Below are 243,872 nucleotides of genomic sequence, written 5' to 3'. Positions count from 1 at the left end.
AATACTTAGTATTAACTACTATTACTAGCTTTTTTGACTGTTGCTGTACATGGTGTGGACGGTTTCAAAGAACTGTCCATTACTCCAAGATCTTTCTTCAGTGGTAACAGCTAATTTAGACCCTGTCATTTTGTATATATATTTCAAATTGTTTTCCAGTGTGCATTACTTTGCATTTATCAATATTGAATTTCATCTGCCATTTTCTTGACCAGTCACCCAGGGTGGCATTTTTTGACCCCTTTACTGGTTTTTTTTAACATAGGGTATACATTTTATTTGAATCTCTATTATGGTGTTTTTAAAGTTACCTTTTTAAAAAGGAACACTCTTAGCTGTTCCTTTTAATTTCTATTTAACTAGTTCCCTCATTTTTTGTGTAATTCCCCTTTTTGAAGTTAAATGCTCCTCTGGTGGGTTTCTTTACTATTAACTACATCATGGTCACTGTTAACAAGTGGTTCAGCCACATTCACTTCTTGAACTAGAGCTTGTGTGCCACTTAAGACTAAATCAAGAATTACCTCTTGTGGGTTCTAGATCTAACTGCTCCAAGAAGCAGTCATTAATGGTGTCTAGAAATTTTACCTCTTCATCATGTCATGAGGTGACATAGTTGAAATCTCGTATGAGTTTTCTGTTTTTATAGCCTCTCTAATCACCAAGTATTTAACATCTCACAAATGTTAAACCCAGTTGATGCACCATAACTCACATCTTCCTTTTGTAGCCCAATGCTAATCCTAAATACTATGAAATATTCTTTACTGTTTATTAATAAACATAGTTGTTACACATTGCTGCTTGGGGGTAAGGAGATGCCTCTGAGAAGTTGTAGTATGTGAGCTTAGTGTTCATGCACCATAATGTTTTCTTACATTAAAGATTTTTTTCCCCCACTAATGGTGGAAAGCTGCAGGTCCTACATTCATCAAGTAAAAATCTAAAACCATGTGATATAAAACCTAATTTTTCCATTTGAAGACATTTTAATAATCCTTTATGCCATTTGTATATCACTAAATGGATGGAAAGAACCCAGCTATTCCAGTCTGCCCAATCAAGACTTTAATGATGGATGCATCCCTGTGAAAGATGGTTACACAAAGATTTTAGAGCTCAGAGCAGTTCACAGAGCCTGCATTGCATTTCTGCCAGGGATCTGCGGTCTGACAACTAAGTTCTGACTGACAACACAATGGCCATTTTATATATAAACAGCTGACGGGGGATATCATCTCTATCATGTAAGGAAGCAGTTTGACTATGGAACTGGTACGTTCAGCACGAAGTACCTCTCAGGGCAATACATCACGCATGTCTACAGAATACATCTGAGCAGATAATTTTAATCAGCCCATGTTTAGGTCATCAAGGATTCTGTCATCCATTGCATTTTCCAGGAGTGAGGTCATCCATCAATAGACCTGCTTGCAATACACAAGAACAAAAAATGTCTCAGTTTCTACTCCAAGGAAGGTCTAAAGTCAGAACCCCAGCATACACATTCCTTATGCAGTGATCCTCGCAAGTGACCTGTGCTTACCCTCTGATTTCCAGGGTGCTCAGGAACATCAGAGAAGATGCTGCAAGGTCCTGTCTGGCTGAGGAAGTATGGTGATGCTTCTAACAGGATGTCTACCAAAACCATTATCTCCTTTACTGGACTTACTATTGCAGGACAACAGGAACATCTTACTTCTTTGAGTGATTCTACATGTCCATTCCATGTCAAGTGTTTGTGCACTTCAGTTGCTCTCATGGCAAGGTGATGCCAAATAGCAGCTCTCACCTCACGTGCCTTATGTGTTTGGGGAAGGCTTGAGGGTGAGAAATGAGGCATTTGTAAGGGCTTTAAGACTCATTCAAAAAAAGACAGGGCGGACAGGTTAAAATATCTGCTCTTGGAGTCTGTCCTGCAGTCTCCATCTGAGCCCCTCAGCATTGGTCAGTAGCACACCTCCAGTGGGCCCTGGTCCCAAAGAAGAGGCATCGGAAAGTGGATCCAGTACGGGGGCTGTAGAGGAATTGGGCTCTGCTAAGGACACAGGAGAGCATTCTAAGGGGAAGCACTCCCCAGGGCACACATCTAAACAGGGGAGTTTGGTGACCCTGGAGGCCAGTGCTGGCCTGTCGAGACCAGCTCCCGAAGCATGTGCCTCAACATCTTGCACCACAGTAACGCAGTATCTTTCTGGTACCTTACACTCCCGTGTTGAGTGTGCAAGAGAGTTGTTGAACCAACAGTGGTTCGAGTCTCACCTGCCACCAGTATCTAGGGTACCGCCTCTGGCACCCTCACCTCTGCACCAAGCACGCATCTCCAGAGGTGGGCATCAGGGTATCAGTGAATCCAGTACCATCTAGGGAAAGCCCTAGATTATATCCCCAGCTCCCCTTTCTTCAGAGTATGAGCCTTCTATGGTACTAAGAGGTATGGCGCCACCTTGGTCTTAAGGAGCAGCAGCATCCTCATCAGACTTGGAGGTGGGTTCCTACATATCCCAGCATAGCCAGTCCATCAGGAGGATTATGCCACCTGCCCACCCAAAAATCAGGAGGGACCCTTGGGCTATGCCTAGCTGGGCTCCAGAGCCACACGAATGGCCCTTTTGGAACCCTTGGCATTCCTGTCCCTGCAGCCATCTCACTCCACCTGCTGGGCATCAGGAGCATTGCCACCACAGGCATCGGACCAAGCAGAGTCAGGGTCTCTCTCATGAGCAACTGCGAGAGGGCCAGGGGTTGCATCAGCCCTTGGTACTACTAGCATTTTCTTCCTCAGCTCCTGATGAGGCAATTATGGGGGAGCTTCTCTTTTAAGACCCATCAGGAGCTGCTGAGGAGGATGCCTATGACTTTTGCTATCTTCCTTGAGGCAGTCTAGGAGAAATCCCACAAGCTGGTGAACATTCTAACATCTGCGGCCCCAGCTAGAATAGCACTGCCAGTAAATGAGGCTATTTTAGAATCTATCAAGATCCTCTGGCAGACCCCAGCTTCTCTTCCACCAACAACTAAGAGAGTAGAGAGAAGTTACTGTGTCCCATCCTGGTGGTTTGAACATCTGGGTAACCATCCTTCTCCAAGCTCCCTTGTAGTTGTAGCAGCCAGTGAAAAGGAACAACAGGGGCACCAGGACTCAACCCCAAGAATAAAGAGGACTAGAAAGTGGAACTGGTTGGGAGGAAGTTCTACAGGTGGATTACAGCTTTGCATTGCAACCCAGGAAACTTTGCTGGGATGTTGCAATTTCACTCTGTGGAATACAGTTTTGAAATTTAAAGACAAACTCACAGAGGAGGTGAGACTAGGTCCTCACTTTGATAGAGGGCAATTGGTCGCCAGAGCACCTCTACATGTAGGTCTCGATGAAGCAGATTTTGCAGCGTGCAGCATAGCCTCAGCCATCACAATGAGGTGCTCATCCTGGTTACACTCATCTGGCCTACTTCCAGAGGTGCAACAGATAGTTCAGGACCAACCCTTTGAGCAGCTGTCGCTCTTTTCAGCAAAAGTGGACGAGACGCTGCATAGAATCTCAAAGATTCTAGAGTGACCCTGAAATCCCTGGGCATTTACACCCCAGCAGGGAAGCAGGTGTTCTGCCCTCATCAGTCTCAGCATTTTCATGGATTTATTCCTCATGCCCAAGACCTGCCAATGAGAAGGACCACAACACATTAGTGGGTTCTAAACACAGTGGAAGTAGGCTATTCGCTCTATTTTGTTTATGCCACACCTTCCCATCCTCCATCCCTCTTCAGGGACCCCTCATAACAAAGTACTTGTATAACGGGTATAAGCAGGGCGGCTTGAGTGCTCTCTGCTGTCTCACACATCATGCAGCCCTTCCTACTGCCCATGATAGTTGGTGGAGCTCCCTGTCCTTTCGCTGCTAGGCTCTCATCTCTATACAATACCCATATAGAGTTAGTGTAATCAGTTAGTTTGAAAAAAAAAAAAAGGGGGAGGTTTGTTTGTGTAGGTTCTGGCACCCAGTTTGGTGTACGGGCTCTGGTAACAGTGGTCAATGTCTTGTAGGCGTTGTCGAGGAGGGTCCTCCTTTGTTCAGGGGAAAGTGGTTTTACCCCAATACTGAAGGCAAAGCCGGGGCGGGGCATCCTTCGGCCTATTTTAGATCTAAGGCAATAAAACAAGTTCCTAAGAAAATGAAAATTCCAGATTGTCACTTTAGCTTCCATTATTCCTTCTGTGGAGCCAGGGGACTGGTATGCTGTGCTTATCTAAAAGGATGCGGCAGTTCACTAGGGCTTAAGAAAGTTTCTAAGATTCATGGGGGCTGGCTACCCTTATCAGTTCACAGTGCTCCCCTTTGGTCGCTCAGCTGCCCCTGGTGTTTTTACAGTGTGAATGTAATTTGTATGTGAAATACTATAAAAGAGGCCAAGGTTTTCTGAGGTCTAAATCCATATTCAGATGCCTAAGTGCTTTGCTCTTTAAAAGGATTGAGGTCTCAGTAACTCCCACTGTATGTGTACTGCATTTAGTTTTAAATGAAGTTGATGTTATAACTGAAGGCAACATACAAACTATTAGACCTGCTGGTGTTCATCACTTTTAAAGATCCAACCACTTATTATTTAGGCTCCTAAATAGGAATTCCAGACACTAACTTTTAAAATTCCTCCACCCTATTTAAAAAAAATTCAAAAATTAATAGATTCAAAATTAGTCTTAAATCCTGAATGACTAACAAATAGCACTGGGTCCAAAACACCACATGCAACAAGGTATATTTAAATTAAGAGGTTTGTATATGCATTGCAGCAGTGTTTTAGTGCAGTATAATTTAAAATGCATTTACACATTGGTTAGTAAGTGTACCTAGTTAAATCAATTCTGCTACTCCTGCTGGTTGCTACTAAAGGTGAAGACAGGGAAAAAGGTGCTACAGCTACCATTCAGTCCCTCTTATTTTCAAGGGAGTTGGGTGTAGAGTTTTTGGACCTACCTCTCTGCTACATTCAACTAGTTCTAGAAGAAGGGGGAGGGATAGCTCAGCAGTTTGAGCATTGGCTTACTAAACACAAGGTTGTGAGCTCAATCCTTGAGGGGGCCATCTGGGGCAAAATCAGTACTTGGTCCTGCTCATGAAGGCAGGGGACTGGACTCACTAGCCTTTCAAGGTCCCTTCTAGCTCTATGAGATAATATCTGGGGATGTACCTATGTGTTTATTTTAACTTCAGACACCCCCCTGAGGAGAGACCATCCTAGTAATAAGCAAGGCTTTAAAAGGGCAAATTTCAGAGTTGGGGTGATTTCCCCATGGGCCTGACATCTGTATTGATACCACATAATGTTGCATGTTCAAGTTTATAATTAGGTTAAAGGCTGAATTATGTTCACTGAAGTTTTATAGGAAGCCTGTACAATTCCTGGAGCTGCACTGTAGAAATGCACACCTGTAAACTGAGACACCAGCAGATAATTATGGATCAATTGAAGAAAAAAAAAAACCAGGCAGCTTTCTGAAAACTATATTTAAAACCTGCAGACCAGCCTTTCAAGAAAATTGAAAGCGCTCTGTGTAGATACAGGTAATCCACTTCTGAGAGGCAGTAGCTGCATCAGCGGAAACACCTGTTCTGTCAATGTATGAAGCATTTATGTTACAGTGGCACAGCTACAGTGCTGTACCTGTGCCACGATAGCATAGACATGCTATTAGTAATTTCAAACTTTACACTTCTAAATTCTCTCCTGAAGCTCCTAACAAGTGTATCAAGAATGCCAGACAGCCCAAGTTAGGAATGAATATGTTCCAAGAATAAAAGAAAAACACAGAGTCTGATATATTAAGCATACATATTTACTTAATCTATACAGAATTGAGTAGATAAAATTTCAGATTCACATTAGTGAAAAATCCCTACAAAATGTTTTTGAAAAGCAAAACAAGACTGCCTGTTCATTTATCAACTTTTTTTTCTCATGAAAGCAGACATGGTTGTAAAAATAAAGCAGTGTGTTTAGCACAAACTAGATTTCTGCATCACTTTTTTTCACAGTTATTTCCATCTACAGTCTGAAGAGGTAGATTTTCTGCAACACCTGAGAATTAAACTATAATATAACCAGGTGTAAGTGTAATAAAGGAAGGACAAAACAGATTGGAGAGATACAGCCCTAACTTAGATGGGTACACTACTATATGTATTTGGGTCTTGCATCACATACAATTTAGTTGTTTTTTTTTTGGCGCAGCCCTAATCATGGTAAAAATCATGGGCCCAACTGACAATTAGGTGTACACATCAGAGGCTACATAAATTTACAGCCCAGATTAAACAGTTGTGGTAGTGGAAGAGACACAATACAAGTTTCCATAAAAACCCTACTGGAACCAATGTGGCTGTACAGTGGCAGTGCAACAGCCTGCTGTGTGGCAGATCAGTGAGAGTGCTGGGCTTATCACCTGCATTCTTTGTAGCAACACCCCTTTGGCCAGTGCATGGAATGACATTAACTGCGTCCAGGAAGCCAAGTCCAGCCCATCTTTGCTAGAGGGAAGAAGTTGGTGTGATGTGGGACCTTTTCAGGGTCACACAGAGATAGGAAGAAAATCCCAGATTCCTTAAAACCCTTTACTAGTGGCATTCTGCTTCATTGACACATGCAGGCCAGTAACTACGTATCATCTGTACTGCTCTTCCATTCGGCTCACATATCTTTACAGCCCTTGTGGCAGAGTCCAAAGTTCACTCTTGACTACACATGGAACACGCATTATAAAAAGAAAGTTGGTTATAGATACAGGAGACCAAATACATTTTAAAAAGAGAAAACTGCACTTTCCACTTCACTTGTGAAATTTGTACTTTTTGCCAAGGGTATGTTGTGCTGTAATTGATACATTAAGATTTTCACTTGCCCTCAGGAAAATGATTTCATGCTCACTTAATTTATTAACTGAAGACCAGTTTTGGCAGAAATTTAAAAACTTACTTCTGTTACAGTTTTTTGATTCCATGACAACACACAACATCAGACAAATCATTTGATGAAGCAACTTTGGAAGGATGTTTCTTCTTTCCAGTATTTTTGTTGCCATGTGGTTAACGTGATTAGTGTTTCAAAGTTGAGTCCAACCTCTGACTGCTCACCTCTACCTTACCTTCTCATTACTTCACCACGTGTGGCCACGAATACAAAACAGACTGTGCAAATTGAAGAGAAAAACTGGCCAGTTCCCAATTTATGTCACTCATTTGCTACACAATTTAAGAAATGTCAGTTTGATACAGTTTTGTTCAGTGGTATGAGCTAAAACACATTTATCAGGCTTTATACAACCTTATTCTCTTTATAAGACATCTACATTATTTTAATGTACATCATTACATCAGGGAAGGGATCAAGAGCTCAGTGCAGCCTGAACATTCAAGTAATTTAGCCACTAAACTGCCAAAAAGAACAAAAGGGGCGGGGAGGGAAGCGCATTGAAAGTTATGTGCTTGGTTCAGAAATCCCCCACTGAAGTTAAGTGCAAAGAACATTAAGTACCAGAAAAAGCTACACGTTTGTATCTCTTAAAATAAAAGTGACAGCAACTGAAACTAGAAAGCGAACATATATGGGCTAAACTTAACAGTAGCTTGTTACTTAACACATGACCTGCCTACATTTCCTGCCTTGCTAAAAATAAATGTTGGTCCCAGCCTGTCCCAGAGAACAGTTCCCTTAAAAATTTGATACCCAAGTTTTCAAAGTGAAACTCTGTATGGCTCACAACTGCAGTCCATTACATTTTTTTAAATGTAAATTTTTTATTTTTTTATTTTTTTTAAACTTATGGCATATTAGTTTAACATGAAACCTCTGAATTACCAATTTACCAGGCAAGCAGTAGGTACCAGGAAGGCACTCTGTCTGCTGATCAGTGACTTTTCAGGTTAGGTGTGTGACAAGTTAAATGTTTTACTCTAGGAATATATTTGAATCCACATGATCAAATATTAACTGTGTTCTTTACAGATCCTTAAATATATTGCATACAGTGCTAAGTAAAGAACATCCAAACCAAAGGTTGGTATCTTAAGCACTACAGTATCAACAAATCTACAAGAACTCCTTGTTTTAAAATATTCAGATTTAATGCAACTTCTCTAATCAGAAATAATCATTTTATGAATTCTCTGCAATGCTGAGGCTTTATGTTAAGGGACATAACATGACTAACTTCTGCAGTTGTGTATATTCCATTACAGACAACTTCACTCCATAAACATTCATTCCTGTATGCTTTCTTTGCAAGTTAAATTGAACACATTCACAGGGAGGGCAAATATAGTCTGTCTGTCTGTGAATTAACCTTAGAGCACAATCCTGAGAAGTCTGCAAGAAAGTTGTACACCCTGTTTTACCAGCTGCAAATTAAAGTATGTATATGTGAAAGCTGTTTTTGTCATACCACAACTACACTAAAACCCTGTAAAATATTCTTGATCATATTCTGGACCCTTATTTTCATATATAATCAGGTGAGATAGCTGAAGTTCCTACTGGCCATTAGATGAATGTAGATAATTTACTGAAGAGTTTGGTAATTACATTAGTATACCAAACCTTAGTTCAGTTAACAGAAGCAAAATGTTATTTTCAAACCAATGAAGTGACACTCCCGTCACTTTTCCCCATGAAATGTTAAATCTGTACACAAGTCTTAACTGACATGGTGAGATTTGTGTTTAGGGGAAAGGAAAATGCACGTGCATTCTTTATGGAAAAATATTTTTTTTAAATGAGGCAGATGTGCAACACAGTTGTGGAAAATGTATAGATTACGCTATTCAAAGCTGCTATGCAGCTTCCTGTACCACATAAGTCCAGTAGTTCTAAGAAAATACATATATGGTAGAAAAAGTAAGAAAATTTTCACCACAAAACCAATAGTTACCACCAACAGAGAAAGTTATACACAAAATATATCTCTCAATACAGTGTTTACGCTTCATTTTAGTCAACAGGAACAGGACTCGTGGAGACAGTCTTTTCAGAGCCATTTCCTTCATTTGCTGCACTTGATTCAGCATCTGATTGAATTCCTGGTTCTGTATCAGTGGAAGTTCCCAGCTCCTCATGGGAATTGAGTGTGCATGACTGCAACACCTGAACTGCTAGATCCACATCTGCTTCTTTTACAGAAACCTGTTCCTTAAGAACTTCCACCTTCTCGTTCAGCTCATTCCGCTCAGTCTGAAGAGCCCTGCACAGCTTCTCTAAACGCTCCAGTTTTATTTGAAAGCCTTTGTATTCTTTGTCTCTAACTGTTTTCTGTAAGGAATAAAAATAAACAGCGATTAACCCAATTAAGTGATTTTTTGGGGGGGGAATTTATTTCTTTTAAAAAGGCACCACTTTGACAGGCTTAGAGATTAAAGTCTTCTCTTTAATCCCTCTAAAAGGCAGAGCATAGACGGTGTTGGTGCAAATTCTCAGGCTGCCTCCAATGTTCTAAACCAAAGGGGGACCACATGTAGGGTGGTGACAAGTCAGTCTGCTGAGAAGCAACACATACTGCCAGCTGTAACCAAGCGTTTTCTAATGTGAACAAGAGTCCACTAGGAACTCACAGACTAAATCACACAACTTGTTACTATTCAAGACTAGTTACAGGGATATTACTTATGGAACTCAGCCAACTTTAGTGAATGGGTACCAAATATTTCTGATTTCAAAGCAGTTTGTACACAAGCATATATACCAGATTTCATGGCAGAAATGTAACAAGAGAAAGAATACTAAACAGACATGGCAGAACTATACTGACCCCTAGTTGTAGCTAACTGAGTTTTACAACTCCAAGGATTCTTCAGGGTTGTCAATCTAGTACCTGTCTCAGTATTTAATAGACTCAAATAATTTTGCCACAAGATCCTACCTAATAAGCAATAGGTTAAGGATGCCAATTCCTATGTTATGCTTTTGACTGAGTAGACATATGAAGATCAAATATCATGGATAGCAATGACAAAACACAGAATTCATTTTGTCCTTGAGGAGAAGGATGGTTAATTTACCTGGGAAAAGTTATTTAAGGGAGATGCACAAACTGTTAGTAATTAAAAAAAATAATTAGTTGTACAGTTTGAGTAGCTCCATAGCATTTCTTGACAATCTCCAGCTATCTAGAAATGAAGGGCCATGTAGAGTCAAGCCCTGCTTGGATGTGACTACCCAGTTCCTTAAACGGTGAAGATCGTTACCCACCTCTTCAGCCATTTGCAGAAGAGCTTTGTTGTTGTTTTCCCATTTTGTACGCCACACTATTGTCTCTTTTTCCAGTTTTTTTATCTTCTTGGTCATCTAAAAATATAGTAAAGCTAGTTTTATAACTAGGATCAAAATAGAGGTAACCACGTAATAAAATGTTTTAGCAAGTTGCTTAAACAGTAGTTTTCAAAGTAACCTTATAAAATGAATTTACAGGAAAGGATTTAATGTCAGACCTATGAAAAATTATTAAAATCTTAAACTAACATTTACAAATATTACTTTTAAGATTATGGTGGTTACAAAAATGATTTCCATCCTCCCTCAAAAGCTTCTACAATCATCTTCATTTACAAACAAAAGTAGTTTCTAACTAAAAGTATTGCAATGACAATTTTTTTAAAAGCTGTTTTCTACTTCTAATATTAGCTTTTGGAATCAGAACTTGGCATGCAGTTACACCAAGTGTTTCAGAAGAATGGATTGCCTCATGTTCTTCCACAACTATGCTGATTTCTTCTCTCTCAGAAATCAGACTGAAATCAGAGGTAGATAACTAGTTTTAATGTGCCATTTTACAGTTTTTCCAGCTATAACTACTTTTAAAATTATATTCACCTATATAGCCTCTTCAGGGATTTTAAGGCCCAATAAGAAGCCAGTTTTTTTTTCTAATATTTTTCATAATTATATAAAGTACCTTTTCCATTTCTTGTCTGAAGGTTGTAAAAAGTTCATTGCTCTTTGCCATGGTGGTCTGGAATTCTTCAAACTTATCCATGTAAAGAGAAAGCTTTTGGGAAAAAAACTTGGAATATTTAAACTGTATAGCAATGTTACCACACAAGCAATGTTTATTAAGGTACATCAGAAATTTCAGCTAATAGTAATGCAACGAAGATAAGAGAACAATGTTTACATTCTCCCTCTATCAGGTAAATTTTCACCTAAAGCATGTGTAGATGACTGTATAAAAATAGATGGTTACTCAAATTGTGCCTGGATGCTGAGCTAGGGCTATCTTTATAAAGCAACAGAATATATCCTAACAAAAGTTAGGCATTAAGACATGGGTTATCTCAGTTAAATAAAAGTTTGAAAGAGGTGCATTTCTAACTATGCACAAATAAAGGTAACAGCTAAAATTTGAAAAATTAAAGCACAAATTTAGGTGTAAATATGTAATTAAAAACTAATTAAGATACAAAATATTAAACAAGGCAAGGATTAAAATACCAAAGCAAATTAGGATCAGATAAATAATAAAAGTTGAAGTAGTCATAGGTGTGGGAATTAGTAACGAAGTGCAAATTCTACAGGTGTAATAGTGAGATTGGATTTGAAGTGACATCTGCCTCCGAGGCTCTCAACCACATGGTCTTGCTACTTACTATTTCAAAGACATGGCTAAGAAACAACTAAGGCCCTGATCCTACAAACATGAATCGAAGTGGGGACTTGTTTGGGGCCTAAGTTATCCTAACAAATTTTCACCATGAGCAGGAACTCCAAGGAAGTGGAGATCTGATAGGGAATAAACAAGCCTTTTAATATCCTGGTTTACACATCTTATAAGAGAAACTGGGCACGGGAACTAACGATTATTTGGTAAGGACAATGAAGTAGCCTCATCCGTGGAATCCCTAGTCAACAACATTCTATCCAAAAGACAGATTTTTGAATCTGCTGTTATAGGAATAGGCAAATTAGGAGTACACAGCCATTAGCAGCAGCTTCCCACTTAACCTGAAAAAACTTTAAGGCAGCAAAAAAAACTTCAAAGCAGCAAATAGAACTCCCTCTCAATTCTCTTCCAGTCAAATCTTATCACATCTGGGGAATAATTTGCAAATTTTAGGTTGGTAGAGGATCATATAATTTCAAGCACAGGGACTGAATACTCAAAACACATTCCCTCTCCATTTTTGCAGAAAGGTCCATCAGGAATTTGTCCAGATCAGCATTTCTTAACTGGTTGGTGGTGTGAAAGTAGAATGAATTATATTGTAAAAATAAGAATGGATTAAAGAAATGTTGTATGTACCTTTAAGCAAAAATAAGAAATGTTGAAGTACAGGTGCCAGGAAAAGAAACTTTAGGCATAAACAATGGTGCTAATGGCGAAACATTAACAGAAGATCGGTAATAGTAAGGAAATAAGATATGCATGCCTAGCCCAGGTAAACTTATCTGATTCTGCTTCCTTTGTTATCTTGTTAAGTTCTCACCCTTTTATCTGTATAAATAAGAGAGTTTGTGTCTTGCATGGTGCTCACATTATCTGGGTGTCATCAGCAGAGCGCTGTGCTAATAGAACAGAGTGGTCTGACAAACTGAGTCCTGAGTCTAACTTTGACAGTGGTGGAGAGGTGGGGGGAGAGGGGGAGGACGGAGAGAGACTCACAAAAGGTACCCCCCCCCCAAGGGTGGCAATAAGGTGATCCTTCCCCAGTCTCCACAACCCTTATCCTTAAAGGTCAAGTGTTCTCTATTAACCCTTTGAAAACACACAGAAATAAGTTATATGGGGTTATCAAGGATACTTTTTTTGCTTTCACTTTTACAGTGAGTATAAGGATGTTGCAAAATTTTTTGACTTTGCGTAAGGGGTGGCCAACCTGAGAAATGTTGAGAAACACTGGCCTGGCCTAGAGCTAAACAAATCCAGTTTGAAAGAATCGGATTCTGTAGGGAAAACCTGATTTAGATCTCTGTGAATTAAAAGTAGGGATAAGTCCAGGGGTGTGTATGAAAATCTGAGGGCTTGGCTACACTTACAAATTTGCAGCGCTGCAGCAGGGTGTGAAAACACACCCTCTCCAGCGCTGCAAATTGCGGCACTGAAAAGCGCCAGTGTGGTCAAAGCCCCAGCGTGGCTCCCAGCGCTGTCCGTTATTCCCCACAGGGAGGTGGAGTACGGACAGCGCTGGGAGAGCTCTCTCCCAGCGCTGGTGCTTTGACTACACTTAGCGCTTCAAAGCGCTACCGCGGCAGCGCTACCGTGGCAGCGCTTTGAAGTGCTAAGTGTAGCCACAGCCTGAGAAAGGAGAATCAGGATAAGGTAGATGTGGAAAGGGGCATAAACAAAAGACCACAGAAAGACTGTCTTAGGAGCTTATTTTGTATTAACAGGAGAAGGGAGCAATGTGGGCTCTGGAGAGACCAGAGGAGGTAGAAGTGGTGGCTGTAGTAATCATGCTGAAAGAATGCTTGGACAGGAGGATTAGCATTATGGATAGAGAAAAGATTCAATTTTAGATATATTATGGAGGAAGAAGCACCAGGATTTGGACCCAGCTTACGTGCATCTGAGGCAAAAGAAGGCAAAGTCAACCTGAACCCCAGGGTTACAGGGCCTTAGTGACGGCAAGGATCAGTAAGTTCTATAGTAAACTTTGCTGATTCATTACTGACTACCCTCCATCTGTTTCAGAATGACATGATGCTAACAAGGATTGGGCCACAAGTCATTATGGACAGAGAAGGGACCTAGCTCATTTTCCAGTCAGAGGGCACTGTGTGGGTCCAGAATGACCAGGAAAAAAGGGTGTGACATCCTGGGGAAGAGAATCACCCACAGGGAAAAAAAGAGAGGTGTTGTGAAATAGCCAGCAGATTGGAGGCCACAGACAGGACAGGTCCTTAGATGTTCAGATATTCTAGTCTTAGTGCAATGGATGCAGCACTCTTAAATTAATGAAACAATCTTAGCAGTTCAGCATCTATCACTTTCCAGTAATATGGAAGGAACTAGGAGCCTCAAATAACAATTTCAAGAAAACCTTATTTTTAACTAATATCTCCAATGTACATATAGCGAGAAATGTTCATTGAACAGACAACTGCTACCAATTAAAGTTTCCATAAAAATTCAATGTTTCCATTAATGAAAGTTTAATTTGCAATTTATTGTATTTCCTCAAATGTCAGGTTTGAATCAAAACCATAAGCATCTCTTGATATTTTCATTGTGGAGCATCTGTACATTGACAATTTTGTTAAGTTACCTGCTGTTTTAGTTGGGCTTCCTGCTGCTTCATCTGCTCACATTTGTGTCTGGACTCAGTGGCTTCTTTTAATAGCTAAAAAGTGGAGAAAATGGTACTGTATTATTGCACATTATATCAAAGAGCAAAATTTTAAGGATAATGTAAATGGGAATAAACAGTTACTCACCTTCTTGTAGCTGTTGTTCTTCGAGATGTGGCGCATATGTCTATTAAATTAGGGGTGTGTGCCTCGTGCACCAGTGCTGGAAAGTTTTCCCTAGTGGCACCCACAGGGATGGCCAAGTCTGCAGCCAGGCATCCCTTGAGCTGCAAGTACAAAGTATATACAGGGAAGAACTGCACCACCCACCCTTCAGTTTCTTTGTACCAGAATCTTAGATGATAGACTCTAATGCGTTGGGGAAGGAGGGTGGGTTGCATAAAGGACATATGCAGCACATCTCGAAGAACAGTTACGAGAAGGTGAGTAACCATTTCTTCTTTGAGTATCACATATGTCCATCACACTAGATGACTCCCAAGCTGTTTTCAATGGAGGTGTGGCTAGGAGTCTGATCAGAAGATGGACTATAGGACTCTTTTCCTCCCATTCACATATTTCCTTGATGCAAAAGTAACTGTGTAATGTTTAGCAAATGTGTGGACTAAAGACAACTCTGTCCCTATTGTAGACATCTGCAAAGCAGCAATTTCCCAGAAATGCAGTGGAGGCTTAGTGGGCTCTGAATGAATGCACAGACAGCTCCTCTGGGTGTGTCCTGGGCAACGCAGCTGGTGATCCACTTAGAAAGCCATTGCATTGTTACAGGATGCCCTCTCATTTGTTCCTGATAGAAAACAAAGAGTTAGGAAACAGACCTGAAAGGGCTTCCTAGCAATTGGTACCATGATCTGATGTGGAGCCATTACCAGTGGTCTTGGAACAGACACTGAGAAAAGCAATACAGGACCTGAGGTCACAGGCATCATAACATACTCTAAAGTGTGCATCATGTGTACTGGCTCTGCAAGGACACTGTCAATATGGATGATCAGTGACGGTGGTACTGAGAGGTTCAGCAGACCTTTTGCAAGCTTTGTATGCCCCTGAAGTGGTCTGTATTGAAAGGGGTTTTTGCCCCACTGCAAGCAGAGGCAATGGTTCCACCATATGCGCCAATAAAGTAGCCAGTATTGACGGTCCTGGATGTAAAGCCACAGCTCTACTTTATAAGAGCCACTAAACTGCGGTACTGGGGAGTGGTAGGCTGAAGGGCATGCTCTACCTATGGTACCAGAGTGGCTTAAGCTCTGCAACTAAGGAATTCTATATGGAGGACTTTGATGAAGACAAAACAGTCCTCTTACAATGCTCTGAGCATTTATGTTTCTTTGAGGACTGCCGTGGTGAGGGAAGATTTCCTCTTGTCTTGGTCCACAGGTATGGCAGGGGGAGCACATGCGGAAAGAGTGGTCAAGGAACTCCCTTGGTCAGATGCTGGGCAAAGAGCAGCCCCCGTGAGGAGGTATGATAATCTTCTCTTTGCTCCATTGTTCTGGTCTTGAAGCCTTGTAAGGCTGTTCACTTGTCACCTAAACACTTCAAACAGTGAGAGCGAGGATCACTCACAGGAATTGGTTTGTGACACCCAGAGCAAGGCTTGAAGCCAGGGCAACTTGGCATAGTCTCCCCGGTACCAAGTTGAGCCTGGAGCCGAATCCTGACAATAAGGAAGATTAAAAAAGAAGAGGGGTTCCAAAGGACCAAAATGAGTATCACTGTGAACTACAGCTAGGCAACTATTAGCTATAAAGGTACGTCACCAGGAGGAATCAGCTGCCAGCATGCTTCAACCATGGACAGTAAGTAGGAACCAAAGAATAGGCAGGGCAGCTCTGCCCTTTATACCCTCGGCTCAGAGCATGAGGGACACTATGGCACTGGCATGGCTGCCCCTATGGGTGGGTACTGGTAGGTAGGGAAAACTCTCCAGCATTTATGCACAAGGTGTGCATGCACCTAGTGTAATAGACTTATGTAATCATTTGAAGAACAATGGCTTGATACAAAGTAATATAAATGAGAAAGTTTGATTTACCATGAAACTTCATACAGTTGAACATGTTCTTGCCTATTCTTGTATTAAATGGTTAAAAAGTTAATTTGTTAAAGAACAAAATAGGTAAAAATTGTGCCAGGTTACTTAGGAAATCTAAACAGCTCACTGTGTTCTCCTGTCTGTCACAAACGAGTAGTTCTTAGCTGATATTTTAAAACCATTTACTGGTATACTGAAATTGATTTTATTACATGGGAAAAATCTCTCGAACAGTTGGGAAAATTCAGTTTATGTTTGCAATCTGGTAGAACACCGTAAGTGTTAAATGATATGCAGAAGTACAATAAAAAGCTATTTTACTACAAATATATATGAATGCCCAAGCGTGGAAAAAAATTATGTAGTACAATTAGCTTCACACATGTGATGTTCTCCTGTCACCTATGTTAAAGAAGTTATTTGCAAAGACTCGACTGGACTGCTTCAATGATTGTCTTATATGAAACAAAACTATGCCAGTAACATTAACAACTGCTGTACGTAAAGCAGTAATGCTGAAGAGAGAAAGCGTAGTGATGTCTAAGTGGGAGAGTTTTTGTCAAACTTGGCTAAAATTTAAACTTTCTAAAAATCTACTTTGTCTAATTTAAAATCAGGAGATTATCAATATGTCTTAGCTTTTAAAAAAGAGAAGATTCAAATACTTACACACCTGTAATTCTAAGCAAGAATTCTTCACCAAAACAGTGTGGTATCCTCTATTTCTACATCTCAGTCTTCAAAGATTAGTGAACATGGCCAGAAGTTACTTGATTTTTTTGACCCCTCCATCCCAAATCACACGTAAGTACTCATTCTCAATGAAGACTACATTCATGCCAATTTTGAAACTTCAAGTTTTTTTCTATACCCTATCTATAAATACACAATAAAAACAAATAGAAGACATAGCCCTCTCCCCAACACCTTGTAAGATTTTGTTCAAATTACAACTTTGGGAGAAGGAGGGGTGAATATTTAGGGCCTGATCCAAAGACTACCTGACTTTAAAAAGGCTTTGGATCAGGCCTATAATGTCTAAAGCCATTTTCATCACCAGAAGGGCAAATTTTCAATTGAAGACTTCAGTGTTATGTAGTTTCCAACCAAGCTGCTACTGCTTGGAAGAATGCAAGAAAAAATTCTTAGTTTTACAGTCTCATGTGCTCAGAAAACACTGGGCACACACCTCCTGGTAACAGCAAGTACTCTTAAAGGTGCTTACATGATTTCTGCTTTCCCCCTCTTTCTGCCTCACATTTCTTATAGCATAGCTGACCAAATTCAGGCATCAGAAGAACAAGGAAGTGTGCCGCAAAAAAGCTGCAGCTGCATGCACATTATTTGTTTGCACCTGTATAGATGTATATTGCAAGTACAATTCAGGTTCCTTTTCATTTATTTAAACCATTTGGATCTTAGTATCTTCTAGAAAAGCCCTTAGTCTTATCTTAGCCCTAAATATGCTGCCCCTTCAGTTGCTGTGTTTTTTGTTTTTTAAAGTAAGCTTAGAAGCAACTTACAAACTCCCTCTCTCTCTGATGTTTTTCCTCAGCTTCTTTTATAAGTTGTGTTGTTTGCTGAAGTTTGGCATCCACCAGTTGTTGCTGTAATTCTTTATGCTTGAACACTTTGTCAATATGCTAAGGAAAAAGTAAAACCTGATAGTGTAATATGAGCAGTACATAGTTAAATCAACATAAAAGATTTTTTTTAATGGGGAAAAAAAGGTTTTGAACAGTTTTAGTATTCAGGCCTGGTGATCCAATGGTCAGGGTTGCCTGACCATTGGATCACAATATATGTGGTGTTTTTCTTTAAGCCTCAACCTCCAGAGTCAAGTGAATACAGGAGAATTTGAACTTTCATTTAAAAAAATTTCTGCCCCTCACAGTTGATGAGAGAAGCATGAAAACATGACCCAAGTGCATCTTAAAAACCAGAAAGTAAATGCAAAGATTTGCAAACTGTGGCTTACAAACAGCTGATTGGTCACATCTCATTTCCAGCTGTTAAATAGCACTAAATTACATTAACTTCCTAGTATTACTTTTCCACATAAACAATTGCTCTGGTTGCCACAGGATGTGATCATGAATGAGAGGGGACAGAAGTGGTTCATGACAACCTCAGTATTAGAAAACAATCCACTCTATGAAAAAAATCAGAGAACACTTATTCTACAACTGTGTGCCTTAGCTGCTGGTTGGGAACCAAAGAAAGCTGTAGTACTCACTATGAAAGTGAACTGATTTTAATAATTATCACTTCTAACTTTTATTTAGAACATAAATGCAAAAGTAGTTTAATAAATAACCTTAATTTTACTTTCCTACACTCCGAACAGACAACTGTGTACTTCATCAGTGAATATGATTTTCTCAGTATCAATCTAATATAGAGCTCAATTAAAATATTTAACTTTAATACATATCTACACCCAGTTACATTTGAGGAATTAATGTATAACCACTGAAATTGGAGGAAAGCTGAACTTTAAATTGTAGCACAACTAAGCAGTGAGGAAATGTTTATAATAAATATAATTTCTAAATTAAATAGTACTGATTATATATATGAAAATTGAAAAAAAAAACCCTACATTTTTTAAAGTCTCAATTGTAAAGATCTTAGAAATAGTGTGCTATTTCAGCAGACTTTATGCAAGAAAACAGGAGTTAAGTAGACAAAACAAAAGTAATGGAAAGTAGGCCAGCACACACTTGGGAAACAAAGCAGGCTCCTTAAAAGTTCATGAGAACAACAGCATTGTTTCAAACAATGAAATACTCTTTTTCATAAACTAATTTAGAAGAACTAATTTAAACATATGTTTGCATAAGATGACTAAGTCAACAACCCAAAATACATCTACAAAAGACCTTCCTAAACATATTCCACCACCTTTACTCTTGTTTTGTCCACTTAAATTGAACCAGTACCTTATAATGAAAAATGCGCAATTGCTAATGACACAACGCACCACACATTTTAGCGCAATCATAATAAGGCCATTAATGTCAGTGGAAATGTCTGGAAAAATGGATCCTTTGGGCTCTGTTAGGAATCCAGAGAACCCCACGGAAACGGGATGGGGATTGTAAGAAGAGATTTTTGGCCAAATAGCCACCTAATTTTTGTTAAAAAGGCCTGAAATTAAAAAAAGGCATTTACCTTTATTTACGTAGAGCAGGGGTCGTCAACCTCTGGCACGCAGTTCGCCAGGGTAAGCACCCTGGCAGGCCGGGCCAGTTTGTTTACCTGCGTCGGCAGGTTCGGCCAACCGCAGCTCCCACTGGCCGTGGTTCGCCATCCCAGGCCAATGGAGGCAGCGGGAAGCGCCGCAAGCCGAGATATGTGCTGGCCGCGACTTCCCGCCTCCCACACTGGCCTGGGACGGCGAACCGCGGCCAGTGGGAACTGCGGTCCGCCGAACCTGCCGACGCGGTAGGTAAACAAACTGGCCCAGTCCGAGCTGCATGCCAGAGGTTGCCGACCCCTGATTTAGGAGTATACCATGCAATTTTACCACTTAAATTACTGAAGAATGTTTTTAGAAAGCCACCACTTAAATGTAGTAAGGAAACTAATTTGAGTGCCTAAGAAGCATAACTTTAAATTACCTCTTCCCGCAAAGCATACTGTTCAATTAGTTTCTTCAGCTTCTCCCCCAATTCAATATTTTCTTGGCGGAGCTTGGCATTGTGTATATCATGCTGTTCCAGCTGGGCCTGAATTTCATTCAGTGTGATCTGGAAATGTGCAGTTGCTTCTTTACGTCTCTCCTCTTCTTCACGTGCTTGCTGCATGTTTTCTTCCTTTTATCCAAAAAGATTTGTTAATGGTGTGCAAGTCAAAAGTGACATAATATGTCCGTATAATCAATCTTTAAGATAGAGATGGGTCAAAATAAATACTTCAGATCTGAACACTTCTATAACATTGGTATGTTCAAAAACCAAAACCAAAGTTTTGCCCAAACTGACAAAATTAAATCCTTACCAATTCAGTGCGCTTTGTGCGGATAAGAGATCAAATGTGCTATCAGGATGCTTCTTTAGAGAAGCTGGTTCCTGGTCTTGCAACCACTCTGGATTTAGCTGGGTGTTTTAATGTAGATATTTTAATATACATTCAGCAGTCTATTACCATGCTCTATATATTTTGGTATTGGCAAGTGAAGCTCTAGCATTTTTTTGTTTTGTTTTTACTTTTCAATTGATCTAAAACTGGTATGATTTAATGTATGATTGAAGAGCATTTGTCTTTATGGCTTGAGAAAGAGTTTAACTGATGTAAGTATGGTTTAGTAAGGCCAGCAATGATTATTCAGGAGGCAAAAAAATCCTGCATTGATACATCTGAAATAGAAAGCTGAATGGTTTGTGTTCACGTCCTCACCAATGTTTTTGTACTTCAATTAAAAGCTACCCTAAAGTTAATAAAATAGTTATTTGGTGAAGCAATTCCCTACAATAACCACACAGAGAAATGAATGGAATCTCAACATCCTTTCCATCTTGCTCCTGCCAATTCAAACTTTGTTTATATCTTGTCATTTTACACTGTTTTGATTTCATTCATGTTATTTTACTAGCAGCCAACAACACAGCTCTCAGTAACTATTACGGCAAAACTAGACATTACTGCAGTCTAAACTAGTGTGATCCATGGACCAGTTTAAGTAAGGAAACTAACTAAAGTAAACACACCAATTCCCACAATCCTGATACTCAAAAGGGTGGTTGTTCTCCATTGATTTGGGTATTGGACATGAAACAGTGCAAACACCAGCTAGCTAGCAGCAAGTATGAATATAAACAGGAATCAGAAATAGGGTTTACCTTAAAACAATTTACACAAATAAACTAACCTTTAAAGTCTTGTTATGACGCTGAAGCTCCCGGCACAGAGATTCCAGTTTGCTGCGTGCTAGAATGGCCTTGCTATGCTCACTCTGCAAGTGGACTTTCTCTTTCACAACCTGCGCTTGTTTCTTCTGCAGTATCTTCATCTGCTTTTGAACATTCCGGCTCTCCTCCAACTAAAGTTAGAGAGTATATTTAAGAAAATGTAGATGAGAATGCCATCTTTTTCAACCTAGTCAAAACAACTTAAAGCTTCAGAAGAGAACAGTGAAATCTACAGACCTTCACCAAGACCAGTGTAGACTACAACAATTGTTTGGGGTATTTTTTTTTTGTCTTGGGGACAAGTTAATCCCAAATGTGTGTATGGACAGTCTTGGAATATGAGATTATGAAAACCTATTGTAATTTACCAAAAATTTCCTATAGACCTTGTAACTCAGAGAATTGTTAACCAACAGGCTCTCAGCCTGCATGCAGCTACACAAGCAGAACCAGACCTATCAATCACTGATATTGAGGGTGTGGATAGGCACTCTGAAAAACCTGCCAATTTAAACAGCTTTCACAGCTAAGGATAACACCCCATGGACTGAAACTTGTTAGTAAGTTTATATATGCTATAGTAATAAGCTGTGAATTTCTTCTGCAGAGCACCTCTCTTAGGAACCAAGCTTAATGGACCAAGGGGGCTTTTTAATCCTACACACCAAAGAAATTCTCCAAAGATGGGAAGATTGGATCAGAAAAAGGAAGTTTTTGGTAATTTAGAATAAGTTTTCCTATTCTTTCATCTACAAGGTCCTCAGATGCATTAACCAAAGGGATTGTAATAGCAATGTTAGGTTTAACAAGCTGATCTACTGACCCGTCAATTAACAGCCTACTATTTAACCATGGTCAAATATCTGATATTCCAGCAACAATGCGCAGATGTAGGTGATGGCCTAGCCTTTTTATTGTAACATGGTGACATGTTAGCAAACTTATTGAAATGTCTTGATTACTCACTTCACTACATGCTAATGCCATCTGCTGGGGAAAAAGGTGAACAAACTGAAAGTTGATCATCTTAATTGGCTGGAATCTTCTAGAACAAACATTATACATATATCTATTTATATACAAGGCCATCATTGTTCATGGTGGTCTACAAAGCGCATTAAACAAGTTAAAAGACGTGGTCCCTGGCCCTGGTCAATCTAAGCTGCCAAAACAAACCTACAGAAATAAATTCAGAAGGGATTGGAGAAGGGAAAGGAGTGTTCAGTCATTAAACCTCTTCCCGAACACAAAGACCAAAGATGCATGGCCATCAAACCTCCTCCCTAAACAAAAATATCACAGCTATTAACCCCACTGCCCTCAGCACAAACAACCCATGTTATAGGCCTATGTAAATAAATCCCCACTTCTCTCCCTCAAATACCCCCTCCATCAACTCGCCCCAACCCCCATTTATCCCCAACCAAACCTTGCTGATAAATATGGAAAGTTCTGTTAATGGAGGTTTATGACATCACATTTCTGTAGAGCCCTCCCCCACTTCCTGCTCTGTTCCTTTTCTTACTGCTGCTTATGAGCCTGGGTGTTTGCTGTAGGAAGAAGGCGGCAGAGGTGGGCAGGCAGCTCCATGTGATCTGGGAGTCTTTAAAGGTCCTGGGAGGGAGGGGACAACATGCCCAAAAACATTTTGACTGGATGGAATCTTCCAATCAGCAGTGCTTAGAAAGATTGCATAGCTACTGGTTGATTAAAGTTCAAGAGATATTTCATAACCGAGACAGCAATCCAGAAGTAGTGAGACATTAACAACAGTAACATCATAAATTATGCAGAGTTGAGGAAAGCCAAAATTAAAAAAAAATTACTAGACATGAACATGGAAACACTTAAAACTAAGTGCAAGTTATGTTCTCTTAAGTATCAGACAAATGTAGATAGATAGACTGGAGAACCCTCACTTGAGGAATTTTTGTGATGTGTCCAGCTACTGTCAAAAGATTATAGGCAAACAGCAAGGAAGAGTAAACCGGTCTACATCAAAGTTTGTTTTCTTCTGTGTACTCTTTTTCTACTTTGTCTTTGACAGCAGCAGCATCATGAAGCCTGGTGTCTTTTGATGAATACAGTGATATAAGTGGCAATGAAAATGATGCTAATTCCATTTCTTCATATTCAAATAAGAATTTTGTTACTTTATCTGCTTCGGCATCAAAAACTCCTACTCCTGAAAAGTTTTCAGATGTTCACCAAATCAGTATCAAGAGGTTTTTAGATAGACTGTCCTACTACAAGAAAAACTAACTTACCCCTACATTTGCTAGGAGTAATTATGCGAGCAAAACTCCATTTCATATAATCAAAAATCCTTATACATTAAATTTATTTTTGGAAGTTGCATCCAAAGGACCAAGTAAGAAATGGCTTGCAGAAGTCTTCTGAATGCCAAAGCAGAGAATATGAAAGAGAGTTTGGTGTTCTGACCACACAAGCTTCTCATGTACTTCTAGTGTCTGGAGGGAAGAAACAATATTTGCAGTGAAGATGTCATCAACTTCATGGTGATAACCCTACAGCCAGTGTTTTATTTATTCCAATGTGTAACTGAGCATCACCACACAGCCCAGTGTATTGCTGACCAGTTAAACAATATAATTAGTGAATTGGGTCCACAGAAGGTTATTTTGGTTGTGAACAACATGGCTAACATGAACACTACTTGAGTTTTGCTGATGCGTATCCACAACTTGTGTTATGGATATGCTGCCCATATTATGCAGTTTTTCACTTGCGATGTTGAAGATCTTACAACTTTGCATCACATGCAATAAGTGAAAAGTGCGGTCAAGATTTTCAAAAGCAAACAAGTACCAGCAAACATTTTTCAGCATCAGTTAGTATAGCACTCAGTTTCATTCACACTGAGTAAGCCTATTCTTATTTAATGGGCATCTTTTATTAAATGCCTCGAACTTCAAATATGCAAAAAGACTTCATTCAGCTGCTGTTGAAGAAGGGATGGCCGAGTGTTCTCCCTGAGTAGTCTGCACTAACATTCTTGATGATGATGTCTTTTGGATGTGAAAAGACAAATTCGTTTAACTGTTTGATACTGTAGATAAGTCATTCAGAATATGAAAAATAATAGTTCTGCACTGTCTGATGCCAAGAACGAGTTTCTCAATGTTAAGAAACATGCAAGATTACTGAACACCGTTCACTTACAAAAGCGGACGAGAGAGACAAGATAATATCACAAAAGAAAATAAAATTAAAAAAAAAATCAAGTGATCACTCTCGCTCATAATACAGCCTACCTTCTTGATCCATGCTTCCAGGGCCAAAATCTGACCATGAATCTGATTCAGCTTGTGATCTCAGAGTGACTGTTGCAAATTTTAAAGGAAATACAAACAAGCAAGCAATGATGGCGACAGCAAAATATAAAGCAAAAAGAAGCCCAGTCAATTGTAAAACAATGCAAAGTGCAGTCCCAGCAGCTGAATATAAAAACAACATGCTCCATCATGATGGAAAGGGTTGTGTCCTCCTCATGTTCTTGCTACGGTGGCAGATATTCTTTTAAACACTTGTGTGTGCTACTGCATGTGCGGAACAAAACTGGTTGGTTTGGGGAATCATCATTCAAGAAACAGAAATAGATTGAAGATCTTCACTCCTGGGAAGCTGGTGATCATGTATCACAAAATACGATTAAAGAAAGGACAGATGAAAAGTTGATCTGAAGAATATTAAGTTAAGAGGGAGAATGAGTTATTGATTAATTTGATGATAAAGATGAAACAGTCGATGTTTAATGATGAAAAGATAATGAACAGCACGATGCTTGAAGAGCTGACCTGTTGCCAACCCAGCATAATTGCATTTAAAATCTGACTCTCTTTTTTAGTTGCTATGTTTGTTTTATTTCATTTTTCTTTTGCAATTGTTCAAGTTTGAATAAGGTTCATATTTAAACATTAACCTAACATTGCTAAAAAAGGTAAACTTTTTTTTTTGGTGTGAAATTCATCATTTCACATTTATCTGAATTAAAATAACTGTTTTTTGGACATAGGCATAACTGTCTAAGACTAAACCTACAGCAGACTATAAACTCTTACTCTTGTTTGGTACTGCTGTATTAACTAAGGTCCCAAAATTAGGAGTTGTTACTATTTAAGAATTGCCCAGGTATCAAAGCCTTTTAGAAAGATAGAACAGACAGCTAACAGAATAAAAGCCCAAGGTCTAACAGCTAGATTTCTTTAATAGTCTAAGGAATTAGAGTTACTGCAGCCTTTCAGAAGATTGTGAAGAGACTTCCCTTTTTCCCTGTCTGTGAATAAGTAAATGAATTAAAATATTAAATTAATATCAAACTCTGATATTATACGTGCCATATACAGTAGTAAAACAGTGTCAGCTCCTGCTGCGAATGATAACTGAGCTGAAAGCTGAGCAAAGATCTGGTGATAAGTAATATACAGACTTTCTCCTTGATGATGACCCAAGTCAGTCAACTGACCAGTTCCTGAAACTGAGGAATTAGTAAAGGAAGTGCACATACTTGTGTGTTTTAAAGATTGTCAGAGAGTTACAGTGTCTGTCCTTGTTTTGTAATGTTTAAATCAAAGATTGCTGTAAAGTAGTTTTAAAACTGAAGAAGTTACTGTTATTAACTAACATGACAGAGCACTGCATATGTCTATCACAGTTAATATTTCATACTGCCTTTCAAGTTCTAGTTGTATATAGACATGAGACCAAATGTGCTAGCTTTTCAAACTGCACTGAGTCTGTCATAAATGTAGGAGTTTATGTTAAGATAGTTAGCGGTGATCCTAGGGCTAATTTCATTAATTGGAAAAACAGGTAAAGTGGACTGAATACTGTAGATTCGTGTTTCTCAAACGGGGGTCCGCTGGCCCCACTGATCAACTTCACCCCCTCCCCTCCCAGTGCCTCCTGCACACTGGCTGAACAGCTGTTCAGCAGCTTGTTGGAGGTGCTGGGAGGGCAGGGACATGGCACTCTCGGGGGGGGGAGGGGGTGGAATTATGTCCGGGTCCGTCGGCCCCGCTGATCAACTCCTCTCCCTCCCTCCCAGTGCCTCCTGTGTGTTTCTGAAATGCCTTTTCACTGACTGTCCACCTCAGCAAGCACACCAATCAGACCACTCTCGTTATGTGAAACTGCCCAACCAACCACACACTAGATACACTCCTACCAGGAGCAGACAGGAATTATTGGATCTCCTGGGCTTACGGGGAGAGGTTGTGCAAGCAAAGCTATGGTCTAGACGTAGAAATATGAACACCTATGAGAAGATTACACAGGAGATGCATGCAGAGGGGTACGACAGGGATCAGCAGCAGTGCCATGTGAAAGAGAAAGAATTCTGCCAGGGAAACCACAAGGCCAGCAAGTGTAATAATAGATCAGGTGCTGCCCCACAGACCTGTCGCTTTTACAATGAATTGCACGCCGTACTTGGCGGAGAGCACCCTGAAGACCACTGTGGGTACCTCAGAGGAGCCTGTGACAGAAACTCCTGATGTGAACAATGAATGGGAAGAGGAGGAGCAGGTGGTGGGGCTTGTTACATGGCAAGGGACTCCAACCACACCACAAGCCAGGAGCTGTTTGAGATTCTGCTACAGTCTAGCCAGTCCTGTCTGGTGAACATAGATGAGCCTAATGTAGGGGGAGGAAGCTCAGCTAAGTATGTGCACACACTTTTCCTCAGAATGTTTAAATTTAAAAAATGGCCCATGGACCACCCCCAAGTTAGGACAAAGGTACAGACTTATCACTGTCTATCTGCACAAGAAGAGGTAAAAAGGTACAAACACATGCAGAGTTGGCATCTGCTTTTCATTCTGCTGTTGGATTATGCAGCCAGACAGTGCACTTTGTTTATGTTAGTAGGGATGTCCCTTTTATCTTCCTGAGAGATCTCAATGAAACTCTCATGGAGATACTCCACAATCCTCTCCCAAAGGTTTCTGGGGATTGTGACATTATTTCTTCTTCTGCTGTAGGACACTTTCCCATGCCACTCGGCAATGACTTTGGCTGGCACCACTGCAGCATATGGGCTACAGGCACAGGCAGCTTCAGGGCACCAGTAGCAGCTGTGTTCTCTGTGCCTTTGCGAACCTTAGGAGTGAGATATCAACTAAAATCACCGCTGCTTGCGGAAAACAGTGCCAGTAATCAGTGTCACTGCTCTATACTCATGGAATAGGGCCTGAAGTTTTACAGCTTCATGCAACAGAAAATCCTTCCTACCCCTCACCCTTTGCTCTGCCATACTTGCTGGGGCTGGAGAGCACTGCAGTGCTGAGGCAGTCCACAGCTGAAGTGTTAATAAGCATTTCTTATTAAAAGTGTTTATGGGAATAAGGGAAGGGATATTTTAAACTTATCTATCCCTTTCCATGGTGATTGTTAATCTAATGGTACATATGTCTGTTTTTAATCAGCAGCTTCTGGCATGGCAAATTTGAGGGGTGCCCCGTTCATGCTCGCAGAACGCCTCACAGTCATGGGGAGAAAGAAGAGGACTAGGGAGGACATGCTCAGCAAAATTACATGAGCTACTGCTGCACCGGACTGTGAACAAAAGGGTTTGGAAAGCCAACATGACTGACAGCATGGAGAAAGAAGACAGGAAAAAGGCCCAGGAGTCCCAGCAAGACAAGGATATGGAAACACATAATGGGTCTTCTCCAGCAGCAAACCTAATGCTGCAGATCCTGGTTAACCTACAAAGTCCAAAAATCCAAGACTCCCCACCCTTTGCTGTCCTTGGGAAAACTCCACAGTCACCACGCCTTACACCTCCCTGCCCCCCAAACTTACCACATGCCGTCACAGGCAGAATCCTTACCCGTACACCACGCTATGCCACGGGACAGCAAGGAAAACCACAGCTTCACATACACCAACCACGTGGTTCACCCAGGTCAGTTATGTCTAGCCACAACCAACTACATTTGTGCACTCAAATAGACAAATGTTTACACTCTTTCTAATTTTAAATTTTCACCTTTTAATTTAGGTTAACAGTTTGTATAACATTCCCCCCCCAAATATTGATTTTCTGCACTCAATTAAGTTCTATTTTTGGAGAATTGCATTTTCTATTGGTTTACAACAAATATTTCACAGTGCATAGCAGCAGACAAAGCAAACAGTACATGAAAAATACACACCAAGCACCATATAAAATTCATAGATTCAGGAAAAACCTGCACATTTATAAATGCACATCACACACGACAATTCTTAGCAGCACCCAAAGCTCCAGGCCCAGTGAACACTCCAGCACAGAACACTACTGTGACTGACTGCTGAAGTGCTCTTTCAAAGCCTCCCTCAAACGCATAGCTCCACGTTGGGCTCTTATAATAGCTCTGGCATCTAGCTGTTCAATGTCAGGAGACATGTTCCACTTCCACCTTTGCTTCACATATATTATGCAGGATGCAACAGATAGCTATAACCACTGCAATATTTTTCTTACTGAAATCCAATCTAGTGAGTAAACTCCAGCAGCATTCCTTCAATCTAGCAAAAGCACATTCAATGGTCATTGTGCACCTGCTGAGCTGATGACAGCACCTAGGGAAGATTCAGTTAAGGTGGCCAGTGTATGGCTTCATGAGCTAGGGGAACAAGGGGTAAGCTGGGTCCCCCAGAATCACTTCTGGCACTCCAATATTCTCAATGGTAATCCGCCAGTTGGGAAAGAATGTTCCTGCTTGTAGCTTTCTGAAGAGTCCTGTGTTCTTAAAGATGCGAGGGTCATCCAGCTTCCCTGACCAAACCACATCGATAGGTGAAGCAACACTGGTTATTCATCAAGACTTGCATAACTATAGAAAAGTAGCCCTTTCTGTTGATGTACTCTGTAGCAAGGCAAAATAAGGATATGCATACCATTTATCGTACCATTGCGGTTTGGGAAACCCATTGCTGCAAATCATCATGTCCTTCTGCACGCTGCCGAGTGGCACAGTCCTGCACAGCGGATGATTAATGGCCCTAAACACTTGCATGACAATGGTCCCCACTGTGGATTTTCTAACTCCAAAATTATTTTACACCATCTAATGACAATCTGGCATTATAAGGCTAGAGTGCAATCTCATTCATTTCTCCACTGTCAATGCAGCTCATTCTGGTGCCCCTGCACTAGAGGGCTACAGTGAGCTCAGCACACAGATCCAGGAATGCGGCCTCTCTCATCTCAAAGTTCTGCAGCTACTGCTGGCTGTTCAAATCCTACATTACAATGCCAGCTCGCCAGTCAGTGCTCGTTTCTTGTGCCCAGAACTGGAGCTCCATCTGAAGCTGCTCTGTGAATGCCACCCAACAACCTTGAATGTCCCTCAGCAATCTGTTGTTGAAGAGATCATCATGTCCCCCTTTGCTGAAATTCTCCTCTGGGTCTGCAAATACAGGACAATTGTGCGTCCTGTATTTGCAACGTTCATTCATGAGATAATGCAGAGCTCTGTGGACTCCATGCTTCTGTCAAAGATAGCAGGAACCAAAAAGTGCCAAGCAGGTTGGTAAGATATTTTCTAAAAGGCACAAAAAAATATTGGTTATAGATGGAGAAAGTTGCATGCTGGGACCTTGACCACTAGCTCCCAGAGATACCTGGGCTAGTCTTTCTAGCTAACAAAACATGAAAATTTCCTGAAAGACAATGCACAACACGGTGGTGTGTGACACACTGGTATACTTACCCTGAGTGCACTGCACTTTACAACAACAAAGGCACTTATGGTGAGTATGTGTTACACCAACGCAAGCAGCCAAGTTAAAAAAAATCTAAAAAAAAGAGTCAGCTTCTCAAGATAGTAATAGAGTATAAATGTTATTTTCTATTGATGTTATGTAATTTAATTCTGAAAACCCGAATGGCTAAAATTAGAAAATTTGTTATAACTAATCATAGTCCAATACTATTTTTGTCTTCTCATACCCTCTATTATTATTTGCAGTTAAGGATAGTTAATAAAACTCTATAAAACTAAATTTAGCTTTCACGCGCCTTTTAGTTTCAGTTGCTTAACTATATACAAGAACCATAAGAGAGGTGGTATACAGGTAATCAGTTGCTTAACTAAGGTTTGTTCTACATCCTATCTTTCTTACACTGTTCTAAAAAAATAGTGCTTTAAAATATGACTTTTTATGTATTTGACCGATGTTTGACTGTCATTTGACTATTACTGTAGTCAAATGTCCAACCCTAAAATGGTTTCCTGCCTTCAAGTCATGTTCAAAGGCCTGGTCTACCTGGGGGGAGGAAGGGGGGAAGGGGAAGAGAGAACGATCTAAGTTACACAACTTCAGTTACGTGAATAAGCTCTCGTGGCGGTGGAGTGCAGAGTTGACGGGAGAGCGCTCAGGGATTTATCTAGAATAGACGCGATAAATCAACCCCTACTGGATTGATCGCTGCCCGCCGATCCGGTGGGTAGTGTAGACATACCCAAAGAAAACTATATACACTCAGGGTTTTAAACTTTCTCTACTACTGAAGACTAGTCTACACTAGAAGAACTAGTAGCGGATCTGGTGAAGAAGCTATAAGCAGACAAGAGACAGCTCTTCTGTCGATTTAATTACTCCACCTCCATAAGAGGCAGCAGCTATGTTGGCGGGAGAAGCTCTCTGACCAACACAGTGCTGTCTACACCGGCGCTTAGGTCAGTGTAATTTACATTGCTCAGGGGTAGAGATTATTTACTGAGCTACGTAAATCATACCGAAGTAAGTGGTAGCGTAGACATGCCCAAAGAGACCAGCATGTGGTGCACGCTCCTACTGAAGGCAACATCAGCTGATGCCTGAATATCCAGTTTGCAAAATTTTAAGGTATGAACAGATGTGACCAGGTAGCTATTCTAAAGATCGTTTCATATGGTGTATAAAATTGCTCTGCCCATGAGGTTGCTACTGCCCTTTCTGCTGGTTACAGGAAAGGGAATGACCTATAAGGCTGGGTGGATTGATTTAAATAAATTTTCATCTTGATTTGCATTTGTACTTTTTAGTTTCTTGAAGAAAGGCAGACTCTCATTGGTTGGTAAACATTAAAACGTGTTGATCTGCAGCTAAATATGTCCTTAAAACCAAATGTACTACTATTTGCTAACCACAAGGATACATTACATCTATATACTAGGGCTGTCAAGCAATTAAAAAATTAATTGCAATTAATCATGCAATTAAAAACATTAATAGTTATTAATAGCACTGTTAAACATTAACTAGAATACCATTTATTAAAATATTTTGGATGTTTTCTACATTTCAAATATACTGATTTCAATTACAAGTGTACACCGCTCACTTTATATTCATTTCTGATTACAAATATTTACACTAAAAAAACCAAAAGAAATAGTATTTTTCAATTCACCTAATACAAATACTGTAGTACAATCTCTTTATCATGAAAGTTGAACGTACAAATGTAGAATTATGTACAAAAAATAACAGCAGTCAAAAACAAAATAATGTAAAACTTTAGAGCCTACAAGTCCACTCAGTTCTATTTCTTGTTCAGCCAATCACTGAGAAGAACAAGTCTGTTTACATTTGCAAGAGATAATGCTGCCCGCTTCTTGTTTACAATGTCACTAGAAAATGAGAACAGGTGTTCGCATGGCACTGTTGTAGCCGGCGTAGCAAGATATTTACATTCCAGATGTGCTAAAGATTCATATGTCCCTTCACACTTCAATCACCATTCCAGAGGACATGCATCCATGCTGATGACTGTTTCTGCTCGATAACAGTCCAAAGCAATGCAGACCAACACATTTTCATTTTCATCATTTGAGTCAGATGCCACCAGCAGAAGGTTCATTTTCTTTTTTTGGTGGTTCAGGTTCTGTAGTTTCCGCATTGGAGTATTGCTCTTTTAAGACTTCTGAAAGCCTACTCCCCACCTTATCCCTCTCAGATTTTGGAAGGAACGTCAAATACTTGTAATCAGAAAAAATATAAAGTGAGCAGTGTACCCTTCGTCTCCTGTGCTGTAACTGAAATCAATATATTTGAAAATGTAGAAAACATCCAAAAATATTTAAATAAATGGTACTCTATTATTGTTTACCAGTGCAATTAATCACATGATTAATCGCGATTAATCTTTTTAATCACTTGACAGCCCTAGTAGAAACTCATCCAGATAGAAACCTTGCTAGCTAGTTTTATTCCTTCTCTAAGTACCAAATTATGTCAGAATACATTGTTCTATAATAAACACCTGTTCCCATTCACTAGTGTAGTATCCTCCCTAAATAAACTATGAGAGTGAACTGGCAGTTTTCCTTTTTTGGGGCTGGTTCTGAAAAAAAGATCATATGCTTCCATTGCTATTTACAGTCATTAGAAAAACAAACATTCACTTGAAGCAATGTTCTAAAACCAAGGAAGAAACTAAATCTTCAGAAGATATACTGGAGCAGAAAAGAAGGTCTACCTAAATTTTTCCCAATTTCCAAAAATATTACTAGGTCATCATTTTCTATCACTAATGGCCGACTACATTGTATTGTCTTGGAAACTTATAGTATGTTGAGCACATTAGAGCCTGCTGCGCTGCCTCACATCCAATGCAGACACTATTTTTGTGGGACTATTTTTGTGAAAAAGAAATTAATCATACTCGTAAGAACCAGCGGATATGTTCAGCAATGGAAAGTTATAAACTTCCAGCATGAGTCAAGTAGATATTGACAAGCTTATCAAAAACTAGAAATATTGCAGAATAGGGGCACAGCCATATCTTACTCCACTAGAAAAAAAATTTAATTACTGCTGGACTACAGATGTTGATTTTGTTGCTAGTAGCACTGAAATCTGTTTTATTATTGTATATTGCAGTACTTCATTATCAGAATACTATTATAATGAAATTCCTCTTTAGATTTATAGAGCAGTTATGGAGACATAGATAAAAGTGAAAACGACTACAAGTGCTGAATTTTTATGTTGATTGCAACAATTTCCATCAGAAACCTGAATGGTGCAACCAATACATTCTGCTAATGCAATGAAATAACTGAATCAGTTAAAACATCTTTGAATTAAAGAAAAAAACACTACTATTCTTCCATAGTTAATATGTATTTTCACACTCTTAAGTAGATGAATAACTATTTCTCCAAAACCATTTTACAAGAAATAGAAATTTAGATGCACTCTTGGTATCTGTTAGCTATACAGATTACTTACAAGATCAGCGTATTTCTTGCAGAGAGCTGCCAACTTTTCTTCTGGAGTAGAAAGTGTGTTCAAGGCTTGCATCAACAACAGTACTTCTTTTCCTACAGATAAAAAAATTAAATACTGAAAAAATCCTATAAAAGCTTTTTCTCTGAAAAGAGTTCTGTATTAATGATGATCTAGAATGTTTTTAATGGCATGTTAGTTTAATAGCTGCATATTGTTTTACTAGAGAATGGCAACACAAGTCCCTAAAAAACAAGGAATTCATATAATTAGCTTGCTGTCTGTAGAGTTGTATAACATGTAGGGTGGTAGTATATTTAATCCAACTGCAGTATGCACAGAGCCTTAGATCACAAGAATTCTTTGACTTTCATAATTTCTCTTTCAGAAGATACAAACCAAGAAATATCTGATACACTTTTGAAACACGATATCTAAAATTCAGATTTTGTTATGAAATAGAGATATACACATCAGCTAAAAGTAAAAAGTGGTCTGATATACAGTCATCTTCAGTGTCCGTAACCCAAACAATGCAGTATCATAGTCTTTAACAACCAGAAGTTAAACCGATTAGTCTATTTCCAATGATTAAACTGAGTGAAATGCAAGAAGTAAAACAATTTGACTAGTGGATTAGATTTTTAAAACATTAACATATTAACAGGTGAGGGACTTTTTAATATTAATTTTAACCAGTGACCTTTTAAAACATGTTCTCCCATTTCCCCCCAACACACATCATGATAAGGACGACAAAATGCCATTTGGCAACAAAACTAAAGCTCCTGAGAATGACTCAGAGATTGCCAGGGTAAAATGTGAAGCCAATTTTTAAGGAAACATTAAAACCATCATCTTTTTCAAAACACAGAACTTGCTGTAATTTAGAAGCCAAACCCTAAAACAGCACATACCTAAGGTTTTCTCTTTGTTTTTTTCAGTCTCCGGATCTTGTTGGCCATCAGGTGGCTCAGTACGGGCTTCTTCTCTCCCAGGAGTCTCCTCACGTGATTCTTGAGTACAGTACGTTGAACCCACTGGCTTTCTATTTTTTGTGATATAATCTTCATCTTCCAATGCACCTGTACTTTCTATGCCATCACAATTGGATTGCAGATGTTGCAAAGTTGTGTCAGATTCAATGCATTTGCTGTTCACCAACTGATCCTGGGTATTCATTCCGATCTCACAAATTCCAGTTTCACCTGTTGTACCAACCATAAACTAAAAAAGGGGAAGAAGTAATCAGATAAGTTACCAAGAAAAATTTACTTGAAGTAAAAAACTTCTACTGTATTTTCAGTATACATAAACAAGAATCCAAAAAGCTACTGTATCATTAAGTTGAACCGCAAACTGTAGTCAACACTTTTAGAAAAACTAATATTGTATGTATATAAAAAGCAGTTTTGCTTTTCACTGATAGCAATATGTAAAAATGACCAACTTACCCCCAAATATTTAAGGAGTAATGCAGGCACTACACTTGACAATAATTCTCTCATAAGAAAGTAACCTGAAAAATTTAGGTATACAGAACTCCAGCCTGTTTTTTTTAAAACTCATGGAGCAGGTGAAGTAGTTACTCCCTGGAGACACTCCCCAACACGTACACAGTATGACACTGAAACATCACCCTGTTAAGGATGAATCAAGCTAAGAATTATCTTCAATGGCTTGTCATTCCAAGAAGTGTAGTATTAGAAGAGTTAGCATGGAAATATAATTTAGCATGTAACTTTTTATTTGTGAGAAAGCTATAGTGTTCTAGCAGCTTTGACTAGAGTATTAAAATAAGGACATAACTGCTCCATTGGTCAAAGTATATGGAATCAAATGAAAAATACTGTCAGACACAGGAAGCAGGAGTATTAAGTTAATTTTCAAGTAACAACTCTCAAATAGGACCCTCAAAACTTTAATAAATTATGAACCAGCCTGCACCCTATATTCAAAATGTGATACAATCTAAAAATTACTGAAAAAGAAGAAAGCCACATATATTTAACATTTTCAAAAATATGTACACATGCATTAATAACACAAACTTTCTGACCTTTGCATCCCCAGAGTCAGTTTGAGAAGCTGTTTTTCCCAATTTAGTAAAACAAATCACAATATATATACTCAAATGCAAGAATGCTGAACCCACACTTAGATGGTCCTTGGTTACAGGCGAGACTAAACTACAAAACAGATAGACGCCATCCTGTATACGCTGCAGGACCAGTAAATGCCAGCAGCAGTTAATGAAGTCTGACAGCTACTTTATGACTCAATTTCAAAGATTAAAGATATTAAAATTTCAAATAATAGTTCAAAAATGGAACGAGGAAATGTACAGAAGGGAGAGAGGAAAGAGGAGGAAGAAACAGGACATTTTTATAATTTCAAGTGTTTAAAAATGCTCCTGGAAAATACAATAAAAGTAATAGAGTTAGCAAGACACACTACTAAGCTGATTTAATATCAGTTTCTTTTTAATTTAAACTCATGCTACACAGAACATAATTAAAAATATGGGGAAGGAGCAAGAGTATGTGCAATTTCATCTTCAAAGTCATATTTCACCTTTCTGAAAATATTACAGTAGCAAAAAAAATCACTTATACTAATTGGCTCTGGGTTTAGAGTATTAAGACACATTGTCTGTAATTTTGTGGGCAGACAATGCCATCTCTGTAATATTCATAAAAATCTGCCTCAAACTGATATGAAGTTCAGAAGAATGTCAGCACCTAACTGGAAGGTAAGCTATAGTTCTCTCTCGTGACTGGTGTATGCTACACTTGTGAGACATAGTTCTCTTGGTGCCATACTGAAACCCACTGTGGACCTCTGGAATTGAACAGAAGGTGGCCAGGCCCTTAACAATTGTAAGTCTAAATGCAACTACTCTTACCAGTGAATTCTCTCATCCATGAAAAAAAACAGACATAATCAGTCACTATAATCATTTAAAGATAGACAATATCAGAGCCTGAATATTCTAACCTGTATGCTCTAATCAAGAGCCAGGCCAATATCTTGGCAAATGAATAGTTGGGACAAAAAAAATCCTGCTTTTCATGATCATGCCATTACAACATGTATAACATACTGTCTATTCAAGGGAATCATGATTGTAAAAGTAAATGTTCTTCCAAAACCCTTTAAAATATTTAAGTGAATTTTAGAGATGGAAAGCAAGAGTTTGACAGTAATGAAGTCTATTCTTCACAGCACAGGTACATCACGGGCAGTAGCAATACAAGTTTCCCCAAACTGTCTCTCAAACATAACTTGATTACCAATTTTTGGGGTGAGAAATAAACCATGGGGTACATGGTACGGACTAACCAGCATGACATTTGCAAGCGTAAATGTCTCTCCAAGTTATTATAAGGACATGTCTACATAAGAACATAAGAACGGCCGTACCGGGTCAGACCAAAGGTCCATCTAGCCCAGTATCTGTCTACCAACAGTGGCCAATGCCAGGTGCCCCAAAGGGAGTGAACCTTACAGGCAATGATGAAGTGATCTCTCCCCTGCCATCCATCTCCACCCTCTGACAAACAGAGGCTAGGGACACCATTCCTTACCCATCCTGGCTAATAGCCATTTATGGACTTAATCATCATGAATTTATCCAGTTCTCTTTTAAATGCTGTTATAGTCCTAGCCTTCACAACCTCCTCAGGTAAGGAGTTCCACAAGTTGACTGTGCGCTGCGTGAAGAAGAACTTCCTTTTATTTGTTTTAAACCTGCTGCCTATTAATTTCATTTGGTGACCCCTAGTTCTTGTATTATGGGAATAAGTAAATAACTTTTCTTTATCCACTTTTTCCACATCACTCATGATTTTATATACCTCTATCATATCCCTTCTTAGTCTCCTCTTTTCCAAGCTGAAGAGTCCTAGCCTCTTTAATCTTTAAACTGATTTAAAAAGGTTTAGAAGTTGCAAAATGGGTTGTGTGCTACTCATTTGGGTTTTAAATCAGACTTATTCCAAATTAATTTGATAAGGAACAAGTTTTAAGATAAGCGTCTACACATGGGTTTGCACTTGTTTAAAAAATCTGGTGCAAATTTCTCTGTAGAAAAGGCCATTTTCTTTTTTCACAAAAAATGCGTAGAGTTGTTCAAAGAAACATAAGCTATCATTAACAGTATGCATCCACACATAATTCAACCTCTGCTTCCTCCTATGTCTTAAGAAAAAATATACTCTTTGGTTTTAATGATATAGTATCTGTCACTGTAATATTATGGTAAAGAGCCCTGAAAATGCCTGTAATAAAAAAAAAACCTCACAGATCCAGCCATCAGCTATAAAACTAGTTAAACCTCAACCACACTTCTCATAGGCCGCATATAGGCATGTTTATTAATAGGATGCATTATACTGTAATAAACCCTTTAACAGTTAAGAACATAGTTATCTCATCTATGCACATAAATCAAATCAATTTAACCCATTTCTCATCTCAGGGCAAACAGACTGACAATTTCAGATCTACAAAATACCTTGTCAGCGGAACCTTTGACTTCGTAATGTCTAATACATTTCTGGACCACTATATACTGCTCCTGTGTTCTCTGGGGCTCGGCCAGTGGCAGCTCTTGTGTTGTGCTCCGGGGCTGGGCGTTGTGACCTGGGATTCAGGGTCGCAGCGCCACTCCAGTTTGGCCCTCCACACCGTTGACCATGACAGAGGGGTGGCTGGGCCAAACTGGAGTACCATTGCAATCCAGCACACCGGGATACATCTGTGTTGTCATCTTAGAGCCAGGCTGTAAACCTAACTTTTATCTTGAATAGCTTTTAAAATATTTCTTGCCCAAAGAGATGGCGGGTGACAGACGTTAGTTGAAATCAAGCCTGAACAGGTGATGTACTTTGGGGAAGATCCAAGCCATAGTTTGAGCCCCAGGTTCGTGCAAAAACATTAAAATAACATTTTGATGACCTTTTTATAAATAAAAATAAAATAAATAAATAAATAAAAAGAGAGACTAATGCATCTTGGGGAACCCCTTGTTCAAATGGCCTCAAATTTTTGGAGCACTAACCCTATCTCAGGCCCCCAGGAGGCATAACAAATCAAGACAATTAGAGTAAGCCTGTGGATTTCAGAGCACTTAGAAAAATTAACTCGTAAATGGTAATGCAGTCTCAGCCTTAATTATAGTGATGCTTCTTGCCCCCCCCCCATAATTGTAGACATTCACTGTGTGTGTTCTTCAACATGATCAAAGTAGTATAGATCACAGTGTGCACATATCAAACTACAGGGCAGACACACAACTTGGGCAATTGTAAGTAAGGCTACAAATTTGTCATGGCGGGGGGAAAGTCATGGATAATTTGATTTTCCCTTCGTCCGTGGTTTACCCCACAGCCGCAGCTCTTATCCTGCAGGGATGGGCCTGGATCCCCACTAACTCACATGCACATGTGCAGCAGGACTGGGATTCTATTGCAAGCCAGAGTATTTGCATGCAGCCTGATGTCTGAGTAAGAGGGTCATTCAAGGTGAAATGCTGTGACCGTTGACCTTAGCAGCACCTATACACTATAAATCTAAGTCCTGGCCTCAGCAGTTCTTTCCGAATATATGTTATGCACATTAATTGCCCTCTGTCTGCATTCTCTAGAGGTGATCTTTCTTGAAGTTTTGCCTTGACAGCAAAACATTTCTGTTTTAAGAGCCAATATTTCAAATTTCTCAAAAATCTAATGCATAGTCAGATTTTACTTTAAAAAGGAAATTTTTATTTTATTTTATTTACAGGAAAAAAAGTGCTCATTAAAGAGGGAAAATGAAAGACTCGTGGCTGCTTACTAGACAGTAATGTAATGACATGCTTCTCACCCATATCCTAAACAGTGGGACTGAGTGTGATCAAAGAAAATAAGTAGTTACAACTCTCATGAATGCCAGCATAATCAAAGGGCATCAGGAAATGCATCCATAGAGACCTCTTTTCTAAGAACTGGCATTTGTTCATATAGATTTATCATGAAAGACACAGTATACAACTTCAACTTTCTATGATTGTTCAATCTACATAAACGAAGCATTTACACTTTTATTCATCCCTCAAAGTGCTGCAGTTTTTGTGAAAAAGGAAATCTCTTTTTGTAGAAGTCTGCATGTGACTAGAAGGTGATGACCTTTTCTTTCAGTAATCCATGCCTTTCTCAATTGGAGACCGGATTACTGAACTGTCTTCTACAGAGGTATTCCCCAAAGGTGATTTGGAAATTTCACTAAGTGCAGAATATGGCACATCAGTTGTTTAGCAATGCTTCTCACAGAAAATACATCACCCAGTTATTTGCACTGGCTTTCTGAGGATGGCCCCACAGATCTTCCCCACTGTTGGTCCAACAGAGCCAGAACCCAAATATATTTAGGACATACTTCTTTTAAGTTTTATTATCCCAGTCTTCTGGGAGGGTGACGGATTAAGAAAGAGATGCAGAAAATATTTGTTAGAAAAATCTCAGGTGAAGCTCACAATTAACCTGCAAGATCTGCAAAAGTTTTTGTTGTATGTTTGTCTAGAGCAATGAATAGCCACCTATTTAAAAATAAAAATAAGTAAAAATGAAAACAAGAGTGAAATTGGTTAGTTTGCTTTGAGTGCCAAGCTGATGAGCAACAAACAAATGGTAAAAGATCCCTTCATCTTGAAGTGCTTTGCAAGCTCTCTAGACACAATCATTTCAGATACCTGATATGCAACACTTCCAACAGCATGTTGTCTAATAAATGCTAATTCAGTATTAAGGCAAAAGTACCATCTACTGAAATTACCATGATCGAATCCAGGTCTCATCACCAGCTTCCAACTAGATTTGATGCTTCTAGGTTTAAGATCTGACAGGATCAGTCCAAGGTGGCATGCTTGCATGGATTAAGAAAGTTTTCAATAAGAGTAGATACATAAAACGAATAGTATGGAGAAGGCATACTCTGCCCCATAATACAAGAGCAAAAGGGAATTGAAGTTAAAAGGCAAAAATTTATTAAAGAATAAGAGGAAATCTCTCTCTTTACACACACAGCTGTGAAACTCACTACTGGCAAGACAAACAGCTTAGTGTTTAAAGAAAAGCTGACTTTTTTTAAGTAAGACTTATCTCCAGGTTAATTGGCCAGGATAAAAAGTTGTGCTTAAGGACATATGATAACCACTGGCTGGAGTCAGAAAGCAACTTCCCTTCTGGTCACCCCAAAGCTTCCAGGCATAGTATTTCACATTGCTCTCTAAACTTCTGAATTCATCAAGGAAAGGGTATGTATCAGATGATGAAAATTAGTCTTCACAGTGCACTTCCCCACTTTCCTCAGAGTTATCATTTCAGGCTGCCTACAGGCTTAAGCTGGCATCACTGCTACTCATTCACATTTTAAATGTTCTTAGAAAAGAGAAGGTTCAGAAACTTTATTTTTTTAAATAAAATTTAGATTCTCAAACACAACTGTATTGCAATCTAAAACATTGGCACTGAACAAATGGCTGCTTAATTGCCTGAGTCCACAGGACTCTACATGTAAGAAATTATACAGAAACCATATAAAACAGAAGGATGTCTGAAAGCTTAGGACTTATTGCTGGACAGAATACAGTTTGCAGCAACTACAATGTTTATAGTCAAACTAAAATCTGATCTACCCTAAACCGTAACACAAGTCACAGGACATGGTTATAATACTGCTTATCTGACCAGATTTTAACAACATACTTAAAAGTTATAGTTTAGTCAGGACCTACCTGTATCTTTGCATTTATTTTAACATCACAGATTGACCCAAAATACTGAGACACTAGCTACCATCACACACCCCAAAAAAAATCTTTCTTCACAGTCAGGAGCTTGCAATTTTTGGGGAAGGAGACTGAGAGGTTGCACAGTACACAGACAACCTGGTGCTTTGATAACCAAAAGAGATGGATAGTTCCTCTGCAACTGCTCTCAAAACCCAGGAGACTAACTTATCAAAATCTGACAAATGCAGTCTCAACCCCAGAGGAAAGGCCAGGACACATACTGGAGCTTACTCAAGATGTCCATGTCCAAAAATGAGGGAGTGTCACATTTAGAAAATAGGAGTCAGTGAGCTGTGATGGTTACTATTCATCATCACAAAAGAGTTTGAAGCATGTGCCAAAGATTGAACCTCTTGTACTGTTCAAGGTATACAGAATCACTTCTGGATACCTTTATGCTGATACACCAGTCAAAAGACAAGTGTACCACATTAGTTCAGCCACTCCTTTGAAGGAATATTTGAATTATACTGCTCATTTGACAATCCTGTCTTTAATCCTGCCACACGTGCATTACTTTAGGACTATACAAGAGCCTTGTCCTCACTAGGAAAAAAAGTGTTTTTATCATGTGTCAGCTAATGCATTAAAATCCTAGTGTGGACAAGACAGCTTATAGTTTTCACATGTTACATGGTTGCAGTAAACTCTTGGCATCCCTTCCTCCCCCATATTTACCTCACCCTGATAACATGTGAAAACTATGCCTTGCCCACACTAGGATTTTAAATATATGGTAAAACACAACTTTTTTCCTATTGTGGACACCCCCAAATATGTTGCATGGTACATATTCTTGCAGGAGTCACCTAGATCCACAATCTTTCTGGCAATTTTGACTAACTTTTCCATAAAAAGTCATGGGTCAGATATCATAACAAAATTAAGTTGGGCATTTATGACAGGTGTCTCTTAATCATGTGATATTACAACAGCAACTAATGTCCTTGTGACAACATTAGTTTATTGTAGCTCTTTTCAGAATGCTCTCATTAGGGCTGCTCTATTGCTTGCAGCAGCTCAAGGCTCAGTAGTATGAGCATTCATCAGATTAGGCTATCATGACGACATTATTATGCAAAAAAATTTTTTTTTAAAAACACAGACCATGACGTGACCAAGTGACTGTGATAGCATGCAACACCGAACTCGCCCTTTTACTACTTTCTTAAATTATTAAATGTGAAATATTAAAATTCCATTTTATGCTCTCTATACTATTTACTTTGTGTATGTCTCAGGTTTGACAATGAATATCAATGACAGTTTCCCTTTCAGGTTCTTTGCAAGGTTTGGGTTTCCAACACCGCAGGAGAAAGTTAAGAACAGTTGTCAACAGATTTTCTTTTAACTAGACATTTCTTTTGATCTTTGCAGAAGTTTGTTTTGAGCCAAATTTAAGTTTACAGTATTCCTTTAAAAACCAATGCTGATGATCTTGGCCACATTCAAGGTCTGCTTCTTAAGCCTTGTTCAGACAAGTATGTGCACTCACACACCTCTTGTGTTTAAGGATCCTACTATTCCTTGAAAGCCTACTAAATAGTAGGTTTTTTCCCCCTGTGATGTGCCCTGTGGTATGAAACTCAGCTGAAACTGAAATCCATCTAATTTTTATTCACTCTCTTAAAAACACCGTCAACCATGATTTGCAAAAAGGGGTGTGCTAAATTGCTTCTTTATGTTGCATAAAGACCTTCCTCCTACTCCCCTCCCCACACTCCACTGTTCTCATGGTTTTTACATTACAAATATCACCAATATCAAGTATTTGCAGAAGGGGGAAGGAAGGATAGCTCAGTGGTTTGAGCATTGGCCCGCTAAACCCAGGGTTGTGAGTTCAATCCTTGAGGGGGCCATTTGGGGAACTGGGGTAAAAAATCTGGGGATTGGTCCTGCTTTGAGCAGGGGGTTGGACTAGATGACCTCCTGAGGTCCCTTCCAACCCTGATATTCTATGATAAGATTTCTTTGGAGGACCCGGAGAGCTTCAACTGGAACTCTCTCAGACCTTAACTGAATTAAAGACAAAGTGTTGAATGTCTAACAAACCAATCTTCTAACTGTTTAACTCAAATGCCTGTGACAGGTGTTAACAAAAAACTGAAACAGTTTTAAACTGTGACTCACTTTCCCTCAATCAGGTTTCACTTCCTTAATACCATAATCCTACTAGTTTTCCAGTCATCCACAGAATCTCTCTCAAAGACAGGGTAGACAAGATCTGAGTTTCTAATGTAAAAAAGTGACAGCCTATTAAAAAAAACATTTGAGGCCTTATTTACACACAAAAAGATCATATCAATTTTTCCCCCATTTGTTTTGCTTTCCAACCATTGTTTAAAACTACTATTTGCCCAATATCTCTTGCTCTACCTTTCAGTTCTTTAATCAAATTTGATTCCTTTGTTTGGCTGTATGCTCTTATTTTAAGAGGAAGGAAATATTATTTTGCAAGTTGCTTTTTAAAATTGTTATTAACATTCTGAATGCTTTGGTAAGGGGCACTATATAAAAATAAAGGTAACCATAAGAGACAGCGTTCACTGGGGTAGTAAAAACCAGCATGTTGCAGAAAGGATGGCTTGTGATTCTTGGAAGGAATAGTTTCGCTGCCTCTTGAGAACTTTCCATTGGCCAAAACAGAAAACTTTGCACCTTGGAAAGTTATTTTTCCTACCACAGGTAACATGCCATGACAGCCACCAGAAAACCTACATGAGTATGACGTGAGATACTCGAGCAGAAAAGTGGTAGTGAGAATATACCTAGATCAACAGTTGTACACCTCTACCTCGATATAACGCTGTCCTTGGGAGCCAAAAAATCTTACCATGTTATAGGTGAAACCGTGTTATATTGAACTTGCTTTGATCCACCGGAGTGTGCAGTCCCCCCCCCCGCCAGAGCACTGCTTTACCGTGTTATATCCAAATTATGTTATACTGGGTGGCGTTATATCGAGTTAGTGGTGTATTACACTTAATAGCATATATACAAATGGCATCAGGGCACACTTTAAGACAGCACTCTATCCTTAGAGTACTCTGTCCTCAAACAAGTGTGTTTTTATAAGTGCATACAAGAGAAACATCATGGCTTTCTTGCAAGAAATAGAAACAAGGACAACTGTAAATCCACTGAGCTATAATATCACTCTTAGTAAGATTTTATTAAGAATGTTGCCTTTTTTGGTTTAGAAGAAATGGAAAATTAAACTAGTGCCATTACCTTTGATTCATATTATATAAAAGTCTACTTTCCCTGTACAAACAGAAATAGGATCAGGCAACACCACCTTTACTCATGCCCTTCAATGGGACCACTCATACAAGGAGGATTGGCAGGGTTAGGAGCATTCTATACTGGATCAATTCTACTACTATACTGAGAAACAATTAAAACAAACGGTACAAAAATGAGAAATGGGCAAAGGCCATCCTACCCTGTAACAAGTATTCTACAACTGCAACACAGGTACATGCCCCCCCCCCCTTGCTGAAGCGACCACGTGACCCATTATATGACAATAGTGGCTCCTATTAAAGCCACCGGCTATTCCCCAGGACAGCGCGGGGGGGGGGCGCACTGGACGCCTCACTCCAGGGGTAAGTGCCACGAACTAGCGGGGCCGCCACGCTGACGAGTGACCAGCCTGAGCCGACAGGCCCACGGGCTCTCTGGGGTGCCGGGCGCGGAGCCCTACGAGCCGGACCCCAGCCGGGCAGGTGGCTCGGGAGGCCTGTAGCGCGTGCGGAGCGCGCTCTGGGTCATGCCGCAGCCCCCCGGGAGCCACTGCAGAGCCCGCCGCAGCCAACCCCCCCCCCGCCACACGCGCAGCTCCCGCCTTCCCACCCACCGCGGGAGCCGGGATCCCCGGGGCTGTGCCCGGGGCCGGGAGGCTCTGGCCGGGGACTGGCCGCCGGCCCCCCTCGGCCCGGCCGGGATCGAGCCGTGGGCTGGGGGCAGTAGCGCCCCCCCCCCGCAGGGAGCGGAGCCCATCGCGAGGCTGGGGCTGAGGCGCCGCGTGGGGCGGTGGACGCGCTAGCTGGTGGGAAGAGCCCGACGGCGCGCGCGCCGGGCCGTTACCTCAGGGCTGCCCCGCGCTGCCGCCGCCTCCTCCCGCTGCCCCAGGCTATGGCGCCGGCTCCGTCCGGCCCCTACAGCGCTGTTGCTACAGCCTCCGCCGCGCGCTGCTTCGGCTCCGCGCGTCGCCATGATGTGACGGCAGCATCCAAACAAGCAGCCTGTCGTCGCCGTCCGAACCTGAGACACCGGAAGCGCTTGTGCCGGCCCCGGCCGCAGCCAATCACCGCGCAGCTCTCCCAGTCACGTGATATACACTTTTCCCACCAGGGACCTGGGCGGTCGGGGACCCTCAGCGCGGCTCCCGCCAGCCCGGAGATGGGGACTGCTGTTCCCAGCATGCTGTGCGGATGACGCCGCTCGCGGGTCCCCTCAGACTCCCTCACTTTGGCTCACGCAGGCGCAGAGCATGCTGGGAGCTGTCGTGCAATTCCCCCTCCCCCGCGCGCGGGGCAGTGGGCGGTGTAGTCTCCGTGCGACTCTGGCGGGAGAACTTCCCGGAGCGCGAGATGCGGCCCCGCGCTATGGCAACGCCGCGACGAAGGGGTGGGAGAGCGGCGCGCGCTCAGGCCGAGGCTCCGTGGGGCTCAGTGACGTGATCCCGGCGCGCGAACCCGCGGCGCTGGAGGTGACTGCGCAGGGGGCGCGGGTCGGCCGGGGAGGGGGCTCCTTGCCAACGGCGTGTGCGGGCTGCGCCCAAGGCCGGAGAAGCGGCTGCGCCCGGGGCACGTGGCCGCCTGGCCGAGCAGCAGCAACGCTTCTTTTCTGGGCGCGCACCGAGTGCCGGGAAGGGCGGGGAAGCTGCCGGTGCCCTGACGGGCGGAGCCAAGAGGCGCGGGTGCCAGTGAAACCTGCTATTTGTTCCTGAAGTAGAGGAATGGGGCCGACCTAGAGCCAAAGTGGCAAAACTTTTAATTAAAACCACTCCGCAGGGATTTAGGCCAGTGGTTCATGATGCGGGTACAGCTATAGCGCCATAACACAGCCGCCAGCAACAGACCGTGTTTGTCGGTGGAGGACCACCGGTACTCCCCTGCATCACATAACCTCTGTGCCATTAACAGAAGCATTTGTGAACCACTGCAACTTTGACTCTGACTATACTACAGTGCTTACAGCACAGCAGCTATGCCAGGGTAGCGCTGCTAGTGTAAATGCTCTTAGACAGGGCCTCTCAATCTTTCTAGGCTATGTAGTCTTCTCAGGAGTCTGAATGGTGTTGGGTACCCCTAAATTTCACCTCACTTAAAGACTGTTTGCTTACAAAATAATACATAAAAATACAAAAGGGGCACAGCACACTTACTGAAAAACTGCTTTTGTTCTCATTTTTTCCATATGATAAGGTAAATATATTGGAATATATACTTGCATTTCAGTCTATACTATACTGAGCAGTTTGAACAAGCCATGGTATGAAATTTTAGCTTATACTGACTTTGCTAGTGCTTAGCCGTTGTAAAACTAGGCAACTATCTAGCTGAATTGATGCACCCCATGGAAAACCTCAGTGTACCCTAAGGGCTTGGCTACACTTACAAATTTGCAGCGCTGCAGCAGGGTGTGAAAACTCTCCCATCAGCTTAATTACACCAGCTCCTGCAAGCTGTAGCTATGCTGACATCCTGCTGTCCACAGTGGTGCTTAGCTCAGGGCTTGGCTACTCTTACGGTTTGCAGCGCTGGTCATCCAGCTGTGTAGGAGCAGCGCTGGTGTGTGGCCACACTCACAGCTACCAGCGCTGGTGTGTGGCCACATTTACAGCATTTCCAGCGCTGTTGGGAGTGATGCATTATGGGCAGCTATCCCAGCATTCAAGTGGCCACAACGTGCTTTTCAAAAGAGGGGGGTGGAGTGGGGTCTAGTGTGACAGGGAGCGGGGGGAAAGAGAGAGGGGATTTTTGGAGCCAACACTGTGTGTTTAGCTTCCTGACTTGAAAAATCAGAACATTTTTCTGACCCCTTAGTCTTAACTCTTAAATGGAAACAGCCTGCACGACTCCCCGCTGTTTCCCTGCCTGCCTCTCATTTGATTGTTTACAGCCAGGTACAGATGATCACAGCAAACAGGAGCTATGTTTGTTTTTTAGATAGCAGCAGCGGCAACGGAGGAGCTCCACAGAGCTGTTCACAACAGGGAGGAGGATCTCATTTGATTGTTCACAGATTGATCACAGCAAACAGGAGCTGATAAGCAGCTCCGGTAGCCGGAGGTTCACAACAAAACAAAGACAGGCTGCATAACAAAACAAAGGGAGTAATTTTAGTTAAAAGCATTCTGGGATATCTCCTTATTCCCCAGAGGCCAATAAAAGCGCTGGTGTGTGTCCACACTTGATGAGCAGCGCTGGATCACCATCGCTGCAATCGCTACACCCCAACCTGGCCAGGTGTAAAGCCAGCGCTGCAGCCAGGGAGTTGCAGCGCTGGTTGTGCCCTGCAGGTGTGGACGGGGTGTAATTGCAGCGCTGGAAAGCCTCTACCAGCGCTGCAACTTGCAAGTGTAGCCAAGCCCTCAGTGTAATTTATGTCACTCAGGGCATGGCTTATTTACCTCTCTGAGCAACATAATGTATACCTACCTAATCTGCAGTGCGGACATAGCCTAAGTCTATGGAAATTTACATCACTAAAATCGGTGTACAGCAGTTTAGTTTGTTTTTGTATCCGCTTTGCCATAAACCCAATTTACATCACTTTAAGTGCCCACTTAAAGTTGCAGCACTTTAAATCAGTGCAACATCACACCTTTAGTTAAGGTAATACAACTTTACAAGTAGGACAACCAAGGGAAGGTAACAGGGGCCCCACCTAAGAATGAACATGTGACTTACCTTCTGCCTACAAGCAGACATTACTGCTTTTTTAGGTGAGCTGTGGTGAATTGAGGATGCTACAATTCCTGCTCTGCAGAATGGCAGTTCTAGTACCAATAGAGTGCTCTGGCCTAAAGAGATGCAGGAGTTTCAAGTAAGGTAGAAAAGACTTCAGCAAGAAGCTCTCAAGACCAAGATCTATATAAAGATTTAATTATTGGTGGGAAATTATGCCCCATTCATATGCCCCTCTTTTTTTGCCCTGTATTTGTGTGTATTAACTCTCATTTAAGTATTTTATTTGCTCTTATTCTAGAGCAGTGGTCCCCAACCTTTTCGTTTGGCGGGCGCCAGACAAAGGACCGTCGCGGTGGTCTAGCACCCGCCGAAATGCTGCTGAATTTCTGCAGCAACGCCTCTCGATGACGTTGCTTGTCAGCGGCAAGCGGCGTCATCGAGAGGCGTTGCCGCAGAAATTCAGCGGCATTTCGGTGGATGCTCGACCGCCGGCCAGGATGTGGGCACATTTAGATGCCCACCCGCGGGCACTGCGTTGGGGACCCCTGCTCTAGAGCATCACTTTGAAAACTAAGATTAAGCCAACTCTGCTGTTTGGTTTGCGACACGTATGAAAAATATGTGGCAACACTTCTAAGAGTCACCACATCCCACTGCAGTATTTGTGGTTAGGGTGACCTGATTTTCATAGAGAAAAAACTATGACATCTATCACAAGGATGAGGCTATGCAGGGCAATTTTTCTGGGAATGACACTTCAGTGTATATAGCAAGATTTAAAGGCTGCTCTCATCTCGATCAAACAATCCCCTTCCTCTGTTGCTTTGTGCCTCTATGATTCAACTCTACTTTCAAGAGGGCTAAATGAATGATTAATGGGAAGAAAGCATGGGCAGATGATAGATAATACGTTGTGCAAAGGAGGCAAACATGCATTCTTTGAAACAGTCATCAATTTCCCACCTCAGGTGGCCAGTGTGGAGGGGGTTACAACTTTTTTTTTTTTAAACTGGCAAATGCCTGCACAGGCCTTGAAAATACAAACATTGCTGTTTCACAGGGAGATATGCTTACCCTATTCATACTACACAAAATCATATTATGTTACTAAAGGACGTAACATCTAATACAGGGTGGCTGCTTATCTTTGTAGAAGTTATTCATATAGGTAGCATCTACTTAGAAGCATGGGATAAAATCCTACGGTATCTGAACATGTTATAGGGACTCTGTTGTGGAGGGGAGAGGAAAAAGCATGATCAGATCTGAGAGACAATAAAGGGACAGGTTTCTGTGGTGTGATAGCAGCAGAGGTAAAGATACAAAACAAGTTCTCACTTGTGGCTAGGTGAGAAGGCCTATGGGAGGCAGAAAGGATCCAAAGGTCCTGACCCTACACTGAAGAGGAGAGGACAGGCAACAGTTTCCCTGCCACAGGAATGAAACAGTTTGTATGTTAATATTTACCAATGTTTATATTACTACTGTGCCCTTCTATAAAGCATCTCAGTGCTTATAGCAATATATTAAACATCACTCCTTACTCATGGAATAGGGAAGTATTATCCCTATTTAACAGATGAGGAGACTCAAGTACAGAGAGGGTAAATAACTTCTAACAGAGCTAGGAAGAGAAATCCCACATCCAGTCAGGTGCTCTAGCCACCAGATTTTCCCTCCCCAGCTACTTTACATTTGTAAAGATGATCTTCACTGAGAGTAAGTCAATAAGCTTTGAATTGCTTTCAGTAATGTTAAGGGTTGGGTCCATAAGAAAGTTATTTGCTAGCCTTAATGGCTAATTTAAAAGGCTTATAAAAAGTGTTCTAGTCATAACAAATCATATAATCGTGACTCAACTTAATATCAACTTTCTTTCAAACAAAGGGGTCTAGTTCTTTTACCAGTATATGGAGAACTTGTACATATGCCGTTGTACATTGATGGAAAAATAGGCCTCTTCCCAAGCTGGTTCTGAATTTCAATGCTCCAGGTGGGCTTATGCTGCTGGCCCTTCTCTGGAACAGGAAGTCCTCCCTCCATCTTCTGCTGCCACTTCAAGTGTGGGACAGAGCCATGGGGAACCCCCATTTTGTGGTGTGCCAAGGGCCTAGATTCCATTAATTTGGCCCTGGCACTATGTTAACAAGTACACAACAATTAAGAATTGATCTTGCACTCTCCCCAAGCCATAATAAAAATGAACAGGTTCTTTCTGAAGGGGAGAGAAAAACCAATTCAACTCTGAACTACGGAGGGGGGTGGGAAAAGGAAGCCCTCTCCCCTACAGTTGGTGCTGGCTAGCCTTCCTTTATTTTTATTAAAGTAAAAGCTTAACCATAAGACCAACTGCATTGTGTTAGGGTGCCAGAAACAAATTAGTACTTACCAGTGAAGTAGGAGTCTGAGGAGGCCATTCCAGCAACAGAATTTTCCTCAGACAATAAACAGATTAAAAAATATTTTCAACTGCAGTGATTTTTACACTTCTGGCACTCTACTTTTTGTTAATGCTGGTGGTAAGGACCAGCATAATTACTATATGAAAAAAAAATGTCTTGGTAACAACTCATGTGAAAGATTAGTGCTAATGAGAAGGTTGAGGCAGGCATAATGAGAACAGATACCATCATTTTCCACAGTCAGTCATAGGCCTTGTGTGCGAAGGCCACCTACCTGCCATGCCACACTTCATAGTACTCTGAAGTGCACAAATTCGAACTAGGATGAGAAAACTACCATAAATATTTCACTGGAAATCATATCTCCAGCAGGAAAAGCTATTCTTTTACCTCCTATTCTACTCTCTTTTTGTAAGCTATTTTCCTTTAAAAATTAGCGTGCTTGCAAAGATCCTGACTGACAATACTGGAAACTGAAATGCCATTTATGAGCGTAGGTCTGAGCACATGCAGTATAAATGCAAATTTGCATTTGCAAATTATACCTGAATGGTAATGTACAGTCACAAACTTCTGATAAGATGGCCATTGGATGATGGGTTATGTAACAATAGACCAGGACTAGTCAACTTGGCACTAGACAAACCACCATTTCACTTAACTTGGGTCCAAAAGGTGAATAGATAGTGACTGAATGATGCAAAAGCAGCAAAGAGTCCTGTGGCACCTTATAGACTAACAGACGTTTTGCAGCATGAGCTTTTGTGGGTGAATACCCACTTCTTCGGAAGCAAGAACTTTCAGTCACAGTCTACTCAATTCATATAACTGATTTAAAGGTGAAAGTCTCCATAATCTCTTTTGCATTTCTTAAGTTTTGAGGCATGCCTTAATTATTTTTTTCCAACCTACACCAGTTTCTCAGACACTTTTGCTTTCCACTGGTAAGAAGTGTCATTGAAAAAGAGCAAAGGTTGTCACAGATTAACAGAAATGCTGAACTGTCCAAGTTAGTTAAAGCTTAATGATTTTCAAAGGTTATTGTTTCAGTGAAGAATAAAAAATGAACTAAAGCTAAAACTATATATTCTTGGCTGCAGCATTAGGTAGAAGTGTTCTCTGAAAACTTATCTCCCCCAGGAGTTGTGTAGCTCTCAGATCTAAGCCAAATTTTGCAATGCAAAATTACAACATGAATAGATAAAGATTGAATACTGGAGGAAATCAATGGGAGTCTTGCTTCAAAATAAAAGAATGTTCTCTCGCGATGGTTTGTTTTAAATAGCATTGTATAATGTGCACTTTCTCGTTCCTTGTGTGCATTTTAAGTCTGCTAAAATGTCTAGTGTGAGGTTTTAATTAGTAGAGACAATAGCCAATTAAAAAAAAGTATTTAAAGCTTAATTTCCTAATTCCATATTTAGGCACCTGCATTAATGGTCTGATTTTCAAAGCACAGGATACCCATCAAATTCCATGGAAATCACTACTTGTTACAAGAAAAACAGCCCTGCAAATCTTCTAAGAGCCACAAAGCAAAGAGTATTAGGGCTGGGATTCCTGCACAACTTGATGTAAATGGAGTTGCTTCAGTAAGTTTTCACACATCATTCAGAGTGCTATGGTTGTATTTAAAACAAGGTATGAAAAAATTCAAGAAAACAACCATTTGAAAGCTAAATAATATTTATTTTACATATAACCTTCTAACTGCAAGGCAGTCTGGAAATACTTAGTTAAGGCTTAACACCAGTCTTAGTTTTGTCCTTTTGTAATCACCATCTCTGACCTCACTTTCATCTAAAAGCCACAGACATCCTTCATTCCAAAGAAAATGATGTGTGACCCCCCTTCTCTAGCTGAAAATCAGACCCTCTATTGTCGGCACGGCACAGATCAGAGATCATATCTTCTCATGTATCTTCCACATATTGACCACTCAAGTACATGCAAAGTAAATGCACAATGAAGGGACAAATTTATACTACAAGATACTTTACAGGGTTCTAAATTAACTGCATCAACTCAAGAAAGTGACCTGATGTCTTCGTGGACAGTTCAATGAACACACCAGGAAGCTGCAATCAGAAAAGCAAACAAGATGTTAGAATACATAAGGAATGGATGGGACGCAGAACACACTATATGATTATCTAAAGCAATTGGGTGGCCTCCCCCAGAGTACTGGCAGCAATACCTGACTGCCATGCTTGTGACGGCAAAAAACATAGAGCCGCCCCTGGCTGTGACTGTGACCTTAGAGGGGACGAGCAAGGCTGGAGGTCCCCAGGAGGGATGAGTGGAAGGTCCTCGCTTCTGCCCTGCAAGGGGAGGTGGAAGCAGAGCAGAAGCATTTGGCCAAAGGCTTGGGCTCTGGGATCCCATCCCCAAAGGTGCAGAGGAGGCGCTGCCTGCAGTCACTGGAGAAAAAGCCATGCAAGCTTGGGTGAATTGACCTCCTTCATCGTTGTGGCTTGTGATAGGGTGGGATCTGAGTTACTACAGAGAATTCTTTCTTGGGTGCTGGCTGGTGAGTCTTGCCCACATGCTCAGGGTTTAACTGATCGCCATATTTGGGGTTGGGAAGGAATTTTCCTACAGGGCAGATTAGCAGAAGCCCTGGGTTTTTTTTGCCTTCCTCTGCAGCATGGGGCACGGGTCACTTGCTGGAAGGTTCTGTGCCCCTTGAAGTCTTTAAACCATGATCTGAGGACTTCAGTGGCTCAGAGACAGGTTTGATACAGGAGTGGGTGGGTGAGATTCTGTGGCCTGCATTGTGCAGGAGGTCAGACTAGATGCTCATAATGGTCCCTTCTGACCTTAAAGTCTATGATTCTATGAATACTGATCATCCCATATCAAAAAAGATATTGCAATAGATGATGGTTTAGAGAGGGTTAGGTATAAAATGATTACAGAGAAGGCAGATTGGGAGCTTCTAGTTCCTTGTGTTTGATAAGAACAAGAGGATATTAATTTAAATTAAAAGATGGTAAATATAAAACCAATGCTAACAAATTTTGGAAGAACTGTTAAACCTCATGCTTCAGGTTTTAAACCAATCTCTATTAGTGATTACAGAGACACCTAATCTGGGGAGCAGATTATCCCACATCTGCCTAATGCAAGATTTGTATTGCCTCTTCTTCCAAAGAGCTGGCCACCGTTGGGGACAGGATGCTGGACTAAATGGACCAGGAATCTGATCCAGTTCCAATATTATTAAGGCTTTGCACCAGTGCTTCACCCCACTAAATGACTGATACCCAGCTGTGTCTCATTCACTTTTCTAGTATTACTTAGATTCCACATTCCAGCTACAGAGGTAAATCAATTTTTTCCACATCCACTCCAAAATGTATATATAACAGGGTCTTCTCCCCCACTCCTAATAATGAATCATGCTTAACATCCGCAACTATATTTGATGGAGCTGGAAGTCTTGTTATTACCTCATATAGGCTGGATGCTGGTTATGATTTTACAATGAAAGACAGAACTGCTGCTTGAAATTTAAATGGTAGGTGTGTCAGTTATGAACTGACATGTGGCCAGCATAAGAAAACTCATCAGATGCAAGTTTCTACAGGTAAGAAGATAAAGAAGTGTGGGTGGATAAGGATCAGTTCAGGTGAGGACAATCCTTTGCATTAAAAGAAAGGAAAATCTCAGGTTTGTCTAACAGATGGAATGTTAAGTAAATTAGGCTCAGTTGCCCTTTTCAGGGAGCAAATAGAAGTCAAGATAGGAAACTTATCTAGCTGTAAAAACTGAGTTTTGGAGTAAGAGAACCCTGATTTTAGAGTTCAGCTGGGGACAATGTGTGACTACTGAGCTTTGGTTTGGGACATGCATCCACATGCTCACACATGGTTGATTCTTAAAGTAATTTATTTTAAGATTACATCAAGATATTTCCTCTAATTTTGTATATAACCCATTGATTACATTGTATCTTTTTTTTCTGCTTCCCCCTACTTTGTGAGGAATACTTTATCTAAAACTGAAATAAGATGCTACTGAGGGGAAGGAGTTAAACATGGCCCCTCAAAAAAAGTGCAAAGACTCATTGGGGAGATACTCCATGGTCCCGTGAAACCCCAGATTAGTAAATGTGAATGTTTAAAATGAGTTATTTTTGTGACAGATAAAACAAGTTTGTTTTTCCCTCTACTGAAAGATCTACCAAATTGCATCATGCAGCCAGCTGTTCAGATAGTGATCATCACAACAAAGAAGACATTCTTTCACATGGCTAGTAATAGATTTCTCCCAGAGTTAATGGTGTAACCATAATTATTTGCAAACTAGTTGAAGGAAGCCTGATTTTCCAGTGTTTGTTTTAAATCTTAATTAAATTTCCTCACTTTTGTGCTCATTTTCTGTTAAAATTAATATATTTATTTACAGCCTGTACTTTAACTGTTTGGAAGTTTAGTTTGTATCAGTGCTAATTAATGCATGTACAGAAAGCAGCTCACCGGTTTCTAATTTTCCTCTGCCTACCTCAGTGTTGTTACAATCTCTTCAATAACTTCCTGAGATGAAGCAGGGGATTAATTTTTCAAAAGAGTTTCTATACACAGTGTCTCTGAATTTAAAATGACAATATATTTAAAGAGGATATTCCTCCTCCATTTGCAACTGTGTTCAGTTAAAGCTAACAATGAGCACGTCTGATGATTTCTGTATATATGTGAAAAGCAAAGACCAATAACTCTTGGGCTACACTGCAAAGATTATAAGCAGTTACATAGTATTAAGTTTTAATTTCCATTATTTTATAAAAATTGCCTTACTCTTACCTTCTGTGTAATTATTTTAAAGAAGTTAGTTACATGTATCTCAATCTTTTAATAAAATTCAAAGAAAATGTAGAAACAATTAGCTCATCATATGGTGATAGCATTAATTTAATATAGTTTTATACATTTTTACCAATTAGTTTAAAAAATTTGAACTCGTGTTTTATATCTTAAACAGAAAAGTCATTTGTGTTTAAAACTAAATGTTTCATGACCAAAATATCACCCACCACTGGGTAATCATTATTATTGTTCACTTACTGGGAGTACAGCTATTGTACTACAATTATTGGCAAGCCACTCCCCATGCTATATATTGTAAATATCAGTTCAGATAGTATACACATCATTTATGTTCCTGTTGAAGTTAAAACCAGGTCCAATTTTTGAAGCTCTTACACCTTCTAAGAGTGTTGTCCCAGGCTGTACATATAAAATATAGTGCAGTACACTTTACATCTAAATGAATTAATGCTCAATGGAATTAGTCATTTTTTAAGTTTAATATCCCAAGCCTCAGTCCTCCAAAGGGTTGCATGGAAGTAGACTCTTGAGCCAAAATAGTGCTCCACTGAAGTCAATGAAGGTCTGCATCGGTGGAGGTGTCTACTTATATACATTTGTTTAAAAAACTCAGAGCCTTAGTGCTTTTCCTCCTACCAAACGGAACCAGCTAGATATGCTATACACTAACGACTTGGCACTTTGATCCTTTTAAATGAAAGGTGTTGGAGGTTCCATAAAAATATAGAGGAGCATCCAAAACAATTTTTGCTTCAGTCTTCCAGGTTAAAATCAACTAAGCAGATTTTACAATATTACCAGATTTTTTTTTGCCAGTGGGCAGAGACCTTATATATCAGTTTTCAGTCAGATAAAGATCTTTTTGTTAGTTTATACACTCCCAGAAAATGTTTTTTTAATTATAAAAAACATTTCTTGTACTTTATAGTGAGAAGCAATAACTTTCCATGAGAGTTGGGCACCCAACTGGCATTTGAGCCCTTGGAAATCTCTCCCACTGTTATAGTCACATAGGAACAAACTGAATAGTGGAAGTATGCGGGTGCATTTTAGATGGTAAGAGTATTCATATGTAAGCAAAAAGAACAGGAGTACTTGTGGCACCTTACTGACTGTCGCCAGCACATCACGCTGGGCAGTTGAGCTATTCCTCTTCAGCTCCAAAGTGACAGGGAGGAGTCTGATGATTGGAAGTCTGGGATGATGAGCAGTGGCTGCAGAACGAACAGTGGTGTTTGTTACCTGTGTTTTCATTGGGTTTTGTTATCTTCACTTTATGCAATAATAAAAAAAAATTCATAATTTATTTGATTTGTTAAATGCAGCACCTCCATCTCCTCAGGAATTAACCCTGCCTGAATGGGACAGGGACCACTCTGACCTGATGAGCAGAGTGGCTGAACAGGCATTCTGGGATACCTTAGAGACTAACAAATTTATTTCAGCATGACCTTTTCTGAGCTACAGCTCACTTCTTCGGATGCATAGAATGGAACACACAGACAGGAGATATTTATACATACAGAGAACATGAAAAGGTGGAAGTATGCATACCAACAGGAAGAGTCTAATCAATTGAGATGAGCTATCATCAGCAGGAAAAAAAAAACTTTTGAAGTGATAATTAAGATGACCCATAGAAGGTGTGAGGAGAACTTAACATAGGGAAATAGATTCAATTAGTATAATGACCCAACCATTCCCAGTCTCTGTTTAGGCCTGAGTTAATTGTGTCTAATTTGCATATTAATTCAAGTTCAGCAGTCTCTTTGGAGTCTGTTTTTGAAGTTTTTTTGTTGCAAAATTGCCACCTTCAAGTTATATACTTGGCAAACAAACAGAATTTATATACATCAGTACAAATATTAAGCTTTCACAAATTCACAAAAGTACTTAATTTAGATTTAAAGTTCCCTTTTGCCCTTTAATTCATCCCAGCATACAAAAGGCCTTTAAAGAATATCTTACATGTTACATTGCCTGGCTCACGTGGGACCTTTCTGAGTTACCACTAGTGAATGATGACCTAATTTAAACCTGATTGGACCAGGCTGCATGGTTCCAAAACAAGCCTTACACCTGATTTGTCTGAATGCCTCGGGGAGGGAGGCGCTGCAAGGTGGAGTGAGCAAAGCTTGCAAACCATAATAATTCAAGAGTAAGGCCTGAGAAGCTTTGCTTTTCTTGTCAACAAACTACCTAAGGGAATACTAATATTCCAGTGTCCTTAAGACTGATCACCTCGGGAAAAGGAAGTTGCAACATCAACAACTAGGGCATTCCACCCTTTGACCAGTCTTTCCCTGCACCTGAAGGAGGCCCACTAGCAAGAACTACTGTGCCAGTGGAACATCACTTTCTGGCTCTTTGCAGTTCCAGCTCCTGCTCTACAAGAGCCCAGCACCCTATGAGAGCTAAAGAGCATGCAAACCTCCTGTTATCTTAAGCATCTTGTCCCCCACCCCTTTTTTTTTATTTTTGTCCTTTGTTATCATTAGTCAAGAGACATGCCTGCCCTTTTATTCTGTAATTTTAGGGTGTGAAAGCATGAACCTGTAGTGTCTACACAGGGAAAGGGCTAGAAAGTAAGTTCCCCTGATGTAAACAGCCCTAAACATAGTCTCTTAAGTATACTCATTAAAGTGTACCATAACTGTTTAAGAGCCCTAAGGAACTTTAAGTTGTCAGCTGTAAACTGATAAACAAAAGATGTAGAACTGCTGCTTATCAGGGTGTTCTTTTAAAGCCCGTTTTATAATATCTGTTGGAGGAAGGTGAGGAAAGGGTTAGTCACCACAGAAGAACTGACTGAAATCTGTGGAAGATTGGAAATTGGCTCTGAGATTGTGGTTCAGACTTTAGATAATAATTGTTTCAGCAGCAAAATCTTTAACCAGTTCCAAGTTATAGATTCGATTTGGGTAAAATTCTTTAAATTAGGGTTTATAAGTAAGGCATGGATATTTTTATTAATGTCATGGACAGAATGTAGGCAATGAACAGCAAATCATGAATTTATTGAGAAGCCTGAGGCCTTCCACTGCCTGGGGCTGAAGCCCAAGCTCCGCTGCCACCCAGGGCTGAATTATTGGAATTTTCAAGAAGTCAGAGAGGTCTTGTAAAATCACAGAATCTGTGACAGATTCATAGCCTTATTTATAAGCTATCTCCTGATATCCCTTCTTAGAATGTATAAGGATAATTTGTTGTATTAATCTGATGATTTAATTTGAAGATTTAATTCCAATCCAGTACTGAGACTAATTTGTTGATTTATTGATCTGATAGATGTATTGCTTTCATCTTAGTTTAGTTTAATATTAACAATATTTTGGCTTTGGTTGTATGTTTTCTTGATTTTGTTTAATTTTTTTTAAAACATTTATAAAACTGATATTGAAGCATATTTTTTCAATAAGCAACATAGATCCAGAACCTTTGAGAACATAACATAAGAACATAAGAACGGCCGTACCGGGTCAGACCAAAGGTCCATCTAGCCCAGTATCTGTCTACCGCCAGTGGCCAAAGCCAGGTGCCACAGAGGGAGTGAACCTAACGGCAACGATCAAGTGATCGCTCTCCTGCCATCCATCTCCATCCTCTGACGAACAGAGGCTAGGGACACCATTCTTACCCATCCTAGCTAATAGCCATTTATAGATTTAGCCACCATGAATTTATCCAGTCCCATTTTAAACATTGTTATAGTCCTAGCCTTCACAACCTCCTCAGGTAAGGAGTTCCACAAGTTGACTGTGCGCTGCGTGAAGAAGAACTTCCTTTTATTTGTTTTAAACCTGCTGCCTATTAATTTCATTTGCTGACCCCTAGTTCTTGTATTATAGGAATAAGTAAATAACTTTTCCTTATCCACTTTCTCAACATCACTCATGATTTTATATACCTCTATCATAGCCCCCCTTAGTCTTCTTTTCCAAGCGGAAGAGTCCTAGCCTCTTCAATCTTTCCTCGTATGGGACCCTCTCTAAACTCCTAATCATTTTAGTTGCCCTTTTCTGAACCTTTTCTAGTGCTAGAATATCTTTTTTGAGGTGAGGAGACCACATCTGTACACAGTATTCGAGATGTGGGCGTACCATGGATTTATATAAGGGCAATAATATATTCTCAGTCTTATTCTCTATCCCCTTTTTAATGATTCCTAACATCCTGTTTGCTTTTTTGACCGCCTCTGCACACTGCGTGGACATCTTCAGAGAACTATCCACGATGACTCCAAGATCTTTTTCCTGACTCGTTGTAGCTAAATTATCCCCCATCATGTTGTATGTATAGTTGGGGTTATTTTTTCCAATGTGCATTACTTTACATTTATCCACATTAAATTTCATTTGCCATTTTGTTGCCCAATCACTTAGTTTTGTGAGATCTTTTTGAAGTTCTTCACAATCTGCTTTGGTCTTAACTATCTTGAGTAGTTTAGTATCATCTGCAAACTTTGCCACCTCACTGTTTACCCCTTTCTCCAGATCATTTATGAATAAATTGAATAGGATTGGTCCTAGGACTGACCCTTGGGGAACACCGCTAGTTACCCCTCTCCATTCTGAGAATTTACCATTTATTCCTACCCTTTGTTCCCTGTCCTTTAACCAGTTCTCAATCCATGAAAGGACCTTCCCTTTTATCCCATGACAGCTTAATTTACGTAAGAGCCTTTGGTGAGGGACCTTGTCAAAGGCTTCCTGGAAATCTAAGTACACTATGTCCACCGGATCCCCCTTGTCCACATGTTTGTTGACTCCTTCAAAGAACTCTAATAGATTAGTAAGACACGATTTCCCTTTACAGAAACCATGTTGACTATTGCTCAACAGTTTATGTTTTTCTATGTGTCCGACAATTTTATTCCTAACTATTGTTTCGACTAATTTGCCCGGTACCGACGTTAGACTTACCGGTCTGTAATTGCCAGGATCCCCTCTAGAGCCCTTTTTAAATATTGGCGTTACATTAGCTAACTTCCAGTCATTGGGTACCGAAGCCGATTTAAAGGACAGGTTACAAACCTTAGTTAATAGTTCCGCAACTTCACATTTGAGTTCTTTCAGAACTCTTGGGTGAATGCCCTCTGGTCCCGGTGACTTGTTAATGTTGAGTTTATCAATTAATTCCAAAACCTCCTCTAGTGACACTTCAATCTGTGACAGTTCCTCAGATTTGTCACCTACAAAAGCCAGCTCAGGTTTGGGAATCTCCCCAACATCCTCAGCTGTGAAGACTGAAGCAAAGAATCCATTTAGTTGAAATGACTTTATCGTCTTTAAGCGCTCCTTTTGTATTTCGATCGTCAAGGGGCCCCACTGGTTGTTTAGCAGGCTTCCCGCTTCTGATGTACTTAAAAAACATTTTATTACCACCTTTGGAGTTTTTGGCTAGCCGTTCTTCAAACTCCTCTTTGGCTTTTCTTATTACACTCTTGCACTTAAGTTGGCAGTGCTTGTGCTCCTTTCTATTTGCCTCACTAGGATCTGACTTCCACTTTTTAAAGGAAGTCTTTTTATCTCTCACTGCTTCTTTTACATGGTTGTTAAGCCCATAGGCAGCAGGTTTGTATAATTTTTGGTGGGCCCCCCCCGCTCCCGCCCTGTAAGCCGATATAAAATGAAGCTACAACGCGTCAGTGCCACAAGATTACAAGGGTCAATTAAAAGTGGAAAGTCAGAAGCAGCACTTGCCTACTTCAATATACAGTATTATATTTTGTTGCACCTGTTGTGATGAAGTGGGAATGTTCTTAATATTTTCTCTGAATACTGTGTGGGTGCCTCAGTTTCCCCTGCAAGATGCCAACTGAAGGTGTTGGGGACAAAGAGATCAGGTGGCCTCCTTGTCCGGAAGAGAGACAGAGGCCAGAGGAGGGAGTGTCAGTTTGGAGCTGGCTGGGGAAATGGGGAGAGACTCAGAACTTGGTTCTGGGCTCCCCACCCCCAAAGATGGACCTGACAGAGGGGTTCTGTTTTCTGTACCAACAAGCTCTGTTTAAACTGTGTTCCCGTCATCTAATAAACCTTCTGTTTTACTGTCTGGCTGAGAGTCACATCTGACTGCGGAGTTGGGGTGCAGGGACCTCTGGTTGCCCCAGGACCCGCCTGGGCAGACTCGCTGTGGAAAGTGCATGATGTGGAAGGGCAAGCTGAATGCTCCGTGGTCAGACCCAGGAAAGTGTAAGCTTCTTGCCCTGGAGACAGTCTGCTCAGAGAGAGGAGGCTCCCCCAGAATCCTGACTGACTTTGTATGGAGTTGTTCCAAAGCATCACAGCATCCCCTTCCACACCATGCACTTCCCAGAAGTCCGCACAGGCACTGACACTCCCTCCTCTGGCCTTTGTCTCTTTTCCAGGCATTTAGAGGCCACCCGATCTCTCTGTTCTCCAACACCTTCAGTTGGCACCTTGCAGGGGAAACTGATTTGGGAGAAATGAAATAAAAGCTGCCCAAACCGAGCTTGAGCACTCTTGAACTTTGAGGTGTTCAAATCTGGAAGGCAGGTGCTGGGGGTGGGAGAGGGCTGTGGGCTCCATGGGGGAGCATGGCAGCAACTATCTGGAGCTGCACGGAGCCAGACACGCTGGTCTGAGTGGCACAGTGAGCGGTTTGGGGGTTGGAGAAGGGGTTGGGGGTTCCGGGGGGCAGTCAAGGGACAAGGAGCAGGGGGTTGGATGGGGCAGAGGTTCGGAGGGGCAGTCAGGGGATAGGCAGCAATTGGATAGGCATGGGAGTCCAGGAGGTTTATCAGGGGACAGGTAGGGGGTGGGGTCCTGGGGGCAAGTGGGATGGGGTCTCAGGAGGGGGCAGTTGGGGACAAGGAGAAGGGAGGCTTAGATAGGGGCTGGGGTCCCAAGGGGCAGTTAGGGCCAGGGGTCTTGGGAGGGGGTAATCGGGGGACAAGGACCAGTAGTGCTTAGATAGGGGGTGGAGGTCCTGGGGGGCAGTTGGGACAGGGGTCTGGGGAGGGGGCAATCAGCGGCCAGGGGCTGGGATTCAAAGGGCTCTGGGCTACTGGCAGCCGCGGGGAGCCCTGAGCCCTTTAAATCGGCGGCTGAGATTTAAAGGGCTCTGGGCTCCCTGCTCCTGCAGGCAGCCCACAGCCCTCTGACTCCCGGCCGCAGCTGAGATTTAAAGGGCTCTGGGCTCCCTGCGGTTGCAGGCAGCCCACAGCCCTCTGACTGCCGGTCGCGGCTGAGATTTAAAGGGCTCTGGGCTCCCCGCCGCAGCGGGCAGCCCAGAGCCCTCTGACTCCTGGCCGCGGCTGGGATTTAAAAGGCTCTGGGCTCCCCGCAGTTGCAGGCAGCCCAGAGCCCTCTGACTCCCCTGTGCTCGAAGCAGGGGAGAAACCTAGCTCCAAATATTGGTGGAGTAGAGCCCCTGATTGTCAATATTCCTGGGGCTTTAGCCCCACGAGCCCATATAAGTTGGCGCCCATGGTTAAGCCACGGTGGCTCTTTTTTAGTTCTTTTACTGTTTTTCTTAATTTGGGGTATACATTGAAGTTGGGCCTCTATTATGGTGTCTTTAAAAAGGGCCCATGCAACTTGCAGGGATTTCACTTTAGTCACTGTACCTTTTAACTTTTGTCTAACTAACCCCCTCATTTTTGTATAGTTCCCCCTTTTGAAATTAAATGCCACAGTGTTGGGCAGTTGAGGTGTTCTTCCCACCACAGGGATGTTGAATGCTATTGTATTATGGTCACTATTTCCAAGCGGTCTTGCTATAGTTACCTCTTGGACCAGCTCCTGCGCTCCACTCAGGATTAAATCTAGAGTTGCCGCTCCCCTTGTGGGTTCCTGTACCAGCTGCTCCATGAAGCAGTCATTTAAAGTATCGAAAAATTTTATCTCTGCATTTCGTCCTGAAGTGAAATGTTCCCAGTCAATATGGGGATAATTGAAATCCCCCACTATTATTGGGTTCTTAAGTTTGATAGCCTCTCTAATTTCCCTCAGCATTTCATCATCACTATTACTGTCCTGGTCAGGTGGTCGATAATAGATCCCTAATGTTATATTTTTACTAGAGCATGAAATTTCTATCCATGAGATTCTATGGAACATGTGGATTCGCTTAAGATTTTTACTTCATTTGAATCTACACTTTCTTTCACATATAGTGCCACTCCTCCCCCTGCACGACCTGTTCTGTCCTTCCGATATATTTTGTACCCCGGAATGATTGTGTCCCATTGACCTAGAAGCCTGACCAGCTCTCCCGAATTAGCTGTTGGTTCTCTCACAGTCAACTTAATCCCATTTCTGACTGGATTTTTTTTTTTTAATCTATTACAGTTATTAAACTGGGTGGTTATTTGTCTTTCCGTCTCAGAGCAAAAATATTTCTCTATTTGGTTCCTGTTTACTTTGTGCATTTGATATCACTTTTTGCATCGTCAGCACTTTGTGTATTCACTATCTTCCTAGTAATCTGGCAGGCCCTAATCCCGCAAGGAGCAATCTACACAGAAAATGGGGGGCAGATAATTTTTTTCCCTATTAGCTGGTTGTTTCTGCTAAAATAATCAGCATATAATTAATGCTGATATTTAAATTGTTTTTAAGACTCAAGAGTTAACATCTCATCTCATTGAGATGAATGGGCAGTTCACACCTCTGAGTTAATATTAGGACAAAAACACTATACCAATTTATGCTTTGCAAAAAAAAACCTTGAAAATGTGAACACGCAAGGGCTAGAAACACTTTAAAAATGAATGATTAGATTTTGGAACAATTTTGCAGAGCAAGGAGTGGATTCCAGGATTTTGGAATATATTGGGCCCTGTTCATGTTACAGCCTGGTTACTGAGTGCATTCAGTACACACTGTATTTCTGGGCTCAACTCAGTTTTCATGTTAGATTTGTAATTTACCTTTCAAGAAAAGTGTTTTCCTCCAGCGAGTTTGTTATGTTAATGCGGTTCTTTGTATTTAAAAGGTCACTGTCTTCCTTATTTTTTGAAATAACTTTAATCTAAGTTGTTAGAAATTTAGGCCCCAGACTGAAAACACTTATGGATGTGCATAACCCTACTGAAATCAGTCAGCCTACTTAATCAGATGTAGAGCTGGGCAAATCATTAATATTTTGGTCATATTTCCAAAACTTTTTTTTTCCGGCCAAAATGATTTGCTGAAATCAACCGAAATTCATGAATAGTTACCCAGCTCTGAAAAGTTTTTTGCTGAAAAAATTTCACCCAGTTGAACTCACATACATGTTTGAAGGAACAGAGCCTTTAAGTTTACATATTGCAATCACATTTCTCCTTTTATGCAACTTTTTTGGTTGGAATCTATGAAAATGCAAGCTTTTTGATAGCATTTTAATTATTGTATTCCTATGTATCAGCATGGTTCACCTATTTTTGTACCGCTCTGAAAGGCTATATGTGACAGTTTTTACCTTCAGAGATAGGAATATTAAATTTAATGAAATTATGTTAACTGTATTATGTAAATATAAATAAAACATTAGAACTCTGACAGTAGAATTAAAACAATTAAAAAAAAGGTACTGTTCATGCCCCATGAAATTTTTGCCATCTTCCATCCAAGTCCCTCTACTTCTCCTTCTAAGTCTAGTCTGCCACTTGCATTTTCTGATTTCCCTCAACTTGGATTTCATTCTGCATCTACTATTTACCATCTTGCAAACCCAAGTTCAGACCTGCTCCTCCCCCTATCTGGACCACAAAAAACTCCCCACTGCTCATTCTGCAAATCTAGATTTCCACTGTCAACTTACCTCCCATTAACAGAAATATCTTCAGCGGGAGCTGCCGAATGCTCCATATGAGTTAGACCTTCATAATGGCAGGACTGGAAAACATGGGTCATCAGGTCTGTTCTACAATCTGCAGGATCACCTGGAAAAGACAGTGCTAAGGAGATCCCATCAACTGAAAAATAACATCAGTCTGAGCCCAGCATTCTGATAGCAGCAGCAGAATCTTAACAGAATAAGCCCAGGCCAGGTCCCTATTACTAGTGGTATGATAGTCTAAGGCCTGGTCTACACTAAGAAGGGGGGTTGAACTAGGGTACGCAAATTCAGCTACGTGAATAGCGTAGCTGAATTCGAAGTACCCTAGTTCGACCTACTCACCCGTCCAGACGCGGCGGGGTCGAACTCCGCGGCTCCCCCGTCGACTCCGCCACCGCCGTTTGCAGTGGTGGAGTACTGGAGTCGACCGCAGCGCTTCCGGAGTTCGAACTATTGCATCTAGATCAGATGTGATAGTTCGAACTCTGAGAAGTCGAACTCACCGCGTCGACCCGGAAGGTAAGTGTAAACCTACCCTAAGTCTCAGTCTTCAGTGTGGGAAGGACTCCATGAAACAAATCCCACACCCTACTCAAGAAAACAGTTGCTATTATTCATGAGCATGCACATTTTGTAATGTATCTACATCCATGAAAAAAATAAACGAACTGCTGGGTTAAAGAAGAGACCTCTGTATTATGGTTTCATTAAAAGGAGACCTAATAATTTACAACTTAATGACAAAATGTAAGCTATCGGAGAATTTCGGAGTTACTTGTGGCATGAATGTTTAAGAAAAGGCAGCATAGTACCACATTTCAAAAGACAAGACACCTTGTACAATAGTTACTTTCAAAGTAGGCAACAAACTGAATATTATTTTCTTATTTATGTAAACAGGATACTGGGTTTAAGAGAAAAACCATAATTGACACACAAGTGCCTAGCAATAGGAAATAATCTGGAACCTCAGTTCTTAAAAAGAAACTACTTTCTTGCTGATTACATTTAATGATTAGGACCCCCTGAAAGAAAAGTACATTTTGGAAATCTGCAGAAGATTGGAAGTAGCCAACCATGATCAGTCATATTCCAATACTCACACTAAAAAAAAAAGTAAACTTTATAAATATTTACAGTATTTAATAAAGATGTCCAAACCAAGACAACACTTGTCGACATGTTTAAGTTCAGCACTTAAAATAAAGAAAAAGTGAATAAGTACTGTACAGATATTTAAATTTGCTCTCATCCAGAAAACAGAATTAAGTTCTTCTCTTTTAAAGTCTTTACAATTCTGTCAGTGACATGAAATTTAGTTATCCATTGAAGACAAAAGACTATAAAACCATTTCTGTCTGTGGGGAAAGGAGATACAGTAACAGGATGGTTTAAAGAAACAACATGTTAGATCAAGGCAAATAAGAGTTAGCTTCTTATTTAACCATTTAAATGTTAAGTGACTTGTACCCCATCAGTAGAAATTGGTGCTTCTTTTAGACTCTGGATTAGTAAATGTTTTAAAAAAAACAAACTGGTATCAGGAAGTTATTGTCATCAGATTTCCTGTAAATTCTTTGGCGCCACATGCTCTTAGGAAGTAAAGTATAAAGGAAAGTTAATGGTTACAAGTAACTTAATAAATGGTACACAGATAAATATCATACAGAGATTAAAAAGCAAACAAAAAAGTGCAGTTACTTGCATGAATAAAGTTAGTCACAACATCCCATTTTTACCTCAACATAGAAGACTGTAGAGTAAACTTCAGATTTTCTTAGATTTACAAATATTCTAATACATCCTAGTAGCATTTCTTGGCCCACTAAAGAAAAGTACAAACTAAACATATTAAAATACCAGTAATTTCATATGACAATGTTATCATTTTTGATTATTACATATCAAATGCAATCATATTTTAAGAAGAGTGATCACGTTCATAAACTGTTCATACAAAGAACATCAAGGCTGGCTGTATCCCTATATGGAATTTTAATGATTTTAAGTTCGTGTCTCTCTTTAAGATATTTTGGAAGCAAGTATGAAAGCAGATATTCATGTCAGTTTTCAGAAACTGTTTATGGGTTGCAGTGATATCAGGAAAATGGTTAATTTTCTTCTTGCAGCATTTCCTCTATTTCTTTGTCCCAGTTATCATCACGTTTTTCTGATTCTGTCACCACTTCATACTCTTGAAGCTCTTGCTGTAATTCCTTCTCCCAATCAGCAGTCTCTTCTACAAGGAAGATAAATGATATGTAATACCTAGTTTGGCAGTACAGAATGTTGTTTATGTATAACTAGATTAATTTTCATTGAGGCTACCTGTCTTGCATTCCAGAGTTCTGAAAGCTCATGTGTTTCATCTTTGGAACAACTAACTGTTGATGAAAAACTAATATACAGAGGGATACCCCCAGAATATGTTATTATAAAGTATGTATGTAATAACAATGGACAAATATAAATATTTGATGTTTTCTCCACTTCAGTGTAACCCAAAACGTCTACCTGTAACCAAAGACAAGCGGATTTTTCAAACTGTCTATAAACAATGTGAATTCAAGTCTTCCTCTCTGCTGTCAACCCCTCCCCACCTTTTCTTACAGAAAAAGAAAGAAAAAGAGCTATGCTATACGAAAAATTTTTACACACCTTAGTTAATGATTATCCATTATCAAATGTTACCAGCTCGTGGAATTCATTGGTTTCAAAGATCAAAATCAAATACTATGGGTAATTGAAGGAGGGATGGACAATTTTATTTCCATTAAGATATACAGCTAGGCAAGCCAATATAATAAGGGATAAAAATAATGAACTTTCATACTTCCTGGCAAAAGAGGAGTCAGAAGGCACTTCTGTGTTGCTACCCTTCCTTCAAATTGACAAGGCCAGTAATTAGAAGAAGGCTGGGGTAGAGGCTTGCATTTGAAGTATTAGATATTGGCCAATGCTAGAGTCTGGATATCATAGTGGTAATTCCATAGTCTCATCTAGTATTGTGAGTTAGCATTTCTACTAAATACACTATATATTGACAGCTTTATTAAAACCACTCAGCAAGAATTTCAAATCAATTCAGGAAAATGCATATGAATGTAATTTTAAGGTTAAACCTACAAACTATTAAATTTGGGGTTGCAACATCTTGCAAATAACTGAGTTCAGACTAATATTCACAGCATCTGAACACTTGGACTACAATTCTACTCTACAAGTGATTATGTAAAAAAGGGCAGATTATTTTATTATGGTATATTCAAAGTCACATCTACTAAGACTAAACTTATTTTTCTGCTTTTCACTTCTGTTAACTCAACAGAGCCATGCTAAGACAACTGAACTCTTTTTCTTCTTGTTCATCATATTCAAAATTATTTAGTAAGTTCTGATTAGTTAAATTTATGTAACTCCATTTAAGGCACCAGTATCACTGACACCATAATCTGGATTGTAAAATCTTTACTGTTGATGATGATGCACAATAAGGAAAATGCAGCTTGACTTTCAGATCCCACACTGAGTTTTCAAGGATTGCAGTTACAATCAAGTATGTGAGATGGGAATTAAGAAAAAATGAGAATCCCATCATTTTCAGTCATTTTTTCATGGCAGAACTTCTTGTAAAATTGTTTGTTTCTTCAGAACATTTTTTTTGTAACTAGTATTCCATGGAAGAGACTGCTTGAATGTCTTAATAGTGATTAGTCCTTTCTGCAGTGAGGCATTCCAGAAATAGTCAAGCAAAACATGTACTTTTCTACCATTTACTATGGTGCAATGATGATTTTTTGACTTGCCTGTCAAAAAGTTAGTTGCTTACTAAAAGTAGAATTTTACAAGGCTCAGTCAAATCCTTACTGCCATCATTTGAAATGCAGTAAATATCTAGTTTTTTTAAAATTGCCTAGAATGAATGTAGTCAAATGTATAAAAAGCTATTTACTTTATTAGCTTTAGTTTTTGTTTTACCTTCTACTATGGAGGTCTCCTTTTCCTTTTTGTCAAGCACCAATTGTTCCATTTCCTTCCTTAGGTCTTCCTGATTCAGGTTACATGCATCAAAAGCATCACTAACAAACTCTGATACACCTGGACTAGTGGAAATCTCTTCCTCGTCCTTGAATAAAATAAATTTTGATCATTCACAAAGGAAAACACACTTGACAATCATTACTCCATGTGAACTTCTCTTCTATAGCTTAATATAGGCAAATAAAAAAAAATCTATTTTGTCAATTACCATATTTTTCTGAAAAGAAAAAAACTTTTGATATACATTTTGAAGAAGCGACTAATTTCCATGGGTTTTTTTTTTAATTTTTCTACTAGGAATTGTAATTCAGTTTAGTAATCTCCAAAAACAGTGAAAAGATTAAAGTAATTTAGTAGTAATAAAAATGTTTATATTAATTGTGGAGGCAGTTAAAAAAATCAAAGACTGTCCATAAGAGGACGAGAGTTACAGTAGGATTGATCTCTGGAAACCTCTCCCCTGGTTTTAGTTAACAGAATAGAATTCATTGGTCTCATTTCTCTAATTTTCTGTACTGCAATAAAGAAAAAGCTGTTGCTGGAGTACAGAATTAGATGTTAAACACTGAACTTTTTGGATATTAATTTGTAAAGTAAGTTCCACAGTGTTAAGACACATGACAACATTGGCAAAACCACCAATCTGTATTTAAAATAAGTGTTACTAACAGTGTATTAAATGTTATTACTGCTTAGTAAATTTATGGCTCCAGCTCTGTCTGAAAGAGTTCCCTGGCAACAATATTGCAATCGAAGATTAAGAATGTCTTTAGCTCTCCAAGTTTATGACTTCTGCAGTGGCAAACAAAATTGTTTCCAGTGTCATAATAAAATGGTGTCATAATGACAGTGCCTATGCTGTTAAGTCTTAGCATAAGTCTCCAGAAGTATCAATATTGTACAGATAAATATTTTATTATGAAGCAAACCTGCTATCTCTAAATACAACAAAAAACCTCAAACTCACAGTTTGTGTGATCATGCATTAAATGTAAATTTCATACACTGAACTTCAGATGTAGTATACATCATGTTACCTCTTGAGGTTTTAGCTGAGATTTGATTGCAACAGGTGGTGTTTTGGGCCGTACTGTTTCTAGGAAGAGAAAAAATAACAGAAATTTGATATATTTTATTATACTTAAATATCTCCAGAACTAATTTAAACTATATAGGTATTAACTATGCTGGGAAATTTTCTATTTCAGGGGATACATTATATTTAAAAGTTAAGTTCAGTTATGGGTGAAATATTTACAAAATAAGAATGAATTAACTAGAGAATGTTTTTTTCTACATTGATTCTATTTTTACAATGAAATTTAAGATAAAATTCTGTAAGCAGTTGTACCCTATTATTTCAGGCTAAGGAAACTTTGGCTAAATCAAACTGAAAAAAACCCCTACCAATAAATAAGTCAACTAAATAGATCAGTATCTGGGTGAGGCTTCCAGGCTTGTGATCTTCCTCACAAAGTCAATTAGAAGATAAGATCCAAAATCTCCCCCTCTGAGAGGATCTTAACAGTCTGGAATCTAGGCTATGCCAGAACTCCAGGTGAACCTTGGACAGGCTTACTGAAACAGAACGATTGGAAGGAGAAGAATGTTTTGGATCATAGCACTTAGTATTTTGCATTCCAGGTTGCATCCACTGATATCAGTTTGGTAATGTCAAGTAAAGATGTAGACTGGCCCCTGCAACCCAGTTATTGCCTAACACCACCACCACCACCGAGGGAGACACTTGCAGCCCATGAAATGACCTAGTTTATAAGGTAGGGGGCCCTCATGCCCAGAGGGCAAAGATACCCAACCGTTGTGCTACATAGGGCTCTAGTAATTCAGGTAAACAACTTGTTATGAGCAAAAATTTGAGAAAATCCTGGGTTCTGTGATCTCTATAAAAATGAGAGTTGACTTTGTGGAGAAACTTTTACCTGTGAAATATCAGGAAGGGCTATTTACAAGAAAGTGCTACTAGTTCTTCCAGCCTTCTAGTGTGGAAATAGCCTGAGAAAAGGTCAACTTAATTGAAAATCAAAATGGGAAAAGTAGACTCTGTGAAAACTCAAATATATATTCCAACAAGGTGTGGTCTAGCAGCAATATTCTTAGCCACACTGAGAAACCTGGTGACTAGGATTGGGATCCAACCAGAAAACCCTCTGTGGAATACCTAATGTTCTCCAGAGTGATGCCTGACCACTGAAAGGCCATTGAGCAGCCCCTTTATTTAACCTTAGCTAGAAGAACTCCAGCACAGGGAGACAGAGCAGAAGATGGATCCCTCCACTTTGCTGATCGGTAATGGGGTATTCCCCACTCCCCCTCCCACTTGTGGTGGTGTTTTGTTTGCAGAAGTCTTTTTAGATTTCAGCAAGTTGCAGAGTGCCCTGTCTCCTATAGCCTTGCGAATTAAGGATTCTCTTTCAAATGCAAGTGTAAATGCCTAGATCTAGAAAGTGGGCAGAACTCCCGCAACAATGTAATGAGAAGTTGCAGGGCAAATTTAGGAACGAGGGTTCTTTACAGAACATAATTGTACACGGATACAGAAGATCAAGATTTTAAATCAGCAATTACTATTTCTGTTGCACACTTTGAGCCTCCAGTCAAGTGTGTTAAGCACTGTATGAACAAATAAGATGACACAGACACTCCACCAAAGTGCTTATGATCTAAGACACTATGTAAATTTGTTATTTGTCAGAATTATTTCTTTCATTTCAATTCCCAATTAATTAGCCATAATATTAGCAGTGATCCTAATTTGCTGAAGCTAGCTTTATGAAGCAGCAGCATATAGAAACAAAAATTAAATTAGACTTTTAGTAGTAACAAGAAAAGTGGAATCCAATAACCAGAGCACTCCGTGTATGAGCAATACTATGAAAGAGACTATCTGCAAAGTTTACATTTTGCTGAACCGGGGAAACTTTTTAAAAATCCAAACTTTATGCTATGTACAAGTTTAAAAACTCAGTAGCAGGATTATAGTAGCATCTACAGTGGTAGGCAATATAAAAACACACAAAACAGAAGACTGTCTCTGCTTCCAAAGAGTTCATTATATAATTTAAGACAAAATGTAATGGGTGAATGTAAAGAACAATCAGAAGGAAAAGGAAATAGAGGACAAGGGAAACAGCAGTAAGAATGCACATTTATAGAGGCCAGCAAGGTAGAATTAAGGATTCTCTTTCAAATGCAAGTGTAAATGCCTAGATCTAGAAAGTGGGCAAAACTCCTGCAACAATGTAATGAGAAGTTGCAGGGCAAATTTAGGAACGAGGGTTCTTTACAGAACATAATTGTACACTGATACAGAAGATCAAGATTTTAAATCAGCAATTACTATTTCTATTGCACACTTTGAGCCTCCAGTCAAGTGTGTTAAGCACTGTACGAACAAATAAGATGACACAGACACTCCACCAAAGTGCTTATGATCTAAGACACTATGTAAATTTGTTATTTGTCAGAATTATTTCTTTCATTTCAATTCCCAATTAATTAGCCATAATATTAGCAGTGATCCTCATTTGCTGAAGCTAGCTTTATGAAGCAGCTGCATATAGAAACAAAAATTAAATTAGACTTTTAGAGATGAATGGGAGATAAGACTAGTTGGAGAAGAAGGTGGGGTCAAGGGTATCTTTTTTAAAGGATACTTATCATATATAGAAAAATCAGCACCTATATTATAAGTTTAGCTATACAACTGAATGCAACATTCAAAACAGATATTTTTCCTCAAAAACAAATTTAACAGAAGAACTAGATGGAATGTGTAGTAATACCTTAAACTATCTTTTTAAAAAAAACCTGAGTACATCTTAATGATGTATCTATGCCTGAATCAACTTCTGCACTCTTTTGATGAAAACAGCCTCTCTTTAATTAAACATAGACAAGAGGGCAATATTTAAAGTTAATCAATAGATCAGATAAACTTAGAGGGTTTGGTTTTTTTAAGAGGGACCTGTTTTTGAAACAACACTTTTTCAAGAAGCCTCCTATATATGGTACAAATAAGTTGCAAACAAAAAAACGTACAGGTCATCTGATCCATATAGATACTAAGAAGTGTGACAGTGAGTGGATTGTTCATAGTGAGCTGCTTATTCAAAACAAATACTTTCTGTACCTGTCAGCTGTATATCCTCTTTCCTGCCATTGTTCTCCTCCTTTCCTACCACTTGCTGTTGAGCCGCCAGTGCAGTGAGCTGTGCAGACTGTTTAATTAGGGAAACCCGGTAGAAATAATTTCTCCAAAACACGTCCTCCTTTACACTAAAGAAAAACACAAATATAGGTTTTTATGACTACATGGCTTTAACGGCTGCATTTGATTTGTGGAAAGTTTACAGTTAGCTGCAAGCAAGGTAGAAAAAACAGAGGCAGAAAGTTAAAGCTACTGTAGTCAAAGCTACAGTCATAGCTTACAGGAGTGAGGGCAGAGTTTTGTTTCCACCTTTTCAAGTGTCTGGAGTACTCTGAAGTGTAACTTCAGCTTTGAATTCCCTGACATATGACACACCGTTTAAAAAACCAACCACTATAATAGTCTCCAACTTCTTAAGTTACTGTTACATATTTACCACTTAACTCCAGTTTAACAGTGTATTTTCTTTGGGAAAAAAGATTAGAATAATAAACAAGCTGATGTACATTATTATCTTCAAAAGACCACACTACCAACTCTTACTTTTCAGCCAGGCAAAACAAAACCATATGAATCCCACCTCTAGCCTTGGCTTAGCCCCCTCTCCAAAGTCTCATCCCCTTTGATAAGCTACAACCACGTTGTCTGGGCTGGGCTACCAGTGGGACCAGAGATCTACTAGCTTTGTGGAGAGCAGCAGATCTAGGATAAAAGGAGGACTATTTGCTCCCTCTGCATAGCACTGCTCCCTCATGGTGCTGCACCAACAGACGTGGTGTCTTACATTTTTTTCTTGCTTGTTGAATTTATATTACAAAGTTTAAAACTGTTTTCAAGGTATGCTTTAGTTGCAACTAAAGTAGCTGCAACATGCAATATTTTCTGTGCCCTGTGTGCATCAGCTGTGTAAAGCAGTCCTTAACTAAAGGTCCAATCCTACACACATCACTAAAGTCAATGGAATATCTCATAAAAGGCAAGCACTTACAGGATTGTGCTCCTATGATACTAAATGCCATAGACTGAGTTGGATGTAACCAATGTTCCCTCTATTTTTTTCGATCCATGTGCGGAATGAATTTTGTTATGTGCACCAATATCAAGGTAATATGCGGATGTGCGCCACCAATAGAAACAAAAAACCTAGATATAAATCACCCTCACCTATTATATAGTATAGTTTAACCCAACTGTTTTTTTCATTAATGGTAAGGCAGCAATTTAAACAAGGGCCAACGTCTGGGCTCCTCACTTGAGCAGAAAGCCCATGGGAGTTTTGCTTAACTAACAATGGCAGAATTTGGCCCTAGAAAAGGTGAATACTTTCAAAAAATCTACACTCAGCAGCATATTTAAATCGTGGATTGTCACCTTCAAATTCAACAACTATAAAAATTCAGTCCACCCGCTGTCTGGCAACATCAAATGTTCAATCTGTCAGTTTGAAAACAAAATATCTGGAGTATAATTGTACAGTGAAGTATTTGTATTCTACTAACGTGAAAGCTGCAAACAAAATCCAAATCTTTATGTACAAACTTTATAGCTGAGACATGCTAGAAAAGCATGCAATCTGAAAATTAGATTCCGAATTAGTCTTCTTTAAAGTGAGATACACACAGAGAGCATATATTTGAAAGGAAATTACTCCAGTACTAACAGCAGTTCACACATGGTTAAAGTGTCCTCATATTAAAAAAAAATACATAGTACATTTATATTCAAAAGGAGAAAATTACCTGATTCTAACACAGTGGATTGTGAAATTAGATGGAGCTTATAGAAATGCAGTATTGATTGTTGCATTATTTCAGTGGGGTGCTATTTCTACATATTGAACTGATTGTCAACATTTGCCAACTTATTCAGCACATCAAAGTTCATGGGAGCTTTTGCAACAGGAACAGGAATTAGCATCCAAGGACCCAAATAGATTAATACCAAACCCCTTTATTTAGGAAGTGTTTTGAGCGAAGTTTAAAGATTCAAAATCATACAACATACGTACCCACAAAGATCAGACTTTCCTTGCAAACATTCGTAAGAAATCACTTTCTTTGGATGTGCAAGTTATTTATATAGACTCTTGAAGATTATCTACAGGTAGCTCTTAATTAGTTTCCAAGTAAAAATTTAGAGTGGAGGAGTCTCTCTATTCAATTTAAGCACCTACTATATTAAAGATATGGCTATAATTAAAAATACCTTGGGAAAAATAGGAATATTGTATTGTATTGACTAGATTTTTTTAAAAAAAGTTTTAATACCAGTATTCCTTATTTATGGACCAACATATAATGCATGCTTATCTTCATTCACAAAATTCCAAGTATGCAAGACAAGCTGTGTATAACTTGTATTTATTAAAAACAACACGTGCAGCGGAGAGAATCAAAAGGGAAAGTTGAGGGAGGTGGAGAGGGAAGATGAATAATTTAGGGAAGTTAAGATTATAAATTAAAAAGGCAAATTAAGAGCGTGAGAGTACATAAATATAATCAGAAATTGCTTACTGTTTAGGGACAAGATCAAATCTCATCCTGTTCAGCAGCTCATCTTCCTGTAGCATTACCATAGCGACGGGGTACATCTGGTCAAAGTCAAAGTTAAACTGAACACCTGCTGGCGGGTCACGCAGAAAGTTTCGCCTGTCCTTTGAAGGAAATACTATAGTTATTAACTGACATCAGAGGAATTATATCACGTTTGATCAGACCATCTCACTCCCTACATATTTGTTTAGTGTCACAGCCATGTAACTTTCTGTTAAAGACAAAAGTGTAAACAGGAGGATACATTTTTCCATCTCTATTTTGGCCCAGAAGTTGCTTCAGGCATGTGACTGGTAACCAGACAAACACCATGCTGTATCTAAATTTCGTATGCATATACACAATGTAGTCTAATTTTTTGATAAGTGATGAAATTACTGTAGGTATATGTTTTAATCAAAACAAAAGACAGCTTTAATAACAAACAAGAAACTTACTGCTGATAAGGCCAAGATTTGTTGCTGAATTGTTTCTTCTTCATTGCTATCTACCCAAGGAGGCACTGCTGCTTCTGTCATTAAAGAGGGGAAAATAATTCAAGTTTTATTATATTTAAAAACAAAATATTAATATTAAGACAGAGCAACACACAATGCCAGAAAGACAGCTGAGCCCCGGGGAGTCCCTGTGTCACTGTCACCCAGCTGAAAAATTAAATGGAAACAGGACATCTTTGAAACAAATTGTTTCAGAACTGTGCTCACTTTGGTACAGTAGTTTCATTTCTGTTTTTTTTACAACTGATCTCAAGGTATAGCAGATGAGTTATGGAAATAAGAGGGTGTATTTTATAATGCTTAATGCTAATTTACAGATTTACTTTAAAATGTTCAGAGAACTTCAAAGGATAGTCCAAAAGTAAGTGTAAGTTTGGGGAGGATACACTGTACTACTCATACATAAAGTAAAGATTAAATCTCTAGGTGTGAATATAAATGCATACTTAACTATGGAGTCAATCTGTGCATCCATAGTATCTAATAGTATATATTAACAACGGCAAACAGTATGACAAACTTCAGCATGATCAATTTGAAACCATCAACATATTCAAGGTTAAAAAGAGATCTATGTCAAACGGCAGTATATTTTTCTATCCAGCAATACTTAATGACCTAAACAATGTAGGGACAAATTCTGTCTGTCTTACTCACAAAGAGTAAGATCACTGGGTCTGCTTATAATAGGCAGCAGGTTTAAAACAAACATAAGGAAGTAATTCGCACAATCAACTTGTTTCCATGTGACATTGTAAAGGCCAAAAGTATAACTATGTTCAAAAAAGAATTACATAAGTTCATGAAGGACTTAGCCAAGATGGTCAGGGATACAACCCCATGCACTGGGTGTCCCTAAATCTCTGACTGCCAGAAACTGTGACTGGAGAACAAGGGAGGGCTCACTTGATAACAACATTGTTCTTTTTATTCCCTCTGAAGCATCTGGTACTGGCCACTATTAGAAAACAGGATTGTGGGCTAGATGGACCATTAGTCTAACCTGATATGGCCATTTTTATCTCATTGTACATAGATGCATAACCCAAAAAGGATTTGGATCACAGATAATTTACGAACCTTAGAGAAATCAATTTTCCCTGGAACTATAAGAAAAGCACCTCCCACAGAGAAACTAATGAAATGCTAGAATGGCACCCACACCTTATGTTATTCATTCCATAATATGTTACACTGCTAGTAAAGAGCCCAACTGACAGGCAATCAGAATGCCTGCCTCCTCACAAAATATAACAACCTGAGGTTCCAAATTAGTCACAAGAGATCAGTCCCACTGATTTTCAATTATTATAGTTAAATATGTTTGCTGAATTTAGTAGAAAATGCTGGATTAGCTGTATAGTTAACTTGTTTTAGCTAAGTTTCAACTAGTGATCCCTTATCTCGTCCCAAAAATGCACTTACTGAAATCCTGATCTACAACTATTGTGCATTATACAGAATTTCCACGGGTCACCTTTTTTTGTCACAAAGATTAGGTTTAATATCTACTGAGACTGAACTGAACTACGTAGCTTTCATCAAAAGTTAGTGAAACGTGTTAGTTATCTTTAGTAAAAGACCCACATTTAATAATAAATATTCAATACCTGACTTTTTTGTGTGCTTTTCTTGAACAAATTTCTCTTGTTCCTTCTGAAAGTCTCCAATAATTGTCTATAAGAAAAGGTAATTTCACGTAAAGAATGAAAGGAAATGGAATATGTTACAGAGTTGTCTAATAACATTCAGAGAGTAAATAATTTGAAATACATTTCAGCTTAACATGACACTTTAGTTATACTTGAGACCTTACTCTTTTGCAAGTTAGCTAAGCAAGAAGAGGTCATACTAAACTGTTCATCCCATTACCTTTTAACTGCACCCAAAACTCAGTTTTCTTTTTAAGAGCTGAAACTTGTGAAGTGATTTACCAACTTTGAAAAATAAATGTCATGAAGGCGTCAAAAGTGTACTGTGTACATGCAATATGTTATTTTCTTATCCACTTAAGTACACACAATGCATAGATTCCCTGAATATCTGCATATTTAAATAAAGGTACCTGCTTTAAAAAGTATTACCCATTCAAACACATGCGGCTCATATTTTAAAAGAAGAGAGGGAAAATTAAATGCAGGGAATAACAACATCAAACACAATGTTGCAGTTAAGATTTACCAAGTCACCAAATTCCCAAAGCAACCCCTAGAATTTGGCAGAGAAACTGTGCTTACCTAATATAGAGTCATACTTCCACTCTGTAACATTTGAATAATTCCTTGATTACTGAAAATTATTAATGTCCTGCATTAAATCTGGATAATCAAGAATTTATAGTAAATTAATTAATGTTAAAATTGAAAAAAAAATTGAGAAGTCTCATAGCAGAGCTAAGTGCGTGATTCATGCTCTGAGAAATGAACCTTACTATGAAAGACTTAAGGATTTCAATCTATTTAGTTTAGTCAAGAAATGGTTAAAAGGCAACTTGATCACAGTTTAAGTCCAACACAGAGAGAAGATATCCAACCCTAGCGGGCTGTTTAACTCTACCAGACAAAGGCATAAAAAGTTTCAATGGCAGGAAGCTGAAGTAAGAAAAATCTGAACCATTAATAAGATGCAAATTTTAATACTAAGGTTCTTAACTTATGGAACATATTACCAAGGGATGAGGTAAATTTTCCATCACTTGGAGTCTTTAAATTATGCCTTTCTAAAAGATATGTTCTTGCTCATTTACCAACATTTGGGCTTGATGCAGATATCAATGGGAAAAATTCTAATGGGCTGTGTTACACAGATGGATCACAGTGGACCCTTCTCACCTTAAAAATCGATTGGTTTATGAATCTATTAACACCAGTAAATACATAGTACTTCATATGCTCAATGGGAAAAGTTCTGGATGCTGTGGGAACTAGATTTCCTGGTTTTTCTGTGTAAAACTTCAGCCATAATTGGGAATTAATGTAATTGATTTAATGTCTCCTCACAAGAAAATGGCATATTAGGCCTAAGAAACCAGCTTCTGAAGTCATTTGTGGATAATTTTCTAGAAAAGTTACTACCTTGAGGATATTAATAAAGAGACATCAAGTAATCTTTCTGATATGTTTTTCCTTTTTTTGCAGGATTTACTATTGCAGATGTGTGCCAGAACTACATTAGTTCAGACTCCAACTTAGTGCCCAGGGGCCACATTCCTACTCTCATGTGCATTCAACTCCTGAGATCAATGGTATCAGAATTTTCCATGTGAGGTTTTTATGGCAAGTTTCACTTTACTAGTAGATTTTGGAAGAAGGAATGACCATTTCTAACGCCAAATAAGATGAGATACACAGCGCTTTGAATTAAAAAAAAGTCATGGTTTGCTATACAACGACCCATACAATCTAAGAAGTTCTGATTCTCAACTCCCAGCAGCACTTAAAAGGCAGATTGGATAGCTGCCTTTCCTCTTCCCAGTCAAATACATTCAAGGTTACAGTCAGGTCCCCAGCCAGTGACTCAGCTAAATTCCCAAAAAGGCCTCCATCCCTCAAAACACTCCAGCCTTGGGGCCAGAGTGAATCTCGCTGACTGTTTGAGGCGTGAATCGAATTTTAAATTAAGGAAGCAAATAACTTCAGTTGTTTTTATCTTGAAGTATGAATGCATATAAGTATAAGGAGCAGGGAGGGTTATCATACATAGATGTATGATTTCATTTTTACTGGCAGAGAAGAGGACAGGGAATTTCATCCTTTAGTCATAACATCTTCAAGCGGGATAAAAAAGAAATCTAAGCTTTTAAAGGGGAGATATTGTTTCTTCAGTGCAATTGTTATCAATAGACTCACCATTAATTACAATGTTTCTTGACTCCATCTCCCCCTAAAATGAAGCAATTCACTATTGTATTTCTCAGTCTCTCCTCTCTTCATTTGTATTTTTAGAGTTTTTTCCTCTTCCTCCATCATTCCTTTATTTCTGTTAGAATCTGTATTTTTACTGAGAGGGTTACACAAGTTCTTTCTGCATCTCTTACTCTCAGTTATCCAGGCCCTGCACCATATCATCCCTCCTTGTGGGCCAGAGTTGGATACTGCTCTATTAGTGAATCCAGTGGAGAAGCAAGGCACCAGGCAACAATGCAAGACATTTCCTGCCAACCCAAAACACTACACAGACCCACAGACCAAAGTATGCACTGCTTCAATCATTCAGAACAGTACCTTCCTCCTTTTGCTAGTCTCTCCATTTTCCAATTTGAATACATCTTTCCCCTTTCTAACACCCTTCTTCTTTTACTGCCCCACTCCCCCACCCCATACATTCTTGTGCCATTCTTATATATCATGCTTTCCAGATGGTACTTCCAAATACAGTACACCAGGCGCCGCTTCCAGCAGCTCCCATTGGCCTGGAGCAGCGATCTGTGGCCAGTGTGAGCTGCGATCGGCCGGACCTGCGGATGGGGCAGGTAAACACACCAGCCTGGCCCACCAGGGGCTTTCCCTACACAAGCGGTGACCCCTGTTTGAGAAACCCTGCAGTACACATTTTTTTCCTTTTTATTTGAAAAAGTTTTATGACTAAGTTCATGAATAGTAAAATATATCCCAGACAGTTCTCATGACATACCCAAGGCTAAGCTTAATTGTTGCCTTAGCATCGAGTTCTACAGTCACAGTCAATGAAACTTCCTACCACATAAGGGACTCAAACTATGGTATCTTCACAAAAGAATGAATCAAATATGTCCAGCATCATACTGACAACATATTTTTCAAAGGACAGACAAACTTGCAAGAAGCCATTGGCAGACTACAATTAAAATAAAAACATTATTTCACAAAATAATTATGGAAGTAGTATAAGAACACAATCAAGCTTACATATTCAGTACTGTAAGAAATGCTAGAAAATGATAGTATTTTCATTTACACTATAACAATACATTACACAAATGGAAATGACAGAAGCACTGAAATAAACAAGAAATATGAATGGAAGCCTGTACTTCTCATGCCCAAAAGACAAGATATAGCAATAGAAAACATTATAAAATTCTCATTATAGAGGGTAATACATAAAGAAAAACTCTAGTTAAAAATTTCAGAGCCCTTGCGCACACAGACCAGAGGATAATTTAAAAGAAAATCCTAAATCATACAAATGTCAGAAAACAGACACAGATGTTTATGCCACCTGGGGTTTATGATCACAGTTAAGGCTTGAAAAAAAGAGAACAGATTACGGTGTTTATTTTCCTATGCTGTAATCAGTGTCTATTTTCTTTGTTTCCTTGCATTATTTTCTCCACCCTCTTCTATAGTTCCTGTCCCTTTGTTACTCTGTTACTACAGAGAGTTCACCACGTACACCCACCTATATGTGACCATTCACAAAACTCAATCTCACTCTTTTTCCCAGGATTTGAAAAGTTTACTAGATGAGTAATATTATAGGTTGGGCTGGTACCACAGCCTATTATTAAGGATGCCCAACACTGTTTTCAGTTGCTTATAATGTTGCCAAAATGTAGTTGTTCAGACTGTAGTTTCCATGATGGGTGTCTATCCCAGGTTCAATGTTTTTGGAAAATTTCAGCCAATATGGTCCAGCCATTTCCAACAACGAAACTAAGGAAAAATACATTGTTGTGCCCTTGTTAAAAAATTCTGACAACCTTTACTTTTCATCGGTGGCTGTTGTGTTAGGGATGTACCTTTTGCCATCCATGCAAAAAGCTGCTCAAATTTGCCCAACTTATAAACCTCTAAAATCTTAGTTTACACATGCTCAAAAGAGATTCAGATTACAGCATCTTAATTCCCCAAAGATTCCATCTGCACTGAGCTGGACTTTTCCTGAAATTGCAGCTCTGAGCTGCTAAGGACCATGCCAGGTCCAGGCACCTGAACTGAAAGCAAGAAGTCTGTTTGTAGTGTGCTCTCAATGATACCCCTGCCCACACACACTGGGCCCAAATAGCGTGGAGGAGGAAGCAGCCAAATTCAAATGCAGAGGGGACAAGAGCCAGACATGCAGGGAAGGCAAACGGAATAGATTGGGACAAGTAGTCTGGGGAAGCAGAGGGAAGACAGAAACTGAGACTGGGGGCAGCTGAAACGAAGGATGAGGGGAGACAGCTCTGATGCAAAGCTGGGATGCAAGTGGAGAACTAGAATTGGTTGGACAAAGACAGGTACAAGGAGCTGGGACACAGATTGGATGAGAAGCCCAGAGAGGGAAATTGGAACTGGGAGACAACTAAAGGGTGGGTTAGGGGAGAAAGATTGGATGATGAGCTGATAGTGGGTGGGAACTGGTGGGGCTAGGATCCTGGAGACAAGGAGCCAGGAGGATGTGAGGGTGAGGCTAGGATTTGTTGGGCAAGAAGACTGGAATGAGAAGCCTGAGGAGTCGAGACTGGGATTGGCTATGTGAGGAGAGTGGGACAGGGATGAAAAGCCAAGGGTGGAGAAAAGACAGGACTGGGACACAGACAGGATGGAGGTGATGGGACAGTTGGGGTCAAGGCTGGGGGAATGGACAAAAGAGTCTGTGCCTCCTGAACCTGGAACGGAACCCAAGATTTGAGTCTCACCATTCCCTCTAGAGTCAGCAAATATCTATAAAACCCACTAGAAAAGTGTCCCAACCCATCCCCCTGTAATGCACAGAGGACAACACCTACTATTCCTACCAGTTACTCTGTTAGCTCAAATGGAAGAGGTCTATTTGGTGGATCTAGAGGTTCCAACCCTGCTGGTGAACCACGTAGATGGCAATATGATGCCACAAGATGGAATCTGTTTTTCAGTTTGCTTTTTTAAAATAAAAATAAGCTATATTAAAAGAATATTAAAGTTGCAAAGTCCAGCACTCTAGAGTTAAGAATGTCAGAATTAAGGTTGCTTGTGTGCAGTAAATAAGGCCAAGGGCCACACACTGAACAACAAGGAGAAAACAAAAGTTTGAGTAGCTGCTTAAGTGAGCATTGCCCAATAATGTAACAGTTCTTTGTAATATTTATATAAATTAACCAGTCATGTTTATATTGTAATGCTTTGACTGTTTTAATGTTTTTATTATGTATTAACTATCTTACAGTTAAGATTGCTATAGTGATTACATTTTTGTGTGAGAGATTTTCATTAATAGTTTTCCTTGAAATGCCCATTCTGTATAAACACTTCAGTCAGATAAAACAAACTTTGTTTAACTATTTATTCAAGAAATATATGAAATCAGCCCTAAAAACCTGCAATTTTAAAAACCGGTTTGGGGGGTTTAAGGCAGACCATTTTGCAGGCCCACACACTCTATACAGATGCTTACGAATAGCATTTGAAGTAAAGCAGATACTGGGAGTACATTACAGATCAGTTTCACATAATGAAGAAAAAATACCTTATCAATGATGGTATCAATTTTCCCTTCTTCTACGGACTTCTTTATATTTTGTGCTGTTTCAGCAACCGATTCAGATATCTTTTTTGTAGCAGCAGTTGCAAAATTGAAGAGATAATCTTTCACAAATAAAAAGAGATTAGAGTTGTAAATATTTTGTTATATTGAATTCTTTAATCATATTTTCTTTTCTCCTTGTACATTTTTAGACACCTAATCTGAAAGCCATGTTTATAACAAAAGTTCTAAAACAGAATTGCTTAAACTGGCTTCTTCGTACTCTAGAAGGCCTCTTTGGAGGTGAACTATATATTTCTATCCTTTTTAAAATTCTTGTCCCTTAGGGATGGAACTGCACGTTTGGCCAAAACTTTTTTTTTTTAAACTGATAAGCTATTACACATCTGAAGCTCCTTTTCATTTAATGAGACATTCATCACGTTCTTTGGACCACTAGACACTACCACAATTTAAACAACATTCAGACAAACTATGAAGAAGCTACTAGCCTTTAAATGTGTGACAAACAACTTAATATCGAGGTACCTTGATATGACGTGGGATTAGTTTCTTTTTCAGATACTATGCTTATGGTACCATGTAAATATCTAGAGACACAGATTTAGTAGGTGTAAAGTTTTCTATCATCTTACTTGTAATTCAGTTTATCTGATGTCAATAAATTGGTACAATTTAACACTGTGATAATACTAATTTTATGCAGAAGTAATTTTAAATCTAAATCAAGTGGTGAATATCAAAAGAGGAATAACTGACAATGTGATTTAGAATCCAAGGGACATCAGAAGAGAGGAGTGAAATATTTTAATCGTTCCAGGAAGGTCAACCTAAAAGTTTAAAAACTGTCGACTTTCAGAAACAATTGACACTTCAGGTATTGCCACTCTTTCTGCCAAGAAGAATACCTAAGCTTTCTTTCCTTTCTAGAACTTCAGGTCTACAAGACAGTCTGAATGTCATATTAACTTAATACTTTTTAAAAAAAGCTATAACTTTTATCCTCACTATGATATACAAAACAGTGGGCTGTTTTGCTTATCCTGACACAAAAAGTTAAGAACAGGAAGAGTGAGCTGGACTCTGAACCAGATGATATTGCCTAACCCAGATGTTAACCACATATAAATTGCTAAAAGTTTTTAGGAATAATCTGAAACAGATCCTTGCCCTTTTTTGCTGGTGAAAACCACCAAAAACCGATGTCTGCTACTAATGGACATCATCAACTCCTTCTGAGAAATGACACTGCTAACGCTCCTGAAATATTCAATAGTCTATCCAATTTTCAAAAAAACATACTCAATGAAGATGACCTCTCCAAACACTTTCCTTTGTCTAACCTCCATTCCTAAGAAAAACCACCGAGAAAGCAGTGACAACAAAGCTCTAGCACATGGTATCTGTTACCCTGGGTGCTTTACAATTAGGATTCAAACTGCGATGTGTATAGGAACTAAATGGGACTTTCCTCATGACAATGGATGTAAAAATAAACTCTCATGCATCCCAGGAAGGATGCTTAGATACTATGGCTATCAATGCAATATAAGAGCCGAATTAGACAGGACACACACGATTGCTATCTATTTAACATTACTGAACCTCTCCACAAGTTATGACAATTATCAAAATGTGCTACTGACCCACTTACATAAGTAGACATGCCTGGAGTAGAGAGAATAGCATTACAATGACTCCATTTATTCCTCCAACAGAACCCAGAAAGGGCTAATGTGCAACTATGTTTTTCCCCAAAAACCTTCACCTGCTGAATGGATCTCTGTTGTTCTGTTTAATATCTACATTAGACAGCTCAGAGAGGTAATGAGACACTAGAGTTCACTAGTAACAATATACTCACAACACGCAGCAGTACATCTCATAAGGACATAAGAATGGCCATATTGGGTCAGACCGGTGGTCCATCTAGCCTAGTATCCTGTCTTCCAACAGTGGCCAGTGCCAGATGCTTCACAAGGAGTGAACAGAACGAGGCAATTTAATGAGTGATCCACACCCTGCTACCCAGTCCCAACATCTAGCAGTCTCCTTTGCCACAGATACAACCAATATCAAACAGGTGTCAATGCCTAGTAATAATCAACTAAAATTCATTTTGGCCAAGACAGAAGTAATGCTAGTCAGAATTTATACACCAGAATTAGCTGGCTCACTGTCCTCCCCCTTCCATCAAAGACACCTATCCCTCCAACTGTCAAAGTAGTACAAAGCCTCAGGTTTTTTATAATAGCCGAGAAGGCCACACAGAATCAGTGATGAAAAATGTCTTTTATTCCACTTTCAGATTACTGCGCAACCTTGCTCCCAATGATCTGGTCACTCAATTATTATATTCACTAAATTTGGGTCTGAGGGTGGCAGCAGTAGAGAGGCTACAGCTCTTTTAGAAAATGTAATAATCTGCAATAGGACAGGCCATCACAAGAACATCAGCCCCATATTTGTCCTTCCACTGGCTATCAATTTTCTTCCATTGAAAATTCAAAACCTTAGTCTTCGTATTCAAAGCTATCTATGTATTAAGACTCAGCTACACCAGAACAACCAATCAAGACAGCTACACTCCTCTAGGCACAATGCAGTTCACAAAGCCCACAGCAAAACATATGAAATCTAGGAACAAATCATTCTTGTTAAATGGGGGTTAACCGTAGAAATGGGTTCTAAAGGAGCTCAGAATAATTCCAACACTGTAAACTCTGCTCTTTGACAATGCTTCCCCGCCACAACCAAATTAATGGGGAATAGAGCCTTCTGTGTTTTATCCAGTCAATGTGGTACAGGAAAGCAAACCTCTCAAATGTTATCTGTTAATAGCCTTACTTATTCAGAGGACATGTCAATAAAATAAAATGTCATAGTTTGGTGTACTATACAAAACTTTTCATGCAAAAATTTTATTGCACTTTACAAACTACACTATATTATTTCCTTTCAACAGGTATTTAAAGGAACACTATCAATCTAGCCACACCTCTGTCTGATGAAAACAGCTTACTTATTATTTGTAACAAAGCTCACTATAACTGAAAGATTAGAGAGAATACTTTAAAAAAATATTATTTTTATTATTCAAACTGTGATGTGTATAGGAACTAAATGGGACTTTCCTCATGACAATGGATGTAAAAATAAACTCTCATGCATCCCAGGAAAGGAAGTGTTTGGAGAGGTCATCTTCATTGAGTATGTTTTTTTGAAAATTGGATAGACTATTTAATATTTCAGGAGCGTTAGCAGTGTCATTTCTCAGAAGGAGTTGATGATGTACTGCTGCGTGTTATTTTAAGTAAGTTTATTTTTACTTCAGAGGGCAGTTTATATAGTCAGTCTCTCATAGCAACAGTGGAAATAACCACATTTAAAAAGTAGGGAAATGTGCCACTGGAACTTTGGGGTAAGGTTTGTATCTAAAACTACTTTTTTTTTTTTAAAGTTGTGCCATGATTTCAAATTTGGTGGTGTCCCTTGAACCGTGCACAGTGACATCACAGAATTGTTAAGAACACCTCGCTCATATACATTCTATTGTCACTGTTTTTATAATTAAATTATTGACATCAGAAACACTGAAACTTGGAGTTGAGACTATAGAATGACACCTCATTTTCAGCTTCTAACTTTATTTGCCCGGATGTCTCTTGAAAGTCCTGGTTAGGGTGAAAGAGATACAGGAGAGGTCCAAATTCGTAAAATGCAGAACAATACATGTCAACTGGGTACATATCATAAACCTATGTCACAATTATATCACATAATGTAATTCATACATGATTTGCAAAGCCTAGGCAAGTGAAAGAGATGATTGGAGTCTCTCAAGAGGTAAATCCTGAGGATTGAAGAGCTTACATGACTTGAAACACCACTTAGCAGCTAGCATAGACAATGTGATACCTTTAAAATTGTTTGCTGGTGATATTGCAAACTATGCTCCTTCCTTTAGATCAGGGGTTCTCAAACTGGGGGTCAGGACCCCTCAGGGGGTCACAAGGTCAATACATGGGGGAGTCCTGAGCTGTGAACTTCCACCCAAACCCTGCTTGCCTCCAGCATTTATAATGGTGTTAAATATATTTAAAAGGGTGTTTAATTTATTAGGGGGGGTTGCACTCAGAGGCTTGTGATATGAAAGGGGTCACCAGTAAAAAAGTTTGAGACACGCTGCTTTAAACAATATCAGTGTCCACACTAGATGTTATGGTGTCTTGACTAGGAAAAAGATGTTTTTTCACCAGAGTTAACTCAAACAAGCCACTTCAACTCAATCGAAACCCCACTTAATGCCAGTGTAGACACAGTTTAACAGCTTTAGCTGATTTTAGCAGGTCAAGTTACGGGTCCCATTTACGCTATAACTTGACCTGCTAAAATCAAGTTAAAGGTATTAAATTGGACCTACCTGGTGTTGAGTGGTTTTCAACAACTACATTACCTGGATTTTTAAAAAGGCACCTTTTCCTATAGTCTAACTAGAGCCTAAGGGATAACATGATTTTTAAGAAGCACCTTTTTGCCAGGCCTACACCCAGGTATTGTACTGGTATAACTATTTCAGTCAAGACAATGGGTTTTTTTTAAACTGAATTAGTTATACTGGTAAAACCCTCCTTTACTTATACTAGTAAAAAGGTGACACTGCTATAGCTTACTCTGCTTTCCTTATGGTAATAAGTTAACCAAGTATAAGAGACCTTTATATCTGTATTACTGCATCAACACTTAGAGGGGATTGTGCCACTTTAGTAAAAGTGAGACAAATTTTGTGTGCAGATAAACTCTAAGCTATCCCCATCAGCTGACCTTATTTATTTATTAAGATATTTCTATTTCCACCACCCCTGCAGGAAGTTCTCCCACCCCCAGAGTGTTATAATATGGTGTAAAGAGCATCTGTATTGTTTTCCCCAACCACCTTTTTAGAGCTTTAACCTGTCCTGTGAAGCACTGGGTGAGACTCAGGGAGGGTGTGATGGCAGGAGAGCAAGTCCCATGGGGATGAGTAATAAACTGTGTGCAGGGGCGGGGTGGGAATAGGGGGAGAGAGTGGGTGGAGAAGAGGTAGGTGTGTGGGTTGCAGGGCCAGATCAACGTGGGGGAAAGGGATCAGCCTCTGTGGGGAGGGCAGCTGTCAGGGCTGGTGTGTGGGGACAGGGATAAGGTGACTTGTCAGAGTCTGGGGGATGCAGACCGGGGTGTCAGTGTGGGGGTGGGTGGGATCTGTGGGGGGTGGGTGGGGAATGGGGACGAGAGGTCTGTTGGCTGGGGGCGGCCGGGCCGGGCGCGGAGTCCCCGCAGAGGCGGCTCCCCCTGCCGGCCGCGGGCAGGACACTCACTGCCGAGTCCTTTGGCCTGGCTGAGGAGTGGATCCGCATCCACCTGCTCCTGGCTCCGCACGGCCGGGTCCCCGCCCGCCGCCGCCGCCTCCTCCCCCTCGGCGCCCCCGGCTTCGCTCCGCTCCCCGGGGCTGCTGCTCCCTTCGGGCGGCGGCTTCTGCTCCTCGCCCGCCCGCTCCAGCCCGAACCAGCTGCCCAGCCCCCGCAGCATCCCGCAGGAGGCGGCCTCGGCCGCTCGCGGTGCCGGACTCCGGCGGTTATTGGCCCCCCGCAGCCGCTCCCAACGGCTCTAACGGAAGCGCCCACAGAGCGAGAGCGACACAACACTGTACCCGGAAATCGGGGTCTACCCTCCTCGTTCCGGGTTACGTCACTTCCGCAGGCCACGGGGCAGAGACGCTCTGTATTTCCTTCTCTCTGTTCCTCCCATGGGGAGGGGGAAGGAAGAGGCAGGTGAGGGGCGGAGCGGTTGGCTGGGAGAACGGGAGGGAGGAAGGGGGGGGGGTAGCGATGGGGAACAAAGGAAAGGGGGCAGTCAGTGGGGTACTACAAGGGGGGGGATTTGGGTGCAGGAGCTTCCTGCTCTCCCGCAAGTTCTCCCACGTGGGGATTTTTCATTGAAGTCAATGGCAAGTGCATGTGCAAAAAGATTGCAAGCTCGCTGTTCCTGGAAGGCAAGGAGGGAGAGGGGTGATCTACTATGTTCTCCCACCACTGCCGACGACACGGTTTGGGGTTTTGTTTAGTTTTTACATACACATGCTATTTTGTAAATAAATACATTTCCGCTGCAGCACTTTTGTCACCTCAACCCCTCTGATCTTATACATGCAAACTTAGGCCCTGATCATGCATGCATGTACTTAATTTTTAGTACCGATGAATAGTCACATTAAGTCATATGACACTTCCCATGTGTGTAAAATTCAGCATGCGGATAATCGGGACCATACGTTGTAATCTGCTTTGGACAGGGTGCTGTCATTTGTGTTTGTCCATAAAGTACTATGGCTCTGTAAAAATAACAATGTTAAACCTGACAATGCTCTTTTAAGATTATGTCTTCAAGTTTTGGTGGCTTTCTCCGTATGGACATATTATAATGGAAGACCAACAAATTCCAAAGTGTATGTATCAAGGAATGCAGCTACACAACTGGGGATCACGTGGGTGCTAAAAGCTTCAGTGGTGCAATAAGATTGCTGGTGATGGCCATAAACTGAATATACAGCCTAAGCACATAGCCAGACATGATCCAGGTGGCCTGAATCTGCAAGAAGGCTGGATCCCTTTAGGATTTGCCATGATGATGGTGTCTCCACATAGTGGTCAAGTGGAGTTAGGAAAGGTGAAATAGGATGAGACCCTTCTGAGAACTGAGAGGTAAGCATAAAGGGAAGAGACACTGACAGAATCAGATCAGTACATGATCGAGGAGAATGTTTAAAGTGAATCAAAAGGATCTATGTTATATATAAAATTACATTAATAAAAATAAAACTAACTTCTGAACAATCTGGAGAGAGATTTATCATGCTCTGTCTTTTAAAGCTCAATTCTGTATTGTGTTTGGAGCAGCCATTTAAATCAGTATGAGTTCTGTGTTCACAGTGGCTGCAAAATCAGCCTTGAAAGAAGACGACCTTTAGAAAAAGTTTGCTTTTCCTTTCAATAGTGAAATAAAGCATCTTCTTATCTGATCTCCATGTTGCTGTTATAAGTCTCCATAATTTTGAAATTACTTATAAATCTTGAGTCAGTAACTTGCATCAGAATAAGTGAAGGCAGCATTTGACCAAACATTTTATTTCCTATTTTCCAGTCCCTCAAATCAGGAACAGTTGCACCAGGTCTCTAATAACTCTTCTTCCTAATCACTTTGCACTCTTATATTTAAATTCCTTTTCGAGTGAGATTCCAATCAGTTAAGTCAATAGGACTCTGCACAGCTGCAAGGGTTCAACTATGTGAATTTAACTGCGTGATCAGGACCTAAATCCCAATGCAGGGAGATGGACTGTGTGCTAACATCATTTACATCCATTGTCTGCATCACTCACATTCTTCAGCAGAAATTCCCAAGGGATTGGAAAATCAAGAAAAAATCAGATCTATTAGTAATGTAAATATGGTGGAGCCTTGAAAGCAGTAGCAGTAGTATGGTGAGAACAGTGGGCTGTTCCGAGCTAAACACAGGGGAGATTTTTTCAAGGTCAGTATTAAAATATATATATATATATAGCTAGTAGCCTGGTCACAAAATGTTCATGCCAAAAAGTGCTCCATTCCTGTACAGGGAGATGAGATAAATGCATGTGCATGCCAAAAAGTGTCCCATGCTGGGGCAGGCAGATCAAGTCAAAATGCATAAGCAAAAGCGCCGGCGGGGCAAAGCAGGTAAGTTTGTGTGGAGGGCGCCGGTTTGCAAGCGGCATTATTCACCCATGGACCTCAGGCCTCTCTAGCTGCCTGGCCAAGGTCCCTTCTCCTCCCCTCGAGAGCCCCCCTCCCACCTACGGGCCGGCGCTCGGCGCTGGCTGCAGCGCGGGCTCCCTCTGGCGGCCGCCCGGAGACTCCCTCTCTGCCTCCCGCTTGCGGCACCTGGGCCCGGGGAGGAGGAACCTGCAGCCGCCTCTGCCGCTGAGACGCAGCCCGCGCCCAGGTAACGCCGCCTGCCTGGCCTCTGCGGCCTCCCGCGCTGCGCCCTCCCGGCCGGGGTGAGGGGGCCCGGCCGCGGCAAAGGCTCCCCGGGCCGGGCAGGTTCCCCCGGGGCGGCGCTGCTTTCAGGCGCCCCGGTGACAGAGCAGCAGCTCCTCTCCCCCCGCTGCCAGGGCCGCGGCGGCCCCTCACCCCGCTCGGGCTCCCCCACTGGGCGGGCTGAAGCCCCGGGCTGCACTGGGGTTACGGGGCAGGGGGGTTAGCGCCTGCCCCCGCCCCCTTCACCCAGGCAGCACAACCGTGTTGCTTGCACGTGTGGATAGTCACTACGCACCTCTCCTATAAAAACATGGGAGCCACACCAGCTTTGGCTGAGACAGGGTGACAGCACACAGGGGCAAACACTTCACCAGTTCCTAGCCCCCCCTGCATGTTAGGACACCAGGAGAATGACCCATTGCTGAAGCAGTTTGACTGGTAGTGTGGCTGGAGGAGGAAGCTGATTCACCCTCCTGATTAAAAGCATGATAATGTTCTGCTTTCTGTGATAGGGCTGAAAAGGATTTGACTCCATCTACATGAGCAAGTGAACTCTTTTCAGCACTAATTGAAGCCAGGCAAGGTGTTGCTGTCAGTTATTGTCAGCAACATGTATTTTCGGAGAGTAGATGGGGCCTATGGGGCCTTTATTCCTCCTTGCACTTTTCCTAATATTTTTTCATATTTAGACATCTTTAAGTTGCACACTAGAGCCTCTTTCTGTCCAATGATTGGGTATATTCCAGTAATTGTAGAAATTATTTCTTTTAATGGACTTCATCCTCATAGATTAGTTTTAGCAAATTTATCAACAAAAATTGGAGGCTTGTAGCTTTCTTGTGCAGGGATCATTAATACCTCCTGATGTTCAGGTCACAGATCAAATCTAGGGCCAAATAACTTTTTAGTCACGGACATGACTTATATAGTATTTGAGCCATTTTGCTGAGGGCTATTTGCAGTTCTCAACTCAATAACAATACCAACAGAAATGTGAAAGGTAAATAAAAAATTCACCAGTTATACTAATTCATTTTCAATACAATGCTGAAAGTTTGAGGTACAATCCTGCAAACACTTAACTGTGAAAATAACTTGTGTTAGTAGAAGCAATTAATCGTGTGAGTAAAGTTATGCATGAGTCTGCTCATTAAAAGCATATGGCAACGGAATACCCTCAGTGGTTTTTGTTTTGTTTCCCTTTCCTAGCTAACTTTGTCAAATTCTTTCTCTGCTCATCTACAAGACATGCAATCTTCGGAAAAAATACTTTCGTTTCTACAACTGAAACCATGACTTACTAAATGCTTCTAATTTGGCTCTTGAAAGTGAAAGTAAAAGACACTGCTGTCCACAGAGCACTGCTTAGCCATGTCACCTATGTGAGTCAAAGGAGAAAATGAGACTGCTTGAACAGCTCCCTATAGAAGTTTGGCTGCCACTTTCAACAGCATTTGTGGCCTGTCAGGCCCCTTTGAATTCTTGCATTCTATTGCAAAATAATGGGTTGTTTCTATGAGCTCTTGGGCAACCTGAAGTCCCACTAAAGTTAATTTGAGTCTTTTTAATTGACTTCAGTAGGAGAAGGTTTAGTCCTAAGACCCCGACCCTATAAATACTCAGGGAAGTGAGTAGTCCTGTTAAATTAAACAGGGCTACTCATTTGTGTGTTGTTATTGATGTGCATAACTGTCTGCTTAACATTTCCAATTTAGTATTTTTTTCCTCAGAAAGAGCGATGAAAATTGCTTGGCTGGATACAAAATGCTGTTGGCAGCAGCAGTTGTAGGAGGAGTCCAAAATACAAGTGGATGGGTCCAAAAATCTTTAAAATAAATAAATAAAATAACCCCCCTCAAAGTAGCATGGAAAAGTCAGTTATTAATAACATGGATTATTTTCCCTTTCCTGTATAAAACAAAATTGATAAGTTCTGCAAGTCTTTGAAGTGTAGAACCTATGAAGTTCTAAATTATGTTTCTGGATACTATTAGGGTTTGAAAAATCCACATACTTACCAATAGCAAGGAGGACATATTCACTAGCTGAACCCTAACCATTCATTTAAAAAAGTTCCTAGTCTGTATGGTTGCAAAGAAAATCTTCCACATGAGAACCAGTGTAGTAGTGCTGTTTTCTTGAGAACTCTAGCCTCATAGCTTTCCTAAGGATCAACAGATTGAAAATGATAAGACTCAGGTCCATTTTGTTGCTGCTGTCAGAAGGTGGGAAGAAGTGGAGATGGAAAAAGAATTTGTTTAATTTCACTGTGCAGATGATTTGAAAAGCTATGATGAGCAGAAACAGACAGTAGAGATATTCATGGAGGGAACAACCAGGAGACTGTGGAAGGAGTAGAGCAGGAGTTGGCAACCTTCAGCACACGGCCCATCAGGGTAATCCACTGGCAGGCCACGAGACATTTTGATCGTCTGCAGGCATGGCCCCCCTGCAGCAGCCAGCCACTTCCTGCAGCTCCCATTGGCTGGGAACAGCGAACCACAGCCACTGGGAGCTGCAGGGTGCCATGCCTGCGGATGGTCAATGTAAACAAAATGTCTCGCAGCCTGCCAACGGATTACCCTGATGGGCTGCATGCTAAAGGTTGCCAACCCCTGGAGTAGAGTATTAGAGACTCTCCCCTTTTCTCCTAGCAGCCAGAGGAGGGATGGCTGTGTGGAAGAGTCACTTGCACATTTCAGTACTACTCATCAGAGGATATAGTAGAACCTCAGAGTTACAAACACCAGACTTACAAACAGACCAGTCAATCACATGCCTCATTTGGAGCTGGAAGTATGCAATCAGGCAGCAGCAGAGACAAAAAATAAATAAATAAAAAATGTAAACTACTAAAAAAATGAGAGAGAAAGGTTAAATACAAGATTTGACAAGATAAAGAAACTGTTTCTGTTCTTGTTTCACATACATTAAGATGGTTAAAGCAGAATATTTCTTCTGCATAGTAAAGTTTCAAAGCTGTATTAAGTCAATGTTCATTTGTAAACTTTTGAAAGAACAACCATAATGTTTTGTTCAGTGTTACAAACATTTCAGAGTTACGAACAACCTCCGTTCCTGAGATGTTCGTAACTCTGAGGTTCTATTATATTATGAATAATGGAGTCCTCACATTTGCTGGCAGGAATCCTAGCACCCTTCCTCTTCTCAGCTATAAGTGGCTGTACTGGCCAGGATGTTTTCCCTGCAGCTCACTGGTTGAGGGAGAATTTTGTGTCAGTCTCTGGCAGTAGATGTCAATTAATTTTTTCAAGCCCTTGTTTTAATATTGCTACAATAATGACATTTTATCTGATGGAGTGGCTTTTCTGGGCTTGTGCATAAGCTTTGTGATCAGGTATATATTCCACCGTGTGAACTATATTTAAAGTATTCAAAATGTTATAAAATATTATCTATATGTATACATTCACATAGGTTTAAATATGTAACATTCTTTTAAAATATGTTGAGCAATTTAAAATTGCCATCTATGAGGCAGTTTTTGTGGTCTACATAACAGCTGGGTATTATTATTATTGATATTTATTTATTTACATTGTTGCACTTTGTTGGTTGGCCATCTCTGAAACATTAGGAGGGACATTGCTTAGCAAGAAACCTGCTCCCCTTGTGGTGATCAGCATCAGTGGAATGATGTATGTTTTGGCTAAGGGGCGAACCCAGGCAGAAGTAGAAGGACAAATAGAAGGTGACCTGAAAAGAGAATATCTATCTATCTAAAATTAATGTGTAAAGTAAAATTGATTTCACTTTTATTTTTCAAATGAGTGAAAATTTTGAAATTTAAGCCCCAGTCTTGCAAGTTACTCTATTTAGATAGACCCTGAAGCTGTGCAGAACACCATTGATATCAACGCGGCTGTGCATGGAAGTAGAGGTCAGCTTTTGTGCACCGCATTGCCGACTTAGAGGCTTTGTTTTTAGCACTGTTTTCAAGTTTTACCCTGTTTCTTGTATATACAGTACTGCAGTTGTGTAACCAGCAAGTGAGATTGCCTCTAAGACACTAAAAAGGGGATTTTAAAAATGCAAATTGTTAAGAACCAGAGAATGACGATCACAGCATGACGTCCCTTCTATGGTTCATACTAGTGTTATACACCTTTGGCAAGTATTTTCACCAGAGTGCCAATAAATAGTTCTGCCTATCAGCAGAACTGTTTCTGCTACAAGCATTAGATTTGGTTTCTTGTTTGTCTTTTCAGGCCAGTTCTTTTGTGGAATTATCTCAGAAAAACAGAATTGATACAAGAACCATGTAGAGCAATAAGAGTACAAGTTTGCTTTAATACTTTCTGAGTTTGCTTGTGTTGTGAATTATGTATTTTCATATACTCCACTCTTCTAAATTGTTCATTTCTGTATTTGTCTTTTGTCATTCTGGGCTTCTGTAGTTAACATTTTTTCTTATGACAAATGTGAATGTAAAGGAACTATTTGTTTTCTTTTCCACTAGTGTTTGCTCTGTACCAAATCATTACCAGGCCTGTGTTGATCCCATGGGAACTTCTTTTTTTGCCCTACATATGAGTCTAGGTTGAGAGCGGTAAAGTGACAACCTGCTCTTCTTTCCATTCCTCAGCCAGAGGAGGATGCTGGGAGAGAGCTTTGAATTGATCAGACATCCACAACTAACAGATCTATGGAACATCCAACAGGATGAGCTCCCACCACTCTGGTTCTTTCCAGCAGTGAAGCTGCGGATTAGGGTGGGAGTTCCGTACAGTATCTTCTCAGGGTAGTTCTACTACAGGATGGTAAACTTTGCTGGTAGACTCCTCACCTCATTTTTTGTATTGGCCCCTGGCTAGTAGTTATCTGGTAATATGTTAAGACATGGTCTAATTACTAGATTTCTTTTAAAGCACTATTTGTTGTTAGGCTCTCTCTGATAGAGTATTTATTGGGCAGAACTGTAAAGCTTTATCTTGTATACGCACACATGCGCACACACGCACGCACACACTCCCTTCTTGTAGAGACTTTATTTAAGTTTTAAGAGCATTAATAATTACATGCAAAACTTTGAATTGTGTTAACAAGTGCTGTACACATCTGTCTTTCCTGGGAACCATCTGAAAATACATCTCACTGTTTTTTAAACAGCTTGTGTGTTGGATTTGGATAAATACTAGTGCCTATTGTTGTCTGTTTTGCAGGCTTATTTGTGACATTGTAATGTTGGGAAGGTCTGCACTGCTTACAGCTGGAAGAAGGTAGCGTTCTGAAGATATTATAGCTTCGTGTATATTTTTGATCGCTATCACATATTCCAATGTCTTTGGATTTATTTGATATTTAATTTGGAAATATTACAAATACTGTAGTTTTCATGTTTTCACTGTAATATGTCCTTGAACTCTGTATTATTTTATATCTTAGAAGATAGGAGGTTTCTGAACACGACACATCTACCTGCTGTGTAGCATGTGTTCTGAATGATAGTCTGGTACTTGTTAACTCATCTCTGACATCTTAATAAAAGGATGAATCCATTTCATTTGCCTCTTGTCCAGTACATTAGCCCTGTTGCACTTCCTATGTCAGTTCTCCAGTGAGATCTTTGATTCTTAGACAGGAGAAGTAAAGAAAATATGCTGAAAATAATGTTTATTTTTTAATCTTAAAACAAAAGATCCTTCAAAATTGTAAAATATTAATTATAAAATCATATAAATTAAAGATGAAGTTGGAGAACTCTTGAGAGAAAGTAGGGAGGTCATGGAAACAGTGCAGAGCCACAGAGCCTTTATGAGTTGATCCCTCTGGCAGATGCAAACATACACACGTTTTTGAGTTTGAACCGTCAGCCCCGTCTGTAGGGGCATGTGCCCCTGCTAGATGGAAGAAGGTTGAAGAGATTCTGAGTTCAGACTCACAATGTTTCTTTGTCCTTCTAGGGGAATAACCAACATAGCAGAGAGTGAGGCCCATAATTTTTAAGCTGACTGTCCTTTAAGACACGATTTTGAATTGACTGGGATTTTTCCTTAGGAACACAAAGTCTGTATATTGAATCTATAGTCTCACTGTCATTCAAAGCAAAGGGCTCTGTTAGTCAATGTTTTTTGTACTTGTGCTTGTGCTTTTCTTCAGTTTAATGCAATTTCTCTGTGGTCCAAAGTGTGTGGTGTCTGCACAGTATTAACAAATAAGAAGATTACTGTAGGCATACTGATTTCTAGGCAGAGGTTTGACCAAGCTGTGTACTTGAGAGAAAATTTAAAATATAAATTATTTTATTAGGCACCTGTCACTCATGGAATTCTAGGATTCTTATATAAAACAAAATAGCATTGCATTAAAAACAAAAATAATACTTACTAAGTGTCATTTGATACAATAGATGTACAGTGTAATACGTGAATTTAAGTATCAGTCATGTGCCTAAGATTTTTGCTGGTCACATCTAAATTCAAATACAGAAAAAAAAAATGAAAATAATTTCATTTCAGTTTCACATAAATGTCAGTACTGCTTATTGTTATGAAAACAAAACCAAAAAAAATCTTAGCACTTATATAGCACTTTAGTACCTTCATGAAGTTAAACACCACCTTCACAATATTGATATGAATAACTGTAATGGTCTAAGTTAAGTCAAAGAAATAAAAGCTAGGCCGTGCAAGCTGGCTTAATTGTGCTATATAAGCATGTCTTTGCTTTTGTTTCACAGAATCATAGAATCTTAGGACTGGAAAAGACCTTGAGAGGTCATCTATCCAGTCCCTGCACTCATGGCAGGGCTAAGTATTATCTCTAGACCATCCTTGACAGGTGTTTGTCCAACCAATGATGGAGATTCTACAGCCTTCTTACACAATTTATTCCAGTGCTTAACTACACCGACAAGAAGTTTTTCCTAATGTCCAACCTAAACTGCCCTTTCTGCATTTAAGCCTATTGCTTCTTGTCCTAGCCTCAGAGATTAAGAAGAACAATTTTTCTCCCTCCTCCTTATAACAACCTTTTATGTACTTGAAAACTGTTATCAGGTTCCCTCTCAGTCTCCTCGTCTCTAGACTAAACAAATGCAGTTTTTTCAATCTTCCCTCATAGGTCATGTTTTCTAGATCTTTAATCATTTTTGTTGCTCTTTTCTGGACTTTCTCCAATTTGCCCATATCTTTCCAGAAATGTGGCACCAACTTTCCCCAGCGCCGGTGGGTGCTTGTGGGCCCCCCCCCCAGCCCTACCCTGACTCCACCCTTTCCCCACCTCTGCCCTGCCCCCATTCCAGCTCCTTCCCCAAAGTCCCCGCCCCAACTCTGCCCCCTCGCTGCTTCTATTGGACCCCTTCTCCAAATCCCCACCCCAGCCCTGCCTCTTCCCCAAGTGTGCCGCGTTCCCCCGCTTCCCCCTCCCTCCCAGTGCTTGCTGCGTGAAACAGCTGTTTTGTGGTGCAAGCGCTGGGAGCTAGTGGGAAAAAGCAGGAATGCGGTGCGCTCAGGAGAGGAGGCGGAGGTGGAGGTGAAATGGGGCAGTGGGGGTGGGGAGCTGCCGGTGGGTGCAGAGCACCCACCAGTGCTCCAGCCCCAGAGCACCCACGGAGTTGGCACCTATGCCCAGAACTGCACACAATACTCCAGTTGAGACCTAATCAGAGTGGAGTACAGAGGAAGAATTACTTCTTGTGTCTTGCCTTACAACACTCCTGTTAATACATCCCAGAATGATGTTTGCTTTTTTTGCAACAGTATTATACTGTTGACTCATATTTAGCTTGTTTGTTTATGTCTAAACCTTACAGTCATACAGCATGCAGTATACAGTAGTTTTAGCCCTATCAGTCCCAGGATAAGAGAGGGACAAGGTGGGTGAGGTAATATCTTTTATTGGACCAACTTCTGTTGGTGACAGAGACAAGCTTTTGAACCCCACAGAGGTCTTCTTTTTGGAATTTGTTAGTTGATGGTGTTAGGGAGTTCTCTGAAACTGTATCTAACGAAGCTACTAATCAAAAAGCCTAATTCCTACTTAACTTACCTCTTGAAAAGTAGGCTATGTCTACACTTAAAATGCTACAGCAGCACATTCATTACAGTTGCCGGAGGGTTCTCCCATCACTGTAGTTAATTCACCTCCCCTAGAGGCAATAGCTAGGTCAGTGGAAGAATTCTTCCTTCGACCTAGTGCTATCTACACTGGGGGTTAGGTCATCTTAACTACATCTCTCAGAGGTGTGGATTTTTCACACCCCTGAGTGATGTAGCTGGGTTAATCTAATTTTTAGTGTAGACCCGGCTTTAGATATGTATTGTTTCTGAAGCTCAGTTATTGTGTATGCATGATGATACACTGGTATGATGATGATACTACAGTAAACTGTAGAAAACTCTTAAATGTGGTAGTCTACCTCTCCTACTAATCAAGATATCATCATCATGATAAGCATTTACATAGCATATTAATTTTCAAAGTATGGTATAAATATAAATTAATTCTTTCAATGTCTTTTGAGAGTGAAATGTTTGTGTTATCCCCAGTTTTACTAATGGGGAAACTGAGACATAGACAGGTGCATAGACTGCAGAAAAAAACTCTGTCATTAAGTTTCAGAGCTTGGGTTAATTAACTTGAGCTCATGGGGCTAAACATAGAAATGTAGATGTTCCCACTCAGGCTGGAGCCTGGGCTCTGAGATCCACCCTGCTTGCTGGGTTTCAAAGCCTGGGATCCAGCCTGAGCAGGAACATTCACACTGCTATTTATAGCCCCATAGCAAAAGCTCTGTGAGCTCAAGTCAGTTGATCCGGACTATGAGACCTGCTGCCATGGGGTTACTTTTTGCATCGTAGACATGCCCTGTATAACTTGTTGAAGGCCATTAGTGTCAGAGTCAGTCAGGTTTAGAGCTCAAGTTCCTGGCTTTGAACCCAATGCACAACCCACTAGACTATGCTATGTCTCGAGGTTGAGGCAGAATGCCAATCTAGACAAATGGGGGTCAGGACACTCAGAGTATGTCTAAACTTCAGGGAAAGTCTGGTCTCAGGCTTGAGCCCAACTCCCCCATCTATCTACACACAAATCTATCTGACTTGGGCCAGTAAGCCCTCAGGACCCATGCCCAAAGACCCAGCAACAGGGTTGGGTCCAAGCCCAAAGTCCAACTGAGACTCAAGTCCACAATACATCATTTTGCAGTGTGGACGCAGCTCTGGCCCCAGGTGCCCCAGAGTCGTGTTCTGAGAGTCTGCCATCACTATCCAGCAGTCCCATGGGCCAGTGTTTCTGTCCTTTGGCTAGTCTTGGGATAGAATCAACTTCCAGGAAACTGAAGCAACCCCTGGTGCAAGTGCAGTTGCCCAGAATTACATTACTATTATATTTATGATGTTCTTTTAAATCTGAGACTTTGCTTTTCCATCACCACGCTGTCTTTTTTCTTTGCAGCAGATTGCAAGTCTTCAAATTATTGTTTTCTGTTTTCAGTATCTATTAATGGAGTAAATATGTAAGAAAAAGGTTCTGGACTGGTGATCAGTAGTGCCATGCATTGTTCTGTGGAAGATCTGGTTCCATTTTCCTTTTCCAGTCTGTTGCTTCTTGGGCGTAGTGGGGACAGCAAGCCCTCTGGAAGAATAGTGGCTACATGATAAGCTCTGGGGGCAGAGGGGGGAAATGAAAAACAGCTGGAAAACAGAGTGAGGGGTTCCTTTGGTTTGGACAGTCCTGCAAAAGTTCAGTCTCTTCCTCTAAAGATAGAACTGTCAGACAAAGGTAAAATGTATTGTGGTTAATGTCGTCAGAATGAAAAATCCTTGAACTGAAGTTAGCAGAACATGTATGAACTTGTTAAAAACTTTAAATTTAAAATGATTTAAAGTCCAAAATTGTGACTATATTTAATTTTGATATTTTGGTTTCTGAAGCTCATTTTGGCTTTCCTTTTCTGCATGCTGATTTAGTGTGATTTCTAAGGATAAATGTGTTTACCAAATGTGCTTTTTGTCACTCTTAGATTTCCAACTCGAAACCTATGTGCTGCTACTCATTTTCCAATGAAGTACATCCTGGTAACCGGTGGTGTCATCTCAGGCATTGGCAAAGGAATCATTGCAAGCAGCATTGGCACCATATTGAAATCATGTGGTCTACGAGTCACTGCAATCAAAATTGATCCTTATATTAATATAGATGCTGGAACTTTCTCACCGTATGAGCACGGTAGGAAGAGTGATGCTGTTTCTTTTGCATGCATAAGTTCAATTAAGTTTTATTTTCATAAACAGAATTTAAATGTATAATTTTTTTGAAAAATTATAGATAGATCTTTAGTATCAGGTCATCCCGTCCATCTATGTGACAGTGCAGGATTGCTCCCTACTGCATACTTTCAAGTGCATTGTCTAGTTTAATTTATGATAACTCAAGTGAAGGGGCTTCTACCACTTCAGCTGGCAAGGTAATCCACAATCTATTAGACTGCACTGTTAGGACTTTTTCCCTGATGTTCACTTTGCCTGATCTTTGTCTCAACTTGATAGGTAAAGCATTTGATATAGTGCCCTCCAAAAATGTTACTTGAAAAATTAATTCATATTCACTTGCTTATGAATACTACCATCCAGATTGAAAACTAGATAACAAAAGGAAATGACACATAATATGGGGATATAGAAGTGGTGGACTGCTGGAGATATTGGTGTTAAATGTGGTTTTATTTAATGCCATCAGTAGTGAACAATACATGGTAAGGTTAAGCAACAATTAGTTTAATTCAGGTTATACCTAATTTGAAAGTTCTGTGAACACTTGTGAAGACAGAGAAATAACACAAAGGGGTCTAGAGAGCCTGGAAATAACAATATGTGATTCAGCTTGGAAATATAAACTCTGATGCAATGAGAACAACAAATCTGAACATAGATATTTAGGGGGTGGGAACCACTTGGAAAGCAGTGATGCCATAAGCTCAGTTAGATATGATCTTACAATGCAGTTTAGTGACAAAAAGTGGCCCATGAAATTTTGGGCTGCTCTGCCAGAAGCATCACGTCATAGAGGTAATAAGGACTCTCTAACACAGGATAGATGAAATAATACCTAGAATGTGAAATCAAAATCAGTGGGATTGCACAGATGTAACAGGTCAGAATTTGACCCACTGTGCCCAGGCACCTCCTCTGTCTCACTGGGCTTAGCACTTCCCCCTCTGGCAGTGGTAGGGCCTGAAGTAAATCAGCCCCACTCTGGATATAGTTTGTCTTCCTGCTCTGTGTTTATTTATCAATACATCTGTACCCTGATACAACGCAGTCCTCAGGAGCCAAAAATCCCTACTGTGTTATAGGTAAAACCCCGTTATATCAGGGTAGTGGCGGCAGGGCTCCAGCGGTGATTTAAAGAGCTCTGGGCTCTGTCCGCTGCGGGTAACCTGGGCCCGTTAAATCGCCGGCTGAGCCCCACTGCTGCAGCCCCAGGGGTAGCAGTGGCAGGGCTCCAGTGGTGATTTAAAGGACCCAGGGCTCCCTCCAGCAACCGTAGCCCCGGGCCCTTTAAAGCGCCGCCAGAGTCCCGCTGCTTCCGCGCTATACGCCAACCCGTGTTATATCGGGTCGTGTTATATCGGGGTAGAGGTGTATTTTCAAGGTAGGCCTTGGAGCAGGCCCAAGGAGTGCTCCTCCACCAAACAAAAGAGTCAAAATCACAAACAAAAACTAAAGGGAGATACCTTTTCCTGCTGCTTCCCTCTCTGGGGACATAAGGGGTGTTTTCCTTTTATTGGCCCTGGGATGTCAGTCCTTCCCCTAAACAGGCACTCAGATTTGGTTGTTTCCCCTGTAGGGAGGAGAACAGCCTCTCAACCTGGAGAAGCCTCTCTCCCTGTTGCCCCTAGCCTTGCAGCAGCTTGTCTCTCCTCCCCCTCTCTCACTAGAGGAGGAGTTTGTAAAGGTCTCAGGCCTGAGGTAATCCCTTCTCAGATTATAAGAAAAAGGGCCTTTGTTGTACTTACATGCATACATACATACATGCCTTCCACCACTCTCTTGCAGCTGTCCAGCCTGACTTTGTCACACCACTCATTTTGTTCTCAGTACCAAATATCAACAAATTGGAGGGTATTCAAAGAGCAACATCAATAACTAAGGGGTCATAAGGCTTACAAGAAGAGATTAAAATAATTAAATATATATAATTTGACTTTGTCAACAGACCCAACTTTGTTGTTAATTTAAATGCCAGTCCTGTGTAGAGAAGGACTGTCAGAAAGAGATTTGGGTTTGAATGAGGTCAGTTGGATTGAAAACAAGGCAAAAAAGTTCAAACAAGGGCAAATGTGTATATTATTGGCTAGTGGCTTAGTAAAGACAGCATGATAGGATCTACCAACATGTCTTGGTCAAGCTCTTAGACAAAACTCCTATATCCTTCTGATAGCCTAAAACACCTAGGAGAGAGAGTTGAACCTGACACCTCAAACATGAATTAAATATTACAAATTAGAATAGATTGTCTAGGACAAATACATGTAGGTGCCAAAAGCATGTGGCCATGCTGCTAACCAGCCAGCTTTGGAAAGCATCTCACAACCCACTAGCATTAGTTGAGTGTACATTTTAGTCTCTCTCAGAAAACTGGAGTTTTGTAAATGTTTAGGAGTTGAGGTTTTAAAGCTTGTTTGATTACATACAATTCTCCATACTTCTTGTATGGAGTTGATCATGAAGTCTGAAAAAAAATTGCTGATGAGTTATCCAAATCTTACATGGTCAAGGTCCAGATTTATAAAGGAAAACACTACTTGCATCCTCTGCCACATCATTGATTTGCTCATCATAAAATAAGTTGTGCACAGCATTCAGAAATGTACCTCCTGCCAATAGTAGTATTTAAAATTACATTTCTTAGGCAAATTCTGACTGTGGGTCTTTAGTCTACCTTGCAGTTTTTGGAGGCAGAGACAAACTTGTTGGCTTTGGATGCAGGCTTAGCTTCTCCCAGTGAAGCTAAGCTACTCCAGTTCTTTTTGTCTCCAGAGCTTCAAGGGCTGAAAATGAACCAAAACAATTTCAATTGTATATCTAAAACATGACATGTTAATATGATCTACAAAATTTCATTGCAAAGGTTTTCCCCTTTTGCAGGCCAGTCCCCGTTGCTATGGCAGAATAAATGCCAAAAGAGCCCAGAGGTAAAAAGTGCCTCAATTGTTTCTCTTTGCGCCTAAAGTGAAATATATTGAGGGGCTGTATAGAGGTGTATTTTTGCATCAGAAAAGATGGGCTCTATACTCAGGAGACAGATCTGAGGCCAGAAAAGGCACTTGCTCCCAAAGTGAAGCAGGAGCAGTGCACCAAACAAACCGAATGTAGCCTACCCAAGGGACCTCAGACTTCCAAAATGGCCACAATGGGTATGTCAGAGGAGAATGATAGAACCATGGTCAACTGCACAAGCAATGCTAGGTATGTCTACACTGCAGCTGGGAGTATGCCTCCCAGCCTGGCTAGACAGACAAACACTAGCTCTGCTTGAGTTAGCACTCTAAAACTAGCAGCCTGGATGTTGTGACACTGGCAGCGACATGGGCTAAGCATCTGAGTATGATCCTGCACAATCCCCCTGGGTCCATACTTCATAGAATATCAGGGTTGGAAAGGACCTCAGGAGGTCATCTAGTCCAACCCCCTGCTCAAAGCAGGACCAAGCCCCAACTAAATTATCCCAGCCAGGTCTTCGTCAAGGCTGACCTTAAAACCCTCTAAGGAAGGAGATTCCACCACCTCCCTAGGTAACCCATTCCAGTGCTTTACCATCCTCCTAGTGAAAAAGTTTTTCCTAATATCCAACCTAAACCTCCCCCACTGCAACTTGAGACCCTTACTCCTTGTTTTGTGATCTGCTACCATTGAGAACAGTATAGATCCATCCTCTTTGGAACCCCCTTCAGGTAGTTGAAAGCAGCTATCAAATCCCCCCTCATTCTTCTCTTCTGCAGACTAAACAATCCCAGTTCCCTCAGCCTCTCCTCATAAGTCATGTGCTCCAGCCCCCTAATCATTGTTGTTGCCCTCCATTGGATTCTTTCCAATTTTTCCACATCCTTCTTGTAGTGTGGGGCCCAAAACTGGACCCAGTACTCCAGATGAGGCCTCACCAATGTCAAATAGAGGGGAATGATCACATCCCTCAATCTGCTTGCAGTGCTCCTACTTATGCAGCCCAAAATGCCATTAGCCTTCTTGACTCATATCCAGCTTCTTGTTGGATATGTTGACTCATGTCCAGCTTCTTGTCCATTGTAACCCCTAAGTCCTTTTCTGCAGAACTGCTGCCTCGTCATTTGGTCCCTAGTCTGTAGCAGTGCATGGGATTCTTCTGTCCTAAGTGCAGGACTCTGCACTTGTCCTTGTTGAACCTCATCAGATTTCTTTTGGCCCAACCCTCTAATTTGTCTAGGTCCCTCTGTATCCTATCCCTACTCTCCAATGTATCTACCTCTCCTCCCAGTTTAGTGTCATCTGCAAACTTGTTGAGGGTGCAGTCCACGCCATCCTCCAGATCATTAATGAAGATATTGAACAAAACCGGCCCCAGGGCCGATCCTTGGGGCACTCCGCTTGATACCGGCTGCCAACTAGACATGGAGCCATTGATCACTACCCATTGAGCCCGACAATCTAGCCAGCTTTCTATCCACCTTATAGACCATTCATCCAGCCCATACTTCTTTAACTTGCCAGCAAGAATACTGTGGGAGACCGTATCAAAAGCTTTGCTAAAGTAAAGGAATAACACGTCCACTGCTTACCCCTCATCCACAGAGCCAGTTATCTCATCATAGAAGGCAGTTAGGTTAGTCAGGCATGACTTGCCCTTGGTGAATCCATGCTGACTGTTCCTGATCACTTTCCTCTCCTCAAAGTGCTTCAGAGGACCTGCTCCATGATTTTTCCAGAGACTGAGGTGAGGTTGACTGGCCTGTAGTTCCCCGGATCCTCCTCCTTCCCTTTTTTAAAGATGGGCACTACATTAGCCTTTTTCCAGTCATCCGGGACCTCCCCTGATTGCCATGAGTTTTCAAAGATAATGGCCAGTGGCTCTGCAATCACTTCCGTTAACTCCTTTAGCATCCTCGGATGCAGCGCATCTGGCCCCATGGACTTGTGCTGGTCCAGGTTTTCTAAATAGTCCTGAGCCACTTCTTTCTCCACAGAGGACTGGTCACCTCCTCCCCATGCTGTGCTGCCCAGTGCAGCAGTCTGGGAGCTGACCTTGTTCGTGAAGACAGAGGCAAAAAAAGCATTGAGTACATTAGCTTTTTCCACATCCTCTGTCACTAGGTTGCCTCCCTCATTCAATAAGGGGCCCACATTTTCCTTGACCACCTTCTTGTTGCTAACATACCTGAAGAAACCCTTCTTGTTACTCTTAACATCTCTTCTAGCTGCAGCTCCATGTGTGATTTGGCCTTCCTGATTTCACTACTGCATGCCTGAGCAATATTTTTATACTCCTCCGTTGTCATTTGTCCAGTCTTCCACTTCTTATAAGCTTCTTTTTTGTGTTTAAGATCAGCAAGTATTTCACTGTTAAGCCAAGCTGGCCACCTGCCATATTTACTATTCTTTCTACACATTGTGATGGTTTGTTCCTGCAACCTCAGTAAGGATTCTTTAAAATACATGTAACCTTTCTGCCCCTTTGAGTTGGCAGCAACAAGGGCTGGGTTCAGTATCCAGGGGTTCCGTTTCAATAACACAATGCAAAACTGGCTCGAGCCCCCACCCAGTGACCTGGGACAATTACATACCACCCCCCTGGGCATCTCTAGGAGGCAATACTTCCCCACTCGCAAGCATGGAATCTGAGTGTAGCAAAATCCATTTAATAAAGGAGGGAAACAATGCGGCATCACGTTGAAGAAACACCACAAACAGGATTATAACACAAACCATAAGCAACAAAAACCCACCTCCAAGTACGTTTGGCAATGTCCTTTCCCCCTTAGGGTCTTAAGTCCAATCACCCCAAAGTCCAACAACCCAAAAGTCTCTGGTCAGTGCCACCCCAGAGTTCAAAAGTTTATCTGCAGAGTTTTATGCCCCCCAGAATGGGTGGAAATGTGGGGGGCACACACAGGGTGTTTAGGGGCACCTTACATGGGCCAGGGCCAACTGCTCCGCCTCTTCGTGGAGTTCTGCTGCAGCCTTCACCACAACTGGCTCCACTCCACCAGCTGTGCCATTCGTCCAGCCGACCTGTGAGCTGCTCCAGCCATCCCCACAAACCGCTCCGCTCACTGTTCCATGGGCCACTCCAACACGCTGCAAACTGCTCTACTCTGCCAGCTGCTTGGTGATAGATCTTCAGGCTCCCCCACTAGTTAACACAGCACTCCCGTGATCTCAGCTCAGTAAGTTTGGCTCTTTTAGTGATTTTAGCTCTTAGTAGGGGAGCCCCAGTGCTGGTGCACTACTGGCCCAAGTGAATTCAGCTCAGCAGCCTCTAGATGGACTCCTAATGGAATCAAAATTAGCTCTGCTCTTTAACAGTGGAGAGAGGAGGATGTGCAATGGGTGTTCCAGGCCCTCAAAAGGGGCCCATACCATCAGATACACACACCAGTCCCCAACCTCTCTCAATTCACTGGGTTTTGGCACCAATGTCCCTTGTCTAGCAAGTGCTACTTAATGGATAGTGAGCCATCTCTGTCATAACGCAGTCTCACAGTTCCTCATTTACTTAATCAGGGTGACAACACTTTATTCCTCCTGCCCCAATAACAAAGAAATTGGGGATCCCACAGCTGTAAAAATAACCATCCCAGGCTGCTGTGGGCTGGGGTGGGTGTGCCAATGCAAAAAACCTGAAATTCCTTTCCACACTCCCCATAATTCACCACCTGATGTCAGGGTAGAGCTCATCCTGACTCTGCTTACATACAGACAGCTCTCTTAGCCTTCTTTCCCCCTTCATGTTATTCTCCCAGTGGATCCTGCCCACCAGTTCCCTGAGGGAGTCAAAGCCTGCTTTTCTGAAGTCCAGGGTCCATATTTTGCTGCTCTCCGTTCTTCCTTGTGTCAGGTCCTGAACTGAACCATCTGATGGTCACTGCCTCCCAGGTTCCCAACCACTTTTGCTTCCCCTACTAATTCTTCTCTGTTTGTGAGCAGCAGGTCAAGAAGAGCTCTGCCCCTAGTTGGTTCTTCCAGCACTTGCACCAGGAAATTGTCCCCTACACTTTCCAAAAACTTCCTGGATTGTCTGTGCACCGCTGTATTGCTCTCCCAGCAGATGTCGGGGTAATTGAAGTCCCCCATGAGAACCAGGGCCTGTGATCTAGTAACTTCTGTTAGTTGCCTGAAGAAAGCCTTGTCCACCTCATCCCCCTGGTCTGGTGGTCTATAGCAGACTCCCACCACGACATCACCCTTGTTGCTCACACTTCTAAACTTAATCCAGAGACTATCAGGTTTTTCTGCAGTTTCATACCCGAGCTCTGAGCAGTCATACTGCTCTCTTACATACAATGCAACTCCTCCACTTTCCCTGCCCTGCCTGTCCTTCCTGAACAGTTTATACCAGTACTCCAGTCATGTGATTTATCCCACCAGATCTCTGTAATTCCTTGACTGTGCCAGGACTTCCAGTTCTCCCTGCTTGTTTCCCGGGCTTCTCAGATTTGTGTATAGGCACTTAAGATAACTCGCGGATCATCCTGCTTTCTCAGTATGAGGCAGGAGTCCTCCCCTCTTGCCCTCTCCTGCTCGTGCTTCCTCCCGGCATCTTGGGTGGCTAGCCTGTGCCATCACCTGAGCAGCAATGTTCACACTGCTATTTTTAGCCTGCTAGCTTAAGTAGAGCAGGCATGTATCTGTCTACCCAGGCTAGGAGGCATGCTTCCAGCTGCAGTGTAGACATACTCAGCATTTCTTGTGCAGCTGACAGTGGTCCTGATGGAGGGTGGTTCTCTGTGCAAGCAGAGGGAACAGAGCTTCTGTGAGGAGTCAGATTCTTCAGAGACTGGACCCATCCCCTGAATCAGCCAATGTACAAAGAGGAGACATTTTGAAAGGGACGTTAGGTGCCCTATTCCCATTAACAATCAGTAGGAATTGGGCACCTAATTCTCATTTGTGCCTTTGAAAAATCTTCCTCAAGGTTAGTACTGCTCCTACAAGACCTCTAACCCCCTCATAGTCAGACTGTGCAAGCCTTTTGCAAAAATTGTAAAGTCTGCCAAGAGCTAATGGAATTCTCAGACACATCAACCTTTGGGGACTCCATTAGCTGCTGGAAATCTTTAAAAATATTTGCTAAATGTCTGCATAGTCTCACACACAGAGGGCTGGAGGTCTTGCATCCTATCTAGTTTTGAGTATCTTGGTTGATCCATACAAAATCTAGAATGAAATAACCACACTTCCAGAAAATACTGAAAGTCACACTATCTCATCGTCTGGAAGATGGACTGGATGATCTAATAGGCTTTTTTCATCTCTAACTTCTATTAACTATGAATGCATTTAATGTTACTAGGCCAACCTATGTTTGAGATACAACATTTGAAAAAGGTGATAGACCTTTCCAAGAGCTCATTTTTCAAAGAGTTTTCTAGAAAGTTTTCTGGCAGGAGGCCACATGTAATAAATTGCAGACAGAAAGGAGTCTTTCTGAGGAAGGTAGAAATGAAGGTCAAAATTGGGTTTATAATGGAAAACTCATTATAGTCTTAACTATAAAGTCACTTTCTCAGTTCCATGATAAGGCAAATCTTTGGCAGTTTCATTCTTGTCAGTTTGATAGCTTCAGAAGTTATAGCCTGTGGTGTGAATGTCCTGTGGGTGATTAATGTAGTGGAGAACTGGAGAAAACCCTCTTGAGTGCTAAAATATTTCCAGCTGTGCTTGGAGTGGAAGTGTACTTTGGTATCTGTTTAAAATGAAAAGGGGCTTATTCACCACAGGAATCAAATTCAGGACTGGGTCCTGTCAGTTTCAAAGTCCAGAAGGCAGGTGCTTTGAAGAACTGAGCTATTGCTTTTTAAATCAGAGGGAAATATGACTTACGGAGTAGCAGAGCAGCACTTGAAAGGGGGTAGCTGAGATATCAATGCAGAAGCAGCCTAGTCCAATAGATAGGCACAGGACTGGGACTTAAGGAGAACTGGATTCTATTCCTGGCTCTGCCATTGCCTCATTGGGTGGCCTTAGGTATGTTGCCTGATCTATTGATTGTGTATTAATTATATTGATCAATTAGAAATACCAATGACATTCTGTGGGTTGAGAGGGTCCTGGCTCCTGATCAGACCCAGAAGTATTAGAGTTATCACAATGCTGAGAACCCTGGTGTGCACAGCAGACACACTCACACTTAGGAAAGACCTTCTGTCTTTGTAATATTTTTATTAGTACTGTTAGCAATATCACAATCACTTCCACTCCGCGAAGAGGGTAGAAATAATATAAAATGAGTGTCTGAGCATCCATATACTCACACCATCTCTTGCAGAACAACCCAAAATGTTAGTCATCATCCTCATTGTCATCCTTACCAGCAGTCATCGTCCTGGCCTCTTCCAAGGCACTCTGGCTGAAATGCAGCTTTTATGTGTTTAGCTGTTTCCCATTGTGCCTAATGCATATTCAGTAGGGGTCTCAGCCTCTTTTCCTTGTCTGTATTTCCTCACCCTACTGAAGTTGGAGTGCTCTTCTCCTGTAAGTTACTAGACCTTTTACCTCAAGTTTATTAGCATATTCGTCAATTAGTGTCTATGGCATTCTTGTGGTTGGATATCTGCTGATGTTCCTAATTTAAAATATCTAAAGCTGGTATAAACTGACATCTGGTGGCTACCTGTCAGCAGTTTAGTCATATTCATTTATTAAAGCAGTCTGTATTGTGCTATCTTATTATCTAGGGTTACTCCTGGTTAGCTTTTTGGGCCTTAGGCCTTGATTAGTTTAGCTAAGCTAGGGGTTCTCACAATAACGTTTTTGGTGGTCTCAGCGTTTGGCCACCAACTCTTGCTGGTGGCTGCTCTGACATTTTTCCCTAAAATACTTAATTAACCTTAGGAAAAAAACAAATAAATATGCGCACACACACATCCAAATCATTGTAATTTATCTATGTAGTAGGAAGTGCACCCAGACCTTGTTCCTATTCTAGTGCTTGGAGGGTGTCACAGAGCAGGAGTCCCTCACCCTGTCTGGAAGCTGCCAAGCCGTGAAGCAGCCCTGAGCCATTGAGCTACTGCGTTAACTACAGCATCTGTAAATAGGCAGGGGAAGCACTGACCAGTCTCTCTGTCCCTATCTCCCATGGCCCTTCAGTGAGACCCCACCCCAGGGAAGATGGGTCAGGAACTCAGTGGCCACCTGTGGAATCCTAGGATCCATGCCCAGATCGGGCATGATCAGGGGAGCTGCTCAGGAGTGCCCCAGCGATTGAATGCTGCAACCACGTCCACTGACAAGAGCCAACTCCAGTGCCATGTACGTCAGCCCTGTGTGTTTCCAGAGATGCTGCCTGGCACCCATGAGGAGGAAGCTGCGTGGTGCAAGGCCCAAATCCTGGCGGTGCATCTCGCTGCCCTTGGTAACAGCTATTCAGGAGCAACAGCTGGGTATGGCAGGGAGGGGCCACTTCTTTGTCTCCTCCAATCTCCACCCATGTTTTGGAGGCTGTTGTGGCGGCAAAAAAATACATTGGTGGCTGCATGTGGCCACAGTGCCTGCATTTGAAAAATGCTGAGCTAAGCTATTGTCTTACAGGCCTAAAGGCTTTTAGGTGCATTGCATTATGCCTTAACTTATACCTGTGTCTTATCTACCAATGCCTGTAGGCTACAGGTAAATTGTTTAGGCAGTACTTCTTAAATATGGGTACCTCAAGTTAATCTGGACCTAAGTCCCGATTTCTCATGTCAAGTTGTGCTATTTTTTTACATGTGTAACTGGAAATTATCACTAGAGATATTCATTTAAATGAAAAAGTAAGTAAATAAGAGTGCATTTATTATAAAGGAAAAGAAAATCCTGTTTCAGATATAAAAAGCTATATCTAGAACAAGCAGTTTAGTGAAATGTTTACTAAAGGTGATAAAGCAAAGTTCCTTTGACTGCTGTATGCAAACTAGTATATTTTTAATAAAGATTTCATTGTGTGTCTAAATACATACCAGTCTTTTAACAATAGGTTATAATAACCATTACTATCAAATAAAAGTTAAAAAGTCTATTTATGTACTTGTTGCTGATAATATAATAGCACTCATAATCTTCAAAATGCTTTTACAAATATTAATTAAACCTGTTTACATTACTGAAACATATTTCTGGGAACAATTGTAAATTTTCAGTAGGTGACTTTTTAAATGAGGGACAAATTTTGCACTAGATTATGTTCATGTAATTCTGTGTTCTGCACTGAGGTTGTGCAGTTTAGCTGAGGGCAGAATTTTGCCCTCGTTTTTATGAAGATATAAATATTACTAGATTTTTATTCATTAATAATTTAAAAAAGAATACCAGCAATTCTTATTTTTATGGACCAATCTCTTGCCATATGTATTTTAAACCATATTAATATTTGAATTAAACAGATGACAGAAAGCATCAACATAAAATGAACTCCTGTGTTTTTTTTAAAAACCTGTGAAATATAAATGGATCTAATTAAAAAAGGAGAAAAGAAAAATAAATAAAAAGGAAAAAATCCTGCTCCAGGGCTAAGCCTTTGTAGGCTATATTTTAGCGTGGCCTATGCCATGGAGCCGCCCATCTCCACTCACTGTGTCATTCTCCTAAACCAGGGGTGGCCAACCTGAGCCTGAGAAGGGGCCATAATTTACCAATGTATATTACCAAAGAGCCACAGTAATATGTCAGCAGCTCCCAGCAGCCCCCCTCCCTGCACCTCCCATCCACCCGCAACCCCTCCGATCATTGCCTCCCCCTCCCTCCCCACACCTCCCGATCAGCTGTTTCATGGTGTGCAGGATGCTCTGGTGGGGGGAGGAGCGAGGGCACGGCAGGCTCAGGGGCAGGGCCGGCTCCAGACCCCAGCGCGTCAAGCGCACGCTTGGGGCGGCATTTTGCCGGCAGGGCGGCAGGCGGCTCCGGTGGACCTTCCGCAGTCATGCCTGCGGGAGGTCCCCCGGAGCCGCGGGACAGGTGGACCTGCCGCAGGCATGACTGCGGAGGATCTGCTGGTCCCGCGGCTCCGGTGGACCTCCCGCAGACGTGCCTGCGGAGGGTCCGCTGCTGCCGCGGCTCCCGTGGACCTCTGCTCCACCGGAGCCGCGGGACCAGCAGAGCCTCCACAGGCACGTCTGCAAGAGGTCCCCCGGAGCCGCGGGACCGGCGTGCTTGGGGTGGCCAAATTCCTAGAGCCGCCCCTGCTCAGGGGAGGGGGCAGGAAGGGGTGGAGTGGGGGGTCGGGCCTGTGGCAGAGCCAGGGGTTGAACAGTGAACATCCCCCAGCACATTGGAAAGTTGGTGCCTGTAGCTCCAGCCCAGGAGTCAGTGCCTATACAAGAAGCTGCATATTAACTTCTGAAGAGCCACATGTGGCTCCGGAGCTACAGGTTGGCCAGCCCTGTCCTAAACCTTGGGACAGCATCCGTCAGGTTTGACTTCCAGTAGCTCACATTAGTGATGAAAATGGGGCATTAAGTCAAAACTGGATGTAAAAAACAAGGTCTAAATATATCTATATATAAATACAGTAACTCCTCAGTTAACTTAGTTATGTTCCTGAAAAATGCAACTCTAAGTGAAACAATGTTAAACAAATCCAATTTTCCCATAAGATTGAATGTAAATGCGGGGGGTTAGGTTCCAAGGAGATTTTTGGGGGGCAGACAAAAGGCATTATATACTGTACAGTACTGTACTGTGGTGGGGAGGTGCCCCTGGCTTGCCCCTGGGGCTCAGGGCTGGGGGTGCAGGATCTGGGATGGAGTTAGGGTTTGGGAGGGTGATCAGGGTGGGGTGTTGGGTCTGGGAGGGAGTTAGGGTGTGGGAGGGTGCTCAGGATGCGGGGTCTGGGAGGGAGTTAGGGTGCGGGAGGGTGCTCAGGGTGGGGTGTGGGGTCTGGGAGGGAGTTAGGGTGTGGGAGGGCGCTAAGGGTGGGGGTGCAGTGTGTGCGAGGGAGTTAGGGTGCGGGAGGGCACTCAGGGTGGGGGTGCGGGAGGAGGCTCAGGGCTGGGGCAGGCAGGAGGTGCAGAGCACTTACCTGGGGCAGCTCCTATTTGGTGCAGGGGTGTGCAGGTGGCTTTGCGCAGTGCGGCACTGCCCCCATGGCCACAATTCTGGGAGCTGCCCCCCTCCCGGCAGGCAGAGCCACCTGGAACGCAGGGGCTTTAGGGACAGCAGGGCCCTGGGCTGAGGGGGTGCCGGGGCCCTGGCCTGCAGCTCTAAAGCCCCTTTCAGAACGCGGCCCTGCGAGCACAGGCTGGAGGACTCAGGAGGAGCAGGGGCAGCCACACAGCCAGCGGCAGGAGAGAAGTGGCGCTTTCCCCTTCAAAGCTTTGACGGGACCCTGCAGCCTCTAAAGCCCCTGCGTTCCAGGTGATCCTGCCTGTGGGGGGTGGGGGCAGCTTCCTCACTCGCTTGCTCCCTCCCTTCCTCCCAGAAAGTCCTAAGCACCGCCAAACAGCTGTTTGGCGGCGGGGGAAGTGCTGGGAGGGAGGGAAGAGGAGGAGGCGGAGAAGAGGAACTTGTGCAATGCTCCCTTGTAAAGTCAGCCAAATGACGTTATAAAGGAGCATTGCACAACTTTAAATGAGTATGTTCCCTAATGGAGCAGCGACGTAACTTCGAAACAACGTTAAGCGGGAGGACATTAAGTGAGGAGTTACTGTAGAGAGAACAGTTACATGGCTTCTTGTTTCCCTTTTTGTCTTGTGGCAAATTCAGGCCAATTAACTACCTGGAGAGGGGTAACAATTAGCCAGGAAGGCTTAGCCAGCAAAATAAGGTTCAGCTGGGGCAGGGGTTGGAAAGAAACTAATCAGTCAGGCTTGGCCCCCCCCCTAGAGACCCTTTAACTCCTCCTCAAGGGAAGCCAGGGAGGGAGGAGAGAGAAAGCAGCAGCAGCCAGAGCAGGAGCAGGAGGGACAGCTGAACTCTGAGACTCTGCAGAGGGGAGAGGGGCATTCTCCCAGGAGGAAAAAAAAAACTAGGGGGCTGCTGCTGCTGAAGAAAGCCCCCGGCCTTGGGAGAGAGAGGGTTTTTTTTTTTTGCCTCTAGCCTGTGCCTCTGAAGCTAGGACGGACTGAGCTAACAAGCAGAGGGGCAGGTATTCTGCCACAGTCTGCATCCAGGTTAATGTAAGTGGCATTTTGGTTGCAATAAATGTTTAGACTTTTTCAGGGGATTGAAATATATAAATCTGTCCTCTTTCCTTGCCCCAGTGTCATCTAATGGGAGACAGAAAGGCATATTTCAGTCTTTTAGATCATAATATCAGTTATCTTTTACAATCCCAAAACATTTGCTCTTTAAGGGCCTGATCCAATGTCCATTGAAATCAATGGAAAAACTCTCACTGATTGAATAGGTATCGGGTCATGCTCTAAAAGAGTAGGCTGTGTAGTCTGGAAATATGCCAGCTTTCCCCCACTATTACAGTGTATCAGATTCTAAGTCTTCCTCAAAGTTTGCAAAGTAGCCTTCTGTATCAATAGTTTTACAACTAATCAATACAGCTCTGTATGCAATACTCACTTTTGCTCATCAGTAACCTTCTAGTAGACACCAGGATGACTGGTCCCTTTGATCAGAATGCTGCCAGCAATGTAACTTTAGCTAGCTGAACCCACAGTTCAGAGTTCCAAGGTTAATCTTTTAATGATTTCCAATTAGCCAAAGTTTCCTCATTCTTTATTCTCAAAGAGCCTGCTCTTGAGAGGTAGTGGGTATACTCAGCCCCCGTGACTTAAATGGAAAATTAATAGCACACTGGAGGAATTTAGCATCTCACAGGATCAGATTGTAAATCATCTACCCTCTTGTGCAGTGCATTTTCTTTCATTATTTGTTCAAAGAGAGTTTGATATCCTGATGGACACGTTTTTATATTGCAACTGTGTATTTACATATTTTAGAGCGTATCTTCAAAAGATTTTATCTTTGTTTCTACAATATGAATCCAGCAAATTATTCAGTCATTGATGTGTAAGAGCAGTGCTCTTGCTGAGGTACTTTTCAGTTCTGCCAAAACACTTTCCCATCTGATTTCATATGGAGCCATGTGGGAAGCAACAGGTGTGGTTCCCTCACAGGCTGATGTTTAAAAGAGGCATCTTTAGAGATCGAAAAAAGGTTCTGGCTTGATCCAAAGCTCTTTGAAGTCAATGGAAAAATTCCACTGACTTCAGTGGTCTTTGGATAAGACCCTAGCTGTGGATATGATGAACCAGATATTTATGCTGAAACAACTGAATCAAAACTAGGGGTAAATTTTCCAAAAGTTGCTAAGTCACTCATGCAAATTTTACCCCAAATCTGAGCCTAAAATAATTAACATAATTGAAATAAAGCACTGCATTTCATTGCGCTTATTTATACAGCACCTTTACTAAAATGTATTTTTTATGTTTGTAGAATTCCTGCCATTTATTTAGTAATTTGTAATCATTGCTTTCCTATGTGTTAATGTAGGAGGAAATCCCAGTGCAATTTATTTTTTACCTTTTCATTTTCTTTTTCAGGTGAAGTTTTTGTACTAAACGATGGGGGAGAAGTTGATTTAGACTTGGGAAATTATGAAAGATTCTTGGACATCAACTTATATAAAGATAATAACATCACCACTGGAAAGATCTATCAACATGTAATCAATAAAGAAAGACATGGCGATTACTTGGGAAAGACAGTTCAAGGTACTTTCCATGTAGTTTAAATTCATGCAGATTAGTTGAGTTTCTAATAAGACTGTTTAGAACAATTACACGGGTAACTTTTATTCACTCAGAGGGTTACTGACATATTTGCATTATTGGATTAATGTGAATGAAGTGGTCACTTCAAAAACTTTCCTGGATTTATGACAATTTTGTTGATAAATTGGACAACTGAAATTGTAAGTTATTTTAGGTCAAGGACAGTTTGAGTACAGTAGGTAAGTGTGCTGAAGCTGCCTATTCTTCTAGTTGAGCACATCATTCTGTCCTCCAGATGATCCAGGAGGAGTTTGCTTCCCATTTGCATTCCAGTAATCAAGTTTTACTTGCATATATGTTTATAAAGAGCAAATTTCAGTTGCATCTATAAATATTCAGGAACATCCTTTTAAATTTGCATGCAGTCATTCACATTGGAAGTGCTGGCATGCTCATCCATTCAGGTTTCAGAGGAGGCATACTGCATAGAGCAGCTGCTCTTTGCTGCCTTGGCTCCACCCTTCTTCCTTGCCAACAAGACTTGGCCATACTTTAGTCTTCTGGAGGGACTTCCACAGGCTCAAAGAAAGGAGGAACATGCCATGGGGCTGCTGCTGTTGCCCCCTTTCATCCCACCAGCTCAATTACCCCACTGGGTTTTTCTCTCCTCTCTAAGTAGGAAGCAATATGTGGTCCTACGTTAGGAAGTGCTTCCTTTTTTCATTTTGCCTTGCAGTTGTTCCACACATTACTGATGTTGTTCAAGAATGGGTGATGAATCAGGCAAAGGTTCCTGTGGACAGTGACAAGAAAGAGCCACAAATATGTGTCATTGAGGCAAGTATGAAACTTCCCATCTCTGTAGCTGTAATCCGTGGGGCTGGCTTTGTGTGATGAATAAATAGAGCTTTCTTTTCCTCCCTTGTTTTGTGTTGTGTATATATGTCAGACTGAGTTGATATGGATAGCAACAACAAAGACACACAAATACTGTATGGCCCTTGGCATTAATTCTGAGTATGTTATGCATGGATTACTCCCTGTGACTTCCATTAATGTGATTAAATCCCCATGCAGAGCACTGAAACTTGCTGAAGAATGTCTCCTTAGGAGCTGATTCTCTCTTAAAGCAGCCAGTTCTTCTTTGAGTGCTTGCTCATATCAATTCCAGTTAGGTGTGTGCGCACGCCAGGTGCCCGATGTCGGAAACTTTTCCCTAGCAGCTACCCGTCGGGCCGGCTGTGGAGCCCCCTGGAGTGGCGCCGATATGGTGCTCTACATATGACCCTGCCGGCCCGACCCCCCTTCAGTTCCTTCTTACCACCAGTGATGGTTATTCGAACAGTGGTCTCTTGTTTGCAAGAGCTCCACAACTCCCTAGCTACTCTACTTATCTCTGTGTATAGTTACCTTATTGTTAGTTAAGTGTTAGTTTTTTGTTATCTTTAGTGTTAAGTATAGTTGTTAATGCTTGCAGGGGTTTTCCCTTTCAACGAGTGCCCTACGGGGTATGCCATCCCAGGTTTTCAAACCTTGCAGTTCCTGCGGCAAGCCTATGCCCACAGGCGACCCCCATGACTCCTGTCTTTGGTGTCTGGGAGAGGCCCATCAGGCGGATAAGTGCAGGATTTGCAAAGCATTTAAACCTTGCACTAGAAAGGAGAGAGACATTAGACTGAAACAATTCCTCATGGAGTCCGCCCTTCGTCCGCCTCAAGACTCGGCCCCGAGTGCCTCGGTGCGGTGCGCCCCTCCAGCGGTATCGTCTGCAGAACTGAAAAAGGACTCGGCATGCCCCTCTAGGGCTTGACGGTCTTCGGGGGCCCAAAAGCGCTCTCCCTGGCACTACTCCCACTCCCTGGCCACCCGTAGGAAGCAGGCCACGGAGAAGCCTCCACAAAGGCCTCAGGCAGTAGTCGCACCCCCGGCACCACTCGAACCAACACCGCTCTACACAGTGGCACCGCTCTCCATCGCGAGACACCGTCCGCAAAACCACCGCTCTCCGTCACGGCATCGCTCTCCGGCATGGCACCGATCATGGTTGCACTCCCCTGGCCGATCTCCACAGAGGCAACGGCACTGCTGGACACTGTCTGGATCCCGCCACTCCGCACAGCACCCATCCTGCTTGTTGAGGGACGCGGAACTCCCCCTGACACAGTGCACCACCCCTCCTTGGCAGTCCCGCTCCCAGTCACCCTCCCTTAGGTCGGGTAGGGCATCAGGGACATCAGCGGTACCTCAGTCAGGCCCGGGCAGTATCGGATGGGACACTTCAGCGCCCCACTGGCAGCCTCAGTGGCAGTTCTGGACCCCCTGGGTGTACCACCAAGCCCAGGGCGCTCCCTCCAGGCGTCCCTCCACCTTCACGCTCTGGGTCCCATATTCCCGAGGCAACCATCAGTCGTCCTCCTCCAGATCCCACTCAATCGCTGGACCCAGCCCCACCCCCGGTGGAGACTACAGCCAGTGCCCAGGAGGAACTGGATCTAGTGGACCAAGGGACTGTTTCAGACCTGATCCTGCCGGTCGCCGCCTCCTCATCTTCTCCTGATGAGGCGGTGGCGGGTACATCTACATCCGGCCCTCCATCCATGGACTGTCAGGTTTACAGGAACTCCTACGGTGAGTGGCCTTAAATATGAATCTCCAGGTGGAAGAGGTAGTAGAAGAAGAGGACCCTGTGGTGAACATTCTGACACCAGAGGGGCCCTCTAGGGTGGAGCGGCCCGTTATAAAGACCATCCAGTCAAATGCCAAAACAATCTGGCAAACTCTGGCCTCAATTCCTCCCATGGCCAAAGGGGCAAAAAGAAAATACTTTGTCCCCACTAAGGGGTACGAATACCTTTTTTACCTATCCCTCCCTGTGCTCCCTGGTGGTGGATGTGGTAAATGAAAAAGAAAGGCAGGGCCAGCAAGGGCCCGCCCCTAAATCAAGAGACGCAAAACGTCTGGATCTCTTTGGGAGGAAGGTTTATTCTACCAGTGGCCTCTCCCTATGGATTGCTAATCAGCTTGCGATCCTTAGCAGATACAGTTATAACTCCTCGTCTGCTATTCAAAAGTTCAAAGAGCTCCTCCCATTGGACACTCAGCAGGAGCTGAGAGCCATTGCGGAGGAGGGCAGACTAGTGTCCCGGATTGCTCTTCAAGGCTCCCTGGATGCCGTGGATGTGAAGGCATGTATGCTGGCATCTGGTGTTGCCATGCAGCATAACACCTGGCTTCAGTCCTCAGGTCTTCCGCCGGAATTTCAGCAAACTATTCAACACCTCCTGTTCGATGGTCAGGGGCTCGTTACTGAACAGACCAACTTTAGGTTACATAGCCTGAAAGATTCAAGGAACACAATTAAGTCTCTCAGCATGCACACCCCGGCAACTCAAAGAAAGCTGTTTAAACCCGAGCCCTCCCAGCAGTGGTCTTTCCCTGCTAGACTTAGGCAGGACTTGTCCCGTAGGAGGAATAGATACACCAGGTACAGACCATCACATCCTCCTCCAGGGCAGGGCCAGGGACAGTCTAAAGCCCCTCCGGGCCCTAAGCGCCCATTTTGAAGACGTGCATGAGGATGGATTACCAGTCCATACCTGGACCAGTCACCCTCACTTTCTGAACTGCCTATCCCACTTCTACCCGTTCATGGTGCCTTATTACATCGGACCAGTGGGTCCTCCGCAGAGTAGAGGCAGGCTAGTCTATCCAGGTCTGCTCCTCCCCGCCCTCCCACCCCCCTTGCCCGTCCCTCTCATGAGCAACTTCTCATCCAGGAGGTCCAGTCCCTCCTAGCTCTAGGAGCAGTGGAGGAGGTACCTCGGGAGCTCAGAGGCAAGGGCTTCTACTCACACTACTTCCTCATTACCAAGGCAAAGGGAGGTCTACGGTTCACCAGTCTCTTCCCAGCAGATATCCTCCTGGATCACAGTATGTATTTGCGCTTGCTATGGCTTAGCGAAGGTCCTTCTGCCTGTTGTCACGGCTCACTCCGTGAGGGCTCAGGCCTCGCCAGCAGCCTTCCTGGCACACGTACCCCCTCAGTCATCTGCAGGACTGCCACATGGATCATCCAGGAGGTCCAGTCCCTCCTAGCTAGGAGCAGTGGAGGGAGGGTACTCAGGGAGGAGCTCAGAGGCAAGCTCACACTACTTCCTCATTACCAAGGCAAAGGGAGGTCTACGGTTCACCAGTCTCTTCCCAGCAGATATCCTCCTGGATCACAGTATGTATTTGCGCTTGCTATGGCTTAGCGAAAGTCCTTCTGCCTGTTGTCACGGCTCACTCCGTGAGGGCTCAGGCCTCGCCAGCAGCCTTCCTGGCACACGTACCCCTCCAGGTCATCTGCAGGACTGCCACATGGAGTTTGGTGCATACCTTCACGTCACACTATGCCATCGTTCACCAATCACGTGACGATGCGGCCTTCGGCAGGGCGATTCTCCAGTCTGCAATACCTTGACTCTGACCCCACCTCCGAGGTAAGGCTTGGGAGTCACCTAACTGGAATTGATATGAGCAAGCACTCAAGAAAAAACGGTTACTCACCTTTTGTAATTGTTGTTCTTCGAGATGTGTTGCTCACATTCCATTCCGCCCCACACACACCTTCCCCTCTGTCGGAGTAGCCGGAAAGAAGGAACTGAAGTGGGGGTCGGGCTGGCAGGGTCATATATAGAGCATCATATTGGTGCCACTCCAGGGGGCTCCACAGATAGCCAGCCTGACGGATAGCTGCTAAGGAAAAGTTTCTGACATCGGTGCACACACCTAACTAGAATAGATATGAGCAACACATCTTGAAGAGCAACCGTTACAAAAGATGAATAACAGTTTTTTCTGATGTATATATTTTCACCTTTCCTGGATTTTCGCAAGCCATATACAATGGATTCCAGCTACATACACTGGGTTAACAATATTAAGGAGCAGGACTTAATTTCCTTGATGATCTTAGAAATCAAGACATCATAGTCAGTAGAAGAACTCTTCTCAAATCATAGCTTGCAATCTTCAAACCAAGGATCCTGTCATGTTGTTCATGATCATGCTTTCAAGAATGTATCTAAGGACTTATGGATTGAGGTCATATTTTAGCTATTTTATTTTTAAGGTCTTGCAAAGCAGTATAGTCCCTCCTGTGTAAAGCACTTTGAGATGTATGGATGAAAAGCACTACATAAGTGCAAGATGGTACTATTTATTATCATTCAAGTTTTAATGAAATTTCTGAAGAAAACATATCTGGGAATTTGAAGAAAGAGTATTTCATGGGCTTTAAAGGCCAGAAAGGACTATTATTATCATCTAGCTTGAACTCCAGCATAATGCAGGCCATAGACACTTATTTACTTCTGTACGAAGCTCATAGTTTCTTTTTGAACTATAGCATATCTTTTGGAAAGACAATCCAGCCTTGATTTTAGCCTAAGGTTTCGGCTTGATCAGAAAGTTTCCAGTATATTTATGAAGTGTACAATATAGATCCAACATTTCCTTTAAGCTTAGAAAGAGCAATAAACAGAAAAAGTGCACAGGAACTTCCTTACATTAGATAGGGGTGAGGCTGTCAGTGATTCTTTTCTCAAAGTCAGGAAACTTTCTGTAGAGACCAAGACAGGATTCTTGGTTTGAAGATTGCAAGGCTTTTAGGTTACAAATATAATTTATCAATTGCAAATTGTTGCAGTAAGTAGGTTTATTATATATATATATGTCAAATACAGTAAAGTCTTTGTGTGTGTGGGTGTGGGTGTTTTTTTAAATTTTATTTGAACAAAAATGTGCAATGATTCCAGAGACCACAAGAGGGCACATCAGACCACATTCTCAGATAATTTTGCTTTTAAGGATCTTGATGGAAGACTGTTTAAGCAGCTCCAATCTTTCTATCATAGCTATTGCTGAATACGTTTTTTTATAAATTTAATTTATTCCTTACATCTATCTTGTTCTGGCATAACATGTTGCTAATTATTTCTGCTTTTACCAGGATGCCAAACTGGTGATGTGCAGTTTATCCCATTGTAGAGCTATGATAATAGCATTAGATGCCCTTTTCACATTTCCCGCATTTGTTATTAATTTAGAAAACAGGAAACTAAAAACATTTTCATTCTCATTTACCAAATTGCAGTTTACTGTATTGATAGCTTGTTCCCTACTACTTGATTCAAGAAAGCAGGTGTCTTCAAGATACTGAAAATTGTATATAAAGCATATAGTTTTCAGTGGTAACAGACTTATTCTTGTGGAAAACTGTGCCCTCAGCATTGAAAATGAATAAAAACAGCATTGAAAATGAGTAAAGTTTTCCACATGAAATGGCCCATGTAATGATACAAGATGTACTTTCAGAACCATACTTCATTCATTCTCCCTCTTACAACATGCACAACTGAGATGAGCAGTTGAAATTTTCAAGGCTCACACAGAGTAGAAATTTATTTATTTTTATTGTCAGAGCAGTAGTAAATTCTGGGCCTTCTTTTTCAGCTAGGTGGAACTATTGGAGACATTGAAGGAATGCCATTTGTTGAGGCATTCAGACAGTTCCAGTTTAAGGCAAAAAGAGAAAACTTCTGCAATATCCACGTTAGCCTTGTACCACAGGTAAATTAGTAAGATCATATATTTTAATTTTCAGTTAAGTTTTGCCATGTACTGCATTCTATATCATTTTTTCAGGAGTTGTAGTGGAGAGAGTCAGTGTTTTAAAGCTTAAAGAGACAATAGCTAAAATCTTTGCTCCTCTGAAGCCAGTGGGAGTTTTGCCGTTGATTTTACTGGAGCCAGGATTTCACCCAATATTCTTTAATAGTCTCCCTTTTTAGTATTCCAGGTAATGTGAGTGAAGACTAATAATACTAACTCATCTGTAAGGTTACATCTGCTTTATAATGCTGAAAATGTTGTGTTCTATCTAACCATAACTTTTACACCAAAAAATAGATTAGAAGTTTTGTTTTTTTTTAAAGTTGTAAATATTCATAGGCAAGTTTTTGGAAGGTAGATGTGGGGAACTGGCAATACCACCATATTTTCCAGAATTTCTTTTGGATTATCTATATAGATAAAAAGGAGGATATTCTGTCCTGATTTACATTAACCCATTTACAATTAATTTCAATGGCAGTTGAATGGGTATATTTGAGGACAGAGTTGTGTACTAAATTCCAATCAGTTCCACTTGTGGAAGGTCATTGAAGGTGTGGCACTGTTTTGTGGAGTTTCTAAGCTACTACAGAAAGTCCAGTTTTGGACATTTCTCCTCCTCACTTCTGAGGCCTATACTCTCTATATACTGATCTAAAAGAGACAGTTGGCCTCAATTAGTGCTGTTTGGCTGGAAATTCCACAGAGTTTCTAATGCATGCAATAATACAGTGTTCCTATTCTCCATTCTAACATATTGTGCTTTGCTTTGATGTATACTTTTTTCTCCTTGTCAATATCCATACTTTCACTGACATTTCTTTGTTTTTAACTATAATTGTCCTGATACTAGAACTGAGTTACTGTTTCAGCCTTTAAAATATATGTTTCCAGCCTAATGCTACTGGAGAACAGAAAACAAAACCTACACAGAACAGTGTTCGAGCACTGAGGGGCCTAGGTTTGTCTCCAGATCTGGTGAGTTCCTAGGGCTATGATAAAATCTGTGTTTATAGGTCATCTAGATGTATTGGTGCATGTAAATAATTCAAAGCATAAGGCTCCAGTTCTTTCTACTCTGAAAGGGAATCTGTCTTAGGCCAGGTCTGCACTAGAAAATTAAGTTGGTTTAACTGTCGTGCAGGGGTATGAAAAACCCACATCTCTGAGCGGTGTATTTAAGCTGACTTAACCCATAGTATAGAGAGTGCTATATCAATGGAAGAATTATTCTGTTGACCTAGCTACCACCTCCTGGGGAGGTGGATTACCTGTGCCAGTGAGAGAATACTTCCTGTCGTCAGAGGTAGTGTCTACTTTGAAGTGCTACAGCAGTGCAGCTGCAGTGGTGCAGCTGTTGTTGCTGTAGTATTTCAAGTGTAGACAAGCCCTTATGAGGGAGGGGAAGGAAGCAACTTGGACTATACCAGTGTACTAAAAACCAAAGAAATTAAATGACAAAAATGTACTGAATGTCAATATACTTTAATCCCTCAAATATCATGGGGGTCTAGATATGCACTTCCCATTTAAGAGTCTTATAGCAAAATCTCTATACATGCCTTTAAAAATCTAGGGTTAAGGTTGGATCTGTTCTGAGAGGAATTCTTGGAATGTGAGGCTTTATCATCAGTTTTACTAATGAATTCAGAAAAATAATCCATCATTTGAAAATATGTATGCAATTAAAATATGGATGTTCAGACAAACAATTTAACTATAAAATGTGTGAATGAATGAGCAAAGGTGTCGGATTATTTCCTCAGCCTGGCCACCAGTATCACAGGTGAAGCCTGGGGTGGAAAGCAGACTCCAAAGAGCCACTGTATGCAGAAGAGGCCAACACACTAACTAGCAAAGATATGCTTGTTTTCCAAATAAAATATGCTGCACTGCATAGAAGCCTGTCATGGGGTACTTTGTCTTTGGAGCAGAGGGGAGACAGATTGCAATGATCTGAGCCAGAATCTGCTTCCTGGTCTGCTCTAGTAGCAGCCCTTTGCTTGGGGCTCTGGGCAAAACCATAATATAGCTCTAAGGGCTCAGCTCTGCAAGGTGCTGGGCATTCCCTTAATGGCCTGAGCTCCCTCCCTCCACTGACTCTGTTGGGAGTTGAAGCTGTTTAGCACTTCACAGGAGTGTGTAGTATCTTGCAGTATCAAGCCCCTAGTAAGATACACAATTCTGCTGTTTGGTATAATTATGTTATTATACAATGACAATGTACACAAGTAATATTGTGTTCTGCCTTTCTTTTGTAAATTTTCTTTTTCCTGAACCTTTCCAAGAGATATAACTTTTTAGTCCATATGTTCTTCTAGTTAAATGCTACTGCTTCAGTCATAAATTACATCCTCATGTTCGGAATACCAATTAAGTGTAATTTGGTAGAACAAAGTTATTGAATTTTGTTCCTATCACAGGTAAATCAATAATCTCACTAATGAACACTGCAAAATTAATTAATCTGCCAGCACTTTGAAAGCCTAGCCCTTCGTGCCTTTCCCAGACAGAACTCCCATGGAGTGTTCCGGCTATCAACAATGTACTTGTGGCAGACTTGTTAAACTTTGCCAATTTTCTTTTCTAAAATCCAATAATAAAAATGGACTTTCCGATTACCTTAATTTCTACAAATTAGAAGCCTCCTATCCAGCAGTGATTGCCTCATAAAATAAATGAATATATTTTTTATAACTCATTAAACTAAATATGTGTTGGTGGTTCATTATAAAAATATTAATATTTGTATATATGGGGGAATCAGTTGTCCATACTAACTATAACAAATTTTAAAATTATATTTCATAAATCACCTGAATGGTTTAAATGCAGTAAGACTGAATACTGTTTGTTAAAAAAAATTAAAATACTGACTATTTTCTGAAACAAAGGAAGAAATGTAAGATGCAAAAAACCAAAAACAAACCAACCCCAAAGAAAACACACACTGGCAAATTCCAAAATTTAAGAGTAATTTTTTAAAACAACAGTTGAGACTAAGTCATAGTGAATTCACCTCTACGTATAATAAACAAACACATTAGCGTTATCAAGAATAAAAAAAGCCCCCTATATAATTATCACCCAGCAACCCTAATACTTACTCAAAATAAATACTGTTCTGTCATTAGGAAACTCGAAAAATAAACAGTATGATACAGTTTTGAAAAGGAAACAATTCTCTTCATACACTTTAATGATCCACATCAGTAAGCCTGTAATGCAAGGCTATCTACTTAATTTTATCATACATTCATAACATTACATAATTTTCCTATTAAGCTACATACACATTACTATCAAGAAAAAAGCAATTATAGGCACTGTACCAGGATTTTTTACTGTTAATGGATAAATATATTAACCAATATTTACCATTTAAAAATATCTATTCAAAGAAAATATTTAGCTACTGAAATCAAGCTAACAAAAATACGTAAGTCAAATGTACAAATAAAAGAAGTCAAACAATCCATAGATTGGCATTACGGTTGTTTCATTGTGGTGCATTGTCTGCCATCTGATAATGATAATATCTATAGTTATATGTAGGTTAGGTAAGATTTATTACCTTAGCTACTCATTTCTTTGCTTTATTTCAGTTTTCACTATTTAAAAAAAAAGTGCCTATATTTTCACTGTAGGCTGTCTTAACAACCATTAGAATTCAGTTATCAAAATCCCTTCATTGTAACTGCAACATCCTCAGTTTTGTAAAGGACATGATAGGTAACCACACTGTTGTGACTTAGTAACCTTAACTGTTTTTTTGATGCAAAGTTTTAACTCGTACCCAATATTTTAAGATTTAGGGCCTAAATTTCAAACTCTGTGGCATGTAATTAACTTCAGACACAAAATGGGTACCCGATTTCTGGAGACAGTTAAAGTAATTGCCTGTGCTTTATTTTGAAAATTAGACTTTTAAAAACTGTTAATTTTTGAGTGTGGAATGAAAGGAAAACAGATTAATGTAGTCACTTTCCCATATCCCATACGCTGAGTTTAGGCGTAAGAGCAATATTTTTCCTACTATCTGTAGCTGTTGACCACTCAAACAGAGGGAGTAGTCTTCTTTTTCTAAGCTAAAGAGCTTTGAAAAATATCTGTTTGCATGCACAATGTCTATACATCCAAGAGACTCTCTCATGACAGCTTGAAAAATTATATCTTTTCTGGTTGCCAATGCTGCCTCCTTGAATTATATAGTTCCTACTGTGCACCTGTATTTTATTGTTTTGGGAAATATAAACCAGCAGTTGTTACTATAGTTTTTTATTTCCTGCTATTGCTGATGCATTTAACTTTTATGACTCCATTAGCAATAATTTTACCGCAGCATGCAGACAACCCTCAACTCCTAGTGTCACCCACTTTGAAGCTGCGTGTTGAGAATTGTAGACTTCTCTGTAATGTCTTGAACACACATTGTCATAGTTGATAAGCCTTTTTCCAAGACAGTAGTCAATTTTTAAGTGTAACTGGATATTCACCCACATTTAGGTAAAGGGAATTTAAAAATTACTTGCATAATTCTTCTTTAATGATTAGAACTTGCACTAGTTCTTTCTTTATGGTTTGCATTACATTTTTCCATACTGGAGTACCTATTTTGAGGGTAGGGGAAATAAAATTTAGTTGGCATGCATTCTTTTACTTAGCAAAGTGATCAAGGAGTAAGAGCAAGTTTACTGAACAAAAAAGCTTTAAAAAATATAATCAGCACTTGCACACAAACAAATCAGAAACAGGTGGGAAAGGCATTCTGTGTTTGTACAGTGGCTGACATCATGGAGACTAGGGCTCCTACATGCTATTGTAACATAAATAATAACTGAGAAATTAATCACTTAGCATCTGTCCTGGAAAAAAAATTCCTTGTTGGTAAAAATTGCAAATATTTCCACAAATTCCCAAATGTCCTGCTTTCAGCACAAAGGATTCACAGATATAAATACATCAGAAAAAGGGAATTGGAAAGTTAGAAAAGAAAAGAAACTCCTCTCTTTGGTCTATCGATCCTCTCTTCCAGGGACACAGAGCAGCTCCCAGGTCCACTGGGCAGCAGTCAGGTGAATGACAAACAAACCAAAAGGTACTGTTCAGGTACTTGAAAGATAAAGAAAGTCATGTAAATAAACAAAAGATAACTGAAAAAAACACAACAAACTTGGTGATAATGTATCTTTTGACTCTCTTTATTCTTTGCTCTTTGGTGTGTTACTTAAATGGTACCTGAAGAGTAAATGAGTAAAGCATGAAAGAATAAAGAGTAGGGTCAGGAAGAAGTGGGGAATTGAGGAGGAGGGGAGAGAGGTAGCGTTGCAAGCAGAGGAAGCAATGGAAATATAAAAAGTAGACAACAGGAAAGTAGGTGAATAAAGGTATAGCTATGTTGGTGGAGATCTGATGTAGCTATCTCTTGTTAAATGGTATTGTGACGGGTTGGATCACAGAAACCCCCTTGGGAACTGTCAACTGATGTGCCAAGACTACTTCTGCCCCCGCTTTCCTGCCCTGGCAGCTTAGGACTTCAGTGACCTGCCTGGTTTGAGCCAGACCCGCTAGCCTGCTGCAAACCCAGACCTAGGTCTGAACCACATCCCCTAACAGCTGTAGGCTTAACTGAAAGCAACTTACAGAAGTGTTCCTGCCTTTAACACTCAGATGTCCAACTCCCAATGGGGTCCAAACCCCAAATAAATCCATTTTACCCTGTATAAAGCTTATACAAGGTAAACTCATAAATTGTTTGCCCTCTATAACACTGAGAGAGAGAGATGCACAGCTGTTTGCCCTTCCCCCCCAGGTATTAATACATACTCTGGGTTAATTAATAAGTAAAAAGTGATTTTATTAAATACAGAAAGTAGGATTTAAGTGGCTCCAAGTAGTAACAGACAGAACAAAGTGAATTACCAAGTGAAATAAAATAAAAAATGCAAATCTAAGCCTAATACAGTAATACAACTGAGTACAGATAAAATCTCACCCTGAGAGATGTTTCAATAAGTCTCTTTCACAGATTGGACACCTTCCTAGTCTGGGCACAATCCTTTCCCCTGGTACAGCCCTTGTTCCAGCTCAGGTGGTAGCTAGGGTATTCCTCATGATGGCTGCCCCTTTTGTTCTGTTCCACCCATTTATATATCTTTTACATAAGGTGGGAATCCTTTATCTCTCTCTGGGTTCCCACCCCCTCCTCCTCAGTGAAAAAGCACCAGGTTAAAGATGGATTTCAGTTCAGGTGACATGATCACACGTCACTGTAAGACTTCGTTACCCACTTGCCAGCACACAGGTATACAAGGAGACTTACAAGTAAAAACAGAGCCATCTGCAGACAATTGTCCTGGTTAATGGGAGTCATCAAGATTCCAAACCACCATTAATAGCCAAATTTTGCATAATTACAATAGGCCCTTAGATTTATATTTCATATTTTCAGATACAAGAGTGATACGTTTATACAAATAGGATGACCACACTCAGTAGATTATAAGCTTTGTAATGATACCTTACAAGAGTCCTTTTGCATGAAGCATATTCCAGTTACATTATATTTAAACTCATTAACATATTTTCATAAAATCATATGGAGTGCAACGTCACAGATATTTATGTGAGTTATGATATATTGTAGAACTCCCAGGAAAAAATTATTTGTCCAGGCTGTTGTTTCTTGAGAGGTCAATCTTTTCTATGATTAATGTTGAAGAGCTTCCATTTACTTAGAGTTTTTTCCTATCTTATTTTTCCACACTTCTTATTTATGATTTATATATGATGTATTTTGACAGATAGTCTGCAGAAGTACAAAGCCTATAGAAATGGCTGTGAAGGAAAAGATTTCCATGTTTTGCCATGTGGAACCTGAACAGGTTTGTACTTTCAGACTTCATCTCTTTTTTTCTCAAACTATACAATTATGATTTTTCTAGTTCTGTACACCTTAAATATCTGAATGTATTTCTGTTTTTAATCTCCAAGAAATACTTGTTTCAATAATCCACTGATTTTTAAATTGCAAGCAATTATATGATGAAATATAAAATAGTCAATATATAAAATATAAACTACTCAAAAGTACTGGATATTGTTTACATGTTAATATTGGTATGTCAAATAGCCTTTAATAATTTGGTCACACTTATTACAAAGGATCCAATTATAGATTGTTTATAAAGGGTTAAGAATTAATACATTTTGAATACGTTTAATCAGTTGTTATAAATTGTTAGAACAATACTTCAGAAGGTTGCTTGAAACCATGGTTTATAATAATAATGATGCATCTATAACAATGTATAGCATCCTCTTTATGTCTCTAATGGGTGTATAACATTTACATTAGTTATTAATCCTCCGTAAACTTTTTATAACAGCACTATTAACAGTGACTAAATTGTCAATGGCTCTTCAATACACCAAAATGAACATGCAAATACTATCCAATATTAAAGCTTTTACATGTTAACAAGCATAATAGATTCATATATGGCTCGTGTAGACACCACAATTCTTCTCTGAGTGTGTCAGTGTGACTCACTGGTAGGTGTGCATGCTCTTGATGCATATGAGACTGGAGTTTGTTTGAATAGCAGTGTTGGTCGGAGCCATGTATGTGCCCAGTGCTGCCTCATGAGAGCATAAGGGCCAGAGTGGCCAGAACCCTCCCTTGGTTCCTGCTTACCACTCATGGCCCAGACTTCTGCTCCAGAGGGGAGGGAGTCAGCTGAGGCTCGTTACTAGACGCCTTGATTCTTCAATGGCCTTGAGGACGTCTATATGCCTTTCTGCCGATTCCTCTGATTCCCAGGGGAATATCCAAGATTAGCTGTGACCAGGCTGCGATCATCCCGATAGCCTCTTACTGGATGAGACAGTTCTGGTGTCAGATCTATTGTAGATGTTCGAAGTGGCGTCTTAGCCAGCTCCTAACCTACCCACACATATCATCTTAGAACCCAGGTCAGATACTGCACCCAGACTCACAGTCATAGCACCTGATAGCTTGGTGGTCGGCTGGTTGAGCACTACTTGCAGAGACTGCCCCCTATGATTCAAGAAATTCTCAGACAGAACTGGAAACTTTCCACCATGAAGACTTATGTCCCAAAATGGAAAAGATTTTCTGTGTGGGAAGCCCAAAACAATATGGACCCAATTGAGGACCTGGCACTGAAGATTCTCAACTATATGTTGCTCCTGAAGCATGCAGCACAAGCGTTTTACACTCTCAGGTTTCACCTTGCAGCCATATTGGTGTGCCATAATCTGGTACAGTCATACTCTAACTTCTCTCATCTGACAGTACTGAAATTCCTCCAGGGCCTCCTTGATACTTAAGCTCTGGTTAGACACCAACGACTATGTGGGACCTCAACATTATCCACCTAAAAACTTATGGAGCCTCCTTTTAAAACACTGTTGGATTGCTCATTACACCACCTACCATCAAGATGGAGTCTCTGGTGGCCATCCCTCAGTGCAGAGGGTCAGTGAGTTCTAAGCTCTCAGTGCTGGACTGCCTTTCACATCCTTCCATAGCAATAAAGTGGTGTTGAAATCACACCCCAAGTTCATCCCTAAAGGAGTCTTAGAATTTCACCTGAACCAGTTAGTCACCCTACCAGTCTTCTTCTCCAAGCCACATTCGACTCTGGGAGAAAAGAAGCTGTATACTAGGATGTATCCAGGGCTTTGCTCAGTGACCTTAACAGGACCAAGCCTTTCAGTCTGATTTCTGGCCCATCAAAAGGTCAAGCCATCTTGTCACAGAGACTCTCTAAGTGGATCACAAAGTGCATTTCCACCTGCTATCAGATGGCTGATGAGTCTCTCCCTCCCAACTTCAAGACACACTTCACTCAGGCAAAGGCAGCAAGTGTCCAGCACCTCTTTCAGTCTCTGAGATCTGCCAGGCTGCAGCCTGAAGCAACCCACTGACTTTTGTTTAAATATTATATCCTTGACATGGCAGCCAGATCCCAACTTTGGGAGAAGAGTGCTTCAATTGCTGTTTAACTGATGCAGCTGAAACGTCTCACTCCTACCGTCCAGAGAGGTTACTGCTTGCCGGTCACCTACAGTGGGATCCACGCTGACACATAGTCACAGGAGAAAGAATGGTTATTTACCCTACAGTAACAGTGGTTCTTTGAGATGTCATCAATGTGGATGCCATGACCTGCCCTCCATCCCTTTTTTTTGGAGTCCCTGGCTAATACGAGCTTTGAATTGTGAGGGAACTGAGGAGGGTTGCAGTTGCCCCAACCTTTGGGTCCTTGTATGGGTGCACAAGAAAGCACAGAGTGCAGGCACAGCCCTGAAGGACACAGCTAGTCAAAAAACTCTGCTATCCCATGCATGAGACACATGCCCTCTTACAGTGGCATCCACACTGACTACAACATCTTGAAGAACTGCCGTTACTATGGGGTAAGTAGCCATTCCTTATCAAACAGATCTCCATACATGACATCAAGAGAGGGCATATAGATTCATACTCAGGACTTCAGATTCCACAATTTCCTGCAGGCTAAATGTAGTGAGCTTAATTATTGACAGTTGGGTCACACTTTATATTGAGGTGTCAAGGTGTCATCCCCACTCTGAACTTTAGGGTACAGATGTGGGGACCTGCATGAGATAAACCCTAAGCTTATTTAGCAGCTTAAATCTAGTAGCTGCCACCACCAAATGGTTTAAACAAATGTTTATGGGAGAGTCATTTGGAAACTTTGTCTTCCCCCCAAAATATTTCTCCAGTCTTTATCCCCCTTTTCCTGGCAGGTTTGAGGCTGATTCACCTCCCATCAATTCCTGGTGAGCCCAGATCCAAAAAACTCTTGGATCTGAAAACAAGGAAAAATCAATCAGGTTCTTAAAAGAAGACTTTTAATTAAAGAAAAGGGTGAAAGGAATATCTCTGTGAGATTAGCATGCAAGCTACTCTCACAGACAACAAATTCAAAACAGAGGATGTCCCTCTGGGCAAAAACCTTAGTTACACAAAGACATCCAATTTGATTCTCCTTCTTTTGCAAAACTAAGTCACAAAAGAAAATAAACATAATCTAATACATTCCTTCTCTAAACACTTACTACTTTTAAGAAATGTTAGATAGCTGATTCCTGGATCCTTCACTCCAGCACAAACTTTTTTGAACAGACAAAAGACTGATTTCCCTCCTCCCTCTTTGAAAACATCTTGTCCCCCCATTGGTTCCTCTGGTCAGGTGTCAGCTAGGCTATGTGAACTTCTTAACCCTTTACAGAGGAATTAACCCTTTAAAAGAGGAATTAACCCTGGACTGTCTGTTTATGACATGAGGGTACATTTATAAATATATTTTTGAATTGGTACATCTGCCATTTGATTGCAGAATATAGTGTGGTTAAGAAAACCCTCCATTATTGGAAACACCATTAACTCTTTAGGCCCCCAGGAGAGAGCTTTTCTTTGCAAATAGGAAGCAGGCTCCATTCATGTTCTTTCTTCAGGCAATAAATATACTACAATGTTTGTTTGTTTTGTTAAAAAGGAAAACCAGCTTAATCTCTGTGACTTCTTGTCAGATCTTTGTATTAATATTTTAAAACACACAAATATGTTTACATCCAGATTCTGCAAACAAACGTGAGCAGCAACATTGACCTCAATGGCGCTACTCCCATGTATGTTCATAGGACTGAGGCCTGTGTCACAGTGAAGCATTTTCTTCAGCACCTAGCACAGTCCTAGTCCATGATTAGGCCTCTGAGGTGTTATGGTAATACAAATAATAATAATAATACATAGCTTGTCCACTATGTTGAGGGAATCCTCATCTTTATACTTTAAATAGCTTTTCTTTACAGATAAGTGATTGAGAGGGACATTAAACATCGATTATGTTGCTTTATCTAATTTTAGTATATTGGCAAAGTATATGTATTGAATTACATTTGTTCTGTAGGTATGAATTTCCTTAGCTTTTACATTTCGTATGCAAGTATTTAGAAAACCAATTTTTGTTCATAATCACAATTTATTTACTAGGTGATATTTATCCATGATGTTTCTTCCACTTACCGAGTGCCAATCCTGTTGGAAGAACAAGGCATTATTAAATATTTTAAACAGAGATTAAACCTACCTATTGATGACCAACCAAGTGATCTTCTTTTCAAATGGAAGAAAATGGCAGACAGGTATTGTAACTCCTATTATGTTTTCTCAAAGTTTTAAAATCATTATGAATATAAGACTCTGGGTCAGATCCTTAATTGGCATAAAGTGATATAGTTTCACTGTAGTCAGTGTAGCAACGCTGACTTATGCCTGTAGAAGCTATGGCCCTCTGTGTTTAAAAATGTGTATTTTTTTTATTTTATCTTATTTTTAGAAAAGAAACATTTGTTAGAATTAGGGCTGTCAAGCAATTAAAACATTAATCACAATTAATCGCACGATTAAAAAAATTAATTGCGATTAATTGTACGATTAATTGCACTATTAAACAATAGTAGAATACCGTTTATTTAAATATTTTGGATGCTTTCTACATTTTAAAATATATTGATTTCAATTACAACACAGAATAAAAAGTTTACAGTGCTCACTTTATATTTATTTTTGATACAAGTATTTGCACTGTAAAAAACCAAAAGAAATAGTATTTTTCAGTTCACCTAATACAAGTACTGTAGTGCAATCTCTTTATCATGCAAGTTGAACTTACACATTTAGAATCATGTAAAAAAACCACTGCATTCATAAATAAAACAATGTAAACTTTGCATGTCCTGAAAGTCCACGCAGTCCTACTTCTTGTTCAGCCAGTCGTTCAGACAAACAAGTTTGTTTACATTTGCAGGAGATAATGCTGCCCACTTCTTCTTTATAATGTCACCTGAAAGTAAGAACAGGCATTCTCATCGTACTGTTGTAACTGGCATAGCAAGATATTTACGTGCCATATGCGCTAAAGATACATATGTCCCCTCATGCTTCAACCACCATTCCAGGGAACGTGCGTCCATGCAGATGACAGGTTCTGCTCGATAACGATCCAAAGCAGTGCAGACTGATGCATGTTCATTTTCATTATCTGAGTCAGATACCACCAACAGAAGGTTGGTTTTCTTTTTTGGTGGTTCAGGTTCTGTAGTTTCCGCATCAGAGTGTTGCTCTTTTAAGACTTCTGAAAGCATACTCCAAACCTCATCCCTCTCAGATTTTGGAAGGCACTTCAGATTCTTAAACCTTGGGTCAAGTGCTGTAGCTATCTTTAGAAATCTCACATTGGTACCTTCTTTGTGTTTTGTCAAATCTGCAGTGAAAGTGTTCTTAAAATGAACAACATGTGCTGGGTCGTCATCTGAGACTGCTATAATATGAAATATATGGCAGAATATGGGTTTAAACACAGCAAGAGACATACCATTCTCCCCCAAGGAGTTCAGTCACAAATTTAATTGACACATTATTTTTTTAATGAGCATCAAACATGGAAACATGTCCTCTGGAATGGTGGCTGAAGCATGAAGAGGCATACAAATGTTTAGTATATCTGGCATGTAAATACCTTGCAATGCCGGCTACAAAAGTGCTGTGCAAATGCCTGTTCTCACTTTCTGGTCACATTGTAAATAAGAAGAGGGCTGCATTATCTCCCATAAATGTAAACAAACTTGTTTGTCTTAGCAATTGGCTGAACAAGAAGTAGGACTGAGTGTACTTGTAGGCTCTAAAGTTTTACATTGTTTTGTTTTTGAGTGCAGTTATGTAACAAAAAAATCTACATTTGTAAATTGCACTTTCAGGACAAAGAGATTGCACTACAGTATTTTATGAGGTGAATTGAAATATACTATTTCTTTTGTTTATCATTTTTACAGTGCAGATATCTATAATAAAAAATAATCTGCACTTTGATTTCAATTACAACACAGAATACAATATATATTACTCCTGAGGGAATTGTGGGCAGAATTTTAATTTTTTTGGTGCAGAGTGTTTTAAAATTTTGCAAAATTCTGCAAATTTTATTTGTCAAATAAATGTGGAGGCTCCAGTGTGGCCAGGCCACTGGCTGCACAGAGGTGGGAGATCACTGTGCAGCTCCCCGCTCCTGGAACACAGACTCCGTGGTGAGGCTGCACCCAACCCTGACACAGCGCAAGGACCGGACCTGCTCCAGAGACACCCCAGAGCCCTGCCCGTCCATGCCAGGTGCACCAGGTGTGGGCTGGCAGGCTCAGCAAGGCAGGATCCAAGTGTGGAGGGGCTTAGTGTGGGGGGAATCCAGGTGTGGGTTGAGAGGGTTCTGGGTGCTGGCAGCTCAGTGGGGGATCTGGGTGCAGGGGGAACTGGATGCACAGGGGCTTGTTGGGGGGTTCTGGGTGCAATGATAATGGGACACCTGGTGAAGGTGGTTGGGGCTCAGTGGGCGGGGAGGGTCTGAGTGTGGGTGAGGATAGAGCTTAGCAGAGGGGTCTGGGTGTGGGGGGTCCAAATGCTGGGGGAGTGGGGCTCAGTGGGGTTGAGATCCAAGTGCATCTGATTGGGGCTTGGTAGATGGGGATCTGGGTGCGGGTTGCTCATTGGGATTGTCCAGGTGCAGGGGGAGTGGGGCTCATTGGGGGGGGTTCTGGATGTGGGGGGATCTGGGGCTTGGTGGGGGGGTCTGGGTATGAGGGGATCTGGATGCATGGGGGTTGTACGGATGACAGAGTAGCTCCCTGTTCAATGATCCCACCCCCTGCAGCTGAGGAGCAATGGGTGCAGGGGGGGGGGAGATGGAGAGTTTGCAGAGCTTCCTACAGCTGGGGGAGAAATCTGGGAGTGGGTCTGACTCAGCCCCGGATGCCATGGGAAGAGGAAGTCCCATCCTCCCAAGCCCAGCCAGGATAAGCAGCTGAGCCCGGTGCAGGGTAGGAGCAACCAGCCACGTCTTCCCCAGTCCTGCCTCAACCCCACAGTGATATACCTCTCTGCCGGCTTCCCTGGGCACTCGAAACATACTGCTGGGAAGGGTCTCATGACCGCTTTTGTGGCTTCCCTTTGCTTCCCACTCAGAAAGTCATTTTTCTGCAGGGAAACAAAGAAATCTGCGGGGGACATAAATTCTGTGCATGTGCAGTGGCACATAATTCTTCGAGTGATTGCTCATGTGTATTCCGCAATACGTGTGCGTGCTTGCCACATGCACCGGTGTCAGAAGTTTTTCCCCTAGCAGTACCTGTACGGGAGCGCTCCTAGCGACCCCTAGAGTGGCGACTCCATGGCGCAGTATAAGCTGTGCGCTCCCCCGACCTCAGTTCCTTCTTGTCACCAGTGAACGTGCTTTGGAACTGCTCTGCTCCAGCTTTGCTGTAGCTCGTCCCCAGAACTCTTCGTTCAGTGTATGGTACCTGTAGTTAGTAGTTTGACTAGTTTTAGTTTAGTTTAGTTAGTGTGCCCAGGTGGGGGCATGCCCTGGGCCCCAGGTTTTAAGTCCGCACGCGGACTGTTTATGCTGTTTAGGTGAAACCCATCTCAGTGATTGCTGCAAGATTTGCAAGTTGTTCAAGCCTCGGACTGAGAGAGAGAGACATTAGGCTCCGTGCCATCCTGATGGAGTCGGCGTTGACCCCGACTCTGGCATGCCGCTCCGAGTCGGCACCAGGTACTGCGGTGTCAGTGCGTGGTGACCCCCTGACACCATCTACCAGTCGGCACTGCTCCCCATCTGCGGGGCATGTCAAGAAGGCTTAGAAGAGGCCTTTGCCGCTGCAGCACCGGAGCAAGACTGGGGGAGAGGCTAGACCCATGTTGGGCAGTCCTCGGTCCCCATTGGCCTCTAGGCTTCCGACTCAGGTCAAGCAGAGTAGCCCGGCCCATTCGGAGCAGGTTTCCCCTGATGTCCAGGTGCTCTCCACGCCAGAGGCCCTGCAAGCAGCCTGGGATGTTATGTCCATGCTGGTACCAGGAGCACCACCAATGTTGGCCCTGCACTTCAGAGGCAAGCCGCCACTGGGATCTCCACAGGCACCCCCGACTCGGTACCGGTCACTGGTTCCCAACACCGTTCGTTGCTCACCGACCGTCCCTTGCGTTGGTGTCCTCGAGGAGCGGACACCGGCAGGACTGAGGCGGATAATGCCGAAGGTCCTCGTCTCAGAGGGGCTATTGTAGCCAGTCGCAACACGAACGTCGATGCCGTTCCCGTTTGTCGTCTCAGTCCAGGACCCTGCCATGGCACCGCTCCCGCAGCCCTGGGTGTCAATCGCCGTCGCTTTGCTGTTGCGGATCCACTCCCCAGAGCCGATTGCAGAGCAGCTGCTACCAGCGGTGCCATTCTGCCACATCAGGGTCATGGTCTCATAGGTCAGCACCGTTCCCGCTGCCGCCGCTCCTCCCAGTCCAGGAACAGCGGCAGGTATATCAGCCCAGCCTCCCTTCGTAGTTGTCCATCGATGGGTCAGGCCAGCGAAACCGAACCGTTCCGCCGGTGCCACAGCACAGTTGTACCAGTGGGCACTGTGGCCCCTGATGCAGCCCCCAGTGGGGCCTCGCTCGGTGGCCAGAGCCTCGGAACAGCCGTCGGCCCCCCTCTCCCAGCCTCCGAGGAAGGAGTCGGTGGGACGTGCAGCTTTGGCGCTGTGCCTGGAGAGTGACCAGGTGGTGGATCCTCCAATGCCAGTGGACACGCAAAGTACCTCGCCTGCCTCCTCGCCCTCCCCTGAGGAGGCAATTACAGCCCCTCCTTCCTGCAGAGGACTCTAAAGTCCGCCAGGAGCTATTGAAAAGGGTGGCATCAAGCCTCAGTCTTCATGCAGAGGAGGTGGAGGAGCCCTCGGACTCCCTTTTTAACGTCCTGTCCACCTCGGTACTGGGCAGGGTGGCCTTGCCACTCCACGAAGGGGTGGCACAAATTTCAAATACCTTGTGGCAAACCCCAGCCTCATCAGCCCCCATCGCTAAGAGAGTGGAATGTGAGTATTTTGTGCCCACCAAGGACATGAATACCTATACACCCTCCCTGCTCCTAACTCCCTGGTGGTTGAGTCGGTCAACCCCAGGGAGCGGCAGGGCCAACCAGCCCCCACTCCAAAAAATAAAGATTCAAGGGGGATGGATTCATTTGAGAGAAAAATGTATTTGTCCTCAAGCTTCCAGTTATGGTTGGCGAACCATCAGGCTCTCCTGGGCCGGCCTGAATTCAATCTATGGGGCTTTCTGCCCAAGTTTGAGGACTCCCTCCAGGAGCATGACAGGAAGGAGTTCAAAGCTCTAGTGGAGGAGGGTGTAGCACTGCCAGGGCAACCCTGCAGACAGTGTTGTATGTGGGCGGATCACTTGAGCAGGGACTTCTCCTCTCAGCATTAGTGGCCTCTTCACCCAGAGGTGGTGCATAGACTTTTCCAAGAGTGGGGAACTCCCCAGGTGGACCTGTTCGTGGCTTGGCAGAACTGTTGCTGTTCCCGCTTTTGTGGGGGCACTCAGACGGGGCGCTATCTCTGAGGCCTTCCTCCTGTCCTGGTCAGGCCAGTTTCTCTAGGCCTTCTCCCTGTTCCTGCTGATTGTCAAGGTCCTGGAAAAGATAAAGACGGACAGGGCCTGGGTCTTCCTGATTGCCCAGGCAGCATTGATGTGGAACCCTCACGAGCCTGGCGGCACTGTCCCGCCCAGACCTGCTCTCCCAGGACTAGGACCACCTCCTCCACCCCAATGTAGCGGCACTCTATCTTACGCGTGGCTGCTCAATGGTTAGGCTGGGAGGAAAGGATGTGCTCGGAAGGGGTTCTGCGTGTCCTCTTGGAAAGCAGGCAACCCTCCATGCGCCGAGCCTACTAGGCAAAGTGGTCTCGGTTTTTGTGGTGGGCAGCTGAGCGGGGCGTTTCCCCCGTGGCTGCCCCAATCCAGCTCATCTTGAACTACCTCCTTCACCTTAGAGCCCAGGGCCTGGCACCCTCGTCCATCAAGGTGCACTTGGTGGCCATATTGGTCTTCTACCCACCGGTGCAGGGGCACATGGTATTCTCCCATGCTATGTCTGGCAGAGTCCTTAAGGGATTGGATCGTCTCTTCCCGTATGTTAGGCCTCCAGTCCTGCAGTGGGGCCTGAACTTGGTGCTGGCCTGGCTGATGTTTGAGACACTAGCTACGTGCTCCTGGTTGCACCTTTCATGGAAGGTGAGCTTCCTGGTGGCAATCATGTCAAGTAGGCGGGTCTCAGGGCCCTGACTTCCGAGCCCTCATACACGGTGTTCCATAAGGACAAGGTCCAGCTCCGGCCACATCCTTCGTTCCTCCGAAAGGTGGTCTCCACCTACCACATGGGTCAGGACATTTTCCTGCCGGTCCTCTGCCCCAAGCTCCATGCGTCCAGCGAGGAGCACCACCTCTACAAGCTGGATGTGAGATGGGTCTGGCTTTTTACCTGGAGCGGATTAAGCCATTCAGGAGCCTTCTCGGCTGTTCATCACCTTGGCCGAACATATGAGGGGTCGGCTGATCTCCACTCAGCGGCTCTCAAACTGGATCACCTGCAACTGGATCACCTGTTACGACCTGGCGGGAATCCCTCCACCATCAATTGTGAGGGCACATTCGACTAGGGCACAAGCCTCGTCTGCTGCCTTTTTTGCCCATGTCCCCATTCAGGACATTTGCAGGGCTGCCACATGGTCTTCAGTTCACACATTCACCTCACATTATGTGATCGTCTCCCAGACCAGGGAGGACGCCGGGTTCGGCAGGGCTGTGCTCCATCCTGAGAATTTATGAACTCCTACCCACCTCCAATCACTTGGAATCACCTATTGTGGAATACACATGAGCAATCACTCGAAGAACAAAAGATAGTTGCCTTTTCCGTAACTGGTGTTCTTTGAGATGTGTTGCTCATGTCTATTCCACATCCCACCCTCCTTCCCCTCTGTCAGAGTTATCTGGCAAGAAGGAACTGAGGATGGGAGGAGCACGCAGTGTCCCTTATACCACGCCATGGAGGTGCCACTCCAGGGATTGCTGGGGGTGCTCCCCCCTACGGGTGCTAGGGGAAAAACTTCTGGCACCGGTGCACATGGTGAGCATGCATGCATGTGCATGCTCCACTATTCCTATTGTGGAATAGACATGAGCAACACATCTCGAAGAACACCCGTTACGGAAAAGGTAACTGTCTTTTCCCCCAGGAGTAAGATATGAAAATGTAGAAAAACATTCAAAATATTTAATAAATTTCAGTTGTTATTCTGTTGTTTCAAAGTGTGATTAAAAACTGCGATTAATTACAATTTATTTTTTAATTGCGATTAATTTTTTGAGTTAATCGTGTGAGTTAACTGTGATTAATCAACAGCCCTAGTTAGAATGCATAGTATGAGCATAATAATTAGAAACCTTGCTTTTGTCAGATATGAAAGGTTGCTGAAGATATGCTCCATAGCTCTGGTTGGCAAGTATACGAAACTAAGTGACTGCTACGCATCTGTTTTCAAGGCCTTGGAACATTCAGCTTTGGCAATAAATCACAAACTGAATTTAATGGTAAGGCTCAATCTCTTTCAGTTTCAGGAATGCTTTAACGTTAGCTTCCATCACTTAGGCAAATGTAATATTAAAGTGTATCTTAATTAGGACTTACATATACAGGTGTACTCAAAATGACTGGATATGGTTTTTTTTAAGAAGTATGAGAGATTTCGTTTTTATTTTATTTTAGACTAAATGCATCTAAAAGTGTCACTGCAAAAATGGCCCCAATTGGATTTGCTTTACAAACAAAGGACATTCATCTGCAAGTGCTGACTACCAAAGGAAGAGCTTGTTGATTTTAATAAGACTACATGCAGCATCAAGCATTACCCTTTGTAGTAAGCATTTGCAGTTTGCTCAAAAGTGGAAAAACATTCCACTCTTTGAAAAAATTCAGAATGACCTTGGCAAATTGGAGAATTAGCCTGAAACCAACATTATGAAGTTCAATAAAGATAAATGCAAAGTACTACATTTTAGAAAGGAAAAATCAAATGCACAAATAAAAAATGGGGATAACTACTGCTGAAAAGGATCTGGGGGTTATAGTGGATCACAAATTGAATGTGAGCCAACAATATGACGTAGCTGCAGAAAAAGCTAATACTGACAGGAATTTCATATGTAAGACACGGGAGGTAACTGTCCTGCTCTACTGGTGAGGCCTCAGCTGGAGTAGTACATCCGTTTCTGGGCATCGCACTTTAAGAAAGATGTAGGCATATTGGAAAGAGTCCAGAGGAGAGCAACAAAAATGATTAAAGGTTTTGAAAAACCTGACCTATGAGGAAAGGTTAAAAAAACTCAGCACATTTAGTCTTGAGAAAAGAAGACTGAGGTGGGAGCTGATAACAGGCTTCAAATATGTTAAGAGTTGTTATAAAGAGGAAGAGGATCAGTTGTTCTTTGAGTGTTTGCTCATGTCCATTCCATGTTAGGTGTGTGTGCACCGTTGCTGGAGATATTTCCCTCAGTGATATCCATTGGGCTGGCTCTAGTGCCCCCTGGAGCCATGCACTTATATGCTGGTATAAGGGGTGCCGGCGGCCCCATGGCCTCCCAGTTCCTTCTTACCACGTATGATCGTTGCTGGAACATCTCCTCTTGCTTCGGAAAGGCGTTCTTCTCCATGGTTCTATTCTGTTTTATAGTTTGTTAGTCTTAAGTATAGTTATAGTGCAGGGGTAGGCAACCTATGGCACGCGTGCCGAAGGCGACATGCGGGCTGATTTTCAGTGGCACTCTCACTGCCTGCGTCCTGGCCACTGGTCCGGGGCACTCTGCATTTTAATTTAATTTTAAATGAAGCTTCTTAAACATTTTAAAAACCTTATTTAAACTATTGTTGTATGTAAAGTAGTTATATATTATAGACTTACAGAAGGAGACCTTCCAAAAACTTTAAAATGTATGACTGGCACGCAAAACTTTAAATTAGAGTGAATAAATGAAGACTCGGCACACCATTTCTGAAAGGTTGCTGACCCCTGTTATAGTGTATATATTGTAAATAGTGTTAGGTAGATAGAACCAACTTTCCTTATCGTCAAGGGGCTCTCTTCACCCACGGGGCTGGGCGTGTGTTGGTCCCTATGCTTCAAACCTTGTGCCTCCTGTGGCAAGCCTATGCCCATGAGCAACCCACACTTCAGTTCTCTGAAGTGTTTGGGAGAATCTCACGTGAGAGACCAGTGTCAAATTTGTCAGGACTTTAAATCCCAGTGTGAGTGGCTGGACTAGATGACCTCTTGAAGTCCCTCCCAGCTCTACATTTCAATAATTCTATGATAAATAGAACTTGAATTTCTTTTAACATTTAGGGCAAGATTCTGATACCCTTACATTGAGTAATACCTTACTCCATGAGTAACCCTATTTATATCAATAGGATTATACATGGAGCAAGGTGCTACTCGGTGTGAATTTATCAGAATTTGCCCTCCCTTTTTTTTAACGTACTTTAAAGGAAGTGGTCAATTTAAGGAACATTTCAGAAACTAACTTGTTCTTACTTTTTAAATTGGGAAGCTGGAGTAATCTTCACAGTGTGATACCAACTATTTTTATAGTGAAACTTTCTGCTTTTGTTGCCAAGTTTCACCTCTAGAGATAGCAACGTCTGGCTTGGGAAGGTGGTGTGGAGAAGTATGTTAATATTAGTTTATGAATACAGATGAAATTTTAACAGCCTGTGATTTAGCAAAACACTAAGAATCTGAGTTTGCAGAGAAAAATACAGTATTGGAAATGACACACTGCTGTAGTACATGGTCTCTAAGTGATCTCAGATAAATTGGTGAGAACAGGCAATCCTGGGCTAGATTGTACCTGATTCTTGTGTGGCTTGGAGGGTGCAAAGAGTATTTCTCCCCCTCTTGAATCACAGTCCCTGTGCTCTCTCTAGTGCTGTCAGGAGCATAAGCTCTTCCAGAGGAGGTGGAGAGAGGATGAGGTACAGGCATGTCTCCATTACTCCTCACTGGCCCCTGGAGCAGGCCAAATGTTCTTCTTAAAGTTAAGCACGTGCATAAGTACTGTCCTGAATAGAGCCAAAGTCTAGTCTCAGATGTATAATGATAAAAGCAAGAGTTTTGAGTTTGTTCAGCAACCTACTATAAATTAACTGCGCCACATTGAAATTATAACACTGAAATAATGTTTTAGCCGAAATGTATTGAATACTTATTCATTTATTAATGACCATCTTTTATAGCTTGGTAAATATAAAGTGAAAAATCAGAGGCCTTTTACACACCCCTGAGTGACAGACTAGCCTGTCTCCCAACATCTGTGAGAGTGAGGGAATGACTCTCAATTGAGTCTGATTAGTTCTGTCCTTAAACACTGGAGTAGGGAAGGTCAAATGGTTTCTAGAACTCTTTAGATAGAGTCCAAATCCTTTCGCTCCTTCACTGGGATTTGGCACCTCTATCCCCTACTTAGTGAGTGAGGTTCAGTTTAGGGTGACCCCTCAATCAGGGCAGGCTAAGCACAGTTCTGCTGTCCTTTACTCGTACAATAAAGACAGCAACATTTCATTACCCCTGCACTCAATTAAAGTTTATTAGAGAATATTTGAAAATAAACGATACAAAGTGTTTGAAGCATCAGTTATCGTGTCATTGGGGGTAACATACAGGTTGTAGGGGGATATTAGCGTTTTGGTATTGGACAGCATATACCAGGGATAGAATGACCCTCGCATGGCAAAGTTAAGGTCTGTCGCACTCGATCTTACCCAAAAGACCAAAGTGATTTGTAACCCAACACCAGCCAAAAGTGATTGTTTTGGCAAAGCAGTCCCATTATGTGGCACACCTAGGCGGAGTAGGTGTATCTATAAAAACATGGTCTGTTTCTGAAGTCTTTTCCCCCAGCTCAACACTAGATGCCAGGGGAGAGCTCATTCAGACCCTGCTTATATTTTTATTTGTATTTTATTGTGGCTGAGAGAGGTGCTCATCTACTACAGTTATGGGCTAAATAGAAATACATAGCTAGATAGACAGAACTTGCCTATATTGTTATTGTCCCTATACAATTTGTTCTTAGAATTTAAATCTGTATATTGACTACTGCAGATGTATAATCCTTTTTTTAAAAAAAACAAAAAACCTTCAGTAAATTTTTTCTTCAACAAACCAAATTTTGGAGGAAAAATGGCTTGTGCATTACCGCATCTGCATTACCCAGTTTACAGATACTAAATTCACCCCTCTAATTAAAAAAAAAAAGCATATATATAGGGGCCTAATCTTCGTTATGGAACACATGCCAATGCTCATTTGAGAACACAGCTGTTTTTGAGCTGCAGAATTACGAAACAGCATCCCAAACAGGTAAACATTTTTTGCACTCCCTATTTAAATGACCACAAATTGATTTTCTTGGAAATTTGCACTTTGTTGGAAGCCTGATAAGTAACATGTCTGTCAGGAGCAAATTGAACAGCAGAGCTAAACATTTGGAGTAAAGCAGGATGATAATAGTGGTGCTAGAAGATTTTATCTAATCTCATCCATCTATCTTCTGATGTGACATCATCACCATGATATTAGAGCATCCTTTCAATAGTAAATAACAATAGTAGATGTCACTATATAACAACCTTCACCTCTTAAAATAAGTCTGCATTCCGCATTGAGTTCCCCATTTCAGGTAGATCCCTCTACTCTTTTCAGGAAGAATTCCCCCTCTCACCAGGTTCCATAGATTCTAAGCCCAGAAGGGACCACTGTGATCATCTAGTTTGACCTCCTGTATAAAACAGGCCTTTGGACTTCCCTGAATTAGTTCCTGTTTAAATGAGAGCATCTCTCAGAAAAACATCCAATCCTGATTTTAAAATTGCCTGTGATGGAGAATCCATCACAGCCCTTGGCAAATTATTTCAATGGTTAATTACCCTCCTATTAAAAATGTGCACCTTATTTCCTGTCTGAATTTGTCTAGCTTCATATTCCAGCCATTGGATCTTATTATAATCTTGTCTGCTAGTTGAAGAGCCCTCTGTCAAATTTCTGTTCTTCGTGTAGGTACTTAAATTGTTATCAAATCACCTAGAGGCGATCCCAGCAATTATAGGCCAGTAAACCTAACTTCAGTACCAGGCAAACTGGTTGAAACTATAGTAAAGAACAGAATTATCAGACACATAGCTGAATATGATTTGTTGGGGAAGAGTCAACATGGGTTTTGTAAAGGGAAATCGTGCCTCACCAACCTACTAGAATTCTAAGAGGGGGTCAACAAGCATGTGGACAAAGGGGATCCAGTGGATATAGTGTACTTAGATTTTCAGAAAGCCTTTGACAAGGTCCCTCACCAAAGGCTCTTAAGCAAATTAAGCTGTCATGGGATAAGAGGGAAAGTCCTCCTATGGATCTGTAAGTGGTTAAAAGGAAGGAAACATAGGATAGGATTAAATGGTCAGTTTTCAGAATGGAGAAAGGTAAATAGTGGTGTCCTCCAGGGGGTCTGTACTGGGATTAGTCCTATTCAACATATTCATAAATGATCTGGAAAAAGGGGGTAAGTAGCGAGGTGGCAAAATTTGCAGATGATACAAAATTACTCAATATAGTTAAGTCGCAGGCAGACTGCGAAGAGTTACAAAGGGATCTCACAAAACTGGGTGATTGGACAACAAAATGGCAGATGAAAGTCAGTGTTGATAAATGAAAAGTAATGCACGTTGGAGAACATAATCTCAACTATACATATAAAATGATGAGGTCTAAATTAGCTGTTACCACTCAAGAAAGCGATCTTGGAGTCATTGTGGAAAACATCTACTCAATATGCTGTAGCAGTCAAAAAAGTGAACAGAATCTTGGGAATCATTAGGAAAGGGATAGATAAGACAGAAAATATCATATTGCCTCTGGTATGCCCACATCTTGAATACTGTGTGAAGATGTGGTCATTCCATCTCAAAAAAGATATATTGGAATTGGAAAACATACAGAAAAGAGCAACAAAAATGATTAGGGGTATGTAGCAGCTTTTATATGAGGAGAGATTAATAAGACTGGGACTTTTCAGCTTGGAAAAGAGGCCACTAAGGGTGGATATGATAGATAAAATCATGACTGGTGTGGAGAAAGTAAATAAGGAATTGTTATTTGCTCCTTCCGATAACACAAGAAGTAGGGGTCACCAAAAGAAATTAATTGGCAGCAGGTTTAAAAAGGAAGTATTTCTTCACACAACACATTGTCAACCTGTGGAACTCTGTCAGAGGATGTTGTGAAGGCTAAAAGTATAACAGGATTCAAAAAAGAACTGGATAAATTCATGGAGGATAGGTCCATCAATGGCTATTAACCAGGATGGGCAGGGATGGTGTCCCTCCCCTCTGTAATTGCCAGAAGCTGGGAATGGGCGACGGGATGGATCACTTGATAATTATCTGGTTCATTCCCTTTGGGGCACCTGGCACTGGCCATTGTCAGAAGACAGGATACTGGGCTAAGTGGACCTTTGGTCTGACTCAGTATGGCAGTTCTTATGTTCTTAATTTTCTCCCTGTTAAGGTTTATAAATTGAGCTCCTTAAGTCTATCACTATCCCAGAACATTGTCCACCTTTCTCCTCACAACAGGCAAGACACCACTCTTAAATACTGATAACAACAGTGCCCATTTCTTTTCATCAGTAGATCTCAGAGTACTTGACAAAGAAGGTCAGTATCATCATCCCCATTTTACAGACAGGGAAACCAAGGCACGGAGAGGTGAAATCACCCTAGGTCATCCAGCAGACTAATAGTAGAGCCAGGAATAGAACCTATGTTTTCTGAGCTCTAGTCCAGTGCGCTGTCCACTAGTCTATGCTGACACATTCTAATTTCTGGCACCTACTTTGGTACAATAAAAGTAGGGATTATGATGAAGTCTCTTCAGAGAGAAGGTGATCAGCAGATCTATCAGAAATAAGAAAACCCTTTTAAAAAAATTGTGCCCAGCCAGGCAAAAAAAAAAAGGCCTTCTTCCACCTATTAGAACCAAGAATAGAACCCTGAACTCCTGACTTTAACTGCTCTAGCTCCCACACAGTGTTTTCCAAGGGTACCCAGCATAATCAAACCAGCTGTTTTAGTACAAGAAGCCAGTAATTACTCTCGGTCAAAATTATAAGTAGGGCACTGTAATTTGCCTGAGATCCACATCTGTTTGTTATTTGCCCATCAGTACCGTTCCTGGGCTGCCAATCTAAGTGTTGCTGCTGCTTTGGAACCCCTGCTGGAATATGCGTATGTGAATTATAGAGTCGGGGGCATCAGAGCAGTTGCACCATATAGACCCTTCATCTGGGTCAATTGACAAGGAATGGTATATGGCATTAGGACTGAGGTACATTAATTGATATATGCTCTGCCTTTATTTTCTCATTTTATTGAGTGGAGCAGTACCCCAGTAGTGAAGGCTCCAATGACTTGGTCTTATCTGACAGCAGTTGCCTTAAGACACCTCCCTGCTACTCTGCTCTTCAGATTAATTCGGGAGAGGCTGAGCAAGCAGCCGTAGTGAGAGACAACATTCTGATAGACACCATAGAGATAAGAAATTCCATCTCTGAAGCAGACTGCACAGCTTGCTCTACTTTGGTTCCAGAGTTTTGCTGCAACGATGCAAGAAACATTTATCATTATTTAAGTGTTATCATCATCATGCCAGATATAGCTTTGCTCCCCAAGTTGTTTTTCTTCCTGGAAAGTTCTTCAGACTCTTTGTGTGCACTTGTGTTCAGTTGCTGCGGGCACTGTCCCTTCTGCCAAAAGACCCTGAAAACGATGGGGCAAATAATGTTAGCGCCCTTACTAACTATGAAAGCACTGTCTGCTTAGTGATAGGTAAAATCTGAGACACGAGTGAGTCTGTATAAATAATTTCTCTCCCAGTTGAGACACTGAGATTTGAATCCTATTTCATTTGCATCGAGAGAAATCCTCCTCCCCCATGTAAAGAGCCAGCGCAAGGTCTACACACCACTTAATTCCTATTTTGATGGTTTAATTGGTGCTCAAAATCTTGTACTGGCTTCCTGCATAGGGGTGAATTGTATTTATCTATTATTTAAACAAGCCCTGTTCACCTTCAACAAAGATGACCAAGGTCCCAGTCCTTCCAAACACGTTTAACTTTACATGCACAAGGAGCCTTACAGTGGTTCACTGGAGCTACTTGCATGTATAAAGTTAAGCATGCATGTAGGTCGGCCAAAGCAGTCACGTAGGTTGCCCAAGGTAGGCCAAAATCAGTGACAAAGCTTCCCCAGAGCCAATTCCACTTTCAGAGCTCTTGCGAAACACCTGTGTTCCAGGCTTTTTGCCAGCAGCTCCTCAGTCTAATCCTGTGTTCTGAAGCAGTCCTTTAATGTAACATAGTGATACCTAATTTATAATACATCATTTGCATATTTGAATGATGAAACCTATAATGTTCAAGTAGTTATAAATGTGCTGACTTGGTGTATTTGACAGTGAAAGCAGAACTAATTTTAAATGTACCATTAGCTAGCTTCTCTTTTCAACCATGTAAATCAATAAAAAGCATATTATTTGTGCATAATAAAAATATGCAGTTATATTCGCTACTGTATCTTTTGGAAAAGAAGAAAATGTTGGATAGAAGGTAATTCTCATACCTCAAAATTACCAATCAAACAAACCTCAAACAATCTTGTCATTCACCAGTGGTATGTTTTTTCATAGATAAAGAGAAAATGTGTAATATCAGAGTGGGTGATTTTTATTTTAGATTAAAGAAAATAGCAAAGAACAAACAAACATTATGGGCCAGATCCTCAGAGGGTGTAAATTGGTGTATTATTAATTATTATTTCTATAAATAATTGAAATTGGGACCCCCATGGTGCTAGGCACTATATATACATACAGAATAGACAATCTTTACCCTGAAGAATTTAAATATACTTTTTTATGGAGGGGGAAATTGAGACACAGATTAGGTGATTTTCCCAAGGTCACAGAAGAAGTCTGTGGCAGAGCCAGGAACTGAACCAAGCTCTTTTGAGTCCCAGTCCAATGCCATAACTACCCCACTATCTTCTTTTCTCTTTTGACTTCAGTGGAGCCACATTCATTTACATCAACTGAGGATCTGGTCTAGAATGTGTGTGTGACTCAATCTGGAATAGTTGCTATCTTGAACTAATTCAGAGGGAGGAAAGTACATAGAAGAGAGACTTACAGTTAGAAAGCTACACACACCATAACAATAGACATAGCCCTACAAAGAATTCCTTATGGGCTGACCTCTGCACCTAAACAGAGGTCCAGGGGTGCTGGAATAATTTTTATAGTAGAGGTGCTGATGATGGAAACCATGTATTTGGTGTTTGTTGTTACTATTTCAAGCCTGGGGGTATGGCAGCACCCCTAGTTCTGGCACCGCTGCAGGGGTCCTTGCAGGGTTGGATCTTTAGCTAGTATTTTTTATATGCAGATTTATTGTGAGAATCATTGAAAAGTCGTGCAGACTTTTTTTATGCTATAAATGTTTGTTGTACAGTATAACATTATATTGCTTTTTCTGTGGAATGAAATACTGTTTTGTCATATATTTTTCTTTCTTAGTATATAGATTCAATAGAGCTTGAGCATTCTACAGAAGTTGAGAACCCAGTGAAATACCACCAGGCATGGCAAAAATTATGCAAAGCAGAGTAGGTGCCATCAAGTATTCTCTATACAAAGTAGAAGACTTTAATGATTTGTTGTTTTGTTTAATATAATTTTTTTCCTAACTGATTTTTCCAGTGTCTTGTATAATTTCAATATCCAATACCATCTTATCTTTCTTCTCATTAACTCAGTACTTTGCAATGCAAAAGCCATCGTTGGAAAAGATTTTAGATTTTATGTAAAAATATCACACTAATTCTAAAGTGCATCTCAAATGGCAAATCATATATTACTAAAAAGATTTTGAACCATTCACTATATCAGGTAGACTTGTTTAGGAATTTGTTTTTGTTGCTGACAGGAAGAAATAGCTTCATGATGGTTTGTGACGAGAATGATTTATACTGAAGGAAAGAGCAAGTTAAAAAATATTGGGCCATACTTCAACCTCTGTTCTGGCCTCTTTGGGTGGGATTTTTAAATGTGCCTGCGTGCTTAGGTACATTTAAAGAGTTAGGCATTTTCAAAAATTCTACCCTTTCTGATGTGACTAAAGGATCAGTAGTTTATTTTTGTCATCAAACATCATAGTAAAAAGTGAGTAAGTAAATGTTGTGCCTGGGCTACTAAATATTCATGACATTTTTGTAAGGTTGTTTCTATAAGCATCAATCCGCTTTGTAAAATTATTAAACTGTGAGTTGCCCCATTGAGATCAATACAAGTTTTGCGATTGATGTCACTGGGACCAGCAATTCCCCCTGTATAACTAAAGGGAACATTTTACTTCATCCACTACCAAAAGGCATCTCTTTAGTATTATTCAACAGCTATTGTAAAGGCACCAGAAATACCATCCAACAAGTTTAGGGTGAAGAAGAATTATGGAGCTTATTAAAGAAATAGGAATTTCACTGGAGAGGATGTAATTACTTTATTTGAATTTGGCTAGAACACTGACGCAGATGTTCCAAAACTTGAAATAAGTCCAATGGATTTTTCATGTTGATGAGGTGCATTTCTCATTAAAGATCACCCAGAATTGGCACCTTGAATTATACAAAATGTGGTGCCACTTAACACCACATTTATTTAATTTTAACCTGACAAGTCTATCCTTTAAGTGACACACGGAGACTTTCTTTTTTTGTCCTTATTTTACATCCCAATCATTTTATGTATGGATTTTATTACAGTGGCATTTTGGTCCCAGGCGGGTTTGGATTTAGGGGAACAGAAGGCAAACTCCAAGCAATCTCTTGGGCAAGAACAAAGAAAAAACCTTTTCTTGGTAAGATCTTTCAACTAAGGAAATATTACTGTGTGTTGAAGATATGTAGAAAAAGGTGGTTAATTTTTATAAAACTATAGTAGCTGTTAAAATAGGATCTAAAATCTATCTGGCAAAGTTGCATGCACCTCATTAAAATGTAAGTGGTTTCTGACTCGAGTCAGCATTCAAGTTCTATGTTAGAGGTGCTGACTCTATTATTTGTTGTTTGTTTTGCAATATCACCTAAGAGCCTGTGATGGGTTTGGCACCGCCACGCCCCTTTGTGGCAGAGGAGGGATGGGTGCCAGGGCCTCGCCTCTCGAATTTACCAGCCTGCCTTCTTTAAGGGCGTCCCGATGGGGCCTAATGGCAGGTTCCCACGTGCTTGCCCCAAGTATCAGGGCAACGTGGCCCAATGGCCAGAGTCCATCTTTCCCCCCTCATGCAGGGAAGTGTTGCCTAATGGTCGGAGGAGTAGGGGGACCTGGTCCCACCCTCTCCACCGGGTCACAACCCAGGGCTCTCCTATTGGTAGGGTTCCCCTTGCTGTTGGCTCGGCGGGGATCCACCCACAACTTGCCAAGCGTCAGTGCTGCTTTAACGCAGCTTGTCCCTAAGGTTCCCCTGGGTCACTTCCTACCCTCAACGTTGTATTCTCCCCTCCGGGACGGTGTGGGGGGTACCGGTCCGTATCCCTCTGTTGGGTCCTCCGTCTGGGCCGCAGGGCACGTGCCGGCCGGGCTGGATCCTGGAGCGTGGGCTGGTTCTCCTCGGGAGCTGGCTGTGTGCGTCCTTCTCCTCTGGTGGTCAGTCCTGACTGAGCAGTTTTGCAGGCTTTTATACTACCCTCCAGTTGGAGCATGCCCAGCAGGGCTTCCGGGGCAGGGCTTCCTCTGCCAAGAAGGAAGGGTTAACCCCCTCGGCACCAGTGCGGGGCCGCTCTGCCCCGTCACAGAGCCCCAGTCACGGACCAGGCCCCCTTTGTTCTAGGTGCTGTATAAACACAGAACAAAAAGACAGTCCCTGCCTCAAAGACCTTAGAATCACATTTGATTTGGAGTATCTTTTTAAGAGTAATAAATCAGCAACATTATAATTTTAGCTTAATATATCCCAAGAAAATATCCCTTTCAACATGTTTGTTATGTCTGATCATTTCTGTATTGCTATTACTTTTAATTACACATTTCTATTATAGTAGTGTCCAGTTAGGATCTCGGCCAGGTGCTATGCAGACACATAAGAAGATGTGGTCCTTGCCTTGAGTTGCTTACAATCTAAGATGCATGGTGAATTCTTTGACCAGATACTAGGGATGGGCCTGGCCAAAATCTTGGATCTGAACATACCCAAACTTTCAGCTGTAGCCTGTCCCTACTAGGCACATAACATTTAAAATGAAAAAAAAATATTTAGTAGGACTCTAAGGACATAGATATTATGAATAGTCTAGAGTGACCTTTACATTTCTTGCCAACAGTTAGTCAACCAGTCTTCAGGATTCCCAGAATGTATGGGTTTGTACATACAAACTGGGTAGCCGGAAATCAAAACTGGGTATTCTGAAGGCAAAATTGAGGCTACTTTGCAAATTCTACTTTTTATTGTGTGAAACTCTGTTCTCTTCTCTTCTTTGCAGGAGTTTGCTTGGGGATGCAGCTAGCAGTGGTGGAGTTTGCAAGAAACTGTTTAAACTGGAAAGGTGAGTATCCTAGTATGGATTTGGTTCACTTAGAAGAATGCTTATTCTTTATATGAACTTTAGATTATTCAGATCATAGTATTATGTGTTTAGATCAATGTGAGCAAATTCTAAGAGCTCGATTGTGAATTGGACTATATGCCTATGTAAGGGAGTAAGAACTCCCTTTCTCCCCCTGTGCAGGCAACTCAGATCTTGGTTTCAGAAGCATAGGAATACACTGGCAGCTCACCTCTATACTCTGTCCCTCAAGCAGGTGGGTAGGTAGTGGTGGGGAATGGGAGGAGCATTGACTCCACCCCAATACTCATTGAGCAGAGTAGCCAAATAAGTGCAGGGTGGGTAGTAATTTAGTGCTGGCTTAGGCCAACAGTAAATTGTTACCCTCAAGAACAAGTAGGTATCGGGGAGGAAGTGTGACTCTGATGAGTCTCTATGAGTATGTCGGCACTTCAAGCTAGGGGTGTAATTCCCAGCTCGTGAAGACTCAGCTCTGATCTAGCTGGCACACTAAAAATAAAGTGTAGTTGCAGCACCATGAGCAGGAAGAGGGGCTAGCTGCACTGAGTACGTACCTGTCTGAGACACTGGGGCAGACACTACCCTGTCCCACTGCTCATGCTGCCACAGATTTTTAGCACACTATTTTTAGTGTGCTAGCTCAATCAGAGCTAGCACAGATATGTTTCCTTGAGTTGGGAATCACACTCCCTTCTTGATGTGTAGACTTACCCTGAGGCATTGTGCTTCCTGAGGCTGCTTCTGGGGTGTTGTACGTTACACACACACCTTTACAAAGCTGTGCCTAAGGGCACAGTATAGCCCGACAAGCCAACAAAGCTGATGATCTAGGACAATGAAAACGTATGTTGGTTATTCTGAATTTTTTGTGTTCCAGATGCAAATTCTACAGAATTTGACCCAAACACAAAATACCCTGTTGTAAGTACTGATTTGTCTCTTCTGTATGTTTTCTTAATACCCCTTTTTTGCCTTGGTTAGATGACAGGCTATGTATCTTTTTCATGTGTTGTGACATGAAGAGATGTCTGCTGTCCATATTTAGCATATTTATTGTTTAAATAGGAACTTAGCACTATAATGAAGATGTAAGAGTAATGAAGATACAATACTGATTTTTATATCAGAGTAATTTGCATGGCCACAGATTGATATAAGCAGAGGATAAGGATTATAACGTAGTTATTGTAGAGTGAAACATAACAAGAAGCTATAAGGTAGGAAAGATCTCTTATCAAAACACAATTTTTTGCAATAAAATTGCAGGGAACATAAATAGAAGTACTGGTATAATTTTTTTATGTGATAGAGTCACAAAGAGAAAGTGATTCTTTAGGACAGTTTTCTATGCTATGTGTTTGATGGGACTGTCCCAAAGCAGAGGAAAATTGGTTAAAGATTTAAAAACATCATGGTGGATTTAGTAAAAGTGAAAGTACAAATGGTTCCAATAGTAGTGATTTTGGCTTTTCCAGACAGAAAGTCCTCTTGACTCAATAATATAAAGTTGCACTCGCACCATCCATGTGTGCTCTGGCAAAATTTTGGAAGGGAGCACCCTGATAATATCTCATAGTTGAGGAGAGCATGTAATATTCTCATAACAGGAAAGCTCACAGATGATCTGAAAATGGGGATTTCTAGAATATGAAAAAGATAAGACAAGAGAAATGTTTTAGATAGATATTGATATTGAATTAATAGACTGCTAAATGTTAAACTGCTGCTCCAGTGTCAGCTTGCTCCAGAAGTGTTGGGTTGTAATCTGAAATGTAAAAATGAATTTTTTGCTGAGTCTTCAAAATATGAATACAATTTTTTATTTTTTAAGTGATCGTGAAATATGTATATTGACAGAGGTCTGTTAGTCTGAATTTAAAGGTAGATTATCAAAGCGCTGTACAGAATTTTGTCTGCATGCCTCCTATTAAAATCAACGTGAACTTTGAAAATGTACTCATATGTAAACAAATGGAAATTCAGACAGTACACCAACGGTAATATAGTTTAAAAGATTCCTTTCATTTCCCTCCTTATAGACTGCAAGAGGTCACATTTTACTTACATGCTTCTTTTGAATCTAAGAAATGATGAATGATGAATTTCATAAGTCAATGTACTCTTGAAACCCTGAATATTATCAAGGTTATCTTAAGCCTGTTTGGTGGGCGGGAAGTTTAGATGCAGAAGGGCCGGGCTACAGGGAAGACTGTGATCTTAGGATGTGTTGAATGCTTGTCCTTGGGAAGGGGGCATCAGCAGAATTTCTTCCTATTATGCCTTTACAGTTTATTCCCTTTCCGAGTCTCACCTACTAAACCTTGTTGCAGGTGACATTTAACCCCCTCAAAATGTTCTTGTCAGTAATCTCATTTTACTTATCCTGATGTTGCCATGTTTCTTTGCTTGTTAAGTAGATGATCTTTGTAACATGCCATTGAAGTGCTATGGATTATTTGTATCCTGTGAACATCCCTTAGTCCTCACTAAAGATGGACTTGAACCAATACCCCATATCTGAATGTCCCACACTTTGAGTTAATTTTGGTCTGGATCTGTATCAGGATTTAAACTTGTCAGCATAGGCTCATTTCCAGCCTCTAGTTTACATGCTGTATTTTTTTATCAATGATTACAGAGAACTACTGTTTATTACAGTGTAATAGCAATCAGTCTGTGTATTTATTGTTGCTTTTCGTGAGGCAGTTTTGCTGCATCCTCAGTACTTCAACTCTAACAGCAATTTTCTGTGTTAAAGTGCTATAGTAGTACTAAATGTTAGAACAATAGCAAGTGGGCATCTGTGTTGATGACCATGGTTTGAAGATAAACACAAAGAAACCTGAAGTTTTGAAAGTGGAGAGAGTGGAAAAAGAGCTGTTGATTGAAGCTTCAGAAGAAAGAATCTGGGTACTTGGGAAGTACTGAAGGTATGTCTAAACTGCAGTTAAGAACATGCACCTGGCCTGTGCCAGCTGACTCATGGGGCTTGAGCTATGGAGCAGTTTAATTGTGATTCTGACGAGCCCAAGCCCAGGCTCTAGGACCCTGCGAAGGGGGAGGATCCCAGAGCTCTCACTGCAACCCAAGCCCAAACGTCTATTCCACAATTAAACAACCACTTAGCCCGAGTCAGCTGGCACAGGCCAACTGCAGGTGTCTTATTGGAGTGTAGACATACCCTTAGTGCTATCAAAGAGAGATCTGGAGAATTGAAAAGAAGAACCCAGTGTGCATGGGTGACTGGAAAAAGATAGAAGGAGTACTGTAGGACCTCAGTTAAGTAACAAACTGAAAGGAAAAGTATATGCTGCATGTGTTTTTCCCTGCCTGCTCTGTGGTTTAGAAATGGTCGGGTCTTTTGCATATGGAAGAAAAAAGATTTTCTATGATACTAAGACACTGGTAGTAGCACATAATATATTGAGAATGGCAGGCAAATGGAGGGAAGACAGAGTGTGTATGGAAGAAATTTGGGGGAAAATGAACATGGGACTCCCAGTAATAAATAGGCTGGAGAGTGCACATTTGAAGTGGGTGGACAAGTGATACGAATGGGAGAAGAATGATTTACAAAGAAAGCATGGGAGGAAGAGTTCAGCAAGAAAGGATATGGAAGACAGAAGATACGATGGAGAGATTGTTAAAAGAAGATTGAAGAGAAAAGGACTGGAACCCAAGACCTATGAACCCCTGTCATGGACCTGAAGGAGTAGCGAAGACTTCTGGGCACCTCTGACCCCATACAAAAGGGAAAAGATATTGAGAAGTGAATTGAAGCTCATATCTATGACAGCATATTGCTGTTATACGGAAATATCATGAATCATTGGGTGATCTGCAGCATTTTAATTGCATTAAAGGAGAAGCAAGACATTCATTCAAGTACAATTTAAATGGAGAAAATAATGGAATAAATGTAAAATCTGAAAGTCATGAAAGATTAATGTAATTAATGGAGTTTAAACAGTTTGCGTGTGATGTGCATAACAGCTACTCTGCAAAGCATGTTTCTGAATCTTAATCTGTAGAGCGGGAATGCTGATATTTCACAGCTGAACTCTGAGTGAGGCAAAGCGAACCTTCAGTTGTTTCAACTGGACATCTTACCATATTAATACCTGTAACCGTAAAGGCTTCAGTTTAGCAAAGCCTGCATTGTATTAAAATATTTGGATATTGTTTATAGTAATGTACAGAAATAATTTAACGGGGATCAGGTTAGTAAGGTTTGTGAATTATTGAGGCCATAGAGATGATTTCATGCACCGTGAGAGCTGATGAGGGAACACTGTGTCACTCCCATGGTAGCACCCTCAGCAGCTCAGTAAGGCTTGAAACAGAAGTAGAGCACTTACTGTACTCCTCTTCCTTGTGTTGGCTACTCCTCCTCTGGAAGTTGCTCCTGGAGAATTGGGGTGGAGAAACACTGGTCCAGTAACAGTTGGGTTTTGCTTGTTTGTTTTTTTTAAATAAAAAATTAGGACTATGTGATTGCTGAACCATGGCAATAGGTGAGGATTCTCAGGGGCAGGTGTAGAACTTGGAATTTCTTGTAACTCTTTTTAATTTACTACCTGTAGTATTGCCAGCCTCAAGTGTTCAAAAATCATGAGCCGAACCCCAGAAATCACGAGATTGGCTTAACACTCATGAGATTCTTATAAATAATTAATAAATTTTGGGTTCTTTTTATTTGCCTTCTGGGATTTGCGCTTGTAAGAGTCTGTTTTACAGCTTTTCTCTGCAAACATGAAGACTAGAAACTTATTTAAATAAAAAAAAAAGCTAAGATTTTCACACAATCACCTGACTCAAGGAGCTGTGGCTAAGAAAAACAGCAAAAATCACAAGAATCATGATAAAGTCACAAGAATTGGCAACACTATTAATTGACTGTGTCCTTGCAACTATAATGGCCCAAGTGATATTGCTGTAATAGAATGCACAGAAACTGTTTTGATCAAAAGTTTTTAGCACTGTGAAGATTTTCTTTTTGAGATTTTTGCTTTTAATTCTAAAGTTGAAGAGGTAAATGTTGTGACTTGACTTGTTTGAAGAGTAACAAATGCATACTTAAGCTATAAGGGAGTTTCCTACCGTGTTGTTGATCTATATCAGTTCAACTATTATTCATCTATTTCATCTTGTTCCATGGTTCAGTGTGATTACAAGAGCATTATTTGGCATTGATCCTGCCGACACACCCAGGAGTAACTTTATGCACATGAGTACTCCTGCTGAGCTCCATGGGTAGTCAGAGGGGCTACACGCAGGAGTTAAGTTAATCTGTAGGTGTTGCAGGACTGGAACCGTAGTGTGCAGTTGATATTTCAGTGCTGAGAAACCATTTGATAGTTTCTGCATACAAAACACTGGTTGATGAGTTTTTTTAGTGACTTGCACATTGTAAAGTTTAACTACAAAGTTTGTTTTAAACAAAATTGTACCATTTTTCCTTCTCACATGGTGAAAAGCATTATAAAATGTGTCTAGGGGATTTAAATTAAAGTGGACATGTCTGAGTTTCCTGTTATAGTTGTTAGCATTAATGCATTTATCCATCCTTGCTTTAGCACTAGAAATAGTCTTGAACTAAAATCTTTTATCTGAATGTCACAAAATAATAATAAATAGTTCTTTTAATCTGTAGAACTCCAAGCACTTTGCACAGATGGGTAAGTTTCATCTATAGATGGGAGAAGAAGTAGCACAGAGAGGTGAAGTGACTTGCTCAAGGTTACCCAGTTCATCAGTAGCAGAACTGGGCATAGAACCCAGCTCTCCTTACTCTCGACAATAGGAGAAATTTCTGACTTTGACTGTGTTACTAACACTGCTTGAAGATGCTGATTTTATTTTTAAAACTTTATTTTCCATGATATTTCTGATATTACATGTGGTATGAAGTGCTCTTGACCTTTTGGAATAAGTAAAATGTAAGCATTTTTTATAACCCTGAGCATTGGGTCAGAAGTGGGCTTTGAGAGCAAGTGACACTTTTATAACACTATTTAATGCTTACTTCCCGTTGCCTGCTTTTTCTATAGCTTACAAGAAGTGTTAGTAACACAGTCAAAGTCAGAAATTTCTCCTATTGTACAACACAGATAAAATGAAAAGAAATATAGATCCCAGTCCTGCAAACGCTTACACACATAAGTAATTCTGTTTAGTTTACTGTGATTACTTGCATGTGTAAAGTTGCTCATTTACAGAAGTATTTGCAGGATTGGGTCCATAGCAAGAATTGAAATAAAAACAAGGTGTATGAAAATACTTTATATTTGGCCAAAAATAAACTACTTGAAAAATATTTTTTTCCAAGAAACACTAGTTACTTAAGGACCGAAGTGTACACAGTAGTCTATTTTAGGTACCTTATTTTATCTCACAATCTTTAATTTATCCTCTCAACACCCCTGTGAGGTAGGAAAGTGTTCTTATCCCTATTATATAGATGGGGAACTGAGGTACAGAGAGACTAAGTGACTTGCCCAAGGTTACAAAGGACATCCATGGTAGAGTAGGGTCTTGAACTCAGGTCTTCCAGGTCCTAAATTAGTGGCCTATCCTTCTTCTTACAGGGATGCCTTATTTTTAATTGAATTGAATCCTACACTCCCGTGAAGTCAGTGTCTAAGCTCCTATTGATTCATTGAAAGAGGTTAAGTGTTATTTCTATGCATAAATTGTAATGTGTATCTATAACAAATGCAAAAAAACAAATTTCAGAAGTTGTGCATGTATAGCCAAACCAGAAAAATGTCTTACCACTTTTGTGAAAGAGTGAAATCTCCCTTCCTTTAGAGTATTCCCACTCTGAATATTTTTCAGGGCTGCCTCAAATCCATTTAAAAAAAATGGATATAAGATGTCCCTTCTGTGAGGCTGACAGGCATTAGGATCTGAACCAATAGAAATATATCTCATCTGCCCTCTGCAGCTATGTAGCCATGTACTGTAAGTTGTTCCCAGTTTAGGGCCTGATTCAGAAACATGTTTGGTGTTTCCTATGAAGTGTTGAGCACTTTCAACATCCCTTTTCTTCAATGGGAGTTGAAGACACTTAGCACCTTTCAGGATTGGACCCTTAAAGTGTAAAGTGTCAGAGCTCCCTTAAAGAAAAGGTGTTTGGAAGTTTCATTTTAGCAAAGAGATTGCCTCTTAAATTGCAACTGGTGTTACAGTTAGCTGTAAAGGTGAAAGTATTTTCATAATAATACAAACATCATCCCACGCAACTGCAATCCAAGCCTGTCTCTCATAGTTGCGGTGAATATTGCTTGCTAAAAGGTTCCCGGAAGGAGCAAAATGTTACTTTAAAAAATGTAAACAGTGAAGTAAATTTTTGAAACATTTTTTCTTTGAACTGTCTGTCATAAGGCAGAACATGATACCAGCAGAGAGAATGGTGGATGCTCTGCTTGTAGCCATGTACTGTAAAGTCCTGACCATCCATCTAATTCATCATCAGATGTTTTTTTCTGGGTCCTCTGGAAAATAAATAGAATGTAATCATGGAATTAAATGCTGTACCATAATGCATATGCATAAGCAGGACAAATGGAGGATGCATAAACAACCTAAATTCTGACATTTCCTAACTTTGAGTGCTTGACTTTCTAACCCTAATAATGTTTTTTTTATTAGTTATTAACTGTAACTTAAAGTTGTTAAAGTAAATGGATATCAAAGATATTTTATTATTATATTGTCAATAGCAAGAATATGCAAAAGCTGATTTATAATGAAGGAATCAAAACCTTTAGTGTCAGAATGGTTTAATGAATATATCCTGTTAGAACATAGGACATCAGTGCAGAGGTCACAGAGACATTTGTGATACAGTAGAACCTCAAAGTTATGAACACCAGAGTTATGAACTGACTGATCAACCACACATCTCATTTGGAACTGGAAGTATGGAATCAGGCAGCAGCAGAAACCAAAAAAATAAAATACTGTATAGTACTGTTTTAAACATAAACTACTAAAAAAATAAAGGGAAGTTAAAAAAAAAAGATTTGACAAGGCAAGGAAACTGTTTCTGTGCTTGTTTCATTAAGATGATTAAAAGCAGCATTTTTCTTCTGCACAGTAAAGTTTCAAAGCTGTATTAAGTCAATGTTCAGTTGTGAACTTTTAAAAGAACAACCATAATACTTTGTTCAGAGTTATGAACATTTCAGAGTTACAAACAGCCTCCATTCCTGAGATGTTTGTAACTCTGAGGTTCTACTGTAATAGGCGGGCCATATTTGATCTTAGATTTGATATAATTCATTTTGTATGTATACAGTTATAATATTCCTTATAGATTTTTATTTGATTCACCTAAGTACAGCTGTTTTTGTTAGATATATTTTATGCATGTTATTGAGGAAAATATTTTTAAAAAATAGTAAATAGAATATTGGTAAGTTTGTATTTAACATATGAATCTTAAATATATCTAATTCAGATATTTTACTATATTGAGATGTGTGTCCTGACTTAAATTGAATTGACTAGTATACTGTAGTGAACAATCCTTGCTGGGAGTGATAGACTGACCTTAATGTATATGGCCACATATTCCTTCCAAAAACATGAATTTAAACCGTCCCATGTTTCAAAGTACTACCCCCACATAAAGCAGGAGTTATATAAAGGCCATTTCCTTAATCATGTTTTTGTAGCATGAAATAAAAATGTTAATTCTAAAATAACTGGGAAGTGACCTGCTTAGAGTGTGTTGATACCCAGTATATAGGAAATACAGTACAAGGAGACCAATCCTTTTACACTAAAGAAAATCTTTATTATCTGCTGATAATGTTATCACAATAAGTAAATCTGTAAATACATACATATATATATATATACTTTTTATGAATACCAAGTTTTTTCTTTCTTCCTTTGCCAGTGGTGGTCCTCCTCCTTTTGTCTTACTGGCCTGTGCCAGTTATACGTTTTATAATGGACAGAAATTCTTCAAAGCTGACTTTCCCATCATTATTTTTGTCCAACGATTTAATTATGTTATCGAGAGAGAATGCATCCTGTTTTTATAGGAAAATCATTAAAAAAATTAAGTAAAAAAATTAATGGTCATAGATACTTCCTGATAAGAAACATAGCCCATAAAGTATGCTAACTATTAATGTTACTATGGAGGTATTGCTACTACTATGGGATCTACCAGTAAGTACATGGGTGTGTGTGTGGGGGGAGGAGATTGTTATATTGACTAACCAAGAAATGCAGTGCCCACAGTCTGCTAACATTGCTATCAAAGACGTACCAGTCCTCTGAAAAGTGTGAGCAATCATCTGCCTTTTACCTTTCACTATAGAAGAGCATTCCTAAGAAATAGTTAAAATTCTCACAGTCAGACTATAAAGAAGTGAAAATGTCCCCATGTGCAAGAGCCAGTGCAACTGAACAAGCCAGAGGTTCTTGAATAAATCACTACAGCAAGGCTTCATTATGACTAGGCTTTCAGTCTGATGTAGGTAAATTTAGTTTGGACTATATCACAAAGATGGGGAAAGAAAGACATGTGAGAAAGCAGTAGCATAGACTCACTGAGCAACAGTGGTCACCATTAAAAGTCAACATCTACCACACAGTACTATCTGAGGGTCTAACCCAGAGCCCACTTACATCAGTTGAAAGAATCGCATTGACTTCACTGGACTTTGGATCAGGCCCTGAGACATGACTGTTCCCCCCTGTATTTAGAATACTCTGTATTGTATTAGCAAAATTGTTTAAATGTGGTAAATCTAGCTAAGAGCATTAACTCCTTTTAGTCCAGTCCATATTATGAAAGTGCACATGGCATTCTGGTGCAGTGAATTTTCTGAAAACACTCTTGGTAATTAGTCAGATGTATGAAGTGGGATAAATGTAGTTTTGATTGTGATTTAAGCTGCTTTTTTATGTTGTGTCATACTTTATATCATCTATTTCAGTGTCAAACAAGTTGCACATTTCTGCAAACAGGGAAAATGCTAGAAAAATCTACTATCCAAATTGCAAATAGAAATCATTGATAACACAGGTGAAATGTGAATGCTCAATCAAATCTGGATTTATTTTTCTCCAAAACTGAACCGGCTATGACTGATATAAAAAAGTTTTATTAAGAAAGCACCTTAGCAGACTTACAAATTTGTTTCCAATTAACTTTTCCAATTAACTAAACTATGACTATAAATTATGATAATTGTTTGATAAGGAAACACTTTTTTATATTTTATGATTTTTCCATAGGTTTAATTGCATATACTGGATCATGTAAAAGATTTTTCTCCATCCAACAAATTGTAGCAAAATGAATAAAGTGGATTTTTGTTATTCACAAAATTCTGGAATTTCCAATGAGGTCAGGCCTTTGACAAAATGTACCAACATTGATTCAGCACACCCACATTTAACATCTAAATGGCCAGTCCAGCAAAGAAAACTATTTGGAGTCCTACTGAAGTCAAAACCCAACTCCAGTTAATCTTCCAAAATCTGATCATTCTTGAAACCCCCAAATGGTGTCATATGGACATTTCTGCAGATCAAATGGTGGTGGTGATTTTTTGCCTTTGCACTTTTCTTAAAATCACAGAGAATTATCATCTCCATTTCCATTACAGCAGGGACTTCAACTATTTACCAGCTTCTTCAGACTTCTTACCTGAATTCTGATACTTCTGTTTTCAGAATCGAATAATTACCAGTCACATTTACGTAGTCTCAAAGTCTAAGACCTTCCGAGATGAATCAAGATACAGTATATAGACTTGGGGGGAATATTTTATATGATCCAGTTGGTGCAACTTTGCCTTCAGAACACCTTATAAAATACATTAAAAGTATTTCTTTCATAGTGCTAAGTTGTGAACTCCTTACAACTATGTGAGTAAGGCAGGTGTTGGATTCACATACTGACCCTTTGACAATGATCATTAAAGTCAGTGGGGGCATAAGGCTCTGCCTTGCAGGATCAGGGCCTGTATTTACATTTTCCCACTCATTCCACAGAGAGTATAATTGACGCTGCTTGGGCTACACTTACCTTCAGATACTGTGAAAATTGATTCTGAAGCAGGTTTTTTAGTCCACCAATGGACAGCGCGCTGGTACTACCCTCCATCAGTGCATATTGGGTGAAATATTTTAAAAGGTTATCATCAAGTAAATTTTCCATATTTCTGATTATATTCTTGAAGAATAACTGTGAAAACAAAAACAAAACCCTACATTTGAATGTTTAAAAAGAAGGAAAAAATCAGTGATGGATTTCATTCCAGGTAGCATGTTTCTGTTTTGGATGAAGAGGGCAAGCAGTTGGTATAAACAACAATTGCTTATTATAAGTGCAGTTTTTGAATTAGAAATGATTATGTTAACTAAGCAGTTATCAACAGGTGAAAATGTAAATCTCCTCTAATATATTGAAACTATCAACTAGGTATGTAGGTTTGTTTGATTTTTTTTTCCTATTGAGGAGATAATTCTGTTCCCACCAACATCTCAGCAGTGAATATGTTATACTTAACTGTTAACCCATAGGTACAGTGGTCTTTTTCCTCAATATAATGGGCTCAATCCATTTCTAAATGAAAATGCTAAATTAATATAAGAGATTTTAAACGTGTAATAAATTCAGATCGTACTTACCTGACTCACGAAACCCAGAACAACTAACAGAATCCAGCAGGAGTGAGAATTGCGGGGTTGGGACAACCTTTATAGTCTTCATGCTTCCACCCCACCCCGATTATGAAATTTTTCTTTTGTCATTAAAAACAGTACACTAATTTTAATCTTATAGCTCCAATGATCAAAGGTTTTGCATACTTTAGAAAAAAGACTTAATGAAAACAGTTTTAAAACTGAAGGGGCACCATAAACCCCTACCCATGAGGTTTCATAAAGTCCTTTCTGTGGGTATTTCCCCCTACAAACTGTGTGTTTTAGTTTTTAATCTCTGCCACACCTGCTTCAGAATTAGCCTGGGGAAAGCTTCTACAGAGAGAGGCTTTTTTGTATATGCATAAAACATTGTTGTTTCCAAAACATATGTTGCCTGATCCTTTTTAATGGTTAATAATACTTGTATTGATTGCCAGTTGATCCTGATTAATGAGCTGGGGATAAGAGGGTTCTTGTCCCAGAATCAGGCTACACAGAACTAAAACCAACATGTTCAGTATCTCAGCGGGAGCCTCGGGGTCTATGGCAAGGACACACACTGAGGGCAAAGCCAAGTCTTGGTAATTTTTATTAAAACCAGTACTAGAGACAGAAAAGCCCCAAGCCACGTACACAGACAAGAGTAATACAGTATTGGGGAGGTCTGTGGAATCATTCCTTTGCATATGCTCTTAGACTTCTATACTTAACACCCTTTCTTGAGGACCTGGTGATAAGAGACATGCTGAGTGAGTCCAATAGTCCAGGTTCCCCAATGCTCAAGAGTGGTGGCTGATAACAATAGAGCTGGTGGCAGATAACAGTAGAACTGAAGGGTCAAATGACGGAAAGCTAACCTCCTCCACATGGTGGTTTGGCCTATTACAAGGCCTGAACACTATCATGAATATTCATTCTAATGCCCAGCTTTCCATGTCCAAATCTAACTTCCTCACCCTTATAATATTGGAATGCATTTATCCTATAGGTTCACTTATTAATGCAATTTAATTCATTATCATATATGCCAGCTATGGCTCAAGCAAGCTTGTGGTTAGACATCTGCCAACAATTCTATCCTAAAATATCCAAGCCCAGTATCACTTCAGTATTCCTGCGGTTGTCTGGTATCGATATATTCCAACTCCTGCTATTGAGCAAGCTATTCCTAGTTCCCCAAAACCTAAGGGTAACTGTCAGGTCATTTATCTATGCCAAGGGTCACAGGCCTTCTGTGCTTGGCTATACTTATGCTAACCTGCTAATGTCTTACAGGATACAGACCTGTAGGTTCCTTGTGGTACTGCTGAATCTAATAAAAATCTAAGCTAGTTCTACGGGCTACTCTTAGCATACAGCATTTTATCATAAAACATATTCATTGACCTTCTGAGCTAGAAGAATGTAAAAGAAATGTAATGCAGGTTTAGGAGTGGATGGGTAACAGTTACAGTACAGTCCAAGAAGCTGTCTGTATTTAAAATACAGACCTAATTTTTAAGTGTTTTTTATTTTGAGTTTTCATTTATAATTCTCCAAAGCATTTCAGCTAAAAGCTGGTTAGGAAAAATGAACTCTAAGGTGCTGAAGGTCCAGTATACTCCTTATTGGTGCTGATGACTTTTGTCTTTATTTGTTATTGTGGTCTGCTCTCATGGTCATACTTGAAACTGCTCTCTTCCTGGAGATCCAGGTGTGGTGCTTGTAATCCATGCTCAGATTGTGAGGGGTAATGAATGTGTCTTGTGTCTGTAATTTATGATGCAGTTCACCATGGGTCAGTCATCTCTACCCTGTGGCAGAGAAACCATTTTATCAAGGGTCTGGAGTCTAAATATTCCTCTGACAATGACATTGTTTTGATAGCATAGACAGGGCATTTAACACAGCAGAGCTGGGCAAATAATGTGCTTGATAGCCTGGAGATTCATTCCAAGCTCACACAGATGTCCCTGTAAGTGCTACAAGGACCGTGTCACTTTCCATGATCCTGTTTACAAAGTCAAAATTCCCTTAAAATTGGCTTTTTATGTGACTGTTCACCCCTGTAAACTAGTTTGGTAAAATATTTGCAAACACAAAAGATGGGGAGAACCATCAAAATGAACTGGATTATAAATTTGAACAAATATTTGTGAACGTTTTTTTTTGCAGCATTCACTTATTTTTATGTGTATGCAACTTGTGTATAATAAGTACCTTCCAGAGCATTAGTGATCTAGTCAGTTAGTAAAATCTCTCTTTAACTCTGCATGATCTGACGTAGAGGGAAAAATTATAGAGCAGTCCAGGTTTCTCAAATAGGTGGCATAAACTATGACCATGTGTTTCTGTGACATACAGGACACACATATTGCAAATATCTGGAATGAGCTGTTGTTTTAGTGAATAAGCATAATGAAGGGAAGTGTAATTTCTTAGACTGAACTGGAAAAATCTACAGCCTGTGAAATCTTTGCTATGCTGTGTGCAGAACTTGCCTAATGCAGCATCTGGGGTAAAATAAAGGGACACGTATAGTTACATGTCAGCAAGAGTGCAGTACGGCTTTGAATCAGGTTGTACCAACAGGATATAGTAACCAGCAAATGAGATAAATGCCTATTGTGGGGACACAGGTGGCAAAAGGTAGAATGAAAGCTGGGCTGGAGTGCCTTTCCACCGACTGCGTGGGCATTGGTCACAGCTCATGAAGTACAGCAATACCTGTATCCTGTGGGTTGCAATCAGCATTAGTCATTCCCTCACTATTGTACATGAGTGTGCCGCCAGCAACAACAGTATGCTGTCACCATGCTGTGGGTTAGCACTAAGTCTTCCTGACTAATCAAAATATCATATTGGTCCTCTGGTCACAGGGAGAGATGTGTCTGATAGGCAAATCTGTTTTGTTGCAGGCAAACAACCTGAAATACCACTCTATATATGTGTATATGTGTGTGCATGCGTGCGCGCGCACGTGTGCAGTTTCTGACTACCTGCACTAGGCAAAATCCCAAATACACTGCCATTTTCTAGAGTGGAACAACTCTGCCTGATGTGTGTTACACAGAAACTGTAGTGTGATGTGCAGATCAAAGGGATGCGCAGATGGCGCTTGGTATCTCCAAATCCAGCAGCCATTAGGATGTGACGCTCTGCAAAATGGAAAAAGAATGAAAGGTGAGAGCGCATTGATAGTCAGCCTGGTCGTACACAGCCTTTTTCAAGGCATGTGTTGCGAGATGTGGAAAATTTAATCTCAACCACAAATGGAAGATGTGGGCCAAAATAACTACCTGTGTCAATGTCCTTGGATTATTTATGAGATCAGGAGAACACAAAGTATAAATAGGGCAATGGGGAACATCCAGAGAGGAGCAGATTGCCCAGAAATCATCAGCTATAACCCTTGCTACGGGTGGGGACCTCAGAGAATTGTACTTAAAGCCAGTAAAGAGAAGGTAGTGTCACTCCTGGATGTGGATCTGTTGTAGTGGCAGTAGGGGGAGATGAGAGCAGCTTGTTGTATTTGGTCCATAAATAAAGTAGGCGATGTGCTTTGGTCGTTACAACTTCAGATGTGCAAAGGTTCTTTATGTCTCATCTTGCAGAATACAATTTGCTGAATAATGTCCTGGTTGGCTATCCTAATCTACAGACTCAATTTCTTCTAGGCACTCCCTCGTTATGCTGTGACACTTACATAATCGTATGTACAAGGTGTCTCCCTCACAGAATCGGGTGTGGTTGCTACAGTGATGAACAATTCAATAGAAGCATTATTAGTGGCAGACTTTATGCTGTGATGTGCAGCCTAGTGTGTTGCATCTGAGTCAGTTGCCCATGAAGTGTACACACTTGACAGCCAGATTGTTACTACAACAAAGCTCTCTAAACTGAGTATGCACCCATACTACATGAGGCACAGGCCTGGGGAGGAGAATGTACCATAGCGCTTCCTGAAACCATGATCCTGCAGCAATACCATAAAGCTGCTATCCCACAGCTGCTATTTACAATTGGCTAAAAATTTAATTGCTTTGTTCTCAGACCTGTTTTATAGAACCCTTACAAAGAATTACCTGTCTAAAGAACTGCAGACCCTCATTAATCTATATTTCAGTAAGACACAGACTCACAAATCTACAATAGAAGGTACAGAACAGTAAGGTTTTGCTGCGCAGCTGGGGTGATGCCAGTGTAGATAATGTTAAGCTTCATATGGGATGTTAGGGTGTTGTTGCCACATTACACCGTGGCTATGCCCCTGATGCTGGGTAAACCCTAAAACGGAGCCTGCCATCTTTCCTCCTCCCAGATGCTGGTGCTTGTGAGAGTGGGATTGGTGGGGAGAGACTGAGTCAGACTCTCAAGCCCATTGACTTTCAATGAAAATTAGGCTCCTAAGTGCCTAAATCACTTTTTAACATGGGACTTAGCTATCTGAGTTACTTACGCCTTGTGACACTGAGCAGAGCAACGATTAAATACCATTCAAAATCTGGGTCCCAGTGCTCCCAGAGCAGCTGTGCTGTAATTGCTGCAGGGGTAAGGAGGAATCCAGAAGATGATGTCGCAGTGTACATTAACAGGCTTGTGCGGAGGAAATTATAAAGCACCACCTCCTCTCTCCTCAGCAGCAGCTGGGCTCCGAGCTGTAGAAAGCACGGAGGCAACAGCAGCCTTGAGAGCTGCTAATAAGGAGAAATGATGATATTCTTTTTAAGGGTCTCCAGGACTCCATCAGCAGCCTCTAAAGCCACCTGCTTGGCACCTTTTCCATATCCCTGGCAACTTCACTGTATCTACTATGACACCAACCAGAGCCTAGCTTGGCCTCCCTGATGTTTTCAGACTCAGCAGCAGGAAGAGCCCTGTCACGGAGAAAGAAAAGCAGAAGGAGAAATAAATTACCCTGCCTTGGAGATTAGATAGTTCCAAGAGCTAGGCACAGGTTACCTGGGCTCCCTTTTGGCTCATAGGAAGCATGGCATCATTCTCAGTGATCACACTGGTGCACTTGCTAATCCTTAGTCCCCATTAGTCCATGCCTGGGCTGCCCCACTAATGCAGGTTGTTAAGGTTCTCATGTACTACTTTTGGGTATTTCTGTTACCCATGTAAGACAAAGAATAGTAGAAATTATAAGCACAGAAGTCATGGCCTCACCTTTCACACCCAAAACCATGTCTGTTAGCAGATATATTTTGAATTTTAAATACGATCTCTATCTATAGCAGTGGTCCCCAAACTATGGGGCGCATCTGCTCAGGGGGCACAGAGGAATGTTCGGGGGGCCTGGGCCAGTCCCCATTGCAGGTGGGGAGAGAGCATCACCCAGCCTGCTATGCCCGCAGTTCCGCTCTGGCCAAAGCCAAGGCCCTGGCTTCGGCTCCTGGCCTTGACTACAGCCCAGCTCCCAGCCACAGCTCCCAATCCTGGCTTTCGGCCCCACACCCGGCTGTGACTTCTGCTCCTTGACTCCCACCCTCAGGTCCAGCCTCGGGCCCCAGCTCCCAGGAGGTTGCAGACAGATTGCATTACAGTTAAGGCGGGAGGGAGTGACAAAAAGTTTGGGGACCACTGATCTATAATATCCATTGATCAGTCTCCAGAGGGGTGTTTTAACATGTTCATTAAATAATTTGATATTAGTCATTTTAACCGATACAGTCTGCTGGAAGCAAAACACATAGAAGTTGCAAGAGGTGGTTGTTGCTGTGTTCTGCTGTTCTCAGCCAAGCTAATTAGGCTCTTAAATGGACCCTCTGGTACCATAGGTGCTGACTTACTCAGACCCCAGGGGGATGCTTGACCCCCCGCTCCACCCCAGGCCCTGCCCCCGCTCCACCCCTTCTTCCAAGCCCCCACCCCACTTTTTCCCACCCCTGCCCGGCCTCTTTCCACCCCCTGGTCCCTGCCTGCCTGCCCTGGCTCTGCGCAGCTCCCATAAGCTCCCATAAGCGGCCAACATGTCCCTGTGGCTCCTAGACACAGGTGCAATCAGAGAAGCTCCATGTGCTGCCCCTGCCCTGAATGCCTGTTCTGTATCTCCCATTGGCCAGGAACCCTAAGTGGATTATGGGAGTCACCCTGAGAGAATTACAGGCATGGACCTGTGATTTGGGAAGAGTGTCCATGGTGAGACTGAGTAAGGGGTACAGCTAACCCTGCACCCATAACATTAACCTCAACTTAGGGAAAAAGAGCCTCAGCAATTTTAAAAGATCCTGATAGAAGCACCAACCACTCAACATGCATCCATCAGTATTATTAAAAATAAATGTGGACATCACATAAGAGATGTCTTTTCTTGCAAACAATGCAATTTAGCAACTGCTATATTCCACAACTGACTGAACAGTTACTCAGCTCATCTCTTTGGAGCATTCCATCTTAAGCTTTAAAGCAACTTTTTGCTCCATCAGGAAACCATTTGAATTAGAGATATTTAAGATTATACAAGATAATAAACTCATATATGCTGTTTCTTCAACATTCAACATGGAAATTCAAAATCTGTTCAAACAGCATACAGGGGTGGAGGGAACTTAAAACATGAAACAGGTGACCATTTTTTAAAGAACACAACATACCTAGGAGTAGTTAGTACTTTTCTACTCAGAGAAGTGAATATGCAAAAATAGCACCTTCTTACTCAACAGATCTTCTTTCCCTGTATATTCAGCGAAATAACTCAATTACTTCAGTGACAAAATATATTTAAATTGCTTTTTACTCCTGGTAGTACTGGAGAGCCAGCACATTTAAGAGGGAGTGAGATGGTTCTTATTCCTTGTTAGGGTGACCAGGTGTCTGGGTTTCGACCAGAACACCCGTTCAAAAAGGGACCCTGGTGGCTCCAGTCAGCACCGCTGACCAGGCTGTTAAAAGTCCGGTCAGTGGTGTAGCAGAGCTAAGGCAGGCTAGTCCTGGGGCATCACACTGCGCCCTGGAAGCGGCCAGCTGGTCTGGCTCCTAGGAGGAGGGCCATGGGGCTCTGCGCGCTGCCCCCAGCCAATGGGAGCTGGGGCGGGGCAGTGCCTGCAGGCAAGAGCAGCCCGCACCGTGGAGCCTCCTGCCCCCACTCCCACCTAGGAGCTGGACCTGCTGGCCGCTTCTGGGATGCAGCGTGGTGCCCCAGGACAGGCAGGCAGCCTGCCTTAGTCTTCGCACTGTGCCACTGACTGGGAGCTGCTTGAGTAAGCCCGAGAGCCTGCACCCCCAGCCGGAGCCCTCACCCCTCCCCACACCCCAACTCCCTGCCCCAGCCCGGAGTCCTGCCCCGCACCCTGAACCCCTCATTTTTGGCTCCACCCCAGAGCCCACACCCCCATTTAGAGCCCTCTCCCACACCCCAACCCTCTGCCCCAGCCCAGTGAAAGTGAGTGAGGGTGGGGGAGAGTGAGCCACTGAGGGAGGGGGAAATGTAGTCAGTGCGGGGCAGGGCCTCAGAGAAGGGGCAGGGCTAGTGTGTTCGGTTTTGTGCCAATAGAAACTTGGCAACCCCATTCCTTGTGCATCATCAACAGAATTATTTAATACATTCGAATCAACTTGCAAACCCATTGAAGGCCCTGGAGTTGTATAGGGTTGAACAGGTGTCACTCAGGATTTAATTTAGCTGGTAATACCTTTATTACAGATGATGTTGAGTTAGAAGAAAATAACCCAGCTTGACTCTGAGCTTGCAGGGTTGGTAGTTTAAGAAACACAGTTTCTTGTAAACTGAGCACATTTACTATGGCATGGCATAATCTTGGAGCTGAACTGTGCATTTTACAATGTCATTTCTGAGAGTAGAACTGCACTTTAAACCTTCAGCAAGCCTTTGATCTTCCCTGGCAGGGTAAATTACTAAATTAGAATAGCTCAATTTGTGTGGACAATTGTAAACGAAGTGGTGATTAACTCTTATTCAGTGCTTGTAACAGTTTACTGAACAGGTTGGGCCCAGCCAAGCATGTGTCAGCTACTGATCTAATAAATAGGTACTGGTAGGTGTATTTGGTAACTTATAGTACTACTAAATCTGCTTTTGTAACATCATCTGCTTTTGCTGGATTCTTAATGTTTCTTTTGAGTACACACCTACATTCCAAAGGGTGGTAAATATAGTGCTGACAAAGCATAGATGCAGATGGCTGCTTGCAACACATAGACAGCGTTTGCAAGGCTTTTGCAAGCAGGCTTGCTTGCTAGGCCAGTAAACTGTCACACTTGTCATGGTCTCGGTATTGAATTTAGGACACAGAGTGGGGTGTGACCAAATTTAAACTGAAGCCAGCCAAAGTGGATGCTCTGAGATTGGCCCACACCCATTACAGAGGGCTTTCTTGGGAACTGTAGGTTTTGTCATAAACAATTATGGATGTGTCTTCCTGATCTAAGAGGAAACTGACAAACTGACAAGGCCAGACCTAAAGAAGAGCTCTGTGTAAGCTCGAAAGCACATCTCTCTCACCAACAGAAGCTGGTCTAATAAAAGATATCAGTTCACCCACCTTGTGAAGCTGATGTAGAGAAACAAGAGTGAACAGCTTTCAAAACTTTTAAGAAAGAGCTCTGCAGGTTATCAGTATTCAGTAAACCAAATTACACTCAGAAGTGTGTGGTGCATAAGACACTGAATTTTGGTTTGGAGTAGGTATTCAGGCAGGTGTATGACATGGGGGAAGAATGTCACATGGCATACTTTACAGGAAATTACTTCCTCAAAAGATAGCCTAAATCCTGGTAGAGAAGTCATGGCTTGTATTGTGTGGTTCTATAAAAGATCTAATCGTGCCTGTATGGCTGAGAGTTTGAGATGGTGACTGACCACTGTCCCCTACCTGGTTACACAGAGACCAATCAAATCTCCTATGGTGGATTACAGTTTGTCACAGAAACCCTATTTCCAGATATCAAGTAAAAAATGAAAATGCCAATGAATGATACAAAAGAAGCATTGGAGGCATTTGGCATAACATTATGGTTGTGTCATATGAAAACTAGAACATTAAAAACAAGTAAGGAGGAGTGATGGAGTTTGGACTGTTAGCTGCGTGCTGGGGAATGTATGGGGAAAACTTAATGAATTCACACTGTAAATCAGGAATTCCAGTTCCATTTTTTCCCTACATTTGGGAATTTGACATCAATCCTAGGGGCTGATCCAACTCAGTTAGGAGTATGTCTTCAAGCCAGCTAAATGAGGATATTTAAAGGGCTATTGTAGATGCAACATGGCCTAGTAAATACAGGGCACAGGACTGGGGATTAAGCATCCTGGTTTCTATTCCCAGCTGTATCGCTGACTGTCATATAACCTCGACAAATCATTTAACCTGTCTGTGACTTAATTACAACAGTGGTTATGTTCCAAGGGCTTTGATGTCTGCAGAGGAGAGGCTCTGTTTGCTCATTGAGTCTGATCATCATTTTATTATTACAGCCTTGTAAGCCTCAAGTAAAAGAGAATTGGAATTATTGGCTGCACAGGTTCCTATAGCACATAGGAGAGAAAGGATGATCATTAGGAAGTCCAGATCATCTATTTAATCCCACTGGATTGAGGGACAGTTTACTGTGATCTGAGATTTGTCCCCCTTTATACAATGGAGTTTTAAATGACAACCAGTAAGCGTTTCTTTACAATGCTAGTTTTCATATATTTTTTTTAATATTACAAGTATTTTCCTTCCGTGAGAGCCTATGGTTCTTCTGTACTTCACTATGCATCATAGGCATAATTATCTGTTAGTCATGACCTTTGTAAACTACTTTGAGATCCTTGTATGAAAATTTTCATGTAGGTGCAAGTGGTTGTTACTGTCTGTCTGTCTATGTCCCTTCCTTGACTTGTGTGTGATAGCATATCTCACGTCATCCAGAAATGCACCTACCAAGGGATCTGCACCTACAACCTACCCCACAGTGATTTATGGGCCTCTGATTGTTATATTAAAACTATTACTTATGGCTGTTGTTCTTACATTTGGGCAGCTGCAACAATTCTTAACCTAGTGTTTCAATATCTGTCATTGTGGGAGAAATAACACTAATGATGCATATTTGTGAACTGCTGTCTGATGGAGACTGTTGAATGGTATATAGCACACTAGGAACATTAGGTTTATGTGGTGGGGATGTTATATCCTATTGTATGTGTTGGAAAATTGATATTGGTTGCATGAACTAAGTCAAACTCTTCACTTTCCTCACACTCCGTCACCATTTTCAACTCTGCCACTAATGGTGGCTCAGTTACTGGGATCTGGATACATTTACAGCATTTATTTCATATGGATTTCTTTGTTCTACAAAGCATGCCAATCTGCTGGTTATGTTAAATCATCATTGCTCCACTTCACATGTTGACCATGCTGTAAGCACCTTCTCTCTCTCTCTCTCTCTCTCTCTCACACGCGCGCGCGCACACACACACACACACACACACACACACTATGTGCATGGCAGTATGTGTGTCTCTATGCACAGCAAACAGATATGTAATATGGTAGTCTGGGTAAGTGTGTACTCTTATAAAGGATTTAAACTTAGAAAAAATTATTATTTGGACCTTGTCATATGTCTGTCTTTGTGTGGCCTAAAGCAACTTGAGCTTGTTACATTGATGTTGATACAAATATTACCTAGTGCTTTGATTCCCAGTCTTCTCAGATTTGTGACACTTATCACAAATATAACCATTATGTGACCCATTGATACATCAACATATACTGCAACACTTCCAGTGTAATGAATATATACAAAATAGTATAACCTCTTGTAGCCACATTACTACAGCCTCCCAACCTGAAGCAAATACTCACCAGCAACCACACACCATACAACATAAACACTAACCCAGGAACCTATCCTTGCAATAAAGCCCGATGCCAGCTCTGTCCACATATCCATTCAAGTGACACCATCACAGGACCTAATCACATCAGACACACCATCAGGGGCTCGTACACCTGCACATCTACCAACGTGATATATGCCATCATGTGCCAGCAATGCCCCTCTGCCATGTACATTGGCCAAACCGGACAGTCTCTACGCAAAAGAATAAATGGACACAAATCTGACATCAGGAATCATAACATTCAAAAACCAGTGGGAGAACACTTCAACCTTTCTAACCACTCAGTGACAGACTTGAAGGTGGCAATTTTGCAACAAAAAAACTTCAAAAACAGACTCCAAAGAGAGACTGCTGAACTTGAATTAATATGCAAACTAGATACAATTAACTGTGGTTTAAACAAAGACTGGGAATGGTTGGGTCATTACACCAATTGAATCTATTTCCCTATGTTAAGTTCTCCTCACACCTTCTATGGGCCATCTTAATTATCACTTCTAAAAGTTTTTTTCCTCCTGCTAACGATAGCTCATCTCAATTGATTAGACTCTGCCTGTTGGTATGCATACTTCCACCTTTTCATGTTCTCTGTATGTATAAATATCTCCTGTCTGTGTGTTCCATTCTATGCATCCGAAGAAGTGAGCTTTAGCTCACGAAAGCTCATGCTTAAATAAATTTGTTAGTCTTTAAGGTGCCACAAGTACTCCTGTTTTTTTTTTTTTTGCGGATACAGACTAACACGGCTGCTACTCTGAAACCTAAATAATACTTAGCACTCAGTCAGGCTCCATTTAAGCAATGTGAGTATTGTCAATGATGTAAACAGTCCCTTAATGTGAAATCTTAAACTGATAATATGACTAAACTGCTTACATAAGAAGGGCCATACTGGCCGTTACCAAGTTATATATAGAACACATAATTCCAGCTATATGGAGCAGAATCCCCACGCATTTCCCAACATATGTCAATAGCAGGAAAAGCTCAGAGCAGAAGAGGATCAACACTAGGGGTCTTGGGGCTTTCCCTGCATGTCTCTCCTCCTTCACCGTCACTCTTGTGTTCTCAATTCTTTCCCCATAGCTCACTACCACTTCTGGATCCCTCATTGTGGTGGCTCAAGCAGGGCAACCTTCCACAAACTGAATCTTATTATGTTGTCAGTTCTCATGGCAATGTAACACCCAAGCTCACATTGTGGGTGTGATGAGGGTCTATTTCAGAAGAGAATTAAAGAGACAAGTAATGGCTAAATGGATTTTGCATGGACAACATTAAGAATAGGTTATTTTGCCTTTGCCAACCCATAACAGCTCTGCTTTACTGAACTCAAGGACCAACTGTTGTGTTAGTTACAGGTAATTGATGACATTGTTAAATGCTGACACATAACCTGTTTTTATTTGTATTGTGGAGATAGCCTCAGTCTTTGTTGTTGGTTGCCTAGCATATATTTCTTCATATGCAGATGAGTGTATCATCAAGTTATCCGTTTAGCTTATCTTCTGCAACCAATCACCCACTCATTTCACAGAGAGAGAGAGTAAATTATACTGGGTGTGTGCATTTGAGATGAGTAACAATTAATTAGTACTTGGCAGATGATTTGAAAATGGTTTAATAAGCTATTACTGGCTTTGAAGGAATATAGAGGTTTGAGGTAGATTTTTTTCTTCATTTCCTGCAGATTTCCTCCAGTTTAATGATAAGTTTGATATGATATGAAGATATTTCTTCTCTGCTCTATCCTGTTTAACATTGCCCATGCATGCGCACACTCTCTCACTTCTCTGCCTCTTGCATCTACACTTTTTCCCCAATAGGCTATCATATATGACAGGACATGATAGTGAGACCATAGTTAAGGTTGGCCAGAATTTTCACAATAGTGAGACCATAGTTAAGGTTGGCTAGAATTTTCTGTACCTCAGTATCTAATCTTTCGTTGGGAATGTTTTTGTTAACATAGGGAATTTGAACGAGATTTTAGCTTTTAATTAATGTGTGTACAACATTCTCCAGTTTATATTTTGTGTTTGTACATTGTTGACTTTTTTAGGAAATTTAGGAAAACCAGAAAAGCCTGATTTTGTCCACACAGTGCAAATTTGTTGCCCGCTGCTGCTGCCTGAGTGATAATATTAAGAACATAAACATGTCCATACTGGGTCAGACCAAAGGTCCATCTAGCCCAGAATCCTGTCTTCCAACAGTGGCCAATGCCAGATGCCCCAGAGGGAATGAACAGAACAGGTAATCATCAAGTGATCCATCCCCTGTTACCCATTCCCAGCTTCTTGGCAAACAGAGGCTAGGGACACCATCCCTGCCCATTCTGGCTAATAGCCATTGATGGATCTATTCTCCATGAACTTATCTAGTTCTTTTTTGAACCCTGTTATAGACTTAGACTTCACAACATTCTCTGGCAAGGAGTTCCACAGGTTGACTGTGCGTTGTGTGAAGAAATACTTCCTTTTGTTTGTTTTAAACCCGCTGCCTATTAATTTCATTTGGTGACCCCCTAGTTCATGTGTTATGAGAAGGAGTAAATAACACTTTCATATTTACTTTCTCCACACCAGTCATGATTTTATAGACCTCTATCATATCCCCCCATAGTCATCTCTTTTCCAAGCTGAAAAGTCTGAGTCTTATTAATCTCTTCTCATATGGAGGCCCTTTCAACCCCTAATTGTTTTTGTTGCCCTTTTCTGAACCTTTAGAAATTTCAATATATCTTTTTTGAAATGGGGCAACCACATCTGCATGCAGTATTCAAGATGTGGGCATATCATGCATTTATATAGAAGCAATATGATATTTTCTGTCTTATCTATTCCTTTCCTAATGACTCCAAACATTCTGTTAACTTTTTTAACTGCCAATGCATATTGAGTGGATGTTTTCAGAGAACTATCCACAATGACTCCAAGATCGCTTTCTTGAGTGGTAACAGCTAATTTAGACCTCATCATTTTATATGTATAGTTGAGATTATGTTTTCCAGTGTGCATTACTTTGCATTTATCAACATTGAATTTCATCTGCCATTTTGTTGCCCAGTCACCCAGTTTTGTGAGATTCTTTTGTAGCTCTTCACAGTCTGCTTGGGACTTAACTATCTTGAGTAGTTTTGTATCATCTGCAAATTTTGCCACTTCACTGTTTACCCCCTTTTCTAGATCATTTATAAATATGTTGAACAGGACTGGTCCCAGTACAGACCCCTGGGGAACACGACTATTACTTCTCTCCATTCTGAAAACTTACCATTTATTCCTACCCTTTGTTTCTTATCATTTAACCAGTTACCAATCCATGAGAGGGCCTTCCCTCTTATCCCATGACAGCTTACTTTGCTCTTTTAAAATATATCAGAGGGATAAATATCAGGGAGGGAGAGGAATTATTTAAGCTTAGTACCAATATTGACACAAGAACAAATGGATATAAACTGTACATTGCGAAGTTTAGACTTTAAATTAGATGAAGGTTTCTAACCATTAGAGGAGTGAAGTTCTTGCAACAGCCTTCCAAGGGGAGTAGTGGGGACGAAAGACATATCTGGCTTCAAGACTAAGCTTGATAAGTTTATGGAGGGGATGGTATGAAGGGATAGCCTAATTTTGGCAATTAATTGATCTTTGATTATTAGCAGGTAAATATGCCCAATGGTCTGTGATGGGATGTTAGATTGGGTGGGATCTGAGTTACTACAGAGAATTCTTTCCTGGGTGCTGGCTAGTGAGTCTTGCCCACATGCTCAGGGTTTAACTGATCACCATATTTGGGGTTGGGAAGGAATTTTCCTCCAGGACAGATTGGCAGAAGCCCTGGAGGTTTTTCGCCTTCCTCTGCAGCGTGGGGCACGGGTCACTTGCTGGAGGATTCTCTGCACCTTGAGGTCTTTAAACCACGATTTGAGGACTTCAATAACTCAGACATAGGTTAGGGGTTTGTTACGGGAGTAGGTGGGTGAGATTCTGTGGCCTGCATTGTGCAGGAGGTCAGACTAGATGATCATAATGGTCCCTTCTGACCTTAAAGTCTATGAGTCTAAGAACCTTTTGTGAGGGACTTCATATTGTGACATCTGGGATATTGGATATTGTGACATCCAAGAATATCAGCCATTTATCACTCACTCCTTCCAGTTCATTTGCATACTTTGGGAGAATCACTAGTGCCCTTGTTGTCATGGCAACAGCTGTCTCTGATAACTGATTTCTGGCAGCTGACCATAACATTATTATATGATAAGATCCCAGGAAGAGCTGTAATGAAAGGAGATAGGGTTTAGATCAGCTCCTGCTCTGCTTCTTTGGGTTTGTACTAGGGTAAGTTGTACTGTTTCTATTCAAAGGGTAATTGTTACTTTCCTCAACAAGGGTTGCATGAAAATAAGATTCAAAACTGCAAGTTCTTTTTCATAAATATTGTTTAGATGCTGCTTGCAGATTGGGGGGGTATAGCTTTCTGAATATTTACCTTTCACAAAAAGTGAGAACTTATAGACATGAGTGCCTCCTGTTTTCTGTTTTGTAAAAAAAGTTATGTAGATTGTGCAGTAAAATGTATCTATTGTCCCCCCCGCCCCGCTGTGAAAACTTAACATCTTAAACAAATCTGTAAATGCTTTATTATTTAAATAGCACATTATAAAACTAAGGAAATTCATAAACAAAAAACTTTGTTAAACGTTAGGTAAGCTTGCTCTCATCAATAAACTAAACCATAAAAAATTAGGAAATACGAAGTTAAAGATTGAAAAGGATAAAAATATTGCAAAGTCAAACATTCTCAAGTTAGGAAATGCCAGAATAATGTTGCCCATGCTACCTAAATTAACTCCTCTTGTGTATATGCATTATTTATAATATAGCCTTTAATTCCATGATCTCATATTACACCTTTGCCCCGATATAACATGACCCGATATAACACGAATTTGGATATAACACGGTAAAGCAGTGTTCCGGGGGGGCGGGGCTGCACACTCCGGTGGATCAAAGCAAGTTCGATATAACGCAGTTTCACCTATAACGTGGTAAGATTTTTTGGCTCCCGAGAACAGCATTATATCGAGGTAGAGGTGTACTTTTTACACAGGACCTCTGGTTCATTCATGCAAAGGATGGATCTGATCTGGGGATGAATAAGGATTTTGTAACGAAGGAGACTGTTGTCTGTAGGAAGCTGGAAGGTGGGTAGTGATGAGGGAGGGGACTGCAGGAAGAGACAGGATGGTCTAATGGTTAGACCAGATGAAGGCCACTCTAGAGACTTGGATTCTATCCCAGCCTCTGCCACCAAGTTTCTGTGTGATATTGGACAAGTCATGTACAGTAACTCCTCTCTTAACCTTGTAGTTATGTTCCTGAAAAATGCTATATATATGTGTCTCTATAGTTAGACTCTCTATATAGTCTGTATATATATATATATATATATATATATATATATATATATATATATATATATATATATACACAGTATAAGTTTTAAACAATTTAATACTGTACACAGCAATGATGATTGTGAAGCTTGGTTGAGGTGGTGGAGTCAGAGGGTGGAAGAGGGTGGGATATTTCCCAGGGAATGCCTTACTGCTAAATGATGAACTAGCACTCGGCTGAACCCTCAAGGGTTAACATATTGTTGTTAATGTAGCCTCACACTCTACAAGGCAGCACGAATGGAGGGAGAGGAGACAGCATGAGCATGGCAGAGAGCGACAGAGACACACACTGTGTATGAGTGAGAGATGCACATTGCCCCTTTAAGTACGCTGACCCCATTCTAAGTACATTGCCTTTTTAATTAGATCAGCAAGCTGAGAACCAGCTGCTGCCAGCAAGCTCCCTCCAGCCTGAGTCCTGCCATGTCCCCCCTCCAGCTCCATGGATGAGGTAAAGGAGCGGGGCAGGGGAGGGGAACAGCCTGACATTAGCACCCCTTCCCCCACACACACACTTGCATAGCAAGCAGGAGGCTCCCTGGAGCAGCTCCAAGGTGGAGCAGCACATGGTAGTGGGGAGAGGGACAGCTGAACTGCCCACAATTGATAGCCTGCTGGGCGGCTGCCACACAGGGAACTTAGGGGAGCGGGGAGCTGATGGGGGGCTGCCGGTCCACCCTGATTCCAAGCTCCCACCAGTTAGCTCCAACGGACTGCTCTTTCTGCAAGCAGTGGACAAAGCAGGCGGCTGCCAAACAACATTATAAGGGAGCATTGCACAACTTTAAACGAGCATGTTCTCTAATTGATCAGCAACGAAACAATGTTAACCAGGACGACTTTAAGTGAGGAGTTACTGTATGCCAATTTTTTCACAGTCACTTCTGCATTGTAACTAAAGCCTGTATCATAGTATATATGCGTGGGGGTTGGGGTGGGAATTAAGATTGCAAGGGCAATATTCATTTTGGCATTTCCTGACTTGAAATTACTTGATTTTGCAACCTTTTAATCCTTTTTAATCATTACTTTTGTATTCCTAATTTATTATGGATTAGTTTATTAATGAGAGCATCCTTAACTACTGTTAAATTAAGAGTGTGTGTGTGTGTGTATATATATATATATATAAAAAATATCGTGTGGCAAGGCACCCCTTCTGCCTCGCTGGGCGTAGCACTCCCTCCTCTGGCAGGGACAGGGCCTGGAGTAAATCAGCCTCCACTCTGGAGCATGTCTGTCTTCCCTCTTCGGGGTTTGTTTCTCAGAGCCTTCCTGGTAGGCATCGGGGCAGGCCTGAGGAGTGCTCCTCTGCCAAACAAAGGGGAACAAGTCTATAAAGCACCAAAACAAAAAGAGAGTACCTTTCCATGGCCCCCTCACTGGGGCAGGAGTTGTCCTGTCACTGGCCCTAGGGTGTCAGTCCTTCTCCTAAACAGGCACTGAGTTTTGGGTGTCTCCTTTGGGAAGGAGCACAGTTTCTCACACTGGAGAAGGCAATCTCCCTGCTGCCTCCAGCCTTGCAGCCGTCTCTCCAACCCTCTCCCACCAGGAGAGAGATTTTAACAGGTTTCAGGCAGCCCTTAATTGGACTCAGGTGTCCTTAATTGACTTGAAGTAACCCTTTCCCAGCTTGTAGGAAAAAGGGCCTCCTGCAGCCGTCCAGCCTGACTTTGTGTGTGTGTATATATATATATATGAGAAAAGATGGATTTGTAGATTTGTGGCTGCTGTTGTGCTGATGCATTGGCACAGTTCACACGAACACTTAGGCTACATCTATACTACAAACTTTAGCAAAACAAGTTATGTTGGCATACAGCTGCCACAGTTACTATATCACTCGTGTGATCTGAGCACACACTTGTCTGCTTACATTGGCTCTTCATGTTCTCACTAGTAGAGTTTGTGTCAAAGCAAAGTGTGGCACACAATGGGTAGGTATCACAGTTTGGCACAATGCCTTCTGGGAAGTTTTCATAATGTATTGTCAGGCGGAAATGAGTCACCCAGGGAACTCTGGGAGCTAGGGGTCAAGTTCCCCTCACGCAACTATCTGCATCCCAGAATGCCATCCTTATCCCATAATTTTTGTACCTTTCTTTACGATCTGACAATCCTGTGTAGCACTGTTTGGTGTCCATCCTCTGTGAAAGAAGCATAGAGTCGGCACAGCTCTTTACTATTGTCATGAATGTTGCAAATTCAGGATACATGATTTTCTGGTATTATCAGAACCGCAGAAAGAACCACAATAGTGGGGGACATGACAGTTTCTCTGAGGACAGATTGCTGATGGACATGACAAAAAACAATTCCAGGTTGTTGGCATTCATGGAGCAGCTTTGAATGGTGGAGAGCCACTTCTGCGCTTGAGAAACAAGCACTGACGGATGGGATTGCATCATAATGCAGGTTTGGAAAGACAAGCAGTGGCTGCAGAACTTTCAGATGGGAAAGGTCCTATTCCTGGATCTGTGTGCCGAGCTTGCTCCAGCCCTCCGCATGGACATTAGAATGAGAGCTGCACTGACAGTGGAGAAGTGAGTGGCAATTGCACTGTGAAAACTTGCAATGCCGTATTGTAACCTTGGGGGCCATTGTCATGCAAGAGTGTAGGGCCATTAATCATCTCCTGCTACACAGGACTGGGACTCTCAGCAACGTGCAGGACATAGGGGATGGATTTTCAGCAGTGGGGTCCCCGAACTATGGTGGGGCAATAGATTGCATGTATATCCCTATTTTAGCACCAGCCCACCTTGCTACAGGGTACATCAACATAAAAGGCTGCTTTTATATGGTTATGCAAGCCTTGGTGGATCACCAGGGATGTTTCACCTTTCAGTGTGGCTGGTAAGGGAAAGTGCATGACACTTGCATATTTAAGAACACAGAAGCGTTCAGAAAGCTGCAAGCAGGAACATTGTTTCTCAATTGGTGGATTACTACTGGTGATGTTGAAATGCTAATAATGATCCTGAGGAACCCCACTGGCTGCTTTGACAGCACCATGAAAAGATTCAACTAACAGATCAGCAGGTACAGAATGACAGTCAAATGTGCTTTTGGTAGATTGAAATGACGCTGGTGGTGTTTACTTGCTGGTAGGCTGTCAAGCGATTAAAAAAATGAATAGTGATTAATCACGCTGTTAAATAACAGTAGAGTAGCATTTATTTAAATATTTTTGATGTTTTCTACATTTTCAAATATATTGATTTCAATTACAAACACAGAATTCAAAGTGTACAGTGCTCACTTTATATTTATTTTTGATTACAAGTATTTGCAGTGTAAAAAAACAATTCACCTAATACAAGGACTGAAGTGCAATCTTTTTATCATGAAAGTTGAACTTACAAATGTAGAATTATGTACAAAAAATCTGCATTCAGAAATAAAACAATGTAAAATTTTAAAGCCTGCAAGTCCACCCGGTCCTACTTCTTGTTCAGCCAATCGCTCAGACAAACAAGTTAGTTTACATTTGCAGGAGATAATGCTGCCCACTTCTTGTTTATAATGTCACCTGAAAGTGAGAACAGGCATTTGCATGGCACTTGTAGCCGGCATCACAAGATATTTACATGCAAGATGTGCTAAAGATTCATATGTCCTTTCATGCTTCAACCATCATTCCAGGGACATGCGCCCATGCTTATGACGGGTTCTGCTCAATAACAATCCAAAGCAGTGCGGATCAATGCATGTACATTTTCATTATCTGAGTCAGATGCTACCAGCAGAAGCTTGATTTTCTTTTTCGGTGGTTCAGGTTCTATAGTTTCCGCTTCGGAGTATTGCTCTTTTAAGAATTCTAAAAGCATGCTGCACACCTCGTCCCTCTCAGATTTTGGAATGCACTTCAGATTCTTAAACCTTGGGTCGAGTGCTGTAGCTATCTTTAGAAATCTCACATTGGTACCTTCTTTGTCAAATCTGCAGTGAAAGTGTTCTTAGAATAAACATGTGCTGGGTCATCATCCAAGACTGCTATAACATGAAATATGTTGCAGAATGTGGGTAAAACAGGGCAGGAGACATACAATTCTCCTCCAAGGATTTCAGTCACAAATTTAATCGACATTTTTTTTTAATGAGCATCATCAGCATAGAAGCATGTCGTCTGGAATGGTGGCCAAAGCATGAAGTGGGGTACAAATGTTCTGCATATCTGGCACATAAATACCTTGCTATGCCGGCTACAAAAGTGCTGTGCAAATGCCTGTTTTCACTCTCTGGTGACATTGTAAATAAGAAGAGGGCAGCATTATCTCCTGTAAATGTAAACAAACTTGTTTGTCCTAGCGATTGGCTGAACAAGAAGTAGGACTGAGTGGACCTATAGGCTCTGAAGTTTTACATTGTTTCATTTTTGAATGCAGTTATATAACAAAAAAAAATCTACATTTTTAAGCTGGACTTTTAGGACAAAGATTGCACTACAGTACTCATATGAGTTGATTTGAAAAATGCTATTTCTTTTGTTCATCATTTTTACAGTGCAAATATTTGTCATAAAAAATAATATACACATTGATTTCAGTTACAACACAGAATACAATATATACGAATATATAGAAAAACATCCAAAATATTTAATAAATTTCAATTGGTATTCTGTTGTTTAACAGTGTGATTTAAACTGCGATTAATTGCAATTAATTTTTTTAATTGTGATTTTTTTTGAGTTAATAGCGTGAGTTAACTGCAATTAATTGACAGCCCTACTTGCTAGATTGGATCTCAGTGAGAAAAATATCCCAGTAATTATAGTTATATGTTGTGTTCTGCATAATATATGTGAGAGAAAGGGGAAAAAGCTGCCGCCATGGTAGAATGGCTGTCTGCTGAGTTTGAACAGCCAGACACATGGGCCATTATGAGAGCCCAATATAGAGCTATGAAGTTGTGGGAGGCTTTAAAAAAACACTGTAATAGTCAGTCACGGCCCTGTAGGTTTGCAGACTGTTACGCATTGTGCAATGTTTGATGTGCATTTATACATATAACATGTCTTATAATGAACCTTTGAATACTGTGTTTTCCTGTGCATTTATAAATGTTACATGGTCTTTCACTGAAACTGAATTATGCAGTGCTTGCTGTATGTTGTGGATATTACTTGGTGTTTTCTTGAACCTATGAATTCTGTGGTGCTGTGCATTTACAAGAGCTGGGTGCTTTGGGTCCTGCCATACATTCTGCAGTGTGCTTGGTGAACTAATAAAGATGAATTTATTTAAAAAAATATAATTTTATTGTCTGACAAAAGTAGTGGGAAAAAATCTGTGCAAATAAAGAAGGATAATACAATACAAACATGAATTAGCTGAATGGAACTTTAACTAGAAAGGTAGCACACAGATCTGTCTGTTCAAGTGCAGAAATGCAGTCCACTTTGGCTACCCTGAAAGCAGCCCTGCCTCTCTCAGGTCAGTGTATATGAAGCTGTCCCCCTGTGTGGAGTAATAGGGATAGGGATTTGACCCATGGTGCCAAGTAGATTGTTGCAGGGTGTAGAGAGCTGTCACCATGGAGTTCTCCAGGGATTGCACAGGGTGATGTCTGTGACTGTTGGACCTGTAGGTCAACTAGAGGCTTGCAGCATTTGTGTTTGCTGCCTGAGGAGCCCCATTATGTCCTGGGGAATCGCCCTCTCCTTTTCCCGATGAGATTCTTGGGTCATTCTCCATTTTCTCCTGACCTCTCTGTGCCTCTCCAAGACATCTGCCATATTGGCTTGCAAGGCCTTTTGTTTGCAGTCTGATGCAGCACTGGCTTGCAGGAGTTCACTGTGCATCAGGGTCAGACATTTTGTGCGTGCGGAGGGGGCAACCCGCAAGGCCACAACAGCATCAGGTATAGATAAAAAAGACAGCTCATTGTATTTACAGTCACAACAGAAAGCGAAAGATAAGTTTCAAAACTCCCTTCCTGTTGCATGCTCAGTGCAACTTGAAAGTTTGTCTCTCTCGCCAGCAGAAGTTGGTCCAATAAAAGATATTACCTCATCCGCCTTGTCTCAAACTCCCTTCCCTCATTTCCATCAACATTTTTAGTAAGATGTTTACTGACACTTCAGCTGCGGTGTGCCTCTTTCCAGCCCCAGACACAGAGAATATCACCCACGAGAGACCGGGAAGAGGAGGGCGGAGAAAGGAGGAGGAGGGCAATAATACTTCTGGCTGCATGAAACAATTGGGTCCCTATTTCAATGGGTAGAAATGTAGGGCAATGGCACTAAAAATTGGCATTATTTCTCACAGGCGGCAGTGATACTAGCTTATATCTCACACCTGAGGGTCACAAAGGCACAGAGGCACAGCTGCTGCTGCCGTCCCAAAGCTGCCTGGGCCCGTAGGCTGCTAGCTTGTTCACTGCAGTGGGGCCAGCAGAACTCATTGTGGAGTAGTGTGGGAAAGTGTCCTACCACAGAGGAAGAAATAAGGAGGCCATCCCTAGAAACCTTTGGGAGAGGATTGTGGAGTATCTCTGTGAAAGGTTCATTGAGATCTCTCAGGAGGATACAAGGGACATCTCTATATAAATCAACAGGGTGCTCCATATGCCCTCCTTCCTCCTCCTAATCCTACAGGGGAATGAAAAGCAGATAACTCTAGCTCTGTTTGTTGTACTGCTACCTCCTCCTGTATGAGTAAGACAGTTAAACGTTGATACGTGTGCCTTTGGTAACTTGGGATGGACCAGGTCCCACCATTGTTTTTAAACACTGTAAGGGAAAAAGCACTTACCCGAGGAGCATTCCCTGGATCGGGCTTGTCCGTGTTTGGCTGGCAGGACTAGCCAGACCGCAGCGGAGTCTCAAACTGGTCCTGGTTTGTGGCATAGCCAGACTCCCTTCCCCCGCCCGATATGTGTCCCTCTCCTCCTCCTCTTCACTTCTTACAGCAGGGGTCTGTGTCTTGGGCTCCACCGAGGTATCCATGGTAGTCTGTGGGGTGCTGGTGCATACTTGCATGTCTGCCAAGTATGACATGCAACTCATCATAAAACCAGTAAGGCCTGGTCTACACTGGGAGGGGGTGTCGAATCTTCGCGCAAACTTCCAGTGAATGAATAGCGCGTGAGTGAAGTTAGCTCAGCCTCAGCTCCTTACCTCTCATGGCGCGGATGATATGTCCGCGGCTCCCCTCCCCGTCGACTCGCCACCTCGCGCTCGTGGAGTTCGGAGAGTCGGGAGCGCGATTGTTTTTGATATTATCGCGCCTAGACGACGATATATCGAATCGAAACTCGATTTGATTGCTACCGATCGGGATCCGGGGGTAGTACTTTAGTCTGCAGCTCAGCACCAGATCAACTATTGGCCTCCCTAATCTTGTGGTATATGCATACTGCAGTTCCTTTGCTTTCATGTGGCACTGCTGCTGGTCCCTATCGTGCTCCTTTGCCTGAATCCCCTGTGCAATTTTTTTGTAGATGTCCACATGTCTACAGCTGGTCCATAGGAGAGGTATAGACTCTCCTCCCCACAGGACCAGAAGATCCAGTACTTCCTGTCTACTCCAGGTACATCTGGATCATGTTGCCGGTCTGGTCATTTGGGCAGCTACGCACAACAGTGGAGAGCTGGGAGATGTGCTCCCAAGCTGGGCACTCAGGGAGAGGCATTTCAAAAATACACCAGGTGTTTTAAGGGAGTGGAGTGGGGCATGTCCCCTAGGCAGTGGAGTTCACAATTGTGACCAGAGTGATCAGTGTTGGGCATTGTGGGACAGCTGCTGGAGGACTATTAGGGTTGACATAGGCCATGCAGCATCTACACTCACACTGCATTGACCACAGTACAGGGACCGTAGCTCAACGCCGTTCAGGGAGGTGGTTTTCTATATTGCTGTAATTGGGTGCTTCTGTTGGCAGGAGACCTAACTTTGTAGTGTCGACCAGGCTAGTTCATGGCAAGCTGGAGTGTAAATCTCGACTGCACATTAGCTTGCTGCACACTAGTGTCTGTGTGAATCCCACTGACCCATGCTAACAATTCCATAGTGTTCTTTGAAACAGGAATAGATCAAAGTGCTCTATGGAAGTGCAGCAGCTCCCTGCATGTGCCGCCCCCATAGCTCCCATTGGCTATGGTTCCCAGCCAATGGGAGCTGTGGAGCCAGCGCTCAGGGTGGGGGCAGGGACAGCATGCAGAGCTACCGAGCCACGCCTCTGCCTAGGAGCACCAGGGCCATGTTGTCGCTAGTGGGGAGACGCCCAAGGTGCTCTCCACCTGGATCCAGCACACCAAAACCCCTCCTGTGCCCCAATCCCCTGCCCCAAGCCCCCTCCCACACCCAAACTCCCTCCCAGAGCCTACGTCCTGCACCTCCTCCTGTGCCCCAACCCACAGCCCCACACTCCCTCCTGCACTCTGAACCCTTCATGACCATTCCTCTGCCTAGGAGCAGCAGGGACATGTCACCGCTTCTGGGGAGCACGCGGAGCCAGGTAGGGAGCCTGCCAGCCCCGCGCCAGCTGGACTATAAACTGGACTTTCTATGAAGATCAGAAATGCTGGTTTATAGAGCTTTCCAGCTGGTAAAGTGCCGGATAACACAGCTTTTACTGTAGTTAACTTTCAATAACTTCCAATAACTTTTTAAGAATTAGATTATACTGACTCTTGAAGATCAGGTCATTCTAATAGCCTCCCTGCTTTCTCCCCAAGTTCAGTTCTCTCATGCGGTATAGTATTCTCAGGAACTCCTAGAATTAGAGGTCTGTGCTTTATGTCATTTCAGAAAAGCTTTTGGATGGCATGGAGCATTAACTCTGGTTCTAACAGTTCTCAGGGAAGGGGAGGGGAAGGCATGAGCATCATCTCAATAATGAGATGTCACTGAATAATGAGTGCACATCACTGAAATGCTTTCCTCATGAGATGTCACACACTGGAATGGCTCTCTGTATTTTGGGGAAAGTACAGGCCATCAAAGACCATTTAGCAGACAGGTCAGATGCTTTCAGCATCGTACATGTCTCTTCTTGAACTTGAGACTGTCCTTGCATAGGGTGACCAGATGTCCCGATATTTAACCTTTTGTCCCGCATCCCGATCAATGTACGATCGGGACCCCATTTGTCCCAATATTCAGATAAGGAGGCGAGTGAGAGGGAGGCACTGACTCCTTGGGTGCTCTAGGGTTGGACTAGATGATCATACTAGTCCCTTTGGACCTTAAAGTCTCTGAGTCTATCTTTGGAAAGTCAGACTGTGTTGTATTTTGGCAACAAGTATTAAATATTAAAGAGGAATGGCAGGGAAGTAGGCTCATTCATTAGAAGAAATTGCAGTGATCAATATTTTAACTGTTACAATTAGTTTGAATTGGTTACTCTGTGTAGTTCTCACAGCATGGACTCACAGCTGAGCAGCTTGTGAAACAAATAGGATTGAGTGCAGTTGGCAAAGGACTGAGTGTGCTGTTTACCTTTGCAATTACCTGTGTGGTCCTCTGTATCTTGGGTCTCTGAGGTCTTTGTGGGATATGATAATATGTGGCCTTAAAGTGTCAGGTCAACACAAATTGCACCACAATTTTAAATTGTGTTCACTTTGTAGTATCTTTACACTGCTTTGTGTTATGTTTACCTGCTTTTCCTTTTCCACCCCCTGTCTTGGTGAACATTTGTGCCACACATCCCCTGCTACATCCATACAGTACAAACTCCATCGCCACCATGACATCGAGTTTGTACTGTATGGATGTTTTGTATATGTTGTGGGTTACTCAAGCCACACTAGGATAAAGGGGTTTTGCCTTCCTGTCCTGGCTGATCTGCATAAGAGACTAAGATTTTACCACAGCTTCTAGCTAACAAAGACAGTCTCTTAGCTCAAGTACCAGCGGTTCTATCTGAAGGCCTAGGGTTCAAGCCCAGCTTCACAACTACAAGAAAGGAGAGAAACAACATGGACCTCATCAAAAATAAGTCCCAAAAGCCACAGATTTATTTATTTAGTTAGTTAGTTTATTGTGAGAAAAGTGACTATGAGCTAATAAGTGGGGTTGTTATTTGTATACACTGCCCACTCATTGCTTGCCCTTTGTAAACTTGTGCATCTTGGGCACATCATTGAGGCTGGTCTTGTTAGTGAAGTGGGTGATTGGGGTGGGGATGTGCCTCAAAGAAAGTTTCCTGGACACTTGGCTCAGCTTGTGCAGTAGAACTTCCTCTTCCATCTATGTTGGTTTATTTGCTCCAAGTTGTAAATCAGACATTCTCATTGGATCATCTTAAACAGTAAAGCGATATGTTTTTCTCTTCAATTTGGAATCACAAGTTAGCTGCATATAAAACAGAAGCAACAATATTTAGCAATAATCAGAAAATTCACTTTAAAATTAATAAATCTGCCCATCCCAGCTGAATAGTTTTTGTTATATTAAGATAAAATGAGTTATTTGACCTTGAATCACAGACAGAATAAGGTGGTTTTTTTTCTCATGCAGAATTCAAACCAAGATAAGTAAATATTTTTGGCATGTGCCCTTTTAATGGAAAGTGACTGCAAGCCCAGACACTCTGTATTGCCTCTTCATACCAGAGATTTCGCTTGAAATCCAATAAACTTTACCTGTCTCAGTTTCATTATCTGAATACAGTTCCATTTCCCTGTCCTTCATTCTATTCAAATAAATTGGGGAGGGAGAAAGAAAAAGAAAGATATTTAGAGACTAACAATTTGAAAGGGGAAAAAAGTTCATAATTCTAACTTCTTCCCATGAGATGAGTACTTCCAGGTGCTTCAAGGCATAGTCAAGCAAGGTAATGACAAACCTCTATCCGGTATCCCTTTCTAGTACCCTGCCCTTACCTGCCATGGAGGAAGAAGTTAAATAACAAGTTCAGCATTAATTACAAATTTGTTATATTGGTTTGTTATTCTATTTTAGAATTAAAAAGAGAGAATCTTTTTTTAAAAATTGTGTTTCCGGCAGTCTCAAAGGCACTTCCAGGAATTCACACTCATCTCACAAAAATTACCCACCAATAGCACTCCCTCAGCCAAAGCTCTACCACAACAAGGGTGCATTCTGACTGGAATAAAATGGAGATTAGGATAATCTACTAAATTTTTGTCTGCTGCCCACTCAATTTCTTTCCTAAAAGGAATTACCCAATTCTGGGGTCTAAATTCATCCCAGGGCAGGGCAGGGGGATGACAGAATGTTGGGACAATGTTGGGAATGTTGGGACCTGACAATGGGAAACTTCAGTCATCGGAATCCAAGGCTGTCTCTTTTGCTAATGGGTCTGAAGGTGGTTTGGTGGGAGCAGAAGAAAGGAAGTAGCATGGCTAGGTCTCTCCACGGGACCTGCTGGGGATGTTAATGTTTACAGGGGTCCAAAGGCCTTTGCGAGCAACCCGTGGAAACCTCCAGAACCTAGTGATGGGGTTTGCTCAGTGATGGTCTGGTGGGGGAAGAGGACTTGGAGTGATTGATTCTTTTTCCTGGCTCCTAATGGAGCTACTTTACTAAGACTGTTTAATGACTATGAAATAACTGGAATCGGAATCTGCTGGAATATGATAACAGTCAAGGTAGAGGAACTGTAATAAAAGGTGAGCAGCTCTGAGAATAAAGTGTGCATCTTATTTTGTCTTTAAGGAAGATCCTTATTTTCTCATGGTCACTTTTCTCACAATAAAAAACAAATAAATCTGTGACATTAAAGACTTATTTGTTTTATGAAGTCAATGTTTTTTCTCTCCTTTCTTGTAGTTGTGATGCTCCTCCCCTTTGTGGAATATTTTACTGGCCAGACCTTTTCAGCTTGGCTAGCGCAGCCTCAGATTCCTCCAGACTGACTTCTCCATCATTATTTTTGTCCATCTCTTTAAATATGTTAGATATATCCTGTGAGGATTAATAAACAAAAAGTTAAACATATGTAATGTTAATTTCAGCGGTTAAATTCCCCTGATAAGAGGACTGGCAATGACATAGCCAATTTCCAACCTGCAGTTGGCACGAAGTAGTCCTGCTACTAACATTATTTGTGTATCAGTTTTTCTCAAGACACTGCAGGAATGGCTAACCTCTCTCAACTATGGGCCCCTTGAAGTTACTGGGGGGGTTTCCATTGATTTCAATAGGTTCTGGATCAGGCCCTGTAGCTGCAGTTTGCCTAAATTGCTAAATCTTATATGCAATAGGGTGATCTAGAGTACAGTTATGAAGCTAGGTACTGTTGATTCTGAGCACGCAAACCTACACTTTTCTTCTGTTGATTTATTGTTGTGTGTGTATGACAAATATGTTTCTTATATATGCTGTCCTGCTTTGTATCCATCTGTTTCAATGGCAAGCAAGGTGTGTGTTTTGTAACCATGGCAAGTGATAGAAAATATTGTGAAGTATGTAAAACACGGATTATATCAGAACAATGCATCAAAACATTAGTAGGATTTTGGGGGCAGTGCAAAGACAAATTTGTGTTTCTCTTCCTTGAGCCTAAATCAGTTGTGACTAAGTACCTGGCATTTTATTAAGAAAGTACCAAGTGGACTGTCCAAGATCAAATTTTTCCATTAAGCAAGTTAAGCTATAATTAAAATCTTTAATCATTGCTTGTAAAATGAATACCCTTCTAACCTATTTTGCAAGATTTACACCTACTAAATCTTTTATAAAGATTCCCCCCCCCCATCTTAATTCTAGACTTTACATCCATACAGTACAAACTCGATCGCCACCATGACATGAAATAACTAAATACTGAATAAAGGAATAGACAGAGCTCAGATTGGAGATAGGAGCACCTAGGGATTTGAAGATCAAATCTTTGACCTCTTTGCAATGTGCAGTTATATGTCAGGGAGCACAGGAGTAATGGCTGCATCCCTGAGACTGGCCATGCAGCAGCACAGATGGTAATCTGTGGCTGGAGGAGAAGACTTCTGTCGTCCACCAGTCCCCCACAGAGAACTCCAGCCTGGGCAAAGCTCCCCTCTAGTTGGGGTTTTGGCCAGGGGAGCCATATAATCACAGTTACCCTCCCCAAGCTTGGCTAGTCCCATGAAACCCCTCTTCTTTTTGGTCCCCTGAATGGCCTCTCAATCCTAATATAGTTCAGCTGCATTTAGGTCACTTCAGAGGGAGCAGGAGTTTATCCTAACAAAGATATGAAGGGCAAGGAACACCGTAACAGCTTGAGTTGCCCCTGGGGGACCGTGATGAGGTTAACAGCGTGTGTAGATGTGATGTGAGGGAAGGATGTGAAGTGACTATGGTTGGATTCTTGTTAAGTCACAAATAGTCCAGTCCTGTACTACTGAAGTTTGGCCATTTATTCTAATGGGAATTGGATCAGACCCAAAGTGCTGGAAGTTTGTTCCACTCACTTCTAGTTAAATTCAAGCCCTTAGCAAAGATTACCCATATGGACACAACACCCCAGCTCACCATATCCATTCCATGCACAGCACTGTCTGAGTTCAGCCACTTTGCCTGCACTTAGCTTCAGTAAGTCTGGAGTTTCAGTTCACTCTGGGACAGCTGGCCAGGATTGCCCCCTTTTTTGCGGCATTTCTGGTAAAGCTTGAAAGGAAATGTTCTTATGATATCTGCCTGCAAAATTAAAGTAATCAGTTTGACACATTCTGTTTTAAAATATTTATTTATGGATTGCATTTTATGTGCAATGATTATGTATTTGGAAAAAAATGTAGAGTTGGCATTAGTAGAGATTGTACATACAGATACAGTTATAAAGGATTTTATCCATAAAGCAGTAATACCTCTCACCGGGCAAAATTGATGGAAGCAGTTTGTCAAGAAAACATGTTTAGAATTTTTCATGAGTTTGTTTACATGGGATTTTGGACTCTGAAAATGTTGAATGTTCAGGAGACTGAAGAACATCTGCAGCGAGGCAGGTGAAAACCTGCAAAGCATTTTTCACTTGACATTTTGCCAAGGCGTGATGCAAAAATTTATGGTAGAAGTCTTCCCCAACAGCCATGCGGTCAACTGGATTAAAGACCAGATTTGGAGCCTGAAGGGATTGAGTTCTGTTCTGGTCACTGGCCTTGATAATATATTGCATGTTATTTCATAGCTAAAAAAAATGCCTGTAGATATACTTCCGACAAATGGAAGTGCTGTGAAGTTAAATGACTTGCCCAAGGTCTCAGCAAGTTTTTGTCAGAACCAAGATTAGAAAGGCCTCCTGACTTTTAGGCAGTGTCCCTCAACCAAATCCCTTAACCTCTTTTACACTAATTTTCTCCACCACTAAAATGGGGACAATACGTTCAATTTGCAAAGCTCTGTGAGTGGAAAGTGTTGTTAAGGACAGTTAGGGAACTCAACACATCCTGGTTCCTAGGCCTGCACTTCTTTCACTGGATACAAGTTGAGAGGGGCAGGTCAGAACTCATCAGAGAAGGGGTGAATAAAATAGTATGTGCCTGTGGCTGTGGAGAAAATAGCAAGTGGGTCCTTGAAAGCTGACTGCCTTACTGTGCTGCTCCAGAAGTGGCTCCTAATGTAGCCAGCTATGGGGAAACTTCTGGCACAGTCTTTTCTTCTCTTTTCTTTTTGTTCCTGTAACATAGAGCTGAGCTGCAAGAACACATAAAGGCTACTGGAACCACCAGTTGGCTCCCAGACCCCTACCTTGAGCAGCATGGAGCCTTCTGGTGAGTAAAGAAATGCAAGCCACAAAATAAAAAAAGAGCAAAGAAAAAGGAGAAGAAAAAACAAGAGACGCAAAGGCATTTTGTACGACTGAGTTCTGAGCCAGTCTTTATCAGTTCATGGAAGTACCGTGCTCTGCAAGACCAGTAATTCCAGACTCATATACTCATAGGGTACATCCAGACTACCCGTCGTATCAGTGGGTAGCGATCGATTTTTTGGGGATTGATATATCGTGTCTCATCTAGTGGAGTTGACACGGGAAGCCGCGGATGTCGATCCTGCACCGTGAGGACCCGAGGTAAATCGATCTAAGATACTTCGACTTCAGCTACGCTATTCACGTAGCTGAAGTTGCGTATTTCAGATCGATATCCCGCCCCCCAGTGTAGACCAGCCCATAGACTCATAGACTTTAAGATCAGAAGGGACCATTATAATCATCTAGTCTGACCTCCTGCATAATGCAGGCCACAGAATCTCACTCACTCACTCTTGTAACAAACCCCTAACCTATGTCTGAGTTATTGAAGTCCTCAAATCGTGCTTTAAAGACCTCAAGATGCAGAGAATCCTCCAGCAAGTGACCTGTGCCCCATGCTTCAGAGGAAAGCGAAAGACCTCCAGGGGCTCTGCCAATCTGCCCTGGAGGAAAATTCCTTCCCGACCCCAAATATGGCGATCAGTTAAACCCTGATCATGTGGGCAAGACTCACCAGCCAGCACCCAGGAAAGAATTCTCTGTAGTAACTCAGATCCCACCCCAGACAAGGAGGGTGAGCAGCAAGTTTACTTGGGCATGGTGTGAGAGGATACAAAGAAGGGGATGGTGGGTGTCCAGCCTCCAGTCTGTCATGCTGTAGGGCAAGATGACTCCTTCTCTTCCTCCTCCAGGAGCTTGTTCAGAGTTCGCAAGTGTGGGTCTGAATCAGTTCCAAAAGGAAACGCAAAGTATGAGAGATTGAAATTTTAGATATTGTATAAAAATCATTCTTACCTGAGTTAACAAAACCAGAACTGCTAGAAGATTCATACGAGATTGAGGAATGTGGATTGGGACAACTCTTCGAAGTGTTTCTGGGCTGCCACACCAACTTGATTATGAAAGATTTTCCATTGTCAGTCCATATTAATAAAAAATAATTTTAATTTGTTGATGATGTTGCTCCAGATTCTTTTGGGCCACACTTCCAAACGATTTATGACAGACATTTCTACCAAAATGAACTGACTGTGACCATTTTTAAGTATTCAAGGTTCAGTTCCTTGCTGTACTTTCTATGATCTCTTGCTATGTGCAATCAGTTATACTACAGAAAGCGTGTTCATATTGGCCCCGTTTCAGGAAAGTACTCCTGCTCAGAACAGCACGTTTCTATGGATAAACTTAAACACACAATTAAGTGTTTTCCAGAATCAGGGCCATAGGTCATGTTAAACTAGAAATCAGCCCAAGCTATAAAATTTAGATTGTAAGTTTGCAATTCTCCCTCCAAAGTTTTGGTATGTTAGGATCCAGGGTTTTGGTTTAACCCATTAGTGAGTCAGAGGCTAGCTGCAAAAGTTCAGATTTTGAACCCATGTGAAGTCCAGGGGTATTTGGATGCAGAGTTTTGATTAAGATCCTTTGTGTAACTCTGCAAGTAAACTGTATCCAGTTTTGATTACAAGTATAAAATTAAAGACAAATTGCAAGTGGCTGTCAGCTCATGCCATATCTTGTCAATAGGAGTTTGTTAACTCTAGTTTTAGGGAGGATATCAGCTTTCAAGTGCCTCATCTCATTTGTACTAGTTATTTTTTTCTGCTCTATGTAAGAATTTTATTTGCTGTTTTTTTTATTTTCTTAATTTATTTAAATGGCCAGCAGCTATGCTAAATATCATGATCTTAATATCAATGCCAAAAATATCATATGCATGAAATACTAGAAATATTCTGAAATCAAGTGGTAGTAATGCTAAATATGCAAACAGAAAACATAAAGAAGATTTTGGTGCACTATGAATATTGAGGAAAATGTGGATATATTTAAACTAGCTCTAAAATGTAGTAAATAATGCCTTTGTGGGCTTTCCACATCAACATCTCCATTATCTTTACAATTTCAGTGAATTATGAATGAGAAATCACTGTTTAAAAAAGGAACACCCTTTTTATGCACTTTAAAGGGGCATTTTAAAGGGAGTCATTGCAGGGATTTTCTTAACCATTCCAGGAGGTATTAGTAATCAACAGCAGCTGCTGCTTCATTTCATACTACCATCTGCTTTCCCCTCTGCACACCTATGTTACTGTTAGCATTATCCTTTGAGCTCTCAGTGTTTAGTTAGTCTCTATAGTCATTCCTTCTCCTGGCAATTTGATCAGCACTTATATTAATATTGAGTGCTTTCCGCAATGACAAATCATTTGTTCCCTAAACAGGAGAGGATTAAAATGGCAGACAAAATTGAAGTTCTTACTGATTTTCCAAAGTCTTTAAAATAAAATGTTATCGATTCAAGGATAGAACGTAGCATATTGCAGATGTGAAGCTAACTGTACAAATGCTAAAGTAGCATAGCTAGTTTATTTGGTTTGCTTTGTGAGGACTTCCACTTTCTATGTATTTTAGAGTATAATACAGAATTCTGGATGTAAATGGAACATTGTGATTTGTTGTTAAATGAGATTCTCCCCACATCAGCCATTTGCAGTGACAGAGCTCTTAAGTGGCCACATTTATAGATGGCAGCCTGAACCAAAAATGAAAGGTTTGGGGTTTAAAAATTGTTTCATCTCCTTCCAAATACTAAGATTTATTGCATTCTCACAGTTGGTATTGCAGGGCATGAGACAATCTCTTTCAAATCCTGATGGTCCTGGGAAAATTAGGCTAGTTGATAATTTGCCCCACCAGCAAAGACTTGTGCCAGAAGGCAAATACTTAACATGATAAGTGGTGCAGCTTCCACAGGTTGAGGCTTATGAACTAAATATCTGAGTCTGACAGTTTTCTCATTTTCATTTATAAATTTCCTAATAGCAGTGAAATACTCCACACAGAAAATTACTAGCAAATATTGAACTCTATGGGTTTTTAAAGTCATTCATCATTGTGATTTAATACCAATGAGACCATACTGTTATTACCTAAACATACTCCTGGGGGAATTCTGCGCCAAAACATTAAAAATTCTGCAACAAAAAACTAAAAGTTCTGCACACAATATTTCAAAATTCTGCATATTTTATTCACCAAAATAACACAATATAAGTATACCAGTTTCAATTATTTTTGGTCATTTATTTCAAAATACCTGTCAGCAAGTGTCAGTAACAATACAGACAACAAAAAAGATTTAGGAAATGTTTTTTGACAAATAGATTCCTTACTAGGCATATTAATACAGAACTCTGAGTAATAATTCATTTAAACTACAATACAGAACCATATTTCCCGCATCCCTCAGAAGCAGTGCAACGGCTTAGGGGAGCCAGGGGTAATGGAGGAGCTGAAAGAGAGGGAAGTAAATTGTAGGGAAGGAGCCTGGGTGTGAACTTGAAGGGATGTTGGGTATGGGTGGGAAAAGTATGGAACAGTTTTTTGTGGGGGGCAGGGAGGGATTGTTAGGGAACTTCCACCATACACATGGTGACCCCTAGCCTCTCCCATTCAGTCAGACACATCTGTCCCTGTTGGCATGTCTTCCTGCATCCCATGTGTCCCTCCACCCCCACTCAGACACCCACTCCTCCCATCCCCATGTGTCTCTGTGCCCCCACCCAGCCACTCTTCTGTCCCTATGTGACTCTGTACCCCCACCCCCTGTCTCCATTTGTCTCTGTGCCCCCCCTCAGCCACCCCTGTCCCTATGTGTCCCTGTATCCCCCATCCCCATGTGTCTCTTTGCCCCCACTCAGCCACCCTTTGTCTTTATGTAGCTCTGTACCCTCTCCCCCATCACCATGTGGCCCTGCACCTCCCTCCCCGCTGTGACCCTGTGTCTCCACTCCCATTCAGCCCCTGCCCCAGTCTGTCCTCCCCCACTAGCCCTTATGAGCCCCTGTCTGATCCCTCATCATTCCATCCTGTCTGTCTCCCCATAGCCCCTATCTCCTGGCCTGACAGGTGCTGCAAATAAGGCAGGCTCTTTCTCTTCCCTAGCTGGCCGGGAGCTACTGCTTGTCTCCTATCACCACAGTGCCCTCCGTGGGCAAAAGGCAGAACTGCAGAAGTTATTTTCTGCTGGGAGCTGCTGCTGTTCTTGCGCCACAGCATCCTCTGGTGGGCAAAAGACAGAACTGCAGTAACATTTTGGCAGAAGTGCTATGCATCCGAAGAAGTGAGCTGTAGCCCACGAAAGCTTATGCTGAAATAAATTTGCTAGTCTCTAAGGTGCCACAAGTACTCCTGTTCATTTTGGCAGAAGTTCTTTTTTTGCATAAAAAATTAAAAATACCCATGGCTAATTAATTATGTGCACACAGTAGGTAGGATTTACTACAGTGATGGAAAAAATCCTTCCAATGCCGTAGTGTCTACAGCACCACAGTGGCGTAGGTGTAGCACTGTAGTATAGACACTCCCAAAGTAATGGAACAAATAAGCATTGATGGTTGTCTCAAATAGTCTCCAAAGGAGTAGACAGCAGTAGAGGTTATCTAAGTGAAAAGGAGGGTCCAGGTTGAGGTCCAACGTGAGGAATTAATTTATAAATACCTCTTTTCCCCACCCAACCACACAAAGCATTTGTAGTCAGAGCCCTTTTCAGTTCACCTGGGACCCTAGAATTCAAGACACTCTAAAAATCTGGGGAAGCGGTAGAGGATTAGTTTATAATGTGCCTATCAAAGAATAACTAAATAAGTACAAAAATAAAAATAACGTGACCACACGTAATAGACTGTTTCCCGTTTTAGACCACCACCCCTCTGACAGAAAATCTCCTGCTAATTAGAAACAAGATTAAACAACTGCATCATATATTTTTTCTTAAAGATCACCTAACTTAGACTTAGGTAGATTTTAAATAGATGAGAGTTCCAGGGGCTGCTGCCCACCATGAAAATTTAACTACGGAACCAGTGAGCAAAAAATTTCTAGATAGAATAACAGAAGCATGGGGCTGGAAGGAACCTCAAGAAGTCATCAAGTCCTGCCCACTGTGCTGAGGCAGGACCAAGTAAACTTAGACCATCCCTGACAGGTGTTTGTCCAGCCTGTTCTTAAAAAACCCCCAAAACCCCCAAAAATTCCACAGCCTCCCTTGGAAGCCTATTCCAGTACTTAACTGCCCTTATAGTTAGAATTTATTTTCCTAATACACCTCTACCCCGTTATAACGCCACCCGATATAACACGAATTCGGATATAATGCGGTAAAGCAGCTGCGCGTGCCAGCAGATCAAATCAAGTTCGATAGAACGTGGTTTCACCTATAACGCAATAAGATTTTTTGGCTTCCAAGGACAGCGTTATATCGAGGTAGAGGTGTAGCTAACCTAAATCTTCCTTGCTGTAAATTAAGCCATTACTTCTTGTCCTGCATTAAGTGAAACAATTGATCATTGTCCTCTTTGTAACAGCCCCCAACATATTTGAAGACTGCTATCAGGTCCCCTCCCAGTCTTCTTTTCTCAAAACTAACCATTCCCAGTTTTTTTAACCTTTCATCATCGGTCAGGTTTTCTAAACCTTTTATCATTCTTGTTGTTCTCTTCTGGACACTCTCCAGTTTGTTCACATCTTTCTTAAAGTTTGGTGCTCAGAAATGGACACAGTACTCCATGTGAGGCCTCATCAGTGCTGAGCAGAATGGGACAATTACCTCCCATGCTTTACTATGCCACTCCTGTTAATACACCCCAGAATGTTATTAACCTTTTTTGCAACTACATCACATTGTTGACTCCTTCATTTGTGATCCACTATGACCCATAGCTCCTTTTCAGCAATACTACTGCAAAGCCAGTTATTCCACTTTTTGTAGTTGTGCATTTGATTTTTCCTTCCTAAGTGAAGTACTTTGTACTTGTCTCTATTGAATTTCATCTTGTTGACTTCAGTCCAATCCTCCAATTTGTCTAGGTCCTGCTGAATTCTAATCCTACCCTCCAAAGTGCTTGCAACCCCTCCCAGCTTGGTGTCCTTTGCAAATTGTATAAGCATACTCACCATTCTATTGTCCAAGTCATTAAAATATTGAATAATAGCAGTCCCAGGACTGTCCCCTGTGGCACCCCACTAGATATGCCCTGCCACTTTGACAGCAAACCATTGATAACTACTCTTTGAGTATGGTCTTTCAACCAGTTATACACCCACCTTATAGTAATTTCATCTAGACCATGGTTTATGAGACTGTCATGTGGGACTGCATCAGAAGCCTTACTAAAATTAAGATATATCATGTCTACTGCTTCCTTCCTATCCAGTAGGCCAGTAACCCTGTCAAAGAAGGAAATTAGGGTGAGATTTGGCATGACTTGTTCATGACAAATACATGTTGGCTATTTCTTATAACCCTATTATCCTCTAGATGCTTAAAAATAGATTGTTTAATAATTGTGTTCCCATATTTTTCCAGTTCAAAGTTAGGCTGATTGGTCTGTAATTCCTATGTCCTCTTTGTTCCCCCCTTTAAAGATAGATACTATGTTTGCCCTTCTCCAGTCCTCTGGGACCTCACCCATCCTCCATGAGTACTCAAAGACAATTGCTAAGGGTTCTGAGATTGTTTCAGCTAGTTCCTTAAGTACCCCAGGATGAATTACATACTTATCTAAATATACTTTAATCTGTTCTTTCACTATTTTGGCTTGTGTTACTTCCCCCCCTTTTGTTAATATTAATGGTGTTGTGTATCTGATCACCATTAACCTTTTTAGTGAATAATGTAGCAAAGTAAGCATTAAACACCCTAACATTCTTGATTATAAGCTCCTTCCCCGCTAAGTAGAGGACCTACACTTTCCTTCGTCTTTCTCTTGCTCTTAATGTATTTGTAGAACAACTTTTTATTGCCTTTTATGCCCTTTGCTAGATATAACTCATTTTGTGCCTTAGCCTTTCTGATTTTGTCTCTGCGTAACCATAATTGCTGTAGTGGGGCATGGGAAAATATGTGGTTTCATAGAGTGGCTATTTTTAGCACTTTAGAGATACTCATCAGCACTTTGCTTTCCACCTGGAGGCAAAAATAGAAGTTCACCTCCCAGAGCAAAATTGTAACATGTTCCAACTGAAGTTCCCCATTTCCTAAATAGGAAGCCACATTATGTGCTAGCTGATGCTTTTGATTCTTCTTCAAGACCAGCCCCAAATTCTGTAATCTCATGTGGAGGTAACTAAGAGGTGGATAAGTATATGGAGAGGCCCAGATTAGAGTGGCAACGTCACAGAATCCAAGAATCAGGCATAGTGTCAACAAAGGAGGAAGTTGCCATCTCTCTCACTTTCTCCAGAGGCTTTCATCTACCTGCCAGCATTACTTTCAGGATATTTTGAATTAATGTTCATGGAAGATCCTATCTTGGCCAGGTACTGGGAAGGCAAAGAGATATAAAGATTAGATTTGAAGTGGGGAATAAAAAGTACAGATGAGCATAATCATCAGCATACAGGTAACAATAGATGAAAACCTCTCGGATCTAGTTTTTAAAAATAGGATCCTAATGTTGACTTTGTAGAATGCTATTTAGGTGCTCAGAGCTTTTGAAATTCAAGCAGGTGACTAAGTATGGATTTAGGAGCTTCCAATTTTAACAACCTTGGCCCTCATGATCTTCTTCAGTAACCTGAAATCAGGGCCAGCTCCAGGCACCAGCTAAAGAAGCAGGTGCTTGGGGCGGCCAATACCAAGGGGTGGCACTCCAGCCGCTACTGGGGCGGCATGTCCGGGTCTTCGGTGGCAGGTCCCTCAGTCCCTCTTGGAGCGAAGGACCTGCCGCTGAATTGCTGCCGAAGAGTGGAGCGGCGCGATTGCGCCGCCGTGGCTTTTTCTTTCCCCACTTGGGGCGGCAAAAAATCTGGAGCCGGTCCTGCCTGAAATACACATTAAACAGCAAAAACATGGAACCCACACAATCCTATTGGAGGTAATCATTAGTGAGGATGAATGACTGTTCATCACCACCACCCCATGTCATCTACAAGAACGAGTATACCCACTGAAAAGCCACCCTTCCTATGTTCTAGAGGCAAGCAAGCAACTCCCCATTAGAGTTTTGCCTTTGACTTCAGTCAGTATTTCACCCTGTGTGTTTTGTACATTCTGTTTTTGATGTTATATGTTTTGATTATGTAACTGTGCCCAGTGTTTCAAGTGCATACTGCAAATAAAATGGTAAGTAGAATTCAGAAAAGTATCATTGATTTAAAAATATGTGGACTGGAGTAGTGATACTTTGGCTGAAGAAGCTGCATAATCCCCACATTCATGTTGTTTGGGAAGTAATTACAGGGTTTGTAATCGTCAACCAGTTTGATCACTGCTTTTATTTGTGGTACTTTACAACAAGTATATAGATCATAAATAACATTTGAAAGATATGAGGTTATGCAGAGATAATTGCACATCTGAATTACATTGGCACAGTGCCCCAAGCACCTTCCACCATCCCTTGTGAATTGTATAGCTTCATTTTATGAAACGCATTATTGCTCTCATAGAATGTTTTTATTGCTCCAGAAGGGCAAACTAAAATTAATAAAATGCAGCTCCTGATTACCACTCTGTGTGACTGTTTTTTATTTTCTGAACCCTTCTTGGCCAGTCTCATTCCTTGGTGTGTTTTTCCATATATGGATACATAAATTTGGTGTCTCTACCATTTTGAAAGATTTTATCACTGTGAGAGGGATTTCCCATAGATATAATGGCTAGTATCAGCAGAACCAGGCAAACGGCAGAATTTTAACTGTAATCCCTGTGTCATTCCTTGCAACTAATCACACTCGGGGCAAAAAAAAATTCAATTGAATAGTGTGTTCAGGTTACAAAGACTACCAGAAATAATTGTATGTTTTGTGCAGCAGAATCAGAATACTGTTCCTGCTGTAGGCAAAACGCAGTTTCAGCTGCTTCTGGTTCTTCAGGTGACAGTCAGGATTAGAGAGCAGAATTCATTATGTTAATTGGAAGCTAAGAGTTATCTTACGGTCCTTCTTTCAGAGGTCGTGCTGCAACAGGGAAAGTGATATCGTCCCAAATTCTGCCCACAAACCAAGCTCCACCCGTTTATGATAGCTATACGAGATGCCATTCACAGTAGATTGGGCAGAACTTCATACTCCTTCTTCGTAATGTTTTTCTGTTATCTGTAGTAAAACTGTTAACAAAGTTGATGTTGTTTAGGATTCAGAATCACCACCCCATTAATATGACTAGGGCAGTTCACACCTCGCAGCTAATGTGTCAGGATGCCTACAGACTCAGGAAGTCAGGGCTACCTGAGGGTATGTCACATTGCAAAGGTAATTTTTGAAATCAAGGGCATGTCTACATTTCAAAATCTTATTGTAGTCAAACATGTTTGTGAAGAGTTAACTTAAATGACAATGCATATGACTGACCGGTCAGCGTAGACCAGGGCAAGTCATGTTCAGCAGCATGTGAGCTAGCTGTGATCAAACTGTGGTTCCAAAGCATTACACATTTAAAGTATGGTACATAAGAGCAAAGAGTTGAAGGGATATTGTGACACCTTTCTTGCCCCAAAAATGTCTTGCTGTCATTGATGATATCCTAATGTGGGTTGCATATATCATCATCATCATCATGGGAAATTCCAGAAGGATGTAGACTCCTTGCAGATTGAGTGCCACCTGGATCAGTCTTTATCTAGGTCCTTAAAGTGGTCTGGCTGGATATTCAGTTTATGTCCCTCATTGCAATCTGATTACAGTACCAAAGCTTTTGGCAACCTTGTGATTGCCAACTATGTAGCAGCATTCTTTGGTAAACATGCTTTGTAATTCATTGGTATTCCATCTAATAATATGTATGAAATATTGTAAATATAATAAAGTTAATATTTTAATGTCACATGGACTTCTATATATTTTTCTCAAATAAAGAAATCATGAAACACTACTTCAATATTTTCTCTTGCAAGGTCATTGACATGCCTGAACACAATCCTGGAGATATGGGAGGAACAATGAGACTGGGAAAAAGGAGGACTGTTTTCAAAACAGAAGACTCTGTCCTAAGTAAGTTACTTCTTGCCTGTTTCATTTTCTCTCATGATAAAAATAACATCTGTCTCATATTTAAAGGCCTAAATGAATTGTGCCAAACATATTCTTGTGGTTGCATTCATTGCCTCTCCTCACACACCATGCAGTCCACATTTAAAATGTTTCCTACCCTGAAAAGCAACTACACAAATAGCATTTTTTATTAATCTGATTAGTTCCTGGGGTGAATCTTTTTAGTATCTATAAACAACATCTACTAAAGACAGATTAACAGCCCTCTCTTCCCTTTCTCCCTGTTTAAAGTGTATGCAGATGAATCACCCACTATCAGAGAGGCACTGGAGGGGAAATACACAGCTTCACTCTCTTTGTCCCACTTTCGCTTCTCTCCTCCAAGCACCAGATAAAATGGTCACTGTGAGGGGAGCTGGCACAGACTGGTGGCTCTGCAGGCAGCAGTGGGAGGACAGGAAGCTCAGCACGCCAGGCTGGCTTCAACATGTTAGCTCCCCAGCAGTGCTCCTCTCTCCAGAAGGATGGACTACCTTAGATGCCCCCACATTGCCAGATTCTTTACAAGGGCACAAGCATTCCTCATTGTACAGAACAGGCTGCTGCTGCTGCCTCTCTCTTTTTTGATGACACACCAGTACACTCAGCAGGAGCCAGGACTTCCAGCAAGAAAAGTGGGTGGGTCAGTCAAGAAGGACATAAAGCCTCCCTGTATAAAATATTGCAGTTTTATTTTTTAAATTAAGTTCGGTTATTTATGCAGTGTGATCCTCAGTTTTTCAGAATGTGACATCGGTAGTTCCAGCCAGTTTTTAAACTGTGGACTGTGATGATCGTCCTTGCCTCTTGTGATAATAACCCTCTCTATTTTTGTGTTCAGCTTACAAGAAGCACAAAGAGAGGAAAACAAATATTGAGCCCAAATCTACCCTCAGATGCTCACATGCAGCTCCCACTGGAGTGGTGAATGAAATTCTAAGGGTAGAGCTTGAGCCATATTGAACAGAGATATTTGTCAGATATACTCCTTCCCAGAGGGTGTGTCAGAAAAAAGGTCACATGGGAACGTCAGTGTCATTATTCCCATAAAATAAACATTAGTAATTCATAAATTCAATGTAATCCATTGTTGCTCATCTTGGAATAATAGTCCATTTTTATTCTAATGAATTTTCTATTTTTTTCACCATCGAGATCCCTGGCATTAGCGTTCTTTGAACTCCAGTAATGCTTAGCAAATGTTATTTGTCCAGCCTGGCATGTCACAGCAAACACCAACCCCACTATTTTTACTGCCTTGGAAGCTGAAGCACACTTGGATGATACTATACATGAATGATAGCCAGCGTGCTTCACATTCATTCCCAGTGCTCTGAGTGTGGATTTAATCCAGTCATGTTCATTCTAGCCAGAATTCTAGGGCAAACAGACACTGCTTTTCTTCTCTCATCTGATATGTTCCTTCTGATTAACTTAAAGGATGCCTGACTACATGAACTTCCACAATCCACTGCTAGAAGACTCAGTCAAAGCCTCCTCCTTTCTTACTTTTACATATCAGGTGAAAAAATAGAGGAAGTGAATAAATTCCAAACTATACTGGGAATTCGGAATCTTGTCTAAGTGCTTCATTCCATTTAGTAGACAGGAACTTCAGCTATATCTTAATGTGTCCGTCACACAAAGAAATTACCCATTAAGTAACTAATGGACCATTTTTTTCAGAATGATAAATATTCTATGCTATGAGTGACATTCCATTCAGACAATGCAGAAAAATACTTCATTCTTTCCCCCAAATAATTCTGTACCCAAATATGGTACAAAGTCCTCAATAATATACATGAGATTACTTGTTAATAAAGTGGGATTAGTCAGAAACAAAATAATGCTACAAAATAGAAATCTTTATTTATGATAAGTAGTTCAGATACCCTTTATTTCTGGAGATGCATTTTTGGCCCAGGCAGATGTTACAAAGAGTCATTTTATATTGCCCCTGGAAGCCATCCCTTTAATGAAACCTTCCTGAGCTGAATGTGCTTACTGAAGTGTAACATTTTCACCTCTATTTTAGCAAATATTTAAAAATATACACCAGTGCAAGACACTGGCTTGTAATTAAGATATATCTGAGTGTCTGGGTTTTTTCCTGGGAACCTGTGACGGGGTGGACTAGGCCCAGAGCCCCCTGTTGGAGGCCTTGGGGTCCTACCACACTCCATCCCAGAGAGGAGCAGATGAGAAGTCCTCCAAGCATCCTAGAGTGGCTGCAGGGGAAGCAACCAATCCGAAGGGTTGCAGGAGAGGCCTGGAGGGCCATATAAAAAGGAGCTGCAAAGCCAGAGACAATCAGTTGCTGCTTGGATCTGGAAGAGAGAAAACTGTGTTGCTGGATGGCTGAAAGAACGGCAGAATTATGGACAGCTCAGTGTGGGCAGGGACCAAGAGAGCTAAGAGGTAGCTCCTGGCTGACTGCTGGGACAGAGTAAGGACAGCCTGGGGAGGGCTGCAGGATGACAGTGTCTCTAGGGTGGAAGCCCTGGGGTATGGCCCCATACCAGGGCCGGGAGAAAGTAAAGATTGTATACCCCGAAAGGGTTTTGTTCTGTTGCATCTACAGTGTGTGTGACTTGACCGGAGGGCTGAGTGAGTCACTGAAGACCCACTGAAGAAACCATCGACCAAGTGGGGGTGCTCCTGAAAAGCAGGTGCTGACCCCATTACAGAACCAGATATAATTGAATTAATATTTTGAGAGAATTCACCTTCTTGCCCTGCCCTGTCCAATAAACTTCCAGTACAGTTGAAGAGGTCCGAATATCATTTGTAAACTCCTGGGAATCCATGTTTTCCAGGTGATCACTCACTATTTCGTGGATTAGTGAGTTTCTCCTAAGAGAAGCATGTGCTACAAGCTATATAAGAGTGATGGAGATACCTTCATCTTAAATTAAAAGACAGTACTTTACGTCACAAAGACTGTTTCACCGATTTTACTGAATTTAAGCAATCCGGCATTGCTTTCTTTCACTTACCTGTTTTTAAATACTGCTGATGAAATTTCTAGAAAACAGCGTAACATAAGAACTCATGTGACAATCAAATGAAAACAGTATTTTCTATAAAGTCTTTAACCATAAAGACAAAAACTCAAAAAAAGAAATTGAGCCTCTTGGCCAGACTCTAATCTTAGCATGGGAGCTTCTGCTGGGCTATGGTTAGGGCTGGGCCAGCAGGAGGTCCCTGGGCTAAGGTTGGGGCTGGCAGAAAGTTGGGTTTGGGACAGCTGGATTGGTGTCCCTGGGTTGGGGTTGGGGCCAGAGCCAGCAGAAGCCTTTAGTTTAGGATGAGGGTTGGAGCCAGCAGGCGACCCTGGGGAAGGATTAGGGTTGGGATTGGCGGAGGTTCCAGGACTAGGGTTAGGGTCGGGGCCAGCAGAAGCCAAAGGGTTAAGGATAAAGTTGGGATTTGCAGAGGCTGTGGCCAACAGAGGCTAGGGTTATGTTTGGGGCCACCGTGCAGCCCCCAGGTTAGAGTTGGGTCTGGTAGGTAGCCCTAGGCAAGTGTCAGGATTTGGGGTGACAGGCAGCCTCATGCTAGGGTTTGGGTTGAGTCTAAGAGAGGCCTTCAAGTAAGAGTTAAGATTCAGATCAGTGGAGGACTTCAGGTAGGCAGACAGCCCTGGACTATTGTTGGGTCTGGCAGATGCCCTGAGTCCAGGGTTAGGATTTTGCCCAGCAGAGGCATCTGGGATAGGGATAGATCTGGGGTTGGCAGGCAACCCTAGGATACTGGTATGATTGGGAAAGGCAGTGGGTTCTGGGCTAGGATTGGTACTGGGGCCAGCAAGGGTGTCTATACTGCAGTTAGGAGTGAGACTACCAGCTCGGGTAGACAGACTCATGCCACTGGGACTTGAGCTAGTGTGCTAAAGTAGCAGTGTAGATGTTGACTCTCTGGTGGAGACTTGGACTAGCCACCTGAGCTGAGACCCAGGGGGTAGGTGATTTTAAGAGCTTAAGTTTACACCTGATCTGCAATATCTGCACTGCTACTTTTAGTGCACTAGCTTGAGCCTCACTAGTGTGAATCTGTCTACCTGGGCTGGGAGACCCTCTCCCCACTGCAGGGTAGACATACGCCAACAGGCCCTGGGTTTGGGTTAGGGGTGAGGTGCTAACTATGAATCTAGCCCTGGTCAATCACCTGACCCCAAACTTAACCCCAGCCCAGAACTTCTGCCAGTCCTATCTGCAGCACTGTCATGAGAGCTTCTCCTGGCCTGAATGCTAACCCTAGCCTGGGGCCATATGCTGGCCCCAGCCTTAACACCAGAACTGGACAACCTGCCACACTGAAATCAAATCTTACCCCAGAAACCCTTGCTAGTCCCAACCCAAGGCCCCCTCCTGGTATGAACCATAATCTGAGTTGCAGGACACCTGTTGGCCCCAACCATAGCCACAGCCCTGGGCGACCTGCCAAATCCAAACACAAATTTAGCCTAGGACTTCTTGCCAACCCAAACCCTATCTGTAGCACAGGGCTGCCTCCTGGTCCAAAGTTTAACACTAGCCTGGGATTGCCTGTTGGCCACAGCCCTAATCTTAGTACTGAAGCCTCTGCTAACCCTAACCTTAGTCAGGAGGCCTTTGCTCGGTCCCAACCCTAATCAAAGTCCAAAAGCTAACCCCAACCTGGATCCCTCTGAGCCCTAATCCACAACCCTCAGGCAGCTCTAACTGTAACCCAAGCCTAGCATGCTCTTCCAGCCCAACCTTTACCACAAGGGCACCTGCTAGCCCCATCCTTAACCCTACCCAAGGGCCATCTGCCAGCCTCAAGCATAACCCTTAGCCCAGAGCCACCTGCCAGCCCCAGTGCCAACCTAGCCTGCGGCTCACTGATAACCCCAAACCTGTTTGGCTGGGGAAGCTCAAGCTGCTTATATTGCCCTGAATAATGAGCAGGCCAGAGACTATGAGGGAATCAAGGAAGCCATCCAAGATCTAGTCAGCCTCCACCGAGAAATGGGCACAAAATTCTAAGGTGCAAGGATTATGAGGCGGCGCAGCCCCAGTCATTTGCCCAAAAGTCGATGGATTGGGCCACCTGTTGGCTGAGGCCAGACATCCAAACAGTGGGGAAGATAATGGACGCTCTGGTGTTGGAACAGTTCCCTCAGGGCCTCCCCAAGAACATACAGCTGTGGGTTAGATGGCATCAATCTGGCACTTTGGATGCATTGGTAAAATTGACAGAGGGGTTCACAGAGGAGGACCTCCCCAGGACAGAGGGCCAACTGCATAAAGGATCAGAACTCAGAAGGAAGTTTGGGGAATCCACACCAGCCAGGAGTGTGGAGAGGAAGAAGGAAAATCACAGAGGAGCTCTGGCCAGGGCTCGATCCATGACATGTTTCCTGTGCAGGTGTCAGGGTCACTTGGAAAAGGACTCCCCGAACATGGAATGTAGGTTTTCTGAGTTTTGCATTTGAGACAGGACGGAAGTGTGACAGACCCAGACCAGTGGGGTACAGGAGTCTGGTAGAGGGAAAATATACTGGTCACTGGATGAGAAGTTTTCTGTTCCCTGAGTGACCAGAGCAGGGGCTGCACTAGAGTAATCAGGAATTTGCTAGAACCAATTAAGGCAGACAGGCTGATTAGATCACCTGCAGCCAATCAAGGCAGGCTAATCAGGGCACCTGAGTTTAAAAAGGAGCTCACTTCAGTCAGGTAGGGAGGAGCCAGAGGAGAGGAAGTGCGTGTGAGGAGCTGGGAGCAAGAGGTGCAAGGAGCTGAGAGTGAGAGGGTGAGCTGCTGGAGTACTAAGGAGAACAAGCATTATCAGACACCAGGAGGAAGGTCCTGTGGTGAGGGTAAAGAAGGTGTTTGGAGGAGGCCATGGGGAAGTAGCCCAGGGAGTTGTAGCTGTCATGCAGCTGTTATAAGATGCACTATAGACAGCTGCAATCCACAGTGCCCTGGGCTGGAACCCAGAGTAGAGGACAGGCCCGGGTTCCCCCCAAACCTCCCAACTCCTGATCAGACACAGGAGGAATTGATCCAGACTGTGGGGGAAGATCACTGAGGTGAGCAAATCTGCCAATGTGTGCAGGAACCGCCAAGGTAGAGGAGGAACTTTGTCACAGAAGGAAAAAAGGAAAAATTGTTCTCCCATTCCAGTAATGGTGAGAAGGAAATGTCAACTGGTAGACATAGTTCCCCTGATAGATAGGGCCTCTGCTTGCTCCCCAGTTTGGCAGGAGTTGGTGCAACCCCACTGGCTGGTTCCAGGGGCAAGTGTGAGAAGAGAGTGTATTCACAGAGATAAAAAGTGCAGCCCTCTGGCGGAGGTACCCCTGGAAATCTGGGGGAGGTAACTGGAAGCAAGCTGGGGTAGTGGACAGATTCCCCCACCCTGTTGTGTTGGGTGCCAACTGGAGCACCTTTCTATTAGGAAAACAAGGTGGTGTTGAGGACCACAGGTGGGGAAACGGAAAACCTGAGCGGGAGGAAATGGATCCCTACAGCAAGGGAAAAAACCAGCAGGAGCAAATTTAGAAATCTCTAGGGAACAGAGCCTAGCGCAGGTGGAAGGGGAGGAAAATGGAGTTCTGCAAGAGACTGAGCGGGAGGGGTTAGGAATTAAGGAAGTAGGAATGGTGGAGAAAGACAAGCAGAGCTCCTTAGGAGAGGTTGAGGGGCCCAGTGAGTACCCCATGGTGCACCCCAAGGAGAAGCAGCTCAGGCACAGTTTGGAAGGTTGGGGGAGCCCAAGGCCCTGACTAATCAGGGGAATGGGGGGAAGTATAAAGCAATAGAATAGGGAGAGCAAACCCTCAGGATGCACATTGTGTGATGACTTGTGGGCCGAAATGGAGCTGTTGGGACATCCTCCCACCATCAAGCGTGGGTTCTGTGGATGGAAAATGGGTGGACACTACAAGAACAACCTTGATGATCACCCTAGGGACCTATAGCAACCCCCACAGTGTGACACCTCTGCTAAGCAAGGGAAAGCCCAGGGAAAGAAAAATCTGATTGTCAGGTAATGGGGGGAGATGGGTGTCAGAGTGCAGGGGCAACAGTGGCTGAGCCAGCACTCTAATCACTGCAACTCCACTTAGTTGCCCCATAGCACCCTGACTATGGGCATTGTGCCCAGTTAAGTTGGGATGGGATGGAGAGAATTAAAAGACCAATGAACTCATTAGCCCAGAAGGTACAAAAGGTGCAGGAAGGAAGTATGGAAGGGGAAAGAGAGTGGGGGAGGGGCCGCCCCAGCCCCAGGCCAGCTGCCTTGTAGCATGAGTCACAAGAGATCTCTCTCCTCCTTGGCACAGGAGCTGAGGGCTTAATGGGACTGTTGATATGTTGCAGCACAGTCTGTAAAGGTTCTAGAAAAGAACCCTGTAAATGAACCGCATGAGGTGTTTTACCAGAAGAAAGTCTCTGAGACGTTTGTGGACTAGAAAGTAGGCCGGAGCAAGTCTGCCCTGCCACAGGCTGGCAGAGGTCCCCTAGCTACAGTTACAGTTAGTTACTGGTGGTCCCAGTTTAAAGTTGGGGCCAGCAGTGCTTGCCAGGCTAGAGTTAGGGTTGGGGCCGGCATTCACCCTTGGGCTTGTATTACAGTCTGTGCTTGCAAGGAGTCCTGGGCTACTGCTAAGGTTTGTGTCAGTCCAAAAGGGTTCTGGGCTGTGAATAGGGCCCTAATCTTAGTCCTGTCCCCCCCCCCCGCCCCACCAGCCCTCCCAAACCATAGTCTAGGGCCAGGAGCCAGAGATAAGCCAACCCCCCAGCCCTAGCTTAGGTCTACTTCCCAGCCCCACAAACTAATATATTAGTGTTCTGGTTTTTGTTTCTTTGTTTTTGTGGGGTCAAAATGGAGAAGTGGTTTAAGTTAAGTTTCTTATCATAGCTGGTAGGCAAAAAGAAATACCATATCAGAGATTCAGTTTCAGCCACATGTTTCAAAAGTTGCAATAATACTTAATGTAGGTCACCTATTAGCAGGTCTCACTTACAAAGGAAATAAGTTGATGATAAAACTTTGATACAATACAATTCTTTGTCCATCAACAGACTCAGACGTACTTGCTACATTATCATCCTGTTCATTTTTTTCTGCCTGCAGCATTCATCTGGGATATGAAAAAATGTTTAGCCTTCTCAGATTTGTAGACAGTAGCTTTTTGAGTTTTTAAGATTATATGTAATTTGGCAGGAAATGAAAGTGCAGTATATATACCCATTTAAAAGAAAAAGTGCTTTTAGAGGTAATGGCTTTTTGACAATCAGCTATGTGGCCTGGGTAACACTAGAGAGGATATGGATACACACTTCATCATGCATAATCTTTTCCTGTTACTATACTGCAGTTATTATGTGGTCCTTATCTTCTTATAGAAAGGTTAATGTTGAGGTGCAGCAATATGTTGTAAATCTGTGCCATCATTTTGAGTAGTTTGGATGGCCATATGTGTCAGAGAAATGTGTAAAGCTTTGATAATCTGTATTGGAGAAGGAAATCCTGCTCCCACTCCTCATAAATCCCAACTAGAATGGGAATATGAGCAGTTCTAAAGGTTTCCCTAGCATTAACTTTTGTAGCCACCTCAGTAAGACCTCTGTATTTCCACATTACAGTTTTTGGAGATGTCTTCCAGCAGTTCAGTCTTGCAATAACACATTGGGCCAGATTCTAATCTTAGTTACAGCAGTGTAATAGACAGCAGAATTTGATCCATTACCTTTAATTAGAACTAGGGTTAGAAGTTCATCACTCTCTAGCTGGGAAAAGGAGTAAACAGTGAGGTGGCAACATTTGCAGATGATACAAAACTGTTCAAGATAGTTAAGTCCAAAGCAGACTGCAAAGAGTTACAAAGGGACCTCACAAAACTGGGTATATAGGCAACGAAATGGCAGATGAAATTCAATGTTGATAAATGCAAAGTAATGCACATTGGAAAACATAATCCCAATTATACATATAAAATGATATTCTAAAATTAGCTGTTACAACTCAAAAAAAAGACATCTTGTCATTGTGGATAGTTTTATGAAAACATCCACTCAATGTGCAGTGGCAGTAAAAAAAAGTGAACAGAATGTTGGGAATCATTAGGAAAGGGATAGATAGTAAGACAGAATATCATTTTGCCTCTATATAAATCCATGGTACATCCATGTCTTGAATACGGTGTGCCGGTGTGGTCGCCCCATCTCAAAAAAGATACAGTAAAAACTGTATGCATGTTGGAGGAATGGGGGGTGCTGTAAGTGAAAAATGCAGGTTAACTAAGAGGAAGGGAGTTTGGGTGCAGGGCTGGGGCACGGGAGAGGGTGCAGGCTCTGGGAGGGAGTTTGGGTATGGGAGGGGGCTCGGGGCAGGGGGTTCAGGTGTGGGAGATCCGGGGAGTGTTCACCCCGGACAGCTCCCTGCAAGCGGTGACTTGTCTCTGCTGCTCCTAGGCGGAGGCATGGCTAGGCGGTTGCGTGGCTAGGCGGCTCTGCACGCTGCCCCCCCTGCGCCCATTGGCTGGGAGCCGCAGCCAATGGGAGCTGTGGGGGCGGCACCTGCGGGTGGGGGTGTCTAAGCTCTACAGTCTACAAAAGTTACTCATCTTACTTGCAGAAGTGAATACACACCAGTAAGATAGAGACACAAGATGGGTAAGGTGGTATCTTTTATTGGACCAACTTCTGTTCTTCTGAGGAAGAGCTCCATGTAAGCTTGAAAGCTTGTCTCTCTCACCAACAGAAGTTGGTCCAATAAAAGATATTACCTCACTCACCTTGTCTTTCTAATATTCTGGGACCAACATGGCTACAACAACATTGCAAACAACTGGATAACTTAACATTATATGGGTCAAATAGTAATAAAGAAAGATGAACAAGTAGTGAAATAGGAAAGCACAAGCAAAGACTGTGTTGGGGCGTAGTGAATACAATTGGGTTGTTTGTCTGAGTGTAAGAAATTTCTTGGAATTTAGATTTCATGGAGCATGTGCAGGACATCGTGAGCTAAAAGAATAACACTAGAAACACTATGGCATGTTGTAAGAGCTATATCTTCTGCTTTCTAGAAATGTTTGGTAGAAACAACACTTTGCTATTAATCATTGCCCTTGTGTTATTTTCAGGGAAACTTTATGGTGATGAAGATTTTGTGGAGGAACGACACAGGCATCGGTATGAGGTAAGGCATTGCTAATATAATTTATATTGTAGAGAATTTATAGCATTGGCAAACCATGACGAACTTATTTAATCTGAAGTCAATGGGAATTTTCCTGAATAAGGGTTAAGCAAGGCCTTAGGGGGTTGGTGTAATAGTAGGTACTATTTAGATGTATTCCAAAGGGTTCTGTGGTTTGCAGACCATATTGCATTTTAGGAGACCTAGCTTGAAGAGTGTAGTGGATTTAATCCTTCTCCCAGTGAAGTTAATGGTAAAACTCCCATTGATTTCATTGGGAGCAGGATTAGGTGTATTGCTTCTCAGGCTGGTTGAGCTCAAATAATTCACATAGGTGACAGACTTGCTCTCTTTAAGATGAGGTAACTGCAGCTTACTGTATGAGCCCCTCCTGTCAGCAGACTTTCAGAGGGATCTTAGGGGAAGCCACACTTGTGCTGTGCAGACTAGAAGAGAAGCATCACAAGGGGAGATGGCTTATGAGAAATGATTTGATTGGTTACTTGAATAAAGTTGTAGGGGACTGTTAGGCCTCCATCTATATCAGTGAAGACCGGCACAATAGGGGTGGTAATCACATTTGTGTGACTCTGAGTAGCAAGTACTAATGACAAAATAAAAAGAAGAATATTGGCTCCTGGCTGCACTGCTCTGATAACACCCCTATTCTGCAAACCATGTTCAGTTCATGCTGCATGCCCTATAAAAACTACACATTTATTGTACCTCTCTGTGATGGGACATACAAACCCCACCCAGGGCCTGAAGGGGTTGAAAAGCAATACTGGGCCCTGGCTGCCCTGTGCCTCCAGACCTGCCGAGCATGCTCTACCTGGAGGATTGGGTTAAAAGGAGCTTAGCCAAAGGGTGATGAACAGACTGCAGGAGAGAGGAATCCTTCTCTGGGAAGCCAGACAGAAGAGTGAGCCTGAGAGAGGGCCACAGAGTGGCCAAGGCCCACAGGCAGAGCCTTTGCCAGCTACCACCCTCTTTAAGAACCAGCACGTCTGGCAGAGCGCTGCTCCTTTGGATTCTTCTGGTGTAAAGGGATTGACTGTTCATTTGGACTATATGGGCATGCTACAAACTGAAGGGATCTATAGGTAGGAAGTGCCTCAGGGGAGCAACTTAGACTCACTGCAGGGAGGACTCTGCCGGTGTCACTTTTCCACAGGTCCCCCTACTATATCCTCTTAAGGGCCTACAGCTTGACGTGGGTGGGAAGCCAAAGATCCCTGGCTTAAGATCAGGAAAAGATACCTCTGCTGCCCTGATAGAGAGGCAAAGGGCTGGAATTTGGATACACTAACTACTAGGCTGCTCAGCCCACTGTGCCCCCTAGTACACTCTCCCTTGCCTAATGATCAATAACTATTATTCTATCAACTATGCAATATAGTAACACTCCTTATTAATAGCAAAATAATAAACATGATGTCGTTCAAATAAAAAAAAACACCCCACCCCCAAACAACAACAACCCACACATCCAAACCTTACTTAAAATTGCACAGCTCATTAGGGCAAATAATGCTGAAATCAAGTATAGGAAATAATGAGTTACAGGAACACTGACAAGCCACAGAGGGCAGAGTTAAGGTTGGTTGGGTATCAACTTGGTGGCTGAGGTTGTTAAATGTTAATTTGCTTGGGAAAGGAATATCCTATATTTTTGAGTATCTGTGGGAATGTATGTGTGAGAAGGTGATGTATGAAGTTGTTGATTCTAGGTTTTATGAGCCATGTGCGTTTTACTTGGGCATTATTTTCCTTTAGGACTTCAAGTGTTCAACTTATTTTTTTAAGGTTGACTATATTAAAGAAACATACTTGCTTATTAGCTACATAATACATGCTTTAGAATATTAACCATGCTTGTTACAAATATAGTATACTAGTAGGAGCCATTTTAGTATTTTGGATGTATTTAACATTTTGTAAAAAATTGTTTAATTGCATATTACATAAGAACCACCAATTTTACAAATTTCCACTGCACAATTTTTAAACAAGGAATAATTCCCAGCCCCCGACTTTGCTACATATATATTTAAGAAGTTAAAACTTATCTACCTTTGTTAACTGTAAAAAGCGACAAAGAGTCCTGTGGCACCTTATAGACTAACAGAAGTATTGGAGCATAAGCTTTCATCTGACGAAGTGGGTATTCACCCACGAAAGCTTATGCTCCAATACTTCCGTTAGTCTATAAGGTGCCACAGGACTCTCTGTCGCTTTTTACAGATCCAGACTAACACTGCCTACCCCTCTGATACTTTGTTAACTATGTAAATATTACAATAATTACTACGCATATTTTTCAATTTTCCAGGTAAATCCAGAATTGACTGGCTGCTTTGAAGAGAAAGGTTTGAAATTTGTTGGCCGTGACACAGAAGGGAGTAGAATGGAGATCATTGAACTGGAAAGTAAGTAGCTCAGTTTTTTTGTAACACCTTCTGCATATATTAAATAAATGAGAACACTATCAGAGTGAACTGTATATAAAAACATTACTAACTGAGCCAAAAATGATTCTTGTATCCTATGAGGTTCCCATTAGCTGACTGCTCTAGTACAAAGGGATGAGGCTCCAACCAGAATATGTTAGGAACCGCTGCCCTCCATTTCTCTTCTAGGACGATACATACAATGCAGTGTCAAGGAGTCATGCGGCTCTCTTCCAAAAGGCTGACATCCTAGCTCAACAACTCCTGACCACATCAGAATACGCAGGTGGCAAGGTGTTTGCCAAACCAATAGATAAGGTAGTGGCTGAGGCATTAGAAAAGCCAAAGAACTTCTTCCCCTCAAACAGGTAGTCTGGAAGTGATTATTGCCTTTACTGTAGAGCAGATGGCCTTTTTGCGGCTATTAATTGTCCAAATAAAAGCAGCAAAGAGTCCCATGGCACTTTATAGACTAACAGACGTATTGGAGCATGAGCTTTCATGGGTGAATACCCACTTCGTCGGATGCATGTAGTGGAAATTTCCAGGGGCAGATATATATATGCAAGCAAGAAGCAGGCTAGAGACTGAATAACTCTGAATAAACTCAATAAAGGGAGTGCCAGATGGGATTCTTGATAACATTCTACCTTTAACCCACAACAAAATGCACAACTCTTTTATGTCTCTTCCCTGAATCCGAGGAGAAACACTGTCTAGAAAGCAAGCTCCGTTCCTTCACAAAGAAGTTAACTATTTTTACATCAAACAGGTGGATTTTAGCAATATGGATACTCAGATTTGGATTACTACACCAAATAAGATTTACTTTCTCCTATGGCCAAGGACCTCCAGAAGACACAAAACATAAAGGAGAAATTATTCTGCAGATTGACTTGACTTTACTTTGTTAAATTTTAATATTGTACTGCCAGGAGGGATAATAGCTCTCCTCTTCTTTTGAGCCCCTTTTTAATTCATCCCTGTTTTAAGTCACTGTGTCTAATAAATGTTAACTGTTAGCTAAAATTTCAGCCATTATATACGGAATCAAAGTTAAAGGCAAATTGTTATTGGCCAGAACACTGATTCTGAAAGGATTCTCTGGGGACAATTAATTTTACACACCGTAATGTGTTATTCAGGCTTCCAAAATACCTTTCAAATGGGATATTACAAACTGCTAAAACACAAGGTTATATTTCTGTTTCTGTCAAAGAAGAAAGCTTTAATTCTGAACCAGAGTTTGAATGAAGATGTATTTCTATCATGTCAAACATCTGCAGTGTAAATTGCCACTAAGGTGTACATCAGCTTTCATAATCAAATAACTCTCATGGTAATTTTTATATAGTTTGTTCCTGCTACACCTGCTGATAATTGGTATTAGAAGGCTATTTCATTTGCTTTGGATGAAATGATTTATGTAGGGAGCATAATGAAATAGAGCAGAGTTTTTAAATTATATGTTACTACGAGAGGAATAACAGCAGTAAAACCTGGAATTATTTCACAATGGTTTGCAAGGGCACTCTGATCACTGAAGGGGAAAAACAATCCCCGCAGGGGAGTTAGAGATTGGGGACAGAAATATATTCTACCAAATAGGGTAGGCAAAGCATTTCAGAAGAATATCCTTACAGATCCTATTTTGATATCTTGCAATAATCTTGTTTTGCTGCTTTAGGGAACCATGCTATATGGTAAAAAGAAACAAGCAATGGAACCAGCTTCCTTTTTAACATATAAAACTACCAGATTTTCACTGTTATAGGAAAACATGCTTTTCCTGTAACCACCTTGTCGACTGGTGCGAGTCTCAGCTGAGAGTGCCAAATTCAGGACAGACTGATAAAGAGAGGGCAGACATACCCAAACCTGGTGGCTATTCTAACATTGGATGTACCAAACCAGTAACTGAATGAGGTTCTGTAGCACCACACTGGTCAACAAGAAGCTAACAACACAGCCCCCTTTGGCAACCAGCCCTTATCACCACCCAGACATCTGATTTTTATGATGAGACGTTACTGAAAACCATGTTAATCATATATAAAGTTCTTCCAATCCCAAAGGATCAGCCACCTCCCCAGGTCAATATATAACTCAGATCTTACCCAAACATCAAGCTGATGCCAGTCCATTAGTTGCTAAAAACTAAAGGTTTAACAACATAAAAAGAAAAGAGGTCTTAAATGGTTAAGAGAATCGAATACATTACAAGTGGTTTTCAGAATCTGTAGATCAGGATCATAGCAGTGATGTTGAATCTACTAGGTTGTAAAAAAATCTCTGGTTTGCCCAAGCAGGTCAGGGGTCATTCAAAGCTTCCTTAGAAAATCACAGTGCAGAGATGAGAAGCAGGGATGAAGACAAAGCAGTGATGTCACAGATTGCAATTTTTAGCTCAACTCGTACATGGAAAGTTACTGGCCAATATGGAGTCCTGTATCACATAGGCATGGAAAGTTACTTGCAAAAGATGGAGTCTTAGTTCACATGTCCTTACATGCTTTGCTGATTCATATGGGTAGCCATTGGCTCCACATTGTCTGTCTGTGGCGTCTTCAGTAAGGGCTCACTGAAGAGCTGATTTCCGTCAATGGCCCATCACCATGTGGATGGCCCATCAACCAGTGATGGCTAGCCTGAATGTAAATTTGTCTGTGGGGTATAAGCCAGGAACACAACCCATGTTTGAGTTACAAATATATAGCAAATATTCATAACTTCAGATACAAAGTTGATACATGCATATAAACAGGATTATCATATTTAGCAGATTGCAACTTTTCCATTGATACCTTATATGACATGCTTTTCAGTGATATATTAGTGATTGGAACAGTAGTGTACACCTGGTTTTCATTGTCATAGGAAAACATACTTTTCCTGTAACCACCAACTCTATAATAATGCAGCGGAACTCACTGGAACTGGAAACCGTTTTGGAAATTGTCATACCAGAAGAGAGCAATGATCAATGTAGTCCAATGTCCTGTCTCTGATAACTGTCAATGTTAACTGCTTTAGGGCTTTAATAGCAGCATCCTTGTGGGAGAAATAGGTGTATGGAACAGGAATGTCCTAAAACATTTCCCCTTACTTTCTTTAAAATAGTAACCTTACCTAAATGCTCAGATTTAAACTAGAGAGACAAGGTGAGTGAGGTAATATATTTTTTTAGTCTAGCTTCTGTTGATGGGGGCAAGCTTTCCAGTTTCCCAGACCTGAAGAGCAGCTCTGTGTAAGCTTGAAAGCTTGTCTCTCTCACCTATAGAAGTTGGTCTAATAAAAGATATTACCTCACCCACCTCATCTCTCTAATATCCTGGGTTCAGTACGGCTACACCAACATGCATAAACAATGGGAGATATAAACTAGATGCATCTTGCTTCAACCTAAGCACACTATTCTGTTTTTAAGAGAAACATATACCTACTCTATTTTTATGTTGGCTTTAGAAAGTCAGTGCTGCTACTCTATTACTTTCAGTGTTTGTATTGAATGTGATAAACTACTATTTATAATATATGTTCATTGTCTTCTGTTTCACACACAAACTATAGTAAGGGTCATTATAATGTATAGCTGCACAGCCTTAGAGTAGATGTGGCTATTAGTGCTAGCATCAGCAGTGCTTTTGACCATTTTCTTTGCTGCAGTCCAACAAATAGACCTGGTGTCTTCAGGTGATCTTAAGCTCTCCAGATTTTTTCTAACATGACCACTTCATGTTCTTTAATTACATGATAACATACTAGTTTTTGCACAGGACCCCTGCCTCATTCAGTGAATCGAATGGACAGTGCTTACTGAATCGACATATTTTGTTTGCTTTTCATTGTTCATGGACCAGGCCTTATTTTCTGCACGCTATCCAAACCCTGCTCTGAAGACAGAAGTATTAATTTCCTCAAAGACTTTTCTATGGTGCTCATCACTGTAATATCAGAGTGATCCACAAATATTAATGTATCTTCATGACACTCCTTTGAGGTGAGGGATGGCATTTCATTTTGCAAATGGGGAGATGAGGCACAAAGGTTAATCAAGCATATCACTAACCAAACTGAGACACTTAGAACTTGATTTTTCAGAGTAACTTAGCATTAAATAGAACTTGCTCAAAGCACAGCTCCATTGACTTCAGTTGCAGCTGTGAGCGCTCATCACTTCTGCAAATCAGACTGTACAGTCTCAAGTCAGGAACCCAGGAAATAAGGAACACACAATTAGTGACCACCTGTGAAAATTTTGGTTTAAGTCACTTGCCCAGCAAGCCATGGAAACTCTGTGGCAGAGGCAGGGATAGAATCCAGTTCTTCAGGGCAGCATTCAGCTGTCTTCCCCATGAGACCAATGAAGCAGGGATCCTACAGACAACAGCCTCCTTCACTACACAACCATGATTCATTCCCAGAGCAGGTCCATCCCTTCATTGAATGAGGCAGGGGTCCTGTGGAAAAAACAGTATGTGATCGTGTAATTAAAAACTGTATCATAATGCATACACATGGGATGAATGAATGAAGGTTGCACAGTTCCCATTCACCAGTCAGAATTCTCCATCAGGAAAAACCAGAGAGTTCTCCTTAGAGGAAAAAAAAAAGATTTCTCCGTTAGTAGTGACCATACTTATTGCAATTAATCCTTATATTTCTAGTCTACAGTATTTTATACCAAAGGTTGCAGGTCAGTAGTACACACAACTGGGTCATCTGATCAGCTCCTTTGTCCTACGTGAAAAGATTGAGTAAATATATTCTCTGGAGCTGGTCAGGAAAATTCCAACAAAACATTTTGTCAGAATTTGCCCTTTTGTTGAAATCAAACCATTCCACAGAGATGATTTCCTGCCAGCTTCTCCACCTGATTCCACAGCAGGCTGATGGGGAGCCAAGAGCCAGGGAACCCTGGCTCTGAGGTTTGCAGCTTCTCAGTAGCCTGAGCTTCCAGGGTCTCCATGGCTTTGGGGCAGCCCGTCACACAGTCTGCCTTGGAGTCAGGGCCTTCAGGCCTTCTAGGTTCTGCAGCAGCCTACCACACAGACTACACCAGAGCCAGAGCTCCATTCCCTGGTGTGGATAATTACAGTATTTTGGGGTTGTATTCCAAATCAGAATGAAACCAAATATCAAAATCCTCCGCAAAATGGGATCACTGTTCTCTTCCTATTTCCAGCCGGTAGCCTTTTCTTGTAAAGTGCCAAGTGACCGTGACACTTACTTATTTCAGTGGGAGTTGAAGGCGCTCAGCAGCTTACAGGATCTGACAGTTTATTATGCACACTGTGCTTACATTTATGTGTGTCTGTACATGCACACAAAATATGTAGAGACTAAACTACAATGTAAATACGAGACATAAGCCTAAGCACACTCGGTGCATTCTAGTGATTTCATTGTAAATATGGGAATGAAATCATGAGTGGCTTGTGCTGTTATTGGCACTCAGATCTGCATATTACAGCCTGTATAGCCATATTCAGTTTTCTTTTGTTGTATTTAATCAAAGAATATTAAGATCTTTTCCCCCCTTTAAATTCATATGAAATTATAAGATTTGGAGAGTTATTTATGAAACCTTTAGTGTCCTGTGTTAAATCTTTTTCCTTATAAAGTAGCTTTATTAAGAACTCTCTTCTATTTTCTAGCCTCTACCATTTTCTTTATGCCCTTTGGATTTTAGATCACCCATATTTTGTTGGTGTCCAGTTTCATCCAGAGTTTTCCTCAAGACCAATGAAGCCCTCACCTCCATACCTTGGTCTCTTGCTTGCAGCAACTGGGACACTCAGTGCATACTTGCAACGTGGATGTAAATTGTCTCCAAGGTAACATTATTATTTGCCTGTTTGCCTACAGTTTCAGCAGGGCTATCCTTTATTGATACAATAAATCAGGAAGGGAAGGGGGCTTTTTTATATTGATTTTTATTACATTTATGAGAAAAATCCTGGCTCATGACTGGCTGAAAACAGTCATTTGAAGAGCCATATTTCTGTATTTTTCCTCCTCAGAGACTAACAATAGTAGGATCAGAAACAATAAAGTACTACAGTAATGAAATGCAAATAAGTACATCCTGACTGGCTGCAATCAGTTCCAGGAAAATTATTTCTCACCTCATAGGAGGTGTCTGGCCCTATAACTTCACATGTGTTAATGGTTATTTTATCTGGAAAAAGGTCTGCTGGCAGCTCACGCAGTTAAGTGAAGTTCTTACCTATCTGTATGTGAATGATCATAACAATAAAACAGTGAATGTCAAGGTTATTTTGTTGCAGCAAGGTAATAATATTGAGCAAGCAGAAAAAGGCCCAAAGCAAAACCCAAGTTTGGGGAGGATTTGAACCTAGGTCAGAATTTTGTGGCTGAGCCAAACCAAGATCTCTGATCCCAACAGCCCCAGACCTGTCTCTGTAACCAAGGTAAAGTTCCTGGGACATTTCTTTTTTTATAGCAATACTTTTCAGCCTGTTAATTAATTCATATTTGTAAATTATTAAATATTTTTGGATGTTTTTCTACATTTTCAAATATATTGATTTCAGTTACATCACAGAATACAAAGTGTACAGTGCTCACTTTATATTATTTTTATTACAAATATTTGCATTGTAAAAATGATAAAAGAAATAGTATTTTTCAGTTCACCTCATACAAGTACTGTCATGCAATCTCTTCATCATGAAAGTGCAATTTACAAATCTAGATTTTTTTGTTACATAACTGCACTTAAAAACAAAACAATGTAAAACTGTAGAACCTACAAGTCCACTCAGTCCTCCTTCTTGTTCAGCCAATTGCTAAGAGAAACAAATTTGTTTACATTTATGGGAGGTAATGCTGCCCGCTTCTTATTTACAGTGTCACCTGAAAGTGAGAACAGGCGTTCGCATGACACTGTTGTAGCTGGCGTCACAAGATATTTACATGCCAGATGCGCTAAGGATCATATACCTCTTCATGCTTCAGCCATCGTTCCAGAGGACATGCTTCCATGCTGTTGATGCTCGTTAAAAAAATAATGCATTAATTAAATTTGTGACTCAACTCCTTGGGGGAGCATTGTATGTCCCCTGCCCTGCTCTGTTTTACCCTCATTCTGCCATGTATTTCGTGTTATAGCAGTCTTGGATGATGACCTAGCACATGTTCGTTTTATAAACACTTTCACTGAAAATTTGACAAAATGCAAAGAAGATACCAATGTGAGATTTCTAAAGATAGCTACAGCACTTGAACCAGGATTTAAGAATCTGAAGTGCCTTTCTGAATCTGAGAGGGATGAAGTGTGGAGCATGCATTTAGAAGAGGAACACTCTGATGTGGAAACTACAGAACACAAACCACCAAAAAAGAAAATCAACCTTCTGCTGGTGGCATTTGATTCAAATGATGAAAATGACATCTGTCAGTCCACACTACTTTGAATTGTTGTTGAGCAGAACCTGTCATCAGCATGGATGCATGTCTTCTGGAATGGTGGTTGAAGCATCAAGGGACATAATCTTTAACGCATCTGGCATGTAAATATCTTGTGACGCCGGCTACAACAGTGCCGTGCAAATGCCTGGTCTCACTTTCAGGTGTCATTGTAAACAAGAGCAGGCAGCATTATCTTCTGCAAATGTAAACAAACCTGTTCGTGTGAGCGATTGGCTAAAGAAGACGTAGGACAGATTGGACTTGTAGGCTCTAAAGTTTGACATTGTGGAAAATGTAGAAAACATCCAAAATATTTAAATAAATGGTATTCTATTGTTAAACAGCACAATTAATCGCAATTCATTTTTTTAATCGCTCGACAGCCCTACTTATTAACCATTGCTACAAATGTTATAAGAGGCGTGGTCATAACATTATCTATCCTGTTTTCAAATCCAGAGTTTCATTTGATGGCCTCCTGTAGTAGTGCATTACACAGGTTATCTATAAATTGGATAGGGAAGTACAGTGTTATTGGTTCTAAATGAAATGTCTTTTCATTTCTTTAAGTGCCCCTTTGTTCTCAATGCGTAAAAGAGCGTGGTGTATGTCTCTGGCATGGTAAAAGAAAATTTAAAAAATTAAAAATCTACTAATCAGCCATTCCAACTATTGATCATCCTAGTGAGTATTAAGTATACTAGTAAATGAAAGGGTATTTCTGAAAAAGTACAGACTATTAGGGAGATACCAGAGAAAAACAAACAGACAATTCTGAACATAGAAAACAAATGTGATTCTTGACAGTTGCCATCCTATACATATATTTTCTCTCCTTGGTAAAGTAATGAAACAAAGATGAAGTAAAAGAAATCACTAAACATTTAGGGTCAGATCTTAGCTGGTGTAAATTGGAGTATATCCATTGGCTTCAGTGCAGCTATGCCAATTTACAGCAGCTCTGATCCCTAAATCCAAAAAGGACCATGAGCAATAAGCATCATGGGTTTATAAAGAATAAATATTTACAGACAAAATATTTAATTATAAAATTTGTAGATGAAGTGAGAACTTCAGAAGTAATGTATTTGGATTTTAGTAAAGAATTTGGTACTGAGTCTTGTGAAATTTTGCTTGAAAAAGTAGTAGAAATTAGCTAATGTCATGTTGGTTGTAAAGCCACTGAAGTACAATAAACTAATTAGAGAAAAAAAGCAGCATCATGTAAAGTTGAAAGAAGGTATCTAATGGGAAACCACAGGAATCATTAGTCCTGGTCTTTTCTAATAACTTCATTAATGAGTCTGGAGCAGGGGGTAACAATAAATTAATGACATTTGCAAACAATACTAATTTAGGAGGAGTTGGAAACACCAGTCAGGGCACAGGAATGATACAAAAGGACTTGAACAGTTTAGAAATATGAGTTGAAAAGAATGAAATGAGATTCCACTTGGGAAAATGCAGAGCAGGGAAGGTAACTGTCCTTCTCTACCTAGTTCTGAAGCATTCCATTAAATTCTGAGCACCACATTAACAGAAGAATATTGACAAGTTAGAGGGATTGAGAGAACAGAAAAGTAAAAGAACTAACCATGTGTAGTTTAGCTAATGACACTTAAGGAAGGGATACAATATCCAAATATCTGAAGGGTGCAAATATGAATGGGCCAGAGACCCCTCCACCCTTCCAAAAAATGACCACTGACTGAGGGGAGGTCTGGTGGGGGGTTGTTGGAGCGTGAGCCTGCCCCACAGAAGGAGCTCCTGTTCCATGGGGCTGGGCCCAGCTCCCCACTCCAGGCATTGTGATTTGGCATGTGGGGTCACAGCACCATTTGGTTTGGGGGCCCTCTCAAACAGGGATCCCAGGGCAAGCTGCCCCTTTTACCTCCCTCCTGCTCTGGGGAGGAAGTACTTAATGGTTATCACTAGGAATAATGGAATGAAATTAAGAAAGGGAGAATTGAGGCTGAATATCAGAAAGAACTCTGATGACAAGTTATATCTGGCTCTGCAATAGTCTCCCTAGAAAAGTGGTGGAAGCGCCTTACTTTGCACACTGTAGTAGGCAATACACTAGACAGTGTAAAGTAGGAAACAATCCAGCATTGGCAGGGAAAATAGTAGAACAGGAACTTAAGAACTGCATTACAGGAAGACTGGCCTCTATAAGGGGGAAGTGGCTGGTCTCAGCTGTGCCATAATTAACTATATCCCAGCCTGAGTGGGTGAGGCTAATGGGGCCAGGTGTTAGTTTGATGAATATGTGGGCCTCATAACAAGGCTTGAGAGTGAATATTTAGGAGGAGGAAGCCATGTGAATATTTAGGAGGAGGAGGAAGACATGGCTGGAGTGAGGAGCTGGGCTCAGCCCCATGGAACAGGAGCACCTTCTGTGGGGCAGGCTCACTCTCCAAACCCCCCCCCACACACACACACAGTGGTCAGGTCTGTAAGAAGCAGGGAGGTCCCTGGGAGAAACTTCCAGAGTCCCTGTAGAGGGAAACAGTGGGAAACTTGCTAGGAGGAAAAAAGCTACTAGGGAGAAAGCTGTGGAGAGCAGTGCTCAGTTTAAGGTGCAAAGAAGAACTGTGCAGAGCCTGGGAGTAGGGATGAAGAGCAGGGAATGTCAGAGTAACCCAAGAGAAGCAGAAGAACCATTTGTTTGGATGTTTATTTGAATTTTCAGTATGGAATTTTGTAATACCAGAAGGGGACTGAACTGTCTGGAGGGCTGGGCCAAGGAAGCCACAGACCACTGCCTGCAGAACCAGAATGGCAGACACTAAGGGGTGCCAGAGGGGAACTACCCTTGCAATGCCAAGTCCTGGTTTCAGGGGATGCTCTGGTGGTGTTCCCCTCCCCCTGCCAATTATAAACTACTATATCAGTTCAGCCCAATGGTCTGTCTAGTCTAGTACCCTGCCTCTACCAGTGGCCAGCACCAGATGCTTCAAAGGAAGGTGCAAGAGACCCTGAGGTGGACAATTACAGGAAAACCTATAGGGGAAGTTCCTTCTTAATCCTAATGAGTTAGGGGTAGATTCTCAAAGAGGACATAAGCATTGCAACACTAACTCCTAGGTGTCCTGCTGTCTGCTAGAATTCTCAGCCCTGACTTAGGCACCGAGACTCCCTGTGCATTGAATGGGGAGTGTTACGTGTCTAAGAAAGGGATTCTCTGAAGCCTGCAAGCTGAGTGGGGAGCTGCTTAAACTAGCCAGGAGTGAGATGTAGAGGAAAGGGGTGGGGGTTAGGGCCCATATGCATAAAGGGATTTTGATACCTAACTCCTATTGAGCTGTACCTTAGGCACTTGTCTCTGCTTTAGATTCTTAGCCATGAACTTTCTCCTGGAGCTAGGTGTCTAAGCCAAGTCAGCCATTTCTTACAAAAAACAGAGACTCCACCCCCTTATAGTCAGCACACTCACCCAGGATGTGGGAAAGCCAGGTTCCAGTCCTTGCTCCAATAAATATTTAAGTACTTATGCAAAGTGGAACAGCTTCAACAGAAGCAATTGAATGAGCCCTCCTCCAGAATAGCCCATAGCCTAATGGTTAGGACATTCACCTGGGACATCAGGGAGCTGGATTCAAGTCCTTGCTCCAAATCAGACAGAGTGGGAATTTAAATTGGGGTCTCCTACATCCCAGATAAGCACCCTCACTATTGGGTATTCTAGACGTACAGCTGCACACCCCAGCCAGTTTGAAAAATTCCTGACCTCCTTTCTCCCCCTGACTGCCTTTTGTAGAGGTTAGGTGTGCTCTGAGCATGCCTAATGGATCAGGCCTGACAGGTGATATAGTCAGGGGAACACCTCCTTTGAGAATCTCTCTGGGGCTTAGATGTCAGCAAGGGCTTCGATCAGCTCGTTAGCTGTGAGATGGCATCAGGAGTTAGGCAGCTTTGTAGGTGCTGACTGGTGGAAATGGAGCCTTATAGGGTTAGGTAGCAGTTTTGTGAACGTTAGTATACTTAAATGTTGGTAGGCAGGCACCTGAGTCCATTTGTGAATTGAACCTTTAGGTATTGACTTAGCAGTGTACTTAGTGAGTTATTGGTTGACTGAAGTCTGAGGGTTCTAGCCTTTTTAAATGTGTTTTAACCATCTAATGTAACTAGATGTTTTCATTACCCATATAACAGTCTAATGCTTTTTTGAGTCCTAGCTTCTGTAGTAGTATTACTAGGCAATTTGCCTCAAAGGCATCTGAAAACCCAGAAGCAAATCACAACCTTCCCTGCTTCCTTCTTGCTCTGGGAAGGAATCTTGCCTCAAAGGTGTGTCTTTGGGTCACACTGCCTCTCAGGGCTACTCCTGGGGTGGTCTCCTTTGCTCAGGGCTGTGCCGAAAGGCAATGTCTAGCCCTGTGGAAACACTGACACTCGGGCGGCTCTAGGGATTTTGCCGCCCCAAGCCCGGCAGGCAGGCTGCCTCCGGCGGCTTGCCTGCGGAGGGTCTGCTGGTCTCGCGGCTTCGGCGTGCCTGCGGGAGGTCCCCTGAAGCTGTGGGACCAGCGGACCCTCCGCAGGCAAGCCACCGGAGGCAGCCTGCCTGCCGCCCTTGTGGTGCCGGCAAAGCGCCCCTGCGGCTTGCCGCCCCAAGCACGCGCTTGGTGTGCTGGGGCCTGGAGCCGCCCCTGCTGACACTATTGGTATAATTCCTAGTGTCTGAGGAGTTCTGGGCAAAATAAGACACAAAAGGATTGATTTTTTTTCTGCTGTGTAGTGGAGAGAGGGGAACAGCCCATGCCTCCCTGATCTTCAGGTGCCCAGCCCTGGTGTAAGTTAAAAGGGGCAGCTTTAATTTCTGTCATTGACATAAGATCCTTCAGAGACCTCTCACCATTAGAGAACAGGGCACAGTAGAACCTTGTTTTTCCACACACCCTCCACCCCTGCCTTCTATTATGCCAAGAGTGGAGATTTCAGCAGTGCCTCCCCCACCAGCTCTTCTGCTGGGGGAGATTCCTGCTACCCACGGGGAATTCTCCAGGGGAATCTCCAGCTGGTTTAAATTTGATCTGCACCACAGCAGATTATGTCTTGTTTAGACATGATCTTAACTCCCTGCCCCTGTAGGAGCTGAGATACATCAGTGCGGTGACACGCTGCAGTTTACATTCATGCCCCATCACCATATGAACACATCCGATGATTTCAATAGTAACATGAACAGGAAATCCTCTCCTCTTAGCTGCACCTAGGCACTACATTGACTGATACATGATGGTATGTGAGGGGAAAACAGATGTACAGTAACTAGAATAAACACCCCAGGGCTCTAAATGTAGGTGAATTTGGTGCTAATGGAACTCTTGCTTGAGTGCTGGGGGAGGAGGAGGAGGCTGGATCCATCATGAAAAAGTCTGTATAAAAAACCTGCTCCTACATAAGAGTGTTTCTGCTTGCTACCATTTGGGAATATCTGTCCCCCAGCTCTTGCCCCAAGTGATATTTCATTTTATTGTAATTCACTGATATTTTTTAAAGTCACATTTTGCCCTAAATTACCTCCTGTTCAATCAATCCCAAAAGATAATTTGAACCTTAATGTTCACATCTGACAGGCAGGATAAGATGGAGTAGCTAAACATAACAAGCAGGTGTTAGTGTCAAAAGGGCTCTGAGGAAATGTTCTTGGGCAAAGCTAATGGCATCATTTTGTTCCAAGAAGTCTTTACTTTTTTAACAAATACTTAAAGCCATAAAAGGCCTGATCCAACTCTCACTGAGTCCATTACAATATTTCCTTTGACTACTGTGGGAGTTAAATTGAGGCCGAAGTGACTGACAGAGTCTTCACCATTATTATTTCCAAGGCCCAAAGGTTCTGTTCTGAGAGCTGGAGTTTGACAAGATATAGAGACACCACCTGCTCTCCTATTTTCTCTTGGCCATGCCCTCACACTCTGGATATGCAGGGGAAGGGTGACGGGTGGCATAGAAGCTGCTACAGTGGCCCTACACAACCCTGTCATCCCCCCCTTGTGGTGGGAATATGGTGTTGCCACAGCAGCACAAACCAAGTGAAGCAGGAGGTTGGGATCTTGCTCAGTTCAAGACACACAAACTGAAAGAAACCCCATGGAAGGAAATAAATACATAGTTTTTTTCAGTGAGGGATCACTCTCAGTGGACAAAAGTTTCTTAAAGGAAATACCATGCTTATTTGATTTTCCCACCACTTTCTTAGCACACTTCAATGAGATTTATATAATGTATTTAATATTAGCCACCCTCCAAGCACAAATAGCTATTTAATCTTTATGTGTAATATCTCTGCAGCATTTCAATGCAATTTGAAAGGAAATACGTGCTTGTTCCTAAGAGAGGAGATTACTCTTTGCTGGATAATACAACCCTGAAACTCTGTACAGATTTTTTCCAGTATAATACATTTCATATTATAGTAAATCTTGACGCAGATATTGGTTTGCAACATAAGCAGCTGTTTTTCTGAAGCAAGACAAAAATCCTTAGCTTTTTAAAATTAACAGTATATATGCTGGGTGGAGAAACAAAAGGTAGGGCACGTTTCCTCAAACTAAAGTTCCAATATTTGCAAGTGCTAATAGAAAACTTAATGGCTAATTGTTTAAGTGGTGTTATCATAACATGGCAAAACACTGCAATTAATTACTGTACTTGAAAATGTTCTGTATTATACTGTATTAAACACATAACTGTTTTAATAATACAAAGTTTTTGTTCCATGCTTCCTTGGGCACATTCAGAAAGAGGTAAGTACAATGGCAATGATGCTCTGATGAAACTGTGTGTGTCTGTGTGCATCTGGCATGCTTGATCATATTGTTAGCAACACTTTTCTTCACTATAACTGGTGCATGTTGGTAATGTAATTGTTTCCCACATATTAAAATCCTCAGATTGATCATGTAGTTAGTTCTATATTACCCACTCTTTTAACAAGTTTCAGAGTAGCAGCCGTGTTAGTCTGTATCCACAAAAAGAACAGGAGTCCTTGTGGCACCTTAGAGACTAACAAATTTATTTGAGCATAAGCTTTACACAAAAGAAGTACAGAAAGTTATAGACTTAAGGGCTTAGGGCATATCTGCACTTGCCATTTAAAGTGGAAAAAGTCCCTTATTTGTGCAAAAACCGTGGGAGCGTCTACACTTGCCAATGGCTTTCTGTGGTGAAACTCAGAAGTTTCGCTGCAAAAAGAAAACCACCTCCATGAGAGGCGTGCAGCTCTTACTGGTGATGCTTTTGCGGTGATGTGTAAGTGAAGGCACGTTCTTCCTGTTTTAGAGAGCTTTTATCCATAGTGCCTAGGTGACCATTCTGGCCAGCAGCTCTGCTGCTCTGATGCCAGGTAAACAGACATCCACCCTTCCCTCCTGTAATGCCCTGGGAACTTTGGAGCAATGCTGAGCTACTGGAGCTGATCTGTGTTTGAGGAGAGGAGGCTGTGCAGGGACCCAGGATGCCCCGCAATCACCCCCCCCTCTTCCCTCAAGATCATTGTCAAAATGGAGAGAGCTGCAGTGTGGGATAGCTGCCCTAGAACGCTGCTCTCATTGGCAGTGGAGGTGCTGCTAATGTAGACACACTCTGACACCTGAGGAATTAAGCAAGTACACAAACCAGCGCTTTACTTTCACTGATTCCCTATCACTGGTGAAACATACAGCGCAAAAACTCTGCAAGTGTAGACATACCCTTAGTAAATGTGAAAGCAACTGAGGCTTGGTCTACACTTAAAAATATACTGGCCTAGCTATATCTCTCAAGAATATGAAAAAACCACAACTTCAAGCGACAGAGCTCTACTGACAAAACCCCCAATGTAGATGTGGCTAGGCTGAAAAAAGAATGCTTCTGTCGGCATAGCTAATGTCATTCAGGGAGGCAGTGTCCCTACATCAGCAGAAAAACAGCATATTCTGTGTCTGCACTGGGGGCTATGTTGCCATAGGCTCCTGTCTCCTGCAGGGACATAATGAGTTATGTTGTTGCAGATTTCCTCTAGCAATGAAAGTATGAAATTAAATAAGACAACTTTGCTGTCATATACCCTATCCTACTCTTCTACAATTTTAGTGTTTTAATTAGGTAATATATATAACATGAACAAGACAAGATTAAAGTCAAATCCAGCACCCAAGGCAAACTCCATTGAGCCCCAGCATAATTTAGAGCAGTTTAATGTCTTTTCTAAATTACCTGAACTGCAGTATACCATCTCCCTTCCAACTACGCTGCAAGTCAGCTCATTAGCTCAGTAGCTGTCAGAGGGGGCTACCGACTCCCTGGTTTTCACAGCCCCCCTGTGATCGCAGGGAGGTAATACAGCTGGGGGATCCACTGGGGGAGAGTGCCAGGGATCCACCTGGAATGTTATCTTCTGAACAGGTTTAATTTGGGCATGCAGAAGAGCTGTGATTGAGCCCAAGAGCTTGCCAACCCCAATACATATCCTCTGCCATAGGCTGTGCAAGGAGCTGTCTGGCTGAACTCTTCTGAAGAAAATGCAGTCTGTCTGATCAAGACTGCTGTGGCCTGTTTGAAGTTCCTTCAGCTGATCACTGTGCTGCTATACATTCTTCACCATTTCTTTGTTCTGTTCACTGATAAAATAATCACTAGCACACTAGTTTCTATCCTGTAGAAAACAATGTATCTTTATAGGAAACAGGAGATGAAGGGGGAAGCTGTTAGGATGTTAGTAGTGCATTGGTAATGATCTTGCTCTGAGGATGTGATTTTGAAATAGCAGAATTTCAATTTAAATATCAATTAAGTTTTTTGGTCAAGTCAGATAAATAAAAGTGGGCCTTTAATTAGAACTGGCTAGAAAATGGAAATTCCTTCACATGAAAAATATGTCCACACTGCGATAAAAGACCCATGACATGGCCATGGCTGGCCTGGGGCAGCTGGCTCAAGGTCGCTGGACTTGGGCTGCAAGTGCCCTGAGACCCTACAAGGGGTAGGGGGGTCTGAGAGCCCGGGCTCCACCCCAAGCCATCTGCTCTGCTATTTTTAGTCCCATAGCGTGAGCCCTGCAAACCCGCGTCAGTTGACCTGGGCTGTGAGGCTCATTGACCTGGACCTTTTTTGCTGTGTGGACATACCCTTAGCTTCCCCCTATTTTTGGGGCCAGAGCAGCAGAGAGCCCTGAGTGCTGAGTTTCTTCAGCCCCAGAACTAGGAGGAGGCAGGAAGGCTGAGCGCCTGGGCTCTTTGCCTCTCTGGTGCTTGGGGTGAAGGCAGGGAGGCCCGAGATCCAGAAAGGCAGATTCAGGGTGCTCAGCCACGGCAGTCCTTTTGGAAGGCTTTTGTCAGTTTGACTTTCTGCCTACAGGCGGAAGAGCTTTCTAGGAGGCAGCTGGGAAGCCACCATTTTGATATGCCTGACAGAAAATCAGATTTTTCTGGCTATATTGAAATTTCCTCATGGAACATGGTTTTTCTGAAAAGGGCATTTTTTGTTGGAAAATCCTTCAATGGAAAATTCCCAACCTGCTCTACTTTAAATTTTTCTCAGTGTAAAAACAAATGCCGTCTCTGCTGTAAATTAGACCATTCCTGTTCTAATCTTGTGCTGAGAACTTGCTACTCTCAGTGACATCAGTGGTGGTTGCAGTCACCCTGCACTCTTCAGCATCAAGCTGTTAAGGTTAAGACATAGTAACCAAACAAAAAAATAATATATTGTCAGTATGGAGTACTGGTTCTCATCAGTTACTTAGGGGATAATTTAGAAAAGCATTTAAGCAGATGCTTAAGTCCATTCCTATTGAGGAAAACGTGTTACAGTGGCATTACAGTCAAACCTGTGCTTGACTGTAGTAGGGAGGCCTTCCTCAAGCAGGAGCTTAGTGTGGGTCATTGGGGTTGGAGGGCTTGAGACAAAACAATTATTTCTTCTACACCACTCACACAATCTATTCTTTCTTGCTAGTGATAGCTACAGTGACCTCAGTGATGACAGTTCTCCAGAAAAAGAGCCTCCTGACTCAGAAACAAGCTGAACCCCCTGCATGAGAGCAGAGAATTGGAGAATGCTACTGAGGTGAACAGGGTCCTTTTGACTTACTGCAAGAGACAAAGTTATCTTGGGTTTTCCTCTCACTCCAAATCCCTCCTGATAGTTTATCTTTTCTCCCTGGCCTGCAGCATTTAATTTCTCTCCCCTTCTTGTTGTTTAACTTCGTAATTGTATTATTAAAATCTGCAGTGTGTTTTGGGTGCAGTTCTGATAGTGTTTGAAAAGCTGTTCTTTATAATTATACTGCTGTAATCTTTCCAAAATTTGTTTTCTTTACTTGTTTGTTACTTTAGCATTCAACTCAAAATGAGTTTGATTCCATTGTATTGACTTGATTTTGTTTTTGCCCCTCTTTGAGCCATTTCTTTGTGTTTTATTTTCTGTTGTCATATTTCTACCAGAGATGGACACTGGGCCTTAGGACAGTGAAGACACTTCATGATAAATCTTGGGGGTCAGCCAGTGTAGGGATGTGAATTTAGCAAGCTAATATTTTTAAATTGGAGCTTTGTTTGCTAATATACTCTTGCTAAAGTCCTGTTACTTCTAGTTGTTTGCTTCTTTAACAATAACCGTAATGGTCTCCACAGCTATCTGAATGTGTATTTCCCTTGAGGCATCTGACCTTGTCTAAGTCATGGACTAATCCACAATCTTACTTTAACCATTGAGACTTAACCTACAGAAGGCCTTCAAGATCATGGCCAGTGTGATAATCTCATTCATCCCTTCATTCTGAACCATAATATGGTGTTCTTGAATACCGTTGTATGCAGTTCGTTTTAGGTTTCCATTTCCCCAATTTGATCCTCTCCATTTGCATGGCATAACTGCTGACTGCTTTCCCACATTGGTGATTAAGGCTGAATATAAATAAGGTAGACTGAGGCTCAGGAGATGTGAGTTCTGCTCTTAGCTCAACCACATATTTCTTCTATAACCTTGAGCAAGTCACTTTGGGTGGGATTCACAAGGTAGAATTAGGTGCCGAAGTCCAATATTTAGACACCACTGCAATCCACAAAGCCCTTGCTTAGCTGCTGCCTAACCTTGTAGGTACCTAAAGTCCCTCATGCTTAAGTTTCCAACCATGAAAGTCCCCCAGGTGCCTAAATTTCAGCAACTGAATATGTCCAGAGTAGTGTAAGTCCTGATACTGCTTGGCACCTAACTCACACTTAAGCCCCAGAAAAAATAATGAACTAATTAATGAATTAATGGGTAGTGTGCTTGGAGCACAGATAAACACACCCAAAACAGGAGGAGGTGGTAGAGTGCCCCCCTCCCTTACAACTTTTAGTCCAGTAGTTAAAGCACTTACACAGGTTCAATTCCCACTTCTGCCTGAGGTGGAGAAAGGCTTTGAACTCGCGTCGCCTACCTCCCAGAGGACTGCCTTAGCCAATGGACTATGGCATATGCCTGGGTACTGTTTCTCCATCTCTGCTGTTGAAACTGTTCCACTGTGTTTAAATAATTACATAGTCATTGGCATAGGCAGACTGAAACCTGGGTCTTCCACCTCCCAAGTGGGGCGGCCTATATAATCACTGGGCTATGGTCATTCTTACTCTGTCTTTGGCCCAGTGGATATTTAAATATTTATACACAGTGGAACAGCATCACTGGGAGAGGTTGAGAGAGTCCTGATCCAAAATGTCCTAGTGCTCAGTAGCTAGGGCTCTCTCCTGGGAGGTAGAAGATCCATGTTCAAATCCTTTTGCCATATTAGGCAGGAGAGGAAGGATTGAACCTGGGTTTCCCCTATGCTGGGCGTGTGCTCTAACCAGTGGGATAAAACCTGTTCCTTGTGGCTAGCTTAGACAACTCCCTGCTCAGTGTGATGGTTTTGTTAATTCCATTCTTAGGTGCCAGTGCCCACCATGCGTTGTATAGGGAGCTCGGGAACCTAACTCAGGGCTGTGAATTCCACACGGTGGCAGGTGCCTAAGCCCCCTTGTGAATCCCACCCTTCATCTTGCTATACCTCAGTTCCCCGTCTGTAAAATAGGGATAATGATACTTCCCTACCTCACATGGCTGGGGAGGATTAATCTATATGAGAATCTCAAATACGATGGTGATGAGCAGCTTAAAAAAGTCAATAAAGAAATAAAACACTTCTCACCCTGCTTTCTGCCTGGGCTGCAAGAGCAACGCTGTGCCACTGTGTGTGTCTATAACTGACACCAAATTTATGAGATCCAGTTTAGCTTTGACTATGGGTTTCCCAACAGAGTGCATGATGGCAAATCCTAACATGCCATTAATCTAGTTACAGAATTGTGACTCTTCAGTTGCAAATTGCTTGCATAAATGTATTTCTGTGGTGCTTTAAGTTACGTTGCCAGCAGTTTCAGATTGAAGAATCCACATTTTTATTTTGATTTCTCACCAGCAGGCACTAATTACATTCTGTAGAATTACACTAGATGAGCAAATAGCACGCAGTTTTACTTATAGGCATAATCAAATTACAAAAGTGATCATCGCCTCAGTTACCTTCATTACAATATTAAGATTTTAAGAGGGGCATGATTTCCCCTAATCAGGGACGGATGCACATGTAGACTATATACCTCTACCCCGTTATAACACCACCTGATGTAACACAAATTCGGATATAACGCGGTAAAGCAGTGCTTCGGGGAGGGGAGGGGCGGGGCTGCGCGCTCCAGTGGATCAAATCAAGTTTGATATAACGCTGTTTCACCTATAACACGTAAGATTTTTTTTGGCTCCCAAGGACAGCATTATATTGAGGTAGAGGTGTAATTGCTTTGGTTCATTAGCACTCTGTTAAATCTAGGTAAACTTGCAGTATCTACTGTAAAATTATTGTTATGTCCATCATCAGTTCCACTGGGTACATGGACATTAAGGGATATGCCAACTATAAAAATGCTAAATGGATATGCAGAGAAGGCTTGTACACACACTAATTCTTGCTTCTTTTTTTTTTTTTTTTAGAAAATCGAAAGGAAGGAAATTCACATTAATTGGTTGCACCATTTTTGTACAGTCTTATTTTTCCATATAGGATATATAAATAGCATATGATATAGACGTTAAACCTATTACAGAGACTTAACTTCCTCACAAAAGCATTTGCCTCCCTGCTATGGATGTGAGTTGTTTTCCAGTTGTCATTTTCCAGATGATATTTTCATTGCCCTATACAAAAGTAGTTCTCCAGATAAGTGCTGTTTGTTTAAAAATGAGACAAAGGACCATCAAATCTTAGCTGTCAGTTACAATAATTGGTCTTGTCCTATGATTTCTGAATGATCTCAGGTGAATCTGCCGTAGTTCTTTATCTGTAGCAATCTTGATTTGCACAAAGATTTGGGGTTGTTTTTTAAATAAAATGAAACAGGAAAAAATGCTTTTGCCTTAGAACAGTAAAATGTATTTTTGTGTGTGTGCTGTCTGTGTGCTCAAAGGTGGGAATGAACTAAAAAACAAAATTGATCTTATTTGTGAGCAGTGGAGAATCATTTCAGTGTTAAGATTATTGAATAAATGTTTACCCCTTTGCTGTTAACATAAACAAGGCATTATGTTGGTCTATTGTAGTCTTCACAGAGTTTAATAACTGATGCTGAATATGCATGCCTTTTCATTTTGCCTCTGCAAATGCAGTGTCACCATACAGCTGCTAAAATCTGTCTGCTTTTTGCTTTTACCCGAACAGTAATATTTTTGAAAAGCTGATAATACTGAACATAATGTTAGTCTACTAAATTCTAAATGGGATAGTAGAAGGTTTGAATTTATTATATGCCTAAGAGAATTTAAACACATGGATACACAATAAAAAATAATCTAGTCAGCTGTAAACAAAACATTAATGCAGAGAATTTAAGAGGGGCAGATCCTGGGATTGCACATAGCATATGTCAGGAAATGGGTACAAAGATGGATTTAAAACCCTTCTTCACAATCCTCTGATTCAGGGGCCACTCTATACAGAGCTGGTCCCCTTGTTCCCCATTAGAGCAGCCTATGGGCTATTCTAATTTATGACAGATGCAAACACCCAGAGCTACTGAAACTACAGCCAATAACCAGCGTCTCCTACGGGTGTCTTGGCCACACCCTTCCTTGCCTACTATCTGAGCAGCACAAGGGCAACGGATGATCCCCTAGTGAGTCCGCCGGGGGCCAGGTAGGATGTCTCTAGGACCAGATTCCACCAGTTGTGTGACCATCCAAGGATCTGGCCCATAGTGTGGATCAGCACCCTAAAGCTAGCATAGCCCAAATGTCTGAAATGAGGTCCTCAAGCTTCACATTTTAATTTTATAAATTAAAAGGTTATTTTTTACCCAGGCACACTGGCAAGTGGCATCTTGTGCCTGGACAGTCATCTAAAAAAAGTGATTTGCCTCTTAAATAACTTCGTAATATTTAATTTGTAAGTATGAGATTTTTAAAAATTGCTTTAGAAAACCGCAGTTTCTGCAGTCAAGCCATCTGTTCATTAAGAGAAACCCTGATGATAAAATAAGCTCCTAATATGTCATTGTTTTGGGGTGGTTTGTAGATGTGTGCCTTGGAAATAACAGATATCGTCGGAGTTGATATTACTATATATCTCTGATGTAGAACATGTTGGACTTCTAAGAATGTCTATAACTTTAAAATGTATTTTCAAATACATTAAATTATGTTATATGAAAATGTTTATACAGTGTGTTGTATTATGAATATAGCATATGTTGTTTGTGTCCCATGAAAGCATTGAGATAGGCAATATGTACAGTCTACCTAAATGCAATATTGTCTATCAATGCAGCCATCTCTTGTTAATCTATAAATGTATTCCTAATTCATAAAAAAAGTAATGACTTACGACAGTATCCCGGGAGCTAGTTTCCCCACTCAAAAAATTGGGAGAATACCTAAGGCACAGAGAAGTTGTGATTTGTTTTTTTTTAAAAAAAAACATTGAGGAAGCTAGTGACAGAGCTGAGAATAGCAGCTTGATCACTCAGCTCCCTTACACTCCTCTCCCCCTACAGACTGTGTTGGGGAGCTGCCCCCAGGTCATTGGGTCCTGGAGGCCTGCCCCACCATACCCATGAGGAACTCCTCCTTTGTCACCAGCAGCAGCAGGAGGACACGTCCAAGGGTGACTTTTAAAGGACCCTACTCCCTGGGAAAGGGCCAGAGAGCAGGGAGGTGTGCTTCATGGTGTCCGGCAGCAGCCTCTTCCAATTTAACTGGCCCACTGATGTCATTCTTTCACACAGAACAAGCCTGAAACCGGGGTCCCATGTGCTGGATCCACTCCTCAGGAGCTGCTCCAGGGACTGATAAACCTCCTCACCCCACACACTGCCTAACTTCACTTGCTTTCCACACATCAGCGCTGCAAGGTTTGAGGCAGGTCTGCACACCCCATCCTCATCACAGAGGCCCTGTCCTTCCTTGTTCACTTCAGGATTCCAGGTTCCAACATCATTAACTAAAATAACTGCCATCTGCTTCATGTAACACGTATCTGGTACCTCCATTTCCTTTTCCTTGCCTCACCATGCCACCTCTGCTCACATTCCCGACTCTTATCTCTTCCCTTCTGTCCTCTTGCTGGTCCCAAGGCCACCATTCCTTACCATCTTCCTGTCCTTCCCTTGATGATCTCCTACACCCACATTCTCTGCCTTCTTCCATCTCACCTCTCCCACTCAATCCACAGTAGCTTGTAAATTTAATGGAAACCTTTAAACCATGAAGATGTGCGAATAACCTACTT

General features: G+C 41.5%; 3 protein-coding genes and 1 long non-coding RNA gene across 15 annotated transcripts; 1 reads left to right on the top strand and 3 right to left on the bottom strand.

Annotated features, from left to right (window-relative positions):
- Positions 1-6,214: 6,214 nt before the first annotated feature.
- TXLNG (taxilin gamma) lies at positions 6,215-45,639 on the bottom strand. Of its 3 annotated transcripts, XM_039490187.1 has the most exons (10): positions 45,385-45,639; positions 34,382-34,691; positions 33,468-33,559; positions 21,200-21,370; positions 19,950-20,144; positions 17,850-17,969; positions 14,246-14,320; positions 10,939-11,031; positions 10,236-10,331; positions 6,215-9,299 (listed from the first exon to the last, which is right to left on the bottom strand). In XM_039490187.1, exons 1-10 carry the CDS (start codon positions 45,511-45,513, stop codon positions 8,982-8,984), a joined length of 1,599 nt encoding a protein of 532 aa, XP_039346121.1. In that variant the 5' UTR covers positions 45,514-45,639; the 3' UTR covers positions 6,215-8,981. The 3 variants fall into 3 exon arrangements, with proteins under 3 accessions (XP_039346121.1, XP_039346139.1, XP_039346129.1); XM_039490205.1 differs by lacking the exons at positions 33,468-33,559; positions 34,382-34,691; positions 45,385-45,639 and adding exons at positions 22,206-22,229; positions 22,669-22,678; XM_039490195.1 differs by lacking the exons at positions 33,468-33,559; positions 34,382-34,691; positions 45,385-45,639 and adding an exon at positions 22,206-22,550.
- Positions 45,640-66,360: 20,721 nt separating this feature from the next.
- Positions 66,361-89,594, bottom strand: SYAP1 (synapse associated protein 1). Its single transcript, XM_039490216.1, has 9 exons — positions 89,273-89,594; positions 83,898-84,016; positions 78,101-78,167; positions 76,431-76,504; positions 75,955-76,094; positions 73,424-73,569; positions 70,311-70,369; positions 69,211-69,358; positions 66,361-67,471 (listed from the first exon to the last, which is right to left on the bottom strand). The coding sequence occupies exons 1-9, from the start codon at positions 89,481-89,483 to the stop codon at positions 67,344-67,346; spliced, it is 1,092 nt and encodes a 363-aa protein (XP_039346150.1). The 5' UTR covers positions 89,484-89,594; the 3' UTR covers positions 66,361-67,343.
- A 55-nt stretch (positions 89,595-89,649) lies between these two features.
- On the top strand, positions 89,650-242,801 carry CTPS2 (CTP synthase 2). 10 transcript variants are annotated; one of them, XM_039490102.1, is made up of 22 exons: positions 92,857-92,969; positions 93,179-93,351; positions 97,153-97,209; positions 101,958-102,163; positions 117,666-117,836; positions 118,573-118,673; positions 124,332-124,448; positions 125,385-125,468; positions 131,294-131,374; positions 135,538-135,689; positions 142,884-143,016; positions 152,105-152,193; positions 153,349-153,443; positions 155,065-155,127; positions 156,026-156,069; positions 207,890-207,986; positions 218,146-218,201; positions 220,534-220,630; positions 226,344-226,488; positions 234,832-234,837; positions 238,028-238,138; positions 241,085-242,801. In XM_039490102.1, exons 2-21 carry the CDS (start codon positions 93,341-93,343, stop codon positions 238,095-238,097), a joined length of 1,875 nt encoding a protein of 624 aa, XP_039346036.1. In that variant the 5' UTR covers positions 92,857-92,969; positions 93,179-93,340; the 3' UTR covers positions 238,098-238,138; positions 241,085-242,801. The 10 variants fall into 10 exon arrangements, with proteins under 10 accessions (XP_039346091.1, XP_039346063.1, XP_039346043.1 ...); XM_039490129.1 differs by lacking the exons at positions 92,857-92,969; positions 93,179-93,351 and adding an exon at positions 89,657-89,725; XM_039490118.1 differs by lacking the exons at positions 92,857-92,969; positions 93,179-93,351 and adding an exon at positions 91,835-91,934.
- LOC120372821 lies at positions 193,126-194,310 on the bottom strand. The gene is made up of 3 exons (XR_005585209.1): positions 194,263-194,310; positions 193,720-193,769; positions 193,126-193,429 (listed from the first exon to the last, which is right to left on the bottom strand). It is a non-coding gene; the product is annotated as an uncharacterized LOC120372821 (long non-coding RNA).
- Positions 242,802-243,872: the final 1,071 nt, after the last annotated feature.

Source organism: Mauremys reevesii, linkage group 1, assembly GCF_016161935.1.
Source record: "Mauremys reevesii isolate NIE-2019 linkage group 1, ASM1616193v1, whole genome shotgun sequence".
Lineage (NCBI taxonomy): Eukaryota > Metazoa > Chordata > Testudines > Geoemydidae > Mauremys > Mauremys reevesii.
This window is presented reverse-complemented; position numbering and strand designations above follow the sequence as displayed.

Bases quoted from the DNA above. Each gene is read 5' to 3' on its own strand.
- TXLNG (XM_039490187.1), bottom strand. From the start codon at position 45,513: ATGGCGACGCGCGGAGCCGAAGCAGCGCGCGGCGGAGGCTGTAGCAAC. The intron at 33,560-34,381 runs GTATGTGCTGTT...TTTTATCTGTAG, and splicing joins AAACAAAGAGAAAACCTTAG to GAAAAGAAGTACTGTTGTTG. The intron at 11,032-14,245 runs GTAACTTAACAA...TTTTCCCAAAAG, and splicing joins AAGCCCAACTAAAACAGCAG to CTTTCTCTTTACATGGATAA.
- SYAP1 (XM_039490216.1), bottom strand. From the start codon at position 89,483: ATGCTGCGGGGGCTGGGCAGCTGGTTCGGGCTGGAGCGGGCGGGCGAG. The intron at 78,168-83,897 runs GTATTTTTTCTT...CTTTTCTTATAG, and splicing joins TTGATACCATCATTGATAAG to ACAATTATTGGAGACTTTCA. The intron at 69,359-70,310 runs GTAACATGATGT...ATTTTATTCAAG, and splicing joins CTCAGCTAAAACCTCAAGAG to GACGAGGAAGAGATTTCCAC.
- CTPS2 (XM_039490102.1), top strand. The intron at 131,375-135,537 runs GTTTGTACTTTC...TTTATTTACTAG, and splicing joins GCCATGTGGAACCTGAACAG to GTGATATTTATCCATGATGT. The intron at 218,202-220,533 runs GTAAGGCATTGC...TCAATTTTCCAG, and splicing joins GACACAGGCATCGGTATGAG to GTAAATCCAGAATTGACTGG.